At 49.1% G+C, this 272,175-nt stretch overlaps 10 protein-coding genes across 13 annotated transcripts; 5 read left to right on the forward strand and 5 right to left on the reverse strand.

Moving 5' to 3' along the window:
* Nucleotides 1–3,776: 3,776 nt before the first annotated feature.
* On the reverse strand, nucleotides 3,777–80,850 carry CHSY1 (chondroitin sulfate synthase 1; the record flags this gene model as incomplete). Its single annotated transcript, XM_084267961.1, has 3 exons — nucleotides 3,777–5,369; nucleotides 70,749–71,244; nucleotides 80,579–80,850. The coding sequence occupies 3 exons, from the start codon at nucleotides 80,848–80,850 to the stop codon at nucleotides 3,777–3,779; spliced, it is 2,361 nt and encodes a 786-aa protein (XP_084124087.1).
* A 9,099-nt stretch (nucleotides 80,851–89,949) lies between these two features.
* Nucleotides 89,950–96,913, reverse strand: SELENOS (selenoprotein S). 2 transcript variants are annotated; one of them, XM_084267834.1, is made up of 6 exons: nucleotides 96,803–96,913; nucleotides 96,482–96,616; nucleotides 94,620–94,726; nucleotides 93,313–93,402; nucleotides 93,143–93,221; nucleotides 89,950–90,893 (listed from the first exon to the last, which is right to left on the reverse strand). In XM_084267834.1, the coding sequence occupies exons 1-6, from the start codon at nucleotides 96,885–96,887 to the stop codon at nucleotides 90,814–90,816; spliced, it is 576 nt and encodes a 191-aa protein (XP_084123960.1). In that variant the 5' UTR covers nucleotides 96,888–96,913; the 3' UTR covers nucleotides 89,950–90,813. The 2 variants fall into 2 exon arrangements, with proteins under 2 accessions (XP_084123960.1, XP_084123961.1); XM_084267835.1 differs by lacking the exon at nucleotides 89,950–90,893 and adding an exon at nucleotides 92,731–93,048.
* A 296-nt stretch (nucleotides 96,914–97,209) lies between these two features.
* Nucleotides 97,210–103,211, reverse strand: SNRPA1 (small nuclear ribonucleoprotein polypeptide A'). The gene is made up of 9 exons (XM_084267967.1): nucleotides 103,061–103,211; nucleotides 102,254–102,401; nucleotides 101,695–101,773; nucleotides 101,286–101,332; nucleotides 100,517–100,619; nucleotides 99,926–100,005; nucleotides 98,564–98,639; nucleotides 98,067–98,160; nucleotides 97,210–97,391 (listed from the first exon to the last, which is right to left on the reverse strand). Exons 1-9 carry the CDS (start codon nucleotides 103,140–103,142, stop codon nucleotides 97,333–97,335), a joined length of 768 nt encoding a protein of 255 aa, XP_084124093.1. The 5' UTR covers nucleotides 103,143–103,211; the 3' UTR covers nucleotides 97,210–97,332.
* Nucleotides 103,212–107,465: 4,254 nt separating this feature from the next.
* On the reverse strand, nucleotides 107,466–143,153 carry PCSK6 (proprotein convertase subtilisin/kexin type 6; the record flags this gene model as incomplete). Its single annotated transcript, XM_084268040.1, has 21 exons — nucleotides 107,466–109,131; nucleotides 109,542–109,654; nucleotides 110,698–110,827; nucleotides 112,080–112,171; nucleotides 113,422–113,509; nucleotides 113,959–114,155; nucleotides 114,662–114,764; nucleotides 115,364–115,543; nucleotides 117,538–117,674; nucleotides 117,906–118,094; nucleotides 119,188–119,305; nucleotides 119,762–119,865; nucleotides 121,489–121,589; nucleotides 122,994–123,206; nucleotides 127,074–127,246; nucleotides 130,185–130,273; nucleotides 131,053–131,129; nucleotides 131,685–131,828; nucleotides 132,370–132,480; nucleotides 137,059–137,163; nucleotides 142,932–143,153. The coding sequence occupies 21 exons, from the start codon at nucleotides 143,151–143,153 to the stop codon at nucleotides 109,034–109,036; spliced, it is 2,784 nt and encodes a 927-aa protein (XP_084124166.1). The 3' UTR covers nucleotides 107,466–109,033.
* A 19,774-nt stretch (nucleotides 143,154–162,927) lies between these two features.
* Nucleotides 162,928–189,146, forward strand: PLEKHO2 (pleckstrin homology domain containing O2; the record flags this gene model as incomplete). The annotated part of the gene is made up of 6 exons (XM_084268247.1): nucleotides 162,928–162,936; nucleotides 167,850–168,002; nucleotides 174,102–174,218; nucleotides 182,155–182,259; nucleotides 184,704–184,802; nucleotides 187,923–189,146. The coding sequence occupies 6 exons, from the start codon at nucleotides 162,928–162,930 to the stop codon at nucleotides 189,144–189,146; spliced, it is 1,707 nt and encodes a 568-aa protein (XP_084124373.1).
* Nucleotides 189,147–193,936: 4,790 nt separating this feature from the next.
* SPG21 (SPG21 abhydrolase domain containing, maspardin) lies at nucleotides 193,937–230,033 on the reverse strand. 2 transcript variants are annotated; one of them, XM_084267983.1, is made up of 11 exons: nucleotides 229,951–230,033; nucleotides 226,523–226,616; nucleotides 222,587–222,748; nucleotides 221,755–221,835; nucleotides 221,062–221,207; nucleotides 220,440–220,548; nucleotides 219,878–219,985; nucleotides 219,363–219,503; nucleotides 218,937–219,055; nucleotides 217,826–217,974; nucleotides 193,937–194,165 (listed from the first exon to the last, which is right to left on the reverse strand). In XM_084267983.1, the coding sequence occupies exons 2-10, from the start codon at nucleotides 226,583–226,585 to the stop codon at nucleotides 217,830–217,832; spliced, it is 1,074 nt and encodes a 357-aa protein (XP_084124109.1). In that variant the 5' UTR covers nucleotides 226,586–226,616; nucleotides 229,951–230,033; the 3' UTR covers nucleotides 193,937–194,165; nucleotides 217,826–217,829. The 2 variants fall into 2 exon arrangements, with proteins under 2 accessions (XP_084124109.1, XP_084124110.1); XM_084267984.1 differs by lacking the exon at nucleotides 193,937–194,165 and adding an exon at nucleotides 210,992–211,118.
* Nucleotides 206,527–217,560, forward strand: ANKDD1A (ankyrin repeat and death domain containing 1A; the record flags this gene model as incomplete). Its single annotated transcript, XM_084268248.1, has 15 exons — nucleotides 206,527–206,560; nucleotides 208,305–208,408; nucleotides 209,024–209,122; nucleotides 209,718–209,816; nucleotides 210,257–210,361; nucleotides 211,034–211,132; nucleotides 211,558–211,656; nucleotides 212,742–212,840; nucleotides 213,175–213,273; nucleotides 213,515–213,613; nucleotides 214,470–214,568; nucleotides 216,005–216,100; nucleotides 216,537–216,738; nucleotides 217,007–217,138; nucleotides 217,356–217,560. 15 exons carry the CDS (start codon nucleotides 206,527–206,529, stop codon nucleotides 217,415–217,417), a joined length of 1,527 nt encoding a protein of 508 aa, XP_084124374.1. The 3' UTR covers nucleotides 217,418–217,560.
* Nucleotides 230,034–232,384: 2,351 nt separating the features above from the next.
* Nucleotides 232,385–252,362, forward strand: CLPX (caseinolytic mitochondrial matrix peptidase chaperone subunit X). 2 transcript variants are annotated; one of them, XM_084268223.1, is made up of 14 exons: nucleotides 232,385–232,469; nucleotides 236,437–236,597; nucleotides 237,960–238,077; nucleotides 243,119–243,273; nucleotides 244,109–244,268; nucleotides 245,441–245,482; nucleotides 246,608–246,784; nucleotides 247,597–247,761; nucleotides 248,106–248,194; nucleotides 248,723–248,887; nucleotides 249,749–250,048; nucleotides 250,549–250,641; nucleotides 250,865–250,971; nucleotides 252,018–252,362. In XM_084268223.1, exons 1-14 carry the CDS (start codon nucleotides 232,400–232,402, stop codon nucleotides 252,106–252,108), a joined length of 1,893 nt encoding a protein of 630 aa, XP_084124349.1. In that variant the 5' UTR covers nucleotides 232,385–232,399; the 3' UTR covers nucleotides 252,109–252,362. The 2 variants fall into 2 exon arrangements, with proteins under 2 accessions (XP_084124349.1, XP_084124350.1); XM_084268224.1 differs by lacking the exon at nucleotides 245,441–245,482.
* A 1,769-nt stretch (nucleotides 252,363–254,131) lies between these two features.
* Nucleotides 254,132–258,258, forward strand: PDCD7 (programmed cell death 7; the record flags this gene model as incomplete). Its single annotated transcript, XM_084267874.1, has 5 exons — nucleotides 254,132–254,878; nucleotides 255,889–256,027; nucleotides 256,344–256,580; nucleotides 257,554–257,641; nucleotides 258,009–258,258. 5 exons carry the CDS (start codon nucleotides 254,132–254,134, stop codon nucleotides 258,124–258,126), a joined length of 1,329 nt encoding a protein of 442 aa, XP_084124000.1. The 3' UTR covers nucleotides 258,127–258,258.
* Nucleotides 258,259–262,175: 3,917 nt separating this feature from the next.
* Nucleotides 262,176–270,203, forward strand: UBAP1L (ubiquitin associated protein 1 like; the record flags this gene model as incomplete). Its single annotated transcript, XM_084267875.1, has 5 exons — nucleotides 262,176–262,307; nucleotides 263,712–264,443; nucleotides 265,878–266,087; nucleotides 269,372–269,473; nucleotides 270,069–270,203. The coding sequence occupies 5 exons, from the start codon at nucleotides 262,176–262,178 to the stop codon at nucleotides 270,201–270,203; spliced, it is 1,311 nt and encodes a 436-aa protein (XP_084124001.1).
* Nucleotides 270,204–272,175: the final 1,972 nt, after the last annotated feature.

Genomic DNA, 272,175 nt, shown 5'->3' on the forward strand with positions numbered 1-272,175 from the left:
AGCAGTGGACTGGAGAGCAGATGCCTTAAGGGCGAGGACGGTGACGGGTCATCCCATCTGCGCTTCAAACCGTGGTCCCTCACTTGTCACTGGTGAGAGATGGCTGCTCCCATGGATACAAGGGGACCCCAAAAGCCCTTTGAGGGCCACCAAGCTGCCTCAGCGCCAGTCGCGGGGCAGCAGAGCCAGGGTGGGTGAGAACCACCCCCTGTCCCACCCCATCCCTCACCATCAGCCCCAGGAAGCTGAGAATGGTGAAGTGTTCCCAAGCTTTGACTCGAATTCGTGCCCATGTGCAGGGCAGAGCTGGCACCCATGGGTGTCCAGAAGAGGTGCAGGCCAAAGGGCTGCAGAGCTCTGCTCGGGCAGGAGCTTTATTGCACCCGACACTGGTTGGGAAGAATGAGGGGAAGAAGGGTCTCACATTTTAATTGCTTTAATGAAGAGAAGCATCTCAGCACAGAGCAAACCTCAGCAAAGGACTCTAGGTCTCCACGTTCTTCAACATCAGGTTGACACCACCCCATTTTCCCATACCTTGTTTTTTCTTACTGGACTGGAGGCAAAGTGTCATCAGCTTCCCAGCCCTAACTGGCTTCTCAGCATGATGCAAAGTTCCCTCAGCCCAGGGTGAACTGGCAATGAACTGTGCCAGCCCCAGCCCAGGAGGGGTTGTCAGAGGCCAGTCAGCAGTTACCTGCTGGTAACGTCACCTGGTCCAGCTCCAGGCAACTTGGGCAGCAACTACGGCTTATTGTGGTGCAAAATGGGCTCTGCAAGGGCAGACTTCATCAGAGAGAGGTGCAGGTTGAACTTGGACTTTAAAATGAATTACCTTTAAGCTGCAAGTCCATCAAATACGTGGTCAGTTAAGATGTGGGGAGCTGTCCACAAGCTTGGGGTGACCCTCGCCTGTAACGCTGCTTGGGGAGATTTGGGAACTGGGTCAGGACTGCAGCACCAGAGCCAAACCCCGATACCAGCCGGGTGCTTTTCATTAAATGGCCTCTTCCATTTCCATGCATTTGGCTTTTAGGGGCTAAGGAACATCCTAATCACAGACATTAATTAGCACAGTGTGAGTACAGGGCTCGCTTCCCCGCGTCCCATCTCTTGGTGCTGCTCTTTAGGGTTTATATTCTTCACACTCTTTTCCACAGCCACACACACGAGTTGCTTTCCCCTTTCCCTTCCCTAGTGTGAAGAAACCCTTCTGTAATCCCTCAGATTCTCGCTTTGGGACTGAAGTTTCCCATGAAAAAGCCTCAAGCCAATATTGAGCAACTGGGATAAAACTGGCAGAGCCAGTAAAAAACAGTAAGTGCTCAACACACCGCATGGTTTTCACTGGGTTCTGAATACACAAACCGTATCTCAATTATTCAGCCTTGTCATCGTGCACATTTTAAATGTATTGTTACGGATGTTTTCAGACAGCAAAAGCACTTTTAATCTTTTGAGGAGGAAGAAGTCGGAGCCCTCAGGTAGAGGAGCAGCCCCGAGGCGTCGCAGAGCTCCTCCGGGCTGGCAGCAGCGGGAGCATCCCTGCATCGGAGTCTGATGAGCAGATGTTCTCCCTTCCCCAGAGCCATGGCGTTAGTTTATTCCAGGTCAAAAACCCAACACAGAGGTGAAAACCCTTTGTAAGTAAGAGGGAGATCCTTCTATCTGGACTTACTTCCCCAAACTGCTTTAGGTGGTGGCTGTGCCCATGGTGCGTGGAAAGATGCGGACTGAGGCAGACGACATGAGGAGCTTCGGTTGCAGATAAAAAAGAATCTTTATTGCATCTTAGAAGCCAGTCTTTAAAAAAAAAAAAAAAAAGAAAAAAGAAAAGAAGAAGAAAGAAAAAAAAAAGAAAAAAAGAAAGCTTTTTCCATGCACTGAATCCATCCAAGTACCTACATCCTTGGGACTGTCACCAAAAAACGCTGAGCATTATAAGACATCGACTCTACGCTAAGTTGCAGTTCATATTCCATACACGTGTAAACAATGGTTATTTCTCCTACCAGAATAGCAATTACTCCATATGATCCCTTCAAACACAAGCAACAACCTCGGCAGCGGTTCTGCTCCGTTCCTTCACCAGGCTCTGCTTCCCCAGAGGAGGCAAAGCAGAGCTGAGAGCAATGGAATGGGGCTGGAGGAGACGCTAGAAAAATACATCGTTGGCTGGTTTTTATCTTCTGTTTCTGCTGAGCAGGGTATTTACAGGTCCCAACAGATCATCTGCTGCAGTGACAACGTCCATTCACCGTCTGTCTCGGTGTAAAAGGTTCCCTTTCTGGCTTTAAGGCACTTTATTTTCTCTATTTTCCTCTTACCTTGCTAGGTGTTCATTTATAGGGATCTCGGTTTTCCTTGTGTTCAGCCTCTCTCCATCATCCCCAGTTCTTCTTGGAATACCAAAAAAGAAAGAAATCCCTAAGCTTCCCAAAGCCATTCCAAAAATGTCAAAAAAGAAATTTTTGGGGAAAAAAAAATGAAGATTCTTCAAAAAGTATCTTAGAAAGTAATCTTTGGAGATCATTTACTGCAAGTATGATGTACACTACCTTATCAGTGAGAAGATGCAATACATTCCTAATATATATATATATATTTACACACACATATATATATATATAATATTAAAATGACTAACAGATATTCAAGGAAAGGTCAAGAACCTAAACCAATGGATATTAAATAAATTAACAGTCTATCAGATACTGGAAAAAAAAATAATCCTGAAACAAAACTAGTAATCAAAGGTAATAATTGTTCCCATTAACATCACGTAACCGGCTGAATAAAATCAACGCCACCAGGTGCAGCACACACCGGGTATGGAGTAGTTCTCCAAAGTTCTCATTAGGGTTCTTCAATCACTCGTTGCGCCCCATGGCTCTGCTGCAAGGGATTCGTGTTTCCCATCCTCTTCCCCTTGTGATGCTTCGGTGTTTCTTGCTCACGTCGTCTCAGCTCCAGGCAGGGACTGAGGATGTTACACGGAACCCACCGCGGATCCTTAAACCATCACGTCGGTATACGGACCGAATACAGGAGACACTGATTCCTTGGAGGACTGATTGGATAGCGGCTGTGCTTACTCTCTTCCCTCCCTTGAAGCTGTCTGGCTGCAATAAGTGGATGTCTATTTTGAAACTGAAGTAATCAGCCAAAAAACCCACCCCCCTCCACCAACCTTCCTGCGATTGACACCCCTTCCCTCATCACCACCCTTTCTCTCATCGCCACCCCTTCTTCTCTCACTGCCACACCAGAGGTGTTTTGTTCTACTGCAGTTTAAAACCCAATGGTTATCCTTAAGAAAAGCAGCGGAATCTTTGCACAGAATCTTTGCACAGCAGCAGTCACAACAAAACCACTGGTACAGTGTTGTGTCACTTGGCTCGCACGCTCAGGTCCCAATTTACAGACTCCCAGCAACGAAGACAGCAATGGAAAAGGGAGGAAACAATCTTTTGTTTCGTAAGGAAATTCTAATTGGAGTCAGGTTTCCACTGATCAGTCAGGTAACTCTTAAAACAAATTTGTTTTGTTTGTTTGTCTGAAGGCAAATATCGATCACACACTGGTCAAAACCAAAACCACAACGACACAAAAACCCAAGGGCCTTGTACTCTGCAAAAGGAGCGCTTTGTAAGAAAACAACGATGATTTCTAAAATATATCCTGTGTGGTCTTTTAAAAGTGAATTATCAAAAAACATTTTCCCAAAAAATAAATTAGATAATTAAAAAAAAAGTCTTTTCCAGCATAGCTGGACATTAGGCTGTCCTCACCGAGCCATTAGTATTGCTGCTTTTCCCAAAATTTGGGTCATTTTTCTCAAACCATATTTCAGCCAGCTGTTGTGTGGACCCATAAGTTGAAGCCTTGGACCCCAAGCACATTTTATATTGTTTTGGATCAAGATTAGGGTCACAAAAAACAGGGTGGTGCACATGGACTACTCCAATTTCCTGGCTTCGGAAAGTTTTTAAGCCAACTTGAATGACTTTGTTAAATAGGTCTACGTCTTCAAGGCCCCAACCTTGGATGGAGACATCAAAGCCACCTGCTCGAAGAAGATCACCTTTGTAAATACAGGTAATACCAAAGCCATAGTTCCTCCAGAAACCTGTTTTCTGGGTGAAGGCAAAATGATTGTCACTAGGAACCTTTCCACTATAAACAATCTTTGGATCGTACTGGCTAAAAATGATGGGGAAGTATACTTGTTGACCCAAAACTGTATTGGCTCTACACCGCTGGAGGAATTCGGTGGTAATCAGTAAGTCAACATCACAGAAGAAAAGTAAAGACTCGTTCTGGAACTGAGAAGATCCGACTTCCAGAGCCAGTGCCCTGGAGAACTCCCCCGACACGGGTAAAACCTGCATGTCAGCCTTGGGGTACTTGGAGCGGTAATCTCTCATCAGCTCGATCTGCTTCACTTTGTCAGGGTTGGAGTTGGAATTGAAAAGCAGGACAACCAGCTTGACATTCTGGTTTGGAATGAGGCACGTCTTTTCAAAATTCCCCATGAACCTTGCGAACATGTCAAAACGTCCGGAGAGAGGAATCAAGATGTTGATCTTCTGGTCTTTGAGTTCCTTCCTCTCTACTTTTGATCTACTGAGCTGGAAGGGAACAAACATCTTCAGCGAGTTGGAGAGGAACGACAAGGATCCGGAATCCTGGTTGATTTTGCTGGCCAACTCTTTGGCATCCATCTCTTCATGCTCCATAAACTGGATCTTGCTGAAGGTCTGCTGCAGGTACGCGTGCCTCCTGACTGGGACGGTCATCTTCTTTCCCTTATGCTTTTTGTAGAGAAGCAACAAGTCAAGAACGTACTCTGCTCCGTACATGGGATTTACTCTGCGATAGCCATACTGGATTTCCTTGAAATCTATGATTCTCCCCCGGGTCTTAGCGTTGGCGTTGATCATTTCCATGACCTGCATCACAATGTCTTCCAACGCTTCCCGCTGGGAAGAGTCCATTCCTCTCCGAGGCGGCTGCCCGTCGGCACCCGAATACAAATACTTCCCTGTCAGAAACTCCCACTCCAAGATTTCTTCCCGGTGCCGGGGCTGGAATCGCATGAAGGAGGGTGGCATTCCCAGCTGCAGGTCATCTTTGTGGATCTCTGTATTGCTGTACTTGCTCATGAGGACGATTTCCCGGTGCAGCTGTACGGTCCGGTGACGCAGCTCGGCGATCTTGCGGCTCAACATGTAGCTGTGAAGTCTGTACTGGTACGGGGGGTTCTTATTGGGGTGCAGCGTTATGGCTCTGTGTATTTTGCTGTTCCTCAGGTCTCGGATGTAGCCTTTCTTGTTCTGCTCATAGTTTTCATAAAACAGTTGCTGCATCTGGAAGAGAGAAAGGAGGGTTTAGCGGTGCTGCCCACGCGACCCCTGCTGAGGGAGGATTCCTCCTCACTCGCAGGGCCAGGCTGCTTTCTCAATAAGCTGTTCTTGGGTTTAGGCACAGGTTGTGGCAATACCAGCTGCCCTTTGAGGAAATTAAGAGGCTTATTCATTGTAAACCGGTGAAAGAAACATCTAACATGGATTTGGGATTATTGCAGCCCGCTGTAGAGATACCACCATCGGCCAAACTGAGCAGTAACTGGACTGCAAGCTTGGTTTTTCCCAACAATCCACCATCAGCATGGAAAAAAACCCACTAAATGTCCACTACAGAACTCTTACCATTCTTTGTCTTCCCTTGGGCTTTATAAATAATGATGATGATGATGATGAAGAACTGGGCCATACTGTTGGGCAAGAAGGCCAGTGGGATCCTGGGGGGCATTAAAAGTAGCGTGGCCAGCAGGTCAAAGGAGGGGATCCTCCCCCTCTGCTCTGCCCTGGTCAGGCCCCACCTGGAGTGTTGTGTCCAGGTCTGGGCTCCCCGGTATAAAAAAGCCAGGGATCTCCTGCAGAGAATCCAGCGGAGGCTACAAAGGTGATTAAAGGCCTGAAGCATCTCCCCCGTGAGGAAAGGCGGAGTGAGCTGGGGCTGTTCAGCCTTGAGAAAAGAGACTGAGAGGGGATTTGATCAATGGTTATAAACATTTGAAGGGTGGGACACAGGGGAATGGCCAGCCTCTTCTCTGTCTGTGGGGACAGGACAAGGGGCAATGGCCTCACGTTGAAGCACAGGAAGTTCCGCACCAATCGCCACGCTTTCCCGAGAAGCCCATTTCTCCACTCACCCAAAGACTGTTCTCCATCTCTATCACTATATTGTTTCCTCTACCAATAACAATTTATTTAATTGCTCATTTTGAACCTCACTGCTTCTGTTAACGGCTCCAGGGAACCTCAAATAGCTTACGGCCAGTCCTGTAAGCACAACCGATGACAACGGAGAACACGACCAGTCCAGCACTGCAGGACCCACATGTGTATTTTTACTGCCTCCACTTATCTATCCTCCCTAACACTGTTTACATATGGAGAACAAGAAGTATTAAAAGCTTATGGTAACAGATTTCCCTGATTTTTTAACTGTGGTGCATCCATAGGCACAGGCTTTGCCAGGAGTATTGTGACATGAGGTAGAAATTCTTAACACATGTCATTAGGGCCACTATTATTTAAAGGAAAATTGACAATAGGATTTAATTTCAAATCTTGTTTTGAATTTATAAGAAAACAAAATCAAGGCCACGCAGCCTGAATGCATTTATTCCAAAACTGCCATTTAGGGCATTCTGAATTAGCTACAAGAGGAAACCATGAGAAGAAGAAGAAAGGCTTTTAGATTACACAATGGAGTTTTAATAGAATACCGATGGGTAGGAAAATGTTATGAAACTTCCCAATGGAAGTAAAGCTAGGAACCCCTAAATAAAACAAACAAGAGTATTTTAAAGCTCTGGCTTGCCATGCAGGAGTAACCTCTCAGCGAGGCTGGTTAACTCCTGAACTTTTACTACTACCATTCGCCAAAGGTAGCTAGCTACCTTTGAAAACTGAGCTGAAAATAAAACACATCTCAGCAAGACTTTGCTGGTGCTCCAACACCAAGCAATTTACAACCGAAATGTCTATTAACTGCCACCCTGTTCCAGCCAAAAAGGTGACAACTGTAACAAACCCCGTGCTCCGGCCAACCCTGCCGTGCAGCTAATGAGAAGCACCACAGTAGCCAGGCTTTTATATAATCCTGTTTTTCCAGAAGAATGCCTTGCAAGGCTGGCACTTTCATTGTTCCTCCTATGAAGTCTGTCCCTCTCCTGCTCCAGCGTCCCTCTTGTCTCCTCGCATTTGGCAAGCTGCAGCAGGCAGGGGATGTGCCAGCATCCTGCAGTCCCCCACCTAGGGACAGAGAGACACCCTGCTCCAGTAGGAAGCACACAGAGGGGTATCAGAAGGGGTTGATTAATTCCCTACAGAGAGTGTAATGACTTACACGCTATTTTTGCACAGTGGCATGCAGTGCTGCAAATGAAGTCTAAGTGGCCAGCAGCCAACAGAGCAGTTTAACTCTTCCAGGGCTGAGGCAGAAGCACTATGAAACCCACAGGCTTCCTTTCACGATAAGGAGTCCCACCTGGGCTGTGTCTCCTCACCCACATCTATGAAACTCGAAATAAAATGAGTGGTTCCCTCCACACAGCTCGACAGCTCCACCACCGTTAACTTGCTTAAATCATTAGGGCAGCACTATGGCTCAGCACTGAGTGCAGCGACTCCCAAGGCAACGCCCATCACGCTAACATGGTTCCCACCTCAATCGGGTCCAAAACGCTATGCCAAGTGTTATTTATTTTTGACTCCAAAAGCCACAAGGAAGACAAAAAAGCCTAATTACCTCCCATGTACATCATTAATAGGTGGGTGGGAGAAGATTTGAGGAATTAATACCTGCAATGTATCTGTTCCTCCCATGTAATGGCCGTTAGACAGACGTGGGGAGCGACACGAGGCCAGAACCTCCGCGTCCCTCACAGGCGTTACGTGCAAACTTCCCCACCCCTGCTGCCAGGCCCTTGCGAGCTGAACTCTTGCAAACTCTTCTTCTAATGAAACAGGTTTCTCTCTGATTCTTTTCAAAAAAAGAGAACCTTTCATGGATATTAATTTTGCAATGATTATATTCTAAGCATGCTTTATTCTAGCGCGGAGCACTGAGAGCATAGGGATACAAAGAAGAGCTACTCTTTATTGACCACTATTTACTCTAGACCTGTTGAAGCCTTAAAAACCCTAATGTTCCCCAAACCATTAGAGACTGAATGTTTAAACTGTGGTACAGCTGTTGTGGGCACTACTGGCTCGTGTCCAAAAGACCAAGTGAAAGGAGAGAGTGTTACGTTCTTCGTTTTAAATGAAGAAGTCTTTTGCAGGCCAAAAAAAGTGTACTGGAGAAAATGGACTTTAAAAATAAGACCAGTTTATGCAGAAACTGGCCCACAGCCACGGATTAGCCCCTGAGGGCTTTCTCTCACAGCTCCAGATTGTACTACCAACAGCCCAGAAAACGCAGCCCCACAAGTCTCATGAAAAGCAATTGTGGACAAGACATGTTGTATGGCAGGCTTCGAAATGCCCAAGATGTGCTTTAAATACAAAGCCAAGCTAATTAAAAGCTCCAAAGATGGCTAATGTCACCTAGCATGCTGGCACCTCAGTTGGGAGGAGATGGGCATGGAGATCCCTCTCCGCAGCTGGTGCAGAGCTGTTCTCGTATGGGAATAATATGGATGCTGGGACAGCCCTTACCTTGCCCCACAGCTCTGCTGCCAAAACTACACAGGATGCTCACCCCACCTCCTCCTCACTCCTCCAGCAGTGGTGGTGCAAGTGGGCAGTTCTGTTGGTCAGCTGCCATGAAATGAAAGGAGTTTTGCACCCACATCCCGAAGCGAATGTGTGAAATAACTGTAGCTGCACCACCAGAGCTTTGCTGCTTCAGAGGGATTTAAACTCAACAAACTACATGACTTTTCTGGTTCCTATCACCAGTATAGCTATATTGATGAAGTATTCTGTGCCCAGACCCAATGGAAAGGAGCAGTGGGTCTTTCTTTACTGCTGTGGTGAAGGCAGACAGAGCACTGCCTCCCTGGATACCGCTCTGTGTATCCAGGGCTCCTATTAACAACGATCTTTCCGTTCTAAATCCCGACGCTTTATGTGCGATCCCACAGCTAACCACTGACAGGACTGAAGCCGCTCCCGGGCAGAGTTATTATGGTGGAGACAAACACAGGGAAGTGATGGATAAACACTCATTTCCAGTGAACTCGGCCGCTCGTTCATCCCTGCAACCTCCCCAGGAAAGGACACAGGAAACACCACTCGGCGCTGCGAGATCAGACTTCCCTCCCCGCTGACAAGTGAAGCCCCGAAAGCCCCGAGCTCGGGAGCACAATGAAACGATGCGATTCCTCAGCCAAGTTACTTCTCACACAAATTCCATCCTGTACCCCTGGTCTGCATTTGCTTTGTTTCCTACATTAAAGAGGGGCAAGAAAATCATCTGGACATCCCAAAGAGCCAGTATTCCAAGTTTCCAGAGCAGACCGCTGGAGAAGCAGAGGCAGATCAAGCTGTCATATACTGAGACCTCTGCGTGCAGGAACCCCAGGCCTGCCCTGAAGCAAGAGGTTAACTTTGTACAACACAACTGCCTCTTCTTATACAACACCAAGAGAAACAGCGCCTGTCTCACTCAAGGGCCTCGCAGTGCCTTCTGCACCGCGCTCCCCTCCAAAGTATTCAGCAAAGGATGCCAAGCATCGCCGGCAAGTTTCAAGCACAGCAAACTCAAGGTCACTGAATTCCCAAAGAATCTGTGAATTGCTGGAGTTGGATTTTTTTGTTAACAATACCAAGTAGATGTTTAATTAAACAACTGTCCTTCTCCCAATCCTTTCTTGTTTAAGCAACTAGAACAGCTTAAAATTACTTACTCATTTACAATTTCTCAAACTAAGTTGTCTTTAAAGTATCTGCAGATTCACAACAGAAAGAAGAAAACCTGCAAAACTGAATGTGTCTGCCAAACTGGCATCGGGTGCTTCACCTCCCATTGTGACCTTGACAAATCTCATTACCCAAAATCTACACGTGGGAGCAATCCACAGCACTTGGGAATTGAGATCCTCTGGCTATGACGCCGAGAACTTCCCTCTGCCTGAGACTGCATTAAACTGAGCTTCATCCTCCTGCTCTAAACAGGGATACAGGATTCTAGTCTCCTCTTAGGCATGAAGTGAGGATTCCTTCCTCATGTCTCCCCTGTTTTGGATAGTGAGGAGGACTTGAATCAGACCTGCTGTGTAAAGAAAAGAGAGAGGAGTGCAATTGCATAACACTCTCAAGAGAAGATAGTTGCTTATTTAGTGAAACATCCTTCCCCTTAGGCGTATCTCGCACACAAACTACGCAGGGGCCACCATGCACTCCATAAAGCCTGCAACTGCTTCTCTACAGACACAGATTTCTAAAGCATAAATCAGAATATAACCTGAAAGCACTCTGTACCTTAGAAGTAACCAGGTATTTAGATGTAACTGTGCAATCCTCAGGAGAACTGGATGTAATTACAGGGTTTTCTTGCAAAAAGTTACAATTTCAGAGACACAAAACCCAATAAAGCACCGCTAAATATTAACAAATGTTCTGTGGTATGGCTATTAATGAAGCAGAACATGATAGGTGCTAATGACTATCACTGCAATTGTTTGAGAAAGTGTGCTCAAAATTTGTTTCTAGCATAATTTCCACATTACAAGTCCTGGTGCAAACATGGCTCACTCTCCTCCTTGCTCAAGTCAAGGCTCTGACCCACAGGGCAAATGATTCAGCTCTCCCTCTCCAGCAGAGAAGGACTGCCTCTGTTCCAGATCCAAACAAAACCAGGGATACAGTGACTCGCTGCTGATTTGTTCATTTAGAGGCCAGACTTGGAGATGATGCCAAATTGCTTGCCCACCAAATATACTGTGTCCTGCGTCCCGGGATTTCTTTTCCTTGTTGTCAACTCTACACTTACAGACTCTGCAGTACAGGCAGAGTAGAAGAAAAACTTGGTTTTCATTATGAATTTCAACAGGCCTGTGAAAGAAAGAGCCGCAGCCTTGGAAGTCTGCATCTGCTCTTTCTCATGCAAAGCGTTAGGATTCCAGAGGAGCAGCACATGACCCTTGGAGGGTAATTTCTTGGAGATGACGAGCAGAAAGCTTCTGACACCCTGGCAAATACTTCTTTGGATGCTGGAAACAGAGTTAGAGGGATGCAGTCGCCTCTAAGGAGGGACTACAGGAGAGAAGACCTCTTCTGGACCACTGCGTGATTTTCCACCATGTGTTTTCAAGAGGCAGTAATGTAATCATTTAGAAATAGTTTTGTCCATGGAATTCAAAGATTCCTATTTGGGAGCTACTTTCCACATTCAGTGGTTTTGTAGAGGTTGCAAAGCCATGATGGATGATGAGCCTTTTCAGTCCCGAAACACTTGGCAAGACCACCGAAGCTGCTGCTTACAGGGGGGTGGAAAAGAAACCCTCTGCTTGGAGAAACTTCAGCTACAGCATAGGCACCCACGCATCATCTCAACATCCGTCCAACACCACTAATAAAGACAAAGCATTGTAGCCTCTCTGCCAGACTGGTGATTTTGTAGCACACACTGGACCAGGTCTCCAGGCCACTGCCAACACCAGATTCTGCAAGAACCCTCGGGGAAAGTATCATCCCCAGCAGAACAGGCTGCAGGATCCAGCCTCTTCAGCCTTCCCCACATCACTAGCACAGCTTCCTTTCATGCAAGACGGTTCAGGAACCCCCACCCTGGAGTAGGTACATGGAGACAATGTCACGGTAACAGGTCTGGGCCCGACGGACAGGACTGAAACAGTCCCACCAGCGCCAAGCTCTAAATCTCCCTGAGCCTCCGCAGGAGATTACTGTGAATTTAATTAGGCCACGATTTGGCCTCACGGTAGCTACTGCTGCAGTTCTTCCCTGGGTGTAAAGAGGCAGGGGTGTCTTTTAAAAAGCAGATTCATTTTCAAGACTTTTGGCACTTAAGCAGCACTGCTACAGACGAGGAGAGACGCGGCTCCCTTCTTTGTGGCAAGAGGCCACACTTGCTGTTTCTGATCCCTCGCAGACTCGTGGCAGGAATAGAGCTTTCAGAAAGGGGTGAGAGAGGAGGTGGGAAAGCTGAATAAAGTCCTCAAGACAAGGCCAACTGCAGAACTGCCTGTGCCTTCAAACCAGCGGTGCCAGTAACAGCCTCAAAGTGACAGAGCGTCTTTCATAACAGCATTTAGAAATCCGTCTGCTTTGTGCTTACCTAACAACCGATGGTAAAACCACTCCTCTGCCAGTGGCATCAGCATTGGCTAAGGAAAACTGACATAAAACCAGGAATCGATTAGATTTCTGATTTCCCTGCTAGCAAGCCCTCCTCCCAGCTGGCACCACAGCCATTCCTGGGGGTGCTGCTGCCTTGCCCCTCTGCCAGGCAAACAGCTGGAAAAAGGGATGTTGTTCCTACTTTTGAAACCTTAGCTCCTTCCAAAGCAGTGGTGATGCCCCTAGGAGGTAGCAGCTGGGATGTCTGAAACAGAGAGCAAGCCAGCATTCAAATAAACTGTGAGAATGGACTCATTCCATCGCTTGGCCTTGCTAGATCCACGTGGACATGGTGGATCAACGCTCGCATCTCACTGGTGTCGCCTGGGTTTGCAACAGCACAGAGGAAGAGGTGAGAGATGGATCGTTGCAGTGTTAACCACATGGCACAGCCGCCTCTCTCCTCCAGGCCTGGAGTTTAAGGAGTGCTCCAGCATGGTGTTCAACAGCTGCTTTTTCTAGGGCCATGCTGAAGACCACCAATACTTAAGGGCATTTAACACCCACAACCCTTTAGCAAAAGGAGCATGCAGCAACTCTGAGCTCACGGGTGATGGATGGGGAGCTCCGTGGGGACAGCCAGCGCTGTAATTCACCACAGCCTGAAGGCCAGTGGCCATCCCAAGTGTCCCCGTGACCCCTCCAGTTCAGGAAGCTTACAGGAGCCGCTGTGGCCAAGCACAAGGCACCGGGGCCTGAGATTAATTCTCTATCAGCTCCCCCAAAGGCAGAAAGCCTCTCAACAAGGACCACGATCCTCCTCTGCTTGACACAGTGAGGCTGGCTGCTGCTGAAGGCCGGTCTTCTCCGAACAGGAGGGCAGCCAGCAGCACCCGGCAGCACTGAGTTACTTGCCTGGGGCCCATGTTAGCAGGACACCCCTCCAAGGCACCCAACGACCTCCACAGCCTTCTGGCTGCTTCTCCTAAATTATGATGGATTTAAAAGAACATCTACTTTTATCCCTGTTGGCGAAAATAGGAACAAGTTATGAAGTTCCTCACGAGCCCCCACAGAACTGATGCCCAACAGACGGCTTCACTGAACCTCCCTCACCAGCCTACGAGCTCGTATCAGTTCTTCGTCTTCAAGCTGGTTTTTCAGCCAGAGGCACCATTTCTGGAGCTTGTCTGAAGACTGTCTACAAGAGCCTGGACTCAATCACCAGCTTCTTTCACACGGGGAGCAGCGCAGGATGACAGCTTCCAGGGTTCACTAGCGCCGCACTGCATTGTTCTGAAGTGTGTGCTTTAAACGCGTGAAGTTCGGGGAGGCGGGGTGGGGGGTTGCCAAAAAAATTGTTTAAAAATTGCTGGGGGGAAGGAAATAAAGCCACAAACCCTTGTTTTATGTGGAGAAGCCACATGTTCCAATCAGTCCTTGAGGATCCTACAGCAGAGCCCTGGCTCTGGGATAAGGCAGAAGGCTGTGATGGTGAAGAGCATCGTGCGGTAACGCCACCGCTGCAGACAGAGTGAGATGCCACGATTGCAGAATTGTTTTTCTTGCACTTGTATCATCACCACACAGAACTTAAAAGCCTGCCTGCTGTTCAGCACTGAGTTTAAAAGCAAAATCTGCCCTTTGTCTCATGGCTGGAAAACATATGTACACCGTCCAGCACAGAAGGGGCACTGCCAAAACCATACAGTGACAACTTCTCTGCCTTGAAAAGTTCTGCCATCTAAAATACGTGCAAAACAGGGTGGTTTGGTGCTAAAAGCTACAGCTCCATGATCAACAGGGGAATCAGCAGGGGAAGTTTGCCCATCCAGAGGGCTCCTGATCTCTCAGGAATTTGACTATTGTGCCCTGTACAATCAAATGCCCCATAAATTGTGCATTAATAGCTCAAACTCCAAAGGTCACCTCTTTTTATTACCTGTTTCACTGAAGGATGGGGGATAGTATATTTAAAATACAGCACATTTTAGGAGAAAGTGGTGATTTACTGATGCAGACTGGAGCCTCAGTTGGATAGGGCTGGCAGGCTGGGTGCAGATTCAACACCCTTAAAAGAAAAATGGTGAAAGAAAGGAAAAGCAGGTAAAAGAAATGAAAAGCAGGGAAAAGAAAGGGAAAGCAGGGAAAAGAAAGGGAAAGCACAGCTACACGTGCACAGGTTTGGGACCAGCCCACACCTCTGCAGTTCCATGTATGCTCTGAACTAGAAGAAAGGCAACAGCTTTCTACAGAGCCATAGCTTTTATTGTCCTCCTGTCAGTGGAACAACTTTCTCATTATTAAAACGAGCTGTCAGGCAGACTGGCATTTCCCTCCTTGTGGTGTCCAAGTTCGCCCGTTTGTTCAAATATGGTTACAGATTTCACATAGTGTTGCTGGCTAACTGTATATGGTCTGAGGTTTTCTGGAAGTTTGCTATCTGGCAGAGTTTGGAAAAGGAACAAGCAGTGTAACTCTGCAGTGCTGTGTAACCAAGTGCCTCTTGCATTACACACGGGCTGTCAAACCGAGGGGCTCACCTCCGTACGGGTGTGTTTAAGCTTCACTGACGTACGCCATCCATCACCCAGCTTTGGCAGAAAGAATATTTGACTGCTGGCTTTGTACTGCCCCAAATTAAAGCTGGAGATGTGGATACTGATAAAGGCAGCTACGCTGAACGCAAATGCCACCATCAGAAGTGGAAAGGGAAAACAAATGAAACACTGCCTCAAACATTGCCAAGCTTGGGGAAGGATTTGCTATTCACACAGCACACTGAGCTCCGTTCTGAACATGAGCCACACACGCATGAAGAGATTGTTGGTCCTTTCCTAGGGTTTTCTTTGTTCATCTGGATCTAACCTGGAGGACCCTTCGTTCTGCTGGTTGCAGCCCAGCTGCCACACGTACGGTTTCGGGAGAGCAGACTCAGCTCCAAAACTTGTGCCTGTTACCTGCAGTCACTGCTGCTTGCACCCTCATTCCCTTTAGCAGCCCCCAAGTCTCTGCTCCCACCAGCTTGTGCTTTCTTTCTCTTCCATCCCCCTTGAAGGCTGCAGCCCCTCTGGATTTGCAAACTGATCAGCCTGGAGATACTTAAACATTTCCATTACTGACTTCCCCTTATCCCATCAGTACTTTTCACTCATGGAGGAGATGGGGGCCATGGGAGGAGCAGGGAAACACAGAGATCTTCTGGGTAGGTTTGACCACTGGGTTAAAGTCCCATCGCTTTGGGAAACCTTAAGGGTGCTCAACACTACTGAGCACAACGGAGTAAGGCACAGAGTGAGGAAAAGCCATGGGTGAGAAAGCAAAAACAACTTTAGCCAACAGATGGAGAAGGCTGGTGGAGTTAGCAGCTTCGTTCACCAAACAGCGATGCCTTGTCTTCTTATGACCCATTTTTAGTTGTTGATCGAGGACGTTTCGGGGATTTGCCTCATGAATAGCAAATGACTTGGGCTGAGTTTGCCAAAAAGCCTTCTCCTTGCTGCAGGAAGGCAGAAACGCTTTGAAGTAGCTCCTGAACCAAGACAATTTACAGCCTGACAGCTTAAAGCTGCATTGACATGGGTACTCATTTCCTCGGGGCGTTATAAATCGCCGCGGTTCAGACACAGGCGTGCCACCAGCCCGGGAGGGCAGGGTGCATGGATGGGGACTGTGTTCTTCTGCTGTCCCACGAAGGCACGTCCACGGGGGAGCCAGAGCCCTTCAATGGGGCTTTCAGAGGGACACACAGGACTACTTTCTGCTGCGTTTGCCTTAGTACTCTTCTGAGATACACTTGTATCATCTGAACTGCAGGTTGTTCCCGGCTTCGGTGCGGTTTCGAGCCGAAGCTAATAAGGGCTCTGACGTGAACCCGGTGAGCAAATAGGTGCACTCCCAACTCCCAGCTGGCTTTAAAACTGCTACTGAGAGCAAGTTTTTCACAACCAGGCTCAGCTGGTGGCAGCGGGGCACACGTTCGCCATCGCTGACTCAGCCTGGGGGTAAGCACTGTGTGTCAGAAAGCAAGGTGGGCACCGACACAGTATCTGGATCTTAAAATAACAGCACTACTCAACATAGCTCACCTGGCAGGGCCTGGAGGCACCCTGACCTCAGGGTGGGAAGAAGGTTCTCACTCCCCTCAAGGACATTTACAAGGGGAAATGGCCTCACGCTGCGCCAAGGCAAGGTCAGACCAGATGTTAGGGAAAAGTTCTTCCCTGGAAGAGTTGTGGGGCTGTGGCACAGGCTGCCCAGGAAGGGGGCTGAGTCACCGACCCTGCGTACGTTTAACAGATGGGTAGATGAGGTGCTCAGGTTTACAGTTTAGCAGAGGACAGGAATGGTTGGACTCGATCTTAAAGGTCTTTTCTAACCTCATGATCCTGTGACATCTGTCAAGACTTTGCTCTGTATCAGCAACCTCATTTGCGACACCAAATCCAGCGTTAACGATGTTTTTTCTCTAGAGCACACAGAGAGAGCTGTGTGTGTACCCCAGGATTCTCACCCCCCATTTCACAGCTGTTTTCACCATCACTGTTCGTGGTTCTTTGAACTCAAAGAGCCAGCGAGGCAGCGGGCAGGGTGCTGACCAGGCGTTTCATCCAGCCGTGCCCCTGCTGCCTTGGCCTCTCCCTGATGCGAAGGCCAAAGTCAAATACAATCCACCCACCCGAAACAGATGTCAGAAACCTGTCTGTCTGTCTCTCTCCAGCTGTCCTCTGAGGTCTGGCCTCCTGTCAAATGGCTGAAGGGATAGCTTTCTTTTTTATTTTTAAGGCAATGGTAATATGTTCAAAGGCTTTTTTCTGTTTGGAGAAGGCAAATCTACACCTGGTCCAGAACTGCTTCAGTACACACCAGTGACTAACAGCCGCCTGTCTCTGAGGGCAGTCTGACCTCTCGACTTGCAAAACTGTTGTTTTCTACCAGAATACGTTAACAGCTAATTCACCAGTGCCACAGGAACACAGGTGACAAATCAAGCCCAATCTATTCAACGTGCCATCTTTTTTATTCTGGAAACTGTCAGAAGAGAACTTTTCTTTCCCCTCTTTCCCCTCAGTATGACATTTGTTTCTATAGGTCTTTAAGGCAGAAGAATACTGGGATGATCTCTCATGCGTTTTGTTCTCCATGGAAACAGTGCCTCACTATGATATTTCCCAGAGATAAAAAAAAAGAGAGGAGCAAAGAATAGGCAGACAGAGGGAGAGCAGAAAGGAGAAGGTACAACAGCAGACCAGAAAAGGCAAGCTTACAGCTCCACTGCGGTGTCTTCTAACACGTTTTAAGCAAGATGCTCCTTTTGGGTACTTTGTGTCCTAAAAAAACCCCAAAACACAACAGCAGCCTGTGTTGCGCAAAGATGAAAGATGGAAAGCATTATGCTAACCTTAAAACGTAGCTCGGGGGGCTGGTGCATCGCAGACTGTTTGGCATTAGCCACAAGAGCACTGAGAAATGCATTGCAGGATATTGAAGAAGTCTATATCCGGATATTAAAACTAGTACTCAGTAACCTGCTAGGAGTGACTACCACAACATGGTCAGACCACAAGCTTAATGAAGCCTAGGACATAAAGCACTGTGGCTAATTTGGAGCATATTAAAAGAAATCACATACAAATTCCACTAAATCCACCAACTCAGAAAGGACACTCCTCCGCCTTCCTTAGGACAGGCGAGGGGCTGGACACGTGTCATTTACACAACATGTCATGTTGCTCATTGCTGTCTGTTGATTTGCAACTGGAGTACTGCCTGTTCTTGAGGTCTGGGATTTCACACTCAGAACATTTTGAAAGAAAACATATTATAGCTGGAACCAAAGTGACGTGGCCCAAAGCTGAAGACCCAGCATGTGCCCACTGCTGCCTCCCCGTTATGTAAAACACTGTCCTCTTTGGTAACAAGGATGAGTGTCCAGGTTTCGTGGCCCACAAGCAGAGTAACAGCATCATCTTTGCAGATGTAGCATGTTATTTACAACAAGTCAAGCAGTAGGTCAAAGCACATCTTCCTGGCCCAGAAACTGCAGCTTTGTGAGCTCCAGGTTGGCTTTCTCGGTGGTGTAGCCCTCTCCACTTTGAATGGGAAAGAAACGATCCCGACTCATTTAATGTCAGCTTCTGCATTTTGTTAACGGGCTAAAATACACTGGGAAAGTCAAACAACGCCACAAGATCAAAGCACACATCAAAACTCAACCTTATCCAAAACACCCTTTTCATCTTCATCCTTGAGATAACATCCTCTTGGGCCTGAGATGGGAAACTGTCTTGGAAAGACATTTACCTGAGGTGGTCTGCTCTGGTTTTGCTTTATGTTTTACAGGAGAGCAACTAGCCAGGCTCCAGAGGGTTCACGGGCATGAGACTGCAGTAATGACAGCAGATGACCTGCTCAAGGTGGCAGTTGGAGTTTTATGAGCCGCAGGGGATCATAGAGGTACCATGTTAGATGGAAAGTTGTGTGATAAACACCAGCACTGAAGACTTGAAAAGACCAGAACACAGTGAGGGGTCGTATTTTATGAGAGCAGTTGGAAGTACTGCTTATAATATGTGCCCTGAGTGCTGCTAAATGCCAGAAAGACAACTATGTGAACTCACCAGGCTTGTGAGAAGTGCACCAATTCATGTCATTGCTGCGTGATGGCAAATCCAAATGTCAAACTGACTCTGCTGGAGAGTTAGTCAGATCTATATTAGGTGTCTTTCTTCTCTGGCAAGTTACAGAAACCATTACCCTGACATAATGGTTAGGGTTTTAATAGCATGAATCTTTTGGTCATAAACCATGAAGAAAAATAATAATAATAATCTGTAAGCCTCAGTGGCAAACAAAAGAATGTAATCTTTATTCTTTTACCCACTAAATAATTACGCTTACATCAAGCTAAAATAAAACTCTAGGTTGTGCTTTCCGCTATAAAAAAAGAAACCAAACAAAGAAGAGATCAAACCATCCATATATACAGAATTATAAATCCAAGTCGTATGCAACCCAGACCAAAGTATGTAATCAGGACATAACAAATGGAGATTAATACTCAGAGGAAACCACAGCTCTGGAAGACATTTAAAGGAATATTTCCATTTTCCTAGGTACTATATCAGGTTCTTGGCCAGACATTTTTGATTGAACTGTACTAAAAATATAGTCCTAGTTTCAGAAGACAAAAATTTTAGAAGCATGACGAAATGTGAAAGGTAATTGCAGTGCACCGCTGAGCTATTTTACTACATTATCTAACATCTTTAAAGAGTAGATTAGCTCACAACGCAAACATTCTGGTTTCCCTGATGTTTAAGTCCTGGCATGGACACAAGCAGCAGAAACACCCGTGCCCAAAGATGGGGGAGCGGTGCTAGCGAGCTTCTGGAGCGGGTTTCCTCAGCACAACGGGCAATGCTTTCCATCCAAAAACTACGTGGAAGAGCTACAGGCCCTTTGTGAATGCAGCCTGGGAAGAAGGCTGAGAGAGGCCTGTGATCGCTTGCCAAGCCCTCCTCAGCAAAACTGAAACAGCCAAACAGTTATCGGCATCACACGGGTCCCACCGCAGACACAAACGGGGCGAGCCCATATGAGAAGCTGTCAGACAGCCCACAAAGCCCACACACCGCTGGCAAGAACTGCCTGCCCCCTCACCTTCACAGTATTAATGTGATAATGTCTTAAGGACTAAGGGTGCCTCACATTAGAGGCATTTAACTCCTAAGAAAAGGTAGAAAGCACAATTAGACACACCAGCTGTGGGCGTAACAGAAGGGACTCCCTCTGCCTGCAACACGTAACTCACTTCAGCGGGTGAGATCTCCCTGTTTACCTAGGCAATCTGTATTTACAGGGGCTTCAACTACGTTTTCCTTATGCTCTCTTTGCCCTCCCACCCGGTACAAGAAGCAGCAGTGGGAGCCCTCCTGCAGCTGCTCCGGTATTCACAGCTACTTCCCCTTCCTCTGCACCCTCAGTCCAAGAAACGGATCAAAAACTGGATAAGAAGTGCTTAGTCTCTGTTGAGGGAAAGAAGAATTGCTACATAAACTCCCATTTCCTTTGTGCAGCCAGACTCAAAAACTAACTTTCTGCTCCCATCCTCAAGCACAGGGTATATAGAACCATAGAATCACAGAATGGTCTGGGTTGGAAGGGACCCCAAGGATCACAGAGCTCCAACCTCCTGCCACAGGCAGGGACACCAACCTCCAGGCCTGGAGCTACACAAGGTTGCCCAGGGCCCCATCCAACCTGGCCTTGAACACCCCCAGGGATGGGGCACCCACCACCTCTCTGGGCAGCCCGTTCCAGCCCCTCACCACTCTCTCTGTAAAGAACTTCCCCCTAATATCTCATCTAACCCTTCCCTTCTTCAGCTTTGATCCATCCCCCTTGTCCTACCAGTGTCTGCCCTCTGAAAAAGCTGATTCCCCTCCTGTTTCTCTGCTCCCTTCAGGTATATACCTCTAGGGAACCTGGATGCAGGCGGATCCAGCATGGCATTGGATACAGGAAATAAGCGAGCACCTCTCAAGAAAGGGAAAGGGAGGAGAAACATCAAGGTCTTTAGTTAAAAGAACACAGTAGCTATTTGTTGCTACCATCCAGTCTATGGCAGTGTGGTTTATTGCTCTGTAAAAGCCAGCTTTAATCCCAAAGACTGTCTTCAAGCAGCAATTTAAAGGTGGGGTTGCAAAGTGGTATTACCAAGCTGAAGACTCCTTTTAGACCGGATTGAACCAATTGGATCTTGAACGTTATTTTCCTAAAAACCATGCAGTCTGCCATAAAAACTGTAGTTGGAGAAACTATATCCAGAATACAAGGTGTCAATGGTCAAGCATATCCTCATTAGACAGTGGCCAAGTGATATTTATTTAAAGCTTTATGCACTATGAATTAAACATTTATTTTGTATCAACCAATAAAATATCTGAAGCTCATTTTGGCAGCCATGCAAATTCTACCCCAGCTGCATTGATGACTTGACTGTACTTCCTTTGACTTTCACACAGTCTCTTCTCGTTTTAAGAGAGAAACCTAAAAATCCAGAATGCCAAAAATGCAAACATTCCTTTGTCAGCCCACGGTATGCAAAAGGAGGAGGATGAAAGCAGATCGCCCCTCAAGACATCATCTTTATTAAGGCTGTTAGATGGAATTACAGTTTGATAATTAGAAGTCTTCAAAGGCTTGGCAATCTCATCCTGTAAGAGTGATGCCTCCAAGTGATCCGGGAACACAGACTTTCCACTCCTGGATCGGTGGCTTAAACAGGGACCATATTAAACATGATCTTGGAGCTCTGGCCATAGGTTCCTTCTCCCTCTAAGGAGAGAAGGAGCCTCACAGAGTTTGGCCAGATACCCACCGCAGATCCTCCTGCCCAAGGTGGCTAAAGCTAGAGATGACAGCCCGCAAGAAACTCATGTCAGCCTGCTATTAATATTTACCCAGTCAGAAAAGTGTTTTGGCATGACTGTAACAGGATTGCAAGATTTATTCCATTTCAAATGCTCTCTGGATCAGAAAGCTGAGCAGCGCTGCTGCGTGTCGCTGCTTGGTTGAATCAGCAGGAGAAATGTGCCACTTTTTCTACCTCAGAACAGGCCCAGAGGGCAGAATTAGCTTCCACTACCCGAGGGAGTGGGGAAACTGGGAGATACAAAAACTCTTAACAACCAGAAGCTGAAATCAGAGCTGTTGACACCTATTTCTCTTGGGCAAAACAAATCCACAAGGCACATTCTGACAGACCAGCGTTACTTCAGCGCCTGGCGCGCAGCAGGATTGTCACCACACCACAAGTACTGCCCACTGTGGGGTGGTTTATGAGGATGGAGCAGGAGTAATGGGGTGGGATGTTCTTAAAAAGCACGGGAATGGGAAAGAGCAGGTTGCAAGTGAGATTGCTGGGATTTGCTTTGTTTTCTTTGGTTCAAGAGGTGTTAGCTTAAGAAAAAATGGAATTTATAAAGGCCAAGGCATAATTTGAACACAAGGTGTGGGCAGTTACTATCTGACAATATGGAAATGGGGTTTTATTACTGATTTAAAGGTGTAACGAGATCCAAGAGGTGAAAGCAGGGGCACCATGCTGTCAAGGTGGCTAAACTTTTGAAAAGCTTCAGCAAAACACGTTAAGGGGGCAAGATAACATACCCAACTACCCAGACCTCAAAACTGTAAAAAACCCCCACACAAACCAACTTTAAATACAGTTTCTTGGAGCTGTTCCACAGCCTCTATGCACAGAGCATTCCAGCTGCTTAGATGCGACTATCCCATCTGAACCGGTACCCACAAATTCTCTCTAGACCTCATGACACGATTGCCCTCATCCTGCTCATCTTGTTCCTACTACTTGCACCCCTGAGCTAAGAAAAAACTTTATTACTAGATATGATATTTTGGACCTTCAGCAGTTGTCTGATAGGACCAGGGAAGACTTTGTGGTGTTAAATGCATTTGTAGGTGCACAAGATATCAGTTGGGGGAGATCAGAGGGGCACGGGTGCTTTGCTCTGAAAAGCTGCCGAGCATCCCACACCAGACCAAGTCTGATGTAAGATGCAGTCCTTTTTTCTAAGAGGTCTGGCTAGTTACCCATGATGAAGGTCACTGCTGGTTACTAGAGCTACTGTCAGGAATAGTTCCTACCCGGGACAGATGGGAGAATAAATCCCTCCCTTAGAGCTACTGTAACATGGGATATGCCTGCCACTCTTCAGACCACTTAAGTACCTCCCACCTAATCAATCATCTGTCTGGGGAGAAGCTCAGGAATTAGCATCTCTCTTGTCTCTCCTGAGCAAAATTGGATTAGGCTGAAATTCTTCAGTTAATACAGAGATACCTGGGTGAAACTTGATGGTCTATGATGCACACAAGATGAAGCGAGCCAAGTCCAGCAGTGGACATGACTCCAGTGCTCTACAAGCTATGGCTCCGAAGCACAAGCACCGCTTGCTTTCCCTTATGCTTTTTGGATTTAGACCTGTGGCTCCAAGGCTGCAGCGTGGTGGATCTGTATCCAGCAGAGTTTTGTTCTGCTCCTCTCCCCATCATGGGAAGCATGGTGTGGCCGTGCCAACCGCAAGCATCCAATTTCATAACGAGTAAGGGCAAGGCAGCAGCCAGCTCCGGGCACTGCCGTGTGCTGCACCTCGTGGAAAAACCATTGTCAAACACTACGTGAAGCCAGTTAGTTAACTGCTGCCAAGAACTGGCTGAAAGCAGTCACAGTCTCCCCATCAACGTGGACAGGCGACTCCCATGAACCTGCAAGGACACAATATTCCTCCAGACACCAGCAAGCCCTGTTGCACATTTTACGCCGCTTCGGTAATGACATGGGTTTGAAGCAATCCAAAGGGTAAGTACTTGAGAGCAGGAACTCCAAGTTAAGCTGTGGGCACAAAGAGTGACTGGGGATTAAGTCGCATTTTGCTTTGCTTAGACTATTACCCTGGGTGGGGCCCAGCAGCTGGTCCAGACATCCCTGAAAGGCACTTTGCGGCGCAGTACAGCTGTGTCCTCTGAGTTCTGTCAGTGCTGGAGACCAAAATATTCCTAGTTCGGTTTTAGAAGAGCAGTGGCTAGGGGATGCTGACTCAGGATTTTACCTTTTCCCCTGATGTTCCCCCCTACATCCTAGTAGTGACAGAAAGGTGCTGTGTTCCCATACCCAAAGCAAGAGGATAAGGAAGAAAATCATTCTTTGCGCTCTTTCAAGGGATAGCAGAAGATGCTCGGTGAGATCTGCACCGAAACTCAACACACTCATGACAATGCAGCCTGATTTGTGTCCAGAGATCCCCTCCCAAGACCTGCCAGCAGCACACGATGCCCCAGCTGCACTGCGATGCGGGGAAGCCCGGCTGACAGCAGGATGAGCCTGGATAAATGAGAAGCAGCAGGTTCAGAACAGGGGGGAAGGGAAGGGATGACAGAAGGAAGCAGATTACTGGCCGTGGCCAAGGATATACTCATTATATAGAAAGGAGATGAAAGGCTTTACTTAAAAGTGCCAACGTCAGTTCAATGTATTTATAAGGATTCAAACAAGTCCCACCGGTGCAGAACAGCCCGAAGGAGCCTCACGTTCCTGTCATTTAATGGCTCTTTGTTCACTGAAGTCAAAAAGCAGTGGTGGATTTCAGCAAGTCAGAGCTGCCAGGACTAAAACAGACATCACTGCAGAGTGCCCCAAAAAACGGTGCAGCAGCTTGAATTAAAAGGCTGTTGTAAACTAAAGCCTCTGATAAGAGCGATTAATGCTATCCTAATTATGCCTTTTCCTATACTCTCCACCACTCCTGCTGGCTCCTGACTTGTGCAGCCACAAAGGCACTCCTCCCAGGCAAAAATAAGAAACTACAAGTGAGGTGGGGACTTTAAAAACAGACTTTTGCCAATTTTTCAATCCAGAGTACTGAATACAAGATGTAAAAAAAACATCCCTCTGCAGCCTTTTGTTCTGTGATGTATTTTTATTACTGGCAAAACCATTAAGCTTGAGGTTTTCCTATTTTATCTCTGCATTCAGTTTTTGGGGTGGGTTGGGTGGTTTTTTTTTTTTTGGTAATCAAAATGGCAATAGTTTATTATATGCTTTGAGGTTTCCTGCACACAAGAAGAAGAAAAAAAAAGGCTGTGCTACTATTCTTGTCTTTAATTCATCCCTTTTGCTTGCTCTGCTGTGGGCAAGACATCAAATCATAACCAGCAATTTTGCCTGCCTCCTAGTTACCAAAAATTCCTGCTGCACCCACTGGTGATTCACCAGAGTGAGCACGACACACGTGCACACACGTTGGGTACCAGAACATCCATCTGAACTAGCAAATGCCTGGCAGCTCTGTCAATCCTTCATTAAAACCTGAAAGCCAGCCAGCCTAAAGAGTCTCCCTGATAAACTGGTGGGAAACACACACACACTTTCAAAGGGGGTTTAGGATGATTAATTAGCTGGAATAGTATTTTCAAGGCAAGAGGATGATACTGGAGCATTACACATCCTTGAGACAGGTTATCATCTGAAACGTACCATTCTTCGTCAAAACGGATCTGTTCAAAGGCAAAAATCACAGGAGAGAGAAACAAATTTGCCCAAATATCTGGTTATTTCTGAGAGAGACATAGAAAGGGAGAGAAAGGCCCCTCCAGCATCAGTGTCTTTAAACAAAACTCCAGCTCTAGCCAGCCAGGATGTCCCTCAACCTGCCTGGAAGATGAACCCTGCAGTAAAGGTCAACATCCATGCTGAACCCATGGGTCAGCATCCCCCTGATGCTGCCAAGGATTGCCTAACGCCCAACTGTACCACTCCAGCTTCCATACAGTATCTGCAGAAGGACACACTCATTTGCATCCCCAGAACAATAGAGAAATTAACGGAGATGACTGCAATTCATACAGCCTTGTGTCTGCAGCAGTGGAAAGGTCAAACAAATTAAGGCTCTGAATTCTGGGCAGAGATTTCAAGCTGGCTCTCTAACATTTGCAACACAAGGGAATAATTAGAAAACATCCATCAGCTCCATTTCCGTTAGAAAGCCCATTTCTGTTAACATGGTGATGAGCTGTCCTCTGCATAGCTAGATCTGCTGTCAGATTATGGTCAATTATTTCTCCTCAAGCATTTCAACTTGCAAACACAGGCTTGACTTCCTTCAGCTCTCAGATCTCAGACACCTCGGCCACACACAATAACCCCTCACAGAAAATCACCGCTGCTCCAAGGGACATTAAGGAAGGGGAGATGGTTCCTGCATTTAAAACCTATCTAGGTACTTATGAAGAATAATAATAAAATAAAAAAAAATCACAGGATTTCACACTGAACACACAAAACCTGCAGCACCTCCCTCCTCATAACTGTGAAGCCTTATTCAAACGCTGTTCTCTTTTACAAGGAAGCATCCTGCTGAGCCCCTAAGACGTTTTTAGATCAGGGAACAGGAGAAATACAGGACACTGCAGCTTAAAAAGCACACTGTATACGAGCTGTTGCACCTGAGAGCTTGCACACCCAGATGTTTCGATCCCCACAGAGCTTGTGTGACCTTATTTTTAACAGACCAAACCAACCTGTCCCCCCGGGACACAGAAGGCTGCTCAGAAGAGATCTGCTGTTTTGGCACTGCCTTGGGAATCCAGGCTTTTGTATCTCACAGCCGAGGAGGCGGCTGCCAGTTTCTGGAAATTTGGGTAAGGATCCATAAATCTGAGCCAGCTACAACGCAAGCAAAGTGCCAGGAAAGACTCAACTCAGGAGCCTCAGCAGCGTTACCAAAAGGAGACAAAGATCCTTTGCCACCCACCCTGGCAAGGAGAAAAACACAATCTGAAGAGATGACAATATCACAGAATCACAGAACACTTTGGGTTGGAAGGGACCTCAAAGATCATTTACGTCCAACCCCCTGCCATGGGTGGGGACACCCTCACTAGAACAGGGTGCCCAAAGCTGGCCTTGAACCCTGCCAGGGATGGGGCTTCCACAGCCTCTCTGGTCACCCTGTGCCAGGGCCTCACCACCCTCAGAGTAAAGAATTTCTTCCTAATGTCTCAGCTAACCCTGCCCTCTGTCAGCTTGAAGCCATTGCCCCTTGTCCTGTCCCTGCCATTCCTGGTGACCAGCCCCTCTCCCGCTTTCCTCTAGGACCCCTTTCAGTACTGGTCGGCCGTAATTAGGTCTCCCCTGAGCCTTCTCTTCTCCAGGCTGAACCAGCCCAACTCTCTCAGCCTGTCTTCACAGGAGAGGTGCTCCAGCCCCTTGATCCCATGGGTCTGCCCACTTGCATTCCAGAAGAGATTACGGAGCCACTTTTCCAGGCAGTGGGGTGGCACGTGTCTCTGGTACCCAACGCAGCGCTCTAACTGCACCCGTGGTCCCTACCGCTCTCAGGAGCAACGTGTGGGACACTGCACCAGATCAGGGGGAAGGTGTCAGCATCTCCACCTGCATTTCCAGAGGTAACATCAGAGCCTGCAGCCTCACGGAGCCCAACACTCGACATCACCAGTCCAGCAGCACCCTTGAGCCCAGGACCAAGCTAAGAGGGAAGACACAGACAACACGGACAGATGGGAGCGTATCAAAGTCTCTTCTGTCCTTGAAGAGCTCTCAGAGAAAAATCATAAGGGGAAAAATTAGGCAGGAGGAGCCCATGTGAACAACTTCCCTGCTGCTGTACGGGCAGCACCAGAACACGTGTACCCACTCACTACAGGGCTGACCTGGGTGAGGGGCAGAGCTGCATTCCATGGGGTCTCTGTGTGGATCTGAACCAGCATCACCCGTGATGCTCCTTGTTCTCCCACACTGGAATCGGCAGCCTTCCTTTTCCCTGCCAGCTTCTCAAGTCCCACCTGGAGCTCCACACAGTGGTCAGGTCCAGATCTCCTTGGATCCAGGATTCCAAGGAATGGAGATTTCCACTCAGCATCATCCCTGTGCTGAAAGAAGCCACTCTGAAGCCCACTTACTCATGAACTTATTCCCTGGCACAGGAAAGCTTACAACCAATGTATGTGGTGAGGGGGGGTTGTTGTAGCATGTCTCCAAGGCTAATGCTGATATCTGGCCATAATCCTTCCTAACCCCATGGAGAGCTTTGGCAGATCAGCACATTGCAGCAATGAGGTTTGGGGGTCACTGGGTACTACATAAAAAATGTGCCCTTGGAAGCTTTAAAATATGTTTCTTCTCAAATGTTAGGATGATACCTCCCACCATGCTGGGCTGCTTGGTCGAGCACCCAGCTCCAGCCCTGCCCTTGTCCCACTTTCCCAGTTTGCATTTGTGTCCCCTTCTCCCCAATTTTTATTTTTATTTTTTAAAATTTCATGCAAAATCTTTGCAAGTGCAGGGTTAGTTGAAACTCCATTACCTAGAAATGGCAACCAAAAAAGAGAAACCCAGACCTTTTCTGCCTCTGGAAATAAAAATGTTTTGGCTGCCAAAGAAAAGAAAGAGTTACACCCATGTAAAGCTTTCACTTAGGAAGAATTAATACAGCCAACTGGTTTGGGACTGACTGCCAGCTAACTACAGTATTAAAGAAAAAAAAAAAAGAAGAAAAGAAGAGGCCCAAGCCCTGTCCTCTCCCATTAAACTCAGTCTAGTTGTAGTTCTGCTGGGTTCCTGGTCAGAGGGAAAACCTTCGTCACCTCTGTCTAGACTGCTCACCTGATTTTTTTACTGGAAGAAGTAGAGCTGAAAATTTATACTCTCAAGAAGCTGAGGTGCAGCTTCCAGGACCATAAACCTTTCAAAGCACACATGCTAGAACACACATACAAGCTCTATTTATATACACTTAGAATATTTTATACACACGTCTCTGCAGCATCAACCTCGGCGAAGTTTCCTTCTATGCCATTTCCTTGCTCACCCTCAGTTCAAACATTCCCACCCATAAAATCCTTCAGGAGAAGCCCCCTTTAAAACAGTTTGGAGTTGTGTGTGCAATTCCCAGCATGACTTACTCTATATACAGCAGGATTCAAGCTTGATCCCGGATGCCTCCCACAGAGCCCATTAAACTAAAGTTCTGTCCAGAAGGACGCATAATCTTGCATATAATCAGTGCTGAATACATGGCTATGCTATCACAGCTAAATTCCCAGCCTGGATAATTAGAGATTTTATTCCTCTATTGTCCAACTGCAGATTTCATTACAGACTCTATTAATGCCTCTCCTTTAACTTCCCCGATAATCATTAGCAATAATTAAGCAATGATGATGCAGAAGACAGAAATTAGGTTAATCAGAAGGGAGTGATTATTTTTTTTTTCCTCCTTTTAAACGAGCCCAGTGCCAGTGTTCATACTCATGAGCTGTATTTTCCCAACTGCCCAGCAAAACCACGTGGAACAGGGGAAAAAAACCCAGGAGAAATCAGGCTTTGCTGTGGCCCTTGGCTTTAACGCTGAGAAGCAATGCTCAGTGCACACTCATTAGCTTGCTTTAGCCTCTGCTACGTAAGAGGATCTGCTCCAACACCTCTCCTTATGTCGACTCACAGTGCAAGAGGAACAGGAGGTTTTGCAACCTCAACATAAACGACTTGAATAACTTACTACACAGCACTGGCCCGGCTGTCAGAGGGGCTGACAGCGGCTGGAGTTCATTACTCATTTCACATACTCACTTTCCTGAGGCACTGAACACCTCTTGCCTTGGCACTGAAAGGATCTCATCACCCTGTGCTTTCTGCCCGAGAGCTAAAGGATTTCAACAGGAACCAGATCAGCTACTCAACCCTTTCTTCTGGGCAAAGTGGGTGAGATAAAAAGGATTCTCTGTACTGGATGTAATTCTCCTCAGCAATGCCAGGTGTAACAGACATTAAAATATCTCCCTTGCAATGAGAAGCAAGCTGGCTAGAATTTTTCCACTGAAAAATGAAAAAAAAAAAACCCAGCTCCTGCTTGCTTTACTTCCTCCCTGATTTAGAAGTTTCAAGTTCTGAATAATCATTACTCTGAGTAATTCAGCCACAGGCAGGCACAGCTCCGAAACTCTTCCCAAACCAGCACATCTCAACTACATCCAAAATTCCCAAGCATCGCTCTTAACTCGCTTATCAAATGCCTGGTTAAGGCAGGAGAGGAGACAATCAGTCTGTGGGCTGGTAGCTCAAATATATCACACACTGTTGCTCAATTTTATCCTGGGTTTTGGTTTGGGGTGGGTTTTTTTTTTCCAGTTTCCTTCAAAAAAAAAAGGGCAAGCAGCTGTTCCAGCAGACAGCTCCCGGATTTCCCTCCATGTGCGTCAGTGGTATGATGCATGCTACTTCACAATCTGGCGGCCATCCTTCAGACAGAAGGAAGTAAAACCACGGTCCTATCTAAGCTACTGAAAATCTTGGGACATAATCCGTAAAGTAAGCCAGACAGACAGCTTTCTGTGCTTGAACTTTCTAAAAATGAATCACGAAAAGCCACGACAGTGGATGGAACAGTTGAAGCCAACCAGTTGAAAATAAAGCCAAGGCAGAATGGTACTGCCAACGCTGCTCCACTGTGGCATTTCACATTCAGAAAGGTCTTACAAGCATTTGCAGAGTCCTAAATTAAGCCATCAACACCAAACCGGACAGCGTGTAGACATTCACCAACACTGCCCGGTGAAGCAGCATGGCAAGCCTCCAAGCTTTGCCCTCCTACAGCCATTTCCTCCTTAGTGTCTTTGAAATGTGTATTTTCAAACACAGTTCCACCTTTAATTGGTGCAAGATGTAGCAACTGCACAATAATTCTGCATCCTCTTCCCTCCCAGAAACATTCAGCCTTAAGGTCAGCTTATCTGTTTCATATTGAAAACCCAAGACACAGCCAAGAGTCCAAGATATAACTTAGCTCAGGCTTCCTACGTAAGGGAACCAGGCTCTTCAGCCACACAGTGACATGACTAAGGCCACAGCAAAGAGTGGAAACGCTACAAAATGATCTTACACGTCTTTGCTGGAAAATCTCAAGAGGAGCAGTATCTGTTCTGAGCCCACTCCTTCCCACCGGGTATGACAGATTCAGGCTGAAGTCAATGGAAATTTGTCATATCCTGGGAGGGAAGAATTTACCCCACGAGCCAAGAGGGGAGATGTAGCTGTCAGTCTGCCCTGACAAGGTACAGCTGACCCAGGAAAGGAGACAGACCCCCACATATCCTGACATCAGCTGATAAACCCTGAATGACGTTATTCTGTCCCAAGCAATACTCTGACAGGGCAAAACCACATGGTTAGCAGACACTTTCTTTACCACACGCACTGCTGGCGTGTCGAGAAACATGCATGGGTGTTAACCCAAAAAAACAGTAGGTGTTAACTGGACACATGGAAGAGATTCTGCCTAGTAGTACTACAGGGTCAACTTCAATATTGCTCCAGAAATTTCTGCCAGGACTGCAATGGAGTATCTACGTCACATGTGAGAAGAAGATCTGTTCCACTTCCTCACCACCTCCTGCCAACAAGTCCAACCCAGATCACAACATCCTAAAGCTGTCCCCAGTGCAGGCAAGCCCAGGGAGCATCTTGCTTTGATCCTTCATGCACCAGTTCCTGCCTGACATTCTTTCAGATCAGGATTAAAAACAACATCATGCTACCTACATACAGAATGCCCACCACGATTTAGATTTCAACAACATTAAAACCCACCACAACCAGAGTGACACTGAATAGGTGCAAGCGGCCAAACAGAACGCTCAAGTTGTAGGCGATTTGGCCATGCAGTGACAACCCAGATGTTCCCTGTCCGTGCCTGCCTCCCACCAGCATTAGTCACTCAGAAGACATCAGAACAAAGCCACATTCAGGCTTGCCAGATCAGGTTTTGTTTGTTTGAAGACCACAGTGGTAGACAGCTGTTGCACATTTTGCCCTAAAGTTTGAGTGAGCTCTTCACAGGATTACAGCAGCTTTGATTATGAAGGACTTCTGAGGAACTCTAGCCCAACCTCCTGCTTGAGCTGTTGGCACAGCTTTGAATCTCATGATCTTCATTATGTGGCCACTGCTCCTTGTACCATCAGGCACTACCAAAGAGTTCAGTTCCATCATCTTAACACCTGCCCTTCAAATAGTTGAAAGGTGGCCATTATGTGGCTCCATCATTTCTTCACCAGTCACCTTGGTGGCCTTCTGCTAAACCCTCTGCAGTTTCTCCATGACCCTTTGGAGCTGAGGGATAATATTTTTGGTTTATCTCACCAGTGTCAAGCAGAGGGAGTAAGAACTTCCCTCATCCTGCTGGCCCAGCTTCTAACATAAATAATACACACTTTGCTTTATTTGTGATAGTTGCGCTGCAGGCTTGTACTCAGCCCAGTGCACACCACAAGCCCTGGTCCTTTTCAGCCAGTACTGACACAGGCATCATTCCAGAATTTAACATTTCTCCTCCTAAGTCCCCCCAACATTTCTGTAGGCCCAACCCTGAGCTGACACATTCTCTAAATAAAAGAAGAACAGTTTGCTCCAAAATACATTTTTCACATGATCCCCCCTTGACCTGAAAGGATTCTCCCACACATTAAATCCCCATGAGATATCCTGTGACACCAGAAGGAAGTGTTTCTCCTCTTATCATCCACTTTTCCCCAGTTAAAAAGTGATAGATGCACAGATACCTGCATCAAAATCTGGGTGACAGGGCACTTGCCTGCCTTGAAGGTGTTACCTTTATTGGTAGGCAGCCATTAAAGATGCAAAGTAACATGTCAGTATGAATACACGTCCCTTGCTGTGAAATGGCGTTGTTCCCTGCTTAAAACAAACTGTAAAGGTATTAAATATACTTAAAGCATAAGGGTTTTAAACAATTCAGAACATTTTTGGACTATATATAAATCAGCCCTTACGTAATCAAGAGAAAAAACAGGGCAGTTTAATCCATAATGTTTTTCTCCCCTGTAAATAGGCATTTAATCAACAGAAGACAAAACACAGCGTCCTGGAAAACCACTTAAATTATCAGATTTGGCAAGCTAAGCCCTGGGTTTCCTTACAGGCTCTATTACTTGAGGGAAAAGGGAAGGAGCACCAGACTTCTTTTGAGCCCAGCTGTTCATCCTAAGGGGGATGTAAAGAGCTGCTGTTACACATCACACCCTCCCTTGTGCGGTGGGGCACTGAAGAGCTTCACGCTAGGCCGCACAGCCAGGCCATGGGACACAATGCAGCCCCTCTGCTTTCATGGGCTGCTTCATCTGCTGAGAAACGAGGAGGAAACCCCCAAAACTGGAACAGGGAGGGTTGTGAGCCGCCTTCTGCACCCCACCATGCAATTGCAACCACACACCACACCCTGCCTTTTTGGCTCAAGACCTTCAGTGATGTCCTACAAAACTGCTAGTGAGGAGAGGAGCAGAGCCCACGTGTACATATGCCTTGAGTCCCAGGCTGAAGGCTGGTGCCCTTGAGGTCTGGAGCCCTGTCACCCTGCCATGCATCCTGCCATCCAGGGAAGGACGACAGGCTGGGAAGGCTCAAGCCACAGAAGGTAAAATCCTAATGTCAGCCCTGCAGTGCCAACCCCAGTGCAGAAACACTTTCCCTATGCATGCTCCTGGTGCACGTGGTGCTGGATGAGTGCCCCAAAGAGGTGTGTTTTGACTCAAATCTCACCCCAGTGCCACCCAGGTCTTCCACCTGTCTCCCCCCCTTTTTTTTTTGGTGGTGGGGAGCGGGGAGAGAGACACTGACACTGCAAGTGACTACCCAGGCTTCCAAAGCACTGGAGGAGGCCAAAAAGGTAAGTCACCCATCAAGCTGCTGGTTATCCTGACGTGTCTCTCCAAGAAATGCAGTTCCCACAATCACTCCTACCTACTGCAGGCTGCAGTTTTGCCTGGATGGCAGGACGAACCCCTCGGGTACTGCTCTAGGTGTGGATAAATGCTTTTGAGGCAAGACTTAAGATTAATGAAGACAGGTTTTGTGTTTCCCCTCTGCAAATGCTCAATGTCCACGTGCTATCAGTTTTAACAGCCTCATGTGATGCTTGGCGGTGCGGACCGCACAAATACCCAGCCTGATGGGGAAAAAAAATGTGTGTAATGGTGCTGAAAGAGTGACAGATCTGTAACTTTTAACGCCTCAGCCTCTATCTCAAGATCACAGGTCCCAAGAACAAGTGCAATTTTACTTGGCACGAAAAGGGATGACTAAGATGACACATACAAAGAAGCCAAAGGTTTCAATGGCTTCTGCAAAATCTCTGCCATAGCAAGCCAATGGCAGGGAACATATGGCTCACAGCCATGTTATTTGTTTTAGTTTATTATGCATAGCACCAATATACACAGAAACAAGTGTGTGTAAAAGATGTGGCCTGTCAAATGTGTTGAGTACACTCACTGGGCAATTAGCGATGTAGAAGTGTCCTGCCCTTGTATTACACAGATAGAGGTTTACCACATGCAACCCAAATTTGAATGCATTGCCCAATTTGCAGCCAACAGCCCCAAGTCTCAAACGTTTTATGAGCAACCAACTTGGACTCCTCTTAGCTACATGTGAGCAATTTCAAATGGGAGTTGTGTTGGCACCTCCGGGAGGCAACCGCTGATTGCAGGAGGATTGCACTTTCTGGGGGTTTGCCAAGTGGTAAACTCCAGTCCAAAGGCCACTGAAGGAGCTTCAGTAACTGCAAAAGAAAGAGCAAGGCAGGGAGGGATCTCTAAAAATCACCCAGTCCCACCATTCTGCTCAAAGGAGGATGACTGAAAAGGTCCCTGCCCAGCCAAGTGTTGACTGTCCCCATGGATGGAGACTCCCCAGCCTCTCTGGGCACCCAGTTCCCACCTCTGACTACCCTCACAGTAACGAAGTTTTATCTTATGTTTCACTGCCTCTCACCCCATCACTGAGCACCACTGAGGAGAAGTTGGCTCCATCTTCCTTGCCACCCCAACACATCCCAGGACATTGTTGGCCATCTTTACCCTAAAAGGCATATTGATGTCTCACATGCAACTCGCTGCCCACCAGAACCCCTCATCCCTTACCTGCAATGCTGCTTGCCACCCAGCTCGTCCCCAAACTATTATCTCTATAAAGTCAGGAAGCTGCTAGGCTTCTTTCAGATCACCCCTCACCCTGCCCTGGTCATTATTTACGCTTACATAGTCAGAAAATCCAAACAGCTCACTCACTAAACGCACGTGCCAAAGCCCCAGGTCTGTCCACAGCCTCACCCATCATGTTGAACTGGTAGAAAAGGCCATCAGCACAGACAGCTGAAAAGTCCTTTTTCTTGGTGTGAACAAAGTACAATGCCTGGATCAGGTATGGATCAGGAAATCAGCCTGACATAGTCATCAGTGTAATTAAAAGGGCTTTGAACTATTGAAGGAAGAGCACGTGAGGAAATAACACCATAAAACAACATGTATTATGTGTTGGCACAGCAATTACTGTTGTCAGACTTAAAAGGGAACAGCAAGGTAACGAAGAGCAGACCAGTCAAATCAAAGCTTGAGACAGCATATTAAAGAAAACCCTCAACTGATCTTCAAATTGTCTCACTATGAATGTGCAGTCTCTCTCCCTGAAAAGATGATTACAACATTTTGATCTCTGCAAGCCAGACAAATTATATTATGATGATTAAAAATTCAGGTCCTTCTGTTGCACCAGTAAGTAGGACACACGTGGTACGGCACTGCGCTGGCTCCTGCTACAAAGGTGCTGGAGATCTAGAGGCTGGCACAGCAGCACTTCTTCCCTGAGGTATCTCAGCTTCTGGTCACAAGAGAGTTAAAAGTCACAGCTGATGAGGATGCTGAAAAGGATGCTGAGCTGAAAGGATGCTCAGCTCCTTCACGCAGCATGCCAAGCACCATGCTGGCTGACAAAGGACTTCCAGAAGCAGCTCTCCGAGGTGAAATTGAGTTTCATGCAGCCATTATTTGATTTCTAGCTGCATGTGTAAGAAATTAGAAAGGGAAGGGGGGAAATCAAGTTAATTTTACCAAACCTAGTTGGGAAGGGCGGCCAAACAAACTACCACACCTCTCCTTTTCCTTTCAATAAAGGCACCCTCTGTCAAAGCCTTAACAACTTGTCAGTGCATGCCAGCAAATCCATTTAAAGCTCAAACAACAGAATTTTCTTCCTCTGTGCCCACATAGCAAAAGACATTGTTCTTCCTTTGTTGTGCTGGAAGGATTTGGGCTGAAAATTGGCAAGAACCAAATTTTAAAGCCAGGTGACTACTTCCCCTGCCTTTTTCATCCTCATAGAGTCTCAGTAGCAACCTTTGGTTTCAGTCAAAGCAGATTAGGGAGAGGTTCAGAAGCAGCTCAGAGAGAAAACTGGAAGTGTTACCTTTAATAATTACCAAGAAAGACTTTGATGTTGTTACCATAGGAATTAATCCTTATATTAATATTGAAAGCATGAACAAAGGAAGGACTCTGGAAGAAATTATGGGGGGGAAGTGCTAGCAGTTTGCTCTGCAATGCACTAATGGAACAAGGGAAAAAGGCAAGAAGAAAGAATGAGACCCCTAAGGAAATTGTGCTGTCTGGATGACGGGCTGAACTCAAAACCAGAACCACTTTCTTCCCCTAGACATCTTCAAGTCAGCAGCAAATCCTACCTAGATTTTTACAAGTCTCCTGAACTGTACTTCTCTCTGTACAGCTTTTTGGAACTGCAGCCTAGCAGCACAGACCACTCTTAGGCAAATGATATAAATTATGAGGCAATGAGATGCAAAGAAAAGAGTTCCTTCAGAAATTCTGCAGGGTTGTTCTAAGTAAAGACAAAGTTTGGCACCATACCAAGTCCTCAAAAAGCAGGAAGGTGTCAGATCAAATTTATAACTGTATCTTAAGTAAGGATTAGAAATATCAGGCATCCCCTTTGGATCACTGCTGCATAGCAAGTCTGAACAGCACCTTCTAAAAATGAAGTTGGGTAAACCTCAAACAGGCACAAAAGCCAGACCTTAAAGGATGCAGCCAGGATGATGAAACACAGTCGCTCCAACACGTGTGCAGGAAGAGCTGCACCACACTGCACATGGGTTTGGTCGGCACTCCATTCCACTCAGCTCCCTTTCAAACCAAGAGGCAGGCAAAAGCTAGCAAAGGATTCTTCTTGTGGTGGTGGTGTGTCAACCTGACTGATTCCAGCAGACCAAAATCCTACCTAAATGCTGTGACATGGCAAGAGTACTAAAAATAGAGGTCGTGCAAGATGCACAACCATCAGAAAGGTGGGGGGCCAGGAGCAAGTCTCCCTTTAAAGCCCATTATTTCAGGAGAGTTTGGAAGTTCCAACACCACTCCATTCAGGATCTGTGATTTTCAGTCTCATTTCCCCTGCCAAATTCTCCTCAGTCTTTTGTGGTGGGTTGTTTTTTTTTTTTTTTAAAGAAAACTTTACACCAAATGCTGCCTTTCTAAACGTTGCACATTTATTCTCTGCTCTACCAGTCTGTTATAAGGCTTCTTCTAGATTCATTCTCAAACTATCTTTCATGTTTGGAATACTTCCCATGTGGGGGAAGAACACAGCTCTCCTGGTCCCTCCAGAGACAGCTCAAAATGAGGAAAAAACCCCTTTAAGCAGCTATCTGGATATTAAAGAACATGCCAGGGAGCTTCAACTCACAACAGAAGGTGAATGTTTCATTGTCCCAGCATCTTGGAAACAATCTCAATTCTGGAGGCTGTGTGGTGGCTTTGAGATGTGAAAACAGGTCTCTCAAGGAGAGAAATAAGATTTTTAACTCTTCTGGACATAAGTTCATTTAAATCAGTTACTGTGGTTAAAGTGAATAATCAAATGCTTGAAACTTCATGCTGCAGAATACCGTGAAGAACTTTGGTGAAGCATGCAGGAGGAGGACAGGAAGACTAACAGCTAATAAGAAAGCTCTCCAGTTCCAATTTCCTAAAGCTGATGCCCTGAGTACTGCTATGACAGCAAAAATAACAAGTCTCTTTTTTTTTTTGCCCTTTCCCTGTTAGCAACAGCTATAAATGTCATCAACAGTACCAGCAGGAAACCTCCACAGAGGGTAGGATGTGAAGAAATAAGATGCTTGCTTGTTTTAGAAGCCATTAAATTTGCCATTTCCACTGAACTCCTACAGTCACTTCTTCCTGAGAAGTTCAGGGACTCAACAAATAAAAAAAAAAAAGGCAGAAAAAGAATCTGCCTCTGCAGCAGAGGAGTGAGCAGTGATGGTCCTATCCATCTCCTGTGGAGTCCTACGCATCCGAGGGGACTGCGGCTGGCCCTTGCAGGCAGTGAAAAAGGCCAAATTCCTCTGGGTCAAGAGGTTCAGAAACGAAAGACTAAGCCCTCTGTCCTCACCGAAGAAATTCAAGATCATTTCACAGGAAAGACCTCACAGACCAAAGGGTCCTGCCCTCAAATTCCCATGAAAAGTCTCCCTATTCTATCTAGAAGCCAAAGAGGAGGGAGTGCTTTTTTGGTCATCTCTTATTTCTACTGCCAAATAGACATTTAGCATCACTGAATTCGGTCTACTTCCTATTTTTCTTCAGAGACACCCAGTAAGGTTTATAAACCCCTTTATATTTAACTTGCAAGCTGGTGCAAACTGTAAGTCAACAGGGCATGGAAGCTAAGCAAAAGAAGCACATGGGACAGTTCTAAGCGTGCTTCTTCAAGGTTTGAGGATCAAACAAATCAAGTAAGCACAGGAGAAGTACAATTAAAACCAATTCCAGAGGCCAAACCTACTGCTGGAAGCCAGCAACACTCAAAAGTTTAAGCCTGTACAAGCAGCACATGAAAACTCACATGCCTCCAGCTTCTTCAAGCACCAACCCTGTTCTATTGCAACCTGCTGTGGTCGTGCAGTGTCTTCTGCTGAGGGTGGGATGGGTACAAGCAAAGCCACGCAGAACAAGCAGGGGTATTTCCAGCCTAGTGTAGCAACACCTGGACCATCTTGAAATGCCCTAGCTTGGGTATCAGGAGCAGTTTTGTTCTGGGAAGAAGGGTTGGTGCAGACGCAGGCGACTGGCAGAGCCGTTTCTCATACCTTCCTGCGTTCACACCGCCCCGCAGCCTGTGCTGCAGATGCACCCACAGGAGACATTATTTGTGAGGCTGCAGCCACCCACTTGAAGGCAAAAATTAGATCTGTCAATGGGCTGCCAAGGATTCAGAGGAATTTTAAGAGGTGTCAGTAGTGCCACTGAAATGCAGAGCACGGCATGCGTGAGAGGCAGACCTTCACAAACACCCTCCAGGCAGATCCAGCTATTACATGCCTTCATCTCAGAGGTTAAAATAACAATAATAACAATTTTTTAAAAATCAGCTGAGCTGTCTCATACACCACAGATCTGAGTACACCATCACCTCAACAAAGCCTGCATTTATGAACAAACCCAGGGCCGTGCCAACCTTTCCACGTTCTCTCTTCCCTGCACGTTGTGAATAGGACCAAGTGCCTTTTGTTTTAAAGGTCAGAATTTATCACAAGGATGTTAACGCCTTCACAATGTTTATAGTAGCACTTCTACACTCACCTGCTGAATGTGTTTGAGAAGCAGTGGTCAAGAAGATGAGTTCTCAGTGAATACTCAAAACCCAATAGCCAAGAAGCTGAACATTTCACAGCATCCTTGTGTCTGGAGGGAGGGATGACCACAACACCCCGGCACAGTCCCTCTTCCCACAGTCAACAGAGCCAGAGCAGCCCCAGGCCTGGCAGAGGCTGGACTCACATCCCTTGCAAAAAGTCCAGGGTATTTTGGGAGGTATTTTATTGATGTGTCTGTTCTGGAGGGATTATCGAGTCTGCTGGCAGCAAACCCTAATCAGGACACAACACCTTGTAAAGCTGAGAAGTATCTGGTGCTATGTTACATTTGGAGCTGCTGGGTAAAATAATGTTTTGGTGCTTCCAGAAGACAGAAACATGCAGCTATCTAGTGGAAAATAAAAGGGTTTGGGGAGTTTGGTGGACAACAGCACTAAATAAAGCAAAGATATCTGCAGAAACGCAAGGCAAGAGCTGCAGGTAACGTTACCTGATGATGCAGCAGAAGTTCCAGTTACTGAAAAGCCCAGCTGGACCAGAAGGGAGAAACACAAAGCAAACGTTTGCTGCAGGACTGTGTCTGAATAGACTCTACCTCGACTTCAAAACAAGAGAAGTTTTCACTAACTGAAACATTAAAGGCCTCAATATTGTCCATACTGCTTTACCACCCACTTAAAAAAAAAGAAGTTGGATAACATTTCCAAATCCATCTTCATGATTTAAATGCTGCTCTGGAGCGTTATGGAAACCTGCCTAATTCTCCTAGACAGTTTTGACAAATCCAAAGCAGTGTGTTTAAATGTTTAGCGAGGAAACATTTTTCAGGAGATGTAATACCTTTTATTAGACCCACAGATACAAACAAGGAGCCTGGGGGGCTGGGAGGGCAAAGAAGCTGACGAGCTTTCAGCATCCAAGTCTTCTTCTTTTCCAGCCTGAAGAAGGGCTGCTGGCCTGAAAAACTTTCTGCTCAGACTAAATAATGTTTAAAAATAAATTAGAAAACTTGGCTCCTCCTCTAAACTTCACTTTGTACCCTTAAACCGTCACAGCTTCAGTATCATGTTGGTAAATGTTAATATGCCTTCAGACAGCAGATTTGAATATACTAAAAGGTTTGCAACTCCCTTCTTTATACAATGAGAAAACTTAAATGCATGTATGGAAGCATACAATGTCATCTTGTGACCAAGCTCTGCTTCCCCATCCCACATGTCAGCCCTAATGTTCTGCACCAGCTCATTTTAGATCATTCCCCCAAGCCTCAAGCTGTTGGTGTGCTGAAGGGCCAACTGCTGCCCAGCCATGTGGCCAATGAACACTGAGAAGATGCATGTTCCTCCAAAGTTCCTCTGTGAAACCTTCACAGAAAGGGACCTTTTCTGTTGCCTTGTAACTAGGTTGGAGGGACGCAGTGCTTACAACAGCTTGTCACCACCACACACCATGTACTAGGACTGTCCCTAGACAGCGTGAGAGAGAGAACACACACAGTCATTCCACATTTGTGCTGGGATAACCACCACAGCATAGCCTGTCCCAGGCCAGGAATTCCCTGGCTGCAGCTGGGGACTGCAGCATGCAGGAGCAGATGCCAGCTGCATGCCCTTCCCGTGGTAAGCACGGCAGGACCAGGAGCTGAGCTCTGTTAGCTTTCTGAACGAGCCACTCTGGCACCTGGCCCCTTAGAGGAGACAGATGTCTGATCATTGGAGACGCCTGAATTGCAGTAACCTAATCACCACCAAGGACAGCCAGCAGCACTCTCGTGAGCTGTACTAAGGATATTGCTAGACAGGAGAAGCTCACAAGGATCTTCACCACAGGTCACTTTTAATGGCTTGATACATTCTGGTTGGGTTTCACATTGCAGCCCCCATCACAACAGACACTCTCTGCTGGCAGGAACTCCCTTGCTTTTTCACTGTGAGGGCCATGGAGCACTGGGACAGGCTGCCCAGAGAGGTTGGGGAGTCTCCTTCTCTAGAGACATGATGCATTCCTGGATGCGTTCCTGTGTGGGTGATCCTGCTCTGACAGGGGGGCTGGACTAGATGATCTTTCAAAGTCCCTTCCAACGCCTAATGTTCTGTGATTCTGACCAGGATTTGGTCATCTAACCGAAGGAAAGCCAACTATGATACTGCCAGGAGATCCTCTCCAACACTCCAGCACGGTTGGATAGCTCAAGCAAGTAAGAAGATAAAAGCACCAGTTCTGTGACAAGTGACTTCTGTGATTTCCCAGCTGAAGGAGCACAGACCACAGCAAGCTACAGCTGAGGCACAGAGAAGGAAACCCAGAACTGCGCCCATCCTTATGTCTGGTCTCACACCCATGCAGTTCTCAGAAGAGAGTCTGATCTCCCTGCCAAGCAGGAGCCTCAGCTTCCAAGCCTGGACATGGAGATGCTGCCCAGTGTTACGTGGTTAGGCACTCAGCCTGACTGCGTGCCACACAAAGCCACAAAGGAGGACCACAGCACTCCAGTCCCTGCAAAAAGGCATGGCTGCAGCAGACCTCACTCTAAGAAACACTGCTGAAGGTCCCTACCCATTCACATGCACCCTTCAGAAGGATCTGAAGTCAGAACTAGCCATGCTGGAAACATGTGGCAGGTAGAGACAACCTGCAGCAAGACTTATCAGTGTTGAATGCCTGGAAGACACCCAGAAATAAGAGAGACTCAGATATTTTAAACACCAGCTCTTCCCCCACCCTCCTTTAAAAAATGAAGCAAAACCAATTCCAAATATAAGCACCTAGTGACTAGTCTAGTACCTTAAATAAGAGTGGTCAATTTAGCATTTGACTCATATTTTAATAGTGTATTAAATTATATATATTTTTTGTTGTATCCCACAGTGAAAAAGCCTTAAAAAGATGCCTGAGGTCTTCTGGGCTGTTATTAACAGCAGAGACAAGAGTCTTTGAAAGATACACCCCGCAGGGATCTCTGTGCACTCATCCAATTACCTACATTTCTATTTCCAAAGTTCTTTTCCCAGGAAGTGTCTAGAATAACGTGAAATTTCTGCTGCATGCAGAACTTCTGGGATGGGTGTAAATGAGCATCTCCAGCATTTTATGAATAATGCCCTAGAAAGAGGAAAGCTGAAGGCTGAGGGAGCTGGGCTTGCTCAGCCTGGAGAAGAGAAGGCTGTGGGGGGGACCTCACTGCAGCCTTCCACTACCTGAAGGGAGCAGAGAAACAGGAGGGGAATTGGCTTTTCAAAGGTTAGAGACTGGCAGGACAAGGGGGATGGAGTGAAACTGAAGGGAAGAGTTAGATGAGATATTAGGGGGAAGTTCTTTACAGAGAGAGTGGTGAGGGGCTGGAACGGGCTGCCCCATCCCTGGGGGTGTTCAAGGCCAGGTTGGATGGGGCCCTGGGCAACCTTGTGTAGCTCCAGGCCTGAAGGTTGGTGTCCCTGCCTGTGTCAGGAGGTCGGAGCTCTCTGATCCCTGGGGTTCCTTCCAACCCAGACCATTCTGTGATTCCATGAAGACAAGGCCCATAGTCCAAAGCAGGCTCTAGGCAAGATTTTGCCATAAAATTCTTGTAGGAGTTTTGGGAAATGTCCGTTCCACAGAATGGAAATTGGAAATGGAAACTGGACAGGTAAAAGAAACTTTTCTTCTAATACCCAGATAAAGAGTAAGGGGTGTTACAGGTTGGGCAGAGCCACCACTAACCAGGCATGCTCTGCCTGCCTGGGGGTCAGCAGGAAGTTTGGGGAGCACAAGCACCCTACATGAATCATGTAAGCAGGACCTGAGCTCATGGGCTGGAGACAGAAAAAGGTGAAATTAAGGAAAGAAAAGAAGTAAAAAGCACTTGTCAAAAGATACTTTATTACCATGGAGCCAGAGCCAACTGTACAAGAAGGAACTGCAGGAAGCAGACAGCTCTGCCAGACAGCTGGGAGGACTTCAGGCTCATCAGACAGCCAACCTCATCTCTAATCACCACCTCCACTGCTACTCCAATAAAGATTTGCTCAAAATCTGCAAGTTAAAGACAATTCTGTTTATAATTTATCTTTTAAAAGGTGGCCAAAAGCTCTCTTTTACCCAGATGAGAACCCATCAGGCTCACTAACACTATGAGAAAAACAAGAAAACACAAATACCAAAAAAAACCCCAACCTTTCTTTGACCTCTAGGCTTAACAACCCAAAAGTAAGGTGACACACAAAGGCAAGTACTGGCAGAGCAGAGAGAGCAAGGCAAAAAGGTGAGGTAATACCTCAGCATCACAGGGCGGTGGTGTCGATAAACCAAACGTACATCTGGAAAGGACACACAGAGGAAACAGGACTGATAATAAACAGATGAAATCTAATCAAGAGGACACAGCTCCTTCCATCATAATTTACCCTTTAATGAGGTGGTCTTGCAGACTATGTATTTTAAGCACACACCCTTATCCACAACACTGCTGTTTACAAATACAGAGCCCAGTTAAAGAACAAGTGATTTTTCCCTAAGATTGACCCCTACAGAGACATTTTCGTGCACCTGCTTTGAGCAAACCACCCACAGGAACAATTATCTACAGCAGCACAAGTCCAAGGCTGGAAAGGGAAAAAAGAGGCTCCTGCCAGGAAACACCCATCAGCATTTACTGCTTGGTGCAGCCCTGTCACCCTTCAGTGCCCCACGCACTGCATTTCAGCTGGGGCAAAACACAAGGGCAGAGGAAAGATACCACCCCACCTTGGTGCACATCCTTAGGGGGTTTTGTAGGCTGGGGGTTTAGCAATCCTACCACTTTTAATCCCATCTGTGGTGAAAGGTGATGTATTTGCCCGTTACGGCTTACAACTGGGAAATATTTATGGAATGAGCAGCATGTTAGAGCATCTTCATTTCCAGCAGTTAAACGAGGCTTCTGAGAGTCCTCCCTATGGTTGTGGCCATTTGTTTCATTGCAAGAGACTCTGTGCTCCAGTTCAGGATTAAACTGTCATAGGGGGATTTACTGATTTAACTGAATACTTGCTTTCTGAGAGAGAAATTCCAGTTGTCTGCTTCTCAGCTCTATCTAGCCACCAATACAAGCCAATTTCAATCTCAGGTTTCCTGAATGCCTGGATTAAAAGAAAAAGAGGTGAAAATAAAAATCCATATTTTTTTTTTTCACACAGACAAAATATCAGCCAAGACAACAACACAATTAAGCAACTTTAAAAAAAAAAAGGGAAGAAAACCCCAAAAAAACAGCGGATTGGTCTTCCTAAAGAGATTGAGAAGTCTCTCCTGCTCAGCCTTTATTACTTCCAGCTTTCTCAAGCACACAAACTTGTCAAAGTCTGACGTGCAGAAGGGACTATTGCAGGCCTGCCTTTTGTCTGCTGTCCAAACTTGTTCGATCCTCTGAGTTGCTGCAGGAATAGAAATGAAGGAGAAGCTTTAGCAGCTCAGCCTACACTGCCCCGGGCAGATGAACACCCATAAAGCAGAGGAAGGCAAAGCTCCGTCTCAATAGAGCTAATCAGATCAACAATTACTTTCCACGGTGTCGTCACGTTCAAGCATAAACATGCTTATCTTTGTGCTTAAAATACAGAAAAGGCAAAAAACACCGCCGCAAAAAATCCCCTTTCCACGTCTGATTGTGTTGTGAGGGCTCTAATCCTGAACAGGGGGAAAAAAAGGATTAAGAACAAGGAGTCGCTTCATTCTTTCTGTGCTTAAAGCTCCAGCCTTCTGACAGGTCTATGGGATCGCAGCAAGTGTTAGTAACGTTTGGGTTTGGGTATTTTTGCTCTTTCCCTTTTCATAACTCAGAGTTATACTATTTATTTGAAGGGATGCAGGCAAAGGAAAAGCCAATACTATAAAAATATCATCTTTCCGCTACAGAAATCCCCATCAACAGTGATTTTTTAGGGAATAACTCCTAAGCCATTCACTTTTCAAAGCCATATTTCACCAAAAACACTGAAGTATTTTTTCACCTTCAATTCAAACATTCACTTCCATGACACCCATCTAACAGATATGATGATCTGTTAGATAACTTCTCCTTACTACACAGGAGAAACAGAACCAAACCCAGCACACAACCAGGACGGGCAGGACACAGCTGGAATGAACACCAGACTGTTTTCCTCAGAAATGCCTATAGCTTTGAAGACAAGATGTTCTGAACAATAGTGGAGGTAGAAAGGGCCCCAAGAAGATATACTGATTACCTTCTGAAATAAGTGACATGCAAACGTCTACAGAGTTTTTTGAAAATCAGTAAAGACTACAGGAGTGTTCAGATGACAAAAGCCTTTGCCTCCATCAAAAGCCTAATTAATTTTGGGCTGTTGTTTTAAAAGTAAATCCTACTGCAGACTCAAACCAAAGAAATCATTTTCTGAACCAAGGGAAGTGTCAGGGAGCCAGGGTGACTGCCCTAGCTTTCTGGACACGCCAGCATCTAAGGGCTATCTAGTTTATAAAGAGCAACCATTCCAAGTTAGACTGGTCCAGCAGGTCAGTTCCATCGCTGCTTTTCAATAAGCACAGCAGTAGGGAAAGGCCACTCAGGTGGGTTCAGGAGCAGCCTGAGCCTATTTGAGATGGAAATGATGCTGGAAGGAGCCCATCTTCCTCCTAGTGCTGGCACAAGGAGCTGTAGGACCAGCCAACTCAAGAGACCTGATCCGGCTGAAAACTAATCACCTGGTGTGATAACTACCAAGCATTTTCTCTGAGACACTAGATATTCCTTCCACTCCTTGCATGTGTCTGCTGTTTCAGAAGTGTCTTAAATTGCTGTCAGGTCACCCTAACACGAAAGTGGAGGCCAGTTCCCATGCAAGCAGGTTTCCAAGGGGCAATGGGACCACAGAAGTGGCTTTTGCCCTGGCAGGGCCAAGCTGTGCCACCTTCCCACACCCACCCTGCCTGTTCAGACACCAACCGGGATTTTCCAACTAAGCACAGGGGTCAAAACCCATTGCTGCAGGTTAGGCACAGTTTAACCAGCCATGTGACTGTTCAGAACATGGAAATGTTTCCTAAGGGAGGGAGAAGAAACACAAACCTGGCAGTAACTCTAAGAGCCAGAAACCTCGATTCATCACTATTAATGATCACCAGAAAAACAACCTAGACACTGTTCTTAAACCATTAGAAACCAACTTAAACCATCAGTAGAAAAAGCAGATGTGTCTCTGTCTTTCCCACCTGCACACATGTAGCCCCAGGCCAAATTTCGTTAAGAAAGGATATTAACTCAATTAAATTTAAAAAGCCCTTGGCTTCATGCTGCACTGTTCAGATGTTCCCTCTCTGCTGCAGTGCCCTTTAGAGTGCTGCTGTAAAGGACAGGGCAGATTTAAAGAGAAGGAAGAGGAGAGAAACAAGACAAGGCATTCTAATTAAAAGCAACCCAGCCCCATCTATAAATTGAAAGTTCAACTGACAACAAGATTTAGCATCACAGTCTGGTCAAGGAAGTTTTTTCCCCTGAACACTTCATGTTCCCAGGACACAGAGGAGGAAGAAAGCACAAGATCCAGTGGTGAGAACTAGGAGACAGCATACAAACTTGGTACTGGGTTTGGGTAATGAGGCAGAATACTGCTCATAAAATCTGCCAAGGTCCAGCGAACAGGTAAGAACTGAACCCCCTGACTCAGCACAGGAGGGGAAGCAACTTTTTAAAAGGGTAGACAACGGCAGGACAAGGGGGAATGGACTAAAGCTAAAGGAGGGAAGGTTTAGATGAGATATTTAGGGGGAAGTTCTTTAGAGAGAGAGAGAGTAGTGAGGTGCTGGAACGGGCTGCCCAGAGAGGGAGTGGGTGACCCATCCCTGGAGGTGTTCAAGGTTGGACGGGGCACTGTGCAACCCTGTGTAGCTCCAGGCCTGGAGGTTGGTGGCCCTACCAGTGGGAGGGGGGTTGGAGCTCTGTGATCCTTGGGGGCCCTTCCAACCCAGACCAGTCTGTGATTCTATGATTCTTGGTATTTGCTAACATAGGAAGGTCCCTTTGGTCTATTGTCTCCAAGTAATCTTTTCTCTCAAAGCAATTGAAAAGACACAATCGCCAACATCCTAGAAGTGCTCGCCTAAGATTAAGACTGATATTACTGGAATACACACATTCAGATGCTCATTTCTTTTCCTAATACTGCCAATAATCCCATACCATGAAGCTTCATTAATTACCACCTTCAAATACGAAGCACTAACCTCTATTAAAGTGTTGTCACAAACCAGCAGGAAGGGCAATACCTGAACTGGAATTACGCTAAGGGAGACACTACAGATACAACCCCCTCTCAGCAGGCATTGAAGAAGCTCTTCATGGAAAAGCTGCCCTTTACAATGTTTGCCCTACTTAGCATTAGCTCTCATTAGTAAGAGGCAATGCTCCAGGGGATGGTAGGAATCCAAAGGAAAATATTAACAGGTAGAGAGCAGAGGCTGAAGGCTGTTAACTGAGCTCACAAGATCCTCCAGATGGCAATAAGAGGAGGAAATGGGTTGAAGTAAGCTGAATGCCACTTCTCAGTGCAAAGCAGAGAGGTGAAGCAGTGTAAATCCACTACAACCAAAAAGAAAATTACACACAAGTCATTTAGTTGCAGAGAAAGACTGAAAAGCACTAGAAGCTAAAACCTGTGAGTTGCATCAGATGATCATGGTTGGACTTAATGATTTTGAAGGTTTTTTTACAACTGTAACCATTCTATTCTATGATTCTCAATGGGTGCACAGGAGAAGATGAACCCAGGGTGCAGAGCAGCAGTACAATGTTTAAAAAGCAATGCTTTTTAAGACACCAGCATCACAGTTTAAACAGCAGCTGTGAGACAAACCCACCTAGGGGACCGAAAGCTTTGGAGAGAGGCCCATCGCTTAAATGCAGAGGAAGAAACCAGAAGGTGACACGGAGCTGGTGAAAGCCTTCACTCAGATTTCTCGTGAAACAGAGACGCTCAGAGCGCTGGAAAAAAAGGGTCAGAGGAACAGTTAATGTATTTCATCTCGTTTCATCCCACTGACGCAGTGAAACCAGATGACACGCATCCAGAGTTTACAAGCCAGCTGGCAAACAATTTGGACAACTCAGAAAGAGAGAGGCAGCACCAGAAGGGACTTGAGGATATAAATATATAGGAGCCACGCTGCCGGATGAAGGGCCCACCTGGCTAACGTCTGGTCTGACAACGGGCAGTTGTGGATTCCTCCGGGAAGCGTCCAGCAGCAGGGCAGGTACAGGATGGCCCCTGCCCTCACGCTGCTTTCCAGCCTGCAGCAGACAGCAGCCCAAGAGTTTCCTGAGCTGGAGATTGCATTTGGTCCATTAGGTTTAACAGCCCCTGACAGACCTTCCCACAAAGGAGAGCTGTAGTGTTTTTACATCTTACAGTGTGAGCTAGAAAGCAATTTAATTGCCAGCACAGCAAAAAGACTATTGCTTTGGGATATATTAATGGCATCCCCACGTTCAGGGCCGGGGAGCTAAAAATCATCCATTTACTCCAATCCTGCACCTTCTGCAGATGCTCCTGCCAGAAAGCTGGCTGCAAAACTGGACGAATTAGGAAGAAACCCAGCACAGTAACAACGTACCCAAGCATATGGCAGACTGTGGACATATGGACAAAGGACAGAGTAATGTCATTACTTGAAAGGAGCAAAGGGATGATCTACTAAAACGTTTACAAATATTTATAATGCAGTAACCTAAATGTGAAGGGACAGGTTAATAGAGTATATAAAGTATTCTCTGATCCTAAGGCTAATTTTATAACTGTTTAGTTATAAATTAAAAGGAAAAACCAGATCTCGGAAGTGATTACTGAAGAAGTGGTCGAGACGCACAGAAATGGCTAGAACACAGCACTTAGGGGACTAGCAAGGAGGAAGTCTTGGGTTCTCCCTTGAGATTTCAAGGGAGAGGAAAAATGAAGTTTACAGACGTCATCTCAAGTACTATTACAAAAACACCCTACCCCATTCCGTTTAAGAGATTTCCCTTTTACGGCATAATTATTTTGTTGTGTTTCTTTTCCCAGCCGGAGGTCAAAGCCCAGACCAGATGCCCAGTGCTTCACCAGCAGCAGAACCGTTCTGTGCACACAATTAATGCCTACTTAAAACTCAGGCATATTAGATCTCAATTTACCTGACAATGTGCACAAGATAATAGTTAATTTCTTTAATTGCGTAAGTACCAAACTAGTACAGAATGACTGTGTGGCCCACAGCTATGTTTTCACTTACACCTGCCTTGTAACACCTGAAACACTTACAAAACAACAATGCTTAAAGCTGACATATATACTGCTAAATTGCTATATAAATAATGGAAAAAAAATATCCATAGACTGCAGTTCTTGGACTATTAAGACCTCCTGAAAAAACAAATGCAAAAATGTTTCAAATTGAGCAGAGGAGCCAGATTTTCAGTTGGAGCCAGTTTATTCATCAAAAAAGGATCTTCAAAAGGTATGTCCGTGTTCGAATCAGCAATACGATGCTGGTACAAGTGAGGGTTCTTGTACTTACAAAATTCTTCCAGTGCTACGGAAATAAGGTTCTTCAGTCATTATTTGCATGTCTGAATGCAAATAATGCATGGCAGACAATGCAGAAAAACTCAATGTCTTTAGCTAGGGGTTGCAGGAAACTATTTCTTCAAGTTAGTCACCTTGGAGACTTTTGTGTTACACGTGTATCTTATAAGCAACAACATTTATTAATGCACAGAATAACTTCAGTGGTTTTATGTATGTAAACTTTCACATCTGTAAGTCCTCATTTCTTCCCCCAACACAATTTAAGGTCCAAACATCAAATCTGATGTCCAAACACTGCCACGACAGTGTTAATCGTTCTCCTGCCAACAGAGACCGCAGGCGAAACAGGTAACCTGTAATAAAACTGCTTCTCCTACCTCTCCAAACACAAAATTTACTCCCTAAGTTGCACTCCTTCCCAAGCCACAGTATAAGCAAGTACTTCCTGACATCTCCTACCAAGAGCAGTCCTTAGATAGTTAATAAAAATCGGATGTTTTACAGCTCGATGCCTCCCCCCCCCCTTATTTATAAAGCACCTTCTGAATTTCAAAGGGAGATTCCCAGCTAGACAATGGAAGTCAGTACTGGAGCTCAGTCCTGTAAAAGCCCGAGACACTCAGCTTTAAACCCATGCCAACCTTATGTACTGAACAGCTATTTTGGGTAATTACAGAAGTTGTAATCATGCCTTTGGAGTCCCATGGAGCTGAGCTCACTGTAACTAAGTCATGTAGTCTTGCAGGCAGGAGCTTTTTCAAAAGGGATGCAATTCATTTTCATGTAATGCTGAACAAAAACATCCTTTGGACTGTACTATTTTCTTGTAGTACTTGTATAAAGTCACATACAAGATCTCTTAAGCCTAACCTTGAGCTGATGTAAATCAGCACAAGCTCCCTATCTGATCAAATTACACCCATTTACATCAGAGGAAAATTCAACCTTATGCCAGGTCTTCTACAGAAGTAACTCTCCTAACTCATCTGCATTTCACTTTTAATATCTTTTTTTTAAAAAAAAATCATCTTAAATGCTACCTAATACAGCCCTTGCTGTTTTGAACAGCTATTATACCAGAATTAATTGCCTATTGGTATACATTAAAGACAGTTCAATCCAAATTGAGGTATGTATTCTGTAGGAAGTGCAAGAGAAACACGAGGCTAATTTTACACAAGGAACCAGAGTGCAAACCAGCTCTTTGCTGCAGGACAGGTGAAGGACAAGAACCTCAGTACAGTCCATGAGCATCAGGGCTACAAGAAATGGATCAGAGCTCTTGATGTACACAGAAGACGTCCCTGCTTCCAAATCTATAGAGAGTTTCATTTCTGAGAAGCAACACAAGGACCTGGAACACATCTGCACACCTCTGTCTGTGGATGTCCCTGTGCTGGTACATGAATTTTCACTCCTGAAAGTTCACTCCAAAGCCCAGAGGCTCCAGCCTCCGAGCCAGTGCTCTCCAGAGATGAGAAGACTTTGCTCTCTTCTTGGGAGGGAACAGCCTGTTCTTCGAGCAGGCAAAAAGCAGTGAGAGCCAGCAAGAAATCAAAAGAAGGCCTTAAGTATGATAAAATACTAAAAGCTTGTTAGCTACCGTGCACCTCGGTTTTCACTGACGTCTTTAGTGCAGCCTCCACGTTTTCAAGTCCCTTTCTGTTAAGCGGGCATGATTAATTCCCCTTCAGTTTTCCAAGCCTGCTTCTGCTTAGAAGCCAATTTAGCAATTAAATTAATCGTCAAATATTTCTTGCCAGAGAATAAAAACGGAGTTTCACCTCGCCTGGGCAAAAGGCAATTCCCAAAGGATTTGAGAAGTTAATGAGCGGAACAGCTACAAGAAAAAAATGTAAAAAACTGGCAAATCAGCCAAGAAAGAGACAGGAAGTGACAGATTTAAGAAAATACCTCTAAAGTAGAGGAAATGAGTCGTCCTTTAAGAAGAAATCATACATATAAAGCACATAAAACAGAGTATTCTTTGTAGACTTGACCGAATAAGGAGAAAAAAATTAAGAGAGAGATACATCCTGAATAGCACTAAAAGCAAGACAGCTTCAGTGGTTAGCCTCATCTAGTTAAGATGGAAATCTGAGTAATTTTAAAAGCAGGGGCCAAAAATCTATCTGTACATGAAAAAAAGGGAGATGAAAGGTTAAAAACTACTCCAATTAAATGCATGGAGTGACTCAAGCCAGTAAGCAGACACAGAGTGGCTCATGTTAAGGAAAGGGAGCACGTCACAGCATCCTGTCTACTCCAGACATTGCAAGTAAAGTCCCGAGGGTTGTACTCCTGAATGGTTAAAAGGGGGTTGGTGGGGTTTTTTAAATACAACGTGCATACGTTGGCTTCTCCTGGGAGACATGCTGAGAAAAGCCTTGGGTTGAGGTTCTTCTCAGATGAAGTTCTCCCTCAGTGATTACAAACCAGAGGCCTTGGCTGTAGTAAAGGGGATGTGATGCACAGCTTGGGGAGTACATGGAGTACACCTTTGTAACACACGGGACAGGCAGTTCCCAAACTCCCAACAGCAAGAATTGCCTGGCAGCATCCACCAAGCTCACGGATACCTCCTGTACCAGGTCCAGGAAGGGACTGGCAGCAGCGCTGAAGGAGGCATTAAGGGCTTTGTTAAGTGACACTGACATTTTAAAAAGGAAGCTGGAGCTAAGTGCAGCCTTGTTTATGTGAAGTTAAGTCTTCCTTAAAAAACTTCTTTTTAAAGCTAGTTGCTATAATGCAGGAAATGTCATGTATAAAAGAGCTTTATCTGAGTGCAAACACCTTACACAGCAAGTTTAACCTCAGAGGTTGCATGTTCATCCCTACAAAAGAACATTCATTGTCCACGTGTCCACCAAGGTTTTTTGCTGGGGGAAGGAGAAGGGGAAGAAAATGCAAAAGACAAAAAATAGAACCTTTCACTCCATTTTATGACTGCAAAAGACATTGCTAAGACAACTCTGCATAGCTACAACATTCTCTTTCCTAATAATATTATCTCATTAAATGTAACTTTACCTGAACCCAATTCTTTAATTTTGGAATGATTTAAGACTCCTTTCATTACGTAGAGGAATTAGACCAATTAATAAACCTGAAAGCCTTCTGCCACGAGGATTTCCCCTGAAAAGGCTTTAAGAGCAAACTTAGCACTAAACTGCTTCAAGCAAGCTCACTGCCTGGTTTTCTCTGGCTAGAAAGCCAGCAGCAGCTTCACTGAGTAACAAGCCTGCTACTGTAATACATCACCCAGCACACCCTAACTGGTGTGATAAAGTGGTTGCTCATGAGGGGACTGTGTGGTCAGTCCAAACAAAGACCACCACCTCACATTTCCTAGAAATCTTTTTATTTTTTAAATAAAAAGAAAAAAGCTTGTATCCTGAGCTGTGCCTGCATGGAAAAGCCTGAGTCCTTCCCCCACCAAGCAAAGCACTGCCTGCCTGCCCTTTCATACAACCACTCTGTTGCAGCCATCCCTTATGTATTTTATTCAGTTATAAATTAAATAACATTATAATCACTTGGGGGTTTATTACTGTTACCTGGAGGCACTGCCAGCAGTTTCCTCCAGCAGCCTGCTGAGTGGATGAGATTTGCAGCAAACCTAAACCAATCAAGCCAGCAAGGTCACATCTTTATTGCAGGGCTAGATATAAAAGTCTGGATCTGCCTCACACGTTATTTCACTCCTCAGGCCCCTCATTTTCCTGCTTGCTCCCAACAACTCCAGTTCCCAAAAGCTCCCAGGGAGAAGATGTAGGAGAACTGCTGGGAGAGTACCTCCCCCCCACCGAATGCAGTGCAGCTTCTCCCTTCAGTGAGCAGGGGATGCGTCTATCTCACACGCACACCCCAAAATCCCTCATTGCTCCAACATCTCCCCACAAACAGGAGAGAGAGAGATCTATCATCTCTTCAAACTATTCCTCTGTTAAATTTGCTACGGCTTGGGCAAGTGGGGATTTACCCACCAGATGAAGCCCTGTGCCATGGTAGCTGTGTTTTGAAACGTACAATCTACAGCTGAGCATGCCCCAGGGCTCTCTGTGTGCCCTTATGTTTGAATTCCTCTTCAGATCTTAGGAATTTCCTACTTCCACTGACATGACATGTTACTGAGCTTCCCAGGTTATCCTGGCACAAAAAGCAGATCTCAGCCTTGACCTTCAACCAAAGTGCCAGGGGGCAGAAGGGAAGGTGTGTTTGGCCACCCAACACCCATCCTTCATCATGCCCTTTCACGAGGCCAGCATGACATTTGCTGTACCTTACACCCAGGAAGTTTGCCATCCCAGCCTGGTTAACCAGTACCTTCGTGTCCTCCCCCAGTCTTAAAGACTAAAGAGCAACTGTCAAAAGGTGAGGACTTACAGCAAAGGCGTAGGATGGAAGGTGCCAGCCTTACCCATGCTACATGCCTTCTTCACGTATCTTCTTATCCCCAAGAGCCAAAGGACAGCATATCCCCAACTCCTAAAAGCCTGCAAGGCACCGGTTTGCCTGCTCTAGGGGCTGGGGTTTCCAGTGAACCAGGGCTCAGCCCCAGCTGAGTTCCTACATGGAACCCACACTTGATCCCATGGGAGAACCAGAGGACGCTCCAAGGCAGCAAATGTTGTAGGTGACAAGAAAAAAGGGGCAGAGGAGAGCTAAGGGGGACCCAAAGCAGTTAGCCTGACCAGGAGGAGAGCCAGGAAGTTCTTCTAAAGCACAGAGGAGTTCTCTTTTAACCAAGTTGCTTCTCTAAATTAAATTCGATTTCATTTAAAACATAATGAAAAACGTCTGCACCTATTCTTGCTCACTCAGTGTTGCCCATGGTACTGTGCAGAGTCCTGCTATTTACTGTGCATCCCTTAAATCTCTTGGCACGTGAGCTTTCCAAGGCAAAGGCTGCAGCCCAGGGCCCTCTGCACTTTCTGCACAACACGCAGATCCCAGCAGGGACACAGCAACCCTTACGGGATTACAGACTCCGTGTCGCAGCGGGTCAAACACAGAAGAAACTCAGCTCCACGCTGTCAGTCTGTCACCTTCAGCCCCAGGAGCACTCTCTGGGAATGAAAAACAACCCAAATCGGATCATAAATATAACCACAGCACCACAGGCCAACATGAATACTGCCCCAACAGGATATGGCACCAGCAACTTCTCCAGCAAGATGGGCTCGAATCCACTGGGCAACTGGATCTAAGAAGAATGGACAATTCCATGGTTTGTTTGAAATGTTATAGAAGACACAGGTTGAATGTTAATCAGAAAGAAAAAAGTACTGATCATCAACATATCAATGGGCTCAGTTTAGCTTTCAGTGCTCGTTATTGTCTGGTGTGAGATGCAGGACCGAAGCCCTACGGTATTTCCAAGTTTCGAAGTTATAGCTATGGTTTTGTTCCCAAAGGCTGATGTAGAAAGAGGACAGCAGCAACTCTCAAAACACTTGAGTATTTAAAAATAAAGGGAAAAAAAAACCCCAAACAACTGTGATAGCATCATCCAAGGGACAATCCCTAGGAACAGGGTCTGGAATATTTTACAGTGATTCTGTTATATTCCAGCACACACACACGGATGTGAACATTTACTTTAGCTAACCGCAGAGTGCATAAGCACACACAACTACATGAAAAGGGGTGTTTTCCAATGTGTGGCAATCAGGGGAGCCTAACCAGAATACTGAGACACACATATTTTACTATTATTTACCATCGAGGCCCCATAAGAACCACTGCAGCTTCTTTCTTCTGCATATAGTCATCATACTGATAAAACTGGCACCAACCCCAAGCTGGACACAGCTTTTTTTGTCCCACCACACAAAGAGAGGCAGACACAAAGACAACCAGTGACGTTATATTGGCTACCAAAGAAAACAAAATCCAAGCCGCTGTTCTTCATTGCACATTCTGCTTGGACAGGAAGAAAACATAACTCTGAGAAGTCACTTTCAGACCTCGTTTTTGGATAAAGAATGGACTGCTTTGCATGGTAACTAGGCATGAAATTATACCCACTACAATGCAGGCTGCTCAGTGGTTTTTCTCTGCTGGCCATCAGTCAGGTGGATGAGTGTTCCCACTTAGATTTAACCCGGGTTGCCACGCCAGAACGTATCCCATCAGCATCACACTTGTCACTTCAGCGCAGGCTGGTTTTGCTGGCATGCCAAAGCAGCTGACTCTCAGAGTGCATTGCTTTCTTGGCAGGTATTCCTCCTTGCCTACGGGAGACAGGCATAGGGGAGTTCTAAATCTAGAAAAAAATAGGATTATCGTAGCCCATCAGATATGATTTCCGGCTTTAAGGATTAGAGCTGTGTCAGAGCCAGAGCCAGGGAAAACAGCAGGTTGCTCCCCAGCTTGCACCTTGTAACATTTCAATGTTTTCTTGCACTTTGTTTCCACTGATTTCCCTTCTGAAAGCATATCTCGGTCCTTCTCTGCCTACTCTGCCACAAGCCTCCCTTGTCTCATTAGAGAAACTATGGGCAACTAAGGTTAAGAAAACTTAACGTGTTTCCATTGTCCTCACACTCCTTAAGGAGACAGTTTCTTCAGTGACTGCTTCTCCTCCGGTCTCAACACTTCTGACCTCACCTTTTTATCAGTGTGTTGACTCCCTGGCAAAGGTGAGCAAAGGTAAAACAGCTCCCTGATTTACAGGGGCAGCCAGACTCTCCCCCATGGCAAGAAACCGGTTCACTTCGAGCAGCAGTTACAAAAGGAACAACATCTGGTCCGTAACCACTCGGCTGAGCGTTGCACAAGAGCCGTTACTCCAGCCAGCCTGATATTGCAAATGCCAAAGGAATTCGGTTCCCCCATATCTCTACTCACGGGACCTCTGTTTAGAATAGTTGAAATTACTGGGACTCCACCACACTAAGACGACCCCCCAGGGGTTTCACTCTGGCTCTCCTGCTCTCACCACCTTTCACCTTTGGGAGGTTCTTCTTCATTTCCCCACTTTGCTCCCCAGGGCCAGCAAAGAGTCTCATCTGCATCCCTGCTAGCTCAGTTTCCCCCAGCTTTACTAAGAAATCAGGTTCAGAGAGTGCTCTGGGCCATGCTTCAGAAAGGGTGGTAGAGAAATGCAGGTTTGTCTCTGCTGGGGGTCTTCACTTCCAGCTCAATTAATTCACTCTTGGATGCCCTCTGGGAACTGAAGCTGGCCTCTCTGCTTGGTTTTGCAATTTCTACCAGTCACTTTTCTGCATCTAACTGGTAAGGAAGGGATGTTTCCTGAGCCCATGCTGGGAAATGGCCCATTCAGTCACAAAATTCACTTCTCCCTCTCCCTCCTGAAAACAAGTCTGCTCCTGCCTCCCCTCACTTCAGCCCTGATGGTGGAATTTTAATTGAAATGACTGGTGAAAGGGGGGAGGGAAGGTGTGGTTTGGCTGCAGGACACAGTCAGGACTCCTTATGCTCTACAGTTGCCCTGACAGTACCTCCTCCGGTGCCCCGGGGATAACCCCATGCCACGCAGGGAGACCTGTTGTTCCACAGGGTGGAAAGAGCATGGGAAAGGTTTGCAAAGCACTTTGATGCTGAAGCACAAAATTCTAGACCCAAGGTAACAGTTCCCTCAATGTACTGGGAAATCAGGTTCTTCCAAGTTTCCCTTCAGAGCAAGGTCAAAACCAGACTTCTTCAAGCTTGCTCGAGAGTAACAGCCCATCTAAAATTAAGCTGAAAAAGTAACTTCTCACCCTCTTGTGAAAGAGGCCACAAAAAGCCTAAATGCATCTTCAAAGCCAAAACTGATCTTCAACGGAGAACACTCCCCAGAGAGGAGAGCAAGTACAGGCACATGTTCACAGGCCAGAGCTGGGCTCTGATGCCAGGGCCTGGGCAGGGCAGAGCTGCTGCTCTCGAGGGACGGAGACTCGGTGGTGGAAAATACCACGGACCTGTCCCAAGTCACCTCTTGCCACACTCAGCTACCAGCTTTCAATATTTACCCACGCTAATGGAACAGAAGAGAACATCAACGTCAAAGCAAAAAAGGCTTAACGTGAAACAGGGCACATGCCTCTTGTGCTCTTCCTTCATCCCATGAGACCCATCTCATGGTAATTTGATGAAAAGCTGTTTTTTCCACCCAAGCTCTACTTTGAGTCAAGAAGCCAGCAGTGACAGCATCAGAATGCTATTTGGGAATGGAACTGAAGAGCTGTCTGCTAGTTTTGTGGGGTTAAAAAAAAACCAACATAGAAAACCAAACACAGGGGATGGCAAACCTTAAGATGCCTGAAAACCAAAGGAGAGAAACATCAGAGAGTCAGAACTCACCAGGACTTTGTCAGCTTCCAGACCCTCCTCTCACTCCCTCCCCTACATTTCAAAAGATGAGTGTGCATTTCTGGGCAGGACTGGTTTCAGCAAAGCCTCTGTGCAAAAGGAGCATGAGGACACAGTGGGGTGGGGGGGCAGAAGATGGGGAAATTAATCCACAGACTGCAATAAAGTTCAAAAACTTTAGGAAGTCAGGGTTTTTCCCAGTTGTTAAGTGCCCAGTAAAGGACAAGGGTCCCTCTGTGGTGCCCACACTTTCAAGCCAGGTATGTCTCTAGAGCAGAAATTCAACATACTTATCCCCAGAGAAAGTTCTATTGTCCTGAAGTCACGATGCCAAATTCAGACATTTGAATTAGCGTGAAACAGAAGGATTCCAGTTCTGCTTTTAAAGAGAGAATCTCCAGGCTCCATCGCATAGCTAACACCAGCTTTGTTCAGGGCAGGCCACAGCACAGCTCCTTATCCTCAAAAGGAAAGGGAGGAAACATATAAACAACGTATCACTGTACATCACAGCTTCAGAGCCTGCATACCTCAAACAGTAACCAGTGCTAACAGTCTGAGGCACCTCAGCAGATGTATATCCAGGCAGCTATAAAAGAGCCTTTGTGCTGGCTGAAGAGAAACAAGGCATTTTCTGTACAGGAGACAGCCTTGACCACCTAGCAGAATAAACGGGGTTACACATTTCACACTTCCTCTGCACCAGGAACCATGAGGGCAGATGGCACAAAGCAGATGCCGTGGGCTGGAGAAACGACCTGTTTGCTTCTGCAGAGCCACAGCGGGGATCCGGGGGAGCCACGTTACAGCCAGAAGGAAGATGACATTGCCCCCACCTTCCCTCTTCCTTTCCTTGCCTGCAGTGCCCGAATCAAAACTGCACTGCTTGATATAAATTTGAGCAGACCCACAGTTCAGCTGAGACTTGCCCCCGTGGTTGTGTCCGTGCAAAAAGATCATCACAAATACTTCTGAATCACCATCCAGGGCTCCAAAGCCTTGGCAGCCTAACGCCTAGGCACCCAGCTCCTATTTTATGTATTTTGAAATATACTCTTCACCTTCACCCTGGTTTCCAGTTCTGAAATGAGACTAATTCTTTAAGGCTGCAGGAGCTGTGGTGTTATTTTTGGCCTAGAAAAGATAAGAAACCACGTGAACAGCTTCTCCTCTGTACAAGCACACACAGAAGCAATGCTACCAGCACCTCAGGAGTTGGTAACACACATTATTCTATAGGATCTGATGCAGCTTCCAGTCAGTCCCAGTCAAACACAGCAAGAAGACAAAGCAGAACTGCAAAAGGCTCTCCTAATGACATTTCAGGTCTGAGTCAGAGAGGAGGGAGAGGGAGGGGGAAGATTATTTAAAAAAGCCAAAGAAAAATTGCTCTGTCCAAAACCTGGGAAAGCCACAGCTTGCCAACACTCCCACGGAAGCAAAAGCCCTGATGCTTCATGAAGATTAAATCTCCTATTGTCCTTCAGTTTTAGTTGTTTGATTTTTTTTTTTAATACAAGTTACCCTTGGCCAAAGATGTTAGGAAGTGTCTTCAGTAAGAGAAGGATATAAAACCAAGTATGTCAGTTAAGTGATCTGTGAGAGGTTAAACAAATAAGATAAGGTGAGGTAAAGGCAAGGTTTCTTGATAAATCATCTGTGATAAGGTTAAGCAAATTTCTCTTTTGTCAGGACAGCAAAGATATGCACACAAAGGGAACAATATTTTTGCTGACCTGGACAATGAACACGAGAGGTGTAAGTTCTGGAGTCACTCTAGTTGGACAAGACTGCTTTTAGAGAGGCATCTGGTCTGAAGGCTGTATGAAACCATTAAAAAACTGGGTGAGGCATTAAATCCACTCTGTGTCCACAGGCTAAGGGGGACTGGAGAGAAAATTCTTTATGAAAACCTCAAACCTAAGACACAGTTTCCCAGCGAGTATTTCTGCACAGAATATTAGTTCTCAGCACCCACTTACTAAGAGCTTCCTTAGTGAGGACAAAGAACGTTGCCCTTACACAGAGATGCTGATGAGTGAACTCTGCTCTCCCTTGGGCAAATGTTTTCTCTCACTGTAAGACAGTAACACATATTAAAAAGTATGGTTACAAAGGATTAAGCCAGCTCAGTTAATGCAAACTAGCACTCTCCCTCGCATTCCTCACTAATACAGCGGTGACATAACCAGCCAAAACATGTAGCTTTAATTCAAATAAGGTTTGAAGAAGTTACTGCCAAGTAATTACACCCATTGAAGGCCCATGAGCAGAAGAACCTTCATTAACACTCTGCTGCTATTCTCAGAGCACTCTTCTAGCCAGTTGCACCGATCTGAAGTGGCAACCATGAACAAGAGCAGGCAACAGGTTTTCATGAACAAACTTGTGCTTGCCTTCCAGGAAGTGCAGTGACTAAATGTCTGAGCATGGCCAAGAGGACAGTTTGGAGGATGCAGCCTCCAAACAGAGAGGCTGGGGCAAGCTGAAGGTCAGAGAGTTTTGTCAGCTTCTCCCTTGCAGCAAGAAGAAGGTGGCAGCAGGAATAAGGTGGCAGCAGGAAGCTGCTTTCTACTGCCCTTCTGCTTTCTAATGAACCACTGGCTGAGTCCAAACTATGGGTTCCCATTTATTTCATTACTAATCCTAGCCTCTGTCTAAGAACCTGTGCTTAATCCACAAAGAGTGCCGGATGCTTCTGAAGACTTCTTCCAAGAACAAAAATACAGCACTCAGCTGGAGGTCCCTAAAGCCATTCAGTAGGAAGTATTAAACCCAAGACTTGGACGAGGCTTAGATCCAGTGGACATGACCCTACCTGTGCTCATTTCATTACACAAGAGCATGTGGCGCCTGTTCCTAAACCTCTTTCTAAGCTAATGACTGTAAAGCACTGGCTGCAGGAGCCTCATCTCCCAGCTCCAAATAAACATTTACAGCTCCCATCCTGTACAGACACGTGCTCTTAGCTATAAACCAGAGGAGATACTAAATGAAGCAGTTTGCTCTACCCCAGCAATGTGGACTTTAGACCACCAAGCACAGCAGCTCATCACTGGAGCTTCATCTACACTGCAGCCCTGGGAGCAAGTCCTTGCCAGCAGCACAGGTCGGTGTTAGGCAGACTGCAGAGTTTTCCATGAAGCAGAAAAGCTGCTGGGGTGCTTACTGTGAAAGGAGAGCTCGCTGTGGTGGTTCTCCTCTTATCAGCAATGCTCCAGGTGAAGGTACGACACTGCAGTGTGGACAAGGTACAAATGGATAAATGGGTATTTCTGATTCAGTCTTAAAATATACTCTGAGTCCCTAATAGCACACAGACTTTGACTCTTACTGGTAAGTCAGCATTACCATGCAAGCTGCAAGTAACTGGAATTATGTTCAATTGGTTCCCAAGAATCCCGCTGATAAAAAGCAGCCAAAACTTGTATTTTTTCTTCATTATTGTCACAGCATTTTAACCTTGTGCAAGCCCCATGTGAAAGAATCACTGACAGCTGATTTGCTTTTGCTGAGGACATCAACAGAAATTCGCTTTTATGTAAGGAACTAATCAGAAATAACCAGAACTCAACTTTCAGGTCTGCACATTTTCCACTTGAAACTTCAGGATTTAAGAAAACAAACCCAGTTAGTTCCCCAGACCCTTCCAATTACGTTCCCAACTTCTTTGTGACACATAAAGGTCATTTTGGTCTAGGCAGGCAGGAAGATAATCCCCCAACCTTCAGGCAATCAGGGTTTCTGGCAAGATGTTAAGAGGTCTCCAGCTGATAACCATGAAAGTTCACACCACCAGGAGTCCAGATAAGCTTTTAACACAGGAAATTAGTGCTAAGATGTTTTAAGCATTTGAAGGATCAATTAAGTATGGCACAACAGTCCAGCAAAGCAGAACTAAGTTTTCTGCTCCACATCAGATGGTTTTAGGACACAAAAGCAGCAGCAGCAGCTCTTCAGCTGGGAGGTGTCTACAGGAAATGAGGTTTGACAAATCCCAGGCAATTAATCCTCTGTGCAGTCTGATTACATACCCACACTATCCACAGAGCCATCAAAGTCACAGAGCATGGAGTTAAACTGCTATCTGCCTGCTGCAAGGACTGGGCATTGCAGGTTGTCATCTTGCATCTTCCCCGTTCACCCACAGGGAAACTAATGGTTCTCCCACCACTGTCCAAAAAAGCCAACCTCCTTACTGACACTTGGGTACAACACACAGGAAGGCATTGTTATGATGAGAATACATAAGATACAGTTCTCATCAGTTACTGCAGCTGCAAGCTGTAAGAAAAGTCACACTATGTGCCATCTTTTGCCTTGTCAGCACCAGGAGACCATAAAGCCCATCAAGGACAGTGACTTTGGAGTCAGTAACTGGGAAGCAAAAGAGGAATCGATGGTTCAGGAGCTGAGGTGAGGAGTGTCAGGTCCTGCACTTTGCTCATTACAACCCCAGGCAATGCTGCAGGCTTGGGGCAGGGGCCTGGAGAGCTGCACAGAGGAAAAGGATCTGGGGGTGTTGGTTGACACTTGACTGAACATGAGCCAGCAGTGTGCCTGGGTGGCTGAGAAGACCAATGGCATCTTGGCTTGTGCCAGGAATCGCGTCGCTGGCAGGACCAGGGAGGTGATCATCCCCCTGTATGGTGAGGCTGCACCTCGAATACTGGGTTCAGTTTTGGGCCCCTCACTCCAAGAAAGATATTGAGGCCCTGGAGCGTGTCCAGAGAAGGGCAACCAGGCTGGGGAAGGGGCTGGAACACAAGTCTGATGAGGAGCAGCTGAAGGAACTGGGACTGTTTAGCCTGGAGAAGAGGAGGCTCAGGGGAAACCTTACTGCTCTCTCCAGCTCCCTGAAAGGAGGTTGTGCTGAGCTGGGCTCAGCCTCTTCTCACAGATAAGTAGCACCAGGACAAGAGGGAATGGCTGTGAGTTGTGCCAGGGGAGGTTCAGGTTAGAAATGAGCAGAAATTTCTTCTCAGAAAGAGTGGCCGGGCATTGGAATGGGTTGCCCAGGGAGCTGGTGAAGTGAACACCTCAGGGTGTTCAAGGAAAGGTTGGATGACTCAGGGACATGGTTTAGTTAGTAATACAGGTGGTTGGACTAGATGATCTTGGGGGGGTCTTTTCCAACCTTCATGATTCTGTGAGTCACATGGTGTCAGCAGCTCTTCTCAACAGCATCCCCCAGCACCACCAACAGACCAGCAGCTGCAGACATGGTGAACTGGCAAAACATAACTGTACAGATTACAAACACATCCCCAGAGCCTGCCCTAGCACACTGCAGCACAGGGGGCACCAGGAAGTGCTCTCAGAGCAGAGCTAACTTGCCAGGTACTATTTTCTCCAAAAGCATTTAAAGAAGCCTTCAGAGCAGGTTGGTGCCACACACAGACACAGCTGGCTATCACTGCCTAAAGCCACCACAGATAATTCTCTGCATACCTTCCCTCAAAGATCAGAAGGAAGTTATGCTTTACACTAAACTTTTACAGAAATAATAAATAGATATTATGTCAAAGCCCATCACATCCATCTATTTAAAATACCTGCCTTTTGTTTCTTCCCTGTAATAATTCAATTGTTTTAATTTTTTTTAAATAAACCCAACTATTTCCTCAAACACTATACTCCAAGTATAATACAGCTAACACTGCAAGCAGCTGAGCTGAATGTGTTTCTCCCATCCCTTTGGTAACCTCAGCTAGTTTATATTAAGCCCCTTCCCCACATCAGCACTTCATTTCTACTTCCCATCACCAAACAAGCCTGGCTTTTCTCTCCCATACTTACAGGCTCTGACACCTCTGTGCTGCTGGCACTTTAAACTGTACAGAGAACTCAGCTTTAACAGATTGAGGGGAGAAAAGCAAATATTCTCTCCAAATTTGCACTGTCAACTCCCTGCCATACACATCCCAGTCACAGTTACCCATAATATGCAGACCAGCTAAAAACCTCCATAGCAAGAGCCCCAGCAGAAGACACTTCATGTCCACTTCTGATGAGAAAGACGATTTTAAAAATTATTGGTTTACTCTCTAGTCACATAGGACATTTCACAGAGATTCTGTTTATACAGAGGTAGCCATTAAGTGGTTTATTCTCATCTTCTATACAGAGAAAAGAAAACTTTCAAACTCAAGGTCTTATCAGGCACAACTGATCCACAGGAGATAAACGGACTCCACAGGTACTGCTGGGTTTTATATTTATTAGGTTTAGAATTTAACTGTCCTTCCAAGGACTCCAGTCAGATGGGGTTTACCTACAAGAGGCAATGCATCACACAGCACAATGTAATTTCCTCCAAGTACTGAGCCTCAGAGCTACAGCAGGCTGTAAGGCAAGAATCTCCCCTGCAAGAGACAGATGGCTTTCCCATCAGTTCAGAAGAGAAAAATACATTAGAAAGCTTCTGGTCTCAGACTCACCTCCCTCTGCCTATCCCCACAGAACAAACTCAAATGCTGAAGTATCTCCTGCACACCTTAATTAAGGAACTGGGATGATGAGTTACTTTATTAGAGTTCATTGTACTGTCGTGCAATGAAGAATTAGCCTTTCCTGAATTGTCCTCAAGATAAAAACTAAACCTGACAGACAGCTCCCTAAACCCAACAGGCTGCACAGAGCCCAATTTCTAACCAAACTGCTGCACTTCAAGACAACAAAGGCAGAGAAAAGGCAATACTTCTGTGTGCTGGATTCATGACTGAAGCTTCCTTACGAGTCTGTACAACACCATCAAAGTCCCCATTCAGCAACCTTCAGCTTAGGCATTAGATCAAGTCATCCAGCTAACTAGGGTCAGATTAACCATGTGCTCACAGAAACTAGGTCAGCCTCCACATCCCTATACCCTGGAAAGGCATGTATGTGTAAGCACAAATCACACAGCCTTCCTCTGCTAAAACAATGGCCAGCAGAAAGCCAGGGAGATCCAGGCTCCAGTGTTGGTACAGCACTTACCAGCTATATACAAAGTTGTTCTGGATTTCTACAGCAAACAAAAAACATTTCTGAGTTCAGAAGTCACTAAGGAATGATTTACTGATGTCAAGTCAGTTTTCCCTGTTTGAAATATTTGGTCCTCAAATATTTAATTCCTTTCTGAAGTGAGTGGGCTAGGTCAGGACTTGGGTGCAGATCTGAGATCTGTCTCCTATTCCAAACCCTCCTAACCCACGCCTTGGTCTCACAAACCCAAACCACAGTGTCTATGCTCTCTCCTTTGACCTCTCTGCCCTCCTCCTCAGCAAACATTGCTACTAAAATTAGACCACAGTGGTCATACCATGCTGCCTCCCCCACCGTCGTCACAGACTCTCTGTCACCTCAGTCATGTATTTTAGTCTCACACTGAGCCCCACGCATCACCTTCCCTGCCCAGATAATGCTCTTCTCTGGTCTAACCTGCCTGTCTCCTGACAAAATGCCATTCTTTGTTAGCTTCATGAAGTTCAATCTCCATCCATCCCTGGAATGGATGGCTACCCACTTCCAACTTACTCTGAAACCAAAAGGACATCTCTGAAGTGTTTCAGAGATCAAAATTAGTGCTTGAGAAAAGCTAATTTATAAACATTCACCCTAGACCACTGGGCATGCTTCTATCCTCACACACACAAACAATTTTGACACACACAAACAATTTGTTCACTGGAGAGAATGCAGGAAACCGAGGTGCTTCCTCAGTCTGCTGCATTTGAGCATCCTGACCAAAGCACCTCCTCTCACAGACCCCATCCTGCCCTGCTCCGGGATGTACAGCTCTCACTGCTGAAGTCACTGCGTATCACATGCCATACAAACAGGCTAAATGTCCTTTCTCTTTAGTGAAGGAAGGTTCTTTCTCACTGAACTAAGTGAGACTAAGGTTAGCAGTTAGCAGTTAGCAGTTGCATCTGTCCCCAGACTTCCAGTTCTGATCAACAGCTGCAGGACTTTTATCGTTTTTTGGCTTCTGAGTGTTTTACAGAAAACCATAAACTTCAGTTTTGTCCACAGGAGAGTCCATTCCAGAAACAGTATGTTCCAGCACTGACAATGTACTTGGAGATATAACAAGCACTTTAAAGGCTTTCCTAACTCCAGTGAATTTCAGAGTGGTATTATCTCCAATTGCTCCAGCTAAGAGACCACACAAAATGTTAATTCAGATCCCCCTTCTTCCAGAAGCCCCTCGCTATCCCTGGTCATCACAGAACAACTTTTTCCCCCTTACCAACACCCAAAAAGTTGGACCTACTCTTCACAGAATCACAGAATGGTATGGGTTGGAAGGGACCCCAAGGATCCTAGAAACGCCCCCCCCCCACCACATCTTCCTTAATGCTCCTATTTCCTGATGTGACTACCTCCTTTGTCACAACTTCTTTTCCATGTCTATTGCTCGAAATCCCATCTCACTTCAGGGCTTTCAAGAGTAGTTATTTCAAGCGTGGAGGAAAGCACACAGACACACTTGCTGCTTCTTGCCTATTTTCTCCCACTACCTCTGGCAGAACGGAAGGAAAACCAGACTAAACACGCAGCCATTAGCTCCAGCAGTTAGAGGAAGCATAAGCTGCTCCATTAGATCCTGCTGCTTCTATCACACTGTAGGACAAGAAGCAGTGAGCATCTCCTGAAAGCAGTGTGTGTCAGAAGGGTTTCAGTACTGAAGAAATTAATGGTGTGTACATATACATATATAATCAACAACGGTGCCTTGATTTCTAGCAGCTACAAAGAGCTTGTATTAAAGTTACCAGCTCTCTTAGGGTGAGGATACTCAGGAGCAGCCACAAAACAAGGCTGAAGCAACACTAAGCTTGTCAATTCAGGTGCATTTAAAGGAAACATTAGACTCAAACCGAAAACTGAGATCAACAATGCGTTGGGATCATTTAAATCACAAATAAGACAGCTTGTCATCCAAGCTGAAACCTGTACTGAGCCTGAACAGCCACGACCACACGTGGCCCCGCGTGGCAGTGCCCGAGAAAACAAAACTACCACTTCTCTGTGATCCACTCCAGTCAAACTGAAAGAACTACCCGGGGGGGAGGAAGGAAATGAAAGGAGGAAGGAGAGTTTGGTATGTAAACTCTTCCTGAAAAACACATCTATGGGTGAGCCAGAAATCCAAAATACCAATATTCACTAAAAATGCAGAATCACTTCCTAGCAAGTTTGGTAACGTGCCCTTTGTCCTCTTCGAGAAGAAAAAACTGTGCTCTGGTATCACTTTATAAACTGTCAAGCTCCCATCTGGAAGCTTCCAAGGTTTCACAGCTCCATTCTTTACAGGATATTTTTTTTCCTCCCAGTTTGCTGTGTAAAATGCGACGTTTTGGCTGCTCCACCCCATAGAGGACTGAGTTTTACAGCTATTTGTCAAATAGCAATAACAGTCTCAGTTTTGTTTTTACAGTGATGATAATCCTTGCCATAAAGAACTTTAAGAGGCATGTCTCATCTGTGAGTCACTCGACCTGCCTCAAGCAGGGGCAGCAGCTACAAGCTTGGTCACAGGAGTCTAAAACCCATCACGGGCTGCAAACTGCTCTGGAAGCAGCAGCCTGGGTGCATGAGATGAAGCTCCCCAGAGCCCAGGGAGCTTCATTTCTCCTCAAGCTTGCAAATACTGTTGCTGCCTGTTGCCTGGGGTGAGATGAAACAGGAAGTCCAAAGAATCATGGTGTCAGTTCTTTTACTGTATTTGCTGAAAAGATCCTGACAGCAGGAAGAGCACAAGCAAATCTTTACAATTCTTGAAACGGGCAGTAACTGGTGCCACTAATGAAGTGGTCTGAGAGGCACCACAGAGAGCAGTGAAGCGACAGAAATGCAGGAAGGGGGGAAAAAAGGGTTCTGGGACACACTGCTGTGAGCAGAAAAAACCCACAGAGCCAGGCCTGGAGATGTGTTTGGGCACACCACCAGAGCCAGGGCCAGGGAAGATGAGCAGCACAGTGAAGACACTGTGGGATCCTAAAATCAGAGAAAGGGGGCAGTGACAATCATTGGAGATGAGTAAAATGACTCTGGGCGTAGAGCCCACTGCAAGAACAGTGCAAGGGAAAAAAACCAACCCACCCCCACTGAGGTCCAGCAGGGCTCTAGCCATGTCCGAGAAGTCAAGCAAACCAAAGACCTGGGGGGTGATGCAATCAAGGACCTCAGCTACTCACTCACCCAGCCACTTGAGACTCTCCAGAATAGGAAGCACAGGAAGCAAAGAAGTCTGAGGTCTGGGTTTTCTGAAGCCAACACCATTTCGTCTGGTGAGTGTCATGCTGTTGCTGCTTCCCCTTTGACAGGAATCATGAAGAACGTGGTGGCTGTGTCCCAGCAGGCCAGGCACAGATAAACCTTTTGCTCTGTCAGAAGCTTGCTGAAATACAATCCTTTGTGCTTCACCTACCAGCAGCCTGTTACTTGATGATCACGAACGTACAAGACATGGAAAATGTTGCTTTCACACCAAGCTTTCCTAACACAGCTGTCCTAACAGCTGTGTTATTTCACACAGCTATTGCTTTATCTTAAAATACCAGGGGCATTCAATCCAGTTGTCTGGGCAATGAGAGGACAAGATCAAACAAAAAAAAAAATATAAGATGACAGATTTTTAAGTGGGAAAGCCCCCAATGAAATGAGAGTGGACCTAGTCCTTGCAGAAGCAACGTGCTGTCATCATTGAAACTCTTCCACCCCTCCAAAACAGCTGAGTCCTAACATCTCACACTCAGGGGTTTCTGCTGAACATCTTACAGTTTATACACTTCACATAAACCAAGTTTAAGTACGTCAGGGCACTTGGGAGAATACAGCATTACAGATAATTTAACAGAAGCTGATCAAAGAAAACCGATTTTGAGAAAAGCCCAATCTAATTCTGCTGGATAGCATTCCTAGTGCTGTCATTAGCTATTTCAAGTAAAAATTTGATCCTTTTGAATTTAGGAGGTGTTTGCCAGTTTCTGTAGGACCAAAATGCTAACCTTCAGTAAATTATCAAATGTCACAGGGTACAGGCATTCACCCCATAAATTATTTCCACTCAGGATATCTAGAGTAAAATTTTTACACTGATAAATATTGCAGAAACAAGTTACTGACTGCTTATGAATGGCAAGACACAATGCAGGCAGTACTGCTTCCAGGTCTGTAAGCAGGGAACATGGAGAGCCACTGTTAATCCAGCAAGTCTTTACGCAGGGAAGGTCTGAATAAGTTACTGCTGCTGGAAACCTCCTTCCCCTTCCTCAGAGACTTTCCTGGCACTGAACTGTGAACTGAAAAAGACTTTTGGGGGACAGAAATTCAGTGTCAAAAGTTGAACACAAGCCTCTGCCACTGAAAGAGTGGGTCAGCAACAGTACCTGTCATCATTCGTGACCAACTGCAGCTCCTCTGTCACGCAGGCAGAGAACCCCACTCTTCACCACATCTCATAAAAGGACTAAAGCAATAGCAGTGTACAGGTCATAAATGTTTGTATAAAGAGACAAACTGTTGACTCTCTCTTCTGCTTTCAGCTTCTCCCTTAGTTCTAAGGCAGACCCACCAGCATTCTCCCTGGTATCAGAAGAGAAACTGCAGCTCAAACCCAGCAGGTGTTTTCAGTCAGTTTGTAAAAACACCCAGGACTCTCTTCAGAGAGCCCAGCACAAAGGGGCAGGAGAAGCCCCCCCGAACCTGGGAGGAGCCACCAGCCCTCAGCTTGCAGCAGCAGGAAACCACCACGAACAGGCTGGGGACTCTCTTGGTTTTCTCCCCTCCAAGATGCCAAATTTGCAGCCACGTCAGCATGGGCACAATCAGAGTTTTGATGCAAGAGTGGCAGCTTGTCCCTGCTGACACCACAGACCTGCTGAGCAGGCATCTGAAGGAAGGGGAGAAACCACAACAGATCACCAGCAAGTTTTCTGAGCAGCAGTGGACTTGTGCTGCAGGCAGGCTGGGAGGCAGTTCAGTGCATGGTGTGACAGCACCAGCCACCATGAGACATCGCTGCCATGGCTGTAGTTTGGGAAAAAGCTGTCACTATCAGGGCAAACACGTGTCAGCCTTGCACATTTCAACTGTCGCACGTTGCACGGTAATCGTGTCATCTATTTTCCACACTGACACCACGACATACCCAGCTAAAGATGATAGAAGAGGCTAAGACAGTCAAGACTGCAGGCACCCAGGGCCATTCTGAGTTAAGCTTATTCCCTTTTTGAACAGATAAAAACATCTTTTATGAATGATGACTGTTTCTCCCCCCTCATCCCAACGTGCCCAACATCAGGCTCCATTTCCCCCCTTACGGTTGTACTTCCCTATTTGTGTAGGTCTCTCCCAGGGTGACACTTGTAGGAACAGCTGGATGGTGCAGTCGCAAAGGAAGCGACTCTGGAAGCACCGCCGCGCAGCCACACAACAGCAACCCCGCTGCCGGCAGCCCCTCCCACCCTCTCCTCTTACCTCCCCCAAAACACAGACTTGGCTGCCCGCGCCCCTGTCCTTACCTCGTAGGACCACACGCACTGCACTCCCGCAAACCTCCGTACGCATCTTCCCACTTCCACGTCCTCGTGGGTGGTGTACAGCTCGCGCAGGCACTCGCCGATGTGTGGCACCATCCTCCGCAGGACCTCCCGGCTCATGATCACGCCTGGTCCCCCCATGCAGAAGTTCTCGCCCGGTTCCAGCGCCAACTTCCCCATCTCCTCCGTGGTGCCAAGGCCGGTCTGCCCAAGAAAGAGGGGCTCGCTGCTGTTCAAACTCCTGAGGAAGTTCTCCAGTTTGTCCCCTTTGATGTAAACGTCGTCATCAGCTCTCATAAACCATTCGTATTTGTCCAAGTAGTGGTCATGCATGTATTTGAGCATCATGAAGGATTTCTTCTGGGGTGGGTAAGTGTCATCTACACCTGGAAGCGCCACGATGGGGATGGGAATAGAGGTGTCCGAACCCTCGCTGGAGAAGAATTCAACCTTGCCAGGAATGGTTTTGGACCAGGTTCTAGATTGAAAAAGACAATAAGGACTAATTGAGTATGCAAACCAAGGCAGGCAGAGCGCTACCAGAGACAACTCAAAGGAACTCCACCTCATCTGCTTCACAAATTTTCTTTTTTAATGCCTTGAAGGATTATTTTTTCCATGCAAATGACAACATTCAACTTGCACACAGAGCAACCAATATAACACAAAAACTTCTGACTTAACCATCTGAGTATAATTTTTACAGCTTTATCTGATAGAAAAGTAATCCAATAGCAGTAGTTCACTAGTGGCAGGCAGGCTCTCTTAAGCACACTCACATTGGTCTAACAGCTGTTGGGCACAAGATACAGAGGGGAGCCAAAATGGGCAGACAATTCACACACAACTGGATTTAATGACTCCAAAGCTTCACTTCAGGTTATTCAGCATTGTATCCATCTCCCAATCCCCCTAAGCACCCACCCAGCCAAAAACTCAAAGGTGCATTCAGAAGTACTGACTTCCAAATAGTAAATAGTTACAATTACATGTGAACTTGTAGGGAATCAGTATCCTCTGAGAAACCAACCAAACAGCAACTTCTCTGGATCGATCCTATGTGGAGAAGCAAAGAGGGCTTTGCCAGAAATAAACCACTCCTGCCTGTTTGCAACAGTCAGGGAAGTGTGGAGCACGGTGGCAACAGTAGCCCCAACTGGGTCTGCACATCCCAGCCAAGGACTAGTAGACAAGTAGTCCTAAGAGATGCATGCAAAACATGTTATCCCAACGTATGACTGGTGCAACCAACACCCGCACCTCCAGCAGCTTTCCACACTCATCTCACCACTTTTAGTAGAGAGAAACATCACAAAAGAGGAGCCTTTTCTGTGTGAAACAGCACAGCGACGACATCTGCTCCACACCTTCCCTGTTCCTCTCTGCCAAACCCAACCCATCTGCATGGGTAAAGTGGGTCACTTACACTGAAGGAAGAGATGCAGGATGATTCCCCGAGGCAGACTGCAGAACACTTAAACTCCTCCAGGGAGGATTTTCAACCATGTAACCACTACAGCCTTGCCCCCAAAATTATGAATTTTAAGCTTTCAGTACCATTTTCTCAATTTCTACCTGGGAAAAAGCTGAGTTCATGTACCCTTCAGGAAAAAAGCCCTAGTTTCTTTAGTAAACCAAGAGGTTTTCCCCTTTTTGTACAGGGGGAGAAGTGTTTCTACATATTTTTGGCTACTATGCTCAGAATATAACCTATATTCAAAGCTGAATGTGAAAACATTCTCAAGGTAAAGGACGCAGCATCCCCTCAGTGCATCACTGGCACTTTTACCAGCTGCCTCTCAACACAGGCTTCTTGCCAAAAGCAGCGCAGGTTTTGGGCAGCACAGACTATGCAAAATTTGAAGTCTCCAGAATTAGCTAGCATACAAAGTCTGAAATGTAAAAACATTTCAGGATTATTCTTTGAGTTCCATCAAGTACCTTCAAAAGGTATTTGATCAGTACTAACTAAACATCAGCTTCGACACCTTAACAGTTACACACTAATTTGGTTTTGTCTAACGAATATTGCCCGATTACTTTGAAAGCTCTGTCTTCTGGATTTGTTACTGCCATGGGCAGTGTTTCATAGGAAAACTTCAGATCCAAGTTTTCCAGGAGGGGAACATTCCTGTTGACCTCACAACAGAGGTGATGAGACCTCTGATCATCGGTGACACAATTAATGAGCGGTACTACTGGGTATGAAGTCACATCCTGTTAAAGCAATGATAACCCTCCCTGTTTAAAAATGAGACAACTCTCACACCTTGACCTTTTGGTAACTATTAAGGAAGCTCTGCTGATACCCACACCCCACCTACAAATCATCTGGTCTTGGATGAAAAGGCTACACAGTAAATTGCTCTTCCCATACCTCCTCCCAGTCTAACGGCTTCTCCATCAAAGGCTGTTGATGCATTCGAATTATAATCTCATACAAGGAAAAGGCAGAAGCAGCTCATCTCCTCTACTGTGACTGGTTCCCTGTGCAGCCTTGGGTGGACCCAGGACGCTTCCCACACAATCACCAGACAAAGTAATGAGCTGAAGTCTTTTGGAAGTTTCTGCTTATTGGCTTTTCTTATTCAAAAGCAAATAATTAATTTTTGGACTTGCTCTGGATATCCTGAAAGATCTACCTTGGTAATGATTACAAAGCATGGACAATGCAGAATGCCTTCTGTCACTCCAAGCTTTAGCTCCTTGCTGGACTTTTGAGGAGCAGTCTTCAACTCTTTTGGGTTTTTGTTTGTTTTGCTTTTGGGGTTTTTTTTAATGCCACAACCCCTTCTGTTTATTTCCAGCTTGAAATTACTCCCTGATCTCCAACCAGGTGCCCTCACCTCAGGACCCCCCCTAAGTACTGTCAAGAGAAGAATTCCCATTCACTGGAGAGGGAACAAGATACATGTACATCCACAAAGCCTGGCACGTTTGATTCCCCACATTACATTAAACCACTCAGCTCAAAGCCAGTTTGACCACACCTTTTCATGGGTGTTGATCCTACCTTTTCAAGGATCTGGGTTGTTTAATTTTCATACTAAAATAGCAGTAAACCAGAGACATATCCCTGCATAAGCAGAGGGCACAACGAAGAGCGTGCCCTCATGATAACCACATCCCAAGGATCTGTGCGCCACTTGGATCGGCACCACAGCATTACTTCAGCCTTGGGATCTCACGTCAACCATGTCCCAGCACAGGTTGACTAACCCTTTGTTCATTTCCCACACCACCACAACTTCTGGAATGAGAGAACTCATAGGGTTCTTTGTGGCTTGGAGGGTTTGTTCCAACTCAGCCAGATGAAACACGCTCCCACATCGAAAAAGTGCCTGAGTGTCTGTGTCAACACAAGCCCTGCTCAGCAGAGGCTGAAACAATGGAGTCACCATGTGCTGCTCCTGTCTGAGCCACAGCCCACTGCTCCACGCAGCCCTTTTTTGGGGAGAGAATACAGGAGAATTTGCTCAGGAAACACGTTGCTGAACTCAGCTAAAGAAGCCAAACCACAGCTCCTAACTGGAAGTACTTTCTAGAAGATGAACTGGAAGTACATCTAGAAGATGTACTTTTTTCTCACCCCAGCTATCAGCACAACAGACTGGTAAATGCAGGGACAAATTCTGATCAAAGCTACATTCAACTTTCTTATCTGACATGGCAAAGAACCAGACCTGGCTCCCTCACAAGCAATTCTGCAGATGAGTGTGTTCACAGCTACATTTCTTGCCTGTCCACCCACCTCCGGTCCAGTTTACCCTGCGTGTGCTCTCAGGTTATGGGCAGCAACCTAATCCCTTCAGCTCTTGTCACAACACCTTCCTCCTCCTGTGGCCCCAATACACACGGTCCCACCTGTGGACATGGCTTTTCTCTAATACAACACAGGCAGATTGCATCAGCAAACAGATTGTTATGTTTGACAATTTAAGAAAAGAACCAAAACAACCCAAGATAAAATATTTTTAGCAAAACCTGATGCCATCCTTCCACCCAGCAGGACTCCCTTACCCTCAATTGTTTAGAGGAAATGTGATCACAACGTTTCTGCCACCAGACTCCTCTATCTATACCTGCAGACTACCTCCCCTGCAGCGATTGCTGGTGGCCTCTGCCAGCTTAAGGCCATTTCTGTTCTGTCCAGAGAGAAATATCAGGTTCTGGACACAACTGATACACGTACTGAACTGATCATTTAAAAAGCCAGCAGCTGAACTGCTCCGACAGACCCCAACCTTATCTCCTTTGTGTAATCTGAATCCACTCACTTAAACAGGAGGATGTGCATGAATCAGGACAGTGAGGCTCTCTATTACCTTCCCGGGGAGCAGCACTGAATGCTTGCATGATGGTGCACGACCTGGTTTCTCTCGGTGTACAACGCACGTTAACACCAATAAACTACAAGTTTGGGCTGACATAGGAATCAAAATGCAACTCAAACACAAGGATAAGAACATTTGATAACGCTTCCTTAGAAGAAGCCTCTTAGCAGAGGACAGTAGGACTGCTCCACTGTTAGTGGCATGGAGGTTGGTGGCCTGGAGGTTGGTGGCCCTGCGGTTGGAACTCTCTGATCCTTAGGGTCCCTTCCAACCCAGACCACTCTATGATTCTATGACTGGTGACTACCAAGTCCATTTTACTAGCCCTTAACTGGATTTGCAGACTAGATATCCTACACACCCCCTAATCCGTGCAAGTCACAAGCAAAGTGGGTGCAAGGACTTTGTCACCACTGGTACAGGTATCCATACAACACAGAAAACCTGTGTTCACAGAGAGAGTACTAAAAAACCTCAGGATTTTCTTAAAAGTGACAACTCCCATAGTCACCAAGTGCTGTCGTAAGTCATCTATCCATTTTAAAAGTTTTAAAAGCATAGCTTCGAGCAGGAGGGGCACAGATCTGGAATGTTTTATCTTCTGTTTCTAGTGTTTATTATTTATTTGTATTACCTTACTTTGTTATCGGCTCTGCAGACTCAGCAGAAGCACAGTCGGTATTACACAGACAGTGCTCCCTTTGTAAAGACCCAAACTGGAGATGATTACAAAAAGTGTATTTGTTTTTTTGTCTGCAGCTTGGGAACCTCCCTTAGAGGAGATCAGAGAATCCATTTAAAGTTTTGAGAAATGGCCAGCTTGCATAATTACACCGAAGAAAATCATAATTTGTGAAGAACCCAGCAACGTGACAGACCTAAAAGACTGATTTTGTGCATACACAGTTGGGCTAAATTTCATGTGGGATTAGGGCTGGTTTTGTGTAACTGTTCTTCAAGGTCCCATCTTTCCTGCAACGCTTACTGGGGGGGAAGCAACGAAACAGCTTAGGCAGGAGAACAGAGCATGGAAACCCACACGTGGTACTGCAGATGACCATCACGAGAGGCATGAAAACCAAAGACTTCTTTATTTTTCAATTTCCAGATAGGTTTAGAAGAGCTTGTCAAGTTAGGACCTGTTTTAAAATTCTTACAGGACCGCTTGGTATCTAGCTTTAATGGAGAACCCAAGCAGCTTCCACAGCTCCTCAAGAGTCCTTTGAAGCAAGCTCCTCCAATTTTAAAGCGATGCCAGTTTTCTGTCCATGGATATCCATCCACCTTCCCTGTGGACACAGCAACAGCAACAGATCTGTCACCCCTGGGCACACGGATACTCAGTGGGTAAAAAGCCCCAGCGTCCCAGGGGCATCAGTGCCAGCTGCCCTCACTGTATTTGTCTCATGCTGTTCCTTAAATGTTCTTCCAAGTTTTAGGTAACCACTTAGTGCACAGAAAGCCCAAGTATGTCACACTAAGGATACAGGAGCAGGACAGGTACTGCAGTATTGCAGCAGTGAGAATCACAGAACCACCTGACAATCGTTCTGTTAAGCAAAACGTGTCCCATGCTGTCACAATGCTCAGTCACTTCACACTTCTTCTCCAGAGCCAAGCCTGCACACCCCATGACCCACTGTATGTCCTCACTAGCAACGAGAAAAGCCCAAAACTGAATACCACCCACCAGCTTCAACCTAGGCTCCCAATTTAAAAGCAGTGCAACAATGTGGTTTGTATTACACTTCTGCAGCAGCTAGCGCAGGCTCAGACAGATAATACAAACCCCTTAGACCCCAAATCCTTCTGGCTGCCTTTCCCTTCAGCTTTTCCAAGCACTCAGGTATTTAGATTCCAGCACAGTCTGTTTCCTATAAACCACCAACCAACAGTAAGGATGGCAACACGTCTGAAACAGAGCATCCCAAAGGGCACCCTTCTGCTGTGGGAGGGGACAGTTTAGCATGAGCCCCAGCACTGCTGCCCTCACACGTGTGGCCTCGTGGTCCTTCAAGGTGCCTTGCAGGGTCCATCCCAAACTGAGAAGTACTGCAGGCGATGCTGCCAAAGGCCGACCTCGGGCAGCTAGGCAGCTCACCATTAACTACATTCACGCTAGTCTCCTGCCACGTTTCCCAGGAAATCTAGTTGCTATGCAAAAAGAAAGGGACAAAAAGAGGAGGGAAGGGGGGTGGAAGCGTGTGTAACTGCCTGATATTTCTGTTCTGAGACAGCAGACGTATCTTCTGGGAGACTGCTCTCTTCTCCCTCTCCTTCCTGCAGCTCTTTTAGGACAACTCCCTGCAACTGCAAAAGCATTAGCGCATTTCGTTGCACTTTCCCTGAACCCCAGCCATACCTTAACTCCTTCTGTGCACTCTTTCCTTATGTCTCCTCCTTTGATGTGACACCAATGGTTTCTGCTGCTGCACTTCACCAGCCTCCTGGAAGGGAAGCTCTGCTAACCTGGCTGTCAGATGCAATAACTGCCGAAGCTACAGATCTGCCCCCTGAAAACCTGTAGATCTAAAGCTCATTCTCTGCCTCGCAGACTACAAAAGCTCAACTGTTTCAAAGAGCCGTCGCCTCCTGAAAATCCAGCAGGCCCCGTTCTGCCTTGCAGTGGTCATTCTGCCCATGATTGATGTTCAGGAAGTGGATTGCTTCCCCTCTTGTTAGACCCTATCTGGATTCACAACAGCGAGGATCAGCGAACGCTTTCCGCTCGGGTCCCTTTTTAGCTGTGCGTGTAAAGGGCCTTTGAGCCACATCAATTCGGAGGTATTCAGCCTCTGAATCCCTAATTCCTTTCCCCGCTCTGGGTAGCACGGTATCAAGGCTCTGCACACGCTGCCACCCCGGGAATGCCTTGCTAGCAGCTTCCCATTTCCCTCCCCGTGCCAGCGATTCAGCTCACCAGGATGCTTTGTCAATGTAGTAATCCCAGCAATTGTCTGCCTGAGTACTTCATGGCAATCAAAAGCCATTTAAAATTTCAGGTTGGTCTTCCTCTCCCTCCCCACCTTCCCCCAAAGACGTTTTCCTGTCCCCAGGATATTAGCTTATATTTTTTACCCACAGAGGGGAGAAAAATGCATTCAGCCCTACCACAACATTAAGAGGTCACTTTATTCATCCCTTCCCAGAGCAGACATCATCTCTGGAGGTTAAACCAAAATAGCTGTGTAGTAAAAGGCGATACTCAGATCTCCTTCAGAGGGCTAGAGGAGCCCTGTTCCATTAGCTGGATACCTTAAACTGCATTTCTAGCCTTTTTTTTTTTTTTTTAGCACGTGAGCAGATGTTGCAGATCTGGTTCTGTAAACCCAGCTCTCCCTCAGCACGGGACCGTTCTGCAAGCACGGGCAAAGCCAGGGACAAGAATCCTCCCCACACCGGCACAGTGAAATGCTGCACAAGGAACAGCCACCTCTGCACAGTGCATATCCCTTCCCTGAATTCTCACTGCAAAAACCTGATGGATGCTAGACCAACCACTCTGCCGTACAGAACCTGGTACGTGATGTCCCAACACAACTCCAGCCTCTCTGTATGTAAACGTTAAGTGACGTGGCTCATGAGATTTGCAATCCAAAACGCTCCATCCCACATGGTGAAGAATACATAACCCTGAAGTAACAGATTCCTTCACCCATTTCAAAGCACCAATCACACACCCTCTGTAACTTAATTATGAGTCTACTGCTGAAAGAAGGAATTAAGTTTCCATTTAAACCATCATTCATGGACAATATGCTTCAGATTGCCCAAATTAAGTGATTTTGCTGCATTTAATGCTGATATAAAGAGTCAGCCCTTCCGAAACCCAGGCTAAGCAGGGCGAGGAAGAAGATCTCATCCATCATACATGGTTCTGCCATCCTTTTCTTACTGGCCAATAGGGCCAAGTACTTTTCAACCTGTGCAGGCAGGAGATGGAGCAGGATTTGTTCTAGTACAAGACTAACGGGGATGTTTTATTAGAGAAAGATCTGTCCCAGAGCAGCTCCTGGCTGCTCCTCTGACAGCACTGGCTATTAGGCGCTCAGTTGGAGCCGGGGTATACCAGAGCTGACATTTTAGCTCTTAACTCTTTCAGATTTCCCCAGCGAGCTTCCCGCGCAGCCTCCCAGCACTGCCTGCTGGCACGAACGCCGGAGCAAGCAGCGTGTTTCTCCAAAGCCGCAGACACGTCTCTCACAGAAGAGATGATTATTCTGGTGCTGCCGAGGCTTTGGACAGAAGTCCCATTAGCACACAGCACTTAGGGGCAATACCCAGCTATGGCTGGGGAGCACGCCTCTGGCTACACCGAGCGGCACACCGTGTGAAGCACAAGGACTGTCCCTGCTCCAAAAATAGGTGTACTCAGTTAATAAGCACACAGCTCAGAGACCCCCCCCCAGGTCCTGCGCTAGCTTCACCAGCACAAAGCCGGGAGTGTCTGCCCAAGCTGGCTTCCCCCATTCGAGCGGCTCCCTACCTGGTCCAGCCTCAGCAGCAGCTGCGGCGAGCGCAGGGCGATTTTACTCTTTGTTCCCAGATGCTTTTCCCAAGTCTCATTCCTAAGCATGCGTGCTCAGATGGGTGCAGTGGTCTATTCTTCCCTACCCAGGGGGTTACAGCCACCCTCAAACTTTATTATTATCATTATTATTACCATCAGGCCGCTGTCTCTCTTCAGAAGCAGCAGCCAAGGACCGCACCAGCGTGCCATGGCCATGCCCAAGGTAGGAGCTTCGAGGACAGCAAGTGCTCTGATGACCGCGTCTCGCCCAGGGACCGGCAGCAAGTGCCCCTGCGCTACGGAGGGGCTGCTGACCCTGGGGCAAGACCACCAGCTCTGTCCGCCGGTACCGGCACCATGTGAGAGCGGCGATCGATTCGACTCGACCCCTCACGCCTCAGCCTACCTGCCCAAGCAGCAACGAGGGCTCGGGGCACCTCTCTCCCGTCACCCCACAGCCTGCACGGAAAGCGCCCCAGGGCTGCCCGCGCCGCGCCCGGGCTGGGACGAGGGGAGCCGGGTCTGAGCGTGCCCTGAGGGGCCCCTTCGGCTCGCTCACACCTGCCCGGGGAAGGGCGAGCGGGGAGGATGCCGGCCTTAAGGGCATGCCGGCCGCGGGAGACCTGCGGCCCGGGGGCTCTTAACAGCCGCTCCTCAGGGGGAACGACCGCGCCGAGCCCAGCCGGGCGGACCGGACCGAGCCCGGCCGAACCGAGCCAAGCCCAGCCGGACCGAACCGAGCCTAGCCTAGCCTAGCCGAACACGGCCGGACCGAGCCGAGGCAGCCGAGCTGACCCAAACGAGCCCAAACGAGCCGAACCGAGCCCAACCGAACGATAACGGACCGAGCCGAGCCCATGCGAACGCAGCCCCTCCGAGCCCGACCCACCGAGCGGACCCCAGACCCGCCGCCCCGACCCCAGCTCAGCCGAAGGCAGCCGAGCAGAGCCGCCCTGCTGCCCGCTCACCGGTGGGCGGCCACGGCGCGGCTCCGCAGGTACTTCTGCGCCGTCATGACCCCCACGAAGAGAAAGCTCTGGTCCGGAGAACCGGGGCGACGCGGCGGGGCGGCGGCGGCGGCGGCAGGCGGCGGGCGGCAGCCCTGCGGGCGGGCTCGGCGGGGCCGCGCCGCCGCCGCCAGCTCGGAGGCGCGGGGCAGGACGAGGCGCGACGCGAGCACGAAGCCCAGCACCAGCCCCAGCAGGACGCTGAGCCAGGCGCGGCGGCCGCGGCCCGCCATGCCCGCCCGGCGCCGCGCCGCGCAGGCCCCGCGCGGCTCCTCACAGCGCCGCCGCCCCGCGCTGCGCCGCCGCCGCCAGCCGCGCCGTGTCGCCCAGCGCCGCCATGGGGGGAAGGGGCAGGGACGGGAAGCGAAGGGGAGGGAGGGGAGGGGAAGGGAAAGGGGCGCCCGCCTCCCCGGCCCTGCCCCTCGGCACAGGCGCCGTGTGCGGCCCGCGCCGCGCTGCCCGCCGCCCCTGGCCCCGCCCGGCGGCGCTGGCGAGGGGGCGGCGGAGGAGCCCCTCGCTGCGGGCGGGGGAGGGAACCGGCCCGGCCCCCGCGCAGCCCCCGGCCCTGTCGCGTCCCGCCGTGCTGGCGAACCGGGGCGCGGCCCCCGCCCGGGACGGGATGAGCGACGGGGTGGGGAAGGGGGCCCTGGATGTGACCCCGGGACGGGGACCGGCTCCTAAGGCACCGCCCTTGAGCGGGACCACAAGACGGGGACCGGCACCTCGACCCAGCGTCGCCCCCGGGGGACGTGGGCCCTGAGCCAGCATCCAACCCAGGGGACCTGGACCCCGACCCCGCATCCCAACCGGGGAATGTGGACTCTGACCCTGCATCCTGCCCCAGAACCTCAGCCCAGTTGCCCAGACCAAGAGGCTGGGACAGCAGCCCAAGAGAGTGTGGGTGCTGGGATCCAGGGCTGTGGACTGAGAGCCCTGACATCACTGGTACCCGGACCCAGGACAGGCAGTAGGTGCCTGTGCCTGCTGGCAGAGCTCCCTCACCCATCCCTGCAGAGACCCAACACAGATCATGCCAAGCCTGTGCAGCCAGAAACATGCCACTTCCATCTCCATCTCCATGGAGGGTCCCGCCTGCCCAAACCCCAGACCTGCCCTGCCTTGGCCCAGGGTGCATGCAGAGCACCAGCCCTGGTTTTGCCTGGTGCTGATGGTATTCATGCAGCTCGTGCTGTGGTGCCAGGGGGAGCGAAAGCACAGGCAGCTCTCCAGTTTTTTTCCCACCTTCCTAATTAAACCAACCAGAAATAGGTCACTCTGTTTCCATCCGGAGGCTATAATGACTGCTTGGTGAAGACCTTAGCTGTACCGATTGAAGATTTCTCTTTTCTTTGTCCACATTAACTCTCCCTGTGTGTTTCATCTCCAACCTGTTCAGTTTCAAACACCACAGCCCCAAACCTTTCACATGTTACAGTAAAAAAACCCCTCCAGTCCCTACATACACAGCACAACCCACTGACCTCCTGCTTATCGGAGCGGTTTCTTTCATTTCCTACCCAATCCTGTATCTCCAATTGCCAGTCTTTCCCAGTCTAAAACCTACATTGTGGTGTCATCCACAGCGAGCTGAGAAGAAGAAAGTGTTGGTGTAACGGCAGCCTGCTCTTGGGCAAGGATGGTTGCAAAAGAGGGTGATGGAGGAAAGTAATGTCAGAGCCATACGTAACGGATTCTTAACGACCCTTGTAGGGTGAGTAACTGTCACACTTCTGGGTGACACCAGCGGGTAACATCACAATCTGCTTATCTAACAAACTCAATGACCCATCTTAAAACACTGCTTTTGGGGGGCAGTTCTTGTGACAGCGCAGCCCCTCGTGCAGCAGTCAGCACTGGTGAGCTCTTGTGCTGTCAGGAACAAAGAATAAATCAAGGGAAGTGCCACCATTATTTATGGGACTGAACAAAAATAAATCTAAACAGAAACTAGAGAAGAAATAGGAATAATTACTGGGAAAGAAGAGTGGGAACTCTCCCTTCTGGTTGTCCATGGGCAGAACACAGAGGTAGTGAGTGAGATGTGTGCTTGTGGGAAAAGGAAGAGAAGTAGTACATGGTGGAAGAGGGAAAAGGAAGAAAAGCTCAAGTTGGGACAGATGAAGGGCAGGTAAAGCCAGGGAAAGGCAGGAGCACCACTGCTTGGCAAACACCCGCTGGAAGAGTCACTGAGGCAGGGACTCAAGGTTGGATGGGGCTTCAGGCACCTTGGCTAGTGGAGGGTGCCCCTGCCCATGGCAGGGGGTGGCACTAGGTGGGCTTTGAGGTCCCTTCCAAGCCAAACCAGTCCATGATTCTGTGATCATTTCCTCTGTTTTCAAAAGCTTCTTCAAAAGGGATCTCATCAGATGTGTTGTTCCCCTCTCCCCACAGGTCCAGATATCAGGCCCTGAGAGACAGGACACCAGCAGACACTGAAGTAAAATTAAAAGGCCACTCCTTTCCAAAAGAGGGAGATGTGGCAAGTCCACGAGCAGGAACGGGATTACTCTCAGCGTGCTCCAAATCAGCAATAAAAATCTCCTGATTCAAGGGAAAGCCGCTGTGGCCTATGAATTACAGGAAAAGGCAGAGCTAGCGTGGTTAAACAGCAATAAAAGAGAGAAGGGTTGGGGCTGAGGAGCTGTCAGTTGGCTTCTTCCCATGAAAAAAAGCAGCTAGTCATCAGAATCGAAGCCTTCAGCACACATGGAAACGATGAAGCGGAGCAGCACACTCCCGTGTTGGAGCTCCGTGGCCCTGAGTTCGCATTTGGCACGTTCCCACCTCCCTGCACCTCCAGAGCAATTACAAACCTGGACCTTGCTGCAGGGAAGGGGCAGGAGAAGGAAAAGGCTGCTTGGTGCCAGGATTTAACCCCAAACCTGCAAGAGAGGAGGCACGGTCAGAGCTCACGCTGTCGCCAATGACACGATGACACCGTGGACTATAGGAAGGCCGAGGCGTCCAGCTGTGAAGGGGGAATGGGAGCACTGCAGCGCTCACACAACCTCCCCAAGCTCCTCAAAGCACTTCACTTCCTTTCATTCATTAAGCTAAACTCACGTTTGAAAGTGTTGGGTGGGCAGGTTCCCCTTTCACTTCTCCTGCCCCTTCCCCTGTTCTTGCACAGAGCAGCTACTGTTTCTGCTGTAGGGAAAAGAGGGAAGGGAAATTAAGGGAAAACTTGAAGTGGCCAGTTTGATTCTTCCAGCTGAATCATCACCCTGCCTTTACCTGCCCACAGCACGGGTTTAATCCGGTTGGCAGAGAAAGGGCATGCTGCATAATCACATTTCAGAGCCTTATTAACACAGCTCTTGGTCCCAATGAACAGGTGACGCTATAAATGATGGTTACTGTGTATTAAAAGGCGTGGTATTTTCCTCACATTACACTGTACATGGGCATCAACACATCTTTACGCAGCATATTTTCTCCTCTCTGTGAAATGGCTTGTGGAGGTATTCTGAGGGCTCTCAAAAACCATCTCCATGCTCCCATCCCACTCACTCAGTGAGATTAGCACCCAGACCAGCCAGGGAGAGCCCACTTGACAGCCCCGCAGAGTTCAGACCCATAATCAGATTAACCAAGCAGTAATCCTATTTTTACCCGATGTAAAAGCCCAGCCCTCGAAGCAGCCAACTGGTTTGTGTGCCTACAGAACAGACACCGTCCTTTTGGAATAAAGCAGCTTAATACCAAAGTCTCCTCCATGTAGGGGGGGGACCCTGTAGAGGAAGGAGGGATATCTCACATTATAACCCCTTCTCTTTCCCTTCATCTCCAGTTTTTCCACAGCGATGAGCCGGCTCTAATACTTCCAGGATGTGCCTGCCACATTCTATGTTCCTTACCCTATTTTAAAAGGATAGTTTAAGTGAGCTACTTCTCAACCACTCCAGAAACTTTCATTATGAATGTTCCAGTACTTAAACCGATACTTTAAAAATTACCCAGGCACTGGAAAATGAGCCGACTTCATATATTCAAGGTAACAGACTCACGGTGGAAAAAATCTAGCTGGGCAACCAGCAGCATTTGTCTCTGTCATGGTATTTCCAGCTCCGTTGCATTTTCCCAAATGATGCAGAAGCTCCTTGCCCAGCTCCAGCACCCACTTTCCTTTGCTTTTTTTTAACCCATCTCCCCATTCTCTTTCGGTTCTGACCAGTCCCAACCTTTTCTTCCCAGCTGAACCACTCAGAAGATAAACCACTCAGTGTAAAGGGAAGGGAAGGGAAGGGGAGAAAGGGAAGAAGAGAAAGAGAGAAAGGAAGAAGAGGAGGGAAGGGAAGAAGTGAGGGAAGGGAAGGGAAGGGAAGGGAAGGGAAGGGAAGGGAAGGGAAGGGAAGGGAAGGGAAGGGAAGGGAAGGGAAGGGAAGGGAAGGGAAGGGAAGGGGAAAAGAAAAGAAAGGGAAGGGAAGGGAAGGGAAAGGGAAGGGAAAGGAAAGGAAAGGGAAGGGAAAAGAAGAAAGGGAGGGAAGGGAAGGAAGAGAAGGGTCACTGGTCGCTGCTGGCTGGAAAGCCAGCCCAACATTGCCATCCTACGGCCCCGCTCCGCAGTGCAGCGGCCGCACCGCGCCGGCGGCTGCCCCGGGTCATCTCTGCCCGCCCCCCCTCACAACCAGGGAACCCCGTTCAGGGTTTTGGGGGATGCGTGAGGCTGGTGGGACACCCTCCTGCTCCCACCCAGCCCCTCAGCCGCCAGCTCACGGCTCCAGCAGCGCTGCCCGAGGCGGGGGGGTCAGAGCTTTTATTCTGCAGCACGGGGAAGGGTGGGGGGAGGGGGGTGGGGGGGGATGTGTTTTTAACGTGCTACAACCCGACGGGGCTCAACGAACCACTGCAAAAGCCTGGAACATGTATTTAAAAAGCAAGAGTGGAGATGCACATACCCAAGGAGCAGGACAGCCAGGGAAGGGGCAGTTCCCTTACAGAAGCAGCAGGAAGATGGATTTGTGAGGAGTGATACCCCCTCCTCTATGTGCCAAAGCTTCAGGACCCAAATTTGGGGTCGGTTTTCTTTGACAGTGCATCTTGCAGGCTGGCTTAAGAGCAGCTCCCTGGTTTAATGCACACACCAGAGCAGCAGAACGAGACTGGGAGGCCAGGTATTTCCGTCTATCCCTTTTCCTTCCGTTCTCTTTAAATAGACCTTTCTAAGTCCTTTTCCTTGCCCTCCCTACTTTAATGTTACCCCCAGACCCACCTCCCTGGGCTGAGCTCGGTAAAGAGCTCAAAGAATCCTCATTCCTAAACTATGGGAGGCACAGAGGGAAGGATAAAGTTACTAATATATCAGTGAAGATGTTGCTCAGGCTTTTTAGCAGGTACACGCTGTGAAAGGCAGATGAACTCAGCAGGAAAACACACGTCAGAGCAGCTTCTGCAGGCCTGGCAGTGCCTCTCACCAGAACCCTGTGATCAAAATGTTATGTATTCACCCCCAAAACTGAGCCCAGGAAACTCATTTCATTGCAGCTATTGGTTTCTTTGTGAAAAGCCATGGAAGTTTTTGAAGTCGCTGGCTCTGGAGCTGGGAATATGGGCAGGGTGTGTGTCAGGCTTGGAGCAGCTGGCTTGGAAGCTCAGACAAAAATCAGCTACAACGGTGCAAGCAGGCCAGGACACCACCCAGCCAGCAGCTGTATGCTTTTCCTTTGTGGTTGCAGAGCTGTTCCAAAAGCTAAGCTTTCATTCCAAAAAAGGGGAAAAAAATAAAAAATAAATCCCAAAACCCAAATCTTCAGCCCATCCAAGTCTAGACTGGCTTATTCTACAGTTGGAAATTATATAGTGTTCAGCACCAGCAAGGACAGAAACACGCTGTGCCCCGCTTGTGGCTAGCTGGATCCTTGAAAAGGTGTCACTTGTTAGCCTGCACAAGGACAAAACTCATCCAAAGGGTGGGTCTGATGTAAAGATACGTGCTGACGTGCAGCCAGGCTTGAAAAAAACACAGCTGCCAGAGATGGGAACTGCCTCATTGAGTGCAGGAAGCATTAAAGGACAGTGTTAGGATGGTTCAGATCACAGAATTGTAGGGGTTGGAAAGGACCTCCAGAGATCATTGGGTCCAACCCCCTGCCAAAGCAGGGTCCCTAGGACAGGGCACATAGGTTGGCATCCAGACAGGGCTGGAATATCTCCAGAGAAGGAGACTCCACACCGCCCTGGGCAGCCTGTCCCAGGGCTCCCTCACCCTCACAGGGAAGAAGGTCTTCCACAGATTGGTGTGGAACTCCCTGTGCTCCAACTTGAGGCCATCACTCCTTGTCCTGACCCCACAGACACTGAGAAGAGGCTGCCCATTTCCCCCTGTGTCCTGCACTTGAGATATTTATAAACATTAATAAGATCCCCTCTTTTCTCAAGGCTGAACAGCCCCAGGTCACTCAGTCTTTCCTCATAGGGGAGATGCTCCAGGTCTTTAATCATCTTCATAGCCCTAAATGCAGTGACTGACTGCAGTGCTGCTGGTAAAACGTACGGGATGCTGTCACACTGGATGCCAACCTCATTCAGGCAGCACTCCGAATGCCAGTGCTCTCCCTAATCAACTTCTAGGAGGGGAAAAATGCACAAAAACCCAAGAAAAAAACCTCTCCCAGTCTGAACACCTGAGCTGGGTATCAGCACAGTCTGAGGAGGGAAGCAGGACAGTCACAGAGCAACAGCACCACAGCCTAACAGCCTAATTCCTTGAGTTTTGAGTCAAAGTAGCACAGAATTGTATCAAAGCCAGTATGTGAGATGTGTTAGTGCTAACACATCCCACCTGCATTGAACCTCTGCTAGGAGAGCTATCAGCTCCTTGCAGATATGGGTACCACTAGCATTTTAATTCCCATTGGTCTTTGATTGATATACAGGTAGTGCCTGAGCACACAGGGACAGCTCTGCTCCCAGGTTCCCTGTTTGCCCTTGTTATTAAAGTAACTGCTGCTCATTATTTAAAGTTTCCAGTATAAGAAGCAGGTTTTTAAAAAAAGAACCAAGTATGTAATACCACTCTTAAAAGCTTTCCCTCATTTCACAATGATTTTGAAAGGCATGAATAAAGCCAAATAAATTTTATGAGTGTGACAAGATGTGTTTTTCAGTGTTGCATAAACTAGACTTCATCTGCAATGAACAAACTTTGTTCCTCCAGTATATAAATAAATCATCTGAAAGGCAAGGAAGAATATTTAGCTGTATTTCTCTGGCAACTAACACTTTCAGGATTTCTTTTGTCCTGTCTGAACACTGAAGATTTTTCAATACCAAAAATAATTTACTCTTCAGTGGCTAAATAACATTATACAGCCTAACAGTATCACATTGACTCTAAGTTTGTTAGCTAGATTCTTTCAGATAGACATTTCCAGAACATCTGCACCAGTAGAGCAAAAGGCTTCTTGCATAAGTGCTTTACTTTTGAGGGGGGAAGGAGAGAAATCTCCTGAAGGCTTTTTAATATGATCCCTCATAATTCAAGTTCTTGGGAGTTCATACCACAGTAGGAACAATGGATTCATTAAATAGTTCACTTTCACCTCATGCCTTCTGCATGCTTCACTCTGAAGCTATAAAGTAACAAGCAACCACCTTTCCATCCTTGTTTGCAGTCAGGGGAGGGCCTTTTATTTGTTGTCAGAGGGAAAACCCTTCCTCTGCTTGTGCAGGTCCTGAGCCAAAAGAGAAGTTTTAAGAACTCAGGCTCTTCCTCCCACCCTGTTCAATACCTTGAAAGTGTCTGATCAAGAAAAACTAGAGATGTGGGGATTAAAAATATAAAAATTAAGGGAAAGAGAAGGTTGAAGTTTCCAGAACTATGTAAATCACTTCATTCTCCCTGGGTATGCCTTAATAAATCTTAGAATTGGGCAAAAATCCATATCCCCAGTCCTAGCCAGAAGCAAGTCTTGAGACACAGAGGAAGATTAGCATGTGCTTAGTTCAGACCTGCTCATTTACTACTTTAGAAGTTTTTACTGAATTAAATCAACCCATCCTTACCAGTTTATCAACACAAAGAATTCTGCTTGAGACAACAACCTCCTGCAGCTGGTTTTCTGAAGACCTCACTCTGTTACCTATTTCCCCAGCACAAGGGGAAAAACTTCCCCAGAGGCAGGAGCAAGATAACAACTTAGTCCTCTTTACTGATAAAGGATCTTCAGATCTCTAAACTATCCCTTCCCACTTCTATTTCCCCCCACACCTTATTAAAGATTAAAACCTGAAGTTACATACCCCAGTCTGCATTACAAGAGTGGAAATTCAAGTTTACATACCAAAACACACAGAAGCCAGGGAATGAAATCTGGTCACCACAGGAACATTAATAGCTGCCTCACCTCATCTTCTGCACACACCTGAACACATGCTTCAGGGGTCTGAAGGAAAAGGTTCTTTGCCTTTCTGTTTCATCAACCAGCAACTTTAAAACATAGTAGGAACGTGCTACTGTTATGTGTACATAAAAGATGTTACATTAACAGTCAAGAGACAAATCACAGGTACCTGGCATACAGAACAGAACCTCCATGAACACTATTTGAAGTATGTCCAAGCAGCCCTATGCTATACTAGTGAAATACCTATCTGCACTTTGATACCCATATCCAATAAAACTAATTAGTCACACAGACTGGAACTCTTTCCCTTGTTACTGAGGACAGCCTGGATTTTACCCTTTCTTTGCATGTTATGGTAGAGAGCACACACAGGGGATGGGATGTTTGGAAAGCTCACTTACAATGACCAGTTCTAGCTTTATTTTCTATCTGTGCTGCTGGATACACACCAGAAGGATGAAGACCACACACGCTTCAGCACTCACTCTGTACAGCCCCTGGCTTGTGAGAGTTACATGTTTTCTAGCCAGAGGCTCTTGTCAGCACAAACCACCCACAGCTTTTCTGGCACATGAGCTGGCAGTGGGGTAAGAACACACCTCAGCATCTACCTGGGCTATTCAGAACAGCCAGGCTATCAGTTCCCACCCTGAGACAGATTCAGAACAGAAAATATCCTCAAACTATTTTTCCCTACAGTAATTTTGGGAAGAAACCTCCCCTGCTCTATTAGAGCAAAGGCCTTTGTTATATTTAAGTAGTTAGACACAAATAGCACTTAACACCCAGCACTGCAGTCTATCCGATTTCAGAATCGCTTACCAGGGGTTGGGGAGAGAATGGGGAGTTTCCTTTTAAATGTGGGAAAATTTGATTTGGTCTTAACCTGAAGATAATCCTTCTAAAAAACCCCATGACTTGTAACACACAACACCCAAATAAAACTGTTAAAAGCCAAAAAGAACAGCTGAAAACACACATTTTGCTTATGGAGGTAGTCAAATGAAAATCATTTCATTTGATCTCTCATCTTGCTTTACACACATTTATTGCACTAGAACATATGCCTTCTATATAAAAAGATGCTGAGGAAAACAACAAGATTGTAAATACTAGGTTTATGATTTGTTTGCAATTATATTTAATATTAATAGTATTTTGTTTTTACAAAGCAGTCGGAACAAAATAAAATAAAAAAGAATAGCAAGAAAACCCCCATCTGCTGTCTAGCATCAGTAATCCTCACTGGTTTGTTCACCATTTATAAGGAAAACATCATTCAAGGTAGCTTGTCACAGAGACTCGTCTGCAGTAACTGGCCTGCGGTGCAAATCCGTGGCATTTATCAGTTCATCTGGTTTCTTCAAAGTCCCCCCTCCTAACATTCAAGGCAGGTAATGATGACAACACTCTCCCCCTCTAAAGAACCTTCCAGCCAGCACAGTAAATCTGGTAACACACATCTGGGGATGGTAAACATCCTCATTTTACAGAGGTAAACTGAGCGTAGATAATTAAACTTGCCTGAGGCCAGTCTTTTGAATAGCCAGCCACTGAACCCAGATCTCACAATGCCAGGAGATTCACCTTGGCTGCAGGCTGCTCTTCCTCGCTACCAAAGAGTGAAAACTAGCTGATCACACTGAAATTGTTTCTCTCTTCATCCTCTCTAAGAGAGTCAGGTATTTTTCTTGTGTAGTATTGGCTTCTACTATTTGGAAATGGTGTAAATGGTTAACACCTGCACAGAACCCAGTCCCCAAGGAGTCACTGTGACATGCAATCTGTAGGCAGTTAGACAGTGGGTAAGATCAAGCCTGCTAGTGACACGAGACACTAGGGAGGTTAGCCTCATCCACCGGCCGATGGGCCTCTCCGGCCTGGCCTCCAGGAACAAGTTCCACCTCCTTCTCCAGACAGGGGATTGTAGCCTAGAAATACAGAGGAGAAATCCACCGTATCAGTATTTGCCCTTAACAGGCCTTCACCGACACGCAAGGAACAATTAATCTCACAGTTAATTGCCCCAGTTTATACTTACGACACAGGCAGCATTCTCAGGAAAATGAAAGCAGAGAAAATATCCAGACCTGAGAGGGTTTATTTTTGGAGTGCTAACTGTAAAAGCCATTGCAAAACCACTCATGTTTTCAATGATCAATTCAGATTAAATTGAAAGTAATTACTGTTTCATCTCTCTAAGTCTACACTCAAGCTTTAATGCTGCTCTGCAGACTAAACAGAGCAGTAACTCTTAGAGGAAGCTCTGTAAGAGCGTATCCATTCTCCAGGAGCACCAGTAGTTAGGGATTTAAAATAATGTCTTATTCCAGTCTTACAAGGAACACCCAGAAAGTCAAAAGGCAGCTGAATTCATTACTAGGGTAAGATTTTTATTGAACAATTTGAATAGGCCAGTATAGACAGTAAGGCAAACAGATACTTCAGTTGAACATCCTAATGCTGTAACTATAAGCAACTTCATTTTATGAGTGCACACTCACAGAGGCACAACTTTGCAAACATTCTCAATTTGTTCTGTACAAGGCAAACAGACAACTGAAAACCTAGCAGCATTGCTACCCAAGCAGGTTTCAGAGCAACCTGCTCCACTGAAACTGCAAGCATCACCTCTACTTCTGAAGTTGGGTTTTCTCCTACTAGCCAAGTTCTGCTTTCTAGCTTAATCAGCTGAGCAGCACAGATGGTTCTTTCACTTCGTGCTGATCTACCTCAGGAGAAGATCAGAGACCTCTAATTCTATCATCTGTTACTTAAGTGAAGATTTTGCTTAGGATGAAACTAGGACAGGTAGCAGCTGGCAGGGTGTCTCAGCCCAGCTGTCCTCATCCTGCTTCCCAGCATTGCTCCTACCCATGTATTTCTCATGCCCATAGTGGGAAATACTCTGTGCAAGAGCTATCAATGATATTTAACAGTAACAGACATTAGACTAAACTCATACTAAACAATCTAAGATGAATCCATTGGTCAGTTCCTTCAGCTGTTGGTCAAGAGCTGTCAATAAAAACAGTCAAAACAGAAATTTCAGTACTGTACCATTATTGAGGTTTCATATATTTAATCAAGGGTCTTTAGGTTTCATACACTATCAAGTGACTCAGTGCTGCACCTTAAGTGGGTTTGCCTTCTAGTCTGGTATACTTGAGGCTGTCCAGATGATCCCCCCCTCCTCTATGGAAGACTGTAACTAAAATATTCATAGAATGGTCTGGGTTAAAAGGGACCCCAAGGATCACAGAGCTCCAACCGCCTGCCACAGGCAGGGCCACCAACCTCCAGGCCTGAAGCTACACAAGGTTGCCCAGGGCCTCATCCAACCTGGCCTTGAACACCCCCAGGGATGGGGCATCCACCCCCTCTCTAGGCAGCCTGTTCCAGCACCTCACCACTCTGTAAAGAACTTCCCCCTAATACCTCATCTAAACCTTCCCTCCTTTAGCTTTATAGCTAAATTAGAAGTTGCAGGTTCAGCACAGGCTGTTTGGCCAAGAGAAGAGTAAGGTGACTGACTGCATGGCCAGCACATGGCAGCCATCCCAGCATGGGCTATGTAAGGCTGCAGAAAGCAGTTCATCCACCAAGGTGAATTCATCAGTTGACAGTGAGTTTAGTGGTAAGACTATCTGGCACTTGCAAGAGCTGATAAGAGCTTTTATAGGCAGGATTTATCTATTTGTCAGAAATCACAATAACAACCTAACAAATAAGGTCACGTTGCTTAGTGAAGCCTTTTATTTTCCTGAATCTACACAATACAAAATAGAAATACCATCCTCCTGCGTTTATTTAGTACTACAGGTGACTGAAAGACAGACCAGATATTAAAATACTGGACTTTTACCATAATAGGGGAGGGATCCCAGAAATATTGTAAGAATCTATAGTTTTGAGAGACCAAAATCTCAGTAAATTTTTGGCAAAAGCATTTACAAGAAATGGAAACCCTGCTTCCCCAGGGAAAAGCACCACAGAAGCATCCTGCTAGGTTCTGCACAAAGTGCACCATCAGGCCACACTAGTCAGAAGTAGAGAGTGGGTTTGTAAGGCACATTTTGTTTCCTCCTTGAAGAGAAAAAGAATACATACAATGAGTATGTACACAGGTGGATAAATTCTCTGTTTCAAGCTCAGAATAGCTTAAGGATTTCATACTTACCACCTCCTCGCAGGGGCTTTTTATTTGGTTTAGATTTCGGGACTGCAGATGAGGTGGAGGCACCAGATTCTACTTCTTGCTGTTCACAAAAGCAGAAGTTACTCAGAATTTAATCAAACACCTTTCAGCCAACCTAGTCACACAAATCAAACCATAACCACAGTTGTTACCTGATTCAGTTTCATGTTTCCTTTATAGCTCTTTCCTTCTTGCATACTTTCCCACATGGCTATCTTCTGCCTTCTCTTTTCCTCTTCAAGCTAAGGAAGAAATCCAGGACATGCAGGGCTGAGATTTCAGAACTAAGAGCACTGTCCATGCTACAGAAACAGCTCATAAAAAAACAAGGGATGAATCTTTCTCTGATTCAGTATCACTGAGCTTATGGAGCACCCACGTCTTCCCAACCACGTAACAAAGACCCCTCCTCAATATATATCGGCTGTGCCTGCAGCTCCTTTTGACCACTTGATGCAGAACCAAGTTGCAAGCTTAAATCCTGAGTTTATAAAAACTACTGAGTAAAAAATGCACAGGATAGTAATGTAATGCACAACGTAGGGTTCTGCAGAAGAAAAGGTGTTTTTCAAATGAACAAGCCAGCCAGCCACATATTTGCACACCAATATACATTATCAACAGTTCTCCCAGCAACCTTCTAAAGCAACTTATCCACAAAAGCAAATACATTAATACTGAAGACAGACTGGCACCTCCCCAACAAGCAGAAGGGAAACAAGGTAGCTCTTCCACTCAGTCAAGGAAAGCGAAGCTCCCTGAGTCCAAGTGCACTAGACCCAGACTCTACATAGTGGCTAGTCTAAATAGAAGAAGAGATGGGATTTGAGCAGGGACACAAGCAATATTACTGCTGTGCTGCTCACATCTACTTTTCCATGCTGCCCCACCTAGCAAGATGTTATTCTTCATTACCTTGAGCTGTAGCTCAAACCATTAAATTACAGCAGCACTAAGCTGCACTTCTGAGAACTTGTATTTGTCATTAAGAACAGAAAATACATGTATGGATTTCCACAGTTAACCAGTCAATCCCCTCCAGACATTCACTGAGCATATAACTAAGTTTCTGTAGGCACAGATTCACCTCTTAAAAAATAAAATCATAGGCCCACTGCATCCCACACACAATCACCTGCAAAGAAGCAAGCACCACAGATATGAGCTACTTCAGGAAGGGGCAGAATACTACACTCATCAACCATTCTAACCAACAGGGAGCATCAAGACATCAGCACAGCATTGCTTGCTTCACTGGAAGTCCATCATGGTACCTACTGCCTGTTAATACACCATGGACCAAACCTCATCAAAATGGTCCAGGTAAAGGAGGAGGGGAAAACCCACCACTCACATATCAGCAGAGAGCAAGTCTCCTGTTCTGGCACCCAGCACAGAATAACCCTCCCTGTAACAGCAGCAAAGCACCTGATGACAAAGGTATGAGTTAGAGAGTTACCTGTCTTTGTTTTTCTTTGTATCTTTCTGCTTGTGCATTCAACTCTTCTTGCATCCTGAGGCGAGCTGCTGCCAAAGCCTCCTGCCTTCTCACCACCGCATCAGGTTCTAGGAGATTGGGGAAGAGTTTGTAAAGGTATTCAGAACGAATTCTGGATGGTGTGCTCAAAGAACTGCACTGAGGAAAGGCTCATGTCTCTCCATGCAGCTGCTTGGCAGAAAAAAGTCACAGCTCAAGTTTAGTTCCCAGCTAATGTTTTATGGTAATTTATAAGCTGTTTTAAGTTTTGTAACATTTTAATAATTTTAGAGCAATTGCTGTAATGGTATTTTAATGAATAAGGACACTGATGTTCTGAACCCATAAAAAAATTAAAATTCACACTTCTAGGGCACTTGCCTCTATTTCTAAAGGATTCATTCCATACAAATAATTTCAGAAATATCACCCATGCTCTGCAGCAATTCCATTTTTACCCAGAAAGCTTCTTTTATGCAGAAGTATGAGCCAGCTGGCAAACCTTCACTCCTACTCCTGCTGGCAATTGGTCCTGTATGGCAGTGAAGCTGTGGCAGATTTAACATGCTCCATCAGCAGAGAAATCACTTACAAATATCACACATGTCTCAAGAGAAAACCTGCAGTCTCAGAAAATCTACACTCACCACTGCTCTTCGTGCCTGATCTTTAGAAGAAGTCAAGCTAAAAATTATATCCAAACAAGGGCAAATACTGCTCTCTTCTTCACCCAGTATCCAAAGTATCTCTACACTTGCTTGTCTCCTTGTGTGTTTGCTACCTTCCAATCACGGGTATGTAAAAGAAGTTTCAGCAATTTCATTTTATAGGCAGGTCTGGAAATTAAACCAAGATTTAATTAGCATTTTAAAAGAACACCAGCAGGATAAGGGCACACACCTAACCTTATCTGGGGCTCCACATTGTGCCACGCCAAAAGAATTGGTGCCAAGCACTTATTGCTTTGGCAGATACATAAGCACAGCCTGTGCTTCATGGCAGCAAGTCTCCAAAAGAGGCAGGATCATGACTGTGTGAGATTTACAGCCTACACCACACTTTAGGAGATAACACAGACAGAGGTGGTTACACCCCACAAGTATACAACCCTGCCAGAGTAGGACTTGTGAAGGAACAACTGAAAGGAAATGATGAGCATTAATAAAAATCTAGTATTAAATAAAAGGTGGTTTCTTCCAGTGTTTATACTTGGATGTTTGGGCTTTGTTTGATAAATCACAGAGTCACAGAACTGTAGGGGTTGGAAGGGAGCTCCAGAGATCATCGGGTCCAACCCCCTGCCAAAGCAGGGTCCCTAGGACAGGTCACACAGGTTGGCATCCAGATAGATCTGGAATATCTTCAGAGGTAGAGCCTTCTTGGCCCCCGGGGCACACTGCTGACTCATAAGTTATTTGTTAACTTAAGTGATCCATAAGTTGTTCGATAAGCGACCACAGCTCACTAGAAACAGGTGGTGCTCCAGCTTCTGCTCTACCACAGACTGGCTACTCCCTCACCCTGCAAGGCCCTGCCGCTCCTCTGCCTCCCAACCACAACACCCTGAGACACGACCCTTCCCTCCTTAACGCAGCCTCCCAAAATCACTTCTCCTGGCCCAACCTTTCCACAGCGATCTCCTCAGTACCACGATCTACACTCGGTCCTGGACGGAAACGCTTACCCTCGGTTAAACCCACCCACCCCCCCTCGCCCCCCCCAGAACAGAACCTCCTCTGGGGGCTCATTAACCACCACCCCCGCCGCGGCCGCCAGCAGCAGCCTAGAAGAGCCACAAACCCCGCTCTACGCAGCTCTCAGGAGCGAGTAAGGGCTGAACTCACCCACTGCGGCGTCAGCTGGTCCCGGCTGGCGGCTCGGCCTGGCCGCCAGGCTCTGGGAGATCTTCTGGATGAGGAGATAGACGGCGGCGGCGGCCAGCAGGATGTACCAGCCATAGCGGGACAGCAGGGAGCCCACTGGGACGGGGGGAAACCGTAGGTGAGAGCCGGCCGCGGGGGAAGGAGCCCTCCCAGCCAGGGGAGAGAAGCGGCAGGACGCCCGGGCAGGACCCGGCTCCTCTCCTCAGCAGGAGGGCGAGGCCGCCGGGCTCCCTCCCCGTCCCTCCCCTCGCCCCCCAGCCCAGACGCCTCCCGGGCCCTCACCCGTGTGCTGCAGGAACTCGAGACCCTCCTGCCCCGGCGCCGCCTGGCCGGGGACCGGCACGGGCCCGGCGCCCCCCAGCTCCATCGCCCGACGCCGCCGCCTCACGTCCGGGAGCCGCCCCGCGCGCCCGCCGGCTGCGCCAATCACCACCCTCCTCGTCCTCGGCCACCTCGGCGCTAAAGAACCAACCAGGAAGCGAGGCTTCCCCTGGCGGACCAGTGGGAAGGCGGCAGCGAGTGAAGCGATGACATCATGGCTACGCCGACCATTGAGAGCGGAGGGAAGGACGCGAGGAGCCAATCAGAGCGCGCAGGCGGAGCTTCCACCCCCCCGCCCCCCTCCCTACAACCCCGCTCTGCCGGCGGCCCAGCCCGGCCCGGCCCGGCAAGGGGACGCGACACCGGGGGAGAAAAAGGAAACGTTGGTTTATTGAAGGCGAAACGCGCCAGGACGGGGAACGGGCCCGAGCCCGGCTGCGGGGAGGGGGCGCGGAACGGGCTGTCGGGAGAAGCGCTGGCGTAGCCGGGGCTCAGGAGCCGTTGGGAACCACGTCCTCTTCCATCTCTTCCTCGGTGTCCTCCGATGGGCCTGCAAGGACATGGCGAGGTCAGCGCGCATTCCCGCGGGGCGTTTGCACAGCCCCGGGGGCGAACACGGCGACAGAGGGAGAACAGTAACGCCCTGCATGGCTCCCCTGCCCAGGGAAGGGGCAGCGCGGCTGGGCTGCAGCCCAGCTGTCCGTTCCAGGACCTTTTGAAGCCCCCGGAGCCAGCTCTGCGCACCCACCTCAGGGACAGATGCTCACAACAACCCAGCCCTGTGCCCCCACCTCAGGCACTGGTGCTCATGACAACCCAGCCCTGTGCCCCCACCTCAGGCACTGCTGCTCATGACAGCCCAGCCCCCGCTGAACTTTGTCATTAATCCCGTTTGGCTTCAGGACCTGGGAAGAATTGCACAGCCAAACTCTTAGGGCTGATGTCTGGCACCTCAAGGGAGTCTGGAGCTACACTCCAGAGGCCAGGCAGTTAATAACACTGACAGCAGAGGTTTACTGGTGCGATCCTCAATTACTCAGACTAGGAAAGTGACAGTTAAACAGCTTCTAGAAAAAGTTACACTTAACTTTAAACAGGTTTTCAATTCCCTAGCTGTTTGGCCCTCCCGATGCAGCTCCCCACTGAGATGACATAAAGCATCAGGAAGCAACAAAGAGAGGTAAATTCTGTCTGGGGGCAGAAACACCAACAGAAGTACAGTGACCTGATTTTCGTTCTCTGCCAGGAATCTGACCGGCCTGCAGTAAGCCCTTCAGTCGCTCCACTTCAGCCAGAGTTGTGGCATTTGCTATAGCAGTCTAAAAAAAAAAAACAACCAGACAAAACACCACAGTGAATCCTCCCATACAGTACTTCATTCTGATCAGAATAAACAGAAACCCAAGATTTTTTTTTTCCCAGTTAAGCCAAGCATTTACAGAAAGTTCCAGAAAATTCTACAAGTGCCAGAGCACAACCTAACTTCACCCCTTATTAAATGTGCTGCTCTATCCTGGGAGAACTCTTAAGCTCAGGGCAAAGTTTAAGTTCTCCAAGAAAAGGTTTGTCATAACAAGAAAAAAACTAGGGAAGCAACACTTGAATGTAGGTTGGGTCCCCCTGTTGCATTTGAACAGAGCCAGGAGGAGGGAAACATTTGTTCAGTTTGGAGCCACCACAGTTTCTCTCCTGCATTTTTGCCCACCATCCTGACATATTTACCTTAATTGCCTCGACATCCCCTGGGGAGGGCCCAGCTTTCTTTTTGTCAGTTGGCAGACCTGCACCTGGATTGAAGCTTTAAACACAGGAAAAAGAATAACAAAGACCCATTACACCCCTTGGAAGAGTACATGCTTCTCTAGCTTCCAAACCAGGTTTGGAAGCGTTTCATTCAATCAAGTGTAGTATCTTATCTTTGTTAACAAACTGATACAGTGAAGAACTGCCTCCTTCAGAAACACCAGTAATTTGTCCTTGCTGCCCCGTTTGCAATCCCCCTCCCCACACCTTTTCATCTGCTCATAGAGGCAGACTTTAACTTTGTGAATCAAGCAGTTGACAAAAGCTATTAGATTTGGATGTTGTTGAACACACAGGTGGTCTGTCACTGTTAGAAAAGCAGGGTGGGTAAATGAAGAGTCACTGAAATTGGGTTTTCCACTCAGGTATGTCTAACAGGATATTGCAACAGCTGATATTAAACCCTGCACTAGACTGGACGTCATCTTAATAAGCCAAAGAAAAAAAGGCCATCTGGTGCTGCTGCTTTCAGGAAAAAAGGCCAAGAAAAATCTATAGTCTGTGAAAATGGATGTTACTGAGTGATCAGCTGGAAAGAATTTCCTGAAGAGCTGAGCCAGCACTGCTGCAATGCATTTTGCAGCTGTAGAAAGATTTTCTTCATATCTCTTTATTGAGCTATTTAGTTCAATCGTCTACTTGTTCTAAAACTATCACAGACCTGAATCCTTTTCTACTCGTACAGAGTCCATTTAGTAACTGGTTTTAAATACTAAGTATGCTCAAGATATTTTTAAATTTAAATATGAATTTGGAAATGCTGTTGCCATAGATGATCCGAGTGCTGATTTCCAAACAGGCTGATGAAAAATTAAACAAAATACAAGATGTACTGCTTAAGAATTAAACTGAATACAGATGTATGCTTAATAGCTTAACTGAAGATTTTCATCTGCATTTATCCTCCTAATTACAGCACATTTTACAGTTTGTATTCCCTGGCAAACCAAAAAAAATTAGTTACTAATCACCTGGGGGGAAAAAACCCAACAATATAAACAATGGGCACCTCTCTGCAGTTAAATGACAAAGAGGAACAAAATAATAATATAAGGTTTCCTGCTTGTTAACTTAATCCACTCTGACCAAGTATCTCTTTCAAAAATATTTCCAAGTTGTATTCACCACCATCCAAAAACCAGGATGCTTGGACTTCTGGCTACCAAAACTTTTAAGGCATCCTGCCAGTAGCTGATATTTCAGTGTGCTGCCTAAAACTGCACACAAAGAAAGTGGTGTTTCTGAAGGAGAATGCCAGTGTAAATGGTTTTTTTATCTTACGTTTTTGTTCTCCTGGCAATATCCTTTGCAAGCTGTGCACCCCGTTTGCCCTTGAACATTTTCTCTGCCTCCTGTCGCTCCTACAGCGATACCACACACACACACACATAAAATTAATTGAAGAACATTGCATTTTGCAAAGCTTCTGTCTTTGCAAAGAAAGATGCTTTGGCTCATCTTCATCAGTGAACATTGGTACATGAAGACCAGATGCAGAACAAGCACATGAACACTGCCCAAACGTTTAGACCCAAGGCAGATCAACCCGATGTTTTAAAAGCTTAGAGCTCTTTCCCACACTCATCTTCATTGAAAGCAGAGGGCTCTGCTGCTGTTGATTATTTCTTTCTCTAGAGGTCTGTCTTTCTACCAACACCGGGGAGCCAGAAAAGAATCAAGACTAAGCAAACAATGTTAGTAAAGACTGTATCCTTAACAGAAGGAAACCAAAGAGCAGGTTTTAGAGCCACTGATGATAGATGGTGTCATTAACATTTACAATTATGGCAATAAGTCCACTGTTACAGGTGAAGTTTCAAGAATGTAGCAAGAAAACAAGGTATTATTCATCCTGTGCTGAATCAGACTTACTTTGAGTTTCACTTTTTGAAAATCCAGCACTCTGACCTGGGGAACTTTGTGGATTACGTATAATCTGTAATGCTTCTTATTTGTTACAGGATTCCTTAAAATGCTACAAAGTAAATAAAGATTATAAAGAGATTCTTAATATAAAACATTTTGAAATACGTGCATATGCTTAAAGTGTATTCATGTACCTTCTCTGCTGTAGCAGACAACAAATTAACACCACTAAATAAGCCCAGCGACAGTGTTCTGGTATCCTGAAAACTACTGTAAAAACTTTATCAGTCAAGGAGATTTTGTAGAACAACCACCTCAAAATATTTTAAAAGCAACAACAAAAAAATAACTAAACCATCCCATTTCCTACCTGGACACTGATCACATGAAAAATCATAGGACAAATTGCTTTTCCTCTTTTTGTCCCTCACATCAAATGCAACGTGACTGAAAAGCCATTGTTTACATGTATTCTGAAGTATTTTGCAATAACAATTCAAACCTTTAACTTTCAGGTTTTTAAAGATTCAGGTTATTTCAATGCTTGCATATTGATTTACAGAGATGTTCCATCTCATTGGTCCAACAGTCTGTCAGTAACACAAAGCCTTACCCATTAAATATCAGGGATTTCTGAAGCACAGTGTTTATCAATCTGATTTTTAAGCATACAGCTCATATAAAGTAGAGTATTCCCCATCAAAGCAAATAGCCAGGCCAGCAGCAGAGCTCAAACAGTAGAGAAAGAGGAGCTTTTCTTTTCAAGATTACATACCTCAGGTAAGTCAACGATTTAATAGTTGATAACGGATCCAGTTCACCCTACATAATGGGAAAAAAGTAAGAAACCAAGTCCCTTTAGTGAGAACCAAACATTTGAAAACAAAGTTCCTGAACTCATGTTTATTTTAGACTTACTGCAATTAGTTTAATGGGAAACCCACTAAGACTGTGATTGCTGTTCCACTGCATGCTGCAGATCATATTCATTAGGATACGTACATTATTAACTACTACCAAAACCATATGATATTATTACTCAAAAGAGAAAAGGCAAATTAGAAACATGAATAGTATCAACTGTTACCAAAAGCTTATGATGCTACTCTTGGGAAAAGGTTAATTAGAAAGATGACAGACAGAAAATGAATCTTGTTTAGATTTCTCCTGTGTCAGTAACTTACCAATTCAGCGATGTTGTTGTTGGTAAGAATGAGCTCTGTCAGGCTGGGAAGAGCCTGTTCAAGGTTTTCACCAATCCGACTAAAGAACAACAAAAACATGGTTGAAAATAGGCCAGAAGTTGGCAGGGGTGAAGAGGCATGCAGAAATATGATAACACAGAGGCCCTTGCTGTTAAACAACCAAGTCTGACACTGGCAGAAGGTTGGGTTAACGTCCCTTTTTCTAACCCAGCTTGGCTGTAAACACCAGCTATCACTGTAATCAGATTCAACATGAGATTTATGTTCATTTACTTGCAGTTATCTTCATTTCCTTGTCTTTATGGGGAGGATAAATGAAACCCAAGACTCTGCCCAAACTCCAAACTGCATCTCACTGCCCTGTCTGAAAACCACAGACTGACTTTTGTACTGAATGAGGCAGGCAACTTAAGTAAGCTCTATACAGTACTTAAACGAAACGATTCTACACCTATCCAGCACTGAAAGGCAACAGATGCTTCTCTCACAAAGCATTTTCTTCTGTCCCAGGGTGTCTGGCCAAAATACAAGTGCTTACCAAATCCTATTGTTATTCATCATAAGAGTTTTCAGTCTTCTCAAGAGAGGGAATCCATCCAGTTTTCGGATTTCATTATCAGAGAAATCAATTGCATCAAACTGGTCCAGAGTGGCACCCAAGTTCTCAATAACGGGGATTTTATAGCCTGGGGAGAGGGTGTGAGGCAAGAATTAGGTGGTGCCCACGGGCAAGCAAACCAAAACAAGAGGGAGTGCATATGGAGTATAGCTGGATGGACTGAGAATACAGCTAGTCCCAGACAAAACACCTCCAGAACGGCTCTCCTCCACACCCCACACAAACCAAACTCTCCCCACTCTGAGCCAACAAGCCCCTGCGGCCCTTCCAAAGCTCCCCTAATAGCTCGGGGTATTTGCTATTCCTTCCCCTCAGCAAACACCCCGAATCCCTCCCCGTACATGACCCTTTGGCCCAAGCCCACCCTTCTGACACATCCCTCCCACCACTGCGGGCTCCTCCGCCCTCTCCCCCGCCACCTCCCCCTTCCATTCCACCCCCTCACTCCCCCAGATTCCCCTGCCACTGGAGCCTCTTTAAACCCCCTCGAGCCCCCCCGGTCATTGCGAGCCCCTCCAGCAACATCCCTCCAGCTCCCCCTGCCCTGCCGCGGCCCCTCTCCCGGCCCATGCCCCGGGTCCCCTTTTAGCCCGGCCCAGACCCCAGCCCTCCATCCCGCGGGCCCCATCCCGGCACAGGCCGCACCGCCCCCCCCCCCCGGCTGTAAACTACCACCCCGCCCCCAGCACAGCCTCCCCTCAGCACGGCCCCGCCGAGCCCGCGCACCGCGCAGGTCGAGCTCCCGGTCGCGGACGGCGTTGGTGTATTGCGCCGCCTGCTCGATCAGCTCCGCCGTGAGCTTCACCATCCCGCCAGGCCCCGCCGCGCCGCACCGCCGCCAGGCCGCGCCGCGCCACACGCCAGCCCAGCCCGCTGAGCGCCGAGCCGAGCTAGGCCAGGCCGACAAGCCGAACGCCGAGCCGGCGAGCGGCAAGCACCACCCCGCGGCCCGCCTGCCCCTCAGCTGCTCCTCCCCGAGCTGGCGGGCCCGGGCGGGAGGAGGGTCGCAGTGTCCCCCAGCCCGCAGCGGGCAGCCTCCCCTCCTTCATCTTCCCGGGCTGCGGCGGCGGCTCGATGCTGGCCGTGCCCTTCCTCAGAGGGTCCCGAAACCGCTGCACCCCGGTGAGGAGCGGGAGCAGCCGTCCCGGCCCCTCTCCTCCCTCGCTGGCCCCTTTCCCCCCCTCCCACCCCTTCAGAGCCTTTTCACGGTGACTCTCCGCTTTGAGCCGGAACCTCCTGGCTGCAGGGGAAGCCGGGGCCGAGCCCCTGCGCCCCGGGCAGCGGCTGTGCTCCGGCTCCGGCAGCGCTTCGGCAGCTCGTCAGCAGAGGGACCCGGTGCCCCGCAAACGCCTCTTCCCTTAGCAAAAGGCAGCCCCGAGCGATGCGGGGGGGCTCCGCGACACCCCCGCGCAGCAGCCTGACTGCGGCGGTACCGGAGAGGAAAGCAGGGATCCCTCCTGGGGGGCTGCCGGCGGCAAAACCTCTACTTGCTGGGGTGAGGTTCCCCCTCGCTTCGCTGCCAGAGGAGATGCGCTGCCCTTGGCTGCCCCAGGCCTGCTACAGACGGGCCAGGGCCGGCACCCAGCCCGGTGCCTGAGCACATCCATCAGGAACCTCGGCCGGGGCTCGGCTTTGCTCTCAGTAGTCCCCAGAGCAGCACGGTGTCACCAGAGGTTCCCTCTCAGTAGTACCCAGAGCAGCACGGTGTCACCAGAGGTTCCCTCTCAGTAGTACCCAGAGCAGCACGGTGTCACCAGAGGTTCCCTCTCAGTAGTGCCCAGAGCAGCACGGTGTCACCAGAGGTTCCCTCTCAGCTTCTCTTGTTTGCAAACACGCACTAAATCTGCAGGAAGGGAGGCAGAGCGGGCTGGGAACCTGCACCATGCAGGTGAGAGGCAGCAAGCAAGCTGCTTTCCTTTGGGCAGAGCTGGCTCCTGTGTGTGTAGCCGGTGGGACTGTGCTTGTTTACACATGTGCTGCTCCGCTCCCTTCGCGCTACGCAGGCAGGACAGCTTCCCGCAGCAATCGCAGTTCTCAGGTGCTTGCTCTCCTCCATCCAAGCAGCAGCTCAGCCTTTGCTCCGGGACACAGAGCTGCTCGCAAACGCTCTCCCCTTGCAGCATTTGGGACAGTCGCTCTGGCACTTCCACACACATCATTGCTCTTGGGGAAAGTGGCCTTGGGCTGGGAACATGGCACAGACTGTGGTGTGACACTGACCCTTTTTCTGCAAGACAGAATGTGCTCTCAAGCTTCACTACATCTGCTCTTACCCGCTCTAGGAATTCGGAGAACAGCAAGGGTGCTGAGATGGCTCAGCCTGCCACGTTTGGGCCCCTCACTGCAGGAAGGACGTTGAGATGCTGGAGCGTGTCCAGAGGAGGGCGACGAAGCTGTTGCAGGGTCTGGAGCACAAGTCCCATGAGGCTTTTTAGTCTTGAGAAAAGGAGGCTGAGGGGAGACTTTATCACTCTACAACTAGCTGCAAGGCGGTTGCAGAGATGCCGGGGTTGGTCTCTTCTCTCGGGTGACAACCGACAGGACAAGAGGGAATGGCTTACAGTTGCCCCAGGGGAGATTTAGTTCAGATATCAGGAAGAATTTCTGAACCTAAAGGGTTGTCAGGTGTTGGAACAGGCTGCCCAGGGAGGTGGTGGAGTCACCATCCCTGGAGGGATTTAAAAGGTATGTAGATCAAGTGCTTAAGGACATGGTCTAGAGGTGGGCTAGGCAGGGTTAGGCTGTGATTGGACTCGGTGATCTCAAGGGTCTCTTCCAACCCACCTGATTCTGTGATTCTATAGAGCAGGTCACTAGGTCCAAGGCTGACATGCTGCTCGGAGAATCACAGTGTGGGTGACGTGAAGTGAAGGTGGCAGGTGAAGAGAAGTGGCTGACTCACCCCCAGGTCCCAAATCTCGCTGAATGTCACCAAGCCACTGCTTTTGCAGCCTTGGAGAAATACCTTCCAAGCCCTCAAGACTTCCTGAATGAGGTGAGGCAGGATGGTTTCCGATCCATCACTATCGAGGAAAGGATTCTTTTCATGAGCCGTGACATTTCTATGAACCCAGAGGATGTGATAATAGGTTAAAAGCTGCATCCACGTTTGGCAGTGCACACAGATGGCTCATACTTTTCTTTTGGGAGCATCTAGCAGCATCATCCTGAGAGCGATGCCTGGCTTCTTCCCCAGGACTACAGCGTCAGAGCTGGCTCTGTTCTGGCTGACAATCCCTGTGGATGTGTCAGCTGGGGTCAGGCAGCTCCTGTGCTCCCTACTTTGAAAACACCCTCACCAAAGCTGCATCTGAAAGCGCATAGGCAAGTTTTTATAACATCTGCATTTGTTTAAAAGAAGTTAGGAGAGAGCAAGGAAAAGAGAGCGAGCTGTCACAAGCAGCAATGAAGAATTAGCAGTGGTGTAGGACGTGACTTGGGAATCACACAGTGGTAAGGCAACAGTCTTCAGGCATTTCAGGCAGCTGTTAAAAGGAGACTGACCCCCCTTCAGCCTCCTGGAGAGCAGATCCTGCCCCTGCCAAGGCCAAAGCGAAGGCAGACCTTTCTCCCTTAGCACCCTACAGCTGTACGCCTCAGCTCTACAGCCGTAATAGAATCGTAATTGAGAGCAGACAGATTTTTGGTCTCATGCTGTACACAAGCTCTTAAAAGCCTTTTCTTTGTAATGGAAAGTCAAAGCAATGACTTTTAAGATGTACATTCCCCACCTGCCAACTATGAAACGGCAGATGGCCGTGGATGCGACCTCACAGCCAAACAGCAAACGAGGAGTCAGGCTGAACTAAGAAGACTTTCCAGAAAGCAGCTATTATAGATTTGCCTTTGATGCCAAGAGACAATAGAGCAACAGGCTTTAATAAATTGCCCAAATATGTATTTATCTTGAAGACACAGCCACTTTGATCCTGTGAGCATACCAGTGTCGGCGAGACTTTAATAGCTCCAAGCAAGCAGTGCAATAGCTTGGATAAATAATCTGAATTTCATTACCTTCCAAGAATGATTTCTGAGGGAGTTAGTGCCTCGGGAAATGCTGGAAGCTGATGTTGTTGCATGAACTCAATGTGTAGAATTTGTTTCTCTTTCCCTGGCAAGCTGGAGGGCAGCAGAAAGTGGGATAAAGCTGGGACTGCCAAGCATTGGTCATCTTCAATTGCATTGCCTCACCCAGTGTGTATTTTAGGTTATGCCAAAGATGTAAGGGTAAACATTTAAAAATTTTTTTTAGCATTTCAGTACATCTAAATATACCAGTGAGCAGTATTTAGAAGTGAGCAGTATTTAGATGCAGGCTGCCATGAGCCAGAGAACCGAAAGGCAGAGCTGATGCAGAGCTGCTGATTCACAGCTCCCAGTTTTTGCCTGTGTGACACAGCAACAGAAATCAAAGTCTGTTATTTTTACAACCGAAGGGGGAGAAGCCAGGAGCATTTCACCCCAGTTCTGACCTCTGGTTTGGCCTGAGACTGAAAGGGGAATCCTGCAGCAAGAGAAGGATTCACTGTGCATGATAAATCCTCTGATTCATTCATGTTTATCATTGCTGAAGACCTTCAAGATGCAGGAGCCCACAGCAGCAGAGCTCTGAGGAGGCATTTTCCCCTCATGGGAAGGCTCTGTTCTTTTCATCACACTTAAGAGTTCCAGATACCCAGATGCTTCCCCGGGCACCTGGCCCACAGTTAAACAGTGCAAAACCAACATGACAAACAAAAGGCTCCACAGCTCCCTCTGCTTCCCAACACACCAGGGGCTCCACTCCTTCCCTTGCCAGCCAAAGGACGTGCGGTACAGAGAGTCACAGAGTTGTAGGGGTTGGAAGGGACCTCCAGAGATTAAGTCCAACCCCCTGCCAAAGCAGGGTCCCTAGGACAGGTCGCACAGGTTGGCCTCCAAACAGGTCTGGAATATCTCCAGAGGAGACTCCTGGCCCCCTTGGGCAGCCTGTCCCAGGGCTCTGTCACCCTCACAGTTGTGGAACTTCCCATGCTCCAACTTGAGGCCATTCCCCTCGTCCTGTCTCCAAGAAAATCACTGTACATCGCTGCCCTGCCTCTGGCCAGGATGGCAGCTGCAGGAATTTGGAAAAAGCACAGATTCATTTGTCAGGGGAGATCAATTGTTTATTAACTTAAAGGTCAGTTCACCAAAGCTCCGTCTTTCCCTGGGTTTTGGTCCAGGCAGGTGAGGACCAGTGATGGGGTGGCTCTGCCCTCTCTTCACCCATCTGAGGGAAGCTCCAGCGGGCAAGCCCAGGCAGGGCGTGTGGCGTCGTAACCGAAACCAATCAGGGATTATCCCAGCTCCAAGAGGAACTGGTGACAACTCAGACCACGAATTTCATTGGCAAAAGGTTTAACTCATTAAAACTATTAACAATGAAAACCAGAAAGGGAAAGAGTGTTTACATACATCTTGTGCAAAGAATGGCTCTGCAGGGTCAGAGGGGAGAAAAGGAGAAGGACGTAGGACACAAAGAGATTCCCCACTCCCATATATAAAAAAAAAAAGTCTACAGAGAAAAAAAACAGGATTGTATAAGTTATTTTTTAAAAATCTGTAAAACAACATAGCCAAGGATACTTTAAACACAATTATATAAACACCACGTGACTTGCTATTAAGAGAGAGCGTGAAAAGGTTTGTTTTGGGGAAGGGTTTTGTGGAATTATGAATTTCCTGGCTGGATCCCTGGAATCTCTCTTTTGGAAACAGGCGCCCGAGAAAGAAAAATCCTTCCTGTGAACAGGAGGATTTGGGGAGCCAGAGGGGCATACCCAGTGAAACGGGAAGGACCGTAACCCAAAATGCCAGAAGAGATCAACTGGGACACCATCTCATTGAGGGAAAAGATCTAGCTCATTCCAGAACTGAATTCATCAGCAACTTTACTTGGTTCCAGGAGGGAAGGACATTTCATGGTAAGGCTGTGACCCCACAGGCTGGTCCGTGTAGACGAGACCCCCACCCTGAGTCCGTAAGACTCCCCGTAGGCACACGGGTTTTATATGAGGGGCTCACTGGGCTGACACACGCCTGCAGAGCCACGGGGATCACCTCTCGCTTTGGTCCTCAGATCTCCAGTTATTGCCAGAGAGAAACAGCTACCGACCACATCCGAACAGGAGGGCCAGAGCGGGCGGTAGGGCACCGCTCCGGGAGCCGCCTCATTCATCGTTTTACGTATGTACAGAGCCCAGCGCCGGCCGTTCGCAATGCAGGCTTATATCAGCCCTCACCTAGCAGAAAAGGGTACCAAAACCTGAGCCACAACGGGCTCTTTCTTCACAGAGGCGTGAAGTCCTGCATCCTTTGCACCGAGGGCTCCTGCCAGCTGCTCGGAGCGGGCAGATCAGTAGGATCTCTGCGAAGAGCCGAGCGTGTGTACATGGATCATGCAATCGGTCCCTGCTCACGAGGAGTGTTTGAGAGTATTAATATCACCGCTTGTCTGCTGCCTTTCGGGGTCATTCAGGGTACGATCCAATCTCTGCTTAACATATCGCTATAGAAACGCGCTGAACAGTGATATTAAGGCTATCAAACTTACGAGCAAACGCTTGACAGCGCCATGTAAACTCTCCCAAAGCTGAAAAAATAAACTTTTGTCCTAAACATTTGGCAAAACTGGGCTGGCAGTTGGTGGAAGTCCTGGATGGATGCAAGCGCTGAACTTTACCCGGCCATAAGACACGTCTGACAGCAGAACTGCACAAACAGCTTCTTTTCACAGAGCTTGTTTGATTTCACCATCTCACAGAAAGTCTTGTCAGCTGGGAGGCAGAGGCAAGGAACAAGAGAAAATGAGAGCAGATTAACATTTTAAATAAACAAACACGGCACGTAACAGGCGGTGCAATTCGTTCCAGTGGCGGAGGAGAGACTTGCAAAGGGGACACTTTTTAAGGGCATCTTTCACATGGTTTTGATGAAAGAATAAAGCAGCTTTGCAGCAAGTGGGATAATTAGCCCCAAGACTAAACTAGAATGAAATACAAACGCTTGGATGCATTTGAGCAACAGGCAGATAGCCAGCCAGAGCCCAGCTCGCTGCAGCCATGCCCCAGCAAGCCCAGGACCTGCAGCACTTTCAGCTTTCTACTCTGAAGGGAATGCCCCAAACCCCTCATTTTTGCTACCAGGGAAGCATGGCAGTGCCAGTGGATCCACCACAACTACTTACCATTTGTGCAGGTTTCATTTGTTACACAGGAACCACCAAGGAGGCTGAAACCTTCCTTACACCTGAGGCAGTTTCCACTGGAGCCCTCACAAGCTGAGCAGTGGTCATCACACCTGGGGAAAAAGACCATGACGTGGTCTGAACCAGCACCAACACCCCAACCCTTGGCCATCCAAAACAGGCCGTGGGCCAGAAATCGTGTCTGCTACCCAGACTGAACTGGAAGATGTGGTAAACAGTGACTCTGAATCTGGAAAAGTTATGGAAGCCCTGTGGAAAATGAGCTCAGTGATGCAGCTGGGTGCCCAGTGATGGCTCGTGAGATCCCAGCAGTGCTTGCCTGTTGGGAAGGCTCAGTGGGATCTGTACCTCTCTTCCCAGAAATCCCAGTAAGAAAAAGGGCTGTGAAGGGAAACTGCTGCTCCCACCCATTTGCTCAGGGAAAAGAGCCCCTCAGCTGTGCCTCCCGCCTGGGGATGGTGGCTTGCGGAGACCGTCCCCAAAATCCCTGGGAAGGGATGCTGGATCCCTGTTCCTCCCTGCTGGATAGCCAGCGTGGGTGAGCGAAACCCTGGGCAGACAGGCACTGCGCCGTGTGTTCCCAAGTCACCTTTACTCCTTCCCTTTCATGTTCTCTTTAATGAGGCCAAATCCACTCCCACCCCCCACTTAAAGCGCAGAGAGTGTGGGCGAGTGGGAGCAAATTGCTGCCTCCCGGCATCTCCCAGTCTCCCGCCGCAGCAGCCCCCGTGCTGGGCCAAGCAAGGAGCAGGCAAACACCCCTCCAACATGGCTTCAGGGCAAACTGAGCAGGTTTGATTGAAAGCTGGAATATTTGCCTAAACATCACCATCCCTTGTTCCTCCCACATCTCCTCCAAAGAGCCTGGAGCTGGGGCTGAGCCCCCTTCTGCCGTAGCCCTAAGACATCTTGGCTGGCTGTCTCTGGTGGGAGAGCGTGCAGCTTCACTGCTCTTAAATCTATAGGGCAGGGGCATGTTGGCTCCAGCCCCACAGCTGCTCCCTCATCCTTCTTTTAATTTCCCTACTAAACAGCTCCAGCTATAAGCTGTTTTCAGCATTATTTTTGCCATGGCTGCTAGCGTTCCCCCTGGGTCCCCAGCTTTGCTTCAGTTGGGTCTGGGGAGCTAACATACCTCTTGCAGACCTTGTTGGGCAGCCCGTGGCTTTCAGCAGGGTAGAAGCCCTCCCTGCAGGCGGAGACGCAGCGCCAGTGGGGTGCAGGGCCCTCAGAGGCACAGGGTGCACAGTCCTCCTCACTCAGCCCTGCGGGGACAGGGGAGAGGGCAGATAACGTGGGCGGTTTCAGAGACAACCACCATGTCATGTGGCCACAGATTGGAATGGCACCGCTTTGGTGATGCCCTGCTCACACCCGGGAGCGAGCAAGCTGCTTGTTGTGCTGCCAGAGTACCACACAGCTGCTTGGCTCAAGCCCTCCCCCCAAGAAAAATCCAGCCAGGACCCTGCATCCTGCCCTTCTATAGAGCCAAGAGCTGTCCACGGGGCTCAGCAGGGGGACAGCACATCAAAATCCCCTCTGGGACATCAGCCACCACTCCCAAGCGTGCACTGGTCGAGCTTTCCCACCCTATGCAGTGTAAACTGTGGAAAAAAAAAGACGCTAAATTGGGCTGTGGAGGAGCTGGAGGAGGGAAGAAGGAACTGGGAAAGCAGAGGGCCCCTCTCTGACGCCAGCACCTTGCGGCTGGGCAGCAGATCCTGGGGATGGAGGTGGTATTATTAGAGGCCTTATGTGCACTGGGCTTGAGAAATGGTTATGCAGGAAAAGGAGATGGAAAAAAAGGCTTGAAAAATAATTGTGGTGAAAATACATTTACACTGACTGGAATAAGAATTAGAAGGGAAGCAATTTTCTTAAGGGATTAAGAGCCTGTTCCCTTCCGTGCTTGCCAACAAGATCAATAAATATTTTGGATTTAGTCTCAGGAAATTGCCCGGGTATGATAGATGAGATCCACACTGCTGAACGTGAACTGTCTAGAGATCACGTTGTCATCAGATCTATGATGATTTTGAGGGCAGATGCAAAAATTGACAAAGGAAAAGAACTGAGCTTTCAAGGAATGAAAAAGGCAGGATTTAAAGGGAACACCAAGGGACTTTGGGCAGCAAGGGGCAGCTGGCAGTGGCCAGACCAGCACTGCAGGGTGGCCAGGATAACACAACTTAGCTACCTGACATTTTTATTCTCCACAAAGCCATCTTCTATCACACCAAGAGGGTTTTACAGGCCATAAAACCCCTGCAACCTTATTAAACTGAAGCACCTTGGCTTCAGATGGATCGGGAAATAAAGAACGGCTCTAATAAAAATGTAAAAACTCCCTAAAAACCTTTCCAGTGGGAAGGCATTCCCAGGACCTCATGGGACATGCTGGAGAGCTGGGATTGCTTCCCCTCTGGCACGCTCTGGGGTGGGTACGATGGGCATCAGCTCTTGATGCATGAGGGCTTGGGGGTTTTGTGTGGTGATGCTGCGGGGCGAAAGACGTACCGGTGCTGGAGGAGCAGGTCTCGCAGCGCCGGGGCTCCCGGCTGAGGTACATGGCAGGCTGGCACTCTGGCACGCAGCTCTCTCCTGCCAGGCTGCCAGAAAAGCAGAGAGGACAGTTGCACCCAAAGCTGTAGGGACCCAACGCTGCCTGTCCCCATCTCCACATCCCCCAGTGCCCTATGGCACCCTCAGCCTGGGAGGTGTCGGAAAGCAAGCCAACGCTTCAGGAGAAATTAAAGTCCTGCCTGGACCCAAGGGACAGCCCCAGGATCCTTTATTAAGTATCCAGGAGGAAATTAAGTTATTTTTTCCCCATGGGCAGCCAGCCAGGCTCTCCCAGAGACCTTTTCCACTGTGGGGCTCCCCAGAACAAAAGGGAATTGGTTCGGTGCCATGGCTGGGCTGGTGCTGCTTCCCCCTGGCAGGGATGATTTGAAGTCCTGACTTAAAAGGATATTGGACAATAAAAAGCAAGCACCGTGTGGATTATGTCTGACAAGTGCCTCCACTTGGGCTTTTCCGAGGGAGTAGATAATCTTTTGGCAGCAGCAATTTCCTTGTCTGAGAGAGAATCGCTGCTGCACCGTGGTTCTGGCCCACTTACAGCCTCTGAGCAAAGCAAAGTGCTGCTGGACCATACTTCCATGGGAGCTCAGGGATGGAAAACAGCTCCTCATCCAGTGCCAGGGATGGCAGCAAGGGCACACAGTGCTCCTGGAAGGCTTGGGGCCACCCCGCCTGCACCCCCATCACTGGAAAACCACCGTCCTATACTAACCCTACTCCACAGGTACACTGGATAAATGTTTCCTGCACGGGTGAAGCTGAGAGAAGGGTTTCTGCACTCACAGGGAGCATCTTCATCTTGCCTGGAGCACCTGAGCCCAATACAGCCAGGTGAGCAAAACCATGAGCTCTGTTTGGCCAGGACAGCTCTGACAGAGCCACCCGAGACTCTGGAGCAAACACATGATCTGCAACCTGCAGTGTAAACATTTCTCCATGCCCCCTCCCCTCAGTTTGACATGCTGTGACACCAGGAGCTGCTCTAGTCACAGGTGCCCAAATTTGGACCAGAACTTCTGAGCCTGCAGCACAGCCCTTCCACACCACCCTGGCAAAGCGCTGGAGAAAAGGGAATTCCATTTAAACCATGCTTTTCAGCTAAGGAAGGGACACGGAGTGCCTCCTTTAAATTCCCAGCTCCATGCCATGGCTGTAGCATCCCTGAAGTAGCACCTTGGGTCTTTTAACTGATTCACTCTCTTAATTCCCATCGGTTTCCCTAACCCCAGGTACCAAAGCTGTAGGAATAAATCCTTCCCATGCTGTTTTTTTTTACCTGAATCCATCTTTGCATGCAGTACATTTGTCTGCTTCACCGACACATTTTTTACAGCTTTGATGACATTTCAGGCAGCGTTTCTGACCTTTCAAAAAAAACCAACAAAGTGAGGCAGGAGAATAAAATCCAGACAGTGATTTGCAAGCAGCAGTCGGGAGCTGCAAAGCCCCGCTGCACCCCAGTGCCAGCTCCCCGGCGCGGAGAGGCACAGCCTCCCCCCCCCGCTGCCATCCACGATGGGTCCCTGCTATTGCAGGTGACCTTATCTGTCATTGCTTGCTAAGAAGAAATACTCTATGCAGGCAGCTAGGATCATTAATTACAGTCTTCTAATTAAGGGCTGAGTTGAGCGCCTCTGCTTCGCAACACCCTCTAAACAGCAGGAGAATTTTCTCCTCCTTTCGCTGTGCAAAGGGGGAAAACTCAAAGCCAATACTCAAAACTCAGGGTATTTCCTCCACGCAGAGCACTTAGTATAGGAGCAACCCCTGTGTATCCTCAACACTACAGCTTGTAAGTGATAAACATCCTTACGTTCCTCGGCGTAAAACCCGGGCGGGCACAGCACCACGCAGGTGTTCATCTCCTGGTGATGGTAGAGGTTCCTCTTGCACGCTGTGCACTGGGTGGGTCCCCTCCCCACGCAGCGTTCGCAGCCCTTGTAGCACCGGCGGCACCTTCGGGCACCTATGTCACCAAAGAATCCCGCGGGGCACGAGCTCACGCACATCCTAGGGAAGGAACAGAGTGTTCAGGGTGTCTCCCAGGCTTGGTGGTGATTTGGGGGGGGGGGTGTCTTTTATTTCTTTCTTCTTAAAATTTAGGGTGTCTGGAACATTGTGGCTCTGTAATAAAGAGCCAGGGAGCCTCATGGCCAGCACCCCCTGGGTAAACTCTCCCTGTGGCCACCCAGGAGAGTGAGGAGGAGACCCCCATAATGCCAGGAGTGACCTGGCACCTCAGCTAGCTGGACCTTGGCGGTGGGTGACCCTGGCCAGGGAAGCCAACACTTCCTCTCCAGCATGATTACATGGTACAAGGTCCTCCAGGGCTTGCGTCCCTGCCACCTCACAGTACCCCAGTCCAGGGCAGGGATCCCTATGCCTCCTCCTCCCTCCGTTTTCTCTCTCATGCACTTCTTTCTCTGCGCATTCATCACCCATGCTGTGGCCCAAGCCCTGGGGAAAGGCACTGCCACCGCTCGAGGACCCCACAGGGACACCCCACCACCCCTCACCTGCCAGTTTTCATGCTGCCCAGGCTGTAGTGGATGCAGTTCAAGCACTGGTCAGCGTTGGGGCCGTCGCAACCCTGGTCACCGCATTCAGGGTGGCACGGACCTGGGAGAGGAGAGACTGGCTCAACATGGGGAGAGGCTGAGCATCCATCCCCCAGATCCCCCTGCCAGGATGCTCCCAGCACATCCTCCCTGAACCGATGGACACAGGGAAGAGGCTGACGACCCTCCACCTTCATCTATCATCTAGATCTTGCATATCTCACCCTACATATCCCATGGAGCTGCATGGCTCCAGGTGCTCACCTCTCCCTCAGTTCATCCTCCCTAGCATGAATCCCACCCAGCCATTCTCCAGTGAGGAGCAGCTTTGAGAGAGGGGCTGGAGAGTCCTTGGGGACAGGCAGGGACGTCTGCCTGTGCCCGCACCAGAAGAGGGGGGAAGGTGGGCAGAGGAGCTTTTTTTACTCCTCAGACAGCTGCACCACCAATTTGTGGTGGGAGTGCTGGGACGGGGAGTTCTGCTACCTTCTAATTTCACTGTCCTGCTGCCCCATGCCAGCCGCAGGCACCACTCCTCCCAGCCCAGCTTGGGCCTGGGCAGGATCAGGCCTCCCGACTCCTCCAGTTTATCTGGGTTCACACTTTTCCAGGCACTTTGTGGGGTGAGGGACACAACACAGGGGCTCAGCCGATGCCTACCCGCGTACTCTTCCTCCTCCTCTGCCACCTCCACCTGGCTTTGCAGGAAAGCAGCTCTCGACGGCTCCATCTCTGATGCTGACACCTCCAGCATCCTCCCCCGGGACTGGGAGCTGCCCAGCGTAGCGTAGGGGTGCTCTGCCGTCCCATAGAAGAGGAGGCTCCACTCCTTCAGCTTCCCTGTGGGGCAGGCACAATGTCACCCATCCCACCCCCACCTTGAGGGACCGGGCTTTGAGGGAAGCAGGGGGAGGGTGGACCAGACCATCAGGGCTTCCCACCAGCACAGCAATGCAGAAGCAGCGAACAATGAACACCCAGAGATGTTTGGGAGCCCCTGAGCTCTCACCCTGCACAAATACAGCTGTTTCAGAGACCTACAAGGGATTTTTATCTACAGCTCATCTGATGAGCCACAGCAGCATCACCCTACCCTTCATGCCCAATGTGCAGAGAGAACCATTAACTTTAAAAGCTCCATAATAGAGGATTATTTCTGTCTGATAAAAGCTGCCCAGCACACACAGGATTATTTCTCACTGCTGTTGTTCCAGCTACCACCCCATCTGACATGTCAGAGGCCTGAGCTCTGTGTACCCCAAAGCATCACAGGGGTCACCAGCGCCTGTGCTGCACCTGGGGAGGGGGGACACCCTCCATGGCTTTACACCCACAACAGGGTCCTCCCCAACCCATGAGGGCATCCAAAAACATGCTGCTGCTGCTTCTTTCCAGTGGTGTTTTTCTTTCAATCCCCTGTCAGCACGAGTCACTTCATGCCCGCGGCACGCTCGGCTTTAACTACTAATCCCTGCGTTTCCAGGAAAAGGTTTAAAATTTCCAATACCCAAATCCCTTGGCTCTCCAAAAAAGGGGCTGAGAGGATGCACCCGCTCAAGCGAGCGGCGCCGGTGTGGAGCCTGTGAAGGGGTGAGCTTGGGTGACCTCCGCTGTGCAAGAGCTCAGCCACGTACCTCTGCTGAAGGAAGGCAATTTGCTTTAAATATCAAACAGGTCCCAAGCAAGGACAGCCCAGGCTGCGTGGGGCAGATGCTGAGGATGCTGATGACGGGACTTGATTAGTATTAAAGTAACCAATTTAATTGGTTTAATTTAATGGTCTTGAATTAACATGTAATACCCATTTCTGCTGCGGGCTGGAAGCATTGTCCCTCTTTTTCCTCCCACTTTGCCCTCTCTGCTTCAGACCCAGTGCAGACCCTTTGGGGCGAGGGGGTAATTAAACACGCTCGTTTTCATTTCATTTTGCAAAGCTGGTTAAAGCCCAGCCCTGATGCCCACGAGGGGCTCGGAAACACCCGCCTCAAACTGTAAATACAGGGGGGAGAAGCAGCTCTGTGGGTGCTTCGCTGCTGCTGCCCGAGTTCAAAAGATTTCGGGTGAAGGCAGCAACCAGAACCCCCTTTCTGTGCTATGAACCCCCCACGTGTGCCTCCTGCCAGAGAGTTGCGTGGGAGAGGTTTTTAATACACTCCTGGCTTCCTATCAATGAGCTCGTGGATGTTACCACCCCCGCGACGCACGCCAGCCCCAGGCAGGATGCTCCATGCCCCGCTGCCACCAGCCAGCTGCCCCTTCCCGGTGGGGATGGGTCCAGCCAGCCTGGCTCCTTTACCAGGAAGGGATGCAGGGAGCCAGCAGCCAAGCTTGGGACCTGGGGACACATACACAGCAGGGTTGGGGACACACAGGGAGCCCAAGCACCCCCTCCCACCAGTGCAGTGGCAGCCCTGGGGAGGATGTCCGTCTGTCCAGAGCCCGAGGGGGCATCATCCCCTTGTGTCGTTGCACAACCAGCCCACATGCCAGATGTCCCAGCAGCAACGAAGCAAAACAAACAAACAGCAATTACAGCTCTCGGGTTTCCTCATTTTGACTCATTATGGTTTAATTTTGGAAACCTGGCTCTCGGCTGGAGCGTGTTTGGGAGAAAACCCGCTCCCAGCTCAGACAGACAGACAGACAGCCTCCTGCGCTCAGGGCTGAGGTTTTAGTCCCATTTTTGAAAAAATTTGGGTGATACAGCTTTGTCAAAGGCCATGAGACATACAGCAAGAGTTGCAGCCAAGCGAAGCAGCCTGCAAAGAGCTTTGGGGGTGAGAGGGACTGGCAGGAGCTGGTTGGGGGGGCCATGGGTGCTGGGGAACCCTTACCTTGCGCCGCAGGGTTGCGCACTTGGGATGGCGTGTCGTGGATCTCCAGGGTCCACTCCCCCGCCGCCCGCTCCCCCCAGCAGTGGACAGTCATGAACTCCCAGCCCTTAAACCCCTCGTTGGAGTGGTCGAACACCCTGCAACAGGAGCACACGCATCAAGAAGCAGGACTTTGAATGGCTTATTTAATTAAGAAGGGTAATTAAGGATTCCAGGGATCCTTGCACGCACCCACCCTTGCACAGAGCCCTCCTGCAGCTGAGACCTGAGCATGCCCCGCACCCCCCTTCCCCAAAACAACCTTATAGCAACCCCCTAAATGAGGATGCTGCCCAGCCCAGCCACATGCTGGCTCCAGCCACTCTTACCTCCGGGCAAGGAGCTGCGACCTGGTCCCTGATGGAGAGATAAGGCTGATCTGGAGGTCTCCCCGGCGCGGGTGCGAGATGCTGAGCCGCACCACGACGTGCTCCAGGTAAAGCACGTGCTGGTCGCGGTGCTCGGCGCAGGCGCTGCTGAGGGTGCTGGCACGCAGCACGTGGTCCGCTCGGATGTACCTGCCAGGGATGGGCAGAGCATCACAGTGGGGAGAGCAGCTCTGCCTGGCTCCCAGCAGCATGGAAGCCTGGTTATATTCCAACCTGGTCTCCTGCTGCTTCGTGGCTGAAATTATCTCCCCCCTCCACTGCAATACCACGTCCTTAGCACGGGAATTTGCTGAATTGCTCGATGGCAACGAGATGGGGTTGAACTGCTTCTAAGATCTATGCCTCATGGGCTGCAAGGGCGCTGCTTTATTATAATTATCAGCACAGCATTCCTCTTCGGGTTGTAATTAGTGTCTGTATCAGATAAATAGTTTCATGAACACACTCGGCTCCAAATTAATCCCTGCTTTGCATACGTGAGGTTTTCCAAAGGAACTGCTTTCCTGATGAACAACGCTCTCTCTACAGCAGGGCAGTGCTAAAGCAGGAGGGTCCATTTGGTCAGACCCCTGATCCCACCCTTTAGCCTAGCAGGGATGGACCTACCAAGGACAAGCTAAGCTGGTTTGAACCTAAAGCAAAATTCCAGGAGGCCCTCAAACACCAGAAACTTGGGAACCCTTGCAATAAAGCACTGGGTTTTGGTGTCTTCCATCAAGATGAGGTGTTTGGTGGAAGAGGGAGGAGAGCCCAACACATCACTGCTCACGCAGGACCCATCAGGGAAGTTGGTTTTGGTCTCCCTAAGCCATTTCCAAAATGGCAAATGGTACCACAAGCCCTCAGAACTCCCCTGCTGATGACCCATCTGGGAAGCAAGAGCACAGAAAGGGCAAAAATAAACCACCCACCTTAAAAGCTGGTCCCAGAGAGCACTCACGGGACCTGCTCCTGGCCGAGCCAGAGGTACAGACCCCACGTGAGCACTTCTGGGTCAATAAACAGACCTTGGGGTGGACAGTACAGGTCGCTCTGACCATAAAATCCATGAACATCACCTCACCTGCACAGGAACCTGTCCCAGCCACCTCACCTCCTAATTTTGATTTCCAAATGCCAGAACAGTGGCTGAGCCTTTGCACCACTGGAGCTGGCTCCACCATAGCTCCTTCCAAGCAGCTACCAGTCGTGGGAGAGCCCCCATACACCCCACAACACTCACTTGGGCAGCCTGTCCAGGCTTCCCACGCAGACGTGCTGGGGAGGGACCGCCTTCCACTTCTTTGCTTCCACCACAATAGCGTCTGCATCCACCAGACCAAAGCCATATAGATGGCTAACTGGAAAGAGAGAAGACTCAGAGAAACCTGCTGCCTTGTAAGCAGGGGGAGCTCCTCCTCAGTGCTTGGTAGAGCATCCTCCAACCATTGGGGAAGGCGTGGAGTTGACCCATGGTGTATGAGGTGCTCCAACACATGGAGCTCATCACCCTGCCCATGTTACACCCCAAATGTCCACTGGCACCATGGAAAACCCATCACCAGGAGCAGGCTACACTGCAAGTCAGGGGAGCCTCCACCACGCAAGCCTTCCAAGCCACCACCATGCAAGCCTTCCAAGCATCTTACCCCACTAACTACTGCCCTCTCCTCCCTCTGCTCAACACCCTGATGGTAGGACCCCAGTAAGGAGCAGCCTTCCAGGGTGAACGCACCCATAAGCGACACTCTGGGGACCTTCATTTCCCCTTGGGTGGCCATTTTCACCACACCACCTCCACCCTCACAGCCTCTCACCTTTATGCCCTGCGCCATTGGTCTTCCAGTCAGCTGCTCGCAGGTGTACTGGCCGTGAAGTTTTGACCAGCAGATGCTGGACATCCCTCCAGGTGAGCAGGGGGCTGCAACAACACGGGGCTCATGGGATGGCTCTGCTGCTCCCAGTCTTCCCAACAGCAGCAGGGACCCCCCACTGGATTAAAAGAGATTTTAAAACCCCACTAAAAAACCCTCTTTCTTGCTCCAAAAGAGGATGTGTCAATGATTTCAAGGCTATCACCCTGCCTGGAGGTTGGCCAGCACTTAGGGTGTCCCAGCAGAGTGGGGTGCCCACAACGTGGCAGGATTTACTCCTGGCCCAAAGTATTTAGTTTTCCCACTCCAGGGTATAACTGGAGTAAATCCAGAAGTTTTTATCCCATTTTCTTGTAGGAGATGGGGAATGAGGCACATCCTGAGGCAGGGTACCCTACTCAGCCACTTGCTGAGGCCCAGTGCTGAGCAAACCTTCCCTTTTTGGGAATAACAGCAAAAATTGCTGGGAAATAAACCCCACAGGATGCTCATTTAACAGAAAAATGAAACTCAAAGTGTTTCCAAACCCCCCCAGGCTGGGTTTGCATGAAGTTTCTGGTTCAGGACGCCGAGTGCTGTCTGCTTTTGAGCCCCCAACCCCACCAAAAAAACAAAGACCAGAGATATTGCCAAAGAATTTCACATGTTTTTCTTACAGTCAGCTCTTCAGCACCTCGAGCTGGGATTTATATTGTTCTCAAGCAACATTTAAGCAAAGAAATTCATTTTATTCCTCCTCATCATACCAGAGTGCCTGAGCACCAAGCTCTGGGGTACTTAATGTTGTGGGTTTATGCCTCAGCTAAACAATTCCCAAAAAATTACCTCTAAAGCCCTTAATATATTTGTAATGAAAAAAAAGGCATCTCCGGAAACACACTCACCCGAGCTGGGCGCTGGGATTAAACCAGATGAGGGGGAGTGGAGCCAACACGCTGTGATTGCCATCCCCAAATGGGAGCATGGTGCTGCCCTGCAGCTTATTCACAGCCTTAGTTTGATTTCCACCCCATAAAAAGAATAATAATAATCACTACAGTGAGAAGCTCGTGAGAAGATGCTCCATGGAGCAACAGGGGGATGCCCAAGGGGTGAGCCTGGTCCCCTAAGGGGTTCTTCCCGGGCTGGGGGACTGGGATGGGGCTGGGATAAGAGGCAAAGAGCAGCTCATTTCAAGTGTGTTGCTGTCGGTCACACCATGTGGGTTTTTGACATTATGCAAAAATAGTCCTTTCCCCCCAGAAATTAAACACTCACTGAAACCCATCACTTTCTACAGACATTTTCCATTTCCCATGATGTTTTCTGACACTTTTTTTCCCAGGAAGTATTTCTAAAGCTCCTGTTGGAACCAGCTGTCAGTGGTTTCAGTGCACCGAATGAAAAGCCTGACTTATCTCACCAAACCCCAACTTCAACAGATGGCAAACAAGTGAAGAATTAGCTCAATAAAACACCTGCAGGAAGATTAGATGCAAAACAACAACACTGCATCAAACCTTGCCAAAAAAAGAAAAGGAACAATTTAGAATAACTTTGCCCCATTTTGAATTGTTCCAGAGTTAAAAAAAACAACCCAAATCCATCTTTTCTCCCCTCCCATGTTTTTTCTCACAGGTTACTAAATGTGGAAGCATCCCCCTGCACACCAGTGCTGAGGTTACACTTACTTTGCCTCCAAAGCCAAGGCGATGATGCCAGCGACCATGGGAGCGGACACGGAGGTGCCGGTGTGGCCGTCTGTGCAGCGGTGCCGGAGATCCGTGGTGACCTGCAGAGAGAGGAGCTGCATCCCTGCAGATGCTCCTGGCATGGGTGTTACCTCATTGAGCCTGCCCAGATTTGCTTGGGATGCTGCCAGAGAGGAGCTGAGCCTGTGGGTCCCCAAATCCACCACAGCTCTCATGTTCTCATGCTATCACAGTGCTCTGAACCCCCCAAAATGGGCTGCAGAGACATATGGCATATGAGAAAACACCCTGCTTACGTTTTCCTTTGCTCAGAGGTGCAAAAACTATTTAAGAGGGCAAAAATGTTCAGTTTTGCTCTGGGTCAGCTGGAGGAAAAGCCTTGGATGGAGTGGTGCGAGCAGGGCAGGGTGGGCATGGGGACACACCCATGGGTGCATGTTGAGTTGTGCCATATGAGAAGTTTCACTGAAAAGCTCCAGCTCCCGGCATTGGGCAGAATTTTCCACTTGCATGGGAAAAAAAAAAAGGAAAAACACCCCAAACCCTGCCATTTCCAGCTTTTTTATTTCAGGGCAGAGCACGATGCTTGGGTACCAAAAGCTTGGAGAGAGGATGTGAGCAAAAGGATGCTCCTGGGTTTGGAGCTGATCTAGTGAATTTGGCAGAAGGGAGGTGGTGTCACCCAGTTTCTCCTCGAGATGTCCCTGGAAGCTGATTTTATGTCCAGTGATGCTCCAGTAGCCCTGGACTGGTGCTGACCCCAGTGAGGCACTTGGCTTCTGGGAATGAATCTCTTAGGCTCCGAAAAAAATCACTCTTGAATTAAAAAATAAATAATAAGATTGACTTGTAAAAAAACCCCAAACACCAACATTTTTTTAATCAAAAACCAAATTTGGGTGGAAAACTCCCTCCCAGCTCCAGTAAGGCACCGTGCCAGTGGGGGACGTTTTACTGCCCGACGTTCAGATGATGCATGGGGACACTGGTAAGGAAAGGCCTTGCTGTGATGAGATCACAGAGGGTGAATACAGCCTGTGTGGTGGGGAAAACCAGGCTGATCCACATGTCTGCATGCTTCCAGGCAACTCCCGGGCTCCAAAAAGTCCCTGCTCCCTGTTTGGGGTTGCCACATCCTTAACCAAACGCCTCCATCCTCCCACTTTTTTCTCTCTCAGCCTGAAAACCCTCAAAAATCCCCCCCCCCTTTTTTTTTTTTCAAAGCAAGGGACAGTGAGCAAGCACTTTGGGGCACAGGTAAATATTTGCACGGGTATTTTTGCAAACTTCCAGCCCTTTCACCCATTTCCCAGGGAAAACACCACATCCCTGAGCTCCTCAGAGCAATTTTGGCCCCACCATAAATAAAGCACGAGAAAAACCCACCACAAAGCCCAGCTCTTCTAACCAGGCCATCATCCAGCCCAGCCACACAAAACACACCCAGGGGATGCCTCCCCACTCAAAACCAGGGTAAAACTCACTATTTTCCGCTCATAAAAGGCCCCGCTGCTGTAGGTGGTGGCGAGGGTGGAGGCACACTCCTCCAGGTACCAGGGCTTGTAGCCATTCTCAGTGGTGCTGCTGATGGAGATGGTGTAGATGCTGTTGGTGTAGCCATCACAGGAGCAGTAATCGCCCTCTCTGCCGCCGTTCCCCGACGCCCAGACGAAAATGGACCCCAAGCCCCTGCGGCCCTGCGGGCAGAGAGGAGATGGGGAGGGTGAGAGGAGGTGTTTGGTTGGGGAGAACGGCTGTCTTGGCATAGGGAAGAAGAGGAGGCATCCCCCACCCAGTGCTGGGATGCCTGGTTTTGGGATCAGAACGTAGGGTTTGGTTCGGAAGGAAGGATGGTCCCATCCTGCCCAGTGTCCAGCCCCCTGGATCAGTCCCTGCGAACGTGCCCCTCAGCTCAGCCAGCCCCAGTTCTAAAGCAGCGACTCCCCATGGGCACAGGAAAGCCTCTGGCCATGGGGATTTTGGCATCTTCCATGGGCTCTTTTTCCCTGGGGAAAAACACCTGGAGGGCTCAGAGCCCCCAGACCAGGTGGTAACACCCAGCACGGTGCTTTCAGGGGTGCAGAGATAGCCCCATGGGAGGGGCTGGCAGGAACCCCCCAAAACCCACATCTCCCTCACCCCAAGCCCTCAAAACCGCCTGCAACCTGCTCCCCCAACCATCACAACCCTTCCCCCAGCCTCTCTCTTTTAGGGTCCTTTTGTTTGTTTTCTGTTTTTTAATCTCAGCCTTTTCCCTCCCCATCGCTTGGCAGGAACATCAGACGGAACCGTCCCCACCGGGTACAGCTGTAGGAGCGTACTGGGAATTGCAGGGAGGGCGGGGGGGTAAGAGCAGGAGGGGTGTGCCAGCCACCCAGACCTCCCCGGAGCTGGGGGAAAATCCCACCCAGCAGTGGTGGCCATGGTGCCAACAAGGGGCCCTTCACCAATGGCCCAGGGGCTCCTCCATCCGAACCACTGCCGGGGTACCCAGGGATATCCCAGCCCCATGGGGAGGGGGGGTTTCACAAACAGGGTGCTACAGTCCCAAGGAAGGATTTTGGTGACCCAAGGGGGTCAGGAAATGAAGTGGCTGGTTCTCTTCCCTGCCCCACAAGGCAGGGCTCTCCAGGGAGGGCTTGGCACACGATGGAAGCACGCGGCGGCGGCAGAGCAGCCCCATCCTCCCCGCAGCTACTCCTGCCACCGAGAGATTTCGGCGCTAGCCTGGGCAAGATCTGGTGTTTACCTCCCTCCCACTGCTCTCCAGAGGCTTCCTCCACAAAAAATAATAATAATACTAATACTAATAATAAAGCAGCTTTGCTCCAGAGGAATTCACTGGGATTTATTGTGGGTTTTAAGTGCCAAAGGGAGAGGGATGGTTTATTACCTGTCTCGCCCTCCTCTGGGGCAGAGGCTCTCTGAGCTGACCCTGCCTCTGGATACACAGGCTAAGTCGGGCTCCTTTCCTCACTTTATGAAAGTTTTCATTATCTGGGCTGCCTCCCAGCCAAACTGGGTGGGTATTTCCTTAGTGAAGATTTAATAGAGCTGTCTGGAGCTCTGTAAGAAAAAAGTGTGATTGCTAAGGGAATTATTGCCCTGCCCCGCATCGCGGAGAGCTCGACCCAGCTCACCAGCCCACCAAGCCAGGCTGCTGGCATCTCCCATCCCACTTTTCAGGATCTCTGAGGCGGCAGAATCCCAGCCCACATGTGCTCAGCGCAAGCAAGCCCCTGGCACGCGTTCCCCAGGGGCCAGAAGGAGGAGGAGGAGGGGAAGCACATTTGGGTGCTGCAGGATCCACACCTTTTTAATGCCGTGCTCAAAACCCCATTTGGCCAATAGACCAGGTCCATCCACTGTCTTCCCATCCTCACCTGACTTTCCACCTGTCCCCACAGACCAGCCCTGCTGCTTGCAACCCTGGCTTTCCTAAACCACTCACCGAAGGAATAAAACCAGGCACTGACTGCCAAAGGCATGTGGAGACATCGCAACGACTTAAACTGGGACAAAGGGACCAGGGGCCCAGGCGTCCCTGGCATCCCACACCCCAAGTGGTTGTGGCTGTGGATGCTGGGAAAGGCTGCTTGGCTCTGGTCCAAACCTGCATCTCCACGATGCCCAGGCAGGGCTGTGCTGGAGGAAAGCGAGTTTGGAGCCAGCATGATTGCTTGAAGACACCAACAGGCACAAAAATCACCCCACAGCACCCCACATCTAACGCCTGACAACACTTCCCAGCACAGCGAGTGTTCACCCCACATTGCAACTCCCTCAGACTGGGAAAACACCCCATGTTTTCCCTTTGTTCTCCAACAAGCAACTACCAAGATTCCTCCCAGCAGACACCGAACACCCAGCTGCTTTGGTTTCCATCCTCCAAAGACAACACCATCCCAGCGAGATGCTCCCAGCCATGATAACTGGATTCAGCCACTACTTAAACCACTGGGAATTCCTCTCTGGGAAAGGCTGAGGATGGCCCATCTCACCCCAGCAGCGCATCAGCCAGATGCAGGATGCAGAGCATCTCCCTGCTTCCTCAGCAGTGCCAGGGCTCGGGTGTTTGCCCAACGGCACTCCATGAGAGCCCAGGATAAATATCCCCTCGTTAGCTCAGGAATTAATAAGGTGTGGCTGGAGGAGCAAGAAACAATATGATACATTACCCCGGCGCAGTCCTGTCACTAATGGATAAAGGTTATTTTAATGTTTCCATTAAAAACTCAATTTTAAGGATTTATAACTCAGTTACAGATGTTTGCTCAGGCTAAAGGTGGCAGCTAACTATCTGCTTGCAGGCTTTCCTTGTTATTTAAGGACAACCAGTCAGCAATTAAGAGCTGTGTGTGCAGGATAGTGGGTGCTGCGAAGGGATTGGGAGACAGAAGTGGGCATCCTGTGCTGGGTGAGTACCCCACTGCTGCCCCGTTTGCTCCTGGGTGGGAAAATAAGGTCTAAAAAGCAGCTTGTTCCCCCTGTATTTACATGGCCTGAACTCCCTCCCTGCACTTCAATGGATTCCTCGGCAGGCTCACCGCCCCGGCAGGAAATCAAGTAAATAGTGGGAAAAACACTCCACCCTATTTTTAGATAACAGACAGGCTGCGTCCTCCCAGCCTGCAGCCACCCCGAATCATGCTGTGGGAAGAGGCAGCAGAGTCAGGGGATAAAAATGGGGCTGTGGGGGGGTTGAAAGCACAGACTGGGGCAGCCAGGAGCTGTCAGTGGCAAAACCCCAACCCCAAAGTTGTGGACGCCCACCACGCAGACCCAAGCCGCTGCAACACTTACCAGTGGTGCTCGGCCAGCTGCTAAGAAAAGTCTTTTTATTTGGTGCTTTCAGACAATATTGGGAGTTTTTTTAAAAATACCCAAAAAGAGAAAGGGCGTGGGAAGGCCAGGGGATACCCAGCGGGGATTGACAGCTGTCAATCACCCGTGACACCTGCCAAGAACCACTGACTGGAGGAGTTCAAGGACAATTTCTCCTGCGCCCCTGCGCCTGGATGCCCCTGGCCATGCCACAGCCGCTCGTCCTGAGTGAGAAACAGAGACCCCCCCAGGAGTGGATGAGGGAGCCAGGGGAAAGGGGATGATGGAGACGCCAGCGTGGCAGCCGCCTCCCTCCGCACCAGCACCCAGATGGGGACAGTTTGAGGTGCAAAGTCACCCCCCGCCCAGAACCACTTCAGGTTTCTCAGCCCGGCAGAGCTTCGCAACTCAACCTGGGGCCTGCCTGCTCTGCCAGGGCTCTGCCCGCCGGCCAGCGCAGCCGGATGCTCCCGCCAGGGCCGCGCCATCGCTGGGGAACCTCGCGCCGTCACCACCCTCAGCCGCCAAATCCACCGGAGCTCTTAGGGACGGCCAGGCACAACTAGGAAAAATTAGAGATGATTGGCCTCCCCCACCCCAGCCCTAGCATCACCATCGCCTCGGGAGGTCAAGCCACCCATCCCCGCACCGGACCCCAGGCCGGCTGCAGCCCCGGCACGCGTTCCCCACGGGGGCAGGAGGAGGAGGGGAAGCGCATCTGGGCGCTGTGGGATCCACACCTTTTTAATGCCATGCTCAAAAGCCTGTTTGGCCAATAGACCAGGTCCATCAACTGTCTTCCCATCATCATCTGGCCCCCAGCTCGCGCTGTAAATGTCAATGTAATCGGGTCTGATGCCAAGCGACTTCGCTTCAACAACATCTGTTACATCGCCATCTAACATACGAATGCCTAAAAGCACAAAAACATCAGACATTAGGGCTTAATGGCTTGGATGAAAGTGTGAGGATTGCAATCAAAGGGCTTTGTTAACGGCAGCAGAAACCGCGCGGCTCAGGCGCGCCTGGAATAGCTTCAACCCCGGCCCCGCACGCTCACGAGCCCGGCAGCGGGAAGCTGGGGAGCTATTTTGGAAAGTATCCTGTGTTGCTGGTTTCAGGGCTGGTGATGGAGGGGAGGGCTGGAAATCTCCTTCCCTTCCATCGGCGGGGACCAGGCAGTGGGAGAGGTGTCATGCTCCCCAGCAGCAGAATCCTCCTGCTACAAACCTCCCCCCCCCCAGCCTCTTTTTAATTCGTTAGCTAACTCATTTCACCCACTGGAAGATAGGAGGGTTTCCCAAACTCTCACAGCACCTGGCTTTGGGCATGCCGGTGGGACAAAGCCCCACCCTGTGAGTGCGAACGACTGGGACCATCCCGGAACCCAATCACTGCCCAAATGATGCCCAGGGCAAGGAGAAGCCCCAGGATGAAGCCCCAGATTGTGATTTGTACCTCCCACCACCACATCCAGATCATCCTATCCCCACGAGAGGCAGAAGGTATCCAGCACCCCAAAGGGCTGCCCCAAAAGCCGGTGCAGGAAGAGCCATGCTGGAAGTTTCAGTGTGGTGTTTTGCCATCCAGGGAGAGTCCAGTTTATAAAAATGCATCTTTCTACACGTATCTTCTCTTAAAGCAAACAAACACAGGCAGATGTCGTTACAGCTGCAGCTGCGCTCTGGACACCAGTCAACTCAAATATCTCTTTCCAACGCTGTCCCCTACCAGCCAAAAACAAGCTTAGAAATATGAAATAGGGGAGCAGAGAAGTTCCCAAAAACTTCCTCTCTGTCATGGGAGCAAGAAGACACAAGGAGAAGAGGGTGAAATGATGAGCCTGGTGCCCACACTGTGCTCAGTTGCAGCAAAACCAGTCAAAGGGTGGGTTTTCGTGCTTGCTAAATGGGGGCACCTTCATCAGCAAGACTACTGATGCAGGGACCCCCCACCAGTTAAATAATAGGGGGACAGGAAGGGAGCGGGCAAGGATGCTGCCAAATAAGTGAGCCCTTTGCCACGCAGGGAGCAACGCTGGCCTTCAAAGTGGGAATTCAAGGAGAGGGGAAAGGAGGAGGAGAGGCAGGAGCCTGTTTTGTTCCTCGAGCAGCGACGTGCTTTGCCCAGAGCAAGCGAAAGGCAACACAGGAGCACTGAAGAGCAGCCAGTAAAATTAGATGGTAGCTCTCCGAGTGTGACAAATAGGCTTCCCCAACAAGTTGTGCTCATTAATCGCTGCTTTATTTGTGTAATCCATCTAAAAATCACTCTCACTGCAGCTATAGTGCATTTTCCTCCTGGCTCCCAGGCTCGGTAGGGCTGCAGGCTTTATTTTTCCCCTTTGGCTGTGCACATGGTGGGAAGCCCGCGGCCTCTGCCCTCTGCCAGGCGCCTCGCATGGCTCGACGCCTTCCCAGCACACCCCCAAGGCAAGGCGCTCGTTAAAGGAAGCAAATTAGAATGGGATCCGTAGGTCATTATGAAGCCAACCAGTAACTCGCGCCTCCGCGGCTGCTGTGGGGAAACGGGCTTGGAAAGGCAGTGGGGCTGATCCCACAGGATGCTCAGCTGCCATAACAACCTCCGCCCCCCCCCGGCCCTGGGAGCGGTGCCAGGCTCTGCTGCTACTTGTGTGTGTGTGGAGGTTTTTCAGAAGCAAGAAGCCTCTCAGGGGTGAGGAGCCATCCCAAGTTGGGGAGGCACAGGGGATGGGATGTGCCACAGCCTTTACAGCTCCCACCGCCCCCTTCATTTGCCCTCCCTGGGATTGAGGTCCCTTTCCAACTCCTACAATTCTGTGATTCCCTTGGGGAATTTTCCCAGCATGGGGAACCCTGGCTGGGAGCAGGACCCCCCACCCACCTCAGGCACCACCTCCTCTGTGCCCCCATACAGACACAGCCCTAACGAAAGCATCCCTTACCCAGCCAAGCTGAACAAGCCAAGAGAAGGAATTGAGCCCCAAATCCACCCATGGGTCTGTGCTCCTGACAGTGACATCTCCCAGCGTGGTATGGTAGGGGGGTGGCAGCAAAAAGCCCCTCTCTCACTCCAGCCATGGAGGGGTGGGGGGGACAGGGATAAAACCAACCCCACTGAGGACCCAGCTCCAGGCATTTGTCCCCTACACAGTCCCACCAGCCACACAGATGGGACACCTCACTCACACCCCATGACACTCCCATCTTCCCGGAAGGTGCTATAAAACCCTGGGCTCATCAGACCAGCCCTGGCTCAAACCAGCCTCCAACACCAGCTAGGCTAAGGAGCTCCGTAAGGCTAATTACTGTCAGGATCCAATATCGTGATAAAGATTCATTTCCTTCCCACGCAACCCGTTGCTTGACAAAGGTCCTCCCACCTCATGCCCCCACCTCCTCAGCACTTTCCCCATGAGGGTATTTTAGGGGTCCTCCCAGGTCCTCCCCCAGCAGCTCATCTGCAGTCATTAACCTCCCAAACAAGTGATTCCAGCTCCGAAGATAAACCAGCACCACATACCATAGCAAACACAGCCACCCCAAGAAGAACAGCACCCCCCCTCCCTGACCCAGGAGCAGCTGTGGACTTTTGGGGGTGAAACCACCACATCTTTGATCCACGTGCATCCTCGCAGCAAGGATGCAGCCTGAGCAGAAAGTTTCCACCCCAAAATACCTGGAGCGGTACGTTCCCCTGCACCTTGTACCATCCCTTCTCCCCCCAAGCTCGGGCACAAGGAGGACACTCTCCTGGCAACAACGGGGAGAGCAGCATCCCACCACCCACCCCAGGGAGCCAGAGTGGCTGTGGTCCCTCAGGGAGGGTTGGAGAAGGGCAGGGGAACCCCAGGCAGGCGCCTCCCTCACCTCCGATTCGCGCGTTGTAGGCGATGCCCACGATGCAGTACGAGTTGTTCGCCGCCGCTGCCACTTCCCCTGCGCAGCGAGTGCCGTGCCTGCAAAGAGACACCCCCATGAGCTGACATCCCACAGCAGAGGATCCCTCTGGCCACCCCTCCCCCCATTCCCAAGGTCACAGAGGTAGAAGAAAGCACCCCAAGAGCTGGAGAGCCCTTATCCAAATCCTACAGCAAGGGCTGGGAGATGGGGGAAACCAATGCAGAAAGCAAATTGCTCTTTGCAGTTTGCACCTAGGTGCAACGTGCTCTTTGCAGTTTGCACCTAGGTGCAACGTGCTTTTAGCAACTCAATGCAGTTTGCTCTCAGCATTTTGCACCTGGATGCAGTTTGGTCTTTGTATCCTGCACCTAAACTCTACTTGCTCTTTGCGTTTCCCACCCAAACTCAGTCACTCACCCTTTGCTTCTTGCACCTAGACGCAACCTGCTCTTTGCATCCCTGTTTCCCTCTCACACATGCTACCAGGTGCCTGTCCCACTTCAAATGGAGCCCAGAAAGTGCACCCCAATTTTGACACCTACACCACCCAACCCACGTGGTTTAATCCCTGACCATGGTGATGAACCCCCTCTCCCGGTGCTCTCATTTGATGGCTCAAGGGCTCATTAGCAATTAGCACGGTTGCTATGGGCTGGATTGTCATTAAATACAATGGCTCTGTGCAAAGCCTGTAAGGCAGCATCCTCTGCAGCACTGGGGCTGGGGAAAGGCCACAGACCAGGAAGACACTCCAGAGGGGAAACCCCCAGCCCTGGGGACCCCCGAGCACCCCAGCCTCACAGACACTGGCTCGGTGGCCATCAGCATCACTTACTTATTCTCGTTGCTGGCATCGTAGCGGGGAGTCGGGTCGTGGTCGTTCCCGTTGACATCATAGCTTGCAAGAGGGTCCTGAAAACACAGTCACTGTCAGGTGTGACTTAACAGCACAGCGTGGGACAGAGTAGCCTCAGCAGCTGTGCAGTCCTGCCTTTTCCCCAGCCAAATGGGCACTACATGCCATTCTCCACTTAGTTTCTGACTGTTTGCTCAAGGCAAATAGTTTTAGGCTCAAATCCCCACTGAGAGATGGCTGCCCAGGAGGAAACATCCCACTCCCCTTGGAGACAAGTCTTTTGAGCCCCAAATCCTGCTGGGTCCAGCACTATCCCCCCAGCTGCCACAGCCGTTCAGGGGCTGAGTGGGTTGATGAAGGTTTTTGGCTCTGCCCTGGTGAGCCGGAGGGAGGTGGCCACTTCCCATGCAGCTGCAAAGGGAGTTTACCCCAAACCTTCTTGTCTAAAAACCTCATTTCCTTCTTAAAAACATCTCAAAAAAAAAACCCTTCAACATTTTCCTCTAATCTGCCAATGCACAGACTGAAACAGTGTTTATAAGATGAAATTCTCCATAAATTCATCATGAGGACCAGCCCCGGCCCACCCAGCCCCAGCCCATCCAGCTCACGTAGTTTTGCAGGAGGTCGGGGTGGTTCCTCTCTATGCCGTCATCGAGGATGGTGACCACCACATTTTTGCCAGTGTAGCCCCTCTGCCAGGCTGCCAGGACATTCATCTCTGACCTGCAGCGACTGCTTTTATCGCTGCAGTGCTATGGAGGGGGAAACACAAACCACCTAAGCGAGCAGCCAGGCCCATTTAGTTAACAAGAAAATACATTTACATCACATCCCCTGCCACATAACTCAGAGATTTGTTACAACTTAACTCCAATGCTCAAAACCACACAGTGATAGCCCACTGTTTTCCTCCCCCATTTCAAATACTGGGATGTCTTTGGTTTTGAAGTGCCTGTTTCCTTTCTGCACTTCATTTTCAATGAATTTCCCTGTCAAATATAGATTGATGAAGGAGGCAGGAGAACAATTATATCATGAAGAGATGGTCACAGCTCTTGGATGGGTCAGATGCATCAGTGCACTGCTCCCAAGACTTTGCTGCACAGACCACAACGAGGGACCACTAACAAGGGTGAAACACTGTCAACAATTCTCTCTTCTGTGTTAATTTACAATTTTTAAGTCCTGCTTGCTGATATTAAAGTTTTGCTACTGGCCAGGCTGAGCAAAGATTGAGGATGCACTTGTTTAAAATTATACAACCCCCCCTGCAAAGCAGCAGGAGATACCCACCAGGTACCACATGTTGGGCCACACTGGGTCGTTGAAGGGCAGGGCATGCGGATCACCCCGGACCTGCCTCTTCACCCGTCGCTTCACCTCCTGCTGCTGCAGCCAGTCCACCTGCAAGCAGAGCTGTGGGTCAGCATCGCCCGTGGGCACAGCACCTGGCATGATCTGTGGGCACAGTGCCTGGCATTGCCCAACAAAATGGAACATCCAGCACAGTGCCTGGCATTGCCTGCGGGCACAGAGTTCAGCATCGCCTGCAGGCACAGCACCTGGCATCACCTGTGGGCAGAGTCCAGCATTACCCAACAAAATGGGATGCCCAGCACACAGTCCAGCATCTCAGAGCCCTGGGACAGGCTGCCCAGGGGAGTGTGGAGTCTCCTTCTCTGGAGATATTCCAGACCTGTCTAGATGCCGACCTGTGTGCCCTGTCCTAGGGACCCTGCTTTGGCAGGGGGCTGGACTTGATCTCTGGAGGTCCCTTCCAATCCCTATGATTCCATGATTCTGTGATCTCCCATTGGCACAGTGCCCAGCATCCCCCCCCAACAAAACAGGATGCAGAACCAGTACCAACCACAGCCCAGACCCGCCCCAGCATCACCCCACGCTCCGACAAACCCCGCAGCTCCTTTGGCAGGGCTGCTGTGGAGAGAGCAGCTTTGTTTCGGGGGAAGAAAGGATGGACAGACAGACAGGGCAAGCCCAGCTCTTTGCAGGCTCCAAGCCCAGGACCAGATTCCTCTCACAGTGCAGCAAAACCCTTGAGCATAAATCCAGTCACCTCCAAGCGCGTGCCTGCACCCCCCGGCTTAACGAAGCGCTGAAGCACGCGCTGAAGTCCCGCTGGAGGCAAACCACATATTTCAGTGTTTAGTCAAAGTGCTGGAGAAGACTCAGGTGCTTGGCTTAATTCTGGGACTGACTCCCACCCCCACCCCCCCCTTTTCCCTTCCCAAAGCCAGCAGGCAGCTCAGCACTGAGATTTCACCACTGCTGCTCGTGCTTTCAGCTCCCCCCTCCTGATCAAATAATAAACCCAGGGGCTTTACCCACACACAACAGGCATTTCCCAAAAATACAGGGTGACCATGCACAGCCACAGCCAATCTCAGGGGACACAGATAGCTCCAGAGAGGCATTTTTTGGCACTGGCTACGGGCAAGGTGGCCTTGAGGTTGACCACTCTGCCATTTGTTTGCTTTCCAGCAGGGCATGACATGCTGAAAGATCAAACGGGAAACGAGCCGGAAAAGGCTGGGATTGGGAAATGCTGGTGTTTGCCTGCACCACTGCAGCAGGAGCTTCTTAGGGTGCTGGTTTGGGAACAGCTGCATCCCATCCCATGCAAGCATTTTCCTCCTCCAGACCCTCTATAGCCCATGAAAAGGGCTGTCCTGCCTCCAGCGAGGAGATAAACCCCAAATTTATTAAAAGTCCACGGTATAAATTATTTATAGAGCAAAGTTTTAGATGGTTTGTGGTGTGGGGGAGAAGAGAGGCACCAGTTAACGAGCTGGGAGGACTCCATGGTGCATCTCTCCTCACCAGACACTCTCATCTCTATGGCTCAGGGGCTTTTGGGAAAGGCAGAGCAGCTCCTGGGGATGTTTCTATTCTTCTGACTATGGGTTCATAGCAAAACAAAACAGAAATCCAGAATAGGAGTTTCTTGGAGGCCGGTTTATGTGAAAACCATCAGCTGAACCACATTGTTCTTGTGCAGTTCTGGCTTGGACACCCAGTGATGAAGCTGGATGAGGAGCTCTGTGTACCAGAAACCCAACAGTTTCAAGCCTAGGGCTTGATTTTTTAAACAGCTATATTTTAAAGGAGAAAAAAAAAAGCTGTTGAAAGGAGGAAAAAAAAAGTATATTTCATAGAAAAATGAGCTTCCACACTGGCTTGGCTGACGATAGGATGCAGCCTTGTGTCCCTGACGAGGGATTTAAGGGTTGGAAGCAAAAAAATGCAACTTCACGGTCTAGTTAAAAATAAATACATTAAACAGAGGATATCACCCAACTACCCAGCTTTTCTCCTTAAAACAGGACTCCTTGGTGGCAGGAGAGCAACTCCTACGCTGTTGTGCTCACCACCTGAGCTGCAGCCATCACCTTTCCCAGCAGCTTTGTTGGATGCAGTCCCTGGAAACCACTGGAAGATGCAAGAATTTGCTGGGTTAGGATGTAGACACATCCCTGTGAGGATGTTGCCAGGAGCTTTGGTGCCTCACAGGGATGTGTCTACATCCTAAACTCAGTCCTGACCAACTCCAGTGCTGCCAGCCTGGGAGTCAATGGAGAAGCCTTGTGTGGACACAGAAACCAGCAGTTTAACAGCACTGGTTTAAGGGGGGGTTGCTAAATCGATGTGACTGGTGCGGGAAGACAATGGGTGAGTAGGAAGGAGCCTGGGGCATCCTTGCAACAGCTCCTGCAGCTTGTGCAACTGGGATCAACTTCCATCAGTCATGTAAAGGGAAGAGGCTTCTTTGAAAATTAAAAAAAAAAAAAAGTAAAGGCTTTTTGCTGCTAGAAATGGCCAAAACTGTTACAACACCATCCTGAGTCAGGGGGTCCCAGCTCCATCTCTGTAAACTCTAACTAGCAAGAATGAGGTGACCCTGAGTGGCACCAAAGGACCCTGCCAGGAGGCACAGGTATCCCTGAGACAAACCCTTTGCCTTTGCTGGAAGCAGAGGGGCAGCTTTCCATTTCCCCTTTACTCTGCAATGCCCAGGTCCAGCCATGCAGGGCAGCTCCACCAAACACAATAACCAGCACAGGCCAGGATGCAACTCCCTTTGCAGCTCCCAAAAAGCAACAGCTTGACTTATTCCAGGGGATACGCAGGAATTAGGGCAGAGATCCAGGACAAACCAGGCGTCTCCAGCATGTGTTCACCATAAAGCACAGCAGAAATGGTTTGGGTGGGATTGCTTTTGGGTTTAGTGCATGGCCAGAGGGACTGAGGCTGTGACGTCCTCTGATGAGGATTAAGAGACTGGAGAGGTGAGGCTGAAGGCTCTGTGAGGAGCATCCCATCAAACCAGGAAAGCTTGAGGGGAACTTCAAATACAGCATGCACAGTACAGCATGACCCCTCTCTGCATCCTACACACCTCTCAACTCTTGCACCATGACCTGTTCCTAAAATTGCTGAACTTGCTCCATGCCTCACCCCCTTCCATCACCTGCCAGGTGTTGCTTGGCTTGTGCCCAGACAGGAGCAGCCATCAGCCATGGGCATCTCTTGGGGCAAGAGGGAAGCTCAGCTGCAGCACAGCCCCATAAGGACCAGGACCTGGGTGATGCCCACCCAGCACTTCTGCCACCACCACCCACAGCAGAGCAAACCAAGAAATAATGGAAAAAAAATAGCTCCTGGAAGGCATGAACCACCCAACATCTGCAAGTGATTGAGTTCACTGGTTCTTGGGGACTTCTGCAAGATTTGTTTGCTATTCCAGCACCCATCTCCTCATGCCTCACAGGGAAGTTTCCCAGCATCGTGCGTGCTAAGCTGAGCCATCCCCAAAGCAATTTGCAAACAGGCATGGGAGAGGAGGAGACAGGACACATGCCAAGAGGTCTTGGACTCCAATTGATGACAAAGGATTAAGAGAACAGGAGGTAATTGCTTTAACTTGCAGTCTCTAGAGCAAGGAAAGGAAAACCTTAACAACACTAAAAGCCAGTTGAGTTGGTTTGCATTGTAACTCATTTCAATTGAGGTATTCCTATGGCAGAGCTGAATTCATCATTTGCCTGATGCCTGTGCAATGCCCCCCGGCAGGCAACCAGCTTTAATTAGAGCCCAGCACACCTCCAGGACACCACCGCTCCCCCTGCTGAGGTTTTCCCCACCAGCAGCCATGTGTGCACCTCCTCAGAGGCATGCTACAGACCCTGTCCAAATATTTGACAGCCAATTTCTCTGGAAAGCTGGCTGGCTGGGGAAAGCAGAGTAGCTGTGTAGGTCAGGAGAGATACAGATGGGATGGGAGCATCTTGGGAACTGGGAGCATCCCAAGGCTGGCCAGGCATTGGTGCAACTCACTGTAGCATGGGCACTTTCATTGCAATGGAGTTTTTTTTCCTGCATTTATTGTCCCCAAAACAGACCTTCCTATCACATTAACCCATCCCCTGCTCTGTGGAAGTGGCACCTCATGGCATTGGGAGGAGCTCGGGGAGGAGGAAAGAGCCACAGCCCTTCCCCACACCCCAAGCCCAGCTCACCCAGGTCCCGCCTGTCCCTCACTGCCTTCTTCCCCCTCACTCCCCATTACTTCTGTCCATTCAGCTGCACTGGAAATCCCTTTGGATGCTTGCTCTAGGAAAAAGCAACGCAGAGCTACTGCCAAGGATTTCACACATAGCAACCATTGAGGCAGCGAGTGTTGTGGCAACTGGATCAACACCCCAAGCATGCAACAGCCTTTCTATCCTGGAAGGTTTTGCTTCCCTCTTTTCTTCCTCCTGGCTTTCAGGCAGATGTTAGCAAGTATTTTTCGGCACCGACCGACGTACCCACGTCCAGTGGGTCACCCCCTGCACGCACAGGGCTGTGTTTCAACCATAACATGGCATCACAAGGTGCTTGGCCTTCACACTTCACCCTGATCAAGCCAACAAGGTCCTCCTGGGTACACGGGGACCCCCCACCCCATGGGCACCCCCATACCTTGGGATCCATGCGGAGGAAGTTGTGGGGTCCGCGGCTGCTCAGCGTCGAGCGCTTGAAAGTCTTGCTGTGGTGGAAGTGGTAGTAGTTTTCCAAGCTGCCAATCTGCACAAAGAAAATGTGTTTTCTTTTTAAAATGAGTTTTTCCAGTGCTTACCTCCCCATTCCAGTGCTGGCAGCATCCCTTCATGTGCTGGTGCAGCTGCACCTCACACCACAACCCCAAAGCTCCCTGGCACAGCTCCCCAAGGCTCAGGGAGGGGATGCAGGATGCTGTCACTGCCCCCGGTGCCACCGCAAACATCACCGGTGGTCGGATGCTGTCCTGGCACAACAGAGTCCAGGAAACAGTTTTATGAATTGGTTTTTTTTTACCCATTAAATGCATCTTCACAAACTGCCCTCCATCAGCTCCCAAGCAGAAATAATGAGCTAAAAATGAGCTCAGCAGCTGCGGCGGAGCCTGGGGAGCTGTGCCTCATCACGCTGCCTTTCCCCACCCCATGCTCCAGCTTCGCCCCAGCAGCAAGAACAGCCCCATAAGGAGAGGTGAATGCTATCCCTGCTAAGGCAGGGATGCTCCTGGGAAGCATGGGATAGAAATGTGCTCAGCCTGGAGTCAGGGATGGCAGCAGGAGGGGTAATAAAAAAAAAAAAGCTCCAAGCAAACCACCCATGCCTCCCCAGGGATGTACAGCACGTGCCCCGGCCTGGAGTCCCTCCCCAGCAGAAAGTGCAGCCCAAGAGTGAAGCTGAGCTGGGAAAGGCAGCCCCATGCTCCTCTTTTACAAGTTTTTGCCTTCCCCCCCCACCTCCGCCCCCCAACATGGAGCTGAAACACCCCACACTTCTGGGAAGGTGCCACACCAGCCTGCCAAAGCCCAGGGGGCTGTGCTGCCCCCAGCCCTCTCATCTCAGCAGCTGGTAACACCATGACTCCTCTTTTTCCATCCCAAAAGCATGGATAAAGTCCCCCAGGCTAGGCAGCAAGCCAGGTGGTCTTGGCAAGGTACCATGTGATGACCATCCCACATGGTTTCATAGCCACAGGGATGGGGAGACCCAAAGGCTGGCTCTCAGGTCACAGTTTCAGTACCAAATCCCCTTTTCCCTGATTTTATTCCCCCAAAAGACCTGTCTTGTGGCCAGGAGGCAGATGCTGCAGTGAGCCAGCAGGACACCCCATGCCTGGCTCCTGGAAACCCAAACCACCAATGTGTGACCCAGGGGACAGGGTGACATCCCCAAGGGCAGAGCAAACAGGTTTGTCCCAAGCAGATGCTGAAGCAGATGATGACAACTACTCCACCTTTATCACACTTGAGATGTGCCAGTGCCTCTTACAAGCATTAAATATTTCATTAGCTCTGCTCTGCCTTTCGTGCCAGAATGTCATCTCACTGACTTGTCTTTGCTACCAGCAGGCTGATTGTTGTAATTTGTTTCCACCTAAGAAGTTCATTTAAACCCTCTCTCCCTCCCCCCCCCCCTTTTTTTTCCCCCACTACATCATAGCTATGATTTCTTTCTTTAACATCTCCATGCAGAGCAGCTCCTCACTGCAATCTGCATTTGGCTTTTAAGACCAATTCCTTAAATCAACTTGTACTTGGGAAAAGGAAGGAGGATGCTCCAGCCTCCCTGTGTTTTAGGGAAAGCCATGCCTCATGCTTGCTCTGCCTGGAAATCCCAGCCCCACATTGCAGGGGGTTCAGATCCACACCCATCAGCTCAGCCCACAGTTCACAGGGTTGTAATATTCAGTTTATTCTCTCTAAACAAGCATCAGCTGAAATGCTTCTGGTCCCCACCAGCACTGGCATGGGGCCTTTCAGGAATAAAGGCAAAGTTGCCAAGTGATGAAGCGGGAGGGAGATGACCCCATCCCTGGATCTTGGGGTATGTGGCCAGAGCAGTGGGAATAAGCCCCCTGTGCTGTGCCACAGTGGTGGGAATGCTGGAAAACCCAACAGGGCACCCATGAGGCACACAACAGGACTTTACCAAGGGCTGGCCCCTCCTGGCTATCTAGATGAGCAAGCATACCCATCAGTTCCTCACCAGCAAGAAGAGAGCTGCCCACGCTGAAAGGTCCCAAGAGGAGATAGTCCAGGTTGCCACCAACCATGGTGACAAAGCCCACCTGCCCGAAGCCCAGAAGACCAGGTCAAGCAGCTCCAGACACCCTCATTCCCTCCACAACCACGTTTACAAACATGGACCTTGATTATTGTGGACAGGTAACTTCTGCTGAGGACACACACAGGACATTCTCATTTCCACAAGGGTCGATTTTAATTTTCCCCATTGATCTGCAGTTTTGGGCTGAAGTTTCAGAGGAAATTTGACCTTTTCCCCAACAATCTGAGTTCATACCTCCACTTAACAAGGTGTTTTTTCTTCCCCTCCCAGTTAAATGAAGCAGAGGAAGCCCTGGCTGATGCTGTGAGGCTCAGCTGGGATGCAGATGGAACAAGCCAGAAGCAACGCGAACACGTTGTGCGCCCTGCAGTGCACTATGCCAAGGCTATCAATGGCTCTACTCCTGAAAAACCACACACCTGCAATGTCACCCAGCCAAGCAGGGAAGAGTTTGATGCTTGAAAGTGCTACTCACAGCCCTGGTGGGACCCAGGCAGTTAGAGCTGTCTGGAGATGCGCAGCAAAAGGATGTGAAACAAGTTACAGGAGGAGAAATCCTAATTGGGTGTAACAACAGTAATTCTTTGTGTAGCGTGGTGACACATGGACCTGGGGAGGTGGTGGGATCCCCATGCTTGGAGAGCTTTGAATCTCACCCAGCTGAGGCTCCACACAGCCTGATTTACCCTCAGAGTTAACTGGGAGAGTTGGCCAGAGACCTCTGGAGATCCTTGCCAACAGGGATTACTCCACAAAGATGACTTGTGGCTCTCAAGACATGGCAAAAGAGAGCTTTATGGGAGCTGGACACCACCAAGAGCAGCACTAGAGCCAGTCAGGGTATTGCTGAGCCTAATTCTTACCCCCATCACAGCCAAGTCCTCCAGCACCTTGCCCAAACCAGCCTGTTTCTGTGAAATGCAGCTGCATCAGTGCTGGGGTGCTCCAGGGAAACAGATGCAGCCAGAGAGGCTGTGCCTGCTCCCCTCCTGAGGATGCTGCCTGTCCCTGTAGGGGTGAGAGCCCCAGCCACTGTGACATTCCTGAAGACAGGGCCATTCCCAGATGGTCACAGCCAGATACAGCCTGGTAAGGACTGAGCCCAGGGCTGCAAGGACACCACAGCTCCATCACCCCCCAGATGACAGAATAGCTCCCAATTCCAGCCCAAAACAAATCCTGCCCACCACCTGCATCGTAAGTGAGACTGCTGAGCACATGCAAGCCCTCCCAAAGCTTACCACATTGGCCATTGCACAAGGAGATTAAAAAACAATCATAAAATCCTGCTACCAGGATAGGAACAGGCTCATCACAGCCCTGGGACAGCAGTGGAGGCACTGCCCTCACAGCGCCCTCGGCCAGCGCCTGTCCCAGCTTGCCCCAGCACAGCAAAGTGAACAAAGACCAGGGGGAGGAATGAGCAGGCGTTTGGGGGTGTAAAGACTTCTCCTTTTGTTTAATTGTTTGCCTCACTTCAATAGAAGCCAATGCAAATGATTTTCCAAAGGGAAATGTCACCCTTCTGTGACCCAGAGGGGTTTAAGGGTGTCTGGGAACAGCTGGGACACAGGGCAGACACCTGCAGGCACAAACCCTGGTGATGCCCTTCCCAGCCAGGAGCCCCCATGATTGCATCTTGGAGGAAAAGAGGTCACCAACCACCGAGGCAGGGCTGAGCCTCCCTTGCACCCAGCTGGGTCACCTCCATGACCATCCACCTCTCCTCTTCCCTTCCCATGTTGGACTCCCATCACTTGCCTCCACCAGACCATCTCTCCCTGGGGCAGGACAACAGCCCCTTGGTAGGGTTTTCCAGCAGGTTCTGTTCAGGATTAGGCCCCCCAGGATGACACATCTCATGGGGAACAGTGTGGTCCCTGGCAGTTCTGCAAGCAGAGGATGCAGCAGCGGGAGCCAGGGACACCCAGGCCCTCCACGGGGGGCTTGGCACACACCCCGAACCCCAAACACAACGCAGCAAACATCACCCACGAGCACACAGGGGAAAGAAAAGCTGTTCTTCAGGGTTTGGCCCCGAAACAGGCTCCTGTGGGGAGAGCTCAGGGGGGCTGGAGAGCTGAAGGCAGGGTGTTGAGACCAGCCAGGGAAGCCGCAGCGGTGCAGGAGCTCCCAGCATCCGCGGGAAAGGCGGGAGCCAGGAACACCCTGATGCAACCGCAGAAATATTTCCCTTGCTCTCCAGCCCGCGCTGGGCTGCCCCAGGGAAGGGCTCAGGGGGGAGGGAGGGATTCTCAGTGGGGCCACATCATGCCCATGGGCCAAATGCCTCCAGCATCGCAGGGATGAGCTTGGGAAAGCTGGGACGCTGGGCTGGGGGGTGGAAGCAGATGCTCTGTCAGGCAGGGTCAAAGCAAAACCCCTGCCAGGCTTCAACCTGAAACCAGGACAACTCCGAACCACGAGCTGACGTTACCCTGAAGCAAACTGGGAGAGTGGGAAGCTCATTCAAGATATTCTCTGGCTGAGAAGCCCTTTTGGGTTGCACAACCTCATTCACTCAGAACCGTGATAGAGGCACCTGAATAGTTTAAGTGACTTTTCTCCTCAGTGGGGCAAGATTCAAGCACAACAGGTAAGGATGGATGGATGGATTGAGGGGCAGGAGGAGTTATCCTCTGCACTGGTGACGGGCAGCAGTGCAGGAAACAGTGTCCCTGATTCAGGGTCCCCCCTGCAAATTTGTTTACGCAGCACCCTGTGACTTTAATTATACTTAAGAGCAGGGTTGCGATATAAAGGTTATAATTTATAGTCCAGGAGACACCTTGGGCAGGAAGACAACCTGAAGTGCCACCCAGCCAGGGAAGCGCTGAGCAGCCAGGCGGTGCAGGAGCAATAAACTCCAGAGGAAGCTCAGAGGGCACCAGCCTGCCCCTGGGCTCACAGGGAAGATGAAGAAGTTGAGATGGAAAGGAGTTTGCTGGGATAAAAGTCTCCTTTAAGCCCCCCGAGCGCTGCGGGGACTGAAAGCAAAAGTTCTCCGTGTTCCCCAGACCACCGATAAACCCGGGCCAGAGAGTCCAAAGTTTGTTAATCCACGGTGTAACTTTCCGGGATGGGAAGAACTTGTGCAACTCCCGGGCAGGTGTGGGAGTGGGCTGGACGGGGCGAGGGCACCCCGAGCCGCGGGGCACGGCTCCGCCCGGGGCACGGCACGGCGCCGGGGTGCGGGGCTGCCCGCTCACGCCACCGGGGCCAACGCGCTCCGTCGGCTTCCCTGTACCGTCCTCATCCCGACCGCTCCGGGGGGCTCCCGGGGCTCATCTCCCGCTCCTGGCACATCCCGCCCCGCACCACCCCGGTCTTGGGAGACTCGGCAGCTCCGCGGGACCCCCCCCCCCGGTAGCTCTCCCGTCCCGGGACCCCCAGCAGCTTCCCGATACCGGGACTCATCGTGCGAGACCCCCGGTAGCTCTCCCGTCCCGGGAACCCCAGCAGCTCCCCAATACCGGGACCCCCCACAGGCTCCCAGTGCCGAGATGCGGGGCAGTTCCCTGGTACCCCCCGGCAGGCTCCCAGTGCCGGGATTCCCGGTGCCGGTACCCCCGCATATCCCGCTGCCGGGAGCTCCGAGGCTCCCCAAGACCACTCCGCGCCTCTCTCCGCTCCCGGGACCCCCGACAGCTCCGCAGCCCCGGGACTCCCGCTGCAAGCTGCCCCCCCCCCCTCCCGCTTCGTCCCCTCGCCCACCCCCCGCCGCCCCTTACCTGCCCCAGGCTGATGTACCCGTAGGCGGCGGCGAGGCGGGCGGCCTCGGCGGGCCCCCCCCGCACCCGCACGGCCCAGTGGTTGGTGTAGACGGTGCGGGAGGGCTCAGCCGCGGCCCCGCGCCCGGGCAGCGCCAGCGGCAGCGCCAGGACCAGCAGGCAGAGGCGGGCGGCCGGCGGGGCGGCCGCGGACCCCGGGCCGGGGCCGGCTGCGTCGGGCATGGTGCGCTCCGCGGTGCCGAGCTGGGCGGAGCGGGGAGCTGCGCCTTTTAAAGCGGCCCCGGAGCCCGGCGGGGGCGGGGGGATGCTCCGGAGGGGGGAGGTTGAGGGGGGTGGGGGGGCAGGCGGAGGCGGCGGGGAGGGCCCGGCTGGGCGGCAGAGCCGGGAAAACGGGAGCTCGGTGGACGGGGCGGCTCCCGGACAACCCCCCACACACCCCGGGACCCCCCCTCGCCAGCCGCCGGGCATCCCTCCTCCGACCACTCCGGCCCTTTGCGTACCCGGTACTGCTTCCCGGACAACCCCTGCATCCCCCCTGCATGTCCCGGTACTGCTTCCCGGAAACGTCTCTTTAACACCTCTGCATCCCCCCTGCGTGCCTCGCTACAGACCACCTCCCTCCCCCTGGGACAACCCCCTGCATGTCCTCGGGCAACCCCCTGCGCCCCCCCCCAACATGTGACCGGGCAGTCTCCTGCACCCCCCTGCATGCAGCGCTGCTGCGTCCCAGAACCCCCCCTGTACACGCCTGCATTCTCCTGCATCTCACCAGCGTGCCCCGATGCGGCTCACCGGAGCCCCCCCTGCACCCTCTGCATGTCCTCGGACAAGCCCCTGTGCTCCCCCCTCATCGTCCTTGCGTGCCCCGGGTCTGCTGCCTGGACAGCCCCTTGCATGCCTCAGCATTACCCTCTGTGCACCCTCTTTGTGAGCCCACATCCCCCTGGGCAGCCCCTCATGCCTCCCAGCTCTGCTCCTCAGGTAGCACAACCACCCACACCTCCCCCCTCCCCACCCCCCAGCAGCCAATCTGCAAACCGCGGGAACTCCCTCCCTGCATCCCCCTGGCACTGATCCTTGGGCATCCCACCTGGATTCTCCCCCATTCCCCTTGCATCCCCACCCCCCCATCTCTCTGTACTCCCCCCACAGGCATCTCCCACTGCACCTCCCCCGTGCATCCTTCTAGCACTGGACATCTCCCCCGCAACCGTCCCCCCCCCCCCCACCCCCACCCTAAGCACTACCCCCTGTACTCCGAACATCCCTCCTGCACCCCCAGGCAAACCGCAGCTCTCATGGGCTCAGAGGGGGAAAGCCAGGAGGGGCTGGCCGATGGGGAGGATTTGGGGGCAGGATTCCCCAGGCCAGCCTGGCTGAGGAGCACTAGGTGGGCAAGAGGGGCACAACGAGGTGCGGGGTGGGGGGGGGGGGGGGGGGGGGTCGGGGGCTGTGGGCAGAGGCAGAGGGCTGGGTGCTGGCTTTGCCTCCCACGGGCACCATTCGGGTTATGACAGAAAGCTTGTGGGGTATTAGAAAATAGGCTTTGTTAGGGAGAAGGCAGCGGCGCATACAAAGGACGGGCTCAGGAGCAGGGTCAATGATGCTCTGTTCCACCGCCCTCCCGGCCAGCGCGGGCAGAGGCCTCCTGCAGAAAGCTGACAACTGCCCAAAACGAAGCAGCATTTCACTCTGAAACACACTGAACCTTCACCTGATCACCCTGGAGCTTCAGAAATACCCCCCACGCAGTCCCCAGGGGGGTTGGTGAGCTGATAAGCCTGTGGCTGCAACCACAGGCTCTGGCCAGGATGGCCCCAGGGCAGCAGTGATTCCTGGAGTGGGTGTCGTCTATTTTCCAGGGCAGGGAAAAGATTTGAGAGGTATTTGGGGATGGGAGAATTTGCTGCCACAAGTGAAGGGGGGTTGGGTGACTTGGTAAGCTGGATGTCAGGCATGGTGTGCAGGGATGCTGGAGCCACGTGCTCGTGTTAGGGCTCATCATCCCAGGAATCCTTGCCAGGCCACCCCACCCCACGTGCCGTCCAGGCAGTAGTGATGAGTTTGTGCATGGCCATTTTTTCTGATTAAGCAGTAAAGGATGTTTTCCATTAGTACAAGCATGCTGAGAAGCCAATCTTTGTTTCCCATCAGGTCTATGGGCTTTTCCTCAAGTTTCCCTTCAGTTAAGGTGGGTGAGATGGGTGAGCAGAGCCAGCGGGTGCTGTGCGTGCCGTGTATTCGGTGCACGTTAAAAGAGATGCGGGGCCTGAGGCACGGTGAGGGTCAGTGAAGGTCTGTGGGGCTGCCCACTGGCAGCAGGGGCTGCAAAGGAAGGAAGAAATATTGCCATGGGGAGCAGAGGAGGAGGAATGGGCTCCAGTAGCAGCACAAAGGGTTGAGGGTTTGATGGAGGGAGAAGCTTTCCCATGACAAAGAGAGGGAAGATGGGAAGGAGTTTGCCTGGGGGGAGGATGCAAAACTCCATTGCCTCCTCTGTAGGTGATGGAAAATGGGCAGACGGCAGGAGGGCCACACTGAATCTGCTCCCAAGAGCATCTCTGCATCCGTCTGCAACAGTCCTGTGGGCTGTGAAAGCCAGCAGCATCCTGCATCCCAAACTTTCCATCCTGGGGGCCAGTGACTGCAGCTCTCACTATGTCCCCCAAGGGTTAGTTAATGTCACCCATGAAACCTTGTGCTCCACTGTGGGTCTGGCAGTGCCCAGCACAGACGGAAATAGCTGGCAAGGGGGTTAAGAGCCTTGCCTGAGCACTGGCTGTGACACTGGGACCCACATTTTGGTGCCCTCACACCACTCCCATCCCTTCTCCCACTGGCACCATTTCAGATTTCAGAGCGTCTCCCCTTTTTCCTGGATGGCAATTTTCCCAGCCCAGCCTGCAGGATTTACCAGGGGTGTCAGGGAAACCAGACTTTGGCCCCCACACGCTGGTGATGAACACACACTGAGGCAGAGGCTGCCTTTTAACTCTTTTCCCTGGGATTATTTGAAAAAACCCAGAGAATTACTGCGAGCCGTGGGCAACGCGGTGAATTCTGCGAGCCGGGCGGTTAAACAGAAGCTGCTGCACAGGCAGCACGGGAAGAGGCGCTGCTGAACCAGGAACGTTCCAACCCTGCTGCATAAAATTTATAATATTCCTGGCAGTTTTATACCTCCCCATGAATTCCAGTTAAAACCCCAGCACGTACCGCGCACGCTCCTTGCTTTTTACGGCAGTGAGACCACAGCGAAGAGCTGGATGAGGAAGGGAGAATGTCATTTAAGCACCGGTTCTTTGGAAAGCTGAGCCCTTCTGCATCTTTTTAAGGCAAGTTCAGGAAAGGAAAGTGCAAATAAAACACCCAAAAGCTGCTATTTTTTGCAGGGGAGGGCTGGCACTGGGCAGAGGGACTGGCACACTGTCCCTGCCTGTAGCCGCGGGGCGGGCAGAGGGAGCGGGGCAGTGGGAGCCGTGCCCCTGCGTGCTGAAGTGCAAGAATTTAAGCAAATAAAAGCTGTTTTGCAAACACACGTGGCCCAGAGGTGCCCCCAAGGGTGCTGGGATGAGGCAGATGCTTAGTTTTGGGGGTACAGGCCAGTCGTTCTCCCGGTGAAACCCCGCAGAGCCCTGGCTGCTTGAGCTGGGGTTTTATCCTTTGCGTGATGTGGGCCTGTGGATGTGGAGATTACAGCAAAAACCAGGTTAAACCCCATTTATCTGACCTGAGCAGAGCCCGTGTGTGTGTCCCAGGGATGAGCCGAGGCGTGAGAGGGGCCATCACAAACCTGCCCCGGCCAGGGACCCCAGCACAGCCCCAGCCACGCGGCTGCGTGCGATGGTTAACGAAGGGCACGGGGTAATTAAACCAGCACACCTGGAAATAGCTCTTTCTGTACCTCCCAGGCTTAACCAAATGAGTGAAATTTGCACTGGCTTAATTAAAGCGATGTGGTTCCTGATCTTCTCTGCACGGGGGAGTTACTCTGCAGCTTGACGCTTGGCTCTCTGGTGAGAGCCTGCACGGAAAAATCCCATCCAGCTCTGGCTCCTGCACCCTTCCTTCTTACCATGAGGGTGCCCATCCACCCCAGCCCATAAACACCAGTTCTTTAACACCAGCCTTCAAACCGGTCCAGCAGCCCGATGCCTCCAGCATCCTCCCTGCAGCCGCCTCGGCTCACTCCCGGCACGCACGGCGGTGTTGGTGATGGCAAAGCACAGGCTTCTTAGACATTATCACTGCTCCCATCTAAATTGATGGGGGAAGCAGTATTTTTGCACCTATATTCACTCCTCTCTCAAACAGTCTCTTCTTTTAGGTGGTAAAACACACCCCTCCCCCCCCGACTCAGTAGTGCCCAGGAGGTTTAGTTTCGGTGGTATTAATGGTAAAATCCTGCACCCAAGTGAGCTGCCAATTGAATCCTCCCCAGTGGAAAAGAAGATTTGCAGCCTCTGTGGAGTGGCATCCCTGTGGGTGATGTGTCACAGGTGATGTGATGTGGCTGGCAATGCCACCGCCGCTGCCACGCTGCTCAGCAGTCGGGGAAACCCCCAAGGGGAATTGCCAGGAGATTTGTGTTTGATGGAAAAAAAATGTTGCCCCTGACTTTTTCCTTTCCTTCCTAAACCTGGATTAAGCTGTTATCAGACAGAAGAGATGATGTCAGGAGCGATGGAGAGGAAGGAGGGGATGCGAAGGAGGGATGTCTGGGGAGGTTGGGGGGTGAGCGGATGCTCTGTGCTGGCACCCAGCCCCGGCCACAACAACCCAGCACAAGGGAACTCATTTCAAAGTGCCTGAAACACCCATTGTAGCGATTTCTGCTCCCTGGAATCTCTTGGTGAGAAATGGGGAGGATTATGGAGGAAAAAAAAGGGTTCCTGCTGGGGGGAAGAGCTCAAAACCACAGGGATGACTGAGGAAGGACACATGAATGGCTTTCTCCCATCCAGCAACTCTCCCAAACCCTGGAGATGGCAGCAAAGGGGATTTAATTTTGAGATTTGAGAGGCCACCCGAGTGTGATGATACACACGGGGTAAGAAGAGCAGAGCATCCCCAGCACCAGTGGTTTTCACTGTAATTAGACCAACATCTGTCTGGTGATGGACAGGGCTTGTGCAGCCACCACGCTGCTCCAGGTTGGGTCAGAGATTCCCCACAGGCTCCTCCTGCTTCACTTGTTTGCCAGAAATCTGGATTTCTCTCTTTTTTTTCTTCCTTCTACGTTTTTCCCCCTTATCCACATTCTTCCTCTCTGGAAAGATTAAATCTTGATGGTCACAACTGGTGTAGTGGCAAGATTTCCCAGGCTACTCAAAATGTCACCCTGGTAAAAACACTAGTAATAAAAATTAAAAGGACAGAGCCCACTATGGACTCAGGCCTGTAAAAATATCCAAAAGATGGATCTGGAAGTTTAGAAACAATTGAAGCTTGGCAGCAAAAGGGCGCTCTGGGGACTGCCAGGCCCAGTGCAGACATTCGTGGGGGGGGGGGGGTGTGGGGTGTGGAAATTCAGTAAGTTAAAAAAAAAATCACCTGTGTGCTTGGTTTTGAATTAACAAGGAACAGAGCTGGAGGTTTTCACCCATCTCAAAGACATTTTTGGGTTTATGGTTATTTTGGAAATTAGAGTAAGGAAGGAAATGCCCAAGTGAAGGGTGGTGGGATGGGGAAATGCTCCAGCTCCTGCTGCAACCCTGTGGAGCAGCATTGGGGATGCCCTGGCACCCACCTGCTGTGTTTTGGGATATTCAAGATGCAGGAGGGTTATCCCCAAGGAAAGGGTGCTGCGATGGGGAGGGGATCCTGAGGGTGTGACCTGGTGGCATCCATCCCTCATGATACTGCCCACACATGGGGTAGGAATCCTTCCTTCTCCTCTCCTGGTCCCTGATGCCAACCCACTTCATCCAAGAGCACCGTACAGGAGGAAAGCACCGGGGCAGAGAGGGAGCTGGCAATAAACCTGGGCCAACCCCACCCCGCCCCTGGAACAGCAGGTCTTGGAAAAGCCGGTTACTCCGGCACCGCGCCGGGGCCGTGTCATCACCACGCGGGGGAGGATGTGTTTCAGGTCCCCAGGAAGGAGACACGGCTGTCACTGTCAGGGTGGTGGCTCCAGGGCTGAAATCCATCCTAAAAATCAGATTCCCATGAGGGCTGAGGCTCGCTGGGCGAGGGTGACCACCACCCACTGGACATGGTGGCTTTCGCAGTGTCTGTCCCCCAGGCTGGGTGACATCCCTGGCTGTGGCAGGGTGACATCCCTGGCTGTGACATCCCTGGCTGAGACCTGTCACCACGTTTTTCACTCCCCATCAAACCCCCCCTCGCACGGTGGCAAAATACTGGGAGCAGGAACCAGGAACATGCTGGGAGAGACAAGCCTGGGGGTGGAGAGATCCAAAGAGCAAGATTTGAGAATAAAGATCCAGCAGCCCTGGGGGTGGGGGTGGGAGGGGGGGAACACAGCATGTCCTTGCTGGGGCTGCCATTTATGCCAATTAAAAACAAATAAATACATAGAAAATTTAAATAACTTGGCACAGGACGAAGGAGAGCAGCGTGGTATTTCCTGAACAGGGCGTAGGGAGCATCCTTGGAAAGCTTTCCCTGCACAATGTGCTTGCTGTTTCCAGACAAAGAAAGTTTGCTGTGACCCACCTGTCCCCAAAAAGCAGCTATTATGGGCTGTGCCATGGTCAGCCCGGAGTCAGCGGCTGGGTCTGGCACCTTTGCCAGGCTCTGAGGTTTGGCTCTTTACCTGCAGCACTTTAATCCCTGCAAAATGTCTTTGGGATGTGGAAAATAAATGATGCAGGAGAGCTGCCCAAGCACCAGGCACTCCCAGTTTGAGGTGGTTCCCCCCCGCAGCTTTCAGCCAGTGGCCATTAACCTCCCATAGCCATGCCAGGAGGGGATCAGGAGGGGTTTTTCTGCTTCACCATCTCAGGTTTTGGGTGTATTTTGAGCCAAGGTGGGAATTTGGGGGTTCAGCAGCAGCTTTGGGGCTTATGGGGGAAATGGCAGCGGGTGCATCCCACTGTGGAGGGGCTCTGCTGCTTCTCCCTTGGGAAGGGACATTTTTTGGCAGGGAAAGGGATGTCCCTGTGGGTTAGGGTCACACTTGTCCCCACATCCCCCCTGCAAGCTGGAGCAGGGACTCGCCCCCAAACCCAGCAGCAAGGCGTGCTCAGAGCTCCCCAAGGGCGTTCCTGGAGGTTTCGGCAGCGTAACAAGACTTGCCAAAACCTAATCTCCAAGAGTGATTACCTTTGGCATGGTATTTCAAAGGGGGAGTGTGGAAAACAAACATAAACCCACAGCTTGGGTGGGTTTTTTGTGTGCTGGAGTTCTGCTCAGAAGCTGCAGCCAGGCGATATTTGGGAGATGAGACCAGATCCAGTGTTTACTGGCCAGGCGCGATGCTGAAGAGAAGCAGCTCCACCTAGGCAGGCACTGGCGCTAAAGCAGAGCCGACCTCACCACCAGTTCAACCATCGACCATCCACCATCGACCATCATCTGTGCCGGGACCGTGCTGGCAGCATCCCCTTCATCCCGCAGCCAGGCTTCGAGCCAACACTAAGGTCCCAACATTTAAGGTCAGTTTGGGGCTGGGAATTCAAAGTTTCCCTTGTGCACACCCATAAAAACCCCTCTGAGGTTTATTTTCTTTACCAACAATGCTGGAAAACTGGGAGTAAAACCACCTGTTTTCAACAAATCTCCATTTGAATCCTGCAAAGACACCCTGGGACCCACAGTGAGGGGGGAAATCTTGCAAGAAACAAAACTCCCCAGCAATACAAACCTATTACAGGTGGAAAAAAACCTTTAAAACCCCCAGACAAACTGGTATTGGAAAGCAGGGTTTTACAGAGCCACAGACGTGTCCGAATGAGAAGTCAGCATCATCCACTGGGTGGGAATATCGGCTTCCCAGCAGGAGACAGCAGGAGAGACGTTAACCTGGTCTCGTTTTGAAAGCTGCTTATTAGTCCTCATCAAACATAATTATACTTCAAACCCAAATGAGGTGTCCAAGTGAATTTTATCCAGCATTTGTTGAATCCCAGCCAGGCTCTGAGTGTTAAAATAGATGCTGCTAATGGCTCTGGGAGATGGGGGGGCTGCAGCTTCTTTGAAGATTTGTCAATTAAATGCTTATTACTGACCAATTAGGCAGAAATCAACCTGGGTTTAAGTGCTATCCCATTAAGTGAGTCCTGCAGATCAGTCTTGGTTGTTAACCAGGGGAAAGAGCCACCTTCTCCCCACCACTCCCCCCATCCAGGGATGCTCGGACCAGGCAGGATTTCTGCCCATCCAGCCCATGAAAAAGAAACTAACCCCTTTTCTTTCAGCTCTGCCACTCTCCTGGGGTAAACACACCCCAAGGATCAACCCAGGCATGGCAAAACCTTCGGAAATGAGAAGGAAATGAGGGAAAAGGGGGAAATTAGCCACGCACGGCGGGTGGCTTCTGTCCCCTCCCCGGCTCAGCAGGTTGCCGCTGCCCAGCGCACGCTGGGCCATGCCCATTCTCAGGCTTTTCTAAATATTATCCCAAGATTTGCTTTCAGTTCCCAGATAAATGGGCCTCTTCAGCGGGCTTTAAGCCTGCTCTGTTCCAAGGTTTTCTTTTAAGGCGGCAGAGGAAACATTTGGGTTACGCCGAGCTGCTGAATTCCGCTTTCAGGGCTGAGCTGCAAGGGGTTTTCCAAGACAAAATAGGAGCAGTGTTGGTTCTTTCCCTTGTTTCTTTGGGAAATATGAAGGAGGCCACATCAGCCCTCAGTCTTCCTTTCTTTCTGCCTTCTCTCTCACGCCGCAGCCCGTCTCTCCCATGCTTTCCTGTGGTCTTCACAGACCTCTGAGCACGTTTCCAGCTCTCCAGCTCCATTCAGAGAGGGCATTTTGCTGGATACACTTCCTCTGCAGCAGTAATTGGTGTTTGAAGTTAAATAACACCAATAAAACCCTCAAATCCTCCCCTCCAAAACGTTAATCCACAGGGTCTTTCCTTGCTGTTGCTTTTGTTTTGGTGTCTCCATCAAGTTCTGAACTTTCCACTGTGGCCAGGACAAGGAGGAGGAGATTTTCAAGCCTGGTGGGACATGATTTGTGGCCACCAACCTGCTCCCAGCCCTGTGTGTCATTGCAAGCAGCAGATTATGCTGCAGTGGCCAGCACTAGGTAGAGGGACACGGCTGGATGCGATACCCTGCAGCATCCCATGGGTGAGCAGGAGCTTTTACCTCTACAAAGCATCCCCCTGATGAGCATCCCCTGGTCCATGGGGAAGGCCCAGGAGATCCTGCATCCCTCCCACAGGGCTGGAGCAGCACAACCAGAGCACCTGAGGGAGCTGAGGGAAGTGCCCGTGGAACAGCTGGGGGGTGGTGGAACCAGAGAAGAGACAGAAATGGACAGTAGTGAGCCAGATTTGGGAAAACATCAGTTCAAGGAGAAACTACATAAGACCCTCTGAGGACTGAGTGAAGAGCCTGCAGAAGCTCCTTCCAAACAAAATTATTCTGGATGGAAAATGCTGGAAGCCCAGGGAGCCTGATGTGGCTGATCACTCACCACCTTGTCCCAGGTGAGGAGTAGGTGTCACCAGTGACCTGGGTGAGCAACCCTTGGCCACAGGGATGGGGAGAGTGCAAAGCTGTGCTTGATTCTGGTGAAGGAGTGGAAGGAAAATTGAAAGACATGGCAGCTCTGGGCAGACCTGATGTGCTGGAGGTGGGTAAGGGGAGGCTTGGTATGGGGGGACATCACTGAAAGCTTTTCTGGCCTTATACTCTGCCCCAGACATCTACAACTGGTCCTTCCTGGGCTGGGGGTGGGGGGCAACCGAGGTGATGCTGTCCAGGCACTGAGACATGCGAGGTCCATGGGGACGTGTCCTGGGGAAATGCCACCTGAGATAAGCAGAAGCATCCCCAGAGGGATGCTCAAGGGGTCCAGCTCCAGTACGGGGACAAGCTCAGTGTCTGGGGGGGAAATGGCATGGCACTGCCCCTTGTCCCCAGCTGGGCTCCCCATGGCGATGCTGGAGGGGGGACATCTCCTTTTCCAGAGCTGCGGGATGGGACACGAGGAGGCAGCCAGCCTCAGGGCACAGGGGTCCCATGATGCCCACTGCCTGTACCCACCAACCGGAGCTCTGCAGGGACCACACCGGCACATTTCCCTCACGGAGCATCCCTCGGGACCAGGGCAGGGAAATCCCCCGCAGGCCCGTGCCATGGGTGTCTGGGGGCAGCCGGGAGCGTCGAGGGGGTGCCACGGCACCTTGCCCTGGGGGCCCCAAGGGCTCCGCAGCGCTGCCAGCACCCCGCAACCCGCCGGGGCAGCCTGTGCGCCGGGCCGGCACTAGGTGGGGATGGCATCACACAGCCGCGCCGGGGAGGGAGGCCGGGAGGAAGGCGCGGGCTGAGGCTGGCTCTGCCCGGGGAGCAGCGGGGTAACCCCGGCGTGCAGAGGACTGGCGGGCTGGGGGTGGGGGGAAAAGGGCCGAAGGGACAGGCTGGCGGGGACAGGCGAGGTGCGGGATGCGGGCAGAGGAGTGGCAGGGATGCTGGAGGCAGCGCAGCAGGAGTGTTGGAGGCAAAGTGGCAGGGATGCTGGAGCTGGGGTGGCAGGGATGCTGGAGTGGCAGGGATGCTGGAGGTAGGATGGCAAGGATGCTGGAGTGGCAGGGATGCTGGAGCGGCAGGGATGCTGGAGGTAGGGTGGCAGGGATGCTGGAGTGGCAGGGATGCTGGAGGTAGGGTGGCAGGGATGCACGCAGTGGTGTGGCAGGGATACTGGAGGTAGCAAGTGACCTCATAGCACCATCAGGCTGCAGATATGGCCATTATTGCTGCAGCTGACAGAAAGTCTGAGCCCCTCACTTTGCCCCTCTGAGGCTCATAAATGCCCCAAGTTGGAGCAGAATTCCCCTCTGCATCTGCTCCAGCCAGCGTGGCCAAGGAAGGGCACAAGCAGGGGGGCTGCACTGAGCCCCAACCTGCCCTTGCAGGTAAAAGCATCCCCAGCACATCCCTGCCAAGGGCTGGTGTGGGTGAGCACCAAGAGCTCAGTTGGGCTCAGCCAAGCATTGATGGGTGCTGCAGCACCCAGGGCCCCCAGGAAGATGTAAACATCTGAAATGTTGGTGTTTTGTCCCACTGAACAGAAGCATTTGCCCCCCCAAAGAGCCTTGCTGGAGGGGGATACTGCCCAGGTTTTGGGTCAGTTGGTGACCAAAACAGCACTGGGAGGGATTCACACACCTAAAGGGGTCCCAGAGAGAAACACCATAGGAAAAAAAGGAACATAACCCTCTCTCCTGGACAGTGAGAGCCTCACCCACGCTGCAGAGATGCTTTGGCAAATGCTGCTCGACATACCAAGCCGCCGTGCCAGAGCCCACACCTTGGAGGGATGAAAATGTCCATGAACTACCTGAAATGGAGGAAAAAAACCCAATAAAATAGCCCAATTCTACATAGAACAGAAATTAATTTGCAAATTCACAGCCCAGAGGAACCTCAGACAAGCACACTGCATGCATGAAAGGCCCTGCATGAAAACCAGCCAGCTCCAGCTGATGGCTCCCCAGGGCCTGGGCCAGCCCAAGGGGCTGCTCTTCGGCTCCCCACACCGTGGGTGTTTTGGGACTGACTGGGGCAGACATGGCTCTTTGGTGCTGCCTCACCAGTATCTCCTGGGGCCAAGGTGCTTCCCTGAAGGGGATTTGGTTTCTATTTAATGGTATCTATTGAATGGTTCCTATTTAAATGATCTCCCATTGAGGAGATGCTGCCTGCTGTGCCACCCTCCTCATCATCACAACCAAAGGACGAAGGCAGGGAATGGGCTTGTCTACCCCACTGGTCCTCACTGGGAAGAGACTGTAGCACCAAGGCTGCCATTAGCTAGAGAGAGCCAAGCCCAGCTGCAGAACTAACGAGTTTCCACAGTTATTACCAGCATTAATTACATTTTGCCATCTCTGAAAGGAAACGTTTCCCATGGGTGCTGCTCAGCCAGGCCATCTCCTGGGCCCACGGTGTGTTTCATCCACATTTCTGCATTGGATCATGTTTCTGGATCGGAGGTGGGACACCAGCATGGCTGCAAGCCAGACAGTCAGCCACCAAGCTCCTGGCTCACTGGAAAGGCTGGGAGGAGGTGGCAGCACCAGGAGAGGGATGCAAAACGCTCATGGCCCAGGCACCACCTTGCTGCAAGGTTAAGGAAGGATGAACATGTGGCAAACCCCACTGCAGGGGAGTGTTTCACACTTCCCTGTTTCATCTTGGGGGCTCAGCCACTGGCAATACCTCCAAAACCTCTCAGGCACAACGGGCCGACACGATAAGCCCTTCATGTGAAAGGGTTTACTTGCTGTAAATCTCTCTGGAATCCACTTGATCCAATCCTCCCCCCACCAAAACCAGAGCACGGCCATGAATCTCACCCCCTCCCAGCTCACTCCATGGCTCAGCTTGCATCCACCGCCTCTGCACGAGGCATCTTCAGGGAGAGCATCACCCCAAAGCCAGGGTCCTGGAGCCTGAGGAATTTACCAGCTTCCTCCTGCAGGAAACTGGGATGATTATGGACATTGGCATCCTCAGGGAAACCCAGAGGTGTCTCCGACACCCCATGTCTCCCCGGTTAATAGACCTGCAGGTTGCCTCCTCGTGTTGTCACTGGGGATGCTGGGCTCCCCGACAGCAGCCTCTCCCCAGCAGCAGGATGTGGGTTCCCTGCTCACTGGAGCTTTCACAGCTATTTACTGACTGCAGGCAAATTGGGAAACATATTTGGAGGTTAAAGAAGAAACTGGCTTGGAAATGTCAAAGTGTTTCCTTAGGGGTTCCCAGACTGAAGCCCCCAGAAACACCCAGCCTCAGCTCACACAGCTTTTTGGTTTGGTTTTTTTTTAAGTTTTAAAGGGGCAAATTGAGTTGCAAACACAAACTATGTGTTTCCTGTCAAACTGTTCTGGGGTGATCTGAAACCAGAAGTTTTGGGGGATTTTTCATTTTAATCTGAATGGGCTGTTGGGTTCCCCCCCTCCACCCCCGAACCACAGAGCATTAGGAGTTGGAAGGGACCTCAAAAGACCATCTAGTCCAACCCCCTGCCAGAGCAGGATCACCCAGACTAAATCCCACAGGAACCCATCCAGGTGGGTTTGAATGTCTCCAGAGAAGGAGACTCCCCAACCTCTCTATGCAGCCTGTCCAGTGCTCTGTCACCCTCACAGTGACAAAGTTCCTCCTGACATTCACGTGGAACTTCCTCTGCTCCAGCTTGCACCCGCTGCCCCTTGTCCTGTCACTGGCCATCCCTGAGAAGAGCCTGGCTCCCTCCTCCTGACTCTTGCCCTTTACATGTTTATGAACATTAATGAGGTCACCCCTCAGTCTCCTCTTCTCCAAGCTGAAGAGCCCCAGCTCCCTCAGCCTCTCCTCATAAGGAAGGGGTTCCACTCCCTGCATCATCTCAGTGGCCCTGTGCTGGACTCATTGTAAGCCTTCTATGTCCTTCTTGAACTGAGGGTCCCAGAACTGGACCCAATATTCCAGGTACAGTCTCACCAGGGCAGAGCAGAGGGGGAGCTTCCTACGATGCTCCCTACAAACCCAGCCACTAAGAACCAACCCCATCTCTGCCAAATTCATGCACCGCAATCGATTTCCAGCTAAATCCATGCATGGGCAGCAGCAGCAGCAGCTGGGCAGGATGCAGCAGCCAGACTGTCCTCCAACATCACCCCAGACCTGCTGCTGCCTTTGGGTTGCATCTACCTGATTTATCGCTGCAAACTTCTCAGAGCTGGAGCATCACCCAATCCCACCTCGAAGCTGAATCCCACCTCCCTCCTTTGGGGGGAAGCTGAGGGAGCTGGGCTTGTTCAGCCTGGAGAAGAGAAGGCTGTGGAGAGACCTCATTGCAGCCTTCCAGTACCTGAAGGGAGCAGAGAAACTCGAGGGGAATCAGCTTGTTAAAGGGTAGAGACTGGCAGGACAAGGGGGATGGAGTGAAGCTGGAGGAGGGAAGGGTTAAATTAGATATTAGAGGAAAGTTCTTTCCAGAGAGAGTGGTGAGGGGCTGGAACAGGCTGCCCAGAGAGGTGGTGGGTGCCCCATCCCTGGGGATGTTCAAGGCCAGGTTGGATGGGGCCCTGGGCAACCTTGTGTAGCTCCAGGCTTGGAGGTTGGTGGCCCTGCCTGTGGCAGGGGGTTGGAGCTCTGTGCTCCTTGGGGTCCCTTCCAACCCAGACCAGTCTGTGATTCTATGGCTCTCTGATTCTACAGTTCTATGATTCTACGAAACACCAACTTCCTGTTCCAGCTAAAATGAGACACCTGAAAGCCAGAGCTGGGATGTCTCTGCTCAGGTCACATAGAGCTGTAGAAGGGAAAGGAAAACTAAACCCCAAGCACCGCGAGCCGCCGGCGTTTCGAAATCGAAACGTTTACTTCCCCGAGTATTTTTGCAAGAGCTCTGAGAGCTGCCGGGCCATGGAGCAGCTTGTGTGAAAGGCTTTTTGCCACAGAGACTTCCCCTGGGGGGGGGTGGGTTGTGACACACAGAGTAGCTGAAGCAACAGGATGGGGCCTCTGCGTTTTGCTCCCAGCGTACTGGATTCTTGCACCGACTCCACGTGGAGCGGGATGAGGTGGGGTCCCTCCTGCTCAGCCACCCACCCTTCCAAGCGACCCCAAAATCTACCCCATGTGAGAATAACCTTGAGGCTGCGTTTGACAAATAGAACATCTGCACACATCTGGCTGCTCTGAAGCCCACGCACGGCGGTGAGCTCGACTGGGGAACCGCAGCTGGGCGTGTGCCAGGACCACCACATCCCTCCGTGATGAGGAGGTTTTGGAGATGAGCAGGGGGGTTTTTTAGCCAATATCAGTCATATCAAGTCTCCTGGGGAAGAAGTAAGAGAGTCCAGAGGGCTGCAGGAATGGAGAGCTGCCTATTTTGTGGGTCAGTCCCCCAAAGGAGTGGGGTGAGCCTTAGACTGAGCTGGGGATGGACATAGAAGTCCAGCTCCAGCCCCAAAACCTCTCATCAGCCACTGAAAGCCCCAAGGAGATCACAGGAACCTGTCAGGTCAGCGAGCTCAGCCCATCCCAACACTTTCCCATCTCCACCACACCTCCTGAGAAGCTGTGGCAGTGCCAACAGACGATTAAAGCCCTCAGAATTCCCAGTCCCCATTTATTCCTGTCCAGTTTTAGTCCCATTTGTTCTGGTGCCAACACTGTCTTTCAGCTTAAACAACTCTTCCCTTTCCCTGATGCTTCACCCCACAGGTACCAGCAAGCATCTCCTGTGCTGCCTTGGTCTCTCACACCCAAACCACACTCATCATGAGGGGGTTTTCCTCTCCTTAGAAGAGGACCTGAGAAAATACAGTACCAGCAGCTGTGATCACACGGAGCCAACCAGGCTAAGCAGCCCCAGACCCACAGAGCTCAAAACTTGTCAAAACAGCCAGGGCCAGATTCAGCAACTGATGGTGCTCATTTTGTCCCAGCAAGTGACCTCCTCACCCATGGTTTTGGACCTGCCTTGCAACCACTGGCTGAGGTTGCTGGCCCTTGGTGGCACATCCAGGTCTACTCTGCAGCAAGGACTTCTTTTCCTCACAAAGCCAGCAAGAGCAGCAAGGAGAGCACGTGTGTCCTCACAAGTGCTTGCAGGCTGATGGCTTTGGCAGATGGCTGGGGCCTTTTTCTTTCAAGCACCTGGCTCAAATTTGGAGCATGAGTGGCAGGAAAGCCCGGGTTTGGTTTGGGCAGAAGCTCAGACTAGTATCAGCCAAGAGGCAAACAGGTAAAACCAGAACCTCAGCAGGTCAGTAGCCGCTGGCCAAGCCCCAAACCAGGCGTGCAAACTCCAACCACCCCACCACAGCAGGGAGCATGGCTGGAAACACCATCCTTTTGCACGGCTTGTCCATAAAACATAAGGTTTAAGCCCAGAAAGCAGATGGGGAGGTGAGGAGAGCCCTTCCTTCAGGCCAGCCCTGCATCTGTGGTCTCCCATCTCCTCCAGCCTTTGATACCACTAATTCACAGAGTGACTGGGTTGGAAAAGACTTTTAAGATCATCAAGTGCAACCATTCCTGTCCTCTGCTAAACCATATCCCTGAGTACCTCATCTCCCCTCTGTTCAACACACCCGGGGCCGGTGACTCAGCCCCTCCCTGGGCAGCCTGTGCCACAGCCCCACAACTCTTTCAGGGAAGAACTTTCCCCTCACATCTGAGCTGCCCCTGCCCTGGTGCAGTGCATCACATGCAAATGGAGCCACCAGCACATTTCTTGTCTGGTGCAGGTAGTTTAGAGGACTGCACCCACCTGAGAAGTGGTTTATCCCCACCAAGACACTGTGGCCATGAGGAGAAGATCCCATCAGCTCCACCTGGCACCAGGAGCCTGAATTCAGCCCTACCCTTGGGCATCCGTTCCAACCCAGAGCTTTCTCCCGGCCTATTAATTTTAGCCCCAACCAGAAAGATTGAATTAAGGACATCCCCATTAATTGGCTGTGCACCTGAAGGGGCTGAGGACTTCTCTGGCTGATGGCAGGAGCCCTGCAGCCACCTCACACCAGCTCTCAGCCTTGCCAGTGTGTCCATCTCCTCCTCCCCACTGCTAAGCAGATAACAGGGCAATTGCAATAATGAGCCTCTGCCCTTCCAGCCCTGCTCAAAGCATTAATCAAAGCCAGGAGCTAATGAATAGGCTTCATGGCGCCCTGGAGATGGGTTATTGCCATTTGAGGTGGAGGGAAACTGAGGCAGGAACTAGTGGAGTGGTTGACTCTGGTCATGAGGCACCTCAGGCTGGATGCCGGAGCCGGAGCTCCCTGCCTGGAGCAGGGAAAGGGCGGCAGGTAGACGTGGTGGTGACCACAGGTCTCTCATGTGGTGCCTGTGGCTGGAGAGACTAGTTTGCCCGCATTTGGGAGGGCAGGGGGCTCTTCCCACCCATCCCGCTCCCAACTCAGCCCCAGCAGCTCTGAGGCAGCCGCTGCGGCCGGAGCTCCCGACCACCGGCTCCTCTGCATCCTGCCCCCCGAGTTTTGCAAGATCCCAAACGCGACCGCCGAGGGGCAGAGCAGGAGCACTCCCAGGTCCCCTTGAGAAGGTCTTGCTCGACTTAGTGACTCACCAGCCCAGCCTCCGTGGTGTCACTCGGTCTCGCTTCGCCGGAGCAGCGATGCGCCTCCTCCATCCGCGAGGAAGACAACGATCTGGCAGCGCGTCCCATGCTGAAGGCACAGCCCCAGCTGCAGACTCATGCCTGATGCCTCTCCCCACACCATCTGTGGACCAGGCTCCACGTTCCCCTGCAACGAGCATCCTCCTCTCATTCCCTTGCAGCTGCTGCTCCAGGCAGCAGGTCCCGGTCAGCGAGTTGTGGTGGCTCTCTCCAGGTCTGCCTGCAGCAGTGAGGGCAGCTGATAAATCACCAGGGCCATGCTCTTACAGCACACACCCCTCACGTGCATGCTGATGGCAAACTAAAAATATTCCCCACTTTTTCACCAACTAAAATTTTCCAGGAGAGTCAGAACTGCAGCCCACTCCCTATCTGTAAAGCCAGAGGTTTCTGCCCCCCAGCACTGCCAGGAAAACAGAGAATACTAAACAACATTCCCAGTTCTCTGCTTTCAGGGTTGGGGTTTTTTTTTGGGGGGGTGGGGGGGTGTTGATGTTTTAAAAACCTTTTTTTCAGTAGTTTATTTTGCAATGGCTAGCACCCTCCCGCAGCCCAGCTTGGCACAGCTGCACCCAGCCATGCTCTCATGCACCCCCTGGAGAAGCCCCTGGCTGAGCTGGGATGTTTCCACTCCCCACCTGAAACCACATTTTGATGGCTTGGAAAAATAAACAAAGAAAATATGGTTTTAAAGTAGGTCCCACCTGGTGTTAGAGAGCTAACCATGGTTTGATGAGAGCTCTGAATGACAATGGTCCATCACTGTTTTCTGGTCAGACCTCGCAGAGGTGCCTGTCATGCCAGGTAGAGGAGGAATCCAAATGATGCTCATAACCCCTGACCACTGGCCAGGCCCCTCCATGTCATTGCTGGTGCTCATGGCAGCATTTATTTGCCTAGTTTGGCTCTCAGGTGCAGAGGAGGAGCAGGAGAGGCCAAGGAAGGTGTTTCCACAACAAGGGGATCATCTTGGTGAGACCAGAGCCCTTGCCAAACCCAGAACCAAGCTGATAGAAGGCGATGCCATCGGTGCACTTTTGCTAATTATCACTAATAATTATTTGCACACAGTTGCTCCTGGGAGCTCCAGTCCTGGTTTAGCCCCTGTAGCCTCGTGCAAGTGGAACAAACGGGGGGGGTCCTACCCCAAAACCCCCTGCAGGAGAGCAGAAGGAGGGTGCCTGGGCAATGCCCTGGCTGCAGCGGTGCATACGATGTCCTCTCTCCCCCCTCTCACCAGTGGTGGCCAGTTAGATCCCATCAGTCCTCCCTGTGCTTTCCCTTGGCCTCTTGTCAGAACCCAGCTTCAGCGCAGCGCATCTATCAGTGGCTTCCTCCTCCCGCCCCCCCTGTGCGGGACGTCTTTCTGCTGACAAGGCAATCATTCCCCTGTCAACAGGCCTTGACAGCACCAAGATTTCTCATCTCAAATCCTGGCATGTCCCAGGGCAATTCCCAGCTCCTCCATTAACCCCTGGCCTTGCAGGATGGGGGTAGCCAGCCCTGATGGATGGATGCTCCCATATCTCTTCCACCTCTGGTTAGCAGGAACTGCCTCCCCCCAGCATTCACCATACCTATGCAGAAGAGCATTTAACCTGCAGGTAATGGGTGTCAAGACTTTTCTTCTCCTTTCCTTCTTATCTTCTCTGCGGAGAACAATGGAGGCAAGGTTTGCAGAGGGAGGTAATATCTTTTTTTAGACTGACTGAAATAATTAGAAGAAAACCCAGGCAGGCTGGTGGGTACACGAGCCCTCCAGCAGGCCTGAAATAGAAGCAGAAGTCTGCAAAGCTGAATACCGGTGGAGAACAATAGCTCTGAGCGTGACTACTTGCACTAACCAGTTCTGCCCCCAAAAGACCGTTCCCTTGGGCTAAGGACCCGTATCACCCCTCTGCCGAAACCAGCTGTCCTGAGACCGCCCCGCTGCCGGGAGCCACACCATGCTGCTGTGATGCCCTGCAGATCTGGGTGCCGGGCACTGCTCTACATGGGATGCACGATGCCCAGAGTGCCACCACGGTACCCACAAAGGCATCCCTTGCCTCTCTGCACCCTGTGCCCCGACCTGCTGCTCCAGGGGCTCTGCCTGACCCCAGCCCCACGAACACTGTCCCACCCTGTGCCCCGGGACCCTGCCTGAGCCTGGGGACTGCTCCTACCCCAACCTCCTTGTCCCGCCCCAGGGACCCTCTCTCCCGCCCCCGCGCATCCCGTCCCGCCCCACGGTCCGTGTCCCACCCCTCAGCCACCGCCTGTCCCCAGGGACCCTGTCCATCCCATGGACCCCCTCCCTTGGGCTCGGTCCCACCCCTCCGTCCCCTCAGCCCCAGCCCATCCGGGGGGTTCCCAGTCCCACGTTCGCGGCGGGTGGGGCCGGGACCGGGGCCGGGGCCGGGCCAGGCTGGGGGGGCCGGGCCAGGCGAGGCGGCGGCGGGGCCGGGGCCGGCGGCGGGGGCATCCCCGCCTCCTCCTCGTAGCTGCCGGAAACCCGGCGCTGCCACTGCTGCTGCTGCTCCCGCTGCCTGTCGAGAAGTTAGCGCGGAGGGGAGAGCCGCGGAGCTCGGCCCGGCTCAGCACGGCCCGGCTCGGTTCAGCCCAGCCCGGCTCGGCTCGCTTCGGCTCGGCATGCCCGCCCGCCCGGAGCCCAGCGGCGTAGCGGGGCGGCGGCGGCAGCGGAGTCCCTGAGCGGGCGGCGAGGAGCGACCGGGCACGGCCCGCCATGGAGCAAGTGAGTCCGACCGGGACGGGACGGGCGGGACAGGACCCCCCTGGACGGGACGGGACGGGAGGGAGCGGGGCTGTACGGGACCCCCGGGACGGGACAGGAGCCCCCCCCCCACCGTTGCCGCTCCCGGCCGCGAAGGGGACGCGTGACCGCGCCGGCCACTTCGGGTGGGGCTTTTCTGGGGTTGCGCAGCGGAAGACCCAGAGGATGGGGGTTGCCTTGGGGCGCGCTGGAGCTGTCGGCTGGGGCCGAGCATCCCCGGAGCTCTTCGGGTGTTAAAGTTGGTTACCGGCCGGGCGAGGCTGCCGGAGGATGGGCGCTGCCGAGCTGGGGCTCCTGGAAATGCCACGCTTGCTCCGGCCACCCTGCGCGGACTCTCGCCGGGGTGTTGTACTTCCGCGCTGGAACCGGGCCTGGGCCAGACCGCAGGCTTGGCCATGTCCAGATACCTAGCAGCCTTCCCCAAGCCCATCCTCCTTCTCCTCTGGTTCTGCCCGGGACAGGTTTAACTCGGCACTTTCCCTTCACGTGTAGCTCTTCGCATCCATGGGGGTCACGCCCCAACAATCCATCCCCACTTGGATTTGATTAAGATGCCACAAATTTGTCAGCAAGTTAAACGGGTCATTTTCTCCCCTCATCTGGACACGCAATTATCTGCTGCTTCCTCTCCTTAGATGAGGTTTTGCTGCTCATGCACAAAGAAGGTGCCTGGCAGGGCGGACTTCAGGCTCTGGTACACGCGATGCCAGTAGCTGTGGCTTGTTTCTTCTCCGCACGCACCCCCCTTATTTCAGCTCCCAGTGTTTAGTGAGGGAACGAGAGCTCTTTGAAACTGGAGGGGAAATGGCAAAGCAGCCCAAGTTGGTAGGAACTGAGAGCTGTTATTATCCAGCGGCATCCATGAAATTAATCCACAGCAGAGAAAGTGCTTCCAGCTGGCATCCATGCTGAGCGGGCGCCCGCTGGCCAGAGGGGCTTCACACCCTTCCCAGAGCTCGCAGAGGTCCCAGGGATCAGGAGTGAGGGGGGCTGGCTGGTGGCTGTTTGCCCCCTTCCCAGCACCAACTGACAGACTCACTGTCCACTCTTCGTTAACGCTAAACGAACCCTTCAGTGATCGCTTTCAGGAGGGGGTGTCAGATGCGGTTTCCCAAGTTTCTGGTGGATCCAAGCAGTTTATATCCAGTGGGATGGTTTGGCTCCCACGGGTCAGGGAGAAGTGGTAGTGCTGACAGCCGGGCGTGGAAGATAACGTGGAAATTGGGGGGAAAGATAAAGGAGCCGCTGTAGGTGAAGTGACTGTAGCTGGGCAAGATCCTTCAGCGTGGTGTGTAAAAGCACCATCACAATTCAGCTCTTGGGGTATATTTTTGTTGGAAGACCTGTGGGTATCTCACCATCCCTGGAGGGATTTCTGTAGATGGAGTCCTTAAGGACATGATCTAGAAGTGGGCTAGGCAGGGTCAGTCTGTGGTTGGACTCGATGATCCTAAAGGTCTCTTCCAACCAAAGTGATTCTATGATTCTATGTCTTCATACATACATGACACATACATGGGATGTATATGGGCTTGTGGGCCCTTAAAATGCAGGAGGGAAAGAGCCACCTCACTGCTAGGGAAGAAGTGGTCCTGCCCCGCCCCTAACCCAGCATCTCTGCTGAGCTGTGAAACACGAGCATGCACCAGGCTGGAGCAGTGAAACTCGTGTTTCATTCCTAATGCCACCACGGCAGAAATTGCAAGAAATGACCCGTACAGATTGGGTTTGGGAGCAATGCCCTTGGCATGAGCCACCAATGGGGTAACTCAGCTCTCCGCTCACGTGCACGCTGGCTTGTTTGGATGATGCCAATGGGTTTCTCCTCGTGGATTTACACCAGTGTCAGGAAGGAATACAGCCTGAGGATATCTTAGTGTTTCCCGCTGAAGGAACACAGAGCCCTGCTCTCACTGCCCGTCCCTGGCCAACCTCCCTTTGCTGACCTGCGGCAGGGGTGGCATGAACTGGCTGTAAAAATAATCCCCAAAAAACGTAAACGGCCACCTCCAAAACTTTTTGGGTTGTTTTGCTTTTGCAGGAGCAAACAGTCACAGAATCACAGAATCGTAGGGGTTGGAAGGCACCTCCAGAGATCACTGGGTCCAACCCCCCTGCTAGAGCAGGGTGCTTAGGAAGCAGAAGGCAAACTCCCCCCATGTTGTGTTACATCATCTGGTTCTAATGGCCTTAACCTGCAGGCAAGCAGTTCCAGCAGCTGTAACTGCATCTTTGTGATGTACAGCATCCTTGCGATGTGCTGTGTGCATGCTGCTGACCCACAGCCTGGGCAGCTCAGCACCTGCAGAGCGCAGGATCACACCCATCACATCCATCTTGTAGCGGGGGCTGGAGGAGGCGCCAGGCAGCTCAGGTTTGGGGTGACTCCTGTGCAGTGTGGGGGGCAGAGGCCTTTGCTCTGAGGCTGCTGTCATCTGCTGAGAGCAGCGCTCTGCATCGCATTCCGCCTTCCCTTATCTGGGATGGAGCAGGCGGCTCGATATCACAGATCCTCTCTGCGGATGCTCCTGGGTGCTGTCACAGGTGGGAAGGCCAGCCTGGTGTGGTGGGATGCACAGCTCTGGGGAGAGGGTGAGCTGCAAGCCCAGCCACCCATCAATGCCATGGAGGGGGATGCACCGTCCCTGGAGAGCTGGCGAACCCTCAGGGAGCTGCCAGAGGAGCTCTGCCCCAGTTCTGCCTCGAGCAGAAGTTTGGGCAGAAGCCCCAGCTCCCACAGAGACGGTGCCTGGGGCAGGTCGTTTCTTCAGAGGTGGATGTTAAGTGCTATGTCTTCACAGGGAGTGCTCTGATTTTAAAACCAGAGGAGATGGGGTAGTTTTCACGCTGCAGAGCACCAGGAGAGGCCATGGACCGACATACCTGCGGTGTGGCTTTGGATAGCCTTTCTGCTGTAGGGGGGAAGAACAGGAAAAATCCATCTGCAAAGCAAACCCAACAAACCCAACCTTCAGGAGTACAAACATTTTGGGCAGCTGCTGGTCCAGAATCGCTCAAATAAACTCTTCATACAGCTACATCCATGCAAACCTGCTACGAGGGCGGTTAAAGTCCGTGCCCAACTATCTAAAATTGACATCAAAAGGGGTGCTCTATCAGGAAACCAGCAGGTCTATATTTGTGCAGCAATTGATGTTTGCTGAAGTCGCAGATCACAACTGAATACAACTTCCTGGCAACCTAAAAAGTCGAGTTCAAAAAAAAACCCCCAAGCACTCTGTCCCCTTCATTTCCCGGAAAACTTTCATGCTCCGTCATCCTGCGCCGTGGCTGTTTCAAACACGCCTCACTTATGCTTGTGGTTACTGCACCGAGGATGACACAGGTTGGATTTTTTCACAGCCTGATTTCCCTTGTAGGTTTGAGTTTTCTTCATCCCAGTCTGCACCCAAGCCAGCCTGCAAAGCCGAGCCTCTTCCCAGCCTGAGCACGGCTCAGGAGAAATGTGGGCGCAGGGGGTGTTCAATCTGGTTTTCCTCTTTCTGCGGCTGCAAGTCCCCTCTTTGGAGTCACAGCTCATCCCCGTGGCAGCCGCTGTCCCTGGGTGTGTTTGCTGGGAGTCTGGTGTGTGAAAATGCATCTGCTAGTGAGACTCTCTGGATTTTTGGAGTGCTCACTCCGTCCTGACCATGGGAGTGTCCAGCTCTGGCTCCTTTCCGTGCACGTGGGATTTCCTCGTGTTACAAAACACAGTGTCTGAGCTCTGGGTTGGTTTATTTGGGGTTTGTTGGGGTTCTTTTCCTTCTCCTCCGAGGAAAGGTTTCATTCCCCAGATAGCAAAATATTTGGGGCTCTGCCTTTGTCCCCCATCCTTGGTTTGTGCACACGTGCTGGCTTTCCACAGCAGGATCAATCCTATTAGAGATGGGAACAGGGAGGAAACTGAGTCTGGGGGGACAGTGGGGTTCCTGGGAGGAGGCTGGAGGATTTAGGGTTGGCCTCGATTTACAAGTCACAAGGTCGGTGAGGTGTTTGCAGAAGGGGATTTGGCTCAGTGAGGTTCCCCCCTTGCCTTGCTCCAGTAAAAGAGGCTTACTAGGGGGTGTTGGGGGAGGCAAGCTGGGATCCTGCCTTTGCAGAGGCTCTCCCAGCACACCGGAGGGGAAGAGGACTCTTACTGAGTGTGCTGGCGAAGGCACTCAGCCTGACTGCCCCCGCTCCCCGTCTTAGGTTTCCCGGCTCCGTTTAATGAGGATATTGATATTGGATAATTCTCATGGCTTTTTCAAAGCAGGGAAATTAATGTGTCTCTGGTTTTTACCGGGCCTGGAAAGCCAGCATCCTCCCAGTGTGGGATGCTGGGGCTCCCCGTGCTGCTGTGGGAGGGCGAGAGCAGGGTTGTGACAAACAACAAGATGATAAAGGCAGGACACGAAATGTGCCCACGCTTGATGCTGTCTTCTCTACCAGTCCTTTTCCCTGCCTGCAAACCACACAGCAGCCTGCTGAGGTCCTTTCCGTGCAGCTGTGATGCAGTCCTGGCCTTTGTGCTGTGAATTTGCCCGTGGGAGTTGGTTTTGGGGGGTGATGACCAAGCATAGAGAACTAGAAGGAGAGTGTTGGGCTAAAATATGAGTGTTGCTTCTGATGCCAGCAGGATCCATCCCACTACCATCCCAGCAGTGTCCCCACGGGTGGCCAGGGCCCACGCCTGCTCCCCAGTCCTGTGGCAGCTCTGGGGTGGGGGCTGGTTGGGTTTTTCTCTGGAAGATGCCAGCCTTTTCCCTTGTGATGTGGTGAGGAGGAACTGGGTGTGGTGGGTGCTGAGGCCTTATCCGGGCAGGCTTTCTGGTGTTAAATGGATGGCGAGTGCCGCTGCTGTAACCCCTTCTCCCTTCTGTCCCTCCCTGCAGGATACCAAGGAGGAGGTCTCAGAGAAACCCAAGCCTGCTCCAAATGCAGAGAAATATGGCTGGATTAAGAAGAGCAGTGGAGGGATCCTGGGTCTGTGGAAGGACCGTTACATCCAGCTACAGAAAACGCAGCTCGTGGTCTACGAGGACGAGGTATGGTCACAGCAGATGGCCGTGGATGAGGGGCAGGATCAGGCCCTCACTGACACACGTTCCTGTGGTTTTTCCTCTTCCCTCCAGCCCGTTCCTTCCAAAGGGGCTTCTCCGTTTCTCTTTAGGAAGAGTAAATGCTCTAAAGAACAGAGAGCAGCTGCATTTTAGGGTATATTATATATCATAAATATTCCAGCCAGTAAATATTTTGACAGTGTCATTGCAGATATAAAAAAGGGGGGCAGGAGGGGGGGCAGGACGTCCTGTGGGAAGGCAAGCAGTGAAGTGCTGGGCGGAAGCAGGATATGTGCTGTGGGGTTTTGGCGTTCAGGGGATAAACCAGGATTGTCACAGGCTGCTTTTCCCACCTGCCATCAGAGGGAACAGCAGGCAGCTTTGCAGCTGCTTGGCACCCTTTATGCAGCTCAGATCGTTGCTCACCAGACTCCTCAAGGTCTCCTTTAGCCACCGATGGATGCAGGGTGAGGGTGTAGAGTGTTCGCTGTCCTCCTTAAGCAGGGATGTGGTCTGGATTTGGCTCATCTTTTCCCTGTACTTGAGCCAGTACTGAGTGAAGGACCCTTGGGAGCTTTCTCCTGGACTTCCCTAGATAAATTGTATGCTTTAAGTTCACGGCCTCGTGTAGAGCTTTTCCCAGTCCAACGAGAAATAAGAGCCAGAAGTCCATCCTGCATCTTCGTGCAAATCTCTCCTGCATCTTCACGCGAGAAGAAGGGTGAGTGCAGGGCTGGTCCTGAGCCAGGAACCTCGGATCCTGGGATAAAGGGGCTCCTGCAAGAGCAGTTCACCCTCAAAGTTAGAAATAACAGTGCAGGGCACCACGGTACAACCCAGAGGGTGATGGTTTATGGTGGGTGGAAGTCAGTGTACCTCAGGAGGGAGCGTTTCGCACTGCACGTCTCCACGAGGTCCCTGTGCTGGTGCGGTGTCCGACGCAAGGGGATGTGGGTCATTCATGGGCATCGGGGTGATAGAAACCCGAAGTCACATAAAGCTTTTGTGCAGCCTGTCAAGGGAAGAAGAATGGGGAAATGTTTCAGTGGCCACGTTGCTGCGAGGGTTTCGGGAACAACAGGACTGACGAATGGCTTTGGTTCTCTTTTTTTTTCTTTAGAAAAAACGCCCCAAAACTGTTGCCTAATAAAGCAGATTTGTTATAAACAGTTTAGATTACAGGGTATTACCTCCTCCCGTACGCTGAACCCTCCTGCTCTTCCCAAAATCCCAAAGCTTTCCAGTGGTGTTTGTTCTTCATTCTGAATCATCCTGGAGAGTGAAGGGAAGTGAGCCTGGGGCAAGGAGCAGCTCAGAAGGCAGGTAGAGCCATGGGGGTTTCTTCCACACAGAGAGGTGTCGCTTGGACCTGCAAACCGTTGTCTCCATGCAGATGCTTCCCAGCACCCCAGACGCCCGTTGGCTTCAGCTGGAGCTTCAGGAACTTGCAGATTCCAAATCCATACCTGTGATGTCGGTGTTTTGGCTTTTTTGGGGTTGTTTTTTTGTTTGTTTTTAAAGGCATGCCCTTTAAAAAACAAGATATAGGGATGCTCTCGTTGCCACAAGGGAAAAGAAGGCTTTTAAAGGAAGATTAATTTTCACAGCTGTTCAGAAGGAGGAAAAAAAAAATCCCAATCATGTAAAGGTTTATTTTATTATCTCAACAAGGAAAATGGCATTTGCAACAACCAGGCGTAATGTTTTTGGGTAGCCTGCGGATTGTGGTAACATCCTGTAATAAATCGTGTCTCTGAGCTCCAGTAGCTACCAGGTCCCATTACTGTAAATAAGGGATGGCTTTGGTATCTATAGGCTATTAAACTGGCTCACGGTGAAGTCAAACGTCTGAGGAGAGGAAATTGCTGCAGAATTATCTGGTAGCACAATAGGGCAGCGTGTGATTGTGCAGCCTTACTGTGGGGGAGCTCGGGAGGGGTCCTGTTGCCGCAGAATTGAGGCGGTTTGTGTTTATTGCTGGGTTTATCTTCCTTTGATGGGAGCCAGGGCAGTGTCGCTGTCTGCACTGTACCACTGGGGAACTGGATGTTTGAGGTGAGGAGGGTTCTTCCCCAGTCTCAAAGGAGAGCCCGTGCTGCGGCGTGCTATGGTGGTGGTGGTGTTTGGAGCTCTGGGTTTTTCCCCACTGGATCCTCTCCATGTACCTGCCCAGCTTTGTGTGGGCCTGGAGACAGATGGAGCACCCCAGACTGTCCTCGAGCTGGAAGGGTTTTAAATGGGATCGTTCCGTGCTTGCTGAATTGGGGCCCTGGGAAAAGAAAAGAGCTGAAGCCTCACACAACAGAAACGTGTCGTCTCTCCATATGCAGCTCAAGCTAGACCTATATGGGTTAATTGGGAGAGGGAGGTCAGCTTCCACGTGGGAGGGCAGGTTTGGAGGCTGTTTCGGCTGGTCTGAGCCCATCAGATTTCCAGGAACTGAGCTAGTGACTTGGACGCGTTCTGGTTTTTATCAGTCCCTCATGTGTTCCAGCCCTTCCCAAAGAGGTGCTAACGTTGTCTTCTGCAGTTGTTCTGGTTGTTCCATAGGCAGGGATGCTTGTTTACAGGATCCCACAAGGCTGGAGTCACTTGTAGCTGAGGTTTGTGCAGAGGGGGTTTGTACTGTGTCACCGGCAAGCGCAGAACATGAACATGGTATTTAGCATCCCCTGGAACGTGTTGCTGACCTAACCCTGGACTGTGTTTCCCATATTCCATCTGTTAGTCAGGCTCTCAGTTTGGTTTAAAGCAGAGATACCTCCTAAAGGCAGATCTGCAAGTGGCTCCTGTGTTAACCCGGGGCAGGTGGTCATGAAAGTCATCCCACCAGGATTCGGCTTTCTTTGGGTGGATGGGATGTGACATGAAGGGAGATGGAGTCGTCATTACCCACTGTACCTCCATCTACAGCACCCCACACCTGTATCCTCAGGAGAACCAAGAGCTGAGCGGGCAGGTTATTCTCTGAGGGGGTTTCTTGGCATCTTCTCTCTGCATATTCTTGCTGGAGTAACAGTTAACCTACAGAGCTGCTTGCTCTTCCGATGCTCCCAGTAATCCCATGCAGAGGGACCATACACATCAGCACCCATGGATTACAGAACATCAGTCTTGGGTTTAGGTTTGGGATTTTTTTCCCCCCCCAAACACTGCAGCTAGTAGTTAGAAGGGGTTGGAGGTGGTGGGTATTGGAATGTGTTATTTGACAGGTAAAAAGACCTACTAGACAAAGAGTCTTCTAGAGACCAGAGGGTCCACTCAGCACTTAAGTCATGGAGTTAGCATCCGCGTTTTGCCCCTGGTAAAGCCATAGCAATGCATACCCAGAAGGGATTTATTAAGATGCTTTGTGATCCTCAGGTGGAGAAGTAAGTAGTTACTTCAGGCAGTCTACATGCACTGAACTTGCTGGAAATTACACCTCTGTATAAATAAGAGAGTCAGGGGGCCTTTTTTCCCCTTTTTATCAATACTTCATTAAGGAAATTCTTTGCCGAGTGTGATCACAGAATCGCAGGAGTTGGAAGGCACCTCAAGAGATCATCGGGTCCAACCCCCCAAATCCTTTTGTTGAGCATGTGCATTAATATATTCAGCTGTTCAGAGGTTTTCTTTCCAAGGGCCAGGCTTATGCACACAGGTGTGTTTCAGTCGCACCGTCTGCTCCACAGACAGCTAACAGAAACAGGGTTGTCTGTGCTGAACCATGACAGGACTGGTTTCTGTACCAGGATTTTAAGCATCTTATTGACAGTCCCTCACAACCAGCACAAAATAAAAAAAGGAGCCTGAAAATGGCTTTAACTTTTTTTGGGACCAGCTTGAGCAGGAGCTCGTTCGGAACGTGTGTCTTAGACCTGTGTGTCAGGAGTCTGGAAGCAGCCACGTCTCTGCGTGATGCTGAGTAACCTCAAGGTCCCAGCAGGTCGGTGGGACCTGGAGACCTGCAGCAGGGTCAGGCCCTTCGGTCTTTATCTTGGTGGCGCAGGGAAAACATAAAGGATCTCTTTGTGCCCCAGGTAGGCTCATGTAGAGGGGGTGGCCACGTGCCAGGGGTAAAACAGAGACAAAAGCCCCATTCTGGTGCTCCCTGGACTCAGATGCCTTTCCTTTGCCTCAGATGTGGAGCTTTGTTATTTCACTTTCTAATGAGGGTGACTCTGAGATGGAGGGGCCGTAGCTTGCATGATCAAGCCGGTGGCAGGGTCCTACATGTCCCTGTCCTCGCTGCCCTTGTCTCCTGTCGCCCAAACCTCCCCATGGAGGAGAGGGGCAGCTGGATGCCGAAACGAAATGTCATGGCAAAACCACAGCCCTCCACCCTGCCAAGTCCTTCTCATTCTCCCCCATCTCAGGTGGCAGAGCTGCTCTCAGGAAGCGGGGAGGGTGGGCACAGGAGGCTTCGTGCTGGTCTCCAGTTAGAGCACTTCCAAGAAACCAGCATCCCAAGCCCAGTAAACTTTCACAGCGGAGCCAGTCACCGCTCCGGCTGTGCTGTGATGTGGGCGGTTGTCCACCAAAGGCCGGGATGAGATCACCCATCCCTGAGGCATGTATTCCTGACCTCACCCTTCCCTGTCATTTGCTGGCCGCTGAGGGGTTATTATTTCCACCCTGTCCTGCTGCAGTGACATTGCGATACTGGGACTGCAGCCGGAGCCTTGGGCTTCCAAAGGGCTCTGTAGCATCAGCAGGATTTTATCTGCTGGGGTTTAGGTTCGGGCAGGATTAATCTCCTCCTCCTCATATATCTTTTCCCAGCTCTCTAGTCACCTACTCAGCGGTAAACGAAATAAACTGTAATGTCATTAAAATAATAAGCCTAAATTAGATCCAGGCATCCCTCAGTGCCTCAGAACCTGCTTTGTATACTGGCATGGGCTCCACCAGGCCCCCCGTTTCCAGACAGGAGGGTTATAAAGGTCTAAACACAGCCTGAGCTCTGCACAGCAACTTAAACACCGGGCAGCAAAGAGAGGAAATTCCCTGCAGCCCACTTCCCTCCCAACTCCCCATTCCCTGCCTCCAGCCAGGCAGCGGCTTCCTGCCTGCGACACGCTTCCTCATCCCACACCCCCATCCCTGCTCCAGGAACTGTTGAATCCAAACTCATGTGGGGATGAGGAGCTGCCTTGGGAGCAGAGCCTGAGCTGGGGATGGTCACAGCTGATGGTTTTAATTTAGGGTGGCAATAGAGAGGTTCTCGGGGCGTGCTGACCGCAGCACTTGGCTGGCAATGGGCTGCTTATTTGTGTAATGCTTAGCAAGAGGGAGCTTTGGTCTTGTCTGAGCTCCCAAGACATGAAGAGTATGATCTGCCCAGCGTTACGCTGCGATTCCTATTAGGGACGGTGCTCTCCAGCTGAACTGAGCCACGCACCACGTGTGGAATTTTAGCTATGTTGCTGGGAGGAACGAGCCAAGACTGTGGCCAGCAGTCATCAGTTGGAGATACACCAGAGAGAGATATTCCCTGCTGAGACGCCGGCCCGGACAGTTTTGCTGGCTGTACAGGACCACATTTCCATCCCTAAGCGTTTTGACAGCTCGGAGCGTGGCTGTGGGAGGAGTGTGTCCCAGTCACACATGGCTCCTGATGACCTTTTTGACATGGGGACCATCCTGCTCCATTTCAGCGTGGTGGTGGGACTCCCCTCTCATCTCTGCTCTGCCTCAAGCTTCCTGGGGCAGCTGCTTGGACTGTCGTGATGCTGGTGTCATCTTCCCCATGACGAAGCAGCATGACATCTATGTTCATTGTGGGGAGGAGGTATTGTCGCTTCTGGCCACAGATCTTTGGATGAGGCCAGCAGAGAAGCTGGCATTGCTGTCCACAACATGGTCTACACTCAGCCACTGTGGACCACTCGCCACAAACCAGCCTGTAGCTTAAAGACTAGTGAGCATGCTTTCTTAGCAAGATGCCAGCCTGATTTATGGGAGCTTGCTGTCTGTGTGCATGTTATTTTTAAGGCAGAAGGGCTTTTAGACAGACTCAAGGGGAGGCCATGCAGAGTTTGATGGTGTATGATTGATTTCGGTGCCTCCTATTCATAACAACGTCCCCTCCCCTCTCCACAGGATGAGCAGAAGTGCATAGAAACAGTGGAGCTGGAGAGTTATGACAAGTGCCAGGAACTGCGTGCGCTGCTGAAAAAGAAAAACCGTTTCATTTTGATCCACTCCCCGGGTAAGAAGGTAGGATTGCCTTTCTCATCACCCTCCAGTCTGCTACCTCTGCAGTAAGCTCCCAGAGTGGATGGGAGGCCCTGAGATCTAGCTCTTTGGCAGCAGGGAGAAAGGACCCATAGCTGTGAAGGGTCAGCAGTGTGCAAGGAGGAACACTACTGCCTCGTAGACTCTTTTAGGGTGGGCAAAGGGTCTTCCCAACTTTTTCTCCTCAATGTTTTCCTGCCTTCTCATTTTTCTTCTCCCAGTAGCCCACAAGCAGTGGAAAATGACCATTCCCTGCTGTTCCCCCACGTGTCCCTGTTCCAGCTGTTCTTGCTACAGTTTTCCCCAAGTCCCAGTGAAATCAGTGCCCCCAATCCACATGCTGAGGCAGTTCCTGGAGTTCGATCCATCTGTGTGAAACACCCCAGTGCAAAGATATTCGCAGCCAAACAGTTCTTAGGAGAAAACAACCCATCTGTGTTGCAGGATTCACCAAACTCTGCATCCTTAGTTTCCTGAGCAGCATGTGGTTAGATCCAGAGCCTAACACCCAGCCTAGTGTTACAAAGGAGTTACACCTCTGCCTGAGCGCTGGCTGCGTGTGAGAACGTGCTCCACTTCCTTCCTATCTAGCCTCATCATCGCTGTGCTCTTTGGAAGCTCTCCTTGGTTCCTGTTTACACACCATCCCTTTCAGCAACAGAGGGCTGCCTAGTAATTTCCCTGGCTGGCCTTGTGTAGCCCTCCAGGGACCTGCTAGAGGTACCTCCTTAGTCTGTCTGACTCTGTGACCTGACAGTCCAGCTTGCCAGCCTGCAGATACCTCTTTGCAGCCTTGAGAGACCACCAGCAAAGGAAGCCTCTTTAAAGGTTGCAGAGTTTATCCCAAACTATTCTCTAAAGCCCATGGGACAGGTTCAGACCTCCAGCTCTTTGCTGTAATCCCACTGGGATGACTGGGGCAGACCCAGGTCTCTGTTTGGTTTACCTCAACCTTTCCATTATTCCAACATCAAGATGATTTCTGTTTAATACTATTAAATACCTCCATGCTTTATTTTCTAATCATGGAGCTTCTGATGGCAAAACAACAAGAACCACCAGCTCTGCTGGGACAAGACGACTCTTGGTGGCACTGGCAGGAGAGGCTGAGGGGCAACAGCATCGTAGGCAGGAGGATGTGCAGCATGGGGGAACAGATCATCATCAGCTGGGATGCTTCTGTTGTTGCTCTGGGGCATCACACCTTGACTTGCATCCTAGTTTCCACATGATTTCCTTCACCTGAGATGCCATACTAAATCTGAAAGGTTGTGAGGGACAAAACATTTCCCTAAGGACATGAAGAGGCAAAAACACCAGCTCGCCTGCGTTCCCTCATCTCTGTTCTGTTTAAACAAGCAGAGATTGTTTAGTCCTCCTTGTCATCACCGCTTATCCTCTCCCTCCAGTCACTTAGTGTTTATTCAGATAATAAGACCCCAGCAGAGCTCAGAGTGTCACTTGGGCTGAACTTCATTCTGAACAACAAAACAAGGGCTGTCCTGGCTGAAACGCTCACCTGGACCAAGGTGGGGGCAAAGAGAGAAGGTGAATGATGTTCCTTTCTCAAGCTGGCATGGTCTGTATCAGGGAATCAGCACCCAGAGCTGGTGGGCTCAGCAGTGGCTCCCAGGGCAGCAAAGGCTCTTTCCAGTCCAGTGGAGGCTTAGTGTTTGTCACTTGATTAATCAGAAAAGCCATCAATTTTAGATGAGAAGTGGCTAACCCTGGCAGGCTGGGTGTGTTTTCTAGAGGGTGGCTGAAAAGCACACCTATTCCCAGGCCAGTAAAAGCCTGCGTGCTCAGAGATGGGCAGCACTGTAGGAGTTATCAGCAAGTGCATCACTTAGAGGTGTGAGATAGCTGCATGTGTCCCTGCAGTACTGCAGCAATCAGCAGACCTGTTCCTAAACCTCTTCTTGCTAGGAGAAAAACAGACCCAAACTCTTCCCTGAAAGGAGAACCTCATCCCTCTGGCACGCTGGCAGGTTTCCACCCTCCCACTTTTTCATGCCACCGATTAAACAGAGACCTAGATAGAGGCTACTTTTAAAGAAGGCTCTTTTGGTGAAGGGAAAGGCTTTTATAAATGAAAAGTTCCCTGTTCGTAGCTCCCCTCTCTCCCTCCCTTTGGCTGGGGATCTGGTGAGGCTGTTGACACACAACATACTTTGGCAGATGTTGGAGCAGCCTCCGATGACGCCGCCAATGTACACAACTGTCCCTCTTCTGTTTGGAACTCGCAGCTGTGGCGATACGTATCAGCTAAACATTTTCCATTTGGGAGGCTCACTGCCCTCCACGATTTCGAGCCACCCTGTGAGCTGCCTTGCCAAACCCTCCCAGATCTTGCTCAGGGGTTGGTGTGGTTTATTATTTTTTTGCTAGGAAGGGCACAATGGGAGGTTCCCCAGTTTAGCTCTGAGGGAATCCCGGTTTAAATCATGGGTGGGAGGTTCTTGAAGAGCAGAGGACATGACGCAGCCAGTTAAAACTACTCTGCACCCAGATAAACCAGTTGCCTTGCTAAACGCTGCTCTTTGATGGATGCAGCCCGGATTCCATTCATCCTGCTCATGAGGATGGTGTTTTTGTTAAGCTGTGACAAGGAGAGCACATCACACACCTGCACTGGTGTGGGGCTGGACCAAAGCGCTGCTGGAAGCATGTGGACAACTCCTTCTGCTTGGAAATCTCAGATGCTTCATTCCACCACAGCAGGTGAATGGGAACTGTTGGATGCAGAGACCTGAGCTTGTAAGGACAGGCAGCAGACTTGGCCAGGAGGCTCTCAAACTTGCTCCCAATGCAACAAGCAGTGCAAGTGATGCCTGGTGTGAACTGCCCCGAGACTAGAGAGGCTGGCACAAGTCTGGCATTCAGTGGGTCTGAGAGCCTTCAGCTGCAGGGAAGCTTCAAGATGGGAAGAAAGAGGCTGGTGGTAAGGGAAAGAGCCCAGCAGCACCCACTGCACCGCCCCGTGCCTCCTCTCCCAGCACAAACTCTGCACCTGAGCCTGTGGGGGAACTTCCATCGCTCATCCTGCCCTTGGGCAGCATCAGAGGTACCTGTGGCTGCCTTCAGCAGGGGCCCAGCCTGGAAGCTGCAGCAGGTCACAGGGAAGGGGGTTTGCCCTGGGCATGGAGGAGTCTGCTCCCAGGGTCCACCAGTTTGGCAGAGATGCCGTGTTATTCCCAGGGATGAGGCAGCTCTTGCTTCAGCTGCAAAAAACCCAGTAACTGACAGTCCCTTGGCTTCTCCCTCCATGATCTAATCCGACAGTCATGGAAGAAGGCGGGAGGTGACCTCACATCTGGCAGATGGACTCTGGGAGACTCTTGGTAGTTTAAAGTGTTCCTGACCCATCTCTCCTTGGGCTTCTGCTGGAGGTGGCTGCCCTGCACCAGCAGTCAGCAGGAGGGAACACATTCCTGCACCTAAACCAGCAGTTCACACTCTGATTTAGCCCATCCCTGCCAACCTGAAGCCAACACCAGGGCTTTGCACTAGAAGCAGCTGAGAAGCAGGATTCTGCTCCCCACCTCAGCTGTGGATCTGCAGCATCCAGCAGAACTGCTCAGCACAGGGCTCATATCGGCAAAGGTCTGAAACCACAGCTGCACAGTTCTCCTGAGCTTGTCTGGGAAACCATTTGGTGTGGGTACAGCAGGCTGACCCCAGGAACACTTCTCTTTCCTGGGAAGCAGGGTGAGCAGAGCCTTCAGACCGTCACCGCTTGAAGAGATAGATGCCTTTGTGAAGGCAGGGAGCAACGGGGGACCCTGCTTGCTGCCATCACAGACCTGTGTCCCATGTGTGAGCCCTCCCATTGTAACACATCTCACTAGCTCTGGCTGGCAGTACCCTGAGCACCATCATGCTACCCCAGTGTCTGGGGATATGGTTTGAAACAGAAGAAAAAGGTTTTTGAAGATAACTGGGTGTACTGGGAGGAAGCTGCTGTCAGTCTCGAGGCTGCTTCTCTGTGTCACAGCCCCAGGAACTGGTACAAGCAGGGAGCAGGGTCCCACACAGAGACCTGCTTGTCCTCCCCAGTCCTGCTGCTGGGACACTGGAGAGCTCTTTCTGCCAATACCTCAGAAGTATCTTTCCACAAGTCAGTATTGCAAGGTGGTTGCAGAGATGTTGGGGTTAGTCTTTTCTCCTGCATGACAAGCAACAGGACAAGAGGGACTGGCTTAAAATTGCACCAGGGGAGATTTAGGTCAGATATCAGGAAGAATTTCTGTACTGAAAGGGTTGTCAGGCTTTGGAACAGGCTGCCCAGGGAGGTGGCAGAGTCACCATCCCTGGAGCAAATTAAAAGGCATGTGGCTGGAGTACTTAAGAACATGATCTACAGGTGGGCCAGGCAGGGTTAGGCTGTGGTTGGACTCAATCTAAAGGGTCTCTTCCAACCCAGGTGATTCTCTGGTTCTACAAATCCTTGTCCTGCAGCATCCAATAGGTCTGTGCTCAGTGGCCACAGCAGTCAGTCAGTATTATACTGGGTTCATACTTGGGGTAGTTCAGCCCCAACCAGCAGCTGAGCTCCACACACCATTCACCCACTCCCAGAGGAGACAGAGCCTCCCTGGGTTGGGATAAGGACAGTTTGCTGACAAAATCACCATGAACATAGAACAATAACAGGCAATTACACTCCCCCCACCCCCAGTGACAACACAGAGTACCTTACCAACTTGATGATTACAGAGTGCTGCACAACACAGGGACCCATCACTCCAACACCCCAGCCACACTCAGGCTGCTCCAGAGGCACCAAACCAGTATCCATCCCAACCAGCCCCTTTTATAGGGAAGTGATGTCAGGGGTTGGGGAAACAGCCCGAGCTAACTCAGCTCACCTGTGTAACTCAGCTCACCTGGGCAACTCAGCTCACCTGGGCTGGCTGCTTGGGGAGGCTGACCCTGGCCTGGCCAGAACCAGGACAGTGCTGGAGGGACATCTCAGCTTCTCCTTAGTGATGAACCACCTGCTGCCCCCTGAGCCTGCGCTGTCCCCTGCCACAGGGCTGCTGACACCAGCAGTTAGCCCCAGTCTCAGCTCCAGGAGGCTTTTGTTGAGAGTGAAGCACAGAAAGCAGCCCTGGAAGCAGCAGCTTGAAGTGACGCAGGAATCCTTCCCTCGGACAACGCGTACAGAGATTTCTAAGCCCTGGTGCAGGCTGCCAGGTCTTTGCCAGGCGGTGCAGCAGCTCAGCTCCTCACAAGTAGAGCTTTCTCCTAAGCTTTTATAATTGCCAAGCTTTGGGGTAAAATCGTTTCCAAACAAACAAATAACCAACAACAACAAAAAAAAGAAGCAGTTTTGAAGCACACACAAAACCAGGGCTGCTTGGGCTGGAACTCAATCTGGCTGTCACTCTGCTTTGGAGCCTTGCCTTCCCTTGGTTCCCTGGTTAGCATGGTCCTACTGTGCCCCAGACAAAGGGCTCTTTGAGCAGCAGTCCGTGGTTCATGCCCTAAGCTCTCCTCTGAGCTCTCAGGAAGATGTGTGGTTCCATCACCTTATATGCAAACTAATTGGACAAGTAATCTTCCCCCAGATTGCTTCTTAACCTGCCTGGTTGTGCGGGTCTTTGTCACTGTGATGTGCAGGTGTCAAACCGTGGCACTGAAGTGAGGAGCAGATGCAAAAGGATGGGCAGACAGTTTCTGGCTGAGCAGCGGGAGTGGGTGCAAGGAGATGAGGCTTTAGTTCTGCAGAATTTCTGGACTGGATGATGGCCAGAGGTCCCTCCCAACCCCTATCATCATTTGTTCTGTGATGGTACAGAAGATGCTGAGACCTGAAGCAGTTTTGTTGTGCCACAAACAAGCCAGGGAGCTGCTAAGAGTGTTCAACTGTCAGTCACTGTTACCTCTGTCACCCTCGTTTCATATAGTCACTGTTTCACATAGACACTGTTGTGATTTCAGAATTACATTTACAGGAAGGCTGGGACTGCAGCAGGAAGGTGCAGAATACCCACATGATGTTAAATATCTGAAAAACCCTGCTCCAAACGAGACCCCACAAGTACATGCTCTGGATGAGCCCCCCTGTCCAACCTCCCCACCTGTCAGAGGTGGACAATTTGGGGTTGGACTCGATGATCTCTGGAGGTCCCTTCCAACCCCTCATATTTGAGATTGTGACTTTGGTGATGTTCTGTAGTGCCGGAGTGTTTCCGTGTGCCTGTGCGGTGCGGATAAGGGCACTGGCAGAGCCGTCTGGATCCAAGCCAGCCTGCCACAGAGCCACCTGCAATGTGACCATGATATTTCCCTCATCTGAAGTGTACTTTGGGATGTAAGATGCACTTAATCACACAGAATCACAGAACATTAGGAGTTGGAAGGGACCTTGAAAGACCATCTAGTCCAATGCCCCTGCCAGAGCAGGATCACCCAGACCAAATCCCACAGGAACGCATCCAGGTGGGTTTGAATGTCTCCAGAGAAGGAGACTCCCCAACCTCTCTAGGCAGCCTGTCCCAGTGCTCTGTCACCTTCCCAGCGAGAAAGTTCCTTCTGACAGTCACATGGAACTTCCTCTGCTCCAGCCTGTGCCCATAAAATAATATCAGTGAGGCACTCAGAGAGCCTGGCAGTGAGATAAACATCACCCTGCCCATTGTCCCTGCTCCATTCAAGAAGAGATGTGAAACACTGAGCGTGGCCACGGGGGTGCCTGTAGGGAGGGCTGTCTGGAGGACAGGTCATAGAGTCACCAGTTGCTCCCTCCTTATTTGTGTCCCATGCTTCTTGCCAGCTCCCTCTTGTATGGCTGGCTCTTCCCCTCTTCCTAGGGTGGCTGCTCAAACCCTGGAGAATGTATGCCTGTAGCACTCACTGCTGTATTTATTTCTTCATTTGCCAACAGAAAAAGACACATTTGGGTTTTTCCCCCACTTACATTGCCCTTAGAGAATCACAGAATCACTGGGTTGGAAAAGACCTTTAAGATCATTGAGTCCAACTGTTCCTGTCCTTTGCTAAACCATATCTCTAAATACCTCATCTACCTGTCTGTTAAACACACCCGGGGCCGGTTGACTCAGCCCCCTCCCTGGGCAGCCTGTGGCACAGCCCCACAACTCTTTCAGGGAAGAACTTTTCCCTCATATCTGATCTGACCCTGCCCTGGGGCAGCTTGAGGCCATTGCCCCTTGTCCCATCTCCTGTCCCCTGGCTGCAGAGACCATCGCCCACCTCTCTGCACCCTCCTGTCAGGTCAGTGTAGGTGGTGATAAGGTCTCCCCTCAGCCTCCTCTTCTCCAGGCTGAACACCCCCAGCTCCCTCAGCTGCTCCTCGGATGATTTGCCTTCCAGCCCCTTCCCCAGCCTGGTTGCCCTTCTCTGGATATGCACGAGGACCTTGATGTCCTCCTTGTAGTGCCTCATCACAGCCCCGCTCAGCTGAACTGCAGACCAGGTCAGAGCCCTGGCTTCCCGTATCGGTTCTGTCCTGCAGAGCCGCAGGAAGAGGGAAGCAGGCAGAGCCTGGCTGCTTGAAGCCCAGGGGTGGGGAGAAGTTGGAGATAAAGCATCTGAAACAGCACAAAATGACCTGGACTTTCAGTCTGACTCTGTGCACAGTGTGACCGCTCGCTGTATGACCTGCTGCTCCCCTAGGAGCTAATCTAAGGGTTTGCAGAAGGAAGGCACTCTTACTTTCTTACTACTTTAATTACCAGTTGCAAAGATAAAACTACAGCAACGAGCTGTTCAGTGTAACAAAGTCCTGTTCGTGGGAGCTGTGGGCGAAGGACTTGCCAAGCACAAAGGAATCTGTAGTTTAAACACAGGCTGGATGTTAGGTAGAAGCGATAGACAGAGAGCTCCTTCTCCGCTCCTGGCAAGGAATGCTTACAGGAACGCTTATGGGAACATCATCTCTCTGCCCTTGCAGGTTCATGATATCAAGTTTCAAGCTGCAACTTCGGAAGAAAAGGAATCGTGGATAAAAGCTCTGAATGAAGGGATCAGCAGAGGCAAAAACAAAGTATTTGATGAGGTAAGAGGAATGGTTTTCAGCTTCTTGCACTTCTGCGTCAGTTCTCATCAACAGCTTTTTCAGCTGAAAGCAGAACTTGCCTGAGCTGCCGTGCTACTCCCCGTCCTTCCTTCCTGCCAGCCCCCCTGAAGGAAGGAGAGAGATGGTATTCAAGGCAAACCAGGTGGCATCCCCGCAGGCTGCGAGCTTCTAACCGCTTCAGTTCCCAGCCCAACAAGGCCAAACACGCAGAGCACCGTTTGGGCCACCCTGTGTCTCGCTGCTTTCCCCTCTGTCCCGACCAGGGATGGATGTAGGGAGCCAAGGGCAGCTGGTTGAGTAGATGGTGTGTGCTGCTGAGAACAAACATCTCATCTGGAGACCCACAGGGCACCAAAGTCGGTGGGAGACAGTGGGTTGGCTTCAGTGGGTTTGGGATCAGGGGTGTTCCCCTTCTCCTGATGGAAGCGGGTGCAGAGAAGCAGCTGCAGCGCTGAGCTGTGTAGTTGTGAGCCCTGTCTTCCCCAGGGTGCCGTGATCCTCAGCACTAAACAGCCTGGAAAAGCGAGGTGTTTGGTTAGGACATAGCCCAGTCTTCAAGACTGGAAAAATCTGAAGTGACTCAGCCCACCAGCTATTCTGCCTGCAGTCTGGAGAGGAGTCTGGTGGAAAGTTACTCATGGCCCCAGCCAAACCTGCCTGCTTTCAGCTGGCCCCAGCACACCTGCGCTCCCAAAGTCTCCAGGGATGAAAGCTGCACATCCTACAGCCGGCCTAACCTTGCCCTGCTCCCTGTTAGCTTGTAAATCAGCCCTGATCTAAACCAGAGGAGTGGAATCTGCTCTGCAGTTGTTTTGGTAGCTGAAGGGAAGTGCACAAAGCCACCATCACGGGAATGGTTTGGGGAGAAATGGGCAGGGGAACGAGGGGACGAAGCAATTGTAAGATACATTTAGTGAAGGGAACTGAAGCAGTCAGTAAAAGTGTTGAGACAAAGGGCTAAGGGCTGCAGAAATGGTGCTCGAGATGTGAACTCTAAGAGCTCGGGCTTTGCAGAGGGCAAGAGCAGGAGGAGAGGCTGGAGCAGGCTCCCTTCTCCCCGAGGCATGCAGAGCTCAGTGCCAGGGTTGTGCTGGGGCACAGCAGTTCCTCGGGCCCTCAAACCAAGTGGAAAGCAGCATGTGGAATTAAAGGGACCAGCTGTGACTGGCAGCAGCCCAAAAATATAAAACCCATCCGTGGAGAGCTTAGCACCCGGGCCTGCTCTCATCTCTGGGTGGGTGGGAGCTGTGATGCCCTGTAATGCCATGCTGCTCAGCCCTTGCTGGAGTGACCCCACGCCAGCTTGGAGGGGCACAGCACGTGGCTCTGGGTTCTCTGCAGGCAGCAAGCTCTGCACACCCCCTCGGGAGCACGGGAGGGTGGGATCTCAGGTCACCTCCCTGCCCTGTGCACTGGGGTTATCCTCCTTACGAGGACCCGAGTTCTCAGAGGGAGCCAACTTCTTAATTCTCACTCATTCCAGTAAGGATCAGAGCTCAGATTTAAAGTGTTTCCACACAGGCTAACAGCCCTCAGCTGGCTTGGCTTAGCTGTTCTCCCCTGAAAGAGCCGTAAAACCTCTCTGCCATAGCAGGCAGGGACTGGGACCCATTTTTCCCTTTAAATCCCTATTTCACCCTCGCCAGCTTTCCTGTTGTACAAACCTGCAGCCAGCAAAGCAAGGACACGCTGATGTCTCACCACCCCTGGTCACAGGTGCCACCCCTCTGCAGGGAGCGGTTCTGAGCCGCCGCAGCGCGGGTGGTCACAGAGCCAGCCCTGCGCTGGGACATCCCTGCCCACACGCTGGAGGCAGCGAGTTTCTCATCTGATTCCAGGAAATAAACGTGTTAAATCAGCCAGAGCCGCAATTAATGCAGGTCACCGCTCACACCCTTCTCTTCAGCATCCTGCCATCGTTAGAGCTGTAGAAGGGAAGGTCCGTAACGAAGCGCTGCTGATGCAGTTCACAGTCAGGTCACAGTTATTAATGAGCTTTTACCTCTGAGACTGCAACAGCCATTTCAGTGCTGTGCTCTGACACATGCAGGAGCCCGTCCAAGCCCTGGCTGCAGCGAGGACAACAAAGCTGCCTTGTGTCCCTCCTTCTCTGCTCTTTGGGTAGGGGGAAAGTTAGCTGCTGCAGACCTCCAAAGGTTGGATGCTTGGCTTTGGAGAGCCTGTTAGATAAACACAGCTCTGTGTAGGGCAGGTACCTTAAATATGTCATGTGTGTGCCAGGCTTTGTGGGCAGGCTGGAACTAAGGTCTGAGGCAGAGACTGGTAGTGAAGTCTTCAAAACCTCTCCTGGATCCAGATGCTTCACCCCTTCATGTCTGACTGTGAGAACTTTACAGATGTATCCTGAGAAATGAATGACCCTCTTCCTTTTCTCTGTCCTTCCTCTTCCCCCCTTTTAAAAGGTGAAAGTGGATGAGAGCCTCTCCTTGGACCACGTAACTCGGGACAGAGTGAAAATGACCCACAGCCGTAGGCCGCCCACCAGAAGTCACCTGAAGGAGGTAAGAGCACCCCATTGGGGTGAGCCATCCCCCCAGCTGGGATCACCCAGAGCTGCTCCTTCCACTTCGACACAAAACCCCAGGGAAAACCCCAGATACAGAGAGCCCAGAGAAAGCCAATAAGGGAAGATGCTTCCTCTGGGCAGGAGTGTGCCAGCACCTCTCTAACGAAGCTCCAGGTTCCCATAGATCTGTAGTTGCTGCAATGTGTTACGATATATTTAGCTTTCCATAACTCACGAGCCGCTTCACTGTCTGGTGAGAGCCATTACAGTTTCACTTTAATCAGAGGAGACCAAAGCTTCTACATTTATATTCTAAGAAGTGATGATTTTGTAGCCACAGTGGTCTGAAGACAGAAGAGCTGCACGGTCTGTGGGGAGAAGCTGTATTTTTTATTAAGCTAACTGATGAGCTTCTGAGCTTACAAGCCCTTCCTTCGGTCTGGAACACAATAGGTTATTCTCCTGGGCAGGTTTATGGACTATCCTGTCTACTGTTAACTGATTTTCTGGATCTGGCACTTAAAAAATAAGGAAAAAAGGAAAAAGAAATGCCACCACAAAATAAAACCCATGGTTCATTTCCTTTGGAGAGGTTCTTACTAATGTTTGATTCCTGTGATTTATGAATAAGTTTCCACGGACAGATTGATACTTCAGCAGAGCATTAATCTCAACCAAGGAAGGTTTTTAAATCAAACCTTCTTTATTCAAACATTCCAGCCGGTGACTTATGTGTCTGCACAGCACTCAGATGACCCTTGTGCAGAAAATGAGATGCTCTGAGATTTGTTACTTTGCATAGAAATGGAGGGAGAATGTCTTCTGGAGAAATCCATGGGTATGAATCACAGATTCCCACCCACTCCTCCAGAAAACCACAGAAGAAAACATGACAAAAGTCACAGCAGCCATGAAACGTGGATTCTTTGTTGCCTAATCTGGGTTCAGGAAGGTGGGAAGCCCTTCCCTAGGCACTGAAGAGATCTTTCTCCCCTGCTCATCTCTCTGTTTATGTGAGATACCTCCAAGATTAACACCTGTAAGGCCTCTCACCTTCAGCCAAATTCAGGGTAAAACTGGCTTACAAATTCCAAAGCAGGAATGAGGGGAAAGGAGGGGAGCAAAGCCCACAGGCTTTGTGGGGAAAGTGGGGAAGCACAGCGGCTGGCTGCAGCACCATGAAGGAAATGGGATGAATGATGGTTCTCAGTGTCCAAGCAGGCCAGGTGAGGATCAGTCAGGGCCAAACTGCTGGGATGCAGCTTGCTCAGTCTCTCTGGTGGCTTACAAAGGCAAAGAGAGACTTAAATTAAAGTCCCTGCGCTGCAGGGGCCCGGCCCTGGCTGCAGCTACGCCTTCGTGTGGTTTTGGGCTCCCTCACACAGGAACTGTCACCACATTTCTCCCACTGGGGCACTGCGCTTACACGCTGCACGGTCTTTACTAAGCCCATCCTTTTTAGGAAAATCCCCCTACTTGAGTGACTTGCTCACAGCCGGTGGTTTGAAGGAGGTTTAACCAGCTGAGGCCTGGCCCTGTGAGAGAGGGATGACGTCAGGGTGGAGGAAGCGAGAGGAAGGCACTGGCAGCGCAGGAGTATCCCTGGCCAAGCCATCTAAGACTAACTCGGTTTAGAGGGTCAAGTAAAAATATGTTGGTCCCGTAAGCAGAAAGCCAGTGTGCTTTGGGTAAGCTTGCTATGAGTGGAGGGGGGAGAGGGAGCTGGCTACCAGAGGAAAAAGAATTAAAATATGGCAGATTCACAGAGTCACAGAATCACAGGGGTTAGAAGGGACCTCCAGAGCCCATGGGGTCCAATCCCCTGCCAAAGCAGGGTCCCTAAGACAGGTCACACAGGTTGGCATCCAGACAGGGCTGGAATATCTCCAGAGAAGGAGATTCTACACCCTCTGGGTAGCCTGTCACAGGGCTCCCTCACCCTCACCAGGAAGAAGTTCTTCCGCCGATCGGTGCACCAACTTGAGGCCATCGCCCCTTGTCCTGTCCCCACAGACCACTGAGAAGATGCTGGCCATTTCCCCCTGTGTCCCAGACTTCAGATATTGATAACCATTGATCAGAGCCCCTCTCAGTGTCTTTTCTCCAGGCTGAACAGCCCCAGGTCACTCAGCCTTTCCTCATAGGGGAGATGCTCCAGGCCCTTAATCCCCTTCGTAGCCTCCGCTGGACTCTTTTCAGGAGATCCCTGTCTTTTTTATACCAGGGAGCCCAATACTGGACACAACACTCCAGGTGGGGCCTGACCAGTGCAGAGCAGAGGGGGTGGATCATCTCCTTTGACCTGCTGGTCACATTCCTCTTAATGCTCCCCCGGATCCCATTGGCCTTCTTGGCCCCTGGGGCACACTGCTGGCTCATGGCCACCCTGTCGCACACCAGGACCCCCAGGTCCTCCTCTGCAGAGCTCCTCTCCAACAGGTCATCGCCCAGAGCTGACCAACAGGAAACGCAAGAAACAAGGTTATTGTGGAGCAGGCTTTGAGTCCTTCTTCTCAAAGGAAGTAGTAAAATAAGCTCTGTGCTTTCATCCTAACTCTTGGCTGCTTATTGGCTTTTGTGCACGTTGCCACACTATCAGGCAGAAAATAATTCAGCAGCACCATGCTCATGATGTTCACCCAACGGGTTATTCCAGTGCTGTGCAAGGGGATAGGAAGTGCTTCACTCGGTGCCTTCAAGATTTGCTGCAATGTACATGGTTTCATCTTCTCTGGGTGAGATGTTTGGTACTTGTGATGCTCATAGCTCCTTACATTTCTGCACAGCACATCATGTTGGCTTTCACTTAATAGATTAACTCTGGTAGAACCAGCTGCTGCTGGTCGAGGGTATTGCAGGGTGATGCTGAAGAAGCACAAGCTTCATAGATGGCTCTTGAGCTGCAGAAAAACCTGCTTTTAAGAGCACTGCTGTTATTAATAGTCAGGTTCTTCTTGTGGTTTCGACAGATGCGAGTATAAATGGGGTGGATGTGTGAAGCAGCAACCCCTCGCTTGCCACACTAGTTGTGAGGGTCTTACACTTTAACCTGAAGTTAAAAGGATGGAGCACAGGGTTGGTGATGGTATTGAAAAGGTTCTCTCTTGTGTTGCAGGCTGCCAAGTCTACATCAGATGGCATCCTGCGACTAGATCTGGATATAGTAGACAACGGACCGCCGAACTTTGATTCCACTATCAGTGAAAGTGAGGACGTGCCACCTCAGAAAGAAACTCCAAAGCCACCTATGCCACCTACAAAACCCACCAGCCTGAAAGAAAATCAAGATGCAGAGAACAATGCTCCTGACCAGGAGCATAAAAAGCCTCTGTCTCCTCCATTGCCTCCAGATAAGAAGCTTAAGGAAGGCTTAAACACCAGGGAAGAGGACACTGTAAGTCCAGAGGAGAATGTAGGAGGATCCCAAGCACCAAGTGAGGAGAACACAGAGAACCTCACGGAGGTCAGCAACAGGGCCGTAGCAAAAGCTCCAATTCCACTTCCTAAGAGCGTGCCAGACAAGCTAAAAGTCACCTGGGACCAACCAGTCCCTGAGCCTAAAACCACGGAAGACTTGAAGTTGTTAGAAGACAGTAGCAAAGACAACCTCGCTGAGATTGATGCTGCGGATGACACAAAGCCTCCTGTTGTTCCTCCTAAGATTCTGTCAGAAAAAATGCTGGCCACAATTAACTCCAGCCATGGTGATCTGGAAGCTGAGGTTTTGGAAGACCTGGAGTCTGACAGCTCCAAGCCCCCGGTGAATGGGATCACAGACACTGAGGCAACAGAGCCCACATCCCCATCAGTTGAAACTGAAGAAGGAAATGGGAGAACCTCTGCTGAGAAGGAACAGCAAAGTTCAGCAGAAGAGACAGAGACTTCCTCAGCTACAGAAACAGGCCATGAGAGTGTAAAAGCAACTGTTGAGAAGAAAACATCTGCACAAGGTCCTTTGGTTCCCAAAACTCGCAGTTCTTCTCTGGGGGACTTACTGTCTGATTCCAAAAATACAGAGAGAGCACCTCCAAGCCAAGTTTTGCCCAAGGATTCCCATCAGTGCTTAGCTAAAATGGAGGAGAAAGTTGCTAACGAAAGGGAAAAGACAGAAAAGCTTCTGCAGAAGGTTTTACGTGAAGGGCTGGAACAGGCCCAGGAGGGGAATGGACCCCCAGTGACAGCAGAGACATTGCTCAACGAGGCAGTAGCACAACTTCGGCAAGCCTCACAAGTTTTGCAAGAAATTAAAGGTCTTGAAGAACTGAAAAAAGAAGCCACACAGAAACAGAAAGAAAAGCAAAAGGATCTAGTGACTCTTTACAGGAGAAGTGCTCCCTGACATTCTCTTCAGAGAGGCTTCTTTCCCCAAATCAAAGCTAAACCTTTGCCATTTATGATTTGTACCATTGCTAGGCCAGTGTTGGAAAGGTGGTGTGGTGCTGTGCACGCACCGTGTTTCTAGGACAGAATTGAGCTTTCACTTAGAGCATCTTTCTCTCTTTCTTCATGCTGTACATACCAGTCCGGCTCTAATCCTCTTAGCACAGCAGAACATACAACATTGAATGGTTTAAAAAATGTGAATGCTCTCCAAGGACTCGGTCCAAAGTCCTTTCAATGGATCAGGCCTTAAGAATTACTGGTAATGAAACCAAGCCAGGTATTTGAAAGGAGCAGGATGGTCAGTTTAGTAAAAGCCCCTGTCTAGATGGTTTTCTCAGTTAAATCTTTTAAAGATAAATGTAGTCAGTCTTTGTTCACTTTGCTGGCAAGGTTTTTGCAGACCACCTGGCCCAGTGACATCTAGGAATGTAAAGATAAATGGTTTAATCTTCTCCAAAGATACTCATAAAACCACATCCAGAGTTAAAAAGTGACCTCACAGAGAGGCAAACAAAACTGGCCAACTTCTGACTACAAGTAGTGTCCTCAGATCTGGAGCGGCTGTGTGAAGGCACTTAGTCTGGCTCTGCAGAGCTTTAGGTGTGCTAAGCACTGCCTAAGCAAACCCACGTCTCACTGCATCATTGCCAGCCAAGTATTAATTGTTCCTGTTTTACTGATAGGGAAATTAAGGCAAAAAGGTTACACTTGACCTTTGAAGGAGTGTTTCTGAGCAGCACAAATCGGTTATTGAGGACCATACCTACTCTGAATCATCCCACCATCACTGGGAGGTCTTAGCCAGGCGTTTGGAGAGCCTGTGCACAGGAGATCCCCAGGAGCTCCGTAGGAGAGCTGTCACTAAGAAGCTTCAGGGACACAGCTCCCTTAGCTGTAGGCTCATACTTTCTCCGTTGTCTTGGGATGTTAACTGAGGAGCACGCACATCAGGCAGCGGGGCTTGGATGACATCTCTCTTCCTATTTTACAGGTCCCTACCTGTTCAATCCTCACTAGCCTGAGAGCTGTGATTTGGCACCAACGTGTGTCTTTTGTGTAGATGGAGGAAAAGGCATTTTGCACGCACAATTTTGGGGCTGGTCCCAGTGGCTTAAGGATATAGAAGTAAAACTGCATCGCTACAGAAGGGTCTGAGGAGGACATTGCAGAAAGCTCCAGCATAGCTCCCACAGCTTCTCTGCCCACCTGCTGAAAGCAACTACAGTTCCCCGTGGTCTTTAGTGATAAAATCATGTCTTTGCACCCTGCTGTATAGCTGGGTCCTCTCCCCTATTCTCTGTAGTTGCTCTGAGGAGAATCGTATGACAGCCCAAAGGGCTTCTCCTGAGCCAGATTCAGGAAACACGGAAAAGTGTGACCTTCCTGGTCTGGTTTTAAGGAGAGACACGGTCCCTGAGCACTGCACTCTTAGCTCACTCATTCCTTTTCCTTCTGTTCCATCTTTTATAATTTCCCAGGTTCCATGAGGCTGCAGAGGGGCTGCCAGCACCCCCCACAGCAGCACCCCAGCTTCATCTGGGCCGCTTCTTAGGCTAGGCAGTGGGCACTTCACGTCTGGGCACAGAAAGGTTGGCTTTGGGTTTCTAAATAACCAGGCAGTGACTAGATCTGAGGCTTCCACCTCTTTTGATTAACCCAGCCTTGGTTTCAGCGGTCTGTCCTCCTCTGAAGACAGCCACAGACACTGCATGGGAATTCACTTGTTATTCCCTAGCCTGGAAAGTTCTACACAGTCAAACACTCAGGGCTCAGGTGCCAAAAAGCTTTGCTTTGAGACAAAAAGTTTCCCATGTCCTAAGCCCGCTCCCAGGCACGCTGCCTGGAGCAAAGTCTAGATCCGTGTCATTTGCTGCTGTAGATTCAATGTGAACCATGGGTCTTCCTCACCTTTCCAGACATACTTAGGACAAGGCGGGATGGGGGGGGTGTCTTCTTCGCCTTTCCAGACATACTTAGGACAAGGGCTAACAACACAGACAATATCCAGTGCCTATCTGCTATCTAAATGTATTTTTCTGCATGTGCACTTTTGTTTACCGAACACTGTGTGGTATGAATGTGAGCTGTCAGAACCTGGTGTGCACTGGAAGTCGAGGGCCAGCAGCCTCCGAGAGCAGGCAGGCTTTTGTGGGGCACAGTTCTGTAACGAGAGCGGTTATTAGACGGGGGGGAAAAGCAGTTCACACCAACACCAAGACATACAAACCAGGGCCTACTCCAAGCAGGGGCTCGTATCCCAAAGCTGAAGCCAGGCCGAAACTCTCAGATGGGTAAATCAAAGCCTGGAGCTGAAAAGCCCCAGGAGAATGAAAACAGCTTTATGGGGTAGCTCAGAGCTCCGAATTTATCCAGCAAGGCTTTTGCTCTCGCAGGTGTTTTCTTGCAGCGGTGTGTTCTGTGGATACCCGTCTGACAAAGCGCTGATGAAAGCACCCAGACATCCCTATCTGTTACAGCCAAACCTACAGGATGTGCTTATATTTACTGTATATTTTTATACTATACTGAATATTCTAATGAATAAATGTCTGACATTTTACTGAATGCCCATCAGTAGGAATCTTAACAGATAAAAAAACCCCTTCTGTCTGTTTGGGGATGGGCAAGTTAAATCGTTTTACAAAGCTGCAGCTAATTACTGTATTTGCTATACTAACAGAACTTACTAGATTTGTACTATGCCTTGTAAATAGGTGTAATTTAAGTGGAATCTCCACAGCACCCAGTAACTCCACTGCTGAAAACACGAGGTTAGAGATTCTTCGGGGTTTAACTATTTTTTTCTAGTAGGGTTAACAGTTCCATCCTAAAATGTCTAGCCTGATTCACCTGGAGTTTGCAGGAAAAATTGCATCATGTTCCTTCTGCGGTGTATCCCACTTGTTTCTCTCATTCTGGTCACGAGCCAGGCTCTGCCTAGGGCTGGGGGGAGTGGGTTCTCCTGGAACTGCCTTCAGGGTGGCTTTACAAGCTTCTCTGAAAGCAGCAGAGACAGGATCCTGGTCTGCTCTGACCTTACACAGCAACTTCCATCTTCAGTGTACATTCTGCTACCATGCACTTTTAAAAAAAAATAAAATAAAAATTAAAAACCCTCTTCTTTTAAACTTGCATCTAATTTCTGGCTGCACTAAAGCTGTTGTTAATTACTTTTTGTGTGTGCCTGACAACCCCCTGGGTATGGAGTGCTGGGGCATGAGGCTGTGTTTTGTGCTGTGCCACCAGGTTACATGTCTCTGACAGGAAGGAAGTGAGTTTGCAAGTGAGCAAATGTGGATGGCTATCTGAAAAGCAGCTGCTGCAGCCCCTGGTAAAGCAGCACTTTCGTCTCCTGCTTGTAAAGAGCTTTGAGATTTGGCAATAAAACCTCCTTTTAAATATCAGCTGTTTAAGAGCCGTTTGTCCTGAAGGGCAGCGAGGAGAAGCGGCGCATGGAGGCTTCGCTCTGGACGTTGCACAGGCTGCGGTCAGGCTGGGGCGAGCTCAATGCTGTGCTAACCACAAGCCCGGAGGAAGGAGAAGCACTGGGGGCTGAGGCTGGCACAGAGCTGGAGCCGTGAAGTTCCTGAGTCATCCCTGCCAGCCAGCTTGGCTGCCCTCACCAGAAAGCAGGGCCAAGGTCAGGATCTGCTCCTGCTTCTGGAAAGGGGTGGGAAGCATCCTTGCTCCCCGCAGGCACCTCACCAAGGGCAGTCTCCAGCAATGCTGCCTGGGCTGCACCCAACATCTTCACATGGATTCAGTGGTGGTTACAAAACCTTGTGCTCACTCAGCAATCATCCCCGTGGTGATGAGCAACACCAGAGCCTGGTTCCTCTGCCCAGATTCCAGTAAGCTACAGGAAGATGAAGCTGGTATCATAGTCACTGCTTCCTGTCCATAAAACTGGATAAAATACTGGTCAGTGGGTTCAAAAGTTATGAGGAAGCAGAGGAAAGAGAGCAAGTACACCCACCATCCTATTGCACAAGCTTTGCTTCATTTGGGTAAAAATGTGCTTAGCAAACCCTCTAACCTCTTCCTTGGTAGGAAGGGGGCCATTCCTCAAAGGAATCTTCAGGACACAGGGTTGATTTCTGCAGATCAGTCTGTATGCAAAGGTGATCTCTCCTCTGACACTAAGAAAACAGACAACAAATTGCATTTTGGCCTTTAAATGATGTGGGTAAGGAAGGGAAGTGTCTATGTAAAACAGGATTAGAAAAACCCTGAGTGCAAATATTCGTAGTATTGGCCTATGAAATTGCTTTTAATTGAGTCGATAGTCATGGGTTACTGGTTCAAAGAGACTGCATTACCATGTAATCTGAATAGGAAATGCAGGGCCAAGGTGCCATCCAGCCATCTCGCAGAGCTCAGTCATTTGCAACTGAAAAAGAGCAGAAAGCTCTTCCAGTCCCAGGGTGCCAAGGGATTTACTACAGCATTGGCTAGTTTACTCTGATGACTAATAGTTCTTGCTATTAAAAAAATGCCTGTTTTGTCTAAAATATGAGTCATCGACAGGGAAGCTCTCCAATTTTTCCCCTTTCTAGCTTAAAAGTTAGAAAATTTGCAGGCACAGAAGATAGCCACTGTGTTTAGAGAACAGAGATTCCCCCTTTGTGATTTCACATGCTTCAGAAAACCGGTGCTTAATTTATTTTGGGAAACTGAGTCACTGTGTTCTTCTAGCTCCCTGCCTCACAGCGAAGCAACCCACAGTATTCCTGTGACAACCAGCGATGTGATGTTACATAGCATCAATGATTTCATTCTCAGCAGCAGTCCTGCTGCCTGAGGTCAATGTGAGGGACTTTAAACCATGTATTTTCCATCCTCTACTGGGTATCAGAGACTCGGTGCCACCAGCTTCACTTCAGAGAGCAGCTGGAGGCTTGCTTAGTCCTTGCATCTCCTGCTGTGCAGCATCAGTCCCCCATGCTTGAACTGTCTCATGTTGTCAGTTCAGAGGCTGTAAAATATAAAGTGTGAAGAAATACTTAGTGCATCTTTATTAAAGATTATGTGTAAAGTATGTGTACTCACACCTATTCCATGGAATATAGCAGGATCCCGTTTGTGAGAAGTTATTACAGGAGTGATGGCCATCAACAGCTTGTCACATCCGCTGGGGAATGGGAAAAAAAGCCCCAAAGTTGGCATAATTAGCAGCATAGAAGATTGAAGACTTCTATTTGGAAAAGTCTTCCAGGCTCAGGGTGGATGTATTCTAGATCTCTGTCACTGGGACTCCTGAAGAGCAGGCAGCCAGGGAAGGTGGGTATATCTCACCCTCTTCTGCACAGAAGGGTGGATGGAACGACTGGCCGAGGTCCTTCCCAGCCATATGGTTTCCACAGGACACTGGCAGAAGCCTCAACAACCAGACTCAGTGGCTAATAAACCCCACAGGCTATTCAGGTCTTCAACCCTGTTCTCCCTCCCGCTGCGGGATGAAACTGCGTTGCCCTAGAAACCCCCCGCAGACCCTACTCCCACCTCCTCAGCCTGGCCTACCCTCCCCAGCCTTTTCTTGTCCCCCCTTCTGCTCCTGAGTCAGTTGCATGCCTCTTCCCTGCCAGAAGAACCGATTCCCGGACAGCTCAGTGCTGTGTTGAAAGCAGCTGCCCACGGGTTTGAGTTCTGCTGCTGCCCAGAAAACCTCCTCACTCCTTACTCCTTGCCCCTGTTGGAGTCACGAGCTGGTTTCTGCATCCCCCCAGGGAGTAAGCTTGTCCTTTGGAACTCAGGCATTTTTTCAAAGCCAGGAAATTATTTTTTTTAAATTATTTGCTCAAAATAAATGGATTAACAGAATCAAAATGCAGGAACACAACCTACAGCTGCTTCCATTCTGTTTACTAACAACACTGCTGGCAATTCATTCATGGAACCTTCCAATATGAGGTCCTCAAGATGTTTTGTGGCTGTGAATGAATCCCACCACGTAGTGTGGCCAGGACAGCAGATCTTCACACTCTACAGAATGAAAGTAAAGGCACAGAGCACTGAAGAGCTGGGCTCCAAACCCATTCTCCTGCAGCGGCTGCTTTTATTTTGAATTGGTGTATTAGTGACATTTTGAAGCAAGCACAGATGACTAGCTTAAGTGCTCCTAAAACCAGCAAACAAACAAACAAACAAAAGCCAATTCTGAGAATCTGGGCTTTGCTAAGTTTTCTAACCCTTAGTGGGGACAGGAATGAACCCCCAAATCCTGCTTGCTTTGAGTGATATGGCAGTCAAAGTATATTATTCCTAGCCCACACATGGGTAAGACATAACTGCAAATAGTACAGACCACTGTTAAACCTACTGTATTGTTCATTTAAATGAGGAATAAGAACTTTAAGTATCTGGAAGATGTTCTGAAGGAAAAGGCAAAGCCAGCTGGAGCAGAGACTGTCAGGGGCTGTACTGGATAAGAGGTGGGAGGTAGGAAGAGGGCAGGATGTGGAGAGGCAATGCTAAGTCCTAGCTCCCATTCATGAAGGGTGTAACATACACACAATGCAAACTGATCCAGATTCTCCTGCTCCTCAGAACTACGCAGCAGGGTCCTATCCAGAAATGAGGATATTTGCCAGCTGGTGACTGGCTTTGCCTTACCCCTTACTGAAACACTTAATTCCCTCTTGGTCTCTAAATGGGTTTCAGATGCTTGGTGATTTTTAAAATTATATCAATGTTTTTCCTTCCCACCCAAAAAAATCCCTTAAGTAGTTGTGGAGAATTTCCTTCCAGAGAAACCTACCTTGCACAGAAAGAAATGCTTCTTAAAGGAGAAATGCTAATCAGTTTTAGATGCAAGTTATCTAGCACATCACCACACCCCAGGATACTTATCACTGAAAGTGATAAAATACTCAGAAGATCTCCAAAAGCCCAGCAGATACACAAGCCAGCAGAGCCAAGCAAGGATCTGTGCAAACTAAAAGGGAAGTTAGTTCCTCTGCTATTTAACTCACAATAAGAAATCAGTTTTGAAATACTGGCAGAATACTCTGGGTTTGTTTAGACCACATCACCATGGCAGCCAAGTTCTTCATGTCTTGTGTGTCTTTGCAAGAAACAGCAGTGAAGGGGAAATGAACCTCAAAGGGAAAAAAAAAACCCAGCCAGATGTCACCAGAGGAGATAAAGGTTTGAACCCACGTTCTCTGGTGGTCTCCAGCATGTGGACAACCTTCCTGTCCAAGCAACTGAGCCGCTCACCAGCTCTTTTACTGGAGCAGTGCTGGTTTTTCAACAGCGTGGATTGAATTTCCTGAAGGAGGCAAATGAATTCCACTTGTTTCCAGCTGCCAAGAACTAATGAACATCTGAAGGGTCATCAGTTCAAGCAATAGTTATGTGTTCGAATGACAGGATCGCTCTCAGCTGAGCCACACTTGGGCTTTTCTATCCTAACTATCCGCCTCCAAGGGTGGAATTAGGGAATTGTGGGAGCTGCTGGTTAGAAATTTCCTGGCAAAACATTTTCAGGGCAAAGCAGCAACCCCAAACTGTTAACAGAGGACTACACATGTGGAAAAGTGTCCCGGTTTGGAAATAAAACCCCCACCAAACATACAAAAAATGCTGTGAGTAGCTGACATTTCCAAAGGGGACAGTTTTGTTCTGCAGCCTGAAAATATAATTTGAACATGTTAGTTAATTTACAGTCTCGTAGGTAATTTACCCTTAGAGTTTTTCAGAGGCTGAAATTTCATATTTTGATGGGGCTCATGTGATTGCTTCCTGTCTGCTTACGGAAGCTTCAAACTCTTTTTTTATTTCCTGATCTTATAAGGGGAGAGAATTCAAACCCTTGGGAAAGCTCAGGAGACAGGAAAGCTCTTTCAGTACAGCTCTAGACAGACAGAACAGGATTCCTGGAGATTTCAGTCCTCAAAGCGGGGCACAGGGGATCCAGCCTGGCTCTTCTGTGACTCCAAGGTGCTTTGTTTCATTCTCAGGTGATCCAAAGAGGCCACGGGCAGTGGTTCATTTGCTTTGGCTCAAGAAAGGAGCAGCCACACAGGTATGTGGTTGTAGTTTTTAATGTCTGTTGTTGTGCAGAGAGAAAGTGCCACTTTCTCAGTTGCAGTAAACTGACAGGTGTTGGGGGGAGTCCCTAGAACTTTCTGAAGGAGGCTGGTCTCACGCCCGTGACAAGTTTGCCCGTGACAAGTTTGCATTCAAGAGTGTCACGTTCTTCTGGTAAGCAGCTCGTTTGGAATTAAAGTATTTTCAGTGCTAAACACAAGAGATGTAAATTCAGGGGCTTGCAGCCAAAGCCACCATTCCTATGGAACAGAAAGAGCACAGGCTGTTCTCTACTAGCCAACAACAAGAGACGAACAGGGTTTAATTATCCTTTTTTCCAGAGCAGCTAGGTGCTCGGCTGAGTTACTGTGGCTTTAACTCAGCTGTGCTACAGGCCATCTCTAGCAAGAAGGCACTGGAGCAGGAGGTAATTGAGGCTTGGCTCCCGGAGGGAATTTTCCCTTAAAAGGGTAACTACATTGTCATGATGAAACCAGCTTGCTTCCACTGCCCGCGGAGCTTTTCTGCAAACACGGCTGCCAGAGCCGGGGGCGGTGGCGGGTATTGACAGCAGACAGCTCGGAGCAGCAGGGCAGGGGATGCTACCAGAGCTCTGGCTTCTCTCAGCCATACTCTCCTGTGAAGGGCAGCGTGACTGACGTGCAGGCAGCCCCAGGAGGTCACTTCAGCGCCATGTTAACGACAGGCCAACTCCTAGCATCCGCTCAAGGTTAAAGGAAACCTAAGTGAGGGACTGCAACGAAAAAACCCAGGCTCACAAGGAGTCCTTGCACTCAAAATCAGCAGTATTTTCAGAGAGGGGTGGGCAGGATGCCAGCTGAAAGCATACCAAGGCCACACAGGAATTTTTCCAATTAAACATTTTTCCACCAGAAAATAACTGAAACCCTAGCTTTTCGTTTGAGAGTCCGTGGAACAGCTCTGATCAAAGCTCTTCAGATGAGATCAAGGCAAAGTATGACAACAGAACCTTAGAGCGGCCTCTCACCCAGCAGCAGCCAGTGCTGAGGAGGGAGAGCTGGGTTTGAGGCCGAGCTCTTCTCTGCAAGACTGAGACCAGGGGCTTGACCCTCAGCTTCCCATCATGCAGAGGAAAGTGCTGTAACACTAACATAACCCCTGTCCCAGGCCCGAGATGTCTCCTTGTCCTCTGGCCAGCCCACCCAGCTGGAGCTTTGCTCTCTGCTCTCCTGTGCCGGTCAGGAAGGGCCGCGCTGTGGTTCTTACATGGAAGGAGGCTGAAATGAGAAAGGCTGGGTTTGGCCCAGCTGTAGTGGCAGGCACTGGTTCCCAGCTCACGGCTAAAACCTCCCTGTGCTGAGCCTGGGTGAGGTTTTCAAATCTGACTCATGCTCATGCAGTCTCTAACACAGAATAACCCACCCATCGTGCTGCAGGAGAAGGAGCCAGGCCCAGTGTTTCCCTGCACCCTCACGCATGAATTAAGTCAGTGGAGGCTCCTGAGCTGTCTGTGAACAAAGGCTTACATGAAGTACACCACCGTCCCTTCCTCTGAGGACTGGCAGCCTACAGAACCCCAGGCAGATGTACTCCCTGAGCGACAGCAAGGAGTCAAGGCATGGGACAGAAGCCTGGGGAGCTGGTGAGACAGGTTTCTGGTCACAAACAAGCCATCATCACTGGAAGCGGGATCTCCTAGTGCTGAGCACCTTTAAGAGACAGACTGCCCAGAGATCAGCTCAGGAGCTGCAGTAACTCTTCAGCCATTTCCAGCTCTGCCTGGTGGTTGCTCCATCTGGTCTGCTCCAAACAGTCCCATTCTGGGAACTCCACAAGCAGCCACAGAGATTCAGCACACTTCCCCTTAGCTTTAGGAGTAGAAAACTTTACTTACTGCTCAGGCTTCCTCTGCAGAGAGCAGCATTAAAAGCCTCATCAGGGTAAGTGTGATAAAACAGAAACTCATCCAGAGATTAACAGCAGAAAGCTGTGGAATTACAGGTGTCTACAGGCACAGACTGGTTGCCATTTGGTTTTCCCTTTCTATGAGTAACAGCATGAAAATGAGTCAGGCTCTCTACATGAGTCACAGTGAGCGTACACGAACATCCTCTGCAGACCAGGAGAACCTGGGCAGGTGCAGGAAGAGCTCTGTATATTCTTCTGCCCTAGATAAATACAGCACTGCAAGCCATGGAGCTGTGCAAAGTCCCGGGGATCTGCAAGCCTGTCCCAGAGGAAGACTGTGTGATGGAAACATGATAAACACAGCAACATCTGCCTTTTGTTTCCTGTGCTCTGTACAGATTGTTGCTCTCTACAGATAACCCTGGCCTTCTCAAAGAGAAAGCCAGGCCTTGTGCTTTTTAAATGTTTGCTGAGACCAACTACAATCTGAATCAGCTCATTCTATATCTGTTCTCAAACCACGTGAATCACCACATCTCAGCATCATCCACTAGACATTGAAGCAATGCGATTACACATGTGCCCCGGGGCTGTTTGCTCCCTCACCCCTCCTGCCCCGACACCCCTCACAGCACTGAAGCCAGAAGCAGGGCAGGCAAAGCACTTTTTGCATTCACACATGCTGTCTTCATGGACAGAGTGGAGCTGATGCCCAGCTGACCTCCCCCACCTCCACTCTACTGATGTCATTATTTTCCATGCTGCCTCTTGCACCCAGAAGCGAGGAAGCCCCAGGAAGGCAGCAGCCCATGTCTGAGCTGTTTCTGCACTGAGCACCAGGAACTCTAGCAGCAGGCTTTAAAGGAAGGTCTGGTGGGCTGCAAGAAAAGGAAAAAGTCATCAGGCTGCGATTTGCCATCAGCAGAGCTCCTTGTGAAGCACATGACTCTGGCTGCTATCCGGGTCCCCTCTCCCTGCCTCCAGTTCCAAGACCGTGAAATTACTCATTAGCCTTGGAACAAAACTCTTTTCGGTGCACTTGCATGTGGCTGGAGATGGAGACAGATGTTTCAGTCTATGGAAGAAAATTACTGAGAGAGAGAGCAATGAAATGCTTCCAACGCTGCACTGCTACCTCCCCACAGTGTGCTTTGCTGCACCTCTTGCACCTTGTGATTTACCGTGGGGTCAGAGAAGAAGGGCGTGATGGTATCAGGACTTAGTGACCCTTTGCTTCCACCTCTCTTTTATTAAATACTCAAACATAAGATTATTATGTTGTTGTTGTTTTGCTTCATATTTTACATCAAGTCCTGTAGTATGACATAAGGGCAGCTCCGGGCTGTGCCTCTGGCAGTAGGTTTCAGCACTGCAGGCTTGTGATTAGAAAATCCTCCATCTCAGCTGCACTTTTGTCCTGAAAAAGGCAGGGAAGAGATTGCCCTTCGGAGCCAGACAGTCCTCAGAGGCCCAGGAAGCAAAGGATCCTCCCTCCTGTTACACATGCAGGAAAGTGAGAATAAAAACATTGCCTGCAGGCATGTCAGCAAGGGGATTAGGATTCAGTGTCCGATTATTTAGACGATGCAGCCGTTCCCCCCCTCCATAACCAAACTCACAGCTCAGCTAACCATCACATTCAACCCAAGGAGGGTCGGGACACCAGTTCCATCACACCATTTCTCTTCTCAAATTCAAGAAAGAAGGTTTTCTGCCCTCTAGATACTTGCTTTCCTTCACATAGTAGGTGTTTTAAAAGCATACTAGTCTTACATTCCTGGTTTTAAAAGACCAGCCACCACTCATCCAGTAGGGTGTACAGTTCAAAGCCAGACCATGAGGATCACTGTTACCTGATCACCACTGTCACATAGAGGTGGTCATGCCAGTGGTTTCCCAGCTGCTGGTCAAACCTGGGACACAACAGGCTCCTACAGACCCATCTTTCAGCAAAGCATGGCAGATATAATAAATTCCCCCATACAGTATTTTTCCAAGATGTCATTCAGGTACAAATGATGGATGCTCAGCAGTTGTGGAGTTTTTTTCCTTCCTCTGTATTCCTGCAGGATAGACATCAGCCCAGTTCCCCACAGCTGGAAGGGGAATATGCTGAGTTGGAAGATGTAGTGAACTGGTGTCTGTAAGCTCTATGTGAAGGTCAGGGATCAACTGGAGTGACCTGATCGTCAGGCACAACCACGGTGCTAAACTCAGGGTAATCTTCACTTTCAAAGCTACACAGAAGCTTAAACCCAATTATCTTTTCAAGTGATTTAAAGGCCTGTTGGCTTTGGGAAGTGAGAGTGATGGGAGAGGGAAGTTCAGAGTGACAAGCTGAAACTTCCAGTTGCTGTTGACATGGATTGAACTGCAGGCAAGACTCACCCACCCTCTCTGACATTTCGTGGCTTCCTTGAGACTTATTCCTTTTAAACCAACCAACCAACCAACCCTTGAATTTCTCTAATGTGATTTCCTCCCAATCCCATAATACTGGATTATTCCTAAGACTAGACAGAGAATGCAATTTTGCGATCCAGGCTGCTTCCTGAGCTAGGAGCAACAGCTCTGCTGAAATACCTCATTCTGCGTTGTCTGAAACACTACACAGGATGAGCAGAGGCTGGGAAGACAGGAAACACAGAATTATGGGCTTGTGAAATGGACACTGACAAAAACCTGAAGCACCGAGCTCACTCAGATGCCATCTGTGTTTAATGCAGTCATCAGACAGTCTCTTGTTTGACTAAATATTTGACTTCAGAATTGGGCCTGAATTATTATTGGCAAAGCTTCCAAGCTCCATAGGTCCCTCTAACAAGCTGTTCCTCTGTGGAAGCCTTGCAGAGGGATGAATACAGCCTTTGAGGAAAGTGCTGGATCCCTTCTCAGGCTTGCAGAGAGGGTTTGTGGAGTCCTGTTTAGGTGTCCAGGGTTTCTGAAAGCTTCGTATGTTGACTGACTGGGCAGATGTTTGTGTGTATTGCTAGGATGTCCCCAGAGGAGTTCTGACTCCGCAGCATGTCACAGCAACAGAGTTATCAAAGAAAGCACCAAAAATAACCTTGTCTACAGGACAACTAAACGCCTGGCCCAGACAAAAAAACAAATAAGTTGGAGCCACCCATGAAGCCGGAGCTCTAATGTGTATTCCATTCTAATGGGACATACCTGGAAGCACAGTTTGGGAGCCAGGATGCAGAGCTGGTACAGTTAGTCCCTTTCATACCCATGCCAGGGCCATAAAGCAGCACAGAAGTCCAGTTTCTTATGGAATCAATGGCAGCCGTGTGCTACGGTGCCCAAAGGAGCTGTGCTGCCACGTGGAGCCCGTGGTTGCTATCTCAGCACACTGTGCTGACACCCGGTCATGTAAAAACAGCCCATCAGCACTGAAAGAGGAACGTGGTCATCCCCTCTCCCATGCAATATTCGATTTCCTGACTGTGGCAGCGTATGCCAGAGAAGACAGTCCTCCTGGAGGCTGTTCCCTGAGCCAGGCTCCCCGGCTGAGGGCAGCTCCAAGGAAGCAGAAGCTTGGCTTTCTGGGCTGCAGGCAGGAGGAGTCACCTTCCTGTTTTGCTTCCAAAGGAAGACTATAAATTAAAGTCCAATTTAGGACTAAACCTTTAGGTAAGCAACTGTTTCTGCATAAACACATACCGGTTTGTGGGCTGTATTACATGGCTAGCTACAAATCTGACCGACTTTAAAATCACAGCGTATACAACTAAACCAGAGAGCAAACAGATGCACATTTTAAAATGGCATGGATTTAAGCAGCCTAGCTCCTGATTTTGAAAGCTGGAGATTGAAAATAATGATTATCCTAAACTAACACATAAAAAACGTGCATGCACAGTAAAGAGCAGAAAATGCTATGCCAGAGAGCTTCACTTCTAAGTGAAAAAGAGCACGTAGCTGGCTTAGCAAAAATTATTCTTCAAGGGAAATAAAGTAGAAGACTGTAACACCTTTCTGAAGATAGGGTCAATATCAGGAATATATTGCAAAGAGAGCTCAAGTTATCACCTTCCTCTGTCATTTGTTATGCTACAACATTAGTGGAAAAATCCACAAGCTCTTTTAGGTCTGTTAGCTAATAAATGGATCGCTAGGCAAGTGCTCAGTGTCATTAATAAATTCTTGCAACATTCTGTAGTTGGTATCAGCAGAAAGCCTTCGTCCCTTCCATCCCTGAACACACACTTATTTAGTAAGGGCAGAAGAAACTGCCTACATTGCTCTTTTTTTTTCCTGCCTGCTGGAAACACCCAAGCCCACAAACAGATGCAAACTTTCAATGCATCTTCTGAGGTCAGCATGAAGCAGCAGATGAGCCATAGGTGGTCTGATCTGGCTGATTCAGACTCTAGAAGAGGTGTAGATGATGAGATTAACAGTGGTAGGTAAAGTCCTGACAGCTTTCCATCCAAAGATCTCTTATAGCATGACAAAAGACTAGCAAGAGCCAGAGGTCCCTCACAAGGCTGGGATGCACTGTGTGTCCGTGCCAGCAGGGATTATTCTCTGCCCTATTCAGGGCTGTTTCCCCAGGCCCCAGGCACCAGGGTACCCAGTGGGAAGGGCTCAGCCCTTCTCAGTCATTCCTGCTGGCGCTGTTCCAGTTTGTCTAAAGACACTTAAATATTCATCAAGAGAGAGCAAGAAGCTGTCTCGCCGGGTGCACAGACTGCTCTCCAGGGAGTCAGGACACCTGCCTTCTCCACTCCCTGCTCCATCAAATCATTAATTATTTAAAATAACAGGAAAGAGCAAGAAACACTCTCCACACCAGACATGTTCAGAGCCTGCTGTTTACCATACTCTCTGGGGTCTTGTGGAGACCAGGGTTTGCATCTCCCCCTCGGGCAGAAGCAAGGATCAAATCCAGCTTTCCCCCTTCCTCCGGGAGGATTCTCTACCCACTGAGCTGTTGTGCAAAGAAGGGCTTCCCCTTTATCCAGACAGACCTTATGTTTGCTTTCCCTACTGGAGAGGGTTTGGGTTTTGATTCAATTTTAATATGAAGGAAAACAAAACACAAATCCAAAGCTCTGAGACGAGCAGCTAGCCATAGGCCTCCCCCCACAATCTGTGTTTTCTCAAGAGCTTAGGGTCTACCTCCCCATTTCATGGCTGGGAGCAGGGCCAAGCCCTGCTTGTGGACCCCACAGCAGCACAGCTCTTGGCTCCAGAGCCAGCAGGCTTCCATGAGGTGGAAACCACCCGCTCATCCCTGCTTGCTCCCTGCCCTGGTGTAGCAGTGCCCACAGCGGGACATTTCTCAAGTAGCCAAGGGTCTCCACACACATCTCAGCATCCCCCTGAACACCGCCTGCCTCCCTGCATCCCCTAACACATGGCGTACACTCTGCGCTCTCTTGCAGGAGCAGCACAGACCTGCACATTGGGTCCCCTGGACAGGAGAGTCGTGTCCCACCAAAAAACCCTGTCCTGAGCCCAGGGAACAGCCCCGACTACACCCCGGAGTGCAGTGTTGGCTGCAGCAAATCGCACTGGCACCCTCATGTGGTCACCGGGCCCGGCTTGTGCTGGCAGCCAAGCCCGGCGGTACCGGGGGTCGGGCAGGGGACACTCCCGCGGGGAGCCCTGCTGAGGGGGACAGGGCCCGCAACAAGCGTTAATTAACTAATTAACTCCTGGGGTGCAGTAAGAAGAGTGTGGCCAGCAGGCTGAGGGAGGGTCTCCTCCCCACTCTGCTCTGCGCTGGTGAGGCCACATCTCAAATATTGTGCGTGGTGCTGTGCTCCCCAGTTCAGGACAGGCAGGGAACTGGAGGGAGTCCAGCAGAGGATTCGAGGGTGATGAGGGGACTGGAGCATCTCTCGTACGAGGAGAGGCTGAGAGAGATGGGGCTGTTTAGCCTGGAGAAGACTGAGAGGAGATCTTGCCAGTGCTTACAAATATCTAAAGGGTGGATGTCTAGAGGAAGAAGCCAGACTCTTCTCAGCTGTGCCCAGTGACAGGACAAGGGGCAACAGGAACAAACTGGAATGCAGGAAGGTCCATCTGAACACGAGGAAAAACTTCACCATGAGGTGACAGAGCCCTGGACAGACTGCCCAGAGAGGGTGTGGAGTATCCTTCTCTGGAGACATTCAAAACCTGCCTGGACATGATCCTGTGCAATCTGTTCCAGGTGATGCTGCTTTAGCAGGGAGTCAGACTTGATCTCCAGAGGTGCCTTCCAACCCCAACCTGTGATTCTGGAAGTCTGCTCCCCTTTGCAGTCTTGGCCACTGGGAGGAACCAAAGTCCTGCCTACCGTGATTTAAGCTCGTGCCTCCCAGTCCTACCCATGCTGGGTTTGTAGAACAGGTTATTCCTTTCCCCTTGCACCACTTTCCTGTGCATTTGAAGGCCAACAAACAGCATTTGCTCCGTCAACCCATGCTCAACATGTCACCCCATATCTGTGGCAAGGCTGAGTGCAAGCAAGCACAGGAAAAGCAAGGAGATGCAATGAGTAGGCAACACTTGTGTGCCACACTTACCCAGATAAATGAGATACTGGGAGAAAGCTGTGTGGGCCAGACCCACTCCAGAGACCTTAAGCAGCCTGAACTGAAAGGGCTATGGCAGACAGTGGCCCCCTGTGTAGCTCTGGGAAAGATTTGCTGTCAGAAGATCCACTACCTGGTCCTTTGTGTAAAGGCAGCAGCACCTCTCCTCCTTGGAGAAGACCAAGCACTAAGCTTTGTAATTTTTTGGGACCTTATTTTTTCTCCCCACCTCAGACCTCGGTGAAACAGATCTGATTCTGCCCTCAACCTCAGCTCAGACACTGCCTGGTTCCTTCCTCCTTTTACTATCAAAACAAAAAAGACAGAACTAGGCCCAGATGCTGAAACAAGAGCACTGAGTAAAACTGGAGAGCACTCTTAACCCGCTCCTGAGCCTGCTGCTGTGCCCCCACTCTCTGGTAGATGAGAGCACCTGGGGATGCCCTGGAAACACCAAACCCCAAATCTTGCTTTTAAGGGAAAATAACCCTCCACAGCCCGCCCTATGTCTGCACAGGATAGAAATATCTCTGCTCACAAATCGGTTTGGAATCAGAATTAAAGCAGCCACAGCCCCGGAGTAGCAGCACTTGGCTGAGCCGCACCGAGGTCAAGGGAGGCACCGGCTTAGATAATGGCTGTGCGGCCCCCGCGACCCAAATGGCGGGTAGCTGGGTTTTCCCCCCTCAAGTCACCCCAAACCGGCCCGAAAACACCCTGTGTGCCGGAGAGAGGATTGATTTTATTTTCCTTTAAGGAAAAAGGCGCTCTGCGGCAGCGAGGTGGCGGTACTCAGCCCGCCCGTGAAGGCGGCGGGGCCGCGCTTGTCCGCCCGCCCCCCGTCCGCCCGCCCTGAGGCGGTAGCGGGGGCCGGCCGAGCGCGACATGGGGGACGACCTGGCGTCGGATGGCGACACCCGTGAGTGAGGGAAGAGGCGGCGGCTGCCCCAGCGGGGTCGGGGGGATTTGTGTGGCGGGAGAGGGCTGGGGCGGCTCCGGCGTCTCCCCGGGCCGGAGGGGCTCTAGGGGAGGGCCGGGATGCTTTAAAGAATAACGAGGCGTCTTTAAAAAAAAATCAGAAGCAAATTAGCTGTGTAACCGAGGCGGGAATGGAGACTGCTTTTGCCCCAAAGCATCCTGTACCCCTAAGGTGCTGCAAATGACACCAGGAACCCCCATTATGGCGCTTTGGTCCCTTTGATCACCAGACCTCGGCAGCAGCGGGTTGTCGTTCTGTCCTGCAGCCTGGGGTAGAGCCCAGCACACAGTTTTAGGGCATTTCTTTGCATGCCTTTCATCGCCTTTGCTGCTCTTTAAAACCCCTTGCATAATACACTGCCTGTGACTTGGTGCAGCAGCATCGCGCTGAGGGAAAACCACTTGAATTGTTTTCCACGCTGTCTGGGGCTGTTTGGCACCTCCTGATAGCAATGCTTTGTGCTATCATAAAATGTAAGAACATGTTTCTGTGTTACTCTTGTTTTTCTTGAGCTGAAGGTTTTCATTTGAAGGTAAGAGGATGAGAAAGGGGAGGATGAGGTTGTATCTCTGCTGCCTTACGAGTCCCGGTAGAGTTGCCTTTCTTCAAGGCCCTTCAGAGGGAAATGGGATATTGCTGTTTAGACAGCACGTCTCCTGTTTATCTTCTCAGTGTGGTAGAAATGGAACAATAATATGACTTGATTCCTCTTGTAGGGCATGTGCCTAGTGTCTAGTCAATATGTTGATACAAATTGAGGTTGCATTGAGCTCCTGACACCCTCAGACTGCGGCCTGAGGTCTGCAGAAATGTTAGGAGAGCAGAGCCTCAGAGCCAGCTCTAGAGTGGGATGTGACAGGCTGAACTCAAGCACTTCTCGAAAGACTTCCCCAAAAGCACTATGGCAGAGACTGAGTCCCACAAACACTGACATCAGCCTTGCCAAAAACCTTTAGAGCCTCCCCGTCAGGCTGTGGCAGGCCCGGAGTCACAGCCTTGCTCTTGTTTCTTGGCAGGGAGGTTTGTTCAATCAAGGAGAAGATTGCTGGGGCAAGGCCCAGCATGGAGAGTAAACATTCTTAAATTGTGCCTAACTGTGCAGGACAAGTACTGCTGGTTGTGGTAAATTATGTGCAGAACTGCCAACACTCTAAGAGTTACAACACTACTCACAGGCCAGACTAGCGGTTCTGTGCTGCTTGGCTGATTCAGGTTGCCCAAATGGTAACAGCAAGACCATGTATAAAGGCTTCCTTGTAGAGCAGTGGAACAGAGCAGTGGAGGGATGGAGGAAAGGGTCTGTGTCATCTGTCTGAGCCCTCACACCAGCTCTGGGCCTTGGAGGATGCCCAGAGGACATGGACCTAATGGATCAGAAGAAGTTTTGCAGCTGGAGCAAGCCTATGCAGAATCAGACATTGAATTAGAAGAGAAGCTGGTAGGACTGGAAGAGCACTGATGTGGCACAGGGATGCTCAGGGAATGGGAGATAGTGAGAAAGGACAAATCCAGCAAACATGCCAACATCTGTAGCGCTTGGATTCTTGCTGGAAGAACCTTTTTGCAGTCATCCTTCTTTGGAGCCACCGGGGCTGGTGAGATGAAGGGGAGGTTTGTTGGGGCATGCTGCTCCATGCTCCTTGCCAGCACTGTTTTAAGGCCTGCTCTTCTGTCTCTGCTGCAGTGCTTCACTCAGAAAAGGAATTCCATGATGCAGCAAAGCATAATGACACAGCCAGGATGGAGGAGCTCATCAGGAGAGGGGTCGACATCAAAGCGAAAAACAGTGTAAGTCTTGATTTTTTCCACCTCCAAGCTGCAGGAAGTGCTTAGGATGTTTCAGAACTGCAGCTCCTTAACATTACTCTTCTCATTAGCTGTTTAGTTGGTTAAAGATTTAAAATACACAGCCCAGTGCTATAGAGGGCCTGTTTCACAACATGGTTTGTAACACACAGTGCTGTCATCCTGGCCAGACTGGAAAATTGCAAGCACTGAGGGAAGGTGAAAAGTTATGTTTCCCCTCGTAACCTGTGCGCAAGACACATGTAGCTGCAGTGGAAGGCTTTGATTTTGCTCTCAAGGCTGTGGAAATAACTCAGTTCCTGGTGCACATCTCCCTTGTAGGTACCTGAAAATATGGGATGGCTCCCATTCCTACTGTTTCATTCTGGTGCTGCTGTTATAGTCCAGAACTGCAGTTTCTGAGTAGCAGGTGACTGGGACCTGTCTGCCTGACAAGAGCACAAAGAGGCAGAGGACTGTGTCCAAGCGAAACCCCACACAGTGTGAGAGATTCTGGCTGCAAGGATGGCAAAGGAGACTTTGGCCCTCAGGAAGTCTGGTGGATACACATGCACCCTGTGTACATCACCCCTCCCTCTCTCCTTCCTTCCTTTCCAGACAGACCGGACTGCCCTGCACTGGGCTGCAGGAGCAGGGAATGTGGATGCTGTGCGGCTGCTCCTGGATCACGGTGTCCCGCTGGATGATGAAGACAGTGTACAAAGGCGACTCTCCCTTGCATGTCCTGCAAATGTGTTCTGTGTTGGGGGAGCGCCAGGGACTGGGTGCTGGGCACAGACTTCACCTTAGCCCTGGGTGGGTGGCACAGGGCGTTGCAGTGCTTGGGAAGCTGTGGCCTCCCTGCTGAGGCAGGTGCAGTGCCTTTCTGGGACAATCCTTGCTTTTCTGATGTGTCTGTGCTCTGTCTTTTGGATTTCCTTGCATGCACGGTGACCAGGATATAGGCTGGTAGAACCTGTCAGGTTGTCTATAGCATGGGGATGGTTGGTCTTGTTGCTGGAGCATGTGGGAAGACAGTAACAGTCAGCAAAGTCCTTTCTACCCCAGAACAACCACGCTAATTATGTACCATTGACTAGGAGGTGGCAGTCCAGATGCAGACCTCTGCTCAGCTGCTGCGGCCACCTGTGGGAGGAGTAATAGTAGTTGGAGAAAGTTGGGTTAAAAAAAAACCCAGAGAGAAATTAAAATATTTGGAGAACTTCATTAAAGTAGAGGCAGAGCTGCCTCCAGAGTGGGGGTGGTGGTGGCTGCAGTTTAGCTCTAAGTATTTCTGTTCTCTTCTGCCCAGTTTGGAATGAATGCCCTTCTCCTGTCTGCCTGGTTTGGCCATCTCCGCGTCCTGCAGATCCTTGTCAATGCTGGAGCCAAGATCAACTGTGTCAATAGGGTAAGAGAGTCTCTCTACGTGGAACCATCATGTAGCTCCAGACAGTGACAGCGAGGAGGCAGAGAGCTTTACCTGTGAGCTGTGTGACAGCATCTGCTGCCAGGACTGCCACCAGCACTTGTTCCTAAAAGGAGTGTAGTAACTGTAGCTATAGAGGGGACCATGGCTTTCTCAGCTCCATCCCTGCGGTGCTGAGGTGGAAGGTGTTACAGGAACAGGGAATGGGTTTGGTGAATCACTTTGTGTTTTAAAACAGACCTTGGTTGGGAAGAGGAGCATGAGTGCTTCAGTTGTAACTCACTGTCTGCAGCACACGCTAGTTTAGCCATAGAGGCACAGGAGGCATGGAATGGGTCTCTGGTAACAGAAACAGGTTGTTAAAAGAAACCATCCTGCCGTCTTGGACTTGCTGAGTGAGTGATACTTTCTCTCCTCTCTAGACTGGCAGGAACCTGCTCCACTGTGCGGCTCTGAGAGGACACATCCAGGTGATGGAGTTCATCATGGAGGACCTGGAGGACATGTGTGTGGATAAGACAGACAAGGTAGGAAGGCTCCTCACCGCTTTGTTTCACGAGGTCTGATCTTGCTTTTCTAAGCTTAGCAGGAATGTTGCTCTTTGTCTTGGGAATAGATTCTGAGTCAGATGCTAGTCCTGGAGAACCAAGCATATCCCACACAGGCCCTGGCTTTCCTGTGGAGGAGTCTTAGGGATGATGGACATTCTGGGTCAGGCTTTGGCAGCCAGGACTTCCCAATGTAGCTTTTCACAGAGGCATTTCAGTGTCCTCCTCTTCTGCAGCGCACGCTCCAGGGTGTGTTGGTTGTGAGCAGTAACCAATGGAGACCCCCTCAGCACGTTCCAGAATTAGCTGATCTGTTCCTGAAGACAGTAGGAGCACACAGGAGCTGGCACACACTCTTTTCCACTCCCTGGCCTTCATGGTTCCTCAAGTGATCCCCATTCCAAGGCTTGGGAGTTAAATGAGGCAAGAAGAGATTTGCCATTCCCCCTTTCCCCAAAAGGGTTCTGACTCAATAACTGGGCTCTCAGATATTAATTTTGCATTTTTTTAATCCTTAGTTTCTTTTAGTAAACTATTTATTATCCTCTATTTATATGAAATGAGCACTGGAAAGATGTCTCTTCCAGTGTTTGGTGAGACCAGAGTGCTTTCTGATCCCTTCTGGGACTGTTTCTTTGTTTCCTTTCAAAGATGGACCAGACAGCGTTTCACCTGGCTGCAGAACATGGGCAGTTGGAGGTGGTGGAGTTCCTAATTCGGCTGGGTTGTTCTCACACTGCCAAAGACAAGGTATGGGCATAAAACCACACACAAGGAGGTGACATCCAAGGATTAGAGGATGTGAAAGTCAGGGAACAGTATACCAAACTAGGCTCATGCTGGCAAATTGTCAGCAGTTGTAACTGTGGCAGGGGTACGTCAGGGCTTTTCTTCCCTACCCACTTTTAAGCCATTTGCATCTCCACCCGTGTTGGGATTTCTCTCCAGGACTTTTCAAACCAGATATGCCATGAGCTTGGTGGACCATGCTCCAGTTTAAGGCAGTTGGGTTTCTTCCCTCCCTGCTGCACCTATTAGAAGATTTACTCAGAGCCATGCTACTGGTTACAACCTCCTTTTCAGTCACGCTGGCTACACTTACTCTGTGCAAGGCTGTGGTGTATGCACACTCAGTCCTGTGGTACCTATACCTATGAAGTGCTGTTTAATTCCAGGAAGAAAATACAGCATTGCATTTAGCTGCTAAAAATGGACATCTCTCAGTGCTGCAGAAGATTATAGATGTTGGAGTGGATGTCAATGAAAAGAACTCAGTAAGTACAGTTAAATGAAATAAAACCCCACATCAATTTCACCCTTTCCCTCCCTAGATATATTCTTCTGCCATGGTCATCAAGCTGAGCAGTCAGTACTGACAGGAGAGGTTTAGAAGAGAGATGATTTCACTTGCAGAGTGCCAGTGAAAGGCAACATCCTCCTTGGGCCGATACCCAATTCTAAGCTCTTGCCTTTTCTTCCTGCTGTACCTGCTGCCTACCTTGTCACTCCATTTAATCATGCTTTTTCTCTCTGACCCTTGTACATTCGAGTGCTTAAATGGTTATTGAGTGTGTTTTAAACTAAACTTCACTATGCTTTGTAGTATTGACTTAGCCACTGAACATATGGACCTTCTGTTTTAGATCTCTCTTTGACATGCTTGCTTTAGAAAATTATGTGGCTGGAACATAGTTAATGGTTTAGACAGCAAATATTGGCATAGTAGCGCTGTCATTCGTTCCAGGGCACACTCCCAATTAAGTTTATCAGCAACTTTTTTAGTTTTATTCAGTTACTGTCTTTGACAAGTGTATTTGGTTGTGATTAAGATCTGAAAAAAAAGGGAAACCACCCTCTGTGGTAACTCTAGTAGCATTTGTCTTCCCCCAGATGAGCTGCCCTCTGTTCAAAGAGCAATAATAGAACCAGATTAAATCACTTTGGTGTTCTGCTTGTTTCTGTTTCCTTGTGAAGAAATGAGCTGCAGCCCTCGGAAGGGAGAAACAGTGGTCGAGGGCTAAGGGTTTCCAGTTCTGGGCCATGGGTTTCCAGTTCTGCCTGTGTCTGTCTCTGGGCTACTGTAGGGAAACGGTTTGTCTTCATTATCCATGTGAAATCCCTTTTTTTTGCTAATGGGGTGAAAGGGCAGAAAAGGTGGTAATGTCTGACCTGTGGCCTGTGGGTCAGCCATTTCCAGTGGCGTAAGGATGGAGCAGCACATGATTGGAGATCCCTAGGCCTGAGTTGGTATTTTAACCTGTCATGGATTGAAGAGATGGGGTGGAGGCTTGCTCATTCTGCTGCCTTGTCTTGGCCTCTCCTGCAGAAATGCTGCTTGTCTCCTTTTTGCCCTGTCCAGGAGGGACTTACAGCTCTGCACCTGGCTGCTGAGGGAGGTCACAGCGACTGTGTGAAGCTGCTCCTGGAAGCAGGTGCCAACGTCAATGCCCAAACCCAGGTGAGCTCTGTGGAGGTGATTCCATTTCCAGACACTACCTTGTGGATTTTTGCCCTGTGGCCTCCCAGGGAGGGCACCCACCAGGTGAGGCTGTGTGGAGCCCACAGGAAGAGCTATGGGGCTCTAGAGGAGCACATGTACTTTGTACAAAGAGGCAGGTGAAGCTGGGGGGGAACAGTTTGGCCATGGAGACAATCTCTAAGGCTTTGTCAGTATGGGGGCATGGAGCTCTTGCAGGAGGGAAGCAAGGAGATCTCTGTGGACAGTCTGTGAGAACTGCAGCTTCTGAGTAGAAACCCTGACTAATAACCATCTCCTCTGATGTGCCTCTCAGAAGAAGATGAATTGCCTTCATTACGCAGCACTGCATGGCTATGAGGAGATAGCCAGGATCCTCATGGATGCAGGAATCCACACAGATGCTGTTAATCATGTAAGTCCCACTCAATGCCCTCATCCCTTACAAAAAGGCAAAGCCACTTTGTGGAGCTGTTAAAGAGCACAAAGTACCTCTGCAAGGACCAGTGTTGCTCTGGGTTCTGTGCTTATGGGGGACACCAGTCTGTGCCCAGTCCAGGCTGGCAGCTGTCTTGGAATAAGACATGCCAGACACAGCATGGTCCTTTCAGTGCCAGATCCAAGCACTTGCTAAGTGCAGCGTCTTTGTTCCACAGCAAAATGCATCAGCGACACACATTGCGGTGCTGCAGAACTTCCCAGCCGTGGTGAAGCTCTTCATTGATGCTGAGTGTGACCTTGACATTCCAGATAATGTAAGAGTGCAGCTCCTGTTCTTTGTCTTTGAAATGTGAACCCATTTCATGGGGGGTTTGATCACCTCAGGGAGAGGATTAAAGAGGAGTGCTTCAAAATGGGGAAAACCTGGAAGCACAACTTCAGAGCCATGAAACCTGTGAAAGATTCTGACTGTTGCAGTGAGGTAATTGCTTGATGGCATTCAACACGTGGGCTGGGCCACGGCCCTGGGACCTGTGCACAGACACCTTGCTCTGAAATATAATTCTGCAAAATGTTTGCGGGATGGGAACGGGAGACAAGCCTGGAGGTAGCTCATTGTCTCATCAAAATGTAATTTGATGAATGAGGGGCTTTGCTAACAGATGTGTAACTTCTTTGTAACGTTTTGGTTAACATTCACTCTTGTAGTGATGTTCTCTCCTGATGACACCATAAAATTTCCACCTTTTCTGTTTGATTTTAGTTGTCTCCATTAAATAGTCCCAAGGTGCATACAGCTGGCAGTGCCTACACATTACTCCCATGGCCAAACTGCCTGCAGAGGTTTTTTTAACTAACAGGAAATAGTATAGTCCTATAAGTGATCCTAGGGAGCTTTATGGAACTGAAGAGGTTCCTTCTTCAGACTGAAATGTTACCAGAGAGGCTTCCTAGTGCTGATGCAAGGACAGTTTTACTCAGCCTGAGGAGCTTACCTCCAGTTTGAGGTAGGATGGTGGTTTGCACTCGAGTTTAAATGGGACAGAGGAAAAAGGAGGGCAGATCTGACAGGGTTCTTAGAGAGTTTCATCCTGGTGGTGTTCTGTCCTCCCCTTCCAACCTCACACTTGGCCCTCTCTGAAATTTAGTCTTTCTGCCCTCCTTCTGCAGAGGCAGCAGACTGCTCTCCACATCGCCGCAGAGCATGGCAGGCAGGACATTGCCGAGATGATTCTCATTGCAGGAGTTAATCTGAAGCTAACAGACAAGGTAAATGGATTCTGTGAGGGCATGGAGGGAAAATATGGGTGGCCTTTGCTATTGTTTTTCATCATTTTCAAGTAAGGCTACTAATAATGTTAAAATCTGGCTATTTCCAGGGCTAAGATCTTGAACCGCTGCTGAGTGGGTAATTTTGATGTGTTTTTCCAGAAGGAGGTGACTGGCTTTTAGGAAGGTAGAAAACAAATCATGCAATGAGCAAACTTTTCCTTCTCAAGATTGCTCGAGTTCCTTCTATTTGTGGTATCATGCACATTCATAACAAAGATAATGGTAATATACCTCAAGAATTACAGCACACACGTTTTCATAGGTTAAAAGTGTCTGGTTGTTGTAGATCTGGCACTGGTGTCCAGCGCTTTTGTCCTCTAATTAAATCAAGAAAAGGAATTCCAGAGGAATCAGGCAAGTTGCATCCAGGCTGGAAGTGTGGTGTGTGTCCAGAAAATGCTGCAGGGGCTCAGGTAGTGATGACAGAGCAGGTTAAAGCACGTACAGCACAGTACAGAAGCCGCTGGGCTGAAGCAGCCTTCACAGCTGCAGTGCATGCTTGCCACCTTCCAGCTGCCCATGGAACCGCAGCGAGACTCAGTGCAGGGAAAGTCACTCTTTTCTGTGTGCAATTGGGTTTCTGCTCACCTCTGAGGCTAGAACCGCTCTGACTGGCATGTCTTGTGGCTGGGCAGCCTCATACAACTTCCAAATCTTGCTCCTTTCTGCGCTGTGCTTTTAGATACAAATACAAATCCCCCTCCACCAAATCCAAAATCATGTTCCTGTAAGGAGCACAACTATACTTTCACAGCCCCATCAGCCTGTGCTTCTCCTAGGAGACAGTTTCTGATCACCTCTATGTGGGGTGCATAGAATTCCTGAGGTTGTATAAATCACTTCAGTTCCATGTGTCAGCAAACCTGCTGCGCAACATGCTGTGAAGCACCTCGGGTTGTGGTGCTGAGCTGGGCCTTTGATGGACGTGCCAGTGTTCTTGGGAGCCTGAGCATGCCCAGCCATCCACTGTGTCTTGCAGGAGGCTTTCCCAGCTGCTCCTGCCCTGCATCACCTGTGGCATCAGAGGAGATGCTGCAGAGCCTGGAAAATGTCACCCCTTATCACCACTTACAATTACCTGAACGGAGGGTGTAGAGAGGTGGGGGTTGATTTCTTCACCCCAGAAACAGGTGATAGGACAAGGGGAAATGGCTTCAAGCTGTACCAGGCCAGGGTCAGATCAGATGTTAGGAAAAAATTCTTCACCAAAAGGGTTATCGGGCACTGGAACAGGCTGCCCAGGGAGGGGGTTGAGTCACCAACCCTGGGTGTGTTTAAAAGACAGGTAGATGAGATGCTCAAGGGTACAGTTGGACTCGATTTCAAAGGTCTTTTCCAACCTAGTGATTCTGTGATTCCCCTTCTAATTTCAGCAAGGCAAAACATCTCTGGATATCGCTGCCCGAGGAAATCACATCAACTTGGCAGACATGATTATCAAAGCAGATCGGTTTTACAAATGGGAAAAGGTGAGCAGCTTACACCACCATCCCCTATGCTTTCCAGGGCAGATGTAGCTGCATCCTATCAGTTGAGATTCCACATTACCAACTAGCCAAAGGAAAGGACACACAGGCCATCCTGTCACAGCCTGACCCCTACTTTCATCACCTTGCCTAAGAAAAACAAAACTCCTCACCATCTTTTTGTATTTCCCAGATAAAAAGCACTGCAGAAATGCAAATTGGTAATCCACATGGGCTTCCAAAGCAAAGGTGCTATTAACTGTTTGTTAACATGCATAATTAGAACAGAGTGAAACAAGACAATAAAGAGAATTAAAAAAAACATAAACACTGTACCAGAATGAACTCAGAGCAACATGCAGAGCTGAGGGTGTGGGAGGCTGCAGAGCAACAGCTACATCTGTACAGCCCCCGCAGAAACCTCTCTTTGGCTTTGCAGGACAATCTGAACAGTGGCTCTGACTCCTGGGTGGCAAAGCACTTGACCTTTAAACAGGATCACAGGCTGGAGACACAGCACATTCGCTCAGTAATGTGGAGATTAGCTACCAAGTACCTCAGGCCTGGAGAATGGAAGAAGCTGGCACATTACTGGAAATTCACTGATGGCCACATTAGGGCCATTGAGCAACAATGGACAGGTACAAAACACTCCCTAGATTCCTTCCTTCCTCCCTTTCCTTCCCCAATAGCAAAGCATGAAGAAATCCATCTGGCTTCTGAGAAATGACCAAAAGCTGGGTTTAATGAAGTGGAGTTTTCTACCGCCTGGAATTTGTTGCACCACAACACTTACTGTACTTTAGAGCATCCTCATAAAGTCAAAAGAGGAGGGAGGGGATTTGGAAACAGGTTCTGGTCAGGGCCATGCACTGCAATGGGATTTCATTTGTACTTTGACCTTGCCAGGCACTAAGAGCTACAGGGAGCATGGCCACAGAATGCTGCTTATCTGGCTCCACGGTGTAACCACAGCAGGAGAGAACCCAATCAAGGGACTGTATGAAGGCCTTGTGGGGATTGGAAGAAGAGATTTAGCAGGTAATACTTTTGTCTTCCTTCAAATAATGTGCACTGGGTGCCACCCAAATTTGGTGATTACACAGAGGAAAACTAGTGTGAAGCCACTTCATGGGAGCTGGAAGGTACCCTGCCCCTTGCTGCCATTACCACATTTCTTTCTCTTTCTCTTATTTTCATAACTTAACAGGTTCTGCCAGAGCTTTATACTTCCAGCCCTTTCTCTTCTCTTTTACAGAAAGCATTCGGAAAAAAGCGAACGCAGATTCTGCCTCTCCCCGGAAGTGCACAGCGATGTAAGGTGGGGAGGGCACCAGCAGGTCCTCAGTGATGCACCCTCAGCTTGGCTTGGAGCAGCAGGAAAAACTCCTGCTCCGCTGCCGAGCGGAAGGCAGCAACTTCTCAAGGGCTTCCTGTCTGAAAGGGCTAGCAGCACTGCTGCTCCCCTCACAGTCTGGAATGACAGGAGTATCAGCAAAGGGTCTAACACACCTTTTTGCACAGAAGGGAGATCTTTATGGGCTGTTGGGTACGGTCTGGGTACTACAGGAGTTCAGCAAGTGAGTCACACTCGTCATGCTGCAGGTAGCCAGATATACTCTTTTACCAGAGCTTGTTTACATCACTATTTTGTAGATAAATTTTTAATTATCAGTTTTTAAGTTATTGAAGGGAAAGCCTTTGATTTCAAGAATGTTCTTTACTTACCTCATCAAGGGTGTCCAGCACTTGGGTGTTGGATGTGTTTGTAACTTCTCTGCGAGGGTGGGAAGTCACGGGAACATGTCAGGGCTGCCACATCATCCTTTTGGAACCGACCTGTGTCATCGTTCATGTTCTGACTCTTCATGAAAAGTCTGTGAGAAGAGCATTAACACACACTGTTTATAAATATACATTAACATGCACGTACTGTTTGTAAATCCAGTCAGGAATCCTTTAATCCCTTGGTTACAGTGTGAAGAGGGTCAGTGGTTATCTCCACCGCCTCTGAGAAGGCCCCACAGCTTCCTTAAATCCCCATTTAAGATGTAATGCTTCCTATTTATTTTTTACAGTGATTCCAGGGGAAAACACCACCTGTGTTTCAATAAATCCAGATTTTACCCTTCAATTTGCATGTTGTCTTAATCATTCTTTATTAAAAAGAACACTACATAATTCTTTAGAGCTAAGCCAGCGCAGCCTTTATAACTGAAGTGGATTCAAGCAGTGAATTCCTTTCTAGAGGTGGCTGCAGGGTATGTGGCTCTTCTCTCAGAGGCAGAACAAGAGACACTTGCTGAAATTCCAGTTTTATTGAAAACCCCTTTTTGAACAGCAAGAAAGTTAAAAATTCAACCGCTTTATTTCAAATAGAAACAAACTTACAACACAACATAGGAAGCAAATAAGTGATGGCAACAGTGGCACTTAAACATCCTTTAAATCAAATATTCAACAAAAATATATGTTGGCTTATAAGTACATGATCTGTGTGTGGCAATATATACAGCTGAGTGAAAAATATAAAAAAAAAGAAATACTGTTCTGCTTAAGAACGTGACAGCGAAGACTTTGGTAGCAAAAATGTCTTTGTTTTTAAAACTGTAGTCTTCAGAGAGGCCTCCTCCAATTCAAAGACTAAAGGTTAAACATAGCTATCCCATCACGTGGCTGGAGGTGACTGTCCGCGGGCAGGTCACTGACTATCGATCCTCTGGGAACCGCACAGTGATAATCGGCCAGCGCCAGGGCACAGGCAGAGCGGGCGCAGCTGACTGTACACAGGGAGGACCACCAACCCGATCCCTCGTTTTCACCAGTGCTCCAAACCTACTGCTCGTCGTGCTCGTTGCTGGTGTGAAGACTGATCTTCTGGACTTCCAGCTCTTCTGCGCTGACCATGGAGGGATCGATGGCTGCGTACCGGGTACCGTGGAACTGCAGCAAGTGGATCTGTTGGACATGGAAAGTGACACTGAAGGAGGTGTAGGAGCATAAGGTGCTACCAAAAGAGAAACATTCCTTCCCAGTAGTTTTTGTGAGGATTACTGACAGCTCTTGGTGCAAGAGTTCAGAGGAAGGAAGGAGGAAGTCCTCCGCAGATGTGGCTGCTCCCAGGCCTGCCCTTCCACATCAGCCATCCAGGAGAGGGAGCAAATGGAGCTCAGGCATGTGAGAAACAGAAGGGAGCAAGAAAGGAGCTCCCTACTGTGGTTCTGGTCACGCGCTTTAGTAGTTGGGTTTGGATGCAGAGACTCACTTGGATGTAGAGGTTGACCTCAGCACTCCTGCAGAGATAGGGGAAGTTGCCTCCTGTTTTGAGATGAGCCCTCCTGGCGTTAGGATACAGCTTATACATCTCCTCTTTTGCTTCAGTCGAAAGCGCGCTCTGGTCGAACACCTACGTAACAAGCTACAGCAGTTAGTTCTGAGTCTAATCAGTTTGCTTATTTAATCAGACTAGGTAAGTGCTGGTCCTAGAAGGGATTCTCAGCTTCTCTGTGGAACAGCATTAATGACACAGAAAACAAGCAAACACATTAGGCATTGACAGCTAGAAAGCAAATGCTGAGATACATAAACATGGCTGTGTTGCCCCACAGAACATCCAATCCAGGATTTAACACGGAGCAATCACTGTTCTGCCCAGTCAGAAGACGGCTTATCTAAACACCAAGTTAGACACTGCTAGTGTGTTTTAAGTTGCTAACAGAATATCCAGGCCCCACCCACCAATGGTGTTCAAATAAAAGGATTACATTGAACTTAACTTACATCCATAATGGTTACAGGGATGTCTCGAATTTTATGAGGTTCTACATAGGAGTTCTGGCAGTTGAGGGTAAGTCTTGAAGCGAGCTCGCTCTGGCCCAGACTCTCCAGCTTTCAGCAGAGAGAAATACTGATTAATGACATATTTCACTGCAGGAAGTTAATGCAATGTTATCGATACAGCCAAAGAGAACTCAGCTCGGGTTTCATGGGAAACATGACCACGCTTCAGATGAAGATTACAGCTCCAATTTAGTGTCTCCAATTTTGTCTCTGCATGAGACAAATGCTTAAAACACATGCCATTAGCTGCTCCTGTCTCCAGAGCACTGCATACAGATGTATCCCAGCCCTTCTTCCTCATCCACCTCAGTTTCTCAACTCCCTCTCTCCTGATCTTTGCAAACAGACCGAGCCGTAAGGGGCTGCAACTGTCTCCCTGGCATGGATCCGACCCTTACTCCTCCCTGCTGGGTAAGTACATGATGCAAGCAGCAGAATTATCTCCAGCCTCCTGCTAAATACAGAGATCGACATCAGAGCCACAGAGTACACGGCTACCTACCCTGTCCACCATGAAATCAATCCCATCGGCCATTTCAGGATCTAGAGGACCAGAGGCAAAATTCCCAAGGACAATTTTTTTCAGCATAAAAGCAGGCATCAGCCAAAAGCTAGAACAGAAACAAGATGTAACAAACCTTCAAGCACCCAGGACTCCAACATTAAGATGCTTTCTTGTGAGCACTCCCTTTCCTTGCACTGACTTTGGACTTTAACGTAAGTAAAATCCCAAAGAAGCTTTATGAGCCCTGGTGGAAAACCTTGTGGGTAGATGCTTGAAAAGCTCCAAGAGGCTTAGTCTTTCATCACAAGAGTGTATTTTAAACATGGTAACACCTTTCTTACTGTAAATGGTTTTGCTAGAAAACAGGCAGAGTTCTTAAGTCTAACCACACATCCACACAGGGTCACAAGATGATCCCTCTGTCAAATTCCATGCTCCCAACTGTGAAACTTTCCATTTTCCTTATGGCATGGCTTTGAAAGTCACAAGTATCCCATCCCTGCACCTGCCTCACCCAAGCTGCAAACAGGTTAGACACACGTCCAACCAGGTCAGCACCACATTTCATTGCAAAATAATTAACACCACAAATCTGACTGCTTGTCTCAGCCCTCCTTACCTGTTTGCTGTCCATGTCTGATTGAAGATGGAAGTGTCACTGAAGGAATTACACAGGATCAGAGATTGAACTCTGGGAGATTTGTGTGTGTATTCAGCAAATTTTTGCGCCAGAAAGCCTCCCAGAGAAGCTCCAAAAAGGTGAACCTAATTCAAGGTAAAAACCAGATCAGGTTACATTTGTGAAATAACTGACCTTGAAGCACAATGTTTCATTGCAAAAATAAGTCATTCAAGCTTTACCCTGTCCTCATAACCCAGTTTTTAAGTCAAATCCTTTTTCATTCAGCTTCTGGTTTTATGCATGATATAAATACCAAAGAAAAGGAAGTGTTTCCAGGTCACAGGTCTAATTTATTTACTTAGTAAGATCAAGAACAAACTCAAACGTTTCACTTTGCCTTTAATAACTATTCCAAGCCAAGATACTTTATTGTGGTACCACACAAGGGTCTCAGGAAAAAATAGTTAACCCATACAGTGTAATAAGCACAGGCCAGCAGCTGAATTTAGACTAAGCATGACAAGAACATTCACCTTCAAAAATAAACCTATTTCAAAAGTAAAATTGCAACGCAACCTCTATTTACAGCTATGGTTTTGTGCTATACACACTTGCTCTGAAATGAAACTCTTTCAAATGTTGGGTTTTTATTGCAACTACACATTGGTTTCCTCATCTCAGAGCACTCACTTTATCCAACTGAAGGTGGTCCAGCAATTTTCGGAATCCATCACAGAACTCGAGGTGATCCCAGTACACCGGGTACTGCAACTAAAAGAATGCAGAGTTAGAAAAAGCTGGTCTCTGGTACCTGTCAGCTGTCTGCATGGAAGTCACCCCAATTCTCTCATTCAAGGTTTCAGGACAGCAACCTCTCCTGTATTGGGAGGCTCCAGCTCTGCAGTAAAGTCCCTATGGCCAGAGGGTGCAAACACCTCCTCTTCCCTTGCACAAAAATACACAGAGCAAGTTTGTTGGGGAAAGTGCAGCATTGCTGTGTTTTGTAATCAGGGCAGGGAGAGGCTGGAATGATCCCTCAGCAATTCCAAATGAAATCATTAACTGCTGCTAGGGAAATCAGGACTCCTAAAGCCACAGAGATACTGTTGTAGAAGTCCATTGTTGAGCTCTGGGAAGCCGCAAAAAGCATGCTGTCAGGATTTTAGGGATTGCCTTGGCATTTGCAGCCAGGCAGGCTAAGAACCAGGTTATCCACCAGCCCGAAGGAAACATGGAAAACCTGAACTGACCCATATGTTTGTCTCATGGCTACAAAAGATCCAGCTAGAGGCAAAGATGGCTGGGGGGAAAAAACACAAGGGGAAAAAACAGAGACATTAATAACATGTGTGTACAAGGCTCTGGGTAAATGCTGCCATAAACTAGAGCAGCTCCCAGCCTGGATCTGCATGCTACATACTCTGGAGTACAACTCAGAATGAGGGTTTTTGGTTCACCTCCATTATCCAACTTCCAATTAGAGCAACAAGCACGAGTATGCCATAAGACTGAGAATACTCACAGTGATAACTCTGTAGCCCCATCCAGTCAGCGCCAAAATCTGCTGGAAAAACACATCTGCAGTTCCACTTACAGGAGGGAGGAATATGAGAGGGCACCGAATGGTCCTGGGTCCTGCATCGTACAGTGACCAGACTTTACTGTCATCATCATCTACTATTATCTGGGAAAAAGAGAGGCACAGTGGGGGAAAAGAAACACACGAGACAAATTAAGCTCCTCAGCCAGCTTTCAGGATTGTGCCTATAAAATTCCTGTCATCTAGTAAATATAATACTCCATACCCCTTTAAACACCACCATTTCTCACTCCTCTTTACAATAGCTTTCTCCTCTAAGGCTGATTACTAACTGGAATTACTATGTTAGTGTGAACACTGCTGGAAACAAGAGCTACAGCCATGCACTGTCAGTACAAATACTTTGTGTGTCCTGAAACAAGCTGGGTAATGAATGCTGCACTGGGAAGAGTCGGCAGCAGCATAATACATGACATCTTACAGGGCTCATCCCTCTGCAGGTGACTGGAGAAACATGACAAGAGCTGAAAGCCTTGGTTAGATTGTGGGTATGTCTGGATCTGAGAATCCATGGTGAATCAAGCCACAGGAACAACAAGGCTGTGCCCAAAGGACCAGGTCTGTGCAATAGTGCACAAGCAGAAGAGCATGCTTGGGAAAGCAGCCGCCGTGCCATGGCCCAGGAGAGACTCAGGTCAGTTCTAGGTCCTGAGAGTAACAGCTGGAGGCTGGAAGAGCCAGTGCTGCCCCTGGGCACAGCTTTTTAAACAGCCAGCAGCATTTGCAATCACTGGACAAAAGGTGTTACAGCTCTGGACACACACGAGCCTATGGAAGTAAGCAGCTAACACCACAAATTAGTGATCTGAAACAGCTATTAGCAGCAGGCTGCCAGAAACAGCCACACACGACTCCCAAAGCTGCCCTGCAAAGGAAAACGCTTCCATCATCTGGCAGCAGCTGGGGAGTGTCTGGAGTCCCCAGGACACACGACTGGCCAAAGGAGATTATTCACAAGTGAGCTGCTACCCTCAACGAGCAGTTCCTCATACAGCACCCATCTCCAGGCAGAAGTTTGGGCACAAGTAGTATCTTTAATGGTACAGAATTAGGTAAAGGTCTTTTTTTCTAGCAATGCTGCAGCCTGACTTGCTTTTACAGGGCCTCTTCTACCAGCAAAGTGTTTCATTCATTTAGGATGCTCTAAGACAGTAGGAGGGTGCAACTCATACCAGATCAACAAGCACAAACCTCTGGGGAAAGCCTGCGTCACACAGGATTTCATCTCCTCTGCATCAAGATTTTATAGCTTTTCAAATAACAATATAAAAGCACAATTCACTTTCCCCTCACCACAGTTAATCTTCTTAGGGAATCAGAGGAGAACAGAGTATCACAAATCAGATTTGCCTGACGAACAAATCTGCTTGCAATAAAGCCAGTATTTCAGGCTCTGAGAGCATGTGAGAAGTCACATGATGCTGTTTTGTAAAGTCTCCACAAAAAAAAACCCAACACACAACAAGGTTGCATACCAGAGCTTCCAGACCACTGAAACCATTTAAAATAATCCTCATATAAAGACCTTCTGACCCCCCAAAACCAACGCCCTGCACACAACTGGAGCTCTGGGCCTTGCTGCTCTCAGCTGTCATCCCACCAGTGATTTTGGGTTGGCTCAGAGTAGCTGTCAGTGGCTATTGAAAAGTTTAGGAGAGTTTCCAAAGGTGAACCACACTCCTTGAGTGGTTAACTGCTAATTTGAAAGGTCACCAGCCTTTTTCTTGTTCTGAATGATCAATTGAGATCATCTACAGTTTACATAAAGGGTAAAATTCCAACTTCACAAAGGGCAAAACTACCCCCAAGCTGAGCAGAATTAAGGTGTCCCCTGCTGAAGGCTTCAAGGGAGGACTTGGCAAAGACAGCAAGCAGTGTATGCCAATGAAGGCTCCCAAGCAAAACTAAAGACTTAATTTACAAGTGTTGATTTCTATGCTGCACTTCCTGACAAGAGCAGGAAGCGTGATGGTGCCATACATTTCCTGCTCCTGTCAGAAGGAACATCTCAACCTGGTTTTGAACAAACAGCTCTGGCTTCTCTTCTTGAGGCCAGTAACGGGTCTTCACCAGCAGCAACGATGGTTGGTCACACCATCCTCTGTACTGCACGTGCTTTGCCTGTACTTTTGGGGGGATAATGCAAGCAAATGTTTTCCTAAAGACTGCTTCAAAGATTAATTACATCTTCAAGTTGTGCTCTTTTCCTCCCCCCCCCCCCCCCACCCCTCCCTCCAGAAACCAGCACTAGTTTATTTCTACCTTCTTCATACCCCACATCACCACTGTGGCATCACTTTCTTTTTGAGTAGGTATTTCAGGTCAACAGCAGCTTCAGTTTACACATGTCCATGTTTATGAAATCCTGAGCAGCCAGCAGCAGCTGAAGGCAGCGACCCCCAGCAGCAAGCTGCAGTGTCAGACAGCCCCCACAGCAACACATTCTGTTTTAATCACAACCTGCAGCTCCTATCATTTGCTGTACTGCATCCCATAAAGCACTGCCTCGGAGCACCCACACGCCTTTCCACTGAAATACAGGCTCTGGGCTTTGCTGGTGAGGCACAACCAGCCCCAGCAGATTTGGTACTGGTCAGGAACAGAAAGAAACTAGACAGCCAGAGCCTAGAGAGAGTACATGTAGTCAGCAGCAATAGATCCTTCCTTTGCTGAAGAGACTGGCAAAAATGAGTGAGAAACCCTGAAAAGTCCTACAGTCCTTCCATAGAGGTAATGTCTTAGAGAAAAGTACACACCACTCAGTGGAAGAATGTTAGGCACATTTAAGTGTCATTCCTTATAGGTTTGGGGACACAGCCCCTTTTGATTGGTCTAACAGCATCCAACTCCCTATCAAAAGAGGTAATGCTGCTCTCACCTCTGCTGCCAACACCATGCACGTGTTCCTGCAGCCCACACAGCCATCAGATTAGGGAACCAAACCAGTTGGAAGTCAGAGCAAAACCAGGCTGTAAAAACACCCCTGAGCAAGGCAGGTCACTGACTCTGCTCAACTTGTACTGTTAAAAGAGCCTGCAGGAGCAGCAGGCTGAGGGGTGAAGGCGCATCTGTCCTTCAGGCCAGGCTGCTGCTGTAACCAACAGCCCCAAGCGAGCCTTATCAGCACAGGTACTACACAAGAGCCAGCCCATGTGTAGTCAGGAGCTATGTACCAGTACAGCACTCTGTGCCCTCTGCCACTTGGCACGTGGAGAGCAGGAGTTGGAACACTACCCACCTCAAACACTGCTGCGATTCAGTGAAATGGAGAAATCCAAGGGAGAGGGAAGAGGTTGGACAGCATAATTAAGCAGAAGACATCTAAAAGACAGGCAGTGGAATAAACCTTTTGGTTTTTCCAACCCTGACTAAAGCATCTTCCCACTGTGTGCAGCCTGACTGCCAAGAAGTTGCTTTCAGACACTGCTTCAGCGATGGGTAGGAACAGCAGAGGTGGCTCTGGCAGTACAGGTCAGCTGCCCTGCCTTGGTGCAGCACATGCAGGCAGCTCTGCCAGAGCCCACACGCACAGTCCCCAGCACATGCTATTTCCTTGGAATCCCCTAGAATCCCTTTGGAATTCCCTGGTGCAGCTGGCACCAGGACACCAGGCACTGCTGCTGTTGCTTGCAAATGTGAGCCTCTGTTCCCCAACAGCACATGCAAATGACTTCCAAGCAGCATGTGAAAATCAAGAGCGTGCCTTCATACACTTGTATGACATGTGGGACAACAGTTCAGGAGATAAACCAGGTCACTAACACAGCCACAACTGCTCTGCATTTACCAAACACCCTAGAGTCTTCCCCACTACAAAGCAGGAGGCATCACCCACAAGTCGATTGCAGCTGTACATACCTTTTTAAGAGGAACTGTGCTTCTGAACCAGTTATAGTCAGGAGAGACTTTAATCTCTCCCATGATGTTTAGACAAAACTCAATTTAGGTCAGCCTGGAAAAAAAGAAACAAAGGTATAAATCAATACATGAGCTTTTCTGCAGGCAGCACCCAAAAGCTGTGCTCCACATGCAGAGCATTTGCAGAGTGAGTTTGCTCTTATCAGCTGGTTGTCCTACCTCTGGCTCATGCCAAATTTACTTATCCTCAGTTTTCATCACAAGCCATTTAATTATTCTCCCAAGAGGCAGTCACCTGACTGCACAGTCACTGTGTCAGCCCTCTTATGAAATGAGGATGCTTTTGTAACTGCATTCCCATGTAACAGTTGCAGAGAACGACAACTGCACCGCAGGCTGTAAGGGGCTTAAGAAGCTAACACGTGTTTTCAGTTTGGCTTTAACTTATCAAGCACTCCAAATTTGTATCTGATAATTGTTCATACAATTCTCTCTCCAGTTCAGACACTGGACTGATGTTATTTCACAAGCCCACTGTCAAAGTATTGAAACCACCTTCTTCCACCTCAGCGTAACTGACCCAAAGGAGTCCCAGAGCACGTTACAAACATCAGCTGATCCGAGGCTTCATTTACAAAAGAGCCTTGAAGTTTCAATTCCATCCACACAGAATCTGACTCCTGTCAGGAGTTACCAACAAAGATATCTTTGAAGCACACCAATTCATACAGAACAAATCGACTCAGAGTTAGTGGCATCCCTGTGTGGCCCAAATTCAGAATGCCCTATCTCCCACAACAAGAGCATCTTATAATACTCCATTAATTTGTAATAAACACTTAGGTGACTTCTGGATCTAACTCACTTTTTTAAAGCAGTGAGAGACCATTAGCTTCCATTTATATAGCAGATGGCATCAAACAGTTTTGAAGCCTGCAGACTCAATAGCTTTACCCTGAAAACCAACCGCCTCAGGAGATTGTTTCCATGCATTCACACACAGCGCCGAGCGCAATAAAACAAAGCAACTTTTGCTCTTGCTACTTAACAGTTGCCAAGTATAAATCAATAGGTTTTGTGTCTTAATTCTTCATAAAATAAAACCTCAGTATGTTCTGAGAGGCGCTCTGATTCATTTCTCCCTGCAGGAAAGCTGCTGGCAGGCAGGTTTAACCAGCTTATTGGGCTACAGTTGGATTAACAGTTACTTACAATTTCCTCATCTTTCTGTTTTCATTCCCCATTTTCCAAGTAGAGAAAACATGAATTTTAAAAGGGAAAGTACTTTCTAAATTGCAACACAAATCTTCCACAGAGCATGTGATAAACCTTTTTGCATCTAACAAGGGTGTCAGAGGTAGGAAATTCAGCCACAGGGCCGCTGTTTCAATTTTGCATGCCTTTGTTTTGGTGCTTGCAACAATTTTTCTGCTCTTTGCCATGTTCTGGCTGTAGATATAATTACAGCAGAGGATAAAGCATATCTATTTCACCAGGCCCCAAGGCAGAGTGGACACAAAGACATTGGTTTAGAGCACTAAGGGGATCAAGTAGGTCATTAGAGAAAGGAAACAGCAATTCAGCCTAGCAATCCCTTCCCATAACCACATATCAACTAGTTTTCAAGAAGCTATTCAGCAACCCACAGCGTGACAAAACTGTGGCAGAACTAAAATACAGCAAATTCCTTAAAACAACACATTCTCTTTGAGTGCTCTCTTAGAACAGGGTCAGGAAGCACATGTGATGGTCAGAGCCTCACTACACCAGGCACTGTACAGACACAGAGGCACGGGGTGGGTGGGGGTAAGACTTTCTGCTGGTAATTCTGGCTGCCATAAAGGGTGGGGAATCTCTTCCTGCTGTGAGCACCTCAGTTTTTCTGTCATCTCAGCCTTTCAGCACCATTAAACTCATTTATGGATTAGCACATTACTTGGGGGCGTGATGCTGTCTATCATTAGGTTGGGTAAGGAATGGGCACGACGCAGATGAACTCTGTCTGGTCAGGGTACCTCAGCTCACACCACAGCAGGTTAAGAGTTCACATGAAACCTCAATTTTGAGCTTCCCAGTTCGCCTGCTACTGCTCTGGGAAGGAAAACGCTGGTCACCAGCACCTGGGCTAACTCCCCCCACAGCTTCTCTCTTCTAAAGACAGCATCTTGTAGGCATCTGCAATCCCTCCTCCTAAGGGCTGCTCCCCTTTTGAAGCATTTAAACTTTTTTCTTTGATTATACATTTTTTGTTTTTACTGAACTCAATGCCCTATTACTTTTTTTCCCCCCCCTTGGCACAGAAATGCAGCCTTAAACTTGTCCACACAAGTACTCATGTTGACAACAACTATGTGTTCTTCCAGCCACAGGAAAGATGAACCATGAACTCAGAACAGGGAACTGGTCACTGATGGGAACTCAAATCAAAAAGTACCTGATGCTGTTCGTGACCCTGCCTCTAAAGGCTTGAGTTTCATTTTTAGTGAAACCACACAACCTGAAAAACTCTAATTCCTCTAAAGGAAGCATCACCATGGATGTGTTCAGAGCATATTATCCTTCTCCTTGCAAGTTATCCCCACTACTCTAGTACCACTTCCAATCTGTTAGCAATTTAGAAGGGGTTTGATCCTGCCACCGGAGAGGAAACCCTGCCAGCACAGATTGGAGAGTGGCAGCTCACTCCTCTCCCCTGCACCATGTCTGCCTTGCAGCAGCTGTCCTGTTGTGTTGGCCACACAGTGCCCACTCCCTCAGGCAGAGAGACCTGAATCAGCACCGAGAGCTGCCGGGGACTGCAGGCAAACACCAAGAGATGCAGGGGAGACACCATGGCTACGGGTGCTTTGCGAATGCCAAATAGAGGCAACAGGGAATAAAAGTTACAGATAAGCAGGACCCAGCAGAGCAGGCACCTTTCCCTCTTCCCCAGCGCTGTTCCCACCGACCCCTGCCCCACCACCCCTCCTCAACCACAGCCAGCCCACCCAGCTTTGCACAGAGAAGAGGGCAAGACCCCACTCGGTGCCACCGGCACAGGCTCTCCTCCCCGCAGCACAGGCTGAGACCCCCATCCCGGGGAAGGCAAACCCCCAGCGCAGGGCTAGGCTTTGGGCTCCCTGCTGGGCCGAGTCTCCCCCCTGGGGCCCCTCCACGACCGCGATAACCCTGCTTGGTCCCGACAGCTCCTCACAGCCCCCCGACCCCTCAGGCACAGCCTCGTCCGGGGTAACGCTGTGCCGATGCCTCAGAACCCATCCCGGCCTCCTCAGGGCCCAGCGGCCCCTCAGCAGCCCGCCTCGCCCTGGGCCCTCAGGGCCCGCCCGGCCCCTCAGAGCCCCCTCCCCAACGCGGGGCCCTGGGGAGCGGGGCAGGCCTCCCTCCAGAAAGACACCACCCCACTCCCCTCCGCCCGCCACGGGCCTCACCGGCTCGGCAGGGCCCGGGGACGGCGGGGACACAGAACCGCCGCTCTCCTCCTCCTCCTCCACCCCCGCTGCAGCCAAGCGGGACACCCGCCGCCGGCGGCTCCTACTTCCGGGTGCTGCGCCCGCGCCGCCCACGTGATAATGGGGAGGAGCGCGGGCGGGGCGGAAAGCGAGCGACCGCCATTGCTGCCGAGGCGGAAGTAAGCTACCAGGGCGCCATCGCTACCGAGGCAGAAGTCACGTGCCCATGCGGCGGGGCGGTGATTGGTCGGCGGGGCGTGAGGCGCTGCGGCCGCCATTACCGCCCCTAGGGCGGGAGCGTCGCGGGGGCTGGTTGTTGCCGGTTTCCCGCCCTTTGGCCGGTTCCTCACAGGACGGGTGAGGCGCTGCGGCGCTGCCATGGCGCGTCAGTCCGCTCCCCGCTGCTGCTCGCTGCCCTGCTCGGCGTCGCTCTGACCCGCCACTGCCCTCCAGCGGGAGCGAAGCGTCACCGGCTCGCGGTGCCGGTGGAGGCGCTGGCGGCAGGAGCGGGGCGCGGCCTCGCTTTTAGCATCCTCCGTATTCCATAGTCTTAGGAATACTAAGTAATACGGCAGAGGGGTTGGGTTCCGTGATCTCCTGAGGTCCCTTCCAACCCCTACGATGCTGTGATACTCGGCTTTGCCTGGCTGCCCGGGTCTGGGCACCACGCAGCGCCTGCTCACCTGATACAAAATGCAGATCTTCTCATCAGCGGTGTCTACCCAGTTTATTTTTAAAAAAAACTAAATTCAAGACTATACTAAAAGCTGAGTTAAATAAGGTAAATTAGAAGGTGCAGTAGTACTGCCTGCCTGCCATACAGGAAGAAACATTTACAGGTAAAGCACAGAACTGAGAAGATTGTTTGTTCAGAAGAGTTTTTCTGTGTTTTTACTGGAGCCACTGCCACCATTCATGCTCTGATGAGATGCAATTACAAGGCAAGCTGCCATCAGCATGTCCTTGAGCGTAACCCACTTGTTCTGCCCGGCTCCCTCAGAAAAGTCTTGAAAGGAAACCTGGCAGTGTCTGTAATGCAGATTAAAATCAGCTTGGCTGGTGCACAGCTGTGGGGTGGTAACCCTGTATTGTAAGGGTTAAAATCCATCCAAACTTTGGCAGAAATGAACACTTAAAATCAGCATTCCTGCTGGACGAAGGCAGTCAGCACAGTGAGTATTGCCTGCTGTTGGCATGATCTGATGATGTTTGCTTTATGGGAAGTCTGGGTAATTGAGTCATTCTTTTAAAGACCAGTTGAGCTCAGTTAGCAATTAGTTTAATTGTGATGTGACAAATGGCTTGAAGGCGAGCTGAAAGAAGCAGATGGATAGATACCTGTCAGCTGTAGGTGTGTTCTCCGTGAGCTGTGTCTAAAAGCTACATTTGATTAGGTAATTCACAGACTTGTAGAGGTTGGAAGGGACCTCCAGAGATCATCAGGTTCAACACCCCTGCCAAAGCAGGGTCCCTAGGACAGGTCACACAGGGAGGTGTCCAGACAGGGCTGGAATATCTCCAGAGAAGGAGACTCCACACCCCCCTGGGCAGCCTGTCCCAGGGCTCCCTCACCCTCACTGGGAAGAAGTTCTTCCACAGATTGATGTGGAACTCCCTGTGCTCCAACTTGCGACCATCGCCCCTTGTCCTGTACCCACAGACACTGAGAAGAGGCTGCCCATTTCCCCCTGTGCCCAGCACTTCAGGTATCGATAACCATTGATCAGATCCCCTTCCAGTCTCTTTTCTCCAGGCTGAACAGCCCCAGCTCACTCAGCCTTTCCTCGCAGGGGAGATGCTGCAGGCCCTCGATCACCTTTAACACGCAGGTATATTTATGTGCAGTGTGGCTCCTGCCTGCCAATTGCCCCGTGAGCCCAGGCGTCATTTTCAACTCGGCTGAAGTTGCTTCATGTTGCTTAGTAGCTTTTGGCTGCTGTTTTGGGGTTTCTTTTTCACAAAAGGCTTTTATTAAAAATAAACAAACACACACACACCCCCCTCCGCCCGCCATTTAAGGGAGTTAGTTGCCTGGCCGCGGGTAGGAAGCACCTAACAGGCGGCAGCGGCCTGGAGTACGGCAGGTGAAGCGGCGGAGGCCGAGGCAGTCCAGCCGCGCCTCGGACTGCATTTCCCATGATGCAGCGGGCGGTGGTAGCGGCACCGCCCACTACAGGACTACATTTCCCATGAGGTCCCGCGCGGCCACCGGGACCATGCTCGGCTAGGCGCTCTGCGCACTGCCTGCTGGGAGAGGTAGTCTGTGAGGTGTGCGTGGTGACGGAGGGCGGGCGGCTGCGCGTTGCCGTTGTTGAGGCGGTGCCGGGCGGGGGAGGGGGTGTTTACGGCGCGGGTGGGGCGCGTAGCACCGCCGCCAGCGAGGCCTAGTTGGCGGCGGGGGGGAGCGGGCCGGGCCCGCGGCCGTACCATGTCCGCCTGCCACAGCTGCGCTGCCGCCGCTCGCCTCCTGGGCTCTACGCTGCCTTCCGCCCGGAGAGGTAACCGTTGTCCTTCCCTCGCCGCGGCCCGGCCCGACGCTGCTCCCCGGTGAGGCTGGGCCCTTCATCCGGGGCCGGAGCGCGGCGGCCCCTTCCGCCTCCCTGAGGCGAAAGCCCCGTTCCCTCCCATCGCCGCGCAGCTGTCAGCGCTCCGCGCCCCTCCGGGCCGCCGCTGTCGGGGGTGAGGGCTGTCCCGGGACTGGGGAGCCCGCCGAGTCACCGCCGGAGCCGTGTGGGCAGGGAGCAGCCGCGCTGCCTGGGGCCGGGAGGCGAGCCCTCCCGCGGCCCCGCGCCCGTGCTGCAGCGCTGCGATAAGGGCTTCGGTTCGGCGGCGGGTGACTGCTTCGACCTGCTGGTTTTCTCCCTGTTAATCTCTTGCCGGGGTGACGCCGGGGGGTGTGAGGGGCGGCCGGCGGTGCCTCGGGGTCGAGGTGGGAGGTCCTGGAGTGCCAGTTTGCGCTCGAGTGGCTCTTGGGACACGTAATGCCAGACAGCAGCGGCTGCCCAGTGCGAGGGGAATGAGCTCGATTAGCTGATTCAAAGCCTTCCTTTTCCTTTTGTAACTTCGACTTCAAGTACTTCTCGTGAAGACTGGGGCTCAGGGAAAAGTAGTTACTTTCAGCTTGGTAGAAGGGTGAGGCTGTTCAAACCTGGTCCTGGAAATTGAAAGTAGGGGGTGGCTGTTACGTTTTTACTACTTTTGCCCTTTTCATCACGGTCTTGTGGGTAGCAAAAGTCAACCTACCATATGCTGCTTTTGGGGAAAGGCAGACCAACCCCAAAACGTGCTGAAAATCTCTGCTGTTGCCACATTCCCAACGAGATTTTGAACGATTGTACCCTTGGCAGTAGCCTGACAAGTCAGAGATGATGTATCACTCTGAGGAGGTGAGGTAACTCGTTGCAGTTGACTTTACATTTACATCTCTGACGTCACTTGTGCTGAAAGGTATAAAACCAGTACTTTCAACTCCAGCCTGCCTGGCCTTGTGTAAACCTACTGAAACAATAAACCTTAAAGCAGTCTGAGTTAACTTCAGGACTACTTTTTTTTCATCAGAACTAAGAAGAGATTTGTAAAACAACAAATGAGACTAAAACACAGAGTAATAAGATTATGCATCAGTTTCCCTTAGAAATTCTTTTAAAAAATAATCTTATTTTGATGTGTTTTTGTAACAGATTATGTCTTCTGCCAGGTACTTTGCTATTCCCGGGTAGTACAAACTTGAGAGTATTCAGAGTGCATGAGGTCAGTCTAGTCCTTCAAGTGTTGTGTGGGACAGAGGGGAGACTTCTTGTCACAGTCTCCCTGACACTTCCTTGAGCAGTAGATTGTTCTAAGACATTTGAAGCTTGGCCCAAAAGTCAGTATTTCTTTCCTCAAATACCAACTAAAAGTTAATAAGGTGCAAAGAAGCCTCCCATTATTTCACAGCACACTAATCTGAACACCTAGGATAGATCCCATTGCTGCTACCAACATTCTTATGTTACCTTCACATCCTTAATACTTACTGCTTCAAAAAACCACCTGAGCCATGCCTGCCAGTTGTGTGTGAGCAAACACCACTGTGCTGGGCAGCTGTTGCATATTTGAACATTATCGGTGTCTGGATCATTCAGTGGAAGTTGCCAGTTGTTAGGCTGGAATGTTGATGCCTCCCAGAGATCTGCCTCTGGGCTTATTTATGCAAAACTTAAAGCAATAACTTTGTCACTGATTCATTAATTCTATAACGATATTGGTCAAAAAATATCACTCAGCTGTCACGATAGGCACAGGGATGAGGTTTTTGGTGTTTAGCCACAAGCCAGAGTATGATGACTTCTATATATTTTATTTTTTTTTCCTGATTTAGCCCACCTACACCCTTTAGAGCCCAGCACTTGTAGCAGGGTGAATGCAATGTTCCCAAAAGGCTGTCTAGGGGAGACCTGGGAGTAGTGCTGCTGGCTAGCCTGGATCTGCTGCCAGTGTCCTGCCAGACGCCGGAGGTGAAGCCCCACAGCCGCAGCGTTTCTGATCTGTGGATGGGCACAGTTGGTAACGTGGTACTTGACACTCTGTCGCTGTATAGTTCACCCAGTACAGTGTGTTTTCTGCGTCACAGCAGCACTCTGAATTCAAACTGGCTATTCTTAATCCTCGGGCAGTGCTTAGTGATAAAATGTTTGAGTTGCTGTGTTAGTGCTTTGTCCGTTCTCCACAGGCCAAATCTGTGCTGCAGGAGAATCATGTGGCTTTGGGTTTCCTCAGGGAGGTGGGGTGGATTTTTACTTTTCTAAGGGATCCTATCTCAGTTCCTTTTAAAAATGGTAAAAGAAATCTTAGCAAAAGAGCTATTTGAGGACTAAGCCCCCAAGACAGGGAGGGAGTTAATGCAAAACAGCTATTAACTTTTAAACACTTGCCACAGCTTATTCTCTACTGACAAGTGCTCCTGGTGCATGTAGTCTCCAAGAGTTCTGTGCTGATTCAGTTGAAGGAACACAACTGCTTGTGAAAGTGACCTAGTATTTTTATGTTTATTGTGATATTTTCCTAGATCATCCTATGTAATCCAAGGTGTTCTGCTCTATTGCAGTGGCACTGGGCACAGTAGTTTAAAATGGCAAAGCGTGCTGATCACTACTCCTCCCTCACTTCTGCAGGCAGAAGTAATGCTATGACAGATTTCCAAAAGATTATTTAGTCATGTTAAAAATAACTGCAAATTATCTTCAAGTTCAGGAATCTTAAGCAGCACATAAGTTTATAAAACAAGTTCAGACTTCCATTGATGCTGTGTTCCTGGTTGTGACTTTGCAGAAGCCTGTGAGTTTTCCTGGTAAATTTAGACTTCTCCATAATGCTGCTTTATTTTTCTGGTTTCCCATTACAGTAGCAAGGTGGTTTTGCATAAGTGTCCTCTTTCCAGGTCTTGGTTATCGTTGTTACCTCTTTCAGAGCAAGTGAACTGTACTGCTGTTGAAATTCTTACTGGTTTTATTCGTTTTTATTTTATTCCTGAGGGTTTTTTAGGTTTTCTATAGGGCACATTCATTTCTCAAACAGTAAAACCGTGTATTGCCAGTGAGTTTTTAATTATTGTTGCTATATAGCTCTTCTGCTAGTAAATCATAGAATTCACATGAACATAGAGCAAGTAAGAAATTTGCCACTTTAAATGAGAGATATGGGGTATGGATTTCAGGCTACTCTCTGCTGTGAGAGATGTCGCAATCACAAGCAGGACACATGTTGGTTCACATCATACCTAGTCATGAAATGTAACCCTGCCTGCTGTTGCAAGAGGAGGAAAAGGCTCTTTAGTTTCTCAATGAGGCTTTTTTTTTTTTTTCATGTTGGCAGTAAGCTATCTCAACACAGTGAAGGTTATGTTGAATTTACTTGTGCCTGTCTGTAAAGGATCAGCACGTGCCAAATACGATGCTGCCTTTTAATTTTCCTCAGGACAATCTTTTTTTTTTTGTCACTTGTTACCTCAAATTCCAGGAAACTACGTTTTTAGTAGAGTTCACAGGTGAAAACCAAATCCAGTCAGACACTTCTCTGGATATTTTTGCACAATGAAGCCACCCTTCAAAGGCTTCTCTTACTTCAGGGGTTGATTATTTCCCAAAAAGTGTGGGATGTTGATATTTATCATTCTGAGGGTGTTTCATAACTAGGATGTTCCCTGGTTTGTGACCTAATGGGACTTTGTTGTCTGACTTAAAAGATTGGGAATAACTTTTGGGTCACTTCTGGACAATCCAGACAGCTTTTAATGAGATGGAACATTGTGGTGATGAAGAGAATTTATTCTGGGTAAGTGAAATTTGGATGCTCAGAGTTGAGTTCTGTGGCTGAAAGCATTGGGTTCCATTTAATATAAATATGTTCCAGGGTTTGGTGGCATTGGGATTAGAACAGTTATTAATGTTTAATTTTAATGGAGTGTTTTGGGTTGGTTTCCTTTAGGTATTACTTGTGGGCGTACACGCATCCCTGTTTTAGGAAAACTTGGGACTTTTGAAACTTGTTCCCTAAGACGAATTCCTCTTAGAAACTTCTCAGAAACACCAGCGTACTTTGCTTCAAAGGATGGTGCGAGCAAGGATGGCTCTGGAGAGGGAAGCAAGGTAATCTCCACGCATTAGATTTTTTGAGAGTTTTATGTAAAACGTTTCTTAAATGTTTTTAGTAGCTTTTCCCCTTGACTTAAAATTAGAATCTTGATATCTTTGCTAACTCTTGACATTTCTGATCCTTCAAATTGCCACAACTGACGGTGAAGAAAAAAATAAATTGTGTTATGGATTTGGTAGCAGACAGACCTTAGAAGCATCCCATAATGCTCTTCCCAAATCTTTTTGCCTAGAGTAAAGGGACATTTGAAAACTCCCTAGAGTGTTCTAAATCCACAGCAGGTATTAAGCAAGACAAGCCTGTGAGGAGACTAGTCTTATTCTTTTTAGTAAACTGTAATCTGTTTCCATCCTCATCTTTATAATGATATAGTTAATAAACAGCTTCTTCAGATAAATGATTACCTGAAAATAAAACTGCTCTTTAGTCAGCAAATACGATTTTGAGAGTTCACAGGCAATAACTTCGCCTTAGTATGGCATGTTGTGACATCTGAGGAACAGTCCAGGTGACATGGGTGTGTTCTGAAGGTTCAGATTAATCTTTTTTTAAATGACAGATAAACTTTTAATAGTCTTTTTTTTTTTTATTGAAGATATGTGAGGAGAAAAGAGTAGGCAGCAAGATTTAAAAACCACAGAGAACCCTCTTAGAAAAGGGAAGAGAGACTTTTGCTGTTTCCTAAAATACAATTGCTTTTATTATTAATCAAAGTACAGAGGCATGGAACAGATAGAGATTTAAAAAATATTAACCTTGAGCACCACTAAACAGGGTAACACAGAATAAAACAAGTAAGTCTCTATCAGGGAACTCTGCCTTAAAGGTAAAAAATGTAAAACAGTTCCAAGCAGTTTCTGAGGTGCCTGTTGTATAGGCCATATCTGCCCTACAGCCATCTGCTGGCACAGCTACATCTGTCAGGGGCCCGAGAAGAGTTATGGCTTCAGAAACCCTTAGAATCAGCACAGTGGTGACAATAACTCTCTCTGTAACTATGATCTGGTTTATTCTCTGGGGTTAGAATCAATTACTTTTTTTTTAACACTGTATTTTGTTCTTGACATGTTTTAGCTTGTTCTGGTGCTGATCAAGCAGCTCTAATGTAGATACGGGATGTCTTTTCCATGGGCATCTGAAAACTGTCAGAGCTGGGAAATAGAGATGTGTATCCACATCAGAATGTTTTGGTGTGTTGTTCCAAAGTTTCAAAGCCTTTAAAGAGTCCTGACAATAGTTATTTTGTCACTCAGCCGTTGTGGTGTTCACATAACTGGATTCTATAAACACCCTGCTAAATGCCTAATGTAACAGCTCCATTGTTTGGGGCCTAATTGTCTGGAAATCTTTTTTAGAAGTCTGTTGGTGAGGGAGGTGGCAAAAAGTCAAGCTCTGGAAGCTCTGGGAAAGGAGGGAACCAGCTGCGCTGCCCAAAGTGTGGTGACTTGTGCACGCACGTGGAGACCTTTGTGTGTAAGTTTTATCAATACTTCCTTTTTCAGTAGACACAGACATGACTCTATTTGTGATCTAACGTGGTCCTGATGGTGAAGCTTTAGCTCACCTAATTACATAGTGTCAAAATGTTGTGCTTGCTTTGACCCTGATGGCGTTAGTACGTGTTGCTTCTGTAACTCCCCATGATGTGAGGTGGAGCAGGACATGGCAGTGGGGCTTAGAACACAACTCTGAATATGCAGTTTTAAAATAGTTTAGTGCATTTTATGCAGTGGATGAGGTGCTCAGCTAAACAATACCATTTAAATTACTCAAGTTCTGGCCATTATAGAAATATATAGTTACCTGTGTTTGTAATGTCTGTCCTTTGTTTACTGAGTCATGAAACTTTAATCCCGTGTGTGCTATAACCAAGGTTCTTATCCAGCGGAGGAATTAGTGTATGACAGATGGCCAGCTAGAATGGTCTTCTGTGGCAAAGTCAGACTGTTAATACATCCCAAATAGGAGCCTGGAAAGTCCAAACAGACAATCCAAAATGTGTCAGATACCTGGGATACAGCAGCACTAGCTGCTTTTTAAGAAATATGGTCCAAATTAATGCCAACTATCCTGTAGATTCTATCACACTTGAAGACATTTCTCCTTATTTCAATGCAATGCTGTTTTTTGCAAGTTAAAAGTGGCTTTCCAGTCTAGTGATTAGACCAGTTTCTGGTCTAATGAGATCAGCCTAGAAAATAGTTGTCAGAAAGCGACTACCCATTGTTAGTTGGTGGGGCTTGAGGAGGAAGTATCAAGTCCTAATCAGACTTGTGCACTAAGAGGCTTAAGGCAAGGTCAGCATAAACTTGTTCAACAGTTGTTACTATCACAGCTGGCAAGAATAATGAGCAGGTGTCCTATTATCTGCTGCTGTTTGTAAAGTAGTATTTAACCAAAGTGATCAAATGTATTGAATCACAATACAATTCTATAATAACAGTATATTTATTTGTTAGTCAAAAGGATCAATATTCAAATACTGGGGTTTTTTTTGTCCAGAAATAATAAGCTTTTTGTTTTGTTTGAAACTAGAGTCACTGAGGCTTTCTGAAAAATCTGGCACTAGCTGATGGAACTAGAAACAGAATCCTGTGTGGTGTTCAGTATGTTGGCCTCTCCCTGGACTAGGTGTGGTTAAAAGCAGGGAAAGGATTTTTAACCTCTTACCTTCTTATCAGATGATTCATGAGTAGACCGAGACATTCTGAAACTCATTTCACTGGCGTATTTGCTCCCCTTGTTGCTGGAGTTTGGGCTTTTATGTGGAAATACTATTCAGGCATGGCCCCAGAGTGGAACAATGGCTGTGTATCCCTGGAAAGCAGAGATGTGATTTAGTAAATTGTCAGTGTTGTTAGGAATCTTTAAGTGTGTTTGAAAACCTTAGGAAGAGAGCTTGTTTGCACTGACATTAAGGGAGGAAATGCTTGGTGTATACAATCTCTGCTTCACAAGTAGTGATACTGCACTTGAATTGGGGCATCAGAACACCACAGATACTGTAAACAGCTTGGGACTGGAAACCCACTTTTTACTTGTGAAAACAGCATTGCAGCTACTCAGATTTGTCAGAAGCTTGAAAGTCAAGATATGAGGAAGTCTGCTTGTAAGTAATTGAATGTACTTTTCTTACCTTTGCACATTCTACAGTGAAGCTTTAGGATTTTACAGCAGTTTTGCTACTTCAAACCAAGCATGATGTCATCAGGTGATAGAGTAGAGCAGACTTTTTTGGTCGTCTTGAGAAGAACAGTCATTGGTTTTCTATTAATTGGTAAAGTAAAACCAAAAAAAACCTCCAAACAACAAAGATTGTAATGGCTCTAATTTCACAGAAATTCATGTGAGTCACAGTCAAGTTTTACCTGGACCAGAGTCTGGTGTAGTCTGTCAAGTACACTGCTTCCCAGCTAAACTGTAGAATATAAAGTGGCTGGAAAACAGAAGTGCTAAGTTCTAATTATCTTAAAAACATTTTTTTTCTTAAAAAATCAACAACTAATAAGAGAAAACCTGTCCCATTCTGTCCAGAATGAACGGGTTGCAGGTTTTATTAAACATATTGTAACTTGATTTTTTTAGGTAAGTCTTTTATGTTACTTAGCCAGGAAAAATTATGGAATTGTTCAGTTCTGGTTTGAATTACTGAACTACAGAGTCTTAAGTAAATACCTAAAGCCAAACAAAAATATGCAGTTAGCATTTGTTTCAGTTTAAATATTAGTTTTTTCAGTCATTCTGAGAGAAGTAGGGAAACAAAGTAATGAATAAAAGCCACATTTTTAGTAAATTAATTGCTGTTGACTGGCAGTGTGACAGGTTGGTTGTCCAGTGGAGTTAAAAACTTAATGGAGCTTAACTTTGTATCTGCAAATCTTGCACAAAGATTTGCTTGGCAGTGGCTTTCCAGTAATTAACAATTAAGGAGGAGAACAACGCAAACCAAAAGGAATTTTGCTTTGACACACTTTCTCAGCCAGCAGTCCCTGGGTTGTTTTGGGTTGTGAGACTCTGCAAGGAGAGTTTTGTGATCAGTGAAATAAGATGCAAGCCTCAGATGTAGAGTGAAATCCAATAGCTTTAAACTGACTGACATGAGGAGCCTTAACTACACGCTGCTTTTACTATCTCCACCTGATGCCATCAGGTTAGCTCCCACTCTCCAAAGCAACACTTCCCTGCTACTGTACATACTTAATAGGCAAGAATCTTCCCTGCTCTTTTTCCTAGCACCTTTTAACCTTAATAGTAGCCCATTTTCTCAAATCTACAAGTGTTTTTTTAAGATTAAACATCCCATTTCAGCTTCCTGTGTGTACTGTAAAAACCCCAGTGCTTCTGTTTGGCAAGATCAGCTCGGAGGGACTTCAGAGGCTGCATTTGCAAAGAGATTTCTGTGGGAATTAATGTGTCCCAAATAAAAAATAACACTTGACTTGCATTTTACCACATTGTAAATATTTGCAGACATCTTAATGGCAGTGTGATAATTTGACAAGAAGTCTCTGCTGTGCTTTTATGTTTGCTAAAACAACATACAAAACCATGCTGGTATTTAAGAATAGCTTTCAATTTTGAATGCTCAGATGTAGGGGGATAGCAGCACTTAGACTTGTTTTCCTTGCACTTCAGAGCAAACTGCTGTTAAAACTCACATTGATACTTTTAACCAGTTTCCTGTGTAGAAGATAGAAGCCTGCCAGCTTCACAGCTGTGTTTTGACAAACAGGTTTCCCCCCTAGGGTACCCCATCCATCAGTTTATCTGTTACCATGGACCTTACTGATCTTCCTGAAAATAAGGAAGGTCTCTAATAACCTTTCTCTGTGCTGCTTGGAGTAATTGATAAAAACATACTCTGCACAGTAATTTTTCCTAGTCAGTGTTTGAAAGATGCACAGTAACATTCTTAGAGCCTGCTCTTTATTTTCTATGTTTTTAACCATTCCTGTGGATCTATAAAGGGTACAAGTGTTCCTGTGGCTATTCTACCCTAATACAGCTGTCTAACAGCATTGCATGAGGAAGGACAGCAGCCTCAGGGTGCTGAAGTCTTCAAGAATATCAGAGGAGTTTTGGGAGAACATTGGGAAAAAGTTTGGGTTTTTTTTTCCCCCTACAGTATTGCTGTTAAATAATAGTTATGTAGGAGCAGTGCAAGCAAGTGCTGCTTCATCACATTCCCTTTGGACATTTAACACTGATTTGGAGTGCTGCCAGGAGTACTTTCCAACTGTTACACAAATTTTCTTTGGATTAGAGCTAATAATGCTGTGATGGTCTCAGTATTAAGTGCTACACTATTAGAATAATCTGCTGGTCTTTCTTACAGAGATGTAAGGTATGTTTAATATTAAAAAAGAGCCCCACTTCTCTTTTGCTGATGCCTGCTCTAGGGGAAGGAACAAGCTATAAATAATCACCTTGTTTATCACTAGAGGTTGGTCTTGAAAACAGCTGGTACTACAGTCTTCAAACCATTTTCTAAAACTTCTTATGACCTCAGAAGTTCTGACATTGAAGCTTTTCATGTGGTGGTTTTGCTACATTTACTTTGCTTTAATTTAATACATCTGCTAACATACTTTAAATCAGCCTTGTTGTACATGATTGGCATTTCCTAGCGTAACAATATGGTCAGAAAAAATCTGTTTTGAATTACAGATTCTTTTCTCCTGTCTATTTTTTTCCTTTGGAAAAGCAAAGTTGAAATGATTTAAAGTAGTGCAAGTTCTAGTTTGCAGGCTTTTGAAACCAAACTTCGCAGATAACCTGATTTTTTTGGGATGTTGTTCACAAAGTTGATGGTAGGAGGCTTTGGCTTTGGGGATTTGATGGAGGTGTGTTCTACTCCTGACAGAGAAAATAAATAAATGAAGGATCTTGCAGAACAACAAAGTCCTGGTCATCTGCTGCGTACCACAGCTGCCTCTTTGGGATGAGCCCTTTGTGTGGCCCTGCTGTGCTCCGTGTTCTGAGCTCAGGTGACTCCAAAGTGCTCCATAGTGTTCCACAGCCAGCATGATGCAGAGATTGGGAGCTGCCACAGCTGTCCTTTCCTGAACCTGCTGCACACTGAATTTGAAATACATACTGTAGGTTTCTTCCCCATCCTTTAGGTTTCTTTGTTGGTTTTTTGTTCCCCTGCTAGTGTGAGAGTTAGGATGAACTCCTGCATAATTAGAAGCCCTCATTAATTTTGCATCGCTCTGAGATGCCAAGTTTCCTTTTCTGAGTGTAGTGCTACTGAAGAGGTATGAAATAGATTTTTGCTTTTGAATCCCTTGTTTTGTCACTGCCCTGTTTGACTTTGGCAAATTACATTTTTCTGTGTCAAATCTCATAGTTCAATAATTGCTTTTAAAGCTTAGATGGTGAAGGAAGGGCAAGTGTAGGCACAGAGGGGGCCATGCTGTCTTCCAGGTGCTTGTCCTGTGTGTGACAACCCAGGGAGTTTAGTGACTACTGTCTAAGCAATTCCTCTTACCATTTTGTTTCGCTTTCTCTGCAGCTTCCACCCGCTTTGTGAAGTGTGAAAAGTGTCACCATTTCTTTGTTGTGCTGTCAGAGGCAGACACAAAAAAGAGCATCATTAAAGAGCCCGAGTCAGCAGCAGAAGCTGTGAAATTGGCATTCCAGCAGAAGCCACCACCTCCTCCGAAAAAGGTAACAGCTCCTCATTTCACCCCAGTGTTTCTTTGCATTCCAGCACGTGCATCAGGTGTGTCACAGTCTCCTGTGACAGAGACAACACACAGGAAAGGCGATTAGCTCAAGATTAAACCTTTGAGAGCTGTATGACTGATAAAGAGAGCAAGTAGATCCAATAAAAGGAGTTGGGCTTGTTTTCCTCTGGCTTTGTCTTGTGACTGAAGTCCAGTGCCTTCAACTTCTCCCTGTGACCTTGAGGCTTAACCTCAACCCTCACTAACTAGGATCTTTGATTTCCTGCTGTGGCCTCATGATCTGCACCTGAACGTTAGCAGCTTCTTTTGGTAGTTGCTGAAGGTTTTATTTGGCCTGTTTCTGGCCAAGAACTATGGCTGAATAGCTTGTGGTGGTGTCCCATCTTAAGTAACTTGGTTTCCATCTCCCAGACAGCGAGGGAGCTGCTTCTCTTTCTCAGTTCCTAGTGGACTGTAATGGTTTCAGAAGCTGCATGTGGCTCCTGGGTAGATGTCTTGTAAGAAAGCAAATATTCTTGAAATTTCTGTTCCCCTTACAAATTTGGGTGAAAATGACAATATGGATTTAAATATTAGCAGGGGAGAAATGACAAACACAATATGATTGTGTAAGGGTCATGTTGTTAAGTAAAAGTCTCAGCAGAGGTCTAGTTTGTATTTTAGATGTTGGGTTTGTATTTTAGATGTTGGGTTTCCATTTCTTGGCTCTGTAATGGTCTGTTTAGACCAGAGTCCATTTTTGGCACAATATACTGCTTTTTCCTTTTTCCTGCAATGTGGTTTAGAAGTGTTATTAAAATGGAGTTGTTTTTCAGATTTACAACTACCTCGACAAATACGTTGTTGGTCAGTGTTTTGCCAAGAAGGTGCTTTCAGTTGCTGTGTACAATCACTACAAGAGAATCTACAATAATATCCCAGCTAACCTGAGACAGCAAGCAGAAGTTGAAAAGCAGACTTCTTTAACACCAAGAGGTCTGTATGATGTTTGGTATTTTTCTGGTCAAATAAAACTTAACCATTTCAGGACCCTAACTTAAGAAAGATGAGAGAGGTTTTTGTCTTAACACTGGACGTTCTGTAACTGAAGTGATATAAAAATTCGTTAAATTTAATTTTCACTGCATGTGAACTTCTGTGATGGATCTAAATAGTAATACAGAAGGTTTATGGTGCATTAAGTATTCAGCATTTTTGGTGACACATATTATTAGATATTTAACTTTTTATAAAGTGAGCCTCCTGAATTTTTAATTCTAATCTCATTTACTGCTTAAGGCTAGATCTGCTGCTTAATCTGCAAGCAACAATGCAGATGGTTATGCAAAGGACCACCTGCATTAATTCCAGTAACAGCTATAGCTTTCTGACCACACTCGCTGCAGTTGGCAGCGTCTGTTGGTCACCATGGTATTGTTCCATATCTAGCAGGTGTAGATGGAGTTACTCTTGGCAGTACTCTTGCTACTGAGTAAGTGTGTTGCTATGTTGATCTAATTTATTTTTAGAAGTAGGATTAAATGGCTGTCTTTGATTCAGGGTGTACCTTGATTTTTGTTCTTTAAGGGGTTTTGTTCTGTCTCTCTATAAATAGTATGCCAAGCAAACAGAAGTTGTCTGGTTTTGGAATTTATGTAAGGAAGTATCTTAACTGAGGGGGAAACATTAGTATCACCGTCCTGGTATCAGTAGAGCAGTTACGTACCTGGCACAGGATAGTTCCTGACTCTCCACAGATAGATCAGTGCACACCAAGTGTACACACAGCAGTAGATGTTTATAATGGATAGTACTTTGAAATATCTGAAACTTTATGTTGTGACACTACTCAGGTATAAACACCAGCCTTTAAGGCAGCCTTTTCAAATGAAAGTTACTCTCTAGTCTTTTTTTTCCCTTCTGTAAGTGGTCTTAAAATCTCAAATAGACTGTTTTAAGTAGTAGAAAGCTTGCCATCACTTTTGAAACTGTGTCAGTTGAGTCTTGGGTTAAATTCAACAGCAATAGAAACAAATCCATGTGGGGCTTTCTTGTTAGAAATACGTTAGTACACAGTGATGAGATGTATTGAGAAGAGGGCAAGAGGTGGAGAATTGATCAGCTTTTATAAACTTACTTTTTATTACTGTTTTCATCCTCTCTCTTAGAATTAGAAATCAGAAGACGGGAGGATGAGTACAGATTTACAAGTAAGTGAACTCTCTCCTCGTGTCCTCCTCTGCAATATCTACCCTTTTGATGTTAATGGAGAATAGCCTTTAGTGACCAGTATTTTGAAATGCTGGGTAAAATCCTGTTTTCTTTCCCTCTGTGAGTAAATTTAATTGATGGCATTGAGTGTGTTTTAAAGAGGTGGCTAGGATCTGCCTCTATGTAGTTCTAGGTGGAGAGCAGTAAAGTCTAAGGATACCTTTTATGCACTTGGTCAACTAATCATCTGTCCTTAGAGTTGTTCTCAATAGAGAAAATGAGATTTCTTTTTAAGTTAAATCTGAGATGTGGTTATATTAATAATGTCACAGAGAAATGATGGGAGGTAGATAGTAAAGGAAGTTAGGCAACTGTGTTCTGCAGGATATTTGTTCTCTTTAAGAGGCACTGTCACCTTGACCCTCAGAATGCCTGTTTTCAAATCTGGGTGAGGTCAGTCGTGGTTATTTTCAGTCCACCAGAACTCTCCCTGGTTATTGAACTTCTTCCTTAGTCTAGTGCAGAACAATTTGTAGTCCCAGTTGTACCTCTTCAAACCAGTTTTCTTAATTTTTGATATTTTACCCTGCAAGCCAGTAAAAACTACTGCTCTGAGAACTGTTCTGAAAAAAGACAGTCCAGCTCAATGTCTGCATCTATGGATAGAGACAAAACCTGTAACAACTGAACTAAGACAAGTCTAATTCTTGGGGGCAGACCTTTGTGTTCCTCTTGTAATTGCTATTATGTGCTGCTTCTTGTTATCATGATAGAGATCAATAGTTTGGGATTTTAATGTTTTTTTAAAAACTTCATACAGTTAAAATGAGTCAGTTTATAAGGACTGAACATTTCTCTAGCTCTTGTTTTTAATGCAGAGGAATATTTTTAGATAATTCACTGTACCATTGGAAATTCTGTCCATATATGCAAAGAAGTGTTTGTGCAAAAATGTGATTAGAACTCATGTTTTGTACTAATTGTGCCATATTTCTGTTTCAGTCTGTCTCTAAGCTGCTTTACAGATAGATAGAATTGTAGGTTTGCAGAACAAAGGAGAAGAATCATTAAGGTAAGGGCAGACCTTGTCAGTGCTCAAACAGTTCTACTGTTGTTCTCTTCAGAACTACTGCAGATTGCTGGAATCAGTCCACACGGTAACGCGTTAGGAGCATCGATGCAGCAACAAATGAACCAGCAGATACCTCAAGAAAAACGGGGAGGAGAAGTACTAGATTCACCTAACGATGACATAAAACTTGAAAAAAGTAATATTTTGCTGCTTGGACCAACTGGATCAGGTATACAGCTGCATGCTTTTACAGATAATCAGATTTTTCTTAAATTCATTGTTAATTAGTGATCTTTCTCTTTTTGTGATTGTACCAAATGGGTGTATAAAAATCTAAACTGTGAATTCCAATGTGGGGTTTTGTGCTTTTATGCCAGGGTGACAAGCTGAGCTAAATGGCCTTGAAAAGGAAAGAGCTCTAGTCATGTGGTTTTATTTTTCTTTTTCCCTTTATACCTCTCTTATTTCAGCTTAGTGAAATTTGCATCTCTTAATCGGTAAATAAAACACTTAAAATTTTCTGTGCTCTAGATGGCAAGTTTTGATGGTTAGAAAGGGGTGTTTCACCTCTGGGACAGATCAGTTAACAAAGGGGTGAAAAGAGAAATTATATTTGTGTGTTCATAAAAAGTTGGGAGTGTTTGTGCTGAAGTAATAGCATTTTACAGGCTATTTGGGAAAACATTCACCAAATAATACTTAAATTTCAAAGGAGGAGCAGTTGGACATTGTGCTGCACCCTGGGTGTCTGCAAAGGGCTACTTGTTTATTTAGTCTTTTGTCTACGTGGATTGGAGATGTGATCACGTGGTCTGATGTTTTATTTGTGATGCCACATGCATTTCAAGCTGCCTCAAATGTGTGGTATTGTTCTGATTCAGAAATGCAGTGGCACAACCTAAAACCCACTGTTTCTGACAACTATCTCCCTTGGAAGCATCATTCCAAATGACAGTAATGATGATCCCATAATAAATATTTGGGTTTGTGTGCTCCATAGGAATGTATGGCAGCAATAAGTAACAGTTTTTGTTTTATCAGGTAAAACCTTGCTGGCTCAAACTCTGGCTAAATGCCTAGATGTACCTTTTGCTATCTGTGATTGTACTACCTTGACTCAAGCTGGCTATGTTGGTGAAGACATTGAATCTGTCATTGCAAAACTCCTGCAAGATGCCAACTACAACGTAGAAAAAGCTCAACAAGGTAAATTTCACAGTGTGTTTCCTGAAGTGAAGCTCCTTTGTAGACTCTTGTTTTCTTACCTAGGTGCTCTGAACTTTGAGACCACCAATATATTTGTAATTTATATTCCTACTGCACGTACCTGAACTCAGAGAACTTAAAAGAGAAATAATAAACCTGAAAAGAACTCCAGATTTATCTTGTACTTTTTGTTCTTGCCCATAGTTGGACAAAATCGTGTACATTTTTGCAGATTATAGAATGGAAATAGAACAGACTGCTGCTGCCTTAAATGATCTTCTTTGTAAGTTCTTGTTTCTCTTAAAAAGTGGAGTCTTTATTGAATCTGTCTTCTATGACTGCAGGAATTGTTTTTCTGGATGAAGTAGATAAGATTGGCAGCGTTCCCGGAATTCATCAGTTACGGGATGTTGGAGGAGAAGGTGTTCAACAAGTAAGTACTTCTGTGGAGTGAGCTCACTTTGTGAGCAAACAGCCCATCAAGTCTACGTGTCGTTCTATTGTATGTCAAATAGCACCAGAGTCTGTAGAGTCAAGAGTTCTTCAGTTCCTTAATTACTAACCATTGAAAACTTCATCTCTTTTCTTTACTTTCTTCATTTAAAAAAAAAAAAAGCAACTCAAAATCAACTTGAGACTGCTTCATAGAAACATTTTAATTGAAAAAATCTTTGCAGCATTCAGGTAAGTTGCATAACGTAGACAAGAATAAAGAACACTTAGTTCTGACTGAACTAAAGGAACTTAGTAATAAGTGCAGCTCAATGGAAGCTTCAATTAAGGAATCCTGTCTGTCCTTCAGTGGGGTTGTCTTGTATGGAAAACTGAGTTCTTAGACACTATAAGGGAGCAAAAAAAAATATCTCAGTGAACCTCTGAAATTAAGCACATTATGGTTTGCTGCCATATATGATGCTACATAGTGGAATTTTATGTTGTTTATTTCTTCTTTCCTCCTTAGGGCTTGTTAAAATTATTAGAAGGCACAATAGTAAATGTTCCAGAAAAGAATTCTCGTAAACTACGTGGAGAAACGGTGCAGGTTGACACAACAAACATCCTCTTTGTAGCTTCTGGTGCTTTTAATGGTCTCGACAGGATTATCAGCCGGAGGAAAAATGAAAAAGTGAGTGTATCAGGCTGTGTTTGAACTGGAAAATGGTTGTCTTAATGCTCATGGTACTGACTCCTGAAGGTCTTGGTATATTTGTAAACCCACGAAGTTTTTGTAAGCTGTGGCTTTCCATCTGTTACCTGGGAACCTGAGGTCCAACCTAAGAAAGGGAATGAAGAACAAGCCTGTTGTTAGTGGGCTGTGCTTCCACAGAGAAATGTTTAGCATATGCAAATGGCGAAAAATATAGGCGGGAGGGAAGGGTTGGCAAGTGTTGGTAGAGGACGTGCTGTCCATACTTAAGCAGTAACCTTTTTACGTTGGTGTCATGCCCTGTGTTTCTTAAAAACAGAGTATGTGAAACCGTTTTTGCAATTCTAATGGAATTTATTTTGTTTGGAGCAGCTGAGGGTACAAAGTGTAAAATTGGAGGGGGAACAAAAAGGTCTTTTCAACTGATACCCAGAGGTTTTCTGTTGATAGTCGGATAGTTTGAGGAGATGTTGTTAAAAGTTATCCATCATTGCTGATCATGGTAATTCTTGTAGCTTTTCATGTAAGGAAAATTGCATGCATTTGCCTCGCTTCTCAAGTGTCACTCGTATATGTAAACTTACTAGGACGTGTTACAGACCTTTTTTATTATAAGAATAACTTGCTCTTAGTCAGCCTGATGTGTTGATACCTTACAGAGGGGATTAAATGTTACAAAAAATTGTGTGCAAGGCACCTAATTTTACTATAAATAATTTCATGAGCGTAATGATGTAATCTGTCACTCCAGGTTGTTTTTTACAGACACAGACAGGATTTAGTTACATAAAGAAAACTTAACTACTATGCTTACAGAACTATACCATGTTTGTTTTGCAGTATCTAGGATTTGGGACACCAGCTAATATGGGAAAAGGCAGAAGGGCTGCAGCAGCAGCTGATCTTGCTAATATAAGTGGAGAATCTGATCCACATGAAGATATTGAAGAAAAGGATCGTTTGCTGCGTCATGTGGAAGCCAGGGATCTCATAGAGTTTGGCATGATTCCTGAGTTTGTGGGACGTTTGCCTGTTGTGGTTCCTCTGCACAGCTTAGATGAGAAAACCCTTGTACGGATTCTTACTGAGCCACGGAACGCTGTGGTCCCTCAATACCAGGCGCTGTTCAGCATGGATAAGGTCGTGATCTTTATCTGAGAACTTTACAATATGCATTGCTAGACAGATCTGAAATACGAATTAAAATCACTTCCTTGGCCCCCCCTTACATGTGCATCTCTCCACTCTGCGGGGGGAGGGAGGAAAAGTAAGCTAACTTGTTAAAAACATGAGTTATTTAGGTTGGATAACTCTCCTTGTGGGGCAAGTAATCTGGAAGGGGTTGAGCTGTTTTTTCATGTTAACATTCAAATGAACATCCATGACCTTGCATCAAGAGCAACTTCTTGTACTACAGAGTTACCTACAGTAGCTGTAGGTAAGGGGATGGAATCGATACTGGTAAGGTTAGTCAAAACCAAAGGGTAGCTGAAGCTTTGTGTATGTAGTTAGTGTTAAATGTTACAAACCAGAATAAATATATTGTGACTGTGATTTTCAGCGACGTTTGTACTGTTGTGCTCAACCCACTGAATAATAAATGAAGTAATTAACTAAACTTACCATTTTTCTCTGTGTAGTGTGAATTAAATGTAACTGAAGATGCTTTGAAGGCTATAGCCAGACTGGCCCTGGACAGAAAAACTGGTGCAAGAGGTCTTCGATCTATAATGGTGAGTGAACTTAGTCTCCTGTGGGTAAATGATGCTACCCGTGTTCCTGTGTATGAACCTAATGGTGACACTTCTCAGGCACACCTTGTTTAGTTCTGGGTTTTGTATGGATACAATAAATCTCTTACTAAAACTCTGGGTAATCAAATTTCCTCCAAGAAAAGTCCCTAGCTCTGCCAATCACATACAGAAATACATTTTTTTCCCCTCTGTTTTCTTGCAGGAAAAGCTGTTGCTGGAGCCAATGTTTGAGGTGCCCAATTCTGACATCGTATGCGTGGAAGTTGACAAAGATGTTGTAGAAGGCAAAAAAGAGCCAGGATACATTAGGTAAAGCTGTAACAGAAGTATCAGAACAGACGAGTAATACAGCTAGACAGGTATTTTGATGTTTGCTGTAGGAACAAGTGTATAAACACAAAACCATGCACACAACCTAAAAAGGATCCAGTTCCCTGTATATTGTACACAGCTGAATTAGTGCCTGTTCTGTCCTAGGGACTTTGGGTTTGTATTGCTTCAGTTTTTAAATACAAATTTTAAAAATAAACTTGTATATGAAGTTACTTTAAGCCTTTTGTGTGTGTGTATATGTATACCTGTAGAAAAGGAAGTAAATTATAAGTATCATTAGTTAACAGTAAAAATCTGAAGTTTAGTTGTGACTATACTGAAACTTCTGGAATGGAACTTCCTCCTGCTTTGTACCTCTGAGATTTTATGCAAGCTCCAGGCTGCTGCAGTTTTCTTCTCTGTGCTGCAGAGGCACCTCTGTTGATTTGTCAAACTGATTATCTTAATGAGAGTTTAATGTTGTGAAGATTGTATTGTGGTGATGATGTGGTAGAATGCTGAATGTACTGGGTAGCTCTGGATTTAAGGGAAAAAAAAAAGTGAACAAAGGATGGAGTTGAGAGAGAATGGGTCAGGTTGAAAACACAGGTCTGAAATTTGGGATCTCTTGGTTTCCATCTCATAACTACTTTGAGTAGGTGTAACATACTCATCGGTGACTGTGCCTGAAGCTTGGCTTGGCAGACCTGGTGTCTCAGAGGGGGTGATGAAGCAGAAAGGTTACTGGTACAGTGGTGTTGCTGTAAGGGATTTTGTACAGCACCAGCACCCTTGTTTGCTGAAAACTTAAAATTTGCTAAGGAAACCCAACAGCTTTCCTAAAAATCAGCAGGCTGCATGCTGGTGGTAGTGTAAATCTGCACAGCACCATTTTCAGGTCAGAAGGCTCTTAGCAGGCGGGTGGTTGCCAAAACTTGTGTCAGTGGGACACTGCAGGTGGCATGTTTACCAGAAGCTATGGGAACTGTGTCCGTTCTCTTCCTCACTTTCTAAAGTGTCTGATCAGTCCGTTTTAATTATAGGGCTCCCACTAAAGATTCATCTGAAGAAGAATATGACTCTGGAGTTGAGGAAGAAGGCTGGCCTCGACAAGCAGACGCTGCCAACCATTAGATACTGTCAGAATGCTCGCCCGCGTAAAGCGCCCTTGGGTATCCCCTTACGATTGCCTCTGGCTTCAGTCTGATACTAAAGGCATTGGATCTCTCTCGGCTATGATACGTGATGAGGAACTTCATTAGATAAATCAGATCATGTGTTGCGGCATCACGTTGATGTGTTTGATGGACATTGTGTGGATTTGGATGGCATAAAGTTCAAATATGAATTGTATATTACACTCGTTCAATTAAAATGTATAGCAGATACAGCAGCACCTGGGATTGCTCTTTCTAGCAACCAAGAGCAATGCAGGGGCTGGCAGTAGTTAGATTTTACAGTAACGTTACTCTACAAATGGGAAATCAAGATTAATTAGTAGAGGGCGAATAAACTATTAGCTCCTCATATGCTGTGCAGGGCGGGGTGGGGGGGGGTATGTTCAGGTCAGTGTTAGATTTCTGCTGGTGTTTGAAACCCAGTGGGTGCTGGAGTGACTTGTTACATTGGTGGAGGGGGAGGAAGCCCTTGCAAGAGGGTTTTGGAAAGACTGGGACACGCTTTATGACACTGCTGGGAGTTTTTTCTGAAATGTGACACTAGTTTGTTGCAGTAATTTGAATGCAATATCAAATAATAGCCTTTGCTTCACCTCCCTGTTAGGAGTTAAGGGTCTGTCACCTTGAATACTGTGAAAGGAGGCAACGTCAGTGATTTGCTCACTTTTCCAGAGGAGTAAACAAGAGGTTTCTAGGAAGTGGTAAGCCATCTGAATTTGGATGAGAAGTCAACATAAATTTTTAAATATTAATGTTCTAATATAGTACATTTTGTTTAACGTATTGGAACTATCATGCATCAATTTTTTGGTGCCAGGTATTTGCCCAACCTATCTTATAATGTTTAAGAGATGAAAGAAGTAAATGTGTAATATTTTTGATGTAACCAGTAGTGACTGTTGGCACGAGGCAGTGCTGCTTAAGTTAAAATGCTCAAATGCTAGTATTGCATCTTGTGGTTTTGTCCTTTGATTTTTTTAGTCTTGCAGCAGAGCAATCCCCCCTCCCTCTTCTGTTCTATGCACAAACTAATTCAATCCTTCAGGAAAGTCTTTGTTTAAAAAAAAAACAAACCCAAAACAAACCCCAACCAACACTAGAGGTTCTGTTGTGTTTTTTGATTTGTTTCAGGAATTAAAATTGTTGCTTACAACTTTGTTTTGTCCTTCAGTGATACGTGGACTTAAGTTTTACTGACCCTTTTTTTCTAAAATTTTAATTCAAGCTATTTAAATAAAACTTTCTGTCATTCTTTTCAGTCTAGTGGATGTTTTAGGGCAGGAAAGGGAGAACTGTGGATGTGTTGACCCTAATTTTTTTGATTGTTAATTTGTCCTGTAAATTTTATGTAATATTCGTGCTCTTACCTAGAAGCAGTGCGACATGCAGTTGGAACCAGATGCAACAGATACTTCTCTTGGGGTTTCAGGGTTTTCTAAAGTTAAATCACCCACTGATGGTTCAGAAAAAGCTCTGAGGCTGACTCCCCTCAAACTGGGAATCTTGTGGTGAAGTATCTGTAACTGCATTCCCCCCCCCCTTTACTTTTTGTAGAGTGGAAAAAAAATAATCATTATAACCGACTCTAATTCAACCCCTTTGTTTTTTTTTTTAATGGATTGGGTAAAATAACCCAAACCCATTTTAGATGGAACTGTTCAACAACTTAGTTTTGGAAGTTGTTTGGAATTCTGTAACCATGAACTGTTTTTAAGGACACACAACGCTGTGTAATTACGGTTTGTACTTCACCTCTGGCGTTTGAATAAAACAAAGCAACTATTCGAGCAGCAGAGAGTTGTCATCCATGACGGCAGCCCCAGAAATGTCACCTTTTGAGGCTTTTTTACCTCCCCTTTTCCTGAGGGCTCGCTGCCCGCCTCCTTGCTCGGGGGCGGGGCTCCGCTTGCCAGCGGCTCCTCCCGGCCGCCAGGGCGCGCTGTGGCGCGCAGGGTGCCGGGCCAAGCCGAAGCGGCAGCATGGCGCAGCCGCCACCCTTTGCTGGGCGCTTTCCCCCGCCGCCGTTCCGCGCCTTCCCGCCGCCGGCTGGGCCCTTCCCGCCTCCCGCCGCGCCTTTCCCCGGTCCCGCCGTCCGCCCGGGACCCTTCGCGGCGGCGGCCCCCCCGCCCTTCCTCCTGCCGCCGCTGCCGCCGCCGACTGGGCCTGAGGGCGACGCGGGCCCGCGTTTCCCGCCGGGCGGCGGCCCCTTCTTTTCGGCGGCCCCTCCGTTCCCGCCGCGGCTGCCAGCCGAGGAGGAGGAGGCGGCGGCGCAGCGGCAGCAGGACGAGCTGTGGCTGTCGCAGTTCCTAGGCCGGCGCCGGGCCGCCCCTCCGCCGCCGCCACCGCCTGCTGCCGCCAGCCCCAGCAGCGCCCGGGGGCTGGCGGTGGAGGCGCTGGGGCTGGTGGCGCGGCTGGCCGCGCTCTGCCGGGCCTTGAGGCAGCGGGAGGAGGAGGGGGACGAGGCGGGCTGGGCCCAGGTGAAGGATGAGGCGGAGGCGGCGCGGCGGGAGCTGCAGGAGGTCGTGCGGCCCCTGAGGGAGCCCGGGTACCCGGAGGCGCTGCGCAGGAAGGCCGAGAGGGCGAGGAAGAGGAGGCTGCGTCTGCAGCGGAGGAAGCAAGAAGCCGAGGCGGCCAAGGAGGAGGAGGCGGCCCGGGCCGCCGAGCGGGAAGCCAAGATCGACCAGTGGAGGGCCAAGTGCATCCAGGAGGTGGAGGAGAAGAACCGGGTACGACCCTGAGCGGCCTGGTCCTGCCCGCCCCGGCTTCCTGGGACGCCTGCCCGGCCCTCTGGGGCGCAGGGTAGCGTGGCACAGCTGGGGGAGACCAGCCGGTAACGGGGGCTCTGCGGGCTGTGCCTGCCCGACACCTGGCTTTGGCCCCCGCAGCTCAGTAGGTGCCGGGTGGGTTGGGCTTGCTCAGAGCAACATCGTGCCCAAGGCCTGTAGCCCTGCTTCTTCCTTAGTGGCCACCTCGGCTTTGCCATGCTCACCTTGTAGTCCTTGACAGTTGGGGCTTAAGTGGTTTCTGACCTCTCGGTTGTGTGTAGAGGTCTTGCTCTGTGGTGCCAAGCTGTCAGCCTGCCCCATGCTGCCCACAGCTACCCTGTGGCAGTCAGAACGGTTAAGCCTTGGCTACAGGCTCCATCCTCGTAGAGCTGCTTGCCTGCAAGCTTCTTGGTCTCACAGGGAAGTGAAACCTATCCAAAGAACAAAAAAAAACAACCCACCAAACAGATCACCCCAAAAAGGTTGCTGGGAGGTGCTCTGGGTGCCTTTTGTGATGGCTTTTGGCCAGAGCTTCCTTCCGCAGGTGCAAGGTCTGCTGTTGGGATGGTACAGAGCAGCTGTTGGGAAATGTTCTGTGTTCAGACTGGGGCAGGTTAATGGTCTTCAACCACCAAGCTGTAGAACTGGCAGGATTTACGTTTATTGTGTGTTTTTTTCCAAGGTTATCAGGCTTTGTAAATTCATTACCCATTTGGCCCAAATTTTTGAGTTGCTCAGCTGCCTTTTTTTTTTTTTTTTTTCTCCTGGTTTCCTGAAGTCTCTCATGTTTCAGCTTATTTTTTATAGAAAGGTCAGATGATTGACCGGCTTGCTGTGGCCGCATTACTCGGGAGTTATTTTGATCTCCTGTGCTTCTCTAGTCTCTTTGAAAGTACCATTGTATTGTCTACGTGGGATGTTTCATGCACCCTTGTCTAGGTTGGTGGTTTTTTTTAATCTCTCTTTGATAGGAACGAGAACTTAAGGCTGCTGCAGACAGTGTCTTATCTGAAGTGCGGAAGAAACAAGCAGACACAAAGAGAATGGTGGACATCCTGCGCGCGCTAGAAAAGCTTCGGAAGCTGAGGAAAGAGGCTGCTGGCAGAAAAGGTTAATGACAAGCTTCTTACCAAACTTCTTTAATTGTGCATGCAGGAAATAAGAGGATGTGTGTGCCCTGCACTGGCTGGCAAGGGGCAGCTTCAAAAAGCTTGCTCATTAGTGGTTTTGGTTACGCTGTTACGTCAGAATACCCATGAGATGCTGAATGTAGTGGTTGTGTACCTACATTTCCAAGCCCTTTTTTTGAGTTAAACTTTCAAGGTTAAGCTCATGTTCCTCAGAGATTTTGCCAGCTCTGCTCCCAAGTCTGGTATCAAAACCCCCTCTGAAACTGAAAATTTAAATTAATTCTCTTTCTGTTTAGGTGTTTGTCCACCCCCTTCAGCAGATGAAGCGTTTGAAAGTCAGGTGGAGAGTCTCACAACATTGCTCAAAAATCGCACGGAGCTGTACGAGGCCGAGGAGAGAGCCTTAAGGGTTATGTTGGAGGGAGAACAGGAAGAGGAAAGGAAGAGAGAAATGGAAAAGAAACAGAAGAAGGAAAGGGAAAAGTTATTACAGCAGAAACTCGAAATTGATTCCAAACTGTTTGGGGATCCAGGTATGTTCTGCATGCCATGCTTGACAGTATTTTTTCACACCATGCTCCCATGTCATAGATACTGGGTTTAAAATGCCAGCACAGAGGTTGTCAAGGAAATAAATTATCCTCTGGGTTAATTTATGCTATGAGGAAAACATGGGATAAACACAGTGCGCTGTTAACGCGTGATGTAAGGAGCAGCGTTTAGCTCTTCGCCATAGACTGCAGCGATTTTATAATGCTTTGTGAAAAGAGGTGGTAGATTAAGCTGAAACAAAAATAAACAGAACAGACTGAAGAATTCCAGCTCCCAGCAGATGGTTTAGTCTGGGGATTTGGACAGTGTGACTCAGGTAATCTGTAAGGATTTGGTGTCCATACGTTCCCCTTGTTCAGAGGATGGATGGAGGCAGGAAAAGTTTTGCTAGCCTTGACTTGCCTCTGATGAGGAGACGTGTAAAATGTGTAAATAGTCCTTAATATATTACAGAGGGAAGTAATTTCAGGTTACAGCTGGGGACCAGCAAATGGGTTGGCAAGTTTGGGGCTTCTGAGACTTTCTAGAATCAAAGGTGTAGGGGCTAGAGGGTAAATCATATGAGGAGCGGCTGAGGCTGTTCAGCCTGGAGAAGAGGAGGTTGAGGGGAGACCTTGTCACCACCTACACTGACCTGACAGGAGCGTGCAGAGAGGTGGGCAATGGTCTCTTCAGCCAGGGGACAGGAGATGGGACAAGGGGAAATGGCCTCAAGCTGCCCCAGGACAGGGTCAGCTCAGATGTGAAGGAAAAGTTCTTCCCTGGAAGAGTTGTGGGGCTGTGGCACAGGCTGCCCAGGGAGGGGCTGAGTCCCCACCCCTGGGTGTGTTTAACAGACAGGTAGATGAGGTACTTAGGGATATGGTTTAACACAGGACAGGTACAGTTGTCACTGGGTTGCAAAACACCTTTAAGATCATCAAGTCCACAATTCCTGTCCTTGTGTTTTAACAGATGAGTTTCCTCTAGCCCATCTACTGCAGCCCTTCAGAGAGTATTACTTACAAGCTGAGCACTCAGTAGCAGCTTTGATCCAGATCAGGTAAAACCAAACAGTGTCTTAAGTTTTATTATCAAAGATGACAAGTACTGTTTGTAGAGACTGTAAAACAGTGGCCACTTTTGGTTTGTTAACTTCCAAATACAAGTTGTCCTGGTTATTTTTCAGCCAAGGATGAGGCTTCTTGCTTGAGTTGTATCCAGCAGATGCCCCCGTGAGGCACAGTGCGCTTCCATGTGTAACCGTTTAATAGAACAGTACATTCAGTTTCACATTTGTCCTTTGAAAACCAGACTTCAGAATACAATTTAATGATGTTTTGTGCATTAATCAGTATGGAAAAATATTTATGTCTATTTATCTTACTTCACACCAGCTCTCCTCTCAAACTACGCTTTCTCTGTTCCAGGCACGAATGGGATCAGTTCTTGGTGCCAGCTGATCACCCTGAAGGAAGCTGCATCCCTCCAGGATGGATTCTTCCAAGTCTCCCCACAAATGACACTTGGGCTACTGCTGTCAGATAACTCAGTAATAAATTATTTTAACATTGAGGGAATATTCCATTATCATTGTGTGTTGAGGAAGTCTCATCCAGGTACTGTAAAGTCTTGCAGAAAAGTGGAAGAACTGTTTTTGCTTCCTACTCTTTTCCTACTCTCTGAGGAAATACCTGAGCGGGCAGAAAGCTGCTGGGCCTCTTGGGGTACAGAATTACTATCCCACTGTGAGTTTTTGTTAGCAAAGCTCAGCCTCAATAAAGGAACGTTGCTGACAGGAGTGTTTGTGCCAGCATTAACATCCTATTTTTAGTGGCTTTATAAGCCTGAATCCAGATGATGAAATCTCCAGAAATAAAGAAGTTTAAGAAAAAGAAAAGCTCATTAGTAAACATGTTTTTCTTTTTAAATGAAGCATGTCAAGCATCACTGTCAAAATAGTTGCTGTGTTTTTGTGTGTAGAAACAAACCTACTGCAAGATTCAACGAATTCCCAAGTACAAACAAGATGGGCCTTTCCAAGATTGTTTAAAATGGTTGTTGATATTTTGCTTTCATGGACTAAAAATGATACCACAACATGGAAAAAACCTCCCAGTTGTGGTGAAATAGGTCAGACAGCCGTGTGAATATCTATAAATCTATAAGCCTGCTGGAAAAAAACCCAATAAAATCTGAAATCTAAACTACTGTCATTGGTTTTGCCTATATGGCTATTTTTGTATGAGGACAGAGTGTGTATATAATACTTGATTAAAAGCCGCAGCTCCATTTTCTAAGGGTTTTTTTGTAAGAATAAATAGAAAAAAGCTATTTTTTTTCTTGTTTGAAATGGTTTTACTCCGAGGGAGAGATTTGTTCTAGTACTTGGCATCAACTGTGACTCCCAGTGTGGAGAGAATTGCTGGCGAAAGGTTTGCCTGAAGGAACTTCTCCCTCCTATGGGTTGATGGAGGCATCTGATGTCAGAGCCTTCTGTGTTCTGGGCACTTTGCTTGGATCAGCCACGGGCCATCTGGGTTTGGGGCTTTGCTGCTCTGCGCACATTGTCGTGGCATCTTTCCAGAGCTCGCTCGTTGTTCTTGCTTAGCCTGATGTGTGGGATTGGATTTAATCTCTCTTATTCCTTACCTCTGCGTGGCAACACCACGTAATTTGTGGAGGAGGCACCATGTAGTTGCTTAAACTCAACGCTTGAAGCTCGTGTGTGATGTTGGTGGCTTCATGGCTGAAGCTTTGCATTGGTTTTTGTTAGAGCACACAAGCTGGTAGTTTGTGATAAATTAGAATTAATTTGTGACTCAATTAATCTGGGTGTGGAAGTTTGCAGTTCTTTCTCACGTTTATCTCCTACCCATAGTGCCCCAAAATACCAGTTCCTATGCAGTCCTCTGGATTTGGGGGTTCTGATTTGTGTCACTCTACATCCTCCAGTCCCTAATGTCTCTTTGAGCGCCTCGTTACTCCAAGACCGATGGCTGGGTCAGGTCCTGGGGAATGTTCCCTGAGGTAAAAACTAAAGTTCATGTTGCAGAAACAGTACTTTCAGGCCAGAGAGCTCAGTGACCGAGGATGCTCTGCTTAAATAATTAGGTTCCTTATCCCATCAGCGTGTCTGATGGGGCAGGCTAACCCCTTAAGCTGCGATAATCCTAAAACTCTCAAAGTTAGATGCTTGTCTGACGCTGCAAGAATTTAAAGAGCCGAGAAGCTGGCAGTGTGGAAGCAGACCTGTTCTCCTGCCCTGAGAGAAGAGTTCCATGATTTCTTCTGATGGTAAGGATAATTTTATGTTCATAAAACTAGGGCTTAAAAATGCGAGGGGATGATGAACGTTTAGGTATATGTCAATCCCTTGAGCTTCCTGGGGTTTGTTGTATGTATTTGCCATTGCCTGTGTTAAAATGTTTCGTAGTTTTTTGGGGAACATGTTGAAGCCAGATATGGGAGAGGGATGTTTAAAATATTCACTGATAAAATACATGGGGACAGGGAATTAGTTCTTAAAACCCCTGGTGCATTCAGCTCTAAGATTCAACTCTGTCCAAGTTATTTGCTGCTCTCTTGAAGTTTAACAAAATGACTGTAGCCCAGAAGAAATGAGGGGTTGGCTCTGAGCTTCTGAGACTTTGTTTCCATCCTATTCCCTCCCTGGTCCCACTGCTGTTCAGGTGCTTTTAAGGCACATCCCGATGTCAATCTGCTTTGCCAGCCTGTATGTTTGATGTGAAGGCAGGCAGCGCTGGCGTGGAGCCGGCGAGTCAGACCCCTTGTTGGAGTTCCTTCCTGCTGTAAGTCGGTGTTTACAACTGACCCTCTGATACTTGTCTAGTAGCACTTTCCTTGGCATCATCGCTCCTCTCCCCATATGCTGCTTGTTTTCTAACTGGTGGTTTGGGGAAATCAACACCTGTGGAAGCCTTTCTTAGAGCACCGTATTTACGCAGTGCGATGCAGTACTGTGACCTCTCCATGTTTTCTTCATCATCATGGCTTCAGACACGTTGGCTACCCCCCTTCATCACTTCATGCAGCATTCAAAGCCGAGAGGAGCTGTTCCAGCTGCTGGAGGCCGATGTAATTGTTTCCCTTTGCACCTTGGTACCACACAGCTTTTGGGGAGAGCCGGTTTACAGCAGAAGCTGCAAGGAGGGCCCATCCCTCTCTCAGGCAGGGGCTGTGTGGCCATGCAGAGGGCTTGGAGGCTTCGCCTACAGATGTTCTCGTGCGTTGTGTTTTGTCAGCGCTGACGTGGGTTGTGACTGAGGCTGAGCCCTCTTAGGCTGGGCAGCAGATGGCTTGGCTCCGTGCAGGGCTCCCCACACGTTGCGTGTGTCGCGTGTTAGCAGCAGTCCATGTGCGGGAGCCGCAAAGCCGGTTACAGCTCTGCCTGCGCTGCAGCCCCAGGGTATTAAAGCCTCCTGGTGTAAGCAGGCAGGTGACGGCTCTTACCTAATTCTGGTAAGAGCAACTGAGCTGCACTGGTGTCAGTCTTTGGTGGTGATCTGGAAGCAGTTCGTTGGTCCACTCCTAATGCAGCAAACTCCCTTGAATGCCATGTCCCATTTTAGACCTTACCCTCGCATTAGGTTCCGCACCAATAGGCAGAAGAACTTCTTCCCAGTGAGGGTGACAGAGCTGCCCAGGGGCGTGTGGATTCTCCTTCTCTGGAGATATTCAAGACCCATCTGGCCACCAACCTATGTGACCTGTCCTAGGGACCCTGCTTTAGGGCTCTCAGGTCCAGCAGAGAGAGGAGACCAGTGAGGTGTCCTCCTCAGCTGCCTCTGTAACCGGGAAAAGTGTTTGGTCTGTCCCCAACCTGGGGAAGGGAACGTGTGACAGGCAGTGGAGGCAGAGGGCAGGAGGAAGGATGGGATGGAAGCACAGAGGTGGAAGCGGAGAAGAGCACTCAGGATCTTTGCCAAATGAAACTGGGAGCTTGGTTAGGTCCTGCTGGCTTAAGCTCAGAATAGCAAAGGTTAGTTCAGACAAATCTTCCCTGTATCGGTAATTAAGATTCTGGAGAAGACAAGGCTTTGGGGGGACCTTATAGTTGCCTTCCAGTACCTGAAAGGTGCCTATAGGGAAGCTGGGGAAGAACTGTTCCTGAGGGCATGGAGCAGTAACAAGAGGTGATGGTTTTAAACGCAAAAAGGGAAGATTTAGGTTGGGTATTAGAAAAATATTCTTCACTCTGAGGGTGGTGGATCACTGGCACAGGTTGCCCAGAGAGGTGGTGGAGGCCCCATCCCTGGAGATACTCAAGGTCAGGCTTGATGGGGCTCTGAGTGACCTGATCTAGTGAAGATGTCCCTGCTCACTGCAGGGGGTTGGACTAGATGACCTCTAAAGGTCCCTTCCAACCTAACACATCTATAATTCTATGAAATCTGGGCATTGCAGACAGTGGTTTTCACTCAGCTGGCGGCATCTCTCAGGGTTGCATTCCTTCTGCTGGCTCCACTTGAGCTAGCTCATCTTTCCTTCTACCCAACTTTGAAAGTGCTAGTCCTGCATTTCACAGTATTGTCTACTCCCTTCCTCCAGCAGTAAGAAATCCAGCAGCAGCAGCAATGAGCTACCTGGATGAAGTACCCTTCCGGACAGCCTGGAGCCTCGACGGGGACTCAGGAGGGGAGATCACCTTAATCACTGCCCCAGCCATCGACCTCCCTGACTGCGCCGACATCCTCAACAGCACCATGGTGAGTCTCCCTGGATTTGCTTCTGGGGGGATGCTCAAAGGGATGTCAGCCCTGTTTTCCTTTTCTTGTGGAAGAAGGGAAGGGAAAACTCTCCTCCTAATTGGTCTCCTCTTAAATGGCTTGTTTGCAGGGGTGAGAGGTGGTGAGGAGGGTTTGTGATGGATGGGAGTGAGGAAGGTGCAGGTTTGGGTTCTGTTTTTCTAAATCCCGCCCAAGCAGTTAGGTTGGGCCTTTCTGGGGTAGGAGGACAAATGTCAGGCTCCAAGCTGGGGTTGCTTTCTAGCCTGGAGCACAGGAAGTTCCACACCAATATGCAGAACTTCTTCCAGGTGAGGGTGACGGAGTCCTGGGACAGGCTGCCCTGGGGCCTGTGGAGTCTCCTTCTCTGGAGATATTCAAGCCTCATCTAGAGACTGACCTGTGTGACCTGTCCTAGGGACCCTGCTTTGGCAGGGAGTTGAACCCAATGATCTCTGGAGGTCCCTTCCAACCCCTACAATTCTGTGGTCAGGGATGTGTTGGTGCTCCCCATTGAGGCCAAACTCTTGTGCTGGTGGCCCGGACTGATCCTTCTGGAGGCGCGTGGTGGTGTTTTCCTTGGGGAGGCTGGTTTGGGTCCACGGCTGACAAGTGGCAGCGAGCACTAAAAACAGCATTCCTGGGCTGTGAATGTACGTGCCTGCCCGTCCAGAGGAGACCTTGTTTGGAGAGCTCTGGGACAGGCAAGGCATGTTTGTTCCAGGAAAACCCTCAGATTTCAGTCACAAACACACTTATATTTTAAGCCAGACTACGTGGAAATGATGATGCCAACTGGGGACAGACCGAGCCTGTGGTGCAGCTGGAGGCTCCCACAGCTGGTCCTGTCTCCGCCCAAGGTGTCATCTCCGCCCCCCCCCCCCCCCCCCCCCGCCCCGTGGTGGCTCCCGAGCCCCTGCACCCGATGTGGCTTTGCCAAGTGCCACTAACCAGGGTCCCAAACAAGCTCTGCCACCATCCTGGAGCAGCCCATGGATGCGGTGCCTCTTTGCAGCTGCCTGAAATGGGGATGCTCACACCTCCCATCTGTACCCTCTCCCCTTCCACTGCAGCCAAAACGACACAAAGCCACCTCCGAGCATAAAACACCTATCAAAGGAACTGCAGATACAACTCAAAATAGTAACAAGTTTGTAGCCAGATAATTTTTTTTTCAAGCATAAATTTTGGGGATTCTCTGTAGGGATGAGGCATGGTCCAATCCCGCAGCCCGAGCATCTGCAGCCAGCCCAGATGCTTTGAGAATCAGGAGCTGATGTGGGAAGGATGCAGCCTTTCAGGTGGCCTGGTGAAGCACGTGTTTCTCTCCATGCTGCATGGTCTGCTTTGAGATGCCCTCACCAACTGCTTCTCGCTTTTCCACAGCACGACTTCTCACTGGAAAGAAAAGTGCTTTACTGGGTGGAGGTGGCCTCTCAGCAGCAAACCTCCCGGCATCGGGTCACCTCCGAAGTCGTCCCCACGGCTCCACCGTGCTGGCTGCTGCTGGTGGACCCTGCTGACAGCTATGGGGGGAGAGCACGGGACGGGGCGGTGCGGCGCTGCATCAGCCTGAGTGCTGCCGACGGCAGAGGAGCCTTGTCCGACACCGAGAGCGAGACCTGGCACTCAGAGGAGGATGAGTACTCAGAGGATGATGAGTACTCCTCAACATCCTGGGAGGAGAATGACAAGGATGACAAGGTTTCCAGGAGGAGAAACTCTGGCAGAAGTGTGGCTCCACGTCCCAGCTTTTACCAGACCCGACCAAAGACATCGCCCGGCTTGTTGGAGCCCTCGCCGGAGAATGGCAACAACATCCCAGCCAGCCTGGACCCGAGCAAGCAGAGAAGATCCATGGTGATATTTAACAACATGAAGAACGAGCTGGAAGCAGCCAGGAGGAAGCTGGCTGCTTTGGTGCATCCTTTGAACAGAGCCACCTCTGAGAGCAGAGGGGTCCCGGTGCCACGGCCTCTCCCCCTGCACTCCCACACCAGCCACAGTGTCAAGTACGGGCCAGCTCCGGACGCGTCCCAGCTGGGGACACTGGTGCCAGCTCCTCCGGCCACGGCAGCGCCAATCCCCCCCATCAAGCGGCATAAACCCACGGTGCCGGTGAGATGTTTTCCTCTGGTAGCCCTTTGCTTATTGCTGAGACAGGAGGGAGGAAAAGAGCATCAAATCAGTCCTGTTTGCTGGGCTCTGGCCAACAAAATGGGACAGAAACGGGGCTTTGGGGACACTTGAACCCGTAAGAAATTGCTGGCAGGCTTTCATAAGAAGTGAAGGAAGGGGTTTACAGGCAAGCTTTCTCAAAGGATATTTACTTGCTCTGTCCTAACCAAAACATTCCTGTTTTTCCTGACAACCAAGACATCTTGTTTGATTTTCAACTGAAACACTTAAAGAAAAAAAAAAAAAGATTCACACACACACACCCTTTCCTGTCCATTTTCTCCCTATCACAGATACAAACAGGGTTCATGAGGAAATGCCCTCACAGCTGTCACAGCTGCTCCTCCTGGCAGCCCAAAAGAGAAGCCAGTGCTTGAATGGAGACAAAACCGGGCTGTTTCTGCATTCCCTCTGCCCTGGGTGTCCCTCATTACTTACTCCCCTGCTTGCCACCCTCCTTCACCCTGTTTAATAGCTGGAAAAAGCCACTTCACATGATTCCTCTTGCAATATTGCCATCCTACTCCGTGGCAATGACTGTCTTTTCTTAAAAGTAAGAAACTTCAGATTTCACAGTCCTGACATAGAGACAGTGGTGAAGGGCTGGTATAAATACTGCTTTCCATCACGTTTAATCTGAATGGCACCACGTTTCTTTAAGAAATCACATCTCATCCAGCTCCTTGAGAGATTTAGGAGACGAATTGCTGAAAATCCTCAATTGAAACACACGCAAGGCCAGGTTATCTATATGTAGTTGCCTTAGATGTGGGGTAATTAATAGCAGATTGAATGCCCGTGTGTATTCACACACTAAACAGCCGACACAATTAATTACTAACCCATCGCCCACCCTGCTCGGCTGCTGTTAGGAATGGATCGTGCTGAAGCCTAAAGCCTTGTACTCAGGGGAGTGTTTCTATGTGCAGGGTCGTTTCTGGGGATGACTCTGTAAAGAAATCTAAATGCATCTGATAAACATCATGGTAACAGACAGGGCATCAGGAGAGCATCCTCCTGCCCAGGGTGCTGCATCGCCTGTCTACAGGCAGCCTCTTGCTCGGCAGATCAGGGATGGGCATGGCAGTTATTATTGGAGACGTGACTAGGATTCCCAGGGAAAGGAAGCTGGGCTTGGTTGCTTTGCCCCATGAACCCTCCTGAGCACTGTTTGATCTGATCTGTATCTATAGCTGAGCCTGGATTTAATTAAGTCCGGTCTCTGATGCCCGAGGGGGTTGGTTCTGTGTACAGGACTTTTCCTCTTCTGGAAAGAGCGAGGTAACTGCCGCCATTCGAAAGCATTGCTTCAGCCTGGCTTGGTTAACATCGTTTCATGAGTGAGAAGACCATCTGCTGTTTTTTCTCTTGCAGTCCCTCAGCCCCTACGCCTGCCTCCCCCCTGCCTCCACGCCTGCGCGACCCCTCAGTTCCCACAGATCCCAGCCGGATTCGGCAGCTGACCTGCTCTCGGCGCTGAGCCAAGAGGAGCGAGACCTCATCGAGCCCGTTATAGCTTTGGGTTACCCCACCCGCAAAGCCATCCTCACCCTCCAGAAGACAGGGAAGCAAAGCTTAAATCAGGTGGGTGGAGCTGGCACTGCGCCACGGGAAGCTTTTGATAAAGAAAAACTGGATTTTCATGAAGTAAGGGATGGGTGTCATGCTTGGGGTGGACTGCTCATGGTCTTGGGTTCCCCTCTTTGGTATCAGACCTCAGTTAACAGGGTTCTCCATGAGCTCACCTGTCTACACTTCTGTGATAACATAGCAATGAGTCACCCTTGGCTCTCCGGTGAGTAGTAACAGCCAGGTAACGTTATCCATTCGATCTGCTGTATGGAGCGTGGTGTCCTTCCAGAGGACAAGTTTTTGTCCCTGTGTATGGAGACATTTTGCACATCACTCTCCCCAGCTGGTGGATCTGTATGATTACTGCTGTGGCTCATCCTGTCAGAGCGGGACTGTAAAAATACCTCAGAGACTTGTCTGGGCTCTCTCCAGAACACAAGGTCTCCCTGCACTGGGGCAACCAGGGAATCTGTGCAAGCATTGCAGCTGGATCCTGGAGCTCTTTTCCAGGGGAACCCTCTATAATAGCCTGAAATTAATTGAAAATACTTAACATACAACCTCTTCCTGCCCCTGGTATCTGAGCACACCACAGCTCTCTGTGCTGCACTCCAATTCCCGTGGTCTCTGCTTGTCCAGACAACCCCCACTGAGGTGGGCTCGGAGTATCCGTGATGTGAGAGATGCTGCTGGCTCTGACTCTCTGTCTTGGAAATTTTGGGACTGGACCTGCCCATCACAGCAGAGACTAAATTATCCAAGTGGCTCTTGCAGAGAGAGAAGGGGCTTGACTGCAGCTTAGCAAGAGGGGTGTCTGCTGCGTTGTCATGCCAGGGAGCAGCCGCAGACCCCGGGCAGAGGTGTGAGCAGGCTGCTCACTGCTGTGCCAGTCTCCTTCCCATTCCCCAGGGAGCTGCCTGTGCCTCCTGGGCCACCTCTTACCCATCTGTAGCAACAAGTGGCCCAAGGTGATGGAACAGCTCATCTGGTTAAGGATGGAAATGGGTACCATCTGCTCCCTTCTGTGCAAACACAGGGACTCCCATCCTCTTGGAGGGGCACTTAATGCACCAAAATACTTGGTCTCCTTTATACCTGGTGCCTTCTTCACCAGAAAGTCCCAACTCTCCCAGTTACACCCAGTACAGCCGAGATAAAACACAAGGCACAGCCCTTCATGCATCTCCTCCAAGTACAAAACTACCAAATTAGGCTTAAACCTTTTTGGAGAATATGCTTCAGCTCAAATTAGAACAAGAGCTGTGGGTGCTCTCCATTGCTTGCTGGTGTCAGGCGGGGTTCCAGTGTGCGATGATGACAGCTTCAGCTGGGAAGATTGACTGTGGGACCAGATGGAAGCCAAAAATCGCTCCATTTCTTTGCAGCGTCAAGTCAAACTGGCAGAGCCCACCCTGGTGAGGAAGGCAAGTCAGCTGCCTCACAGAGACAATGTCTTCTCCAGCTTGGTGGAGAAACCTCTTAACAGGCTCAGTCAGGGTTCCTTGCTCCAGCACGCCAGAAGTGTCTAAGGATATCTAAGGATATCATGAGCAAGGGCTAAACCAAAAATGCATCATTGCATCTTGATTGATGATTATTGATCAATCAATAGCTTCTAAAAAAGCTGTGAAGAACTGTTCCTAAGGGCATGGAGCAATAGGGTGAGGGGTGATGGTTTTAAAGTAGAAAAGGGAAATTTAGGTTAATATTAGGAAAAAAATCTTCAATCTGAGGGTGGTGGATCACTGGCACAGGTTGCCCAAGGCGGTAGAGGCTCCACTTCTGGAGACATCGGAGGTCAGGCTTGATGGGGCTCTTAGTGACCTAATCTAGTGAAGATGTCCCTGCTCACTGCAGGGGGTTGGACTAGGTGGCCTCTAAAGGTCTCAACCTGACACATTCTGTGATTCGATGATCTGAAACGCATCGTTGATCCACAGGACTCTCAAAGTGTGCTCTCAACAAGCCACAAATCCCTGCAGCCAGTCAGCACCCATCTCCCCGAGCAGCTGTAAGAACGGGGTTCAGAGCTGGGAGCTTACCTGCTCATGGGCAGATGGGACAAGGGGAAATGGCCTCAAGTTGTGCCAGGGCAGGGTCAGATCAGATGTGAGGGAAAAGTTCTTCCCTGAGAGAGTTGTGGGGATGTGGCACAGGCTGCTCAGGGAGGGTCACTGACCCTGGGTGTGTTTAACAGATGGGTAGATGAGGTACTTAGGGATATGGTTTAGTAGAGGACAGGAATGGTTGGACTCGATGATCTTAAAGGTCTTTTCCAACCCAGTGACTCTGTGATGTGACTCAGTGCCAGGACTGGCTGAGTTCTGCCACGAGTGGCCATGGCTGCTGCGACAGGGCAAGAAAACACAGCAGTGACCTGGGGTTGGGCTATTCAGGTAACAAGGAGAATAAAACCAGGTTACAAATGCCAGTGCCCAACCATTGTCACGGTTTGGAGTTAATAATCCACTCCTTAGACCTGATATCTCTTAAAACCCTGAGTCTGCTGTTTAGCCAGATGATCAGCTCAGCGTTTGAGGCACTTCTGGGGCTTCTTCACATATTTTATGGTGTTTTACTGAATCCTTCTCCCTGGCTACAGCGGTGCCGGGGAGGGTGAGGGTCTGTGCACTGGTGAGTGTGGGGAGATACGAATCAGCTTCTCCTTGGATGAAGATGGTGCAGCTTCGGGGAGCCCCATGGGATGCTTTTATTCCCTCTGCTATTGTATAGCTCATTTATTATTGTCTGTCCCATATGTTTTTGGATAGTGAATGATTCTTGTGGCATTTAAAAGATGCCGCTGGGAATAGTGCTGTCAGCACTCCAAGAACAACGAGGAAAGCCAAAAATAACTTCACTTGCAGTAATGACAGTACAGGGGGTGGGTTTTGTGCTTGGACCCTGGAACGAACCCACAGGCGCCCAGACCCCGGCACATCAAAGGGACGCCAGGTCAGTGTGGGGCAGGCGTCTCACCAGGACAAGCTCTGCTGCACTGCAGCCCAGAGGCCATCGCTTTGGATCTCAGATGGTTCAGATGTTTGGTTTGCTCCTCCTTGTCCTCCCTCTGCCTTGTTCCTGTTCCCACCCTGGGACAGTGAGGGGGACAGAGATGTCTTCTCCCAGCGGGAGTTCTGCTGACAGACAGACTGCCCTGGCCGAGCATCAGACAGAAGCCGGCAGGACAGTGGTGGCCCAGGTCCTCCCCATGAGCATTGACAAGGTGGGCCCCCACATGTGGTCACTCCCCTTATCTGTGAGGTTGGATTAACCCTGGTTGTCTCCTTCTGCAGTTCCTGAGCTACCTGGGTGCCTGTGACCGGCTGCTGAAGCAGGGCTACGAGGAAGGGCAGGTGGAGGAGGCCATGGAGATGTTCCAGTACTCGGAGAAAAAGGTCAGAAAGGGGGCACAGCCTGGCCCTTGGTGCTCCGTCCCCTGGCTTGCTTTCCCAGCACGTTCCCCTCCACCTCTGCTGCCCCTCATGCAGCAGTCTGACCCATCACTCTGTGAGCAGGACCCCTGGGGCAGCATCACTCTTAAGGACTCCCCATAGAAGGATGCCTGCTCCATTGCTCTTCTCCAACCCCCCTCACCCTGCCATGCAAGCAGGATGCTCGCTCAGCTCCTGCGTGGGGAATCCCCCACCCCAAGCCCACTGGTGCCCGTGCTCGCTGCCGTCCTCCCGGCTCCCCCCTCGCATTCACCCCCCCCGCAGACAGAAGAACCGCGGTGGCACACCGGGCGATGTTCTCCATCACCAATCTCCTCCTGGGGGTAGTGAAGAGCTGGAGGGGGGGAAGGCTGCTTAAAATTTGGGCTGGTGCGACTTGACCTGTGCCACCAGCACTGCCCTTTGCAGTAATACAGCCCATCCAGGGCTGGCCAGCTGCGGCCTCATCACCCGATGTGGTGCCTGCCGCAGCCCTACGGTAAATCCATCCTTAAAACCCCACAGTCCCATCACTCCTTTCTCTTCCTTCTTCCTCCAGGCAGCTGAATTCTTGCGGCTGTTGGCTCAGTTTAACGACATGGGCTTCCAGCAGAACGAAATCAAAGAAGTTCTTTTGCTTTGCGGGAATCAGAGGGAGAAGGCGCTGGAAGAGCTCGTGATGAAAACCCAGTGAGCAGCATCCCTGCTCCACATCAGACCACTGAAGGACTCGGGTGGGTCAACACCCATCCTCCTCCTCTCCATCGCCGCCTGAGCAGCACGGCTCACCCGGCACAAACCTCTGAGGCACTGGCTTGGTGTCTCATCGCGTTTTACGGACACCCATCACATTGTCAGTGTGCTGAGGCAGAGGCTTTATGGCAGGAGCCTTCATCTCCTCACCCACGCATCTCCACGCTCCATCCTCTCAGCTGTTTAGATCAGTACGATCCGAACCGCCCTCTGCTTCGGTTTAGCGAAAGCCAAACCCCACGGTTTTCTCCTAGGGTGATGGGTGTCGTGTCTTCAGCTGCAATCCAATCTGCCTTCTTAAAAGGTTATGTAAATCAGCAGAATGAAATTGTTTTCCTAAAAGCTGGAGCCTCCTGCAGAAACGTTTGTTGATCCTTGCCTGGGAGGAATCTCAGCCGACTTAGTCATGGTTGAACGTTGCAGCTGAAAGCCAGTCTGATCACATAAGCTTCTCCTTCTAAACCAGGAACCTGAGAAAAATACCTACTTTGGTGAGGTGTAAGGGAAGGAGAGAGGCTGCCCTCAATCTAGAAATACAGTTTGTCCAGGGAATGGCTTAGCTGAGGGAATTCCACCAAACCAGAACAGCTTCCCTCGTGCTCTGCCCAAATCAGGAAGATTTAGGGGATGCTTCCCTAAACCACAGAGACAGTGGCTCCATGTGTAGTGAAGCACAAAAGTCAGGATCAGGAAAACCTGGGTGCCCAGGGAAATCTTTGCGTGTAAGTGAAGGATGGAGAATGGGAGATTGAGATCTCCTCCTGGCTTGGCAGTGGAGCAGCAGGCAGTGTTCTGTGTCAGAGTGTATTGTTTTCCTGTGAATTAGATACAGATGTGATGTCTGTAAGTAAAGATGGTTGGAAGGTTCTTCCGAAACGTATCCGTGTCTTTTTCTGTGGAAATGCCAACTGGCACAGCCCAGGAGAGAAAATCTTTGCTGAGCCACATGAATCCCTTTTTTCCACAGCATCCTTCCAGATGATCTCCCTGCCCAACACACCACTGTGGAGTTAAAACCCTGTGTCCCCTCTCCATGCCAAACCTCAGCAGGAGGGTACAGCGCTCCACAACCACCTTCATCCCCCCCTGGATGCAATGAGGAAACTCAGCACCCAGGTTTTGGAGGGGATCCACACCCAAGGATGCTTTATCCCTTCTCTTCTTTAACAGCATTGAAAGGGAAGATGTGGCACCTTGTACAACCAGGGGAGATACTCGTGGGGAGCCCACAGGCTCTTCTCAGAGCTCCCAGCCCCGTTTTCTCCTCCAGCTTTCCCCTGGTTATACAAGCTTTTATTTTTGATCCGGCCCTTATAAGGCAAGTCCATTCTCCAGCAGCTTTTCCTTACATTCCCCCTCGCCAAGATGATGTCACCTTAAAGAAAAGAGACTTGCAAAAGGTTAAAGTGCCATTTGATAGCCCACTTCACCTCCAACTGTGATCTTTGGGGGAGATTGAAAAGGGGGGGGGGGAAGATAACGGTGCTCTGAGGGTGCCAATGTAATGCTGAGGGCTAAATTCTGGGGGAGCAGAGCAGCGAAGGCTGAGCAGCCTCCCTCGTTAAGAGATTTGCTTGGTCCTGGCTCATTATTTTTATCCCTTGCTTACAGAGGTAAAAACTGGATTGCTTTTTTCCCTCTCCACAAACCTAAAATAATCTTGTGTCACTCTCCATATCCCTGTACCAAGAAGTTGCTCCTCTCTTGGGAGCATCCATGCTCCACTCTCAGCAGTGCCAGCCAAGACCTCATCTTTCCCCCAAAGTGCCACACTTAAAATCTTCAAAACTTCTGCATTTTGTCAGCAAACACCTTTATAACCCCCTGAACTGTCAAAACCCAAACCTCAGCCCAGCACATTAGAGGTGGTATTGCTTGGTGGTTTCAGGGGAGGGAAGAGCCTGGCCAAGGTC

Source organism: Gallinula chloropus (genome assembly GCF_964237585.1).
Source record: "Gallinula chloropus genome assembly, chromosome: 9".
Taxonomy (NCBI): domain Eukaryota; kingdom Metazoa; phylum Chordata; class Aves; order Gruiformes; family Rallidae; genus Gallinula; species Gallinula chloropus.

What these genes read in the sequence shown, in the direction of transcription:
- SELENOS (XM_084267834.1), bottom strand. Translation starts at nt 96,887, where the DNA reads ATGGAGCTGGGGGGCGCCGGGCCCGTGCCGGTCCCCGGCCAGGCGGCG. An exon ending in ACAAAGAAAAACAAAGACAG is followed by an intron (nt 93,403 to 94,619) that starts GTAACTCTCTAA and finishes TTTCTTCCTTAG; the next exon opens with CTTGAAGAGGAAAAGAGAAG. An exon ending in AAAGCCCCTGCGAGGAGGTG is followed by an intron (nt 90,894 to 93,142) that starts GTAAGTATGAAA and finishes CTGTATTTCTAG; the next exon opens with GCTACAATCCCCTGTCTGGA.
- SNRPA1 (XM_084267967.1), bottom strand. Translation starts at nt 103,142, where the DNA reads ATGGTGAAGCTCACGGCGGAGCTGATCGAGCAGGCGGCGCAATACACC. An exon ending in ATGAATAACAATAGGATTTG is followed by an intron (nt 101,774 to 102,253) that starts GTAAGCACTTGT and finishes GTTGTTCTTTAG; the next exon opens with TCGGATTGGTGAAAACCTTG. An exon ending in AAATCGTTGACTTACCTGAG is followed by an intron (nt 100,620 to 101,285) that starts GTATGTAATCTT and finishes TTTACTTTGTAG; the next exon opens with CATTTTAAGGAATCCTGTAA.
- SPG21 (XM_084267983.1), bottom strand. Translation starts at nt 226,585, where the DNA reads ATGGGAGAGATTAAAGTCTCTCCTGACTATAACTGGTTCAGAAGCACA. An exon ending in ACCACCTTCAGTTGGATAAA is followed by an intron (nt 221,208 to 221,754) that starts GTGAGTGCTCTG and finishes ACCTTGAATTAG; the next exon opens with GTTCACCTTTTTGGAGCTTC. An exon ending in AGCAACGAGCACGACGAGCA is followed by an intron (nt 217,975 to 218,936) that starts GTAGGTTTGGAG and finishes CTCTTCTCACAG; the next exon opens with ACTTTTCATGAAGAGTCAGA.
- CLPX (XM_084268223.1), top strand. Translation starts at nt 232,400, where the DNA reads ATGTCCGCCTGCCACAGCTGCGCTGCCGCCGCTCGCCTCCTGGGCTCT. An exon ending in GCTCTGGAGAGGGAAGCAAG is followed by an intron (nt 236,598 to 237,959) that starts GTAATCTCCACG and finishes AATCTTTTTTAG; the next exon opens with AAGTCTGTTGGTGAGGGAGG. An exon ending in GACTTCTTTAACACCAAGAG is followed by an intron (nt 244,269 to 245,440) that starts GTCTGTATGATG and finishes CCTCTCTCTTAG; the next exon opens with AATTAGAAATCAGAAGACGG.